Source organism: Myiozetetes cayanensis, unplaced genomic scaffold, assembly GCF_022539395.1.
Source record: "Myiozetetes cayanensis isolate MyiCay16 unplaced genomic scaffold, myiCay2020 scf13, whole genome shotgun sequence".
Taxonomy (NCBI): domain Eukaryota; kingdom Metazoa; phylum Chordata; class Aves; order Passeriformes; family Tyrannidae; genus Myiozetetes; species Myiozetetes cayanensis.
This window is the reverse complement of record NW_026086937.1, coordinates 1,786,922-2,070,764: the sequence shown is the minus strand read 5'-3', so window position 1 is coordinate 2,070,764 and position 283,843 is coordinate 1,786,922. Positions and strand designations below refer to the sequence as shown.

General features: G+C 43.1%; 9 protein-coding genes and 2 long non-coding RNA genes across 41 annotated transcripts; 5 read left to right on the top strand and 6 right to left on the bottom strand.

Moving 5' to 3' along the window:
• The first annotated feature begins 7,173 nt into the window (after window positions 1–7,173).
• Window positions 7,174–29,548, top strand: ATP1B3 (ATPase Na+/K+ transporting subunit beta 3). Of its 2 annotated transcripts, XM_050307818.1 has the most exons (8): window positions 7,238–7,451; window positions 14,351–14,479; window positions 18,388–18,495; window positions 19,472–19,659; window positions 20,404–20,454; window positions 21,005–21,031; window positions 24,900–24,986; window positions 27,237–29,548. In XM_050307818.1, the coding sequence occupies exons 1-8, from the start codon at window positions 7,343–7,345 to the stop codon at window positions 27,405–27,407; spliced, it is 870 nt and encodes a 289-aa protein (XP_050163775.1). In that variant the 5' UTR covers window positions 7,238–7,342; the 3' UTR covers window positions 27,408–29,548. The 2 variants fall into 2 exon arrangements, with proteins under 2 accessions (XP_050163776.1, XP_050163775.1); XM_050307819.1 differs by lacking the exon at window positions 21,005–21,031 and having other exon boundaries at window positions 7,174–7,451.
• Window positions 29,549–46,573: 17,025 nt separating this feature from the next.
• Window positions 46,574–84,801, bottom strand: TFDP2 (transcription factor Dp-2). Of its 4 annotated transcripts, none has more exons than XM_050308701.1 (13): window positions 84,663–84,800; window positions 74,954–75,047; window positions 71,429–71,495; window positions 64,923–65,026; window positions 62,975–63,096; window positions 60,836–60,883; window positions 59,353–59,515; window positions 58,695–58,841; window positions 57,081–57,149; window positions 56,319–56,470; window positions 52,770–52,936; window positions 48,557–48,662; window positions 46,574–47,719 (listed from the first exon to the last, which is right to left on the bottom strand). In XM_050308701.1, the coding sequence occupies exons 2-13, from the start codon at window positions 74,966–74,968 to the stop codon at window positions 47,566–47,568; spliced, it is 1,314 nt and encodes a 437-aa protein (XP_050164658.1). In that variant the 5' UTR covers window positions 74,969–75,047; window positions 84,663–84,800; the 3' UTR covers window positions 46,574–47,565. The 4 variants fall into 4 exon arrangements, with proteins under 4 accessions (XP_050164658.1, XP_050164659.1, XP_050164661.1 ...); XM_050308702.1 differs by having other exon boundaries at window positions 58,695–58,838; XM_050308704.1 differs by lacking the exon at window positions 48,557–48,662 and having other exon boundaries at window positions 84,663–84,801.
• LOC126636464 (uncharacterized) lies at window positions 48,659–62,977 on the top strand. Its single transcript, XR_007628010.1, has 3 exons — window positions 48,659–49,290; window positions 51,352–51,537; window positions 60,626–62,977. It is a non-coding gene; the product is annotated as an uncharacterized LOC126636464 (long non-coding RNA).
• Window positions 84,802–86,019: 1,218 nt separating the features above from the next.
• On the bottom strand, window positions 86,020–110,579 carry GK5 (glycerol kinase 5). Of its 14 annotated transcripts, XR_007628007.1 has the most exons (22): window positions 107,559–110,579; window positions 107,020–107,124; window positions 104,869–104,962; window positions 102,887–102,962; window positions 102,361–102,454; window positions 101,493–101,624; window positions 100,670–100,745; window positions 99,988–100,049; window positions 99,827–99,900; window positions 99,436–99,496; window positions 98,411–98,537; window positions 96,161–96,265; window positions 96,019–96,060; window positions 94,597–94,682; window positions 93,818–93,921; window positions 92,838–92,897; window positions 92,027–92,160; window positions 90,827–90,959; window positions 88,545–89,854; window positions 88,245–88,337; window positions 87,410–87,633; window positions 86,020–86,503 (listed from the first exon to the last, which is right to left on the bottom strand). XR_007628007.1 is itself a non-coding variant. In XM_050308692.1 (19 exons), coding segments are annotated over exons 1-19 (1,731 nt in total). In that variant the 5' UTR covers window positions 107,724–110,579; the 3' UTR covers window positions 86,641–89,853. The 14 variants fall into 14 exon arrangements, 8 of the variants coding, with proteins under 8 accessions (XP_050164649.1, XP_050164653.1, XP_050164651.1 ...); XR_007628005.1 differs by having other exon boundaries at window positions 88,245–89,854; XR_007628006.1 differs by having other exon boundaries at window positions 87,410–88,337.
• Window positions 110,580–112,064: 1,485 nt separating this feature from the next.
• XRN1 (5'-3' exoribonuclease 1) lies at window positions 112,065–141,372 on the bottom strand. 5 transcript variants are annotated; one of them, XM_050308686.1, is made up of 43 exons: window positions 141,208–141,371; window positions 138,955–139,187; window positions 137,595–137,692; window positions 137,133–137,242; window positions 136,930–137,040; window positions 136,628–136,710; window positions 135,604–135,691; window positions 135,304–135,472; window positions 135,019–135,086; window positions 133,929–134,063; window positions 133,250–133,313; window positions 132,390–132,495; window positions 131,698–131,787; window positions 131,393–131,549; window positions 130,935–131,054; window positions 130,070–130,239; window positions 129,125–129,245; window positions 128,934–129,032; window positions 128,510–128,613; window positions 127,891–128,022; window positions 127,003–127,165; window positions 126,724–126,837; window positions 126,157–126,255; window positions 125,884–125,999; window positions 124,904–125,050; window positions 124,446–124,535; window positions 123,968–124,103; window positions 123,245–123,301; window positions 122,968–123,100; window positions 122,121–122,190; window positions 120,835–121,060; window positions 120,103–120,198; window positions 119,529–119,624; window positions 119,194–119,308; window positions 118,616–118,680; window positions 118,125–118,235; window positions 117,632–117,757; window positions 117,160–117,316; window positions 116,584–116,762; window positions 116,254–116,367; window positions 116,061–116,172; window positions 115,193–115,347; window positions 112,065–114,993 (listed from the first exon to the last, which is right to left on the bottom strand). In XM_050308686.1, the coding sequence occupies exons 1-43, from the start codon at window positions 141,280–141,282 to the stop codon at window positions 114,703–114,705; spliced, it is 5,301 nt and encodes a 1,766-aa protein (XP_050164643.1). In that variant the 5' UTR covers window positions 141,283–141,371; the 3' UTR covers window positions 112,065–114,702. The 5 variants fall into 5 exon arrangements, 4 of the variants coding, with proteins under 4 accessions (XP_050164643.1, XP_050164646.1, XP_050164645.1 ...); XM_050308689.1 differs by having other exon boundaries at window positions 115,193–115,305; XM_050308688.1 differs by having other exon boundaries at window positions 117,632–117,754.
• Window positions 141,373–142,453: 1,081 nt separating this feature from the next.
• Window positions 142,454–177,984, bottom strand: ATR (ATR serine/threonine kinase). Its single transcript, XM_050308317.1, has 47 exons — window positions 177,920–177,984; window positions 176,972–177,063; window positions 176,038–176,181; window positions 174,911–175,800; window positions 173,976–174,163; window positions 173,290–173,484; window positions 172,848–173,074; window positions 172,404–172,556; window positions 172,060–172,258; window positions 171,217–171,476; window positions 170,623–170,813; window positions 170,422–170,522; window positions 169,932–170,103; window positions 169,115–169,282; window positions 168,052–168,246; window positions 167,526–167,711; window positions 166,996–167,088; window positions 165,921–166,051; window positions 165,591–165,734; window positions 164,637–164,730; window positions 163,761–163,886; window positions 162,107–162,313; window positions 161,782–161,895; window positions 161,001–161,116; window positions 160,157–160,277; window positions 159,577–159,714; window positions 158,639–158,846; window positions 158,000–158,178; window positions 157,117–157,281; window positions 156,683–156,774; window positions 156,054–156,145; window positions 155,488–155,665; window positions 154,414–154,590; window positions 153,882–154,041; window positions 153,296–153,475; window positions 151,853–151,995; window positions 151,370–151,467; window positions 149,946–150,178; window positions 149,062–149,196; window positions 148,390–148,590; window positions 147,984–148,127; window positions 147,077–147,227; window positions 146,071–146,227; window positions 145,778–145,931; window positions 144,710–144,861; window positions 144,431–144,536; window positions 142,454–143,055 (listed from the first exon to the last, which is right to left on the bottom strand). Exons 1-47 carry the CDS (start codon window positions 177,976–177,978, stop codon window positions 142,882–142,884), a joined length of 7,983 nt encoding a protein of 2,660 aa, XP_050164274.1. The 5' UTR covers window positions 177,979–177,984; the 3' UTR covers window positions 142,454–142,881.
• Window positions 177,985–178,205: 221 nt separating this feature from the next.
• PLS1 (plastin 1) lies at window positions 178,206–212,604 on the top strand. 6 transcript variants are annotated; one of them, XM_050308109.1, is made up of 17 exons: window positions 178,206–178,344; window positions 192,250–192,358; window positions 195,309–195,472; window positions 196,322–196,451; window positions 198,049–198,181; window positions 199,091–199,172; window positions 199,692–199,857; window positions 199,943–200,085; window positions 201,316–201,411; window positions 202,271–202,466; window positions 204,300–204,320; window positions 207,537–207,615; window positions 208,669–208,783; window positions 209,496–209,629; window positions 209,847–209,970; window positions 211,477–211,601; window positions 212,081–212,604. In XM_050308109.1, exons 2-17 carry the CDS (start codon window positions 192,289–192,291, stop codon window positions 212,214–212,216), a joined length of 1,914 nt encoding a protein of 637 aa, XP_050164066.1. In that variant the 5' UTR covers window positions 178,206–178,344; window positions 192,250–192,288; the 3' UTR covers window positions 212,217–212,604. The 6 variants fall into 6 exon arrangements, with proteins under 6 accessions (XP_050164066.1, XP_050164064.1, XP_050164070.1 ...); XM_050308107.1 differs by lacking the exon at window positions 178,206–178,344 and adding an exon at window positions 178,545–178,613; XM_050308112.1 differs by lacking the exon at window positions 178,206–178,344 and adding an exon at window positions 180,570–180,588.
• A 2,268-nt stretch (window positions 212,605–214,872) lies between these two features.
• On the top strand, window positions 214,873–230,694 carry TRPC1 (transient receptor potential cation channel subfamily C member 1). 2 transcript variants are annotated; one of them, XM_050308279.1, is made up of 14 exons: window positions 214,873–215,197; window positions 216,383–216,537; window positions 217,555–217,656; window positions 218,140–218,342; window positions 219,222–219,353; window positions 219,930–219,998; window positions 220,614–220,809; window positions 222,135–222,471; window positions 223,903–224,042; window positions 225,116–225,259; window positions 226,784–226,959; window positions 227,109–227,310; window positions 227,862–228,056; window positions 228,858–230,694. In XM_050308279.1, exons 1-14 carry the CDS (start codon window positions 215,062–215,064, stop codon window positions 229,083–229,085), a joined length of 2,415 nt encoding a protein of 804 aa, XP_050164236.1. In that variant the 5' UTR covers window positions 214,873–215,061; the 3' UTR covers window positions 229,086–230,694. The 2 variants fall into 2 exon arrangements, with proteins under 2 accessions (XP_050164236.1, XP_050164238.1); XM_050308281.1 differs by lacking the exon at window positions 219,930–219,998 and having other exon boundaries at window positions 214,943–215,197.
• Window positions 230,695–233,355: 2,661 nt separating this feature from the next.
• On the bottom strand, window positions 233,356–258,237 carry PCOLCE2 (procollagen C-endopeptidase enhancer 2). Of its 2 annotated transcripts, none has more exons than XM_050308287.1 (9): window positions 258,134–258,237; window positions 256,188–256,296; window positions 245,130–245,385; window positions 244,402–244,526; window positions 241,411–241,547; window positions 239,501–239,655; window positions 237,133–237,216; window positions 235,003–235,170; window positions 233,356–233,889 (listed from the first exon to the last, which is right to left on the bottom strand). In XM_050308287.1, the coding sequence occupies exons 1-9, from the start codon at window positions 258,220–258,222 to the stop codon at window positions 233,759–233,761; spliced, it is 1,254 nt and encodes a 417-aa protein (XP_050164244.1). In that variant the 5' UTR covers window positions 258,223–258,237; the 3' UTR covers window positions 233,356–233,758. The 2 variants fall into 2 exon arrangements, with proteins under 2 accessions (XP_050164244.1, XP_050164243.1); XM_050308286.1 differs by lacking the exon at window positions 258,134–258,237 and adding an exon at window positions 257,270–257,582.
• LOC126636273 (uncharacterized) lies at window positions 256,790–267,972 on the top strand. 3 transcript variants are annotated; one of them, XR_007627939.1, is made up of 4 exons: window positions 256,790–256,910; window positions 264,045–264,138; window positions 265,455–265,536; window positions 267,330–267,972. It is a non-coding gene; the product is annotated as an uncharacterized LOC126636273 (long non-coding RNA). The 3 variants fall into 3 exon arrangements; XR_007627938.1 differs by lacking the exon at window positions 256,790–256,910 and adding an exon at window positions 256,941–257,061; XR_007627937.1 differs by lacking the exon at window positions 256,790–256,910 and adding an exon at window positions 261,600–261,669.
• Window positions 267,973–274,583: 6,611 nt separating this feature from the next.
• Window positions 274,584–282,370, bottom strand: PAQR9 (progestin and adipoQ receptor family member 9). The gene has a single exon (XM_050308288.1). It carries the CDS (start codon window positions 282,353–282,355, stop codon window positions 281,144–281,146), a length of 1,212 nt encoding a protein of 403 aa, XP_050164245.1. The 5' UTR covers window positions 282,356–282,370; the 3' UTR covers window positions 274,584–281,143.
• Between the last annotated feature and the right edge of the window lie 1,473 nt (window positions 282,371–283,843).

Here is a 283,843-nt window from a genome sequence, read left to right as displayed (position 1 = left end):
AGGCAGCAGCATTTTTATTTACTTTTTGTTTAATGTTAACCCTTTTTAGAGCAGGGAAAAGTCTTAAAGAAGAAATATTTTTAAGTGTGTGGTAGGAAAAAACGTGGTCCCTCTGTTCTGATTTGAGCAACAGGCATAAGCTCTGGTGACAGAGGTATTTATTTATTTGAACACTGTTTGGGGCCATGTATAATGGACTTGAGAAACAGCTCTAGAGCATACACTGTGTCAAGAGTGTGAATTCACTGCCTGCAGTCTACACAAATGACCAATTTCTCTGCAGTCACCTGAGTGTTTTAAATGTGATTTATTTTTCTGCTACAGTTACACAGGGCAGTCATTCCTCTCAAGTCATTCCTTTCTGCCAGGTCTGCTCCTTAGGATGGCTGTGAGTACTTGGTTTTACTCGTGGTAGGGAATTATAGTTTGGAAAATGCGTTTTTGTGGCCCCTGCTTTGTTAACAAATGGATCTCTGAGTTCTAAGCCATGTGCAGTTCTGTTTGCACAAATCTATGCAGATGGGCTTTTATTGTAAATTGTCTTGTCTTTCTTCTGCTAGCAAACAACTGAGCAAATAAATAAAAAATGAAGATTGATGGTATTAGAGCACAAAGTGCCCATTACAATTACAGCAGCAGGGAACTGCAATAAAAAAATGGAGAACATTTCAGTCTATGTTTTAATGCTCAGGGTTTGTTTGTAGTTCAAGGTTTTATTTTCCCATAGGCTCTGTGATTAGACCCCATTTTGCCAGGGTTTTCTTGCAGTTTTTCAGTGAATTAGATCCTGCTTCTTCCATTCAGAACACTCCCATTTGTGTATGGGAAGTCTCTTCCACATGTGGGGAAGATACAGCAGTTTGGCTTGTTATGTGAGCACTCAGGTGGGGATTTTTGTTGGTTTGCAGTATGAATCTGAAAAAAACCTTCCCCAGCCACTATGTATTAAAAAACTTGTATTTTACCATCATCTTGTAGTATATAGAGATCAGCTACATGTTCTGGTTTAAGTGCAGTTTCCTTTCAAAGGACTGCATCTGGCAGTAGGAGGCAGAATAAACATTTTTTGATTTTATTATGATTAGGAAGCAATGGAAAGGGAGGCCTGTTGTATCTGCTTGTCTAAATGTGAGAGAAATTGGAAAATACATTTTAAAATTAATTTCAAACCTTTATTGGTGGCCCTTTGGGGGAAATCTGATAGCATTTATTGGCAGTTAAACATGCAGGAGCCTGTAGAATCAAAAGAAATGGGCATATGAATCCTATGTAGCTCTGATTCTTTTATATTGTTCCTCTAATATTTATTTATAAAACTATGTGATGGACTACAAAGTGTAATCTGCTCTTTTGAAACCGCAGATAGTTAAAAATCAACCAAAATGAATTGCTGAGAGCTTATAATTTTATTTAAAATGATTTAATAGTTTGCTCTAAGGAGGCAGTATAATCTTTAAAGAAAATGCTGTAAAAAAGTCAGACCAAAAATAGAGTAATGGTGGAATTCCCACACATTCAGAGTAGAAAGAAAACGCTGACTGTCATTTTCCATTTTCAAAAGTTCTTCTTTTTTTCAACTTCCTCTTTCAAAATCTTGTAAATAAACAGATTGACTGCCTAGCATAAAAAGTGGACATTATCTCAATTTGTAAGCCTTGTGACTCTGTGTGGACATTCCACTCCCTGCAAATGAATTTATCAGGAACAGATGGACGTAGGACTTCATGGGGGAAATGCTGAGCATCTGCAGCATCATTTGTGGTTGAGGAGAGAGGGAAGGTGGGGAGCTTTTTAACAACTCCAGCTCTCAGGGGGGACAGAAATACTCACAGAGACTGAGTAAATAACCTCAGATAAATACATTGGGTAAGAGCTGTTCCTATACAGCATTAAATAGGAAATATTTGTATCACTTCAGTTTGATGCCACCATCACTGAGGGGTGTGTGTGTTCACACACTCGTTGGATTAGGAAGTAAAAGGGAGCATATCCCAGACAAGTAGGTTACAACATTTACCAGTGAAAGGGGAACTCCATTTCAATGGTTTATATAATACTGTGAACTTTCTGCTAAACAGGACATAAAAGCTGGCTTGCTGTAATTTTGTTTTCAGCTAATGTATGCTCTGAAGGACTAATAATAGGCCTTGTGAGTCACAAGCATTCATTAAGTAAGCCACCAGAGTTTTAAAAAACATAACAGTTGAGATCCAGTCTGTTTGAAGTGAACAAGTAAATTAATATGTTTTAAGAAATAGTGACTCTTTCGAAAACACTATAATAATATGCTTCTAAATATTTAGGATTCTTTGTTCCATGTGAAACCAGCACGTTCATTACTGGATTAGCAGGAATATTTTTCAAGGCCAGACTCGAACCCATCTTGTAGATTTTGAAACACATTTGGAATGCTGGGCTCCCTCACAGTGGTCCCAGGGGCAGATGTGTTGCTCTCCCTCGTGGCTGGTGGCTGGAGAAGGCACAGTTCAGCCTCAGCCTTTGGTTTGCAGTGAGGAGCTGCTTTTTACTGCAGTGATCCAGCTGGCTTGATAGGGGGGCAATTAAATCAAATGATTTGCTCGAGATCACAAAGGCAATTAGTGACTCGACTGGGGGAAGAAAGTTGGGCTGGGAAAACTGAAAATACTGGTTCCCATTGTGGGGCAGTCTCTCAGTAGCATTTAAGTAAATTAAGGGGCAACCTATTGTATTTCAGAGTCATCTGCACAAACTGCTGCATGGTATAGACTGAATTTACATCAGTGGGAAAACGGAGAGGCAGAAGGAAAACTGAACAAAAAAATTGAATACTTTCATGTGACAGATAACTTAACAGACCTATCAGATAAAGAAAAGAAAAATTTAAATTAAAATTTGTGTTCCAAAGCCTTTTGGTTTTGTAGGTATCACTTTTGGAGGAAAAGTTTTTAACGAGTCTTTCTTGCTTGCCTTTAGTCATGTACTAACCAACCTTTAAAAACTGGTTTCTTTTCCAGGACTTGTCTCATTTACAGGTGTTCCTTTGTCTTTGCTGTTTAATTATATTTTCCTTTTGCTATTTTTTAACAAGCTAGAGACATGTCAGTACTGTGATGGGACTATCATGTCAGGATGACATCACTGCTTTTATCAGTAGGTTTAGATGACTGCAGAAGACTTTTCCCTGCTGCATGCATTGATTACTGATAAGAGTGAGGAGTTGTCATCTCCTGTGCTAACAGAAGGCAATGACATGTGCACATTAGCTCACAACTGGCATCATAAAATGTGATGGTAGAGGAATAGTGAGATTTAGGGTTTTCTGATACGTCTTCAGGGGCAGAACGAAACACTCCAGCAGGGACAGAGACTCCTGCGATTGCTTTGCACCCTCTTCCTCCTTCCAAACCCGACCTCCCTTCTCCAGGCCTTTCATTCCCTCCAACATCAATTTTTCAGCAGTTTTTTTGTCTTCACACACTCTTCATTTCAGCCTCAGTCTCCTGACTTAGCCAGTGCTGCCTTTCTCCCTGGCTCGCTGCCCGAGTCCCCTGCTGAACTCAGGATGTGGTTCTGCCAATCTAATTGTGGGCTGCTACTGAAAGGGGTTGTGCATCCCATCCCTCCTGCTGCCTGTCCTGGGCTCCCCTGGGAGCTGAGTCAGGGAACTAAACTTGTAGAGATCCTTTTCTTTCGGTTCAGCTCCCTGAATCAGGTCAGCCTGGGGTAAAATGAACACCAGTGCTAAAAATCCCAGTCAGGGTGGGAAGGGACAGTGGAACAGAGAGAGGAGGGACCATTCTCTTCCAGCAGCACTTGATAATTAATGTGAGTTTCATCACTAAACTTCATTTTCAGCCCCAAACTCCTCACCCTGTCTTTCCTGTGCTTCATTTTCCCTCTTCAGCCCTCTTCCTAATGGGTTCCCATTTGCCCCTGCCCTTTCTGCTCCCTTCCCAGAGATACCCATCAGCTCATTGCCAGCTGTCTTGCCCAGCTGCTTTTTTCAGCATCAGACCTGTACTTCAGTGACCCCTCACAGACAGACCTTACCCGTATCTGCTTGTGGCTGTTTCCAAAGTATTAGCTCAAGAGGAGAGAAAAATGGTTAGCAGTTAAGGCAGATACCTCATTTTTATATACTCCTCTCAAACCAGCCCTAACTAAGAAGCTTTTTTACTTGTCCATGAAAACAAAAACCTGAACTGTGACTGCATGTGTTATAAAATGGATGGAAACCCTGACAGTTATGAAACCCCTACAAATTGAGCTTTCCTCGCTTTGAACCCTTTGTATTAAAAATAAGCAGTGAAATAGTTTTCAACAATAGTTAGAGGCTCTTGTTCCTACTGTAAACAAATGCTGAATATCTGGGCAGAAGCCTCCTCTGTGTAATGCGAGTCAGCTCCCATTGCCTTCCCAGGAGTTGTGGTGCTATATGTGAGAGCAGAATCCTGTCTCTGGGAATAAAGGAGTTTTTTCAAGAGTGAGGGGGCTCTGCACAATGAATGCATTTTTACCAGCCCTTTCTGATGCATTGGCAAACTCCCAAACACAAGAACTGTTTCTGTAGTCTTTCTACTCTCACAATGACACACATTTTCTTTTTCATTTTTAGTGGGAAGTCTTTTGTAATTTTTTTTTCCTCGTGAAAATGCACGTCTTATGTTTCTTGGTACTTTGTACAGTGAAGTAGAAAGTATTTCTCAGTCATAGGATTTTTGAAGTTGGTCCTTCCTGAGTTTATCCTGGATCTTCTGATTTCAGCTTCAAACGTAGCTGCAGATAAAGGAGCAGATTGGAGCCTGATGGATACGCCTCTTGCAATTCAAAAGCTGCTTGGAGACGAGACTGGGCAGGCCCCTGTGGAGGTTCCAGCAGCCCCAGAGAGCTATCCAAGCGGTGCCAAAGTTGTGTCACGCTGTGGTCCACCCCAGACCCAAACTATAAAAGAAGGGGGTGGCTTTCTAGTCTTCAGGAATTCTCCCATGGGCCAAATTGAAATTGCCTTTAGGAACACAAGAAAAAATCAACTTGGGCTGAAGAACTGCCCTGTATAGAGTTTCTGTACTGTGAACGACTGCAATCTTGCTTCCTATCATATTTTATTTTTTGCCCAGAGTTCTGCATGACAATTTTTTAGAAGAACTTAGCATGTATGTTTGGACAGTTAAAATTTTCAAAGTTTGGATTTTGTTGGGGGTTTTTTGTGTGTTAAATGGTTTACATTTTTATCATCATCAAACCTTATTTTCTTGCGAGTGACTCTAGGTGGCTTTCTCCCTGCTGTGCTTTGGGAAGCACCAATACAACTGGTCCTACCAATTACACAAAGATCTGCCATGCAGGTAAAGCAGCCTCTCCAGAGGAACAGGAAATTGTGAACTGAGGAGCATTCCTAGTGCTGGATGGTCTGTAAGGTGAGCCCAAACTTTTCCATGGTCAGGCACCCACATTCAGAACCACCAGTGGCACTCACTCCTTTCTCTCTGTGGAACCAACTCAAATATTTCAGTAACCACCTGACACACACAACTGGATTTCTTCCAAAGCCGAGTTAAAAGCTGTGGAAAGTGTATCTAATCTCGTGTTTTAAATGCAAGCAATTGTGTACCCAGTATCTCCCCTGATATAAACTATTTAAATATTTAATTGCCCTCACAGTCAGAAAATGTCAACATTGGGTTTGTCTAGCTGCAGTTTCCAGCAAATGGATACCGCTGCCTTTGCCAGCGAGGTTGAAAAGGTCAAACTATCAAGATTTCTTTCCTACATTTAAGTACCTACTCAAAGGAATCCACTCTCTTGTGCAGCCCAAAAATCTTCAGTGGTTGCTGGGTAATTCTAGTTCCTCTAATAATTTGCTTTACATTTTCTTAATTTCTTTATTTTTTAATATGAATATATTTAGATGTTGACATTTCATTGCATAATGTAGGGCTTGGTTGTTCCTTAGAGAAAATCTGATTTTTTTTTTAATCTGTATTAACTCCCCCAGCCTTTGCACCCAGCAAACTTTAATGTCATTGAATCAGTTTGGTGCCCCATTCCAAAACATGGCTATAGGTACATTCTGCTGACATATTATTCCCTAGGAGTGTAGGATACCTATTTGAATCACCTGGGAGAAATAATTCAGCAAAGCAGTTGTTGGAGTGGAATGACAGCCAGTCTTTTGCTCGGTGACATTTAGAAGAGAAATAAAAATGGAGAGAGCTTATTTTTGGCCCGAAATGGAATCTGATCAGTGTGACACAGCGTAATTAGTGAGGGACAGCTATTTTCTGCTGCTGTTTTACAGCAAATGGAATGATTTGGATGACGTACTGTAACAGAAGAGGCCTTTGGAATCAGACAGTTGGGAGGCAAATAGGTTTATTCTCTATTATACTTTACTGCTTTCTGGCATGAATTATAGGGCAGCCATCATAAAGATTAACCATGCTGGCTATATATTTCCTTTTCATTAATTAGTCCTCTTGTTTAAGGTATCTCTTATATGGTTTCTCTTACATTTTAAGATGCAGTCTGACATAGCTTTTTCACTCGGGTTTTATCTCTGGCTTATTGACTATTTGGAGAACTGCTTTGATGTAGAACTTTCCTGTTACACTTCAGTTTTGCAAAGTCTCCAGGTCTTGCCATTACTGATGCTGTTTGAGGACGCTGTGAGGGAGCACCCATTGAGCTCCCCCTCGGGGCTGGGGTGTGCAGGGGCTGGGCAAAGACAACTGCAGGGCTTTGGCTCTTGATCCGTGCCAGGGAGCAAATGGAGTGTGCCCCGCTGCTGCCCGGGGCTGGGCAATGCGGCTCTGTGCTCTTCTGATCTGGGCCCAGCGAGGCGTCAGCAAGCGGCCTTTTGACGCCTTGCGCTCCAGCAGTCGTGTTACCAACTGCCCTTCTAGAGCATCCTGACACATTCGTGTTCTTTTTTTCCGGGATGCCGCAATGGGGCTTACCCGTGTGCCCGGTGTTTCCCTACCATGGTCGGGCAGCGGAACCGCAGCCCCCCCGTCCTGTCCCCCCCCTGCCCCCGCTCCCCTCAGGGCGGGCGCGCGGGGCCGGGGCTGGCGCGAGGCAGGGCCGCGTGCGGCCGCAGCGGGCGGCGCGAGCCGCGGGGGGGCGCGCGCGCGGTCGCGCGGCGGGCGCGGATTGGCCGAGTGCGGCGCGCGGCGGGTCCCGCCCGGCGCGGGGGCGGGGCCAGGCCTGAGGGGCGGTGCCGGGCCCCGCGCGCCGCCCCCGCCCGCTGTCCCGCCGGGCGCCGCGGCCGCGCTCACTCAGCGGCTGGAGCGGGCGGGCTGCGGCTCTCTCTGCCGGCAGCCTCCTCCGCCGGGTGCGCGACGCGGCCGCTGCTCGCCTCGCCATGGCCAAGGAGACCAAGAAGCCGTTCCGCCAGAGCATGGCCGAGTGGCGGCAGTTCATCTACAACCCCAGCAGCGGCGAGTTCCTGGGGCGCACGGCCAAGAGCTGGGGTGAGCGCTGCCGCCCTGAGGGGCACAAGGGCGGGGCGCGGCGCCAGCCGAGCCGAGGGCGGCGGGGAAGCGCGGGAGGAGAGGGAAGGGCCGGGGGCGACGGGCAGGAGTGGGAAGGACCGCGGGGGCGGGGATGCGGGCGGGCGTGCCAGGTGAGGCGGCGACGCCCGGCGCCCGCTACAACCGCGCGCTAAAAATAGCGCGGTGCGTGACAGCGGGGAGGGGGCGGCAGCGCAGCGAAGGAGCCATCCCGGAGCGCCCCCCGGGCCCGCTCACCGCCCCCCGCCACCGCTGCGGGCCCGCGGGCTCCTCCCTCCCCCGCCCGGGCCGCCCCGGGGGCCGCCGCGGTGCGGCCGTGACGGGCCTCGGGCCGCGAGGTGCGGGGCGGCCCCGCCCGCCGTGTGGCCCCCGCAGCCCGCGCGTGCCGGGGCAGCTCCGGCCCTGGCAGCGCCCCCCCCGCTCCAGCGGCGCGGGGAATCCGCAATGAATGGGCGCCCATCGCCTTTGTGCCGGTGGCTGTGGCGCGGGGAGGGGGGAGCACGAGAAAAACCCCAGCCCCCCAAAAAGTTCGTGAGCCCCGATTCCAGAGTGAGCGCTGTCTGTCGTTGTGCGTCATCGTGCTAAATTTGTTCCAGCGTGGGGCTTCTGGGCCTTTTATTTTCTTAAAGGAAGCTTTCAAAGGAAGGCTCTCCAATAAAGCCTGTGAAGGCAGTGTTTGTTTTCCTATTTTCAGGTAGTCGTCCCATTGCTTTCCTCTGAGCTGGAAAGCGTGTTATCATAATCTCGTTGCTTCCAGTAAAAATATTTATATTTTCCGAGTGTGTTTTCTCATATTAAAGCGTTGTACAGATGCTTAATATTAGGATGTTTCTTCAGCCCTCATGGGACATATTTACTGACTTCAGAAAATGCTGCGTCTCCTCCCAAAACTTGGATGTAGTCGGGATACTTAATCGTTGTGCTTACAAAACCAACAAGAATCTCAGCGTGGTGTAAAGGAACAGGCCAATACATCCTTGGCCTTGACACAATCTCAATGAATGCTAATGTTGAAATAGCGAGGAGGAGCTTTCAGCGGGCTGTGCTTTCTCTGCCGTGCCAGTGTCTCCTGTCTATCAGGAGAGGGCCCGAGCTCTGACAGGAGTTCCCCTCCATTCAGATGGAAATAAGAGCTCGCAGCTACTCTGCCGGTTGAATAGCAAAGGAGAGGAAATTTCCACTCTGCTGTTGTCTCCTGATCTTTCTGTGCAGGCAGGTTTCCTCAAGTGCGTGGGCCGGCTGTGTGGATTGCAGAAGTCTGGCTGTGTCATGAGTCTGAGGAGAACAGGCTGTAGGCATGTTAGAAATAGCTTGTAAGTTTTTGCAGCGAGAGGTGAAGATGAAACCGCCTTGTCTGTTCAAACCTGTCTGGTAGGGCAAGTCACTTAGTCCGTGTTAGTCCCAGGCCAACACTGGAAACATAAGTGAGAGGACTTGGGATTTGAGTTTCTACAGCTACTTGTTAAAAGATGTTTTTGAGAAAGTACGTATAGGCAGTTTGAATAATTTTACTGTGTGCAGTCAGCTGGAATAATTTCATTTCATTAGTAAGTTTTCTCTAGGGGTTTAGGTGATTGGCGTGTGGTTAGTGCTGTAAAGCATTTCCTCAGCCTGGACATTAGGAGGTGAATGTTTAGTGTCGCTACAAATTTTCAGTGCTTTTTTTCCATCAATATTTGTTTGGTTTGGCATTTTGTGATTACCATACCGTGCCTGTTTGATCTAGTTTAGTTAGAGTCTGACTGTTGCAGGACGTGGTGTGTGGCTTTGTGTTTGGTTTCACTTTTTAATAGCAGGACGCTAATTGTGTGGCTCTTGGCACAGAAGAATCTGCAGGCTTTGGTCTCATTTGTGCCCTTGCAGTACTGGTGTGAGCTTAGACCTGTCCCACTGACAACTGTTCCTTCTTCCTGAAGGAGGTAGGAGAGGAGAGCTCTGGTTCCCAGTCTGCTGGGTTTTCGTGTCTCCAGGGGCAGCACGGTGAGAGCTCCGTTGGCTCTGGTTCTGCTGTGCATATTGCTCTGGTCTCAAGACATCTTCCTCGCAGAAATGAGACACAGGCAGTAGAGAAACTGTTCAATAATTGTTCACACCGTGTGCATGTTGTGCCTTAGTCTGAGGCAGTCCCCGGGGCTTATGTAAATTGTACCTGCAGGGCAGTGATTCTCTGTGAATCCCGGTAGTGCTCCCTGTCTGCCGTTTCTACACCAGCATTTGTGAAGAGATCAAACACCAGCAGCTCCTACGCTCACATTTGTCATGGAACAGAGGTGTGTTGCCTCTTTGAGTTTGGGAAAGGGTTGCCTGTTTCAGTTGGGTGAAAACCCCATAATATGTCTCCTCTTGAGGAAAAAAAGTTGGGGAATTTCACATTTTTTTGCAGACTTGAGGGATAATTCGGTTTGAATCTTTCACAAATTGGTATCCAAACCTACACACCCTCCCCCCCAAACCTATTTTTAATTTTTTGGCACAATCATTGGTTGTATTAAAGAGACAGAAAATGCTGGGAAACCTGTTGATGACTGGAAGTGGTAGTGTTGCCAGCAGAAGGCATGAGGGGTGCTGATGGTCCTTGCAGAGGTGAAGGGAAGGGGACGATCTTTCCTGGGGTCCACCCAGAATTTAATCAGGTGGGGCAGAGGGAGGAGGACTTGGCAGGCTGCCATTTGAGGCCTTTCTGCAAGGAAAAGGAAGATCAGAATTGGACTCTGCCTGTACTGGCAGGGTGCTGTGCATGCCTGGAGTTAAAATAGGAATGGAGTGACATCAGCATGAAAGTGCTGGAATGGGATGCTCACCAACACACTGAGGTGTGTCCACAGTCTTACAGGATAGGCAGTAAATTCTTTTCACACAAGGTTATAGAAAAATAATTTGTGCCAAAAAAAAGGCAGTATAGACTCTAGTAGGACATCATCTGTGGTCACAGTAGATGTCATGTCAAGTGTATTTAAGTCTTTCTGTGAAGCTGGTTGTGTCGAGGTGTTTGAGGCGGAGGTGGCATTGTCTTGAAGTACATAGAAATTCAGACCTGCTGAATTTTCTGTTGAATGGGTAGCTGTACCCTTTAGTGCACAAACACGTGCTTGGAGCTACAAACAAACAAAAAACCCCACCAGCAAACCCCAACACCTTATTTTTAGGCAAGTTTTCCACCATGTCAGTGGATATGCAGTTTGGTTGGCAGCCATAGCAGAGGATCCAGTTTTGCTTCTGCTTTGTCTTCACTGAGTTCCCGGTTGCACATTCAGGGCTGTCAAAGTTTTACCTGCTTTTCTGAGTGGAATCATCTCTGTTCTCTCTCAGTGTTGTGAGCAGGGGTTTATTGTGATTTAGCTTTCTTTCCCAGTAATGTAATACTAAATGTTCTGGCATCACTGTCTGCCACTGCAGTAGGATGTTTTCCCTGGTGCAGATCACTGAAGAAAGGCATCTTGCCTTCTCTTGTTGCAGGTATCAGTGAGCTCTAGTGGTACAGTGAGGGTATTTGGGGTGTCCAGGGTTTTTTGTGTTCTAAATGCTTAATCATGGCATCAGACACTGGCTTTTGTGCTTCTTTGCAAGTGTTGCACTTGATGGTTTTTATGATCTCCCGAGGTGTAGCCATGTTATATGTGGAGCCCTGGCTTACTGTGACATAAAATATAACGTGGGACTGAAGTTGTATTTCTTCAAAGTCTTCCTCTTCCTCCCTCTACTGTCCCCCAGATCTGGAAAACAGTAATTCTCAAGTGTGTAAGAAATAAAATTGAAACATGATCAGTGATTATTTACAATGTATGCTTATGTTAGTTTGAGGAAAGAAATCCATCTGCAGGTGAACTAAAATTCCTTGATGTTTCTGGCACTGGTGGGAGTCAGTAGGAATGTTACTTGGATATTTAAATCCCACTAGTTAAAGATGCTGAAGAATGGTTAACAGGTGATAGGATCAATGCAGCGTGGGATCCAACAAACCTGAAAGACAGCATTTAATTTTTGCTGTTACAGGTAACGTTGAATATTTCCTTCCATGCCTTTGGCAGTGTGTGTTCTGATACCTGGATATATCTACCTGTGTATTGCATACAGGTGGATTTACCAATCTGCTTTATGCCAGATTGACGTGCTTTTTATCAGTTTTGCCATGTAAAGTTTGGAAGGCATGTGTTCCTCATGGAAACGATGGCCAGGTGATACCTTGCATTCGCCAGTCAGAAATTCTAATTTTAACAGTGGAGAAGTGCTTTGATCCCTGCAAGTGAATCCCAGCTGATGATGGTACCAGCACATTGGTTCAGAAACAGCAGTTTTCCAGATTTGACTTGCTTGTTCTTGTGGTTAGGACATGAAGAAGGGAAGGTTTGGTACTGTGATGGCCTCAAAAAGAAAACCAAACCAAAACAACCAGGCAAATTGTAATGCAGAATTTTGGGTTTAGTTTTTCTCGTGTTACGGTTTTGGTGTAGCAAGATGTTGTGTCACTGAATTGAGTTGCATGGTGTGGTAGCCTTGCTTTCCATGGAGTAAATGTGGAGGATGGCTTTGCACTGGTGCTTGGGTACATCCTGTTTCCTCACAAGAAGTCCAGTGTTATGTGAAGTTATTTTGGCAGGGTTTTTTGACAGGTTATGGCTTGCTCATTGTGATTAGCTTAGGATAATTAGAACTAATAGGCTCACAAAGAGCAGCTTACTCAGTTCAAGGCTGTTGGAAGTTGCAGAGGAGTTTTTTTGTTGTTTGGGTTTTTTTCCCCTCTTTTTAATGTGGCCAAGTAGCATAAATGGGGCAGCTTAGTGGTCAGTGCAGTGCATTTCCCAGCTCCATTAAAATAAGGATTAAAAAGAATGTGTGTGCACACATGCAGTTTGGTGTAATCTTTTAGAAATTAGAATAACGGTGTATTACAAAATAGCTCAGTGAAAAAAAGATTTCCCTGACTTTCTGGCTTTTATGCTAATTGCCATGGAAACTGCTTGTCTTGTCTTCCACGTCAAACTCTTTCTCTGTTCCATTGGAACTGTTTGATGAATGTCTGGGTCACTTGATGGGAAGTGTACTTTCTAGACAGCTTGGTGGAAGTGTATTCAATAATTGATTAACTTACCAATCCAAGTGAGAGCTGACCAAAGGTTTTGTGAGGAGCTTTTTTGTTTGTGAGTGCCCAGAATACACTGGGTATTAATTAGAAAATCCTTGTTCTGTTTTGGATCCAGTTAAAGCAATTATAGCTTTGTAAGTAAAGCAAATTGCTGGTGTACCAAATACAAATGCAATTTTTGTAAAGCTTTTGTTGACTAGGATTTCTACTGTTTGTTTTTATGCTCTCTTTTCAGCACCCAAATAGCTCCTACATAACCTTAGATAGTTTATAGTAGATGTAGAGCTCTCTTGTTCATTCTAGAGCCTGGTTTTGTGTTTGCACACTTTGCTACTTCTAATTGCTGCACAGAATCTTGCATCTCATTGGTTCCAAATATATTTGAAGTACCTGATCACTCTCAGACTTTTGCAGATGGGTAAGTAACTTTGTCAACACGTGAAATCAAAAACTAAAACCAAACCAAAGATGCAATAACATTCAGCTGATTTCTGGAGAGAAGTTACCTTAAAGATAATTTGGGAATGGCACATTATTGTAGTAGATGTACACTGAATTCTTGCAGAAGCAGTGCAGGTGCTTGCATCTTTAGCAGTCCTGGGTTACTGTGGGTTATGCTGGCACTGAATATTTCAGTGCAAAATGCACTCATAGTTTCTGGGACAGGAGCCAAGGATTAGGCTTCCTTCTGTCATCTTCCAGTGGACAGTCCATATCACTGGGATACAGTCATGTTTGCTTTTGCTCTGTCCTTTTCTATGGCAGGCTGAAAAATACTGCCTTTAATCAGATATCAGTGGGAGGATGTTGTGTGATGGTTTTATGAGCTCTTCTTTACCTGGGTTATTTCGCTGGCTTCTGACAGCACCCTTATATAGCTGGACTATTCTGTAAAAATTGAATTTGTGTCATTTGGTTATGCTGTTGAATTAGAAAGGTTTTGGAGATGGCTCTCTGTCCAAACATCCGATTTCCTCGGTACTTGTTCAGCTCCCGTTCTGTTTGCCAGTGTCTGTCCATGTGTCCCTGAGTCTCAGGTGCTGAGTCTTTAAACAGAATCACACGCTCTTAGGCTGGGGTTGTACACTGGATTAATGAACAAGGTGAAGCTGTTAACGTCTGTGTAACTGGTGAATCCCACTGAGGTTGCTGGGTCCCTGAGGTAGATTGCTAGAGCAGGTGGATGTGTTAGGTAAACACCTGATAAATCTGAATAGAAGGCTTGGTTTGTTTTCCAAAATCTGCAGCAGAAAGCATTTTCACCCTGAGGAGTCTCTTGTAACAAGACCTGTGTGTGAATGTGTGCTCTGTGTGGAGTTCCCTCATGGATCAGCTATGGTTTGAAAGCACTGATTGCTTCCTACCTGGTCGAGATCCAGTGTAATAATTTTATCTCTTCAGTCAGTTCTTTCATCTTCCCAACAACCCCTTCCTTTCCAGATACAAAACTAAAATTCCCTTAAGCAAGTGAAACTTATTTTTTTTCCTAATGCATTGCTTAGTCATCTTTGCCAGCTTTCCTATGTTGCCCAAAGAGCACTTTTTAATGCTTCCTGCTTAAAAATAGAACTGCTCAAATGCCCTGTAAGTTTTAAGACTCAGAAAGCATTAAGAAAACCTCTTTGTATGCATTGTTGTGCACTGTGCATTATATATGTATGCTAGAGACATATTTACAGCTACCAACATTGTATTGCCTATTTCCTGGGTTTATTTTCAAAATAGGGAATGGAATTAGACGAAACAAAAATAGTAATTTTAGTTTTTTAATTCACAGGATTGATCTTACTGTTCTATCTGGTGTTCTATGGCTTCCTAGCAGCACTCTTCACGTTCACAATGTGGGTTATGCTTCAGACCCTGAGCAGTGATATACCAAAATATCGGGACCGCATCTCTAGTCCAGGTAACACTGTATTTATTTATTTTTTCATCAACCTCTGTCTGGTTTAACAGATAATTTCATTTGAGAGCTCGTTGGAGTTGTGGACTACTTATGGGAAAATGGGATTGTTCCTCAGTCACTTGCAGGTTGCAAAGGTAAAACCTGATGTGCTTACAGCATAAATTCAGGCCATAGCTTCTTGTGTGTATGTGCTAACTTTTGTTGTGTTTTCCTCTAAGCTCTTTTTCAGTTTTACCTGCAAATCCAGCGAACGTGCTGCTGGAGAAGTGGGATTATAATTTAATCCAGTTGCTTTAAAGGCACCATAAAGCAGTTCTCTTGGATCAGAGGGAAGGCCACCTTGCTTAGTGTTTGGTCCTTGGAAGATGCCCAGGAGGGCTGTGCTGTGGGGGTGCTGTGTCAGGGCTGTGGGTTTTTAGTTCAGTGTCAGGTAGTTTTCAATTGACATGGAATGTCTGTGGATTTCAGGCCTTGTTGGCCTTTCCTGTAGGGATCAGCTACAGAGAGAGGGGCCTGTTTTGGGATGAAGTCCATGTAAGTGGAGCTGCCACTAAAGGTGGTGTCCTGCTCCTGGAGCTGCTGCTCCCTTTGTGTCCGTGCCCATCCAGTCCCACTGCTGGCTGCATGTGACAGAAAAAACCCTGCCCAAGTAAAAATGTGTAAGAAGGTGGTTGCCTTATTTTTTTCTTTCTTTTCTCTTCTACTGTTTTATAACTTTTTTTTTTTTTAAAATACATCACAAAATTCTGACATAGGCTCTGTTTTGGTGTAACTCCATATTGCAAAAATATTAAGAATTTTCACTCTGAAAGGTTTAAGAAATGAGTCTGAGTACTTTAACTACACCAAAGAGATTAGTGTGTTCTAGTTACTGTTTCTGGAGAACATGTAAGTGTTTGATTTGTATATGCTACTGAAATGGTCTGGCCACCTGAAAATTTGATATCTCAATTTTTCTAATAACTTGTCTTAGGGACCAAATTTATGTTTAAAACGCAAAACTGAATGGTGCAATATTAATATTTTGGTGGAAGTGAGACAGCTTTATTTTTTTAAGTACTTTCCCCTTTCTATAAACTTAAAACTCTTAAAATTGACCAACATCTTGGAGCTGCATCCACACTTAAGATAATAGAGTTATCTTTCTGTGAGCAAGTTGCAGTTGGACCAATGAGATAAAATTATCTGGATTCTGAACACAGTTTGTTTGGTGTAACATTCTGGCCTTCTCTAACAGGTGTTGCCTTGTAACTGAGTTTAGGATTTGTGTTGTTTTTTCAAGCTAAGAATGGGCCTAGGTGCTGGAAAGAATAATTAAAAAAGAAAAAATGAGGAAAAAAAGGTGGCTTAGTTGATCTTATCTCCCCATTTCCATTGTGGAAGTCAGAACCTTGGGAGTGGGTGGAGCTGGGGTTTAATGCTGGACTTGAGTGATGTTTCTCTTGCAATTCAGGGTATTTTCCTTGACTTTGAAATAAGTCATAGGGGATCTTTGGTTAAGAAATTATGTATGCCACAATTAGTTTTTAATTTAAGAACTCCTGTAACATTTCTGAATGAAATCTTTTTATTAACCGTGTCTTTAGTAGCTCATACATAAATGTTAATAAAATTGCTTGTTTCTGTTTCAGGGTTTTTAACTCTGTCATTTGTCACTTGCAGTGAAAGATGTAATGTTCCAGGCTGTAAAACTTTAAATTATAAAACCAAATTCTACACGCAGAACCTGGATGGTGTAGGTCAATGGTTTTACTCTTGTTAAACATGCTTGGAAATCTCACAATTGATTTATTTTATAATTGGTACTTGACTTGCTTTGTACACTGGGATATAATAGCATAAATCAAATCCAGATGATTTTTTAAAATCCCTCTTGGAACTGCAATATAAAGTAATTTCTCTTACACTCCTGGATGTGATCCTGTGCTGAGGCTGTTAATTCTGCCCCTTTAGAAGAGCCCAGACCCTGCATCTCTCCCAGTCTGTGCATCAGTCCCTCAAACAGCTTTTGCTGTAGAATTTACACCATAGTCCTTGGGCAGGCTGTGGTCCACTGGAATTCAAGTAGTCCATTCCTCTTAGGATGTTTCTGAAGTCTCTCTGAAGCAATAAATCTCTTCAAATTATTGTTTCATTCACTGATGACTAGTTGAATTATTTTGTCATTATTCCCTTTGAAAAACATAGATAATAATAATCCCTTATTCCCCAAAGCCCTTGGTGTGTGAAACACCTTCAGTGATTTTTCAGCCCTTTTAATAATTATCTTGTATTTTGTTGAATCCCAGTTCAGTGTGAAGGCCAGAAAATGTAATGGTACAAAGTAATCTGCAGTTTAACTTTAGTATTTGTAGGTTTACATGGACTATCAGTCGTTGAGGCATTTAGTTGTGGCTTCCCTGGAAATAATTTAACTGCTGCTATTGCAGAAAAGAGGATCTATGATTTATTGGGAATCCTAGAAAAGATCTAGAGTAAAAAAAGCATTAAATCGTATCTGGATTTTTTTTTTTTAGAATCTGAAAGATGTTTGTCTGTGATAAATGTTTAGTATATACCTTTGTTATTATCATCTTAAATGTTTAGTTTGTATTGAGAAGGCTTGATAATTATTTTCTTTTTTTTTTTAATGGGGAGGGAGGAGATGAGTTTTATTCATTAAATTCTGTTCCTTTGGCAATCTGCTTTTAATTAATTTTGCCAGACAGTAGGGAACTACATGGCATCCTAAGCTGGTACAGTTGGTTGCTGCTGTAATTGCAACTTTTTCCTTTATGCCAAATTTGATTTTGATCAAACCATTTTAATATTCCAACTTAGGAAAAAGTTTATCTGATAAAATATAGGTTGGGGTTTTGTGTTTGTGGTGTTTTTTGGTTTTGGTTGGTTTTTTTTGTGGGGCTGCAATGTCAGTTCTCGGCTATATTTGAAGAGACAGATGCATGGACATTCACCTGTTAATCACAGCTACTGGGTTTTAATCTTATTTATATTAAACAAAAGCTACTGTGAGGTGCTGTGAATGAAGCAATCAGTCGTACACCCTCTTTTGAACAGCTCTGAGCTCTCCTGCAGTGGCTGGTGGCTGGTGCTGTTCCACCTGCAGCTGAAGCTGTGCTGACCGACAGGAGCATCGGGTGTGTGTTAGACTGTCTGTCAGACACAGCTGATGGCAAAGGCTGGGTGTGCTACAGAAAAATCCCTGAGCTTTAAGTGCCCCTTCCTTGGCCCACGTGCTGGGGGAAGGACAGTTCAGCTCTCTCAAGGCCCCAGGGACACGGCCCGTGGCTGCAGGAAGTGTCTCGTGTTCTCCATGGAACAGATGGAGCCCAAACTTTCTGTTGGAGGACGTGGAGGAGAAGAATAGAAACTACCTTGGCTTGTCTGTTTTGACTGGGGTAACTTTCAAGCCATCTTTATGCAAAATCAAGATTTTTAAAATGCTTTTTTGTCTGGGTTTCTATGAGAAAAATGCAATCGTAGCTTCACTCTATGCTGCCTAAAGCTTTGAACCGTTGCTTGAACTGAAAGTTTTCTGGCTGTGGTTTTGGGTATTATTTCAATTATTTTTCATGTTTAATTTGCTGAGTATGGAAAATGGGAAGTGAATTGGTAAATATCTTTGATTGAAACTGATTAAGCTGCTGATTTTGCTTTTCCTAATCACTTGGGTTTGCTTTGTGAATTGCAGCTATGCCCTGGCTTGGATTTAAGTGTTAATTAATGTAATGTTGATTTTGATAACTGGCTTCAAACACAAACTGCCTTCCAGTACTGTGGAATGTAGGGGTACTGTTGATGTTTCTTTACAGATAGACATTTTCCAATTTATGGATATATGGAATGGGTTGGAGTGGTGTAGGAAAGAGAAGCTGGTTAGTTCCTAACTTGCACTTTTTCTTTTTAAGGACTTATGATTTCACCAAAGCCAGACACTGCATTGGAATTTTACTTTAACAAGAGTGACAGCCAGTCATATTCGGAATATGTTACCACACTTAAAAATTTCCTTGAATGTAAGTTACTTCCAACTCCTCAAATAATTCCGGAATCTTTGTCTTGAGAACATTGCTTTCATTTTTGCTTGTAGTTCCTGGTTGCTCATGGAGACTAGTGCAAGGTTCAGGGTTACCACAGATATGTGTGTTATTTACTTTACAGAAAAAGGTAAGAAGTGATGCCTGTATTGGACAGGGAGCCCTGGGCAGGGGCAATAGTGGAGTACATAATGGAGAGTTTTGTCTCCTAGTCCAGTGTTTTGGTGACATGGTTATTTAAATACTGTAGGATGTAGAAATTACATCTGCCAAGAGAACGTGATGTAAAATAACATAGGCCGTGTATTTGGAGGCAAAGTTTATCAAGACTTATCTAATTGGTCTTGATCTAAATGATTTGATAACTGAGGATCCTGTGGCCTTGAGAACCTAAGTGTCTGTTGGAAAAAATTAAGGCACACAAAGATTAAATTAATTGCAGTTTATTAATTTTCACCCCAAAGTGAAAATTCTTCACAAAGAAACAACTTGGGGTCTTAGTATAAAACCCATTACACCATCTGATGTAAATGTAGAGGCCATTTAATAGTACTGATTGAAGTACTCGAAGTTTTCCTGTGCATTTGTAAAAGGAACATGTGCAAAGGGAAAACTGATTCAGTTTCCAGGTGAAAACTTGATTGAAAATATAATACAGTTTATGTATAGGAATTAATGAAGTTGTGATTATTGTTACAGTTTGAAAGGCAGGATGGTATTACTTCTTTTGTAGTACTGTTTTTATTCTTTCATTCAAGGGCAGTGCCACTCCTTGATAAACTTTGAAAAAGTGTTTGCTCAGATGGCTGTAGGAGACAGAGTGCTCTGAAAATAGTTCTTTGAGAGAACTGTTTGACAAGTTGCACTATAAATTATATACTTATATAGGCATCAGCAGGCTTTGGCTGCTCATTTGTTTTATGCCACTGACTTAGAAGCTGTTTGTGTTTCGTAGCATACAATGATTCCAAGCAGTCCCAGAACATAGACTGTGCTTCAGGGAAGATTTTTGAGCAGAATGATGCTGCTGTTAAAAAGGCCTGTCGGTTCAACCTCTCTAATCTGGGACAGTGCTCTGGAAAGGAAGATCCGAATTTTGGGTATTCCAAAGGAACTCCCTGTGTGCTTGTGAAAATGAACAGAGTAAGTGCCTGCTTCGTTTTTAATTCTTAGTATAAGTTCTCCCAAGTACTGCTGTATGAAAAATGAATGTGGAAGAGTGAAATACATGTGCAGTTTGCTACTTGAGATGTTTGCATTTCTAGAATAGTGTAATTTACTGAAAGTCTGGCAATTCATGTTTTCAGAGAGTAGAACGAAGTGAGCTTTTTGAGCATTCTAATATTTTTAAGTATTGGCTTTGACTACTTGTATCAAAATATCTGAATCCCCTGTTTTAAGAAGTATTTTGCTTTTTGCTTTTGCTTACTGTTCTATGAAATGGATTCTAGACCACTCTGCAAGTAAAGTGTGTTTTGCTTCCTGTGTGTGATGCAGAAATCTAAGTAGGATGTAATGATTCTGGAACTCCTACACCGTGAACGGTGATGGAAACTTCACCAACTATTTGACTTTTCAGTGATGTTACACATCGCTTGAATTGCTAATTGGTTTGAGCCAGTGATGCTGCATGCTGAATGCAAAATAAGAGAAGAGTCTTTTCTGTGGCTACTGTAACTATTTGACTTCATTTGAGTAAACTGTTAAACTTAACAATGCTTTAAATCTTTGTTCTAGTTTAAAATTGTGTTCTGGTAAAAATGACACTGAAAAGATTTACTCCCTGTATGAACTCTTGTCATTTAGTGAGGTAAAAAGTCAAATGCAGTCTGTGAGATTGGAAAGGGGGAAAAAGGAGTGTAAACATTGTAACTTTGTCTCCTTTAGATAATTGGATTAAAGCCCGAAGGAGAACCACATATACAGTGCACACCCAAGGTCAGTCCTGAGTGTAAGAAATAGTAGTTCATTTTCCTTATGAGTAGGATGAATAGTGAAGTAATTTATTCTCTTTCCTTCTTGTTAGAGACTCTGTATTTTTGTTTTGCTTTTCATCTTACTGTATGTCTAATTTAGTTTTAGTGTCTTTAGTTTCTTCAGTGTACTTTTAAAAATATTTTTCAGTTGTTCTTTCATCTTTAGATGTGTTTGAGCCACCTGTCTTGCTGTAGAGTTGTGCAAAATACATACATGTTATTTGTGGTCTTGTTTATTTATTGTGAGTTATATTTTGTTTTCTCATTTCATAACCTCTATTTTTATTTTTTTCTCCATGCTGCAAGTGCACCTTAGACAGTTTTATAAATGATGGGTAAGATGCTGTGTGTGGAAACTAATGTTACTGCTCAAGTAAAAGCTGCCTTCAAATCGAGTATAAACTACTTACAATAACAGCTAATGATGCATATTTGGTGTGTACCGATGGATTTATGCAGAATGTTTTATGGCAATTATAATAATTACTGTGACCTCTGGATGTTTTTCCCAGACTGCTTGGGGAGCAGTGAAAGCCTTGGTAAGTTTGTAGCTTGAGCAAAGGGCGGAGTCCTGGCTTGGAGCTTGAGGGGACTGATAAAAATGGAGGCTGGGAAACGTCACCAGTGAAAGACAAAATACTTGCAAGGTTTCTGCCTTCTTCCTTAGCTACCTGTGGGAGGCATAGATTTTAATTCTCGATTTTTGTGGAGCCTTTGAAAGTGTTGATCTCTCCATTGCAAGCAAAGGTGATTCTTTTTCTTATTTGAGACTTTCTCTGCTTCCATTCTCAAGAAAGCCATTGTTCTCTTGAAGGAATTATTTGCTTTTTAGAATAAAGCAATTAAACTCCTTCTAGTAGTCTCTTTTTTCTTTGACTTGTCTAGCTTATCATTTTTTGTGATGTGATATCCCAGGCTGGACAGAGGTTGGCCTCTAGCTGAGCTATGGTTAATGGCACAGTTTCTCCCTTTGTGATCACATTGGAAATAATAACATTTCTCAAAGTGAAGTTGCTGTTTATAATACACTGAGTCTTTATTTTAATCATTCTAATATTTAGATCTCTCTTTTGGTTGTTTCCCAGTCTGTATTTGTAGATGTGAGTCCTTGAAGTTGAACTTCCTTTTACTATTTTTGGCCCCTGCTCTGTAATTTTTATCATCATTTTAAAGGCATCAAGTTCTCTGCAGTGTTTTGCACTACTTAGAGCCTGGTCCCAGCAGTGACTGAACTTGGTTTCACATCTCACAAGTCCTCACTGAAAACACTGAATAGGGTTCAGGACAGTCATCTTCGTTTCCATCTGAAGTGCCTTGTGGTGTGCTGAGAACTAATGTTCATGTGATTTATAAAATACTGATGGTAATCTGATTTTATGATGATTCTATTTCTTGGGCTTTCTGGATGCTCTGTGAGACAGTGGTAAAAGCTGTAGTAAGCAAATTCCAGATGATCCTTTCTCTATCCTCTTAGCTGGTTTCAGTAGCAAAAGAATAAGTTTGATAAGAACTTGGTTGATAATGATGTTTTTTTGCTATTTTGCTTACCCTTTGAGATACACTGAAATAAATAACAGGTATTTTTTTGCATCCTCTTTCTGTAAGCACAGATTACTTACAGAATTTATGTAATAAAGATAGAATATAGTTAGAAGTTCTGTGATGATGAGCTGAGCAGGGTCATCCTAGTAGAGCTCATGGCACAGGGTTGGGTCCAGACAGCTCTTGAACATCTCCAGTGAGGGAGACTCCACCCCCTCTGGGCACCCTGTTCCTGTCCTCAGTCACTGCACAGGAACGAAGTTCTTCCTCCTGCTCAGGTGGAACTTCCTGTGCATCACTTTTATGTAAATTGAGAGCAATTTGGGCAAGTGTCTGCCTGGATTTAACACCACCTGACTTTGAAATGGTACTTGAGTTTTTACAGGTGTCTCAGGTACAAAATGAGGTGAATGGCTTTTCTCTGCACATCCTGCCAGTCTTTGTCACCTGAAACATCATTTGAGGTTTTCAGTGAAATTTCTGCTCTTCAGGCATTCCCCTGTAAGGCAATTCCTCTTTCTTCTCCCTGTTCTTCTGTGGGATTTTTTCTGAAAAGGTGGATCTGTGATTTCACAGTCAGCACACTTCCAGTCAGGGATGCTTTCCCTCTGCCCTCGTAGTGGTGTCCATCATCACTGTGTTTTCTGTAGATTCTGTTTGCAGTGTCAGACACCAATTACAGGTTCTTCCCTCTGCACCCTGGAGGAACTGATCTGTAGTCTTGCTGATCTCCACAAAGAGAAACAAACCAACCCCAGGTGGTGTTTCCAAGAAGTTTGAAGATCAGCATTTTAGGTCTTCCCTTTGGGGCTGGGGGTGTGCAGCTCCACATGCACTGGAACGTTGTGCTGCAGTATTCTTTCAGGTTAAAACTGCCTGCACCGAAAACTGGTAGATTTGATGGCAGGGTTTTTAACTAAAGAAAAGGAAAAAACCCCTTAATTCCAAAATAAATCCATTTCTTCTGTTCAGTGACCATCTTGACTTTGTACTTGGTATCACCTTCTAGTGTACAAGAGTGAAGAGTGGTCATGTGAACGACACTACGTGCCTTGCTCCTGTCAGCACAGTCAGGATCTGAGTTAATTTGCTTTTTGTGACAGAAATCTGTGTTGGTTTCCAGTTTCCATTAAAGCACACTGCTCTTGATCTTGTGCAGTGATACCATTGCTTCTTCTCGAGTGATCACAGACCATTCCTGGCCAAGTTCTTTCCTTGGGTCTTTCTATATTATTTTAATATCTGGAAAATTATTCTTTCTAAGACACAGTTTTAATAAAGGCCAAGTTAGTGAGGTAGAAGTCCATCTATCCAGCTAAACGTTCTTATTTTAGATTTGCTGACTGTCAGCAACTCTTTGTGGAAACTAAATGGTAAGCAGATGAAGTGACATTCACTAATGGACTGATTCTTGGAGCCCTTCAGCAAAGACAGCTTGTTTGGGTGTTTTTTGGTTTGTTTTCATTTAATTGTGTAGGGATATTAATTAGAATGAATGATATTAATTAGAATTAAACCCCCCAGCAGTTGCATGAGGCAGGCGGCTGCATGTCCCAGAAGCCCTCTGCTCTTGCCCTGGTAGCCCAGTGCCTCCCTGGTTGTGAGTGCATGCATGCCTTGTGTTCAGCTGCTCCACACAGCACTGTTTATCCTCCCTATGCTGTTCGGATTATTTAACCATTATTTCAGAAATGTATTTGAAAAACGAGCATTTTCAGCTGCATGAGCTTTAAATAAAACACAATGGCGTAAAGCAACCCATTTCTGCTTAGTAATTATATTTGTTAGCTCAGGGTTCGAAATCCTTAATAAATGTATATCAAAGAATTGCAGTCACTTACCTGCAAAGGAACGGGAATGTGGCCATATCCACACATTCTTTTGAGGAGGTCAGAAGGTCATCTTGAGATGTAGTTTGTTCTTTACTGTTTTTTGATCTTAGTGGAGTTGTCTCCTGAACTCAGTCGAGTACCTGTTTAAAATCCCAGCTGTTGTATGTGGTAGTCTAGAAAAAGCAGTGCCAGTTGCTGATACACTTTGAACTTGTGTGTTACACTGAACCAGCAGTGATGGGCTGAAGATACATTTAGTATTAGGGGGGTGTTTTAATGGCATTTCCCTTGATGGTGGTGATATATTTATCTTATTACAGAAAGCCACGTTAGATGTGGGCCTTTCCTGGTGGTTTGCCATCCTACCAGGATACACAGTCCTGAAGAGTGCTGTGTGTAGGGAGGGGTGGCTGTGTCTGGACTGCTCAGTCACATCCACATTTTTAGTGTATCTTACAGATTGAGCACTCCTCAGTCAGAAATTAGGCAGCAGCTTTGGAGGTAGCTGCTTCTTCTTCCCAAATTTGGGATTGGAGGGACAGTCGAGTGAGAAGGCACACGTGTTGACATGTTGTTCCTCTGAGGTGGTGATGGCACACAGAACTCTGGTAACATCACCATTTTAAACTTGGATTTCTTTTTAGGTGGCCTGTGCTTGAAGGAAACACACAGGCTTGCTTGTGGCCACTTGGGGTTATAGTTACATATGGGTGATTTTTGGTTGTTAAATTATTCATTACAATGAGTGTCCTCTTCCCCCTTCCCTACTTCTTTGACTCATAAGGGAAGCATGAAGGCAAGCTGTCTTGATTGCTAATTTAAATATACTGTTAATCCTTACTGTAGCAGATGTGTGCAGCATGTAACTCTTTGCCAAAAATCTATTTTCAAAGTTATTCTATGAGTTTGTAGGTCAGTTGCCTTTTTTTTTTAGGTATCTTGTGCTTTATCATTGGGTTTTAATTCTAATTTTGTGTTCACTTCTATGCAAGCAGATGTTAACTTTGGATGTTGTTGCTGTCTCCAATTACAGGATGAAGGCATGGTTACTATAAATTATTTTCCTCCTGAAGGCAGTATAGACTTGATGTACTTTCCATACTATGGGAAAAGCTTGCATGTAAGTCTGCTTTAATGATGGTCTCCATGTGGTAAATGTTGTGCTTCTGTTTGCATTTACAGCTACCAATCTCAGATTGATTCTGAGGTTTGAACTCTGTAATGAGGTACTCCTAAGGAATATTTGATGTGCAGAAATTGCTCAGTGCTTGCTGAGATTAGAGATGCTTTATCAGACATAAGGAATTAAACTGGTCATTGTCCTAGTGAAGAAGTGGCTCTGTGGCCTCAGCACTGAGAGCATCTGCTCTTTTCTGGGCACTGGTATTTTTTGAATCTTTTTGAAGGCAGGAATTAAACTCAATTTCTCTATTACAATACAGTTTCTAATAGTTAATCCTCCTTGGGGCTTATGTATAGGATATTAAGTTTATAGTTCCTTATGGTATTGTTGATTATCTTTGTTTGTGACTCTACAATTATGTTTTCTGTTTGCTTTGTTTTATGAAGGTAGCAGATGGAGGTTTTTTAAATTGTTGTTGTTCTTATTATTAATAATCATCGTTGCTTTTGTTTGCTTGGTCCATCTATCCTCATTTTATTCTGACATAAATTTTATTTATCTAACTGAAGAACACCTGATGTGGAGTGGGGGCTCTGATTTTAGGGATTCTTGTTGATATGAGGCTGAAATCTCCTAAGATTAGTGTAGTGAGAAAAAGAAGAGGCACCAGGAAGAACTGTGAGGAGTTTAAGTGTTTGAGTAGGTCTCAAGAGTCTGGATTGATGTCTTGGCTATGCAACCAAATTTTTATATTATATCAGAGGGGAACTGTAAATTACTTCTGTAAAGGAGTTAAAGAGGATTCAACTAAAGTCCCTGCCCTTGTGCTAAGATAGGAGCCATAAAAATACTAATATCTACTATTTTGTGATCCAGGATGGTTGGTTGTCTTTTGCTGCTCAGTACAATGAGCCAAAGTCTGACCTTAGAGAATGTTCCCTTTTTCAGATAATCTGACATAGTTAATGAGAGTACTGACCCTCTCTCCTCCTCCCCCAAATCTTTATTGAGTGAAAGGACATCTGTTTTCAGAACATCATAGAAATTTGTGTACTTCCTCAAAAAATCTCGGTGGTGACAAGGCTTCTCTCCCTGAGGAAAGATGGGAATTTCAGTTCTGATTTTTAGAAAATTTAGCACCTCAAGTGTGGCACCACCCTCACAGGTGGGAAGTTTTGAGGGTGCATCATTTTTTGCTAAGGAGACTTTGAGTATTCTGTAGTGTTTTCTCTGGTAGAGAAGATGCTAAACCCAACAGAAATGTATTAAGGAGTCCTCTAAATTAATGAGGAGAGGGGGAAATCTTAACACAAGATTTTGTTCAATTAAAATTCGAGGTTTATGCTTGTATAATACTGTTGTGTTGTATTCAGTCCATTACTTATGAATTCTTACCAAGAAAATAAATAATTCTCCTTAATCAGCAGTCAGCAATACTGACCTAAAAATATTAATAAATTATGGAAATACTTTATGAACATTGGATGAAATGCTGCCTTAACAATGTATAATAAATAAGCTCTTATTTAATTCATAAGCACTTTACAAGAGTAATGGAATTGGATGGGAGGTTTAATATTAAATTGACAAAAAAAAGAGAATTGGTTCTGCTCTCATTTTAATTTTAATTTTTATTATAAAGGAGCAAAGTGCCCAGTTGTGATTGTTGCACCAAGTGTGGCTGAGCAGGAAGGACCCTGCCAGGATGTTGAGGGAGAGGTTTCTGTCTCAAGCTGGCAAACAGAGAACACCTTTTACAGTGGTTTCTTGCTGAACAAACAACAGTGGCCTAGGGTAGGAGAGGAGCTTTTTTACTGGCATTTGTTGAGTCACACTTGAAACCCTGCTAGGAAAGTTAGTTCTGTAGCAATTACACCCACCCACCCCCAAACCAAAGCCAAAACCAGTGGAGGAGACAGCAGAATGGAGAGGAAGGAGGGCACCAATTTCTGAGGTGGTTTCAAGTGGAGGTTTCTGGAAAAATTAGACCTAATACAGTAGAAAAGGGTAAAGTCATACTCTTCCTGAAGATAGTGTGACTTAAATTATCTTCAATAGGTTAGGTAAAAAGTGAAGAATGTTTACCTGACTGACTTGGAAAAAAAAAAGTGTCTTACTCAGGTTGTGCTTTGAAAAGTTGGGTTCTTAATCAGCTTTTTTTCTTAACTGTTCTGATGGATTAAATGTTAATTTAATGCTAACTTACTCTGGTCTCTCAAATGTTTTCCCCGTCTTTCTGTTTACTAGGCTCACTATTTACAGCCTCTAGTGGCTGTTCAACTAACAATTCACCCCAACAGTACCAAAGAAGAAATAGCAATTGAGTGTAAGATCCTGGGCTCACCTAATTTAAAAAACGAAGATGACCGTGACAAGTTTCTGGGACGAATTGCCTTCAAAGTTCAGATGTCTGAATAGCTGGGGGAAATGTTCTCCACCAAGTCAATGTTGTGTTGTCTGTTTTGTATCAGCTGGACATGCCATCCTTAGGATATGAGACCACCTTGGAGAATGGTGAGGTGGTTTGTGCCGTTCAGGGTAGCATAATAATATGCTTCCAAATTGTATGTTTAAAACTCCCTTAAAATAAATGCCTCTCCTGCTTTTGCCTGCCCCGTTGGAACAGTGTACAGACTAGAGTTATGTCATAGGGACCTGTAAATAGCTGTTCTCAAACACATAATAATGGTGACCTTTGTCCTGTTCTAAAACGTGGTTTTATCCCCCCCCCCAAGTGAGTGTCTCAAGCTTAATGTGCTGTGCTCTGTAAATATTGTACTGATTTAACACTGGTTTAACTGTCATATCTCAATGCTGACACAGTTAGAGGGGTAAATAATAAATGGTACCTGACTGACCTAGTGAGTTCTTTGTGAGAGTAAACATCTCCAGCGTAAATGGTGTGTATGGGAGTGGGTGGGTGGATGGATGGCTGAGTGGAGATGCCTTAAATTGTAGCCTGGGTGGCGTGGGAGAACTGAAATGGATTTTAAGAGTTGGTGTGGATTGCTGAAAGTAAGTGCTCAACTTAAGTACTTCCTTGTGCTTGTCACTGTGCAAGTATCGTGTCCATGTAATACTTGGTGTAGAGTTTGGTGTTCTAGCTGAGGAGTTGAATCTTTCCTTTGTGTTGTTAATTGCTTGTAATATGTGGAGCACAAATAAAATCTATACAATATTTTAAAACTTTTTAGTTCAGAAATATCGATAGAGAACAATTAAAAGTTGTTTAGGGTCACGGTAACAGTTGTGCAACAGAGCTGCTTGAAAAAGTGGCTTCACTATTGTGGGAATAGGCTTTCATTTTCCAATTAAAAAGTTTCTTGAGGAACCTCTGTTTAAGGAAAAAAAAAAAGGAAAAAGAAAGGATTGTCTGGATTAAACATTCCTGTTTAATTTATATATGTTTCGTTGCATCATTTTGACATGTCTCACACCTTCATCTGCTCCTTCATCTTGGGCTTTGTGTGTATTTCGTCATCATCCCTTTAGAAAATTGGTGTCATCAGCTGCTTCATAGAAACATCCTGTTGGCCTGCAGTGGAACTGCAGATGCAGCTGCTAAAATGCCTGGAACCAGCCTGGTTTATTTGTGCCTGCTGCTCACATTAAACCAGGCTGACCCTCCCCTGGGCCTGGACCCTGGGCAGCTGTGCTGACATGGGATTTATGCCGCTCTTCCCCAGGGCTTCAGTTTGCTTTGCTCTTGGGGGGTGTTTTTTTGAGCACATGGTCCACATTCTGGTATCTTGTTAATATTAAAGACCCCAGCAAATCCGCATTTGTGTAAATACCTGTACGTTCTGCTAGCTAGGCCTGAATTTGTTACTTAATAGGCTTTTATACCTAATTGTTACAGTGGTTTTTAATGTTTTATTTAAACCAATTAAATGAAGAATTTCTAAAATTCAAGATCCAGTCTTAATGCCCTGCTTTAAAAAAGTTTGAGGCCAGTCTAAGCCACATTAGTGAAAACCTTTTAACAGCTGTGCAAGTTTACACTGGTGCACAGCTGGAGGAAGCTGCTCTTAATGGGACTTGAACAGTGTCTTAAACCTCATTAAAAATAGATTTCTACTGATCTGATACCATTCAGCATGCTTTTTGTTGTCTACAGAAGAAAGTTGTTGTTCCTACAATATGCAATGGGTATTTTTGTAATAATGGCATGCATTAATACTGAATGAGATGTTCTTTACAAATATTCCATTACTGATGTTTGAAATGATGCACTTTTGGGGCTGGGATACCTGGCTCCTTGAAGATATGACTGATTGCTTCTCCGTGTATTAATACTGCCTGGAAGTATTTTAATAGTTGTGAGGGAACTTAAATGTAGATGTTGCATCTGACAATGAAAAGGATTCGCTTCATGTAAAAACTTCTCACATTTGTGTTCACTTAGGAATGGTAAGAACTTCTGGACAAACACTCAGTTTTCCAATGAGCTTGTTTTTTGCAACAGTTTCTCTTTTCTCTATATAGACAAAGCATGAAATGGCAACTCTTCACCAGCACTTTTCAGACAGGTAAAACTCAATAAACTCCTGTTCTCCCTAGATTCTGTACAAGTGTTTGGTTGTGTTTTTTTAAAAATTTAAACACAGAAGGATTATCAGTTGGGGGAGGGGGGAGAAATAAACTTTTGAAAAGATTCAGCTGTCAAAATTATCATGTAAAACATAAGTAGGTAATGAGTCTAGTTGTAAACTGTTTAATGAAACTGAACTGGTTCTCGTGTTTATTTCTGGGTCTCAAGTATGTAAATGGTGCAGCAGTTACCTGACAGTAAACAGGGGTACAGACTGTTAAAACAGAATAAAATTACTGATTTCCTTCACGTGAATTTTACAGTCAATTAGACTTCATTTTAAATTATAATTAAGGATTTAAATTTACTACTTTGTTACCAGAAACCTGAACTGTTTAACTTTTATACTGATAAATACTTAGCTTGTCTTAGTTGGTAACTTTTACCATCTTCAAGTCTGGAACAAAGGCTTGGAATTTTAAACCTTGTGAATTGGCTGTTGTTGCAGGTTCTGTGCTTTTCATACCACCTTGACAACCCCCTGGTGTCCGAGTCAGTTGAGGGACCTTCCACCTGCCCTCCCTCCTGTGGACACACCCCAGGTTAGAGAGGGAGCTGAAGACAGGATTGCTGAGAGACCAGGTCAGCTGCAGGCTTTATTGACATCCATCTGCAGGAGATCCCTTGGGGACAGGTGACATTCAGCCCTGACTGGCTGTTCCTTCCAGCTGGGGATGCTGCTGCTTCTGGGACAGAAGGAATGGAAACCTTTCCTTTGGCACTGGAATGTCTGCTCCAGTGGTTCCCCAACAGCAGAGAGGGAAAATCCCAATGCAAAGGGAGAGTTGCAGACTAAAGGAGTTGGGAATGAGTACAGAAACAAAGACAGGAGTGGGGAGGGAGTACTGGGTTTTGTGGGTTTAATCTGCTCCTCTCTGATAGATTTAGAAAGGAAAAATATATTTCTGTGCACCAAGCCCTGCTGATTGATTGCCTACAGTTTTTTAAATGCAGAGTTCTCAGGAGCCTGGGATTTGCCCTTTTTCAGGATGTTTTTCTACCTCTTTGTGAAGCTTATTCATCATAACTTTTGGAGGGTAGGAGTCAAATAGAACTTGAAGCTGGACAGGAACTTTGCATACTGAAGCATTCAGAGAGCACTCTTGAGTCTTCTCACGAAATGAGATGGCTCTGCTGTGATGAAGAAAAAAGATTTAATTGTATAATTTAAAGTTTACTGGGAAAACAGTAGATGCTAAAAGTATGTGGGCAGCTCTGAGTATGGATTTCAAAACCTCAGAATACTTGAAGCTTCAAGTTTTATCTTCTTGCAATTATCCAGAACTCTGCTAGTGAAAAATCGTTGTTAGTATCATGAAAAATCTTTAATTTAGATAGATTTTGGTTTTTTCCCCACTGTGTTAATAAAATACTCAAGGCCCAGATGTGTTCAGAAACCACTGGTGAGTTTTGCCTGTAGGTCAGATCCGGCTCTGCCTGGTGAGAGCAGAGAAACCTTCACCTGCAGTGAGCAGAACTCTGGTGTCCCTTTGCTACGAGCTGTTGCAACCTTGGAAAGGGCCTGAGGTGATTGTGTGTTCTACCCAAGTACACTGGGGCAATAGAATTATTTTATTTAGCTCAGCCCACCCTCTACATCAATACTGAGTTGGTTTTTTGGTTTGATATTTACTTCTTTAGGCAAGAAAGCTGGTTTTCTCCCAGCTTCCTCTTGAAGAAGATCCCATGTTGGACACTGTACTTGAATTAGTTGCCCTTTGGTTAAAACGTGAACTGTCATGGTCTTGTTAGGAGAGCATTTTAATACCAGAGATCAGAGGGAGCTCCTCCTGCAGTTTTTCTTCCTGTCTAAATGGGAGGGAAGAAAATCAGAGAAGAGCTAAGCTGATTAAACTGCAATAACATGACTTAAGTCTGTTAAATTTGTCACTGATTCCTTATGTAAAATCAATGTAACGTGAGGGTTATCAGAAGCTTGAATGTCACTGTGGAGTTTCTTTGGATCAGATAGCTCTAATAATTCATGACTAAAAGTAAGATTTTTTTTTTTTTGGTCTCCAAATGTCAGGCAAGCAGCTAAGGAAAGCCAGGAAAGAAAATTTCCAAGTTTTGTTCACTAACCTGCACTTAAATTATCTAATGTGGTGCAGCTCTGACCCATCAGTATTGCTTGGAGCTGTTGAAGCAGTGCCTCAGTTGGATACTGCATTTCCTGAAGGGAGTTTAGTCTGGATATGGTAACAATTCCTTAAAAGAACAGATGGATATCAATGTATTTGAAACAAGCCCATATTTCATTTTACAGAGTACACTTAGCTGTGTATATTATGTGTTAGAGAGCACTGTCTTCTTCTGAATCTGCTCTACATTGTAGAGAATAAAAAAGTGTCCTTCCAGCCCCCAAATGTTTAGTGACTTGTGAGCATGGTACTGCTATTCCTGGTTTTCTGGCACAAGAGAGCCCCTACAGTGATAACTCCTCCAGGGTTTATTGTCCCTAACAAGGTCCCTCTTAAACCTGCTGTGGCTGCAGATTCTGACTTCAGAAACCGCCACTTCACTCCTAATTACAAAAGGAACAGATGCACTTCCTTAACACTATAAATATTTCAATGGATTTTATTTAGTACCAAGTTGTCTGAACATTTTAAATGTTCTTGTGAATGACAAAAAGCATCATGTAACAGAGCTTGGGCAGTTTTAGTGGAAGGAGTTGTTTTTTCTTAACTCCTGAGTTGGTTTTTTTTCCTTCTTTTGCCTTTTAACGTTTGGGAGAGCCTAGCATATAATTAGCACAGCATCTGTAATCCTTCCTCTCTGCATTTGTGTTGAGAATTTGCTTAATTTAAACATTACTTACCAGTGGGGGTAAATTTCAGACCAACTGATTTAAATGTTAGTTTAAAACTAATCCACAGGTAAGATTACAAGTCTTAATGTGCTCTTCAGAAAAACTGTACCGAGTTTCTGTGCCTTGTTTTCAGGTGGCAGGTAAGGTAACAGCTTATGGGCCTGTCCTTTTGTTCTCCTGCTGAATCTCTGGGCAAACTGCTCAATAATTCATGGAGCTGTTCATTTAAGGCCAGTTCTAACCACAGGTGTAAAGTTTCTGAGACTTTTCCCTTGGTCCCCCACCCTCCCTCAGCATTCCAAGTGACTGCAGCCCAGCACAGTGAGCCAGCAAGGCACAAAGTTCAGCTGCTGAAGAAAGTGAAATTTGGGGTTCTTGATCCTTGACTTTGCAAGAAAACAAGAGAAAATAAATCCACCTCCGAAAAACCAAAGCTGGGTTCAGAGAAATATCTGCAGTTGGCTGGAAGCGTTAGTTGATGTCTTGTATCTGTCTTTGCAGTGGCTGATCCGTGGATCCCAGCTGCCTGCCAGGAGCAAGGGCTGTCCCCTGAGGCAGCTGGAGCTGCAGGAATCGCCTTGCAGGCTCCTTGTGGAGCAGTCTCATCTGCAGGCTGACAGCCCTTGTGCTGTGGAAGAGAGAGGAGGTTGTGTGGCAGGAGGATGTAAGTTTGGAAAGAGGGAAAATGTTCCTGTGGGTAGTTTGGTCAGTCTGGATTGATAGCTCCGTGTGGTTGTGGTTTGGGGAGACACCATAGCTGCTAAGGAGGATATTCCATGGTCTGGTCAGGAACTGGGGGTGTCAGCACAGGCCAGGGAAGGTTTATAGTGCCTCAGTGAATTGTGTAGTAACCTCCTTGTTGGGTATAGGAAGCTTTTTGGTTTGAAGCTGATGGGCTTAGAAGAGTTTGCAGTGTGGGTCAGGGTGAGGCATTAACTTCCATGTGAAGCCTGAAACACCTCTTAATTTTATTGCTTATCTTAAAGGGCACAAAACCAGAACTCAGTGAATAGCAACCTCCACTACATAAAACCCCTTCAGTTTGACTCCCAAACCAAGAGAGTACCAAAATGCTTGTAGTTTTGAGGGTTTGCCTCACCTAAAACCAAAGCATGGCAGGGAAACAGTAAAAGAAGGGTCATTTGGGCACTGTGGTAGTAAGGTACAAATTATACTGAAATGGCAGGGCAAGAGTGATAAGTATGTATTAAACAAGGTAGAGCAGCTGTTGGTGAATAATACTGGATATCATTTGGAATTCTTTTGTCTGCATGGGAAGAGTCACAATGGTGTGTATTGTGTTGGCTTCAGCCACGCTTGAACCTTTCCTTAATAACAGAAGCTGGGGAGGGCAAAAGGAAACAACAAAACAAAGCAACCTTTCCAGCACTGGTCTGAAGATCTGCAGGGCTCTGCAGATCCTGAACTTTAACAGTTTGCAGTGACAAGTGTCTGCAGGCCCACTCAAGTAACTGCTCAAACGCCTTAACTGGATTACAGATTTGAAATTTCCACACAGTGGAGTGTGGCCAGAGTCCTGTTTCTCACGTGGGAGAAGGAAGGGATACTAATTCCAGTTTTTTCTTACTACTTCTCTTCAAAGGTTAGTTCTGATTAGCAGTAGAAATAATTCTGTTTGCTGTCTTTCCTTTAGTAGTGTTTAGGTCCTCAGCTGTTCACACTTGGTAATGTAATTAATAAGAGTATCAAAGATCCTCTTTGATAAGACCTTTGGTTTTCAAAGACCTTCCATTTATTGCTGGAGTGTGGAAGGATGTGTAGAAGAAGACAGATTCCTTCTACAACATCTGGCTGGGGGGGCAAAAGAAAAGATCTCTGTATTGCTAAAGCCTGTTGTGTTTGCTCAGCCATCTGACACCAACCCTCCCTGAGGTGTCCTCCAGGAAACTGCAGCCTGGACAGGCTGGGAAAGAGCACACAGGTCAGTGCATATGGAACAGCTACTGATTTTTGAACGTTTGATCTTTCTGAAATAATGTGAACTGTCTCTAGTGAAATTAATAGGTATGATGATTGATCTGGATGCTCCTAATGGTTTGAAAAATACCTTGAAAATTAATGCCTGTTTGTCACCTGTTGGTTTTTTTTTTTTGATCCATGTGCTTGTCTAAAGACTTGCTTCCTGCTGCAGTGTGACACTGTCAGGCAGGAAGCTGCTGCAGTGGATCTCGTGTTTCCAAGTGCCCCAGCGTGTTAAAGTAGGTCAGAAATTGCATAAGATGCCATTCCTGGAAACTGCTGTAGGCTGACTTGCATATAACAACTCAGCAGTGCAAGGAGCAAATGCACTCTGACAAACAGAAATGCAGACAGGAGAGCTCTGCAATCTCCCTAGGACACGAATGGCTGTGGAGTGGGGAGATGTCTTTGCCCCTCCATGTCCCTGCTATCTGCTGAGCCAGAGCTGCCTGCCTGGCTTGTCAGGGCTCTCACAGTGTCCCATCTGCAGGAGCTCCTTCGCAGGAGATGCGCTCTGTGCTCACCCAGCTCCCCTCAGAGCACACACAGCACTCTGAACACCCTGTGGAGTTACAGTCTGGAATAGCTCTGACTGGCTGGCTGCTGGTGATTCGTGCTGGCCAGTGGAGTTTGTGGGGTGAGTGCACAGGTGTCTGCAGTTCCTGCAGGCAGGAGCAGCCACTGCTGTTCAGTTGAACACCAGCGTGCCCGGGGAGCTCAGAGCAGGACACAGCACTGGCATTTTCCCTCTGCTGTGGGACTGTTTCATGCCTGCACCACCTTCCCAGGTATTCAGTTCATGCAGGAGCATGTAACTCTTTACAGAGGTGCAAAACCGTGTAAATGGGGAAGGAGAATGAATTCTGGAAGGACTCAGTACCACCCTCAGACGCTCCTCAGTGTGCGTGCTTGTCCTGCTGATGTGCCTCTGTGCCCATGGAACCAGACTCGCTTGGCTAGGAATGTCTGCTGGCCCACTCTGTTCCATGCCCTTGGACTTCACTACATTTGCAGGTTTTTTATCTTTCCAGAGTCTGAACACTAGTAAGGGCAGTCTCCTGGTTTTTTTTTTCTTGCTACTGGTATTTCCATATCAGCTTTTTGTAACACAAGTTAAACTAGTTGAATAGAAACACAAAAACTCCCACTTGGGGGGGGGGATTATTTCATTAGTATTCAGTGGAATATATATTGGCTGCAATTATCTTTTAAAATTATTGTATTTTTAATTATCTTTTAGTGCAGTGTATTTTTTTTACCTATGAACAGTTTATTAGTCAGAAAACATACCACTTGGTGGATGTATTTTTCCAAAGGTTTGAAATAGGGGTACTCATCTATGAAATGAATTAATGAGTCTGGCAAGAATTCTTTGAACTGTGCAGTTATTTCTGAAAAATTTTCAGCAGCCAGTGCTGCTTTATTTCCTGGAATTGTTGTATCTCCAGTGGTATATATACCATCTGTCATCGTGCCAGTCACCCATTTCCTACAGATAAGTAGATGGCTCGGTACCAACCATTTCAGGAACACACAGCTGGACAGTTGGATGGGCTGGAAGGGTCTTCAGTTAATGTACCAACCTCTTCAGGTCTCAGCCAGTGCAGAAGCTTCTGCTCCTCATTTTGCTGCTCAAAGGCCAACAAATACTGGTCTGATAAGTGCTCTGATGGAGATGACTCAATCATTTGGCCCTGGACCCCAGACAGAACAACTCTATCACATTCAATCTTCATTTAATGGTCTTAATATATTGCCTGCTGACAGAAAACGGTAGGTAGGAGCTTGGCAGAACATGAAATAGAAGTTTGTAAGCCTAGATAGAATGTTTAGAACTTGGCTTTAGTCATGCTAATGAGATGATGAGAAAATATCAAAGGCTTGAAAGTAATAACAGTAAAAATCCTGGGCTTTCCCCAGGCTTACATCAGCCTGGCCAGCCTGACTGCAAACAGCCAGCAGCTCCATTAATTTACACAAAGTTACCTTATTAGCAATAGCTATAGCAGCTGCTTCTACAATTTGGTTAATTTAGTGTTAATAATACTTAATGACTTTGTTAGGGTAATGTGGAAATGTTGTCTTAGTGTTAAGATGATGATAATTTTAAAAAAAGTGTTTTGCATCTTTTTCTGTCTTGAAGGTTTTATCTGCAGATTCTCTAGAGCTGTTTGTATTTTTTCTCTCCAAGAACAGTTAAGGATTTTCACCTTCAGAGATTTGCCATCTGTTAGATCTAAACACCCAAGTGTTTAGTTGAATCACTTATTATTCCCCCAATTAATACCATAGAGATTTCACACACTTTATATTAATGTTTTCTCCCAGTCATGATTACTCTGTGTTAGTGATCATATGTTCAGAATTTTGAGGTAACAATCTTAGGATAAGAGGTTGCTTTCTATGTCAGTGGCTCCCTGAATTTCATCAATCCCATCAGGGAGTCCATAAAAAGAGTGATAGTTGGGCAGGTCCCAGCTGTGGAGGGCTTTGAAAGAAGAGCTGGCTGAAGCATCTGTGAGAAATCGTGAGGTACGGGCCACTTTTTTCTTAATAATTTTTAAATAAGAATAGGCTCTCAGTTTTAAAAGCTGACCCACGGCATGCTTCAGGCTCTGGAATTTCCTACAGGAGGACTAAATTCTGATGGGGGTTTTGCAATGGGCCTGGTGAGAGCGGATCAGGGCAGCCAGGCCCAGCTCCGAGGGTGTCTGTGCTCTGTGCAGGGGGAGCAGGGTGGGATCCTTGGCACAGGAGGGCTCGTCTGAGCCCCTGAGCCATCTCCAGAGCACTCAGGGCTCTGGGACGGGGGTCTGGCTGCAGCACCACAGACTGCTTGGAGCTGCCCTTGGGTGGACGGGTGTGTCCCGTCAAGCTCTAATTCCCAGCTCCTCAAAAATCAGGAATGCTTAGTGAAAGGTGGGTTTAGCTGTTGTTTGCCTCCAGGTTCCCACTCTGTTCAGGCCCCGTGGAGGAGCCTTCTCTGCCCTGTTTCCTTTGGCCGGAGCCCCTGTGGCCATCGCTGGGTGAGGGCCGAGCGGGGGCCCCTCAGGGGCGGACGGAGTTGGGGGTACCGGGGGGGACTGGGACTGGGACAGGGACTGGGATGGGACAGAGACTGGGCCAGGGCCTGGGACAGGGACTGGGACTGGGATGGGACAGGGACTGGGACTGGGACAGGGACTGGGCTCCCACCGCCGCCCTGGCCAGGCCAGCGCCTCAGCAAGGGGTGTGAGGGCGGCGCAGGGCCCGGCGGTGCCTCCCGGGCTCGGCCCGTGGGGTCTGTGGGGCCGGGCGGGTGAGGGGGCAGGGGGAGACCCTGCCTGCTGGGAAAGGGGAGCGAGAACCGCCCTGCAGTGCCCCCGGGCTGTGAGTTACCTTTCACCTGCCCTGCTGGGCTGGCTGGGCATTCACACCCTGCCTTACCTTGCAGGGACTTGTCGTGGGCCGTGCCCGCCGCCCGGTCCTGCGCTGAGAGCTCTGCGTGCTCTTTGGGTTCCACTCTGTAAAGCCGGAGGCTGGAATTGTGCACAGGTCAATGCTAGGACAGTGTCGTGGCTTCACTCGTTTGAAATGGTTTTTAACTGCTAAATGTGCCAAGACATTTATGTCCTTGTGGTGCTTATTTATTAAAAATAACTATCTAGGTTGTGCCAGCAGCTGCTGTAAAAATGCAGTCCGCTGCTTTAACATAATATGGTATTAAATGGAATTGTCGTTTAATATTTGAAAACTAACGTTCAGTTAATGGGGATAGATTAATTAAATGTAGTATTTGTATGTTGTCATTGCTGCGTAACGTGAACTTTAATGTCAGGATGATGACAACTTGGGTTAGCGATGGTCATTTGAACCAAAGGGGGGGATTGGTTGCGTGGTTTCAAGTCTTGCAAAATGGTGCTTAGATAATTTTGCCACTTTGTAGCTCTGTTTGCTGCCTTATGCTGAAGAACACAAACCCTTCTGTTTGCCTACTTCTTCCTTTTGATGTCATCTCATTGTTGCAGGCTTTTATATCACTTCCTGACTGGCTCTGCCTGGGACAATGGTTTTCAGTTTTTGATGGGTCTGGGAGCTCTCTCAGAGGCTGCTGAGGGACTCCTGAACTGTTACAAACCCCAGCCTGCCGTGGGTTATCCGGGGGCAGCTGTGGGACCCGGCAGGCAAACCCTTCAGCAACGTGTGGGGTTTTTGGGTCTGACAGACTTGTTTTAGCCATTCAGACAGAGGAATTCTGTGAAATCTGTAGGAACAGTTTCTTCTGTTTTGTTCCCCTTGAGCAGTGGTTCCAGCACAGGGACAGTCCCACGGCCACGAGGTTTTTCAGTGGTTTACAGTGAGAGCAGCAGAACAGGGTGGGGTGTTTGTTAGGCAGGACCCCAGAGCAGAGGAGGTCCCTCCCAGGCAGGCACAGGACGAAGGAGCTGGAGCTGAGCTGTGCTCAGGAACAACCTACACGGCTGCCAGGGAGCCAGGAACACCACTCGTGACAGGGCACTGGACAGTGAAGTATTGTTCACACCCATCTCCTATCCTACACTTGGGGTTGAGGCAAAGTTTAATGAATAATAAACCTACACAGTTTGGGGGGGTGGGGTTTTCTGTTTTCCCTGAATATTTTGAGATATTTTTGCTTTATAACAGAATGTCTGGAATTCAGCAAGATACAAGTTTAAAAGAGTGTTTTTAACCAAGAAAAATAGTTGTTGTAGCACAGAGTGGCACTTAATGCTGCAGCAGTTGCCATCACTTAGGAAACACAGATTTACTGATGTGAAGGAAAACATAAACCCGTGTGTATCATGCTGTCTGGTTGGACAGTCAAAGAAATTCTACCCAAAAGCATTTGTATTTTCAGAGAGTGTTATTTGCAGGCTTCTCAATTCTTAGACATCCGTACTGAGTCTTCCTTAGAAGAAAAAAGATGAAAAGGGCTTTTATGCTCTCAGTGTTCTCTGTTGCTGTGCTGGGTTCCTGGGGATAAATCCCCAGGTGAAAACACAGCACAAAGAAATAATGTAGCTAACCACAAAAACCTGGCCTTTTAGGTTCTTTAGAGGAGAGTATTTATAATTCCAGCTTCACCAGCAGTTTAATGTTTCAGAATCATCTGGTAGCAACTTATGTAGCACTGACACAAAAGAAGGTACAGATTCTTAGACTTTTTTAATAAGCATAAATAAGCCATAGATATCTTCATTGCTGAGGTAAAGACTGTACCCTCTCATCTCTTTCTTTCCTATGAAAAAGACATGGCAGGAGTTTTTAGCTAGTTATTTGCCAGATCTGTGAATGAAAATGCCTTCCCAAATATACCAACGCATTTTAATGAAAGGGGCCTGTGATAGTTTCTGTTTTTTACAGAAGAATGAGCTCACAGTTTTGCAAGTCTTCTGCCATTGTCTGTAACCTTTACTTTCAGCTGGTTTGAGTTTAAAAATAGTGAGTCATGGCTCTTCTGGGCACGGGGGGAAAACAAGCACTGTGACATTACTTGGTGTTTTTATATTTGGCAGAGTTGGAAAACCAACAGAGAGTGAGGAAGAGGGACTGTACCTAATGCTGCCTAAATTAGTCTGATTTGGATTCTTGCTACCAAAATCTGAGGGAAGGGTTTAGGAGGATGTGTGTTCAGAGCCTAGAGGTGTTTGGAGGGTGTTCCCAGGATTCTGCCTGAGCCAAGGGGAGCCCCCAGGACTGGAGTGCAGCGTGCTGGGCACAGGAAGAGCAAAGCCTGAGGGAGATGTGCCTTCAGCTGGACATGGAAACTGCTGGGCCGTTTCTGAGGTACTTCAAATACTCTTGGGTATAGACTGGGTGCATATCTTGAATAGACAGGGACAATAATATCCCTGAGAATTTTGTGAGTTACCAAAATGGAACCATTTCCTGGGTAATGAACCTATTGAGGATGCAATTGCTAGATGTTGGTGTTTATTTCAAAACACCAAAGGATGCAATATTTCCTATGTGAAATAGGGTGGGTTTTTTTTATGAGGTACAGACTGTCAGCATTAACTCTGAGCAACCTTTCTCCACAATGGTTTTCTCAAAAACAAGCCCAGTCCTGTTGCCTTGAAAAATTCTTTTATTGTTCTTCTACAGTTAAGCTTTCCATTTCTGTCCAAAGCTTTCACACACAGCTTTCCCCTCAGTCAGACTGTCTGCTCCCCACCCCCATTTTGCAATGTACAATTCCCATTTGCAGCATTTTCAGTAAACATGGGATCAACTGAGTATACAGAAAAGGCTTCTATAAAATTTCCATTAAAAAAATAACAAGTTTTTATTTACAAAGTGTTTGCTACTACAAAGTAATATTTCCTATTGGATCCAATATACTATTTGCTAATGCCAGTGTTCCTATTAGGAAAGTAAAACTTTGTATATGCATTTCTCTTTGTATCTTTGTCAGTGTTCAAAGCACATAAAATTACTACCACACTCTTTTTTACACTACTCCTAGCCATGTACAGTGTAGTAGTGGAAATTAACACTATTTGATCAGGACAAAAAAATCAGCATAGCTTAACAGCAGACTTTCTGCAAAAATAAACCTTTAGCTTATAATTTATAGGTATTTGCAAAGAAAGAAATCTATGGAGAATTCAAAAACACGCAGTAAATTAAAATGAATGGGCAGCTTGGACTTTCCTGAAGTCACAGGAGTTTAACACAAGAAAAGGAAGAAAGAATTTCCACCAAGATGTTCATGTGATGCTTTGTGCCAGTGCATGTTGGGAGAGGGGGGAGAGCAAGGGGAGTAGCTTAAAAAATAATTAGAATTTCAAATCCCAAATAGTTAGCATCCTTCTATTGGATTTGTCTCTTCCCACCCACCACGTTTACAAACCCTGCTTTGGGTTCAGTGTAGAAGGAGGTCATAAAATAGCTTTGTCCATGACTGGCCTCGTTCTTAAAAAAAAAATAATTTAGTTTAATTAAAAATCTAACAGACTTTCAAGTGGTTTCTCCATTTAAACATAAAAAGGAAGTATCTCTACAGCTCCCTTCCATGTGGAATACAGTGGATATTAAAAAGTGCTCCTGTGGGGATGGAGGGCCGGCCCTGCCTGGGCAGGTTGCAGCAGCCCCAGAACAGGGGCTGAGGGCACACGAGCACTCCCTCAGTGCCAGGACACTGAGAGGCTGCAGAGCATCCCAGGGCAGCACACAGACTGGTGCAGACTGGGCCAGCACACAGGGACTCAGAGCTGCCAGACACATGGTGCAACTGGGCCACACAGGACTGACGGCATCCCAGGGCAGCACACACGGACTGGTGCAGACTGGGCCAGCACACAGGGACTGGTGCAGAGCTGTGCCTGCTGCTCACGCTGGTGCCACGTGGGAGATGCAAACACAGAGGCTGCTGCCTTGGCCCCGGGGCATTGTCTGCAGTCAGGGCCTGAGGGACAAGGACAACTCAGAACCTGCTTCTTACAGGTTTGTTCAAAGTAGGATTCACTTTTTCACAGTAGGTGCTTGTGAGATACAGTGTCATAACATTTGCATGCACTTCTCTGAAGTATTTCTCATGGACACAGCCTGGCCTCTTAAGACAAGGGAATGTGCCAGAAACTTTTCTGATGGGTTAGGATTCAGCTGGTGTTTTCCTGGGGAAATTCTGGGAGATCCACTTAATCCCTGCATTAGCACAACTGACTCTACTAACTGTTAAAGTTCCATTAGCAATTCAACAAACCCACTAAAAAGCCTGGAGACTTGTGGACCTCATCTTTTCTGATCAGTGTTTTAACTGTTGTGGCTGTGCCCTGAACACGTCACCAGGAAGGGGCTGTGGATATGGTGTTTTTCCCTCTGGCTGCTGCCTCAGGGACAGCACAAGAGCCAGGCAGTGCTGGGATGGATGTCTCTGTTTCACTCAGCCTGGGTAATGAGAAGAGGCTCAACCCAACCCAGTGTTAAAGACTCATTTTGTCTCTGAAAAAGTTTCCGCGTCGATGAGTTTGATCTGCATCTCCAGCTGGATTTTGCACAGCTGTGTCCTGCTATCCCAGGGTGTCCATGTATCTGAAGTGGCCATGCCTGGAGACTGCTGAGTACTTCAGAATGGCATTTAGAGAAACCAGAAGGTTGAAGTGATTGCCACTCGTTCTAGCCAACACAGAATACTAAAAAGAGGTGCGAGTTTGGCTACGGTGAGGTTCCAGGATCTGCTTGAAATGATGGCCCTGAGCCAGGTGAGTCTGCTTTCCTTCTTGGATCAATGAAGAAGTGTCTGTTCTATATTGTTCCGAGGCAGGAGGCTCGGAATCTCAGATTCTCAGATGCTACTTCTGCCCAAATCTAAGAGTTTTTGGTGGACTTGCAACTTACGTGGATATCCTTAATGTTTGTTGGACTCTTGGGTGCTGTCAAAAATATGGAAGCAGAAAGAAAACATTTTGGGTTTGGCTGCTCTCTGGGGTAGCCAGACAAGGTGGGAGTATGAAAGGTGTGGAGTCTGAACAGCTGGGATCAACAGTCCCTGCAGTTGGTACTGCTGGGCTGCTTTAATGAGCATTCCCTCCCCTCCCTGGCACTGCCAGCTGGGTGAGGGAGCCAGGGATGCCAATTCAGGCCATCAGATTGGAGGAGCTGGGAGGTTCTTGTGCAGGCAGCTCTACAGTGACTTGAAAGGATGCTGATCCTTAGCAGATAGAACGAACAACTGGGACTAACCTTGGTTGGGGGTATTTTTTTTGGCAATGTACCTGGATCCAGGGGATAAGAGTTGCTCACAGCCTCTTAAAAACACTCAGCAGACTAAATTCTAACAGCTAAATAGGAAAAAGATAATCTGATTTGGGAACTTTGGTAAGTCTAAGGAATGAGAGCTTCAGGAAGTTTGATGGTGTCAGGACTGGTTATGTGAACACCTGCCAGCAGAAAACGAACTATTTAGAGCTGTTCCCGTGCTTGGGTAGGTGTGTGATGGCCACAAATTCCAGATGATTCCTTGGTGCATTGCTTGTAGACACAGGTCAGGATTCAAGCAGCAGCATATTCTGAAGAGCAGAATCTCCACCAACAGGTCCTTCCCCTGTTCCCAGCAATGCTGCAGAGGAACTGCTGAGGCACCTGCAGCCAGGAGGCTGGAGCACAAGGATGGCACCTCAAAGAATGGCTGACACCGGAATTGTGGAAATCACAAACTAAAAAAGCTCAGGTAGCCTTTGCCCAGCTTCATTACATCTGCCTATTTAATATACACTGGTGTCCCTGAGAGACTCCTGTAATGGAAATGAGGTGCAGCAGGCAGAAAAGAACTTGTTTTGGTTTGTTGTCTTTGTACCATACCCTGTGGTTACTGGCTTTGTTTTTAAATGAAACCAAACCCCAAACATCTTTAACTCACTATTCTCAATCAACTGCCTGGATTGTTTTCAGCTGAAAAGGGCCAGTTAATTACAAAAAGGATTCTTGCCCAGAATTGAAATGTAGTTAAGTTTCAGCCATGCTCTTGAATTAAAATGGTGGATGTGGTCAGAAGAAAGAGAAGTTGAGATTTAAAACCTTAGCTGTGGAATTCTAAATTCAAGCACCATTTCATGTGTGAACTTGAAGGTCTAAGGGCTTTTACCATAATGTTACTCCAGGCTGATGATCAGCAAAAGTCCTTCTGTGGGAACTCTTTATACTCAGCAATTTCCAGCTGCTCAAGAGGATCAGGGGTATTTACAAGCTGTAGTTTAAAAAAACTAAAACCCCTTAAACAAAAGGGAAACATCTCCAGTGGGGCTTGTGCTGGCTTTAATGACATCAGTCATTTGAGTCACACCTTCAGTGAAACTGGTACCATTTGCTTAGATACACACACTGAGATTAAGTGGATTGTTGCCATTAATTCCAGTGTTAAAGTGACACCAAACATTATGTCAGATTTCCACATAACAGAAAATGCTGTCTCCCACTCAGAGTTTTTCCTCTAGTTAGTGGAGCTGACAAGTTTGTCTAAGTCAAATTTCGATTTCTCAAGCCCCACAAAGTGCGTGCTGGACTGGAGCTGTTTGGTGCAGTAACTGCAAAGGCATTTACACACACACTGCACTGCCTGCAGCCAGTGCCTTCTGAAGGTGTGACCAGGAGGGTGTCCCAGACACACAAACATGTCACTTAAATCTACCTCAACCAGGAGCTGCATAACAATTGAAATCAACCTTTTCTTACAAGAGATATCATCTGGTTCTAGTTGCTGCTTGTTTCCTGTCGATGAGTGCCGGGGTATGGCGTGAGAGGGGGGAGAGGATGATGGCAACTGAACAGAAAAGGGGAAAAGCAGCCTTGCTCCTGACCATTTCATTCTGGAGGGTGTCTGCTGCTGGCTCTCAGCGGGAGGGAGGGCTGTGTGTTGAAGCAGCTGAGCACAGCCCCTGCCACGAGCTGCGTGGTGAGTTAATGCTCTCAACCCCCTCATCACTCACAACTGCCCAGCGCTCAGATCAGACACAACACCTGCATTCTGTGAGGGTGGCATTTACCTGTCTTGGTCTGTGGGTTTTTCGGGTATGTTTTGTTTTGTTTAAGATATGTCAGCTGAGATCCAGAGGGATGATTGAAAGGCTGGTCTGGGATCATACATGAGTGGCTATGGCTGGCTAAGGCCCAGAATTCTCCTGCTTCCCAGACTTCAGGGTAGCCACAAGACCACAGTGCTTTAGCTGAACTTCATCCTCTGCTGGAACTCGGCACAAGGAAGCCCAAGGAAAGAATTTACTTTTGAAGCGTCTTCTAAATGTTGTAGCTTGTTCTGTCCTTTGTATTCACCTAGTCCAGGAAAAACAACTTTTAAAGATTTGGTTCAACTGTCTAAATGAATGTTACGTGCTCCCAGATGTTTTTATATTTTATCTCGGATGGCTTGAGGTTTGCAGGAAAGCAAGCAGCTGTGCAGCCATCAGTGGAGGAAAGGGATCATTGTAAAGCAGAAAGCACATGGACTGCTAATAAAATACAGTCCAGTTTCTGGGCAGGAAGCCTTTTTTCCCAGGTTCTTGTAGTTCAAAGTGCTGCTCTTTAGGACCTGTTTAGTGTTTTGTTGGGTTTAGTTTTTACACAGATCTCGAGTGGGAAGTGTGAATAAGGGGTACAGTTAAATGTGCCCCATATGTATTGCTGGGGGATGATTATTTAGAAGATGTTTCTCTTTAAGAGTTTCTTAGGATCCTGCAGAAAGGTATCTTTGATCTGCCCTCTCCAATGAAAGCTGACAGTGCAGGTTTTGAAAAAGCTTTTTAAGAAAGGTTTTTAAGAATAAAAGTGATCACCTGTTTGAATGAAATGTCATTCATGAAGCTGCAAATTCCAGACTAAGGTGCCTGGAGTACCTGTTCTCTCCTCCCCTGTTTCCAAAGCGAGCCACTTGTTGTGTTTGTAAAGCTTTCCTTGGTCAGAGGTAGTGCTACAGGTTTGGTCAGTGAGGGGTGTAAAGCTCTCAGTCTGCTCTTGCCTGGGAGCCACGAGCACAGGACAGTCTGAACAGTCTTGCCCAGAGGGTGAATAACCTGGGAGGCATCGAGGAACTCCTTTCATGTCTGCATTTGGAACTCAGCTGGGTAAGCTGCAGAGCTCCACTTGTTCAGCCAACAGCTCCACTTCCAGGGGTGCTGCCCTAACTGTGCCTCAGTGCAGCACTCTGAACCACCGGGGAGAAGGTTCTACCTGGGTGCTTTAGTTTTTGATGTCAACATGCAGATGTTGGGGGCAGTTCTGCTGCCCTGGCTGCAGCTGTGCTACCTCCTGCAGGAACACAGGGGTGAGCTGCTTCATCTCCCAGTGCAGGAACAGAGCTGACACAACTGTGACATACACTATAAACTGGAAAGAAGGAACGCTATTTTAAACTGCATTTCCCTAATTAAAAACAGTTCACTTCTAGACTAGTTAGAAGATGTTAGAACTCCATGGGAAGAGTACATCTACAGTGGGTTTTGCACTAACATTCAGGGGGTTTTTGCTTTGAAAAAATGCCTTTATGAGTGGATGTGATGGCAGCTCTGGGACACTCAGCCTCCTGCTGCAAGTCCTCCTTCACAGGTCCCAGGGGACTGGGGTTGTGTAACTCGAGCCCAGATTGTTGAAGTGGTTTGATCCAGTTCTCAAAGGCGCACCAAGGTGAGTGCAACAGAAGTTAATGATAAGAGAATTAGTCTGTCATACATAATCCAAACTGACTGGAATGCAAAAGATGAGATGACATATTGTGGAAATTTTATTTTTTTTTCCTAAGAACCTCAGCCTACGACTTTTAAAAAAGTTATGTGACCTGCCCAGCCCACATCTGAAAACATGGCCTTGAAAACACGCTGCCTGGAGAACCTTAACGTGGTGGGAGGCCTTTCTGGAAAATATCCAACACATGCTCGAACATCAAAGGGATTCTATAAAGTTAGAACAGTAAAGAAGCTACACTGGATACATTGTAGTCTAGAAATACAATATTTTTTTTACTTTTTTCCTTAAAAAAGCTGGTGCAGAGAATACTGTTTTTTTTTTCCCTGACTGTTTTAATAATGGCTAAGAATAATCACTTATTTATAATAAATTAGGTCTGCAGTAGAAATGAACATACGAACCTTTTATGCTAATATTACTTTTAGAGTATCTAAAGTGGATTTAAACTATTCCAAGATCCGTTTAATCACTTGCAATTTGTGTTATTTAAGAATCTTCTATACAGCAAGTTGAACAGAAAAAAAAGCAAACATTTTAGCAGCCCCTTTTCCCTCTAACCATTTTCATAGAAGATAGATTTAAATAGCTTTTTTAGCGCATTTGCCGTGCTCTCCCTCCCCCTTTTTCCAAAGGCAGCACAGCAAAAAGACAGTGCAAGAGCTGCCCTTTCTGACTGACTCCGTTCTCGTCTCCGTCTGGCACAGACACGGGGAAGGCAGAGACTCGAGTCCCACAATGGAAAGGGTGAGCTTGGGGTTTGCTTTGCCAAATCTCCCAGAACTTTGTTCTTTTCCCGGGTTTTAGCTGATGAAACCCCCTGTGCTCAGTGTGTCCGTGTCCCTCTGTGCTCGGTTACAAAGTTTTCTCTTCCAGCTGTGGGTCAGCAGGTTTTGAAGCGTCCCTTTCACCTCACTGAGCACAGCGCGAAACAAGGCGAGGAACCGGTGACACCCAAACGGGAACTCGCGTCAGGAACGCCTCGAGCAGCATTTTGGACGCTCCATTCTCTCCCATCCTCACTCTGGGGAGGAAGAATCCTCCTCTTCGTCCTCTTCCTCGTCGTCGTTGAAGGAGCAGGGCGTGTCCCCGCGGGACTGCTGCGCGCTCAGGGCCACCAGCTGCGCGCTCGCCGCGGCCACCTCCGCGTCCTCACAGTGCCCTGCGTGCCCGCTACCAAAACAACACAAACCAGCACCCTTAGAGGGGCCCTCAGCCTCCCCTTCAGTCAGAGGAATGCTGCCAACAGGGAAATTGCTGCAGTGATGTGCTGAAAACTGATAACCCACTGCAAAGGTGCACGGCAAAGATTACTGGGCCACTGCTTTCCCCATAAACAACGAGGGGGATTGCTCAAGCTGAAGAAATTAAATTAAAGAAGATTAAATCCACCAGTTGTGTCAATGCACACTGCAGTGTCACATGTCTGCCATATGAAATGAAGCTGTTACATGCTATAATGAAGAACCTGCTCCAGGACAATCCTTATTTCCATCTTATGGTCCAGGTAAGCTCCAAGCAAAGCATGTATGGCTGTTGAGATGTATTTTGGATTGGGTTTTTACTGGTGGTGTTTTTTTGGTTGGTTGTTGGTTTTTAAATTATTTAGGCTATGTGAACTAAACTTGTCTCATGAGAGCTTGAGCAGTAGTGCATTTAGACACCAAATATTCTTTTGCATTCTTCAGAAATATTACCAGCCTCATATCCACGTGTAATTACCTATTTGTAGGCCATGCCCAGGCAGGAATTTAAGGTTAATCAAGAAAAAGGACTCCAAAAGTGATTCTATTCTTATGAAACATAGCTGGTATGTTCAAAATTCATAGCATGTTGATCTGACCTTTCAAATATAATTATCAAGGAAGACAGAATTAGACTTTTTCACAATCAAAATCAACCATAACAAGAAAACATTTCAATTCCTGAAAAGTGGGATGAAATCGGGAGGTTACTGAAAGTACCACAAGCATACATAACTACCCTTGAATGAAAAATTAATTCATTTACCTTGATTTATCATTGCAAGTGCCTCCAGCTGCCTCTAAATGTGAAACTGCTTGTGCTGAACTTGAAAGTAACCCTTGGTTTATCCATGAAAATCCTGCAGACATATCTGCAAGAAAGCATACCTGGATTTATGAGAGCTACTTACATTTTTTTCTTCCTTTTACAATCCTAAACTTTGCAGTTAGGATTCCAGTTTGGCTTAGAAGGTACCAGGGGAGCTGTCTCCTCCCTGGGGAGAGGAGATGTTGGGGTAAGACCATTAAAGTGTTCTTGCAATAGTGCTGAATTCCTGCAGGTAATTTGTTAAGAGCCCCCTGAGGGCCACAAACAGGTTCCTTACAGCCCTCATAGCACTTGTTTTCAAATTCCTTAACAAGAAATGCCTGTCAGTTGTTTCCAGTTACGCACATTTCTGCCAAGAGAATCAGCAAAACAAGTCCATTGACCCAATTACCCTTGTGGGATTTTTTTTTTTTGGGGGGAGGTCGTTTTTAATTTGTTCCTTAGATAAGGTCTTTCTGTTAACCTGCCCAAATTCCATCTGGACACAAAGTTAACATCAAAACAAAGTTACCAAGGCTGTCCAGTTGTTTTCCATGGTGCTTGCAGGTGGTTCCAGCTGGATGCATTAAGCCAGAGTCAGAGTCCTTGCTGTTCATGCTATTCCTACCCCCAGCAGCAGTGCAGTGGGATTGCACTACTCGTACTTATCTGGAATTGCTCTCTAAGAGCAGGTAAGAGGAATAATGAACTGTGTTTGTCACATACACGTTCTCATTTGTCCTTCTGCATCCTTGCTAGGCTTTGGTTCCCTGGGATTTGGGGTGTGCTGCCCAGGACAGGCAGGCCCAGCCCTGCAGATTGCTCTGCATGCTCTGGGATGGATCCACAGGGTACCCTGTGCTGTGGAGACCTGGCAGGTATTTAAATAACCTGTCACAAAGCCAGGCCAGCAAGGGGTGTCCCTGCAAACATCAATAAGTGGCAGTTTTGGGGTGATCTGCTGAGGCCAGAATAGGTGAGGGTAGGTAAATGTGGGCACAGCTGGATGGCTTCCACTGAGATTGCCCCAAATGCAGGTCTGATGTTACAGAGAACATGTTCTGACAGCTGAGCCATGGAATGACTGCATTGTATTTAGATTAACAGAGATGTACACAGTGCTGTTTCCTGGTATTCTGAAGGAGTGTGCCTGCATGGACATGCTTAATATTCCAGAAGAATAACAAGACACTGCTAGTAATCCTGTGGTTTATTAACATTTTTGGATAATAACTGGGTGGCTTTCCTTTCTGAAGAGCAAGGTAGAAGAAAGTGTGGCTTTTACACAAGGGAGGAAGGTGGTTCAGAGATGCACATCCCTGCCTTGTGTTTTCATTGCCTGACATTTCTAAACTCTATTTTTCAGTGGGCTCTGGGGAGCTCTACAGCAATACCCTCAGTAGCTTTAGTAGTTACTGAGCTAGAGCTGCACGGGATTGATGTTGATGGCTCAGACTCCTTCAGTCAGGGCATACTCTGGGCTCTGTAGTTCCAACTCCAGCCCATCTTTCAGTCAAGGCTTATTGTGCAGGGAAGAAAAAAGAAGTGCTGTAATCTAGAGGTCCTAAACTGCCCCACTTTCTCTGCCCACTGCCTCAGTGTGATAAATACAGCGGGATGCTCTTACCCCAACTCTCAGTGCCTCAGAATTTTTATTGCCTGCTGGTTTTTATCTGTATTCTCATCTCTGGGAGTCAGGACTTAACTAACAAAGGCAGGACTTGGGTTTGCATGAAGTGCCTGTAGCTCCAAAGGCACAGATGTTCCTTGGGATGTGGTTCCACGAGTTCCTGCTTGTCTCTGCTCATGCAGCAACCTCACTCCCTCCTTCACCCCCGAGCTGCTCTGCTTTGAGCCCCTGGCTGGACAGTTCTGCTGCTTTCATTGTCAGGAACTGCCCTGGCAGACAAACAGCCTGTAGTTCATACCCAGAACCAGTTCAGGAAGAGCACACGGGACAGGACCTGGCTCCCAGTGACTGGGCAGGAATGTGGAAGTAGGATGGGACCCTGCAGAGCATCTTAAGTGTCCTGGGTCAGACCCTGTCAGTGAGCACAGCTTGCAACAGAAAAGTGTCACAAACAAATGTAAGATAACACAGAATGTGTTACCCTGTGATGTTACTGTGCCTTAGCTGGGGTGATGTCAATGGCAGTCACACCCAGGATCACACCACTTCAAATGCATATTACAAAAATGCAACACTTTTTTCGCTAAAACATCATGGAACTGATAGCAAACCCAGAAGACACTACTTTTATCAAATCTGGGCACTTGAAGAAAGGCTAAAATACATGAGCCTCCTGAAAAGAAAATACACTAATAAGGTTTTGATGCACATGTCATCAGTTCAGCAATTCCAAGCAATTTATTTGGCTGTTTAATGCAAATAGGAAGTTATTTCTTTTCAAAACTATGATGGTCCAAGGCTTTTTGGCAATTTTAAGTTTCTTTAATCGAACTGGTTTAGACTTGGATTCTTCCAACTGCTCCTCTAGTCCTGCTGGCAAACATTACAGTACAGACTATTGTAAGTGCTTGGAAGTGAGGAATTATCTGCAAAAGTGACCAGGCTAAGGTCAAACTGACATTGCCCAGGAAATGATTACCCACTTAGACATTAGAACAGGACTGGCTTCTACAGCAGTCATGGAGTCACTACAGTGATTGGAATAAATCTTGCTCACAGTAAATTTACTCAGGGATTAAATAGGAGATCTTGATTTGTTTTTCCTGTTTTTCCTGGTTTTCAGTAGTAACTGAAGGCAGTGTTGTTAAAAGGGCCATCCTGACAGCTGTGCCAGTAACCATGGATTCCAGAAAGCACTGAGGACCCTTTGATTTCACTGCTCCTGCAGCGTTAGAAACAATGTCTGAAGACTCCCAAGGCTAACATGGAAAGTTACCCTTCACCAAAAATAGATAAGCTGGATTTTCAGGTACTGTGCAAACCATTTCAATCTGTTTCCCTTCTTTGTCACTTCCTGCCATTGACACCACGACTGTGCCATTCAAATCCCAAGTGCAGATTGGTGGTGTGTAATTAACAAACAACAGGCAAAAGAAGCTTTTAAAGCAGTGTCCATGTGCTGGTAGCAGCAGCTCTGGGCTCATTTCCTGGGAGGCTGGAACAGCTGAATTTACATTCAGCACAGGTGGATGTGAGCTGCTCCTCAGTGCAATGGGAGTAAAAAATCAAACCAGTGCATTTGCTGGGAATTAAAGGCTCTGCAGGTTCCTGGCTGCTGCTCTGCTACGAGGGAAATGCTCAGTAAATGATGACAAAGGGTTTGTGCAAATGGAAAAAACCCCTGTTCTCTGAAGGTAAATTAATGCAGATTTAAAATTAAAAAGAAATTTTGGTTTGATCCTGGACACATGGGAGCAATTAAGTAACTTAAGCATTGCAACACTATTAAATAAAGATGTGGGTTCTACTCCTTTCCCCTTTCTTATGCTGCTGATGGTAAATAATTTTTAGTTGAAAGAATCTGCAAGGAAAAAAACCAAGATTTCTTTCAACTTCTCTTTTTGGTACCACTGCTGTCTTGTAAAGGCTTGGAGTGTAATTTCAACATTGACCAAAATTAAAATATGAAATCTTAGTTTTAAAATGCCCAGGACAAGAGGACCAGGAAAACACAAACAAGTGTTGATAAACATAGGCATGTTTGATGTAGCTGGAAATGTTAAGCCATTTAAAGTGTACTAATTTTACTGACTGTAACTTAAGCTATATCCACCAGTGTTTTGACATCACAAATTGTAAGAAATTGTTTTCACATAGTTAAATCAAGAATATAAAAACATGTGTTCAACTTCCTGACTACTTAACTATATTTTTATTAGCGAACAAAATGGTTTTATTTTTATGTAAAGGCAGCATTTTAAGGTGGGACTCCTGTCCCGAAGTCTTCAGAGCCTCCTGCTTTATTTTGAGCAGCTCAGTTCTCAGCTGGCACCTGAGGGATTACACTCAACCAGTGTAAATTACATTTACAGGACAACTATGATATAGCTTCCAAAATCAACAGTAAACCAACTGGTTCATGCACCAACCCTACTGGGTCCCATAAAACCTCAGATGTTTCTGTTAATATAATTAAATTTGCTCAGTTACCCAAGGTCATGGATTTGATCGAGAGCAACAATTAAAGTCCCATTAACTCACCTGTGATGTAGCCTTCTAAAGCTTTGGGCACCAGTGATTTTGCAGTCCTGAGGTCCTCAGCTGAGCACTTTCCTGCCTCGAGCCCCAGGGACATGCCCATCCTCTTCAGCACCTCACTGTCATCGTGGATCTCGAAGGTGTTATCGAAATTAAAGAGGTATTCAAACCTGCATGTCAAACATTAAAAGGGAGATGGTTTTGAGAAGAGCACAGCTGTGCTTTTCTTGCTTGTTCTTTCTGGGTTTTTCAGTATGCACTGAGGTAAATGTGTAGATTCTTTATTTTCTGTAGCAGGTCCTTAGGGAAAGAGAAGTGCAACAAATGCTTTCCCTCTCCTTTCTACAGGGTTTGAAATGGCACTTTCTCAGCTGAAGTAACTTCACCACTGCAGGAAGAAAGTTGGGCATTTTCAACCTCATTAAGTAGATTTAAAGAGAAGGAGGAAGGCCTTATTAAACATGAGCCTTCACTTGCACTAAAGCCAGTAAGGTCACCTGCAGCCCTGTCACCAAAATAACTGTTTTCTTTTTGCTTTTTTTACATTTCACTTTCTGTTCTAACGTGCACCACTCCTCCTGTGAACTGACCTATTTACCTTGGTACCATTTTGCCTTTTTGGATGCAGTTAGCAAAGCAGTCTGTTCAGTCCTGTGTGTTCACAACCCACCACTGCTGCTGCAGGACTCTGAAAATGTTTTCCACTGCATATAAAAGTGAAAATGGTGATACTTGATTGTGACACTTCAGCCAGCTTTAAGGAAGGCAGGGCCATCTCGGCTGGCCTTTAGCTGTGAGCACAGGCTGTTAAAGCCTGCACTGAACTCTGCTTTCATGGCACAGGAGTAGAGGCTGCATTTACTGGTGGCTCTGCATTTCTCCTCCCCTGTGCTGAGGTCAAACATGGATGTTAGAAGGGAGGGTGAGTTCTCTGCCCCTCCCCACAGTGTCCAAACAGAGCCATTGACGTTTCTTTCTCCGGTGCAGTTTCAGCAACCTGAACAGGAACACAGCAAGCCCCTGCACTTCTGGCTGTCAGCAGCTATTGGAGGGGTTTCTTTAGGGGACTTGCTATGTTCTCTCTGCACATTCCCCAGCATTTTAGAGGCCTCTGAATCCACAGCCCTCTCTTTTCCAGGCCAAAGAGCCCATCTGTTCCTCCTGTCAAAGGCCTTTCAAAGCTCCCCTCCCACATCTCTCTCCTGCTTTTGCTGTATTTTTCCCGGGACCAGGAGTGGACAGCATTCCAGACAGAAAAGCACTGTGTGCATCTCATTTTCCATTGTATTCCTTACCAGCTTTTCTAGCAATTCCCAGCATTATTTTGGCTGTTATTGAGGAATCCACTTTTGCTCTCACAGAATGATCCACTGGGCTGCCATCTCAGCACTGATGGCTGAGGCTCACAGCAGCATGGACACAAATTCTGGGTACACTTCTGTCCCTTTGCAGGGTAAGTGCAGATCTGATCACCAGTGATTTTCATCTGGACCCTCTGCTCTTGCAGACAATTCTTTCTGTAAGGGTACAAGAGCCCACTTCCCACATCTTCTCTCTAAAGTACAGCACTGTATCTCCAATGGCAGAATATTCTGCATTTCCTATTAGAGATGTCCTCACTTCCCAAGTTTCTGATACATCTGTTGTGTTTGTATGCTTGTTTAAAACTAGATATTCTGGTTCCTTTTTTTTTACCTCTTCTTTTTCCTAGGACTGAGAGCATTTATATAGAAGCACCACATACACCAAATATATTTTTCCAGTTTAAATGGGACTTCTTCATGTGCCTCATCTTCTCAGTATAATTTTTAACTACTTCCTTTTAATGTGAAGACTGTGCTTTTCCTACTCTATCTTTAGCAATGCCATTCCCAGTATGTTGCTTGGCACCCATCTACCTTCTCAAAGTCTACACAAAACTTGCCCAAGAACCTCTTCATTTTTATTTGGGAGAAATTTCCTTCTGTTTTGGCTGGGTAAAGCCAGTTCTTGCATAGGAAAAACCTCAGAGGACACAAACTTCTGTGCCTTGTGATCCTACATCCCCCTTATATTTATATGTCTGACTTTTCCAAACAGTTATTTTCCTTCAGAAGATCCTCTGTAAACACAATTTTGAGTAGCTAATGCTGGGAGCTTTGCTCTTCACTGGATTCACCCACAGCAGTGCTTTGTATAAATGTTGGAGAAGGAAGAAAAATGAAGCCCTTTGGAGAATGGGCTGGTGGGACTGGAACCAATGCAGGGCAAGCACTCAGGCTGAGCAGTAATGGGATTAAACAGCACAAATGCTCTCCAATCAACTCCAGGATGGGAATTCTCCACACTGAGTGCCCACTTTTGCTAAAACTGCTTATTAAACAGCTCAGTGTAACAGTGCTTACACCAGAGCAGATCCTGACTGTTCATCTCCACATTGCTGCTGCCACCGATCAGCTGCACAAACATTAACCACGGTGGATTGTTAATTGGGGCCCTACACTTGATGACCTCCAGGTGACAGTCACACCACAGCAGGTTATATAAACTAAAATAGCAACACCCTCAGTGATGTTGGGGTGCTGACTTTGAGCAGCAGTGGTTTTGGACAGCTGGGGGCTGTTACAGGTGTGCTGACACTGCTCTGGATCCCAGGTGCCAGTTCAACCTCTGACTTTGAAGTTTCAGTAGGAAATGTTCCATTTTTTTAACAGCTTTAAAGCTCAAGGTGGAGCCCTGTTCAACAGTGCAGAAAGAACTGTACAGTGGGACTATAAAATAAGGGCATAATTATGCTAAATCAAAATGGATCCTAACATTCCCAGCTTGGTGGACTGCAGTGCTGATGAGAGCATTCCAAAAGTTTTGTCACAGAACGTACTGGACTTCAGTCCAATTTCCTACAAAAATTCCCCTTCCAATAGCATTGCTGATTTGCCTGTTGGGGCTCAGGTCACCACACACTGTCTATTTTTGCTGCCTGACAGTTCAGTCCAGGATTTGCACACCAGGAGTGAAATCTGTAATCTACAGTATTAAAGCAAAGCCAGCTATTCTCAGCTAATGAACTCCCGTGATCCAATTAGCAGTTCAAGTAAGAGCACCCCACACCTCGGCCATATTTTCACAGGATGAGGAGCACCACAATTATGTAACTGCAATACTTTCAAATTAATGTGAATGCAACCACAGCAGTTTGCTTACAAAGACAGTCTTTCAAATTCCTGTGTCATTTCCTTCAAAGAACTAAGTGCTTTTTGGTGCTAAAAGAGCCACTTTCCAAGTTGTTATCATCACCTCTGGGATGTTACTTTTGTGTCACATGGGTCACCTTGTGTTTCTGGCAGTAAATATTCAGAAGCAGCACCCCCTGGCTCCATGGAAAGGAGATGCTGGCCTGGGAGATGGTTCCATTCAGTTATTTCTTCTGTGCAACCCCCTGAAGTGGCAGTTGCAATTGCAAATACAATAATTACTTTTAGTACACTAGAAAAATTTCCCTCATTTGTTTTAAGAAAAATTCCAGTCCACAAAGAAAATAAAATTCTACAAACTGCTTCCATAAACACTCACTTGTCACTGGATATGCTGCAGTCTATAATGGTTCTTTTGCTAGTGTTGACTATCAAGAAGGGCAGCTGGATCGTGGAGTTCAAAGAGGGAGGGCCCTGATTTTGCTGCTCATTTTGCTGATTTCTTTGCACCAAGTTTTTAAATGCTATTTGCTGTGAAAAGAAAGAAAGAAAGAAAGAAAAATGATCACTGACAATAAGAGAGCAGACAGCAGTGTTTGCAGGAAATGACATGTCCTAGGTGTATTTACCAACTCTCAATATCTTATTTTGTCAAAAAGTAAGTTGTGGCCTGACTTTGCATTAGTGAAGTTCACCAGAAACAGAAGTTAAAGGCAATTTTTTCACACATATCCTATTGCCTCTGCCCCCCTCACACTGCCTGGAGAAGAAACACTGAAGGAGCACCAAAGCTTGCTGGGAATGCTTCCCATTCCTCTGGAAAAGGCACTGGAGTCAGAGGTCTTCTCTGGTGCTTTCTAAGCATAATTACCTCAGAGTAGGAGCCACTTACCCTGAAACAAAAGTTAACAAAATTCCCCCTCTTCCCACCATCTGTATTCTCTTTCCCCTCTCCTTTATCACCACTTGTCTCTCTCAAAAGAATTAGTTTTGAAATTCTTCTCTGAAAGGTATTAAACAGGTGCTGTTTGTGACACCACTCGCTGTCTGCTGATTTCTCTATCTGACTACATCTGTATGAAAATGGGTGGGTTTAGGAAATGTACTTTCATTTACAGAAAAAAAGTAGAATTAAATATACCTGCAGCAGCAGTTCTTGCAGTTGGGCTCGCTTCTGTTTTATCCTTTCAATCCGCTTCTGCTTTTCTATCTTAAAAGAAAGAGAAATGGAAATGCATCCAGATATTTCCTCAGTTACCCTCTCTGTTCCACTGTGCCAAACTGAAAGGCTTTCTTTGAAAACGGGGTGAATTGCCTGGCCATAGGAGTTTCTCCAGTAAACAGGTCTGGCAAACTGTAATTTCTTTCTTTGTCAACAATTTTAACTCCAGTCTGCAATCCATTATTATGAGAGACTTTTAAAACTTGGCTGGTCCAACCCCCCTGTCCTATTTACGGTGTTTCTTTGTGGTGGTTCCCTCCTCACACTCTTCAGTGTTTAAAATGCTTCCTTCAGAGCACAGTAAATGACTTTTTTTTTCCTGGGACTCTTAAAACCAATAAACAGTACAGATATCATTTAGGCACGGTTTCTATATAACAATTTTTTTTTTGTACTGGTAATCTTATTAGGATTTACACTGCAAGAAGAGTTGGCAATTTACACAGCTTTAAAAGCTAAATCAATTCTGATTTTCACACCATAAAAATGCAGCTTTATTTTACATTATTTTCTATTATGTCAGAGGAAGCAACATTTTTTAAAAAAAACCAAGCCTGGCTTCCATTTTGTGCCCAGGTAACTGGAGCCTGGAGCAGTGAATCAGGTATGCTCACTGAAGAGAACACACTGAAATACAAGCCCCATGTTTGTAACAATCACCTACACTGAAGAGAATACATTCCCATGAATGTATGCCAAAGGTGAATTTATTCCTAATTTAAGAAGCCATCCTGCAGTGTAATCACTGAGCACACACACCCCCTGGGTGGGGGCACTTGCCAAGTTATTGTAATGGGTAAGAACAGTAAAAGCTTTTCTATTACCACATCTAGAAAGACAATTGATGTAAATGACTGCACAAAAAGAGCTGTTCTGCCTGGAAAGGCACCACCCACCTCTGAAATACCTAATGCACAAATAGCACAAATGTAGTAAATATTAGGATGTGTTTGCAGCCAGCCATTCCAGCACTGCAGTAAATACACTGACTTGTGCTTTATTTATAGCACATTTGGCCTGAAGGACAAGCAGCATTTGTGCATAGAAATGCTGGCATCCCTGCAAAAAACCACTGTAACTCTTAGCCTGCTGCAAAAATACTGGAAATAACCAATAGGTAAAACTTCCTTTTTGGTTCTCTGGCAGTTCATAACTAGTACTTGACACCCCAGCAGGAATTACTTTTCCATTTAATTTCCTTTGAATTGTGTTTCCCAGTACAGACATTAATAGAGAACTGCTCTTCTATTCTTCTGACTTTCTTTCTGGTTAATTCAAGCTATCACACCACTGTTCTTTTGGTTAGGTAAACAGTGTGGGGGCTTAAAAACCTTCACATAACATATACTAAATAAACAAAGCTGAACTAAACTTATCAAACATATCCTTTCAGTTTATTCCAATAGCAAAAGTTGTATTTTCATAGTGTGCAAGAATCAAAACCAGTCAGTTCCAAACCCTCTTGTAAAGAAGAGCAACTCCATTATCACCCCCTGGAAACTCAGCAGGATTTCCCATTTCCCCTCCCCTTACCTCCAGATTCTGACATTCCTGAGCTGAGTTTGTGGGAAGGCCAATCCATCTGATTTCCTTCTTCTCCTTGGAAATGATGTTCATGGCCATCAGCACGTTGAGGGCGTCGTAAACTCTCCGTCTGATATTCTTCTGATCGTAAGCCTGCTGAGAAAACAACTCAGCATTAATTACAACCAAAGAATTCCAGCAGGAAACACAGCTCAGCACGTCCTTCATGGGTACCACAGGAGCTGTCTGGGGACAGGGGAGCCTTCAGGCCTGCTGGAATTATCTGTGCACCAATTCCCACCATGGCAAGTCTGTCACAAAACCACCCCTGGTGGCTGAAAGAGGAGCCTTTTCTTTGAGTTAATTATTTTGGTGGGCTCGTCTGCTTTGTTTATAATCTAGAGGGAGCTCAATTCTTCATTTTAATATTTTAATTTATTTAATAATCTTTATTTTTTACTAATTTATATTCTATCAATTTAATTTATTTACTTAGATTTAATAATTTAATTTATTTTAATATTTTTGAATTTCTGAGGATGAGTAGATTTGAGAAGTAGTTAAGTAAGTGAAGGAAAGCACAGGCTGTGGCAGGACAGAAGGACCAGAACCCCATGACAAACAAGACAAATCTGTAATGGGACAACAATTCCCCCTCTTTGCTCACCGAGTCTGCAGCCAGGTGGCTGTTGGAGTTGGTGAACTCTGACACCAGCTCATCAGCCACTTCATTGTAGGAAGTCGTCCCTTTCCGCTGAACTTTTTCACAAACTTTCATTGAAAAATGCCTCAGGCCCTTCCCATTTTTATCTCCTTTCTTGCTTCTCTTACTGGAAAGAAAAAAATATTATTTTAGGGCACTGAATCTTAACAAGCTACTTCATTACACAGCTAACAGGGTCTACCTTTTGCTACAGGGATCTGTACTATTTAAATTAAAACCAAAAGTGTTCTGCTTTTCTGCATCAGTTCCTTGTTTCTTACAAGTTGGCAAAAAAAGTGCACTGGAGCCCTTTCCCTTTCCTTGGCTTTCTCCATGGACAGTATTGGAACACATGCTGTGGGAAGATGCTTAAAAATAGACCTGGAATTCATCTGCAGGTAATTTCACAAAAGAACAATTAAAAAAAAAAAGAGGAAAATCTCAGAGGGTGTTTATGTCCTGGAACCCAGTTTTATGGGGATCCCTCCTGTGAGTGCCTAAAACAGAAAGGCTCAGACACCCCTCCTGAAATCTTTAAAATGCAGCAGCAGATACTAAACCTGCCCATCAGGGATTAACTGTGGGCCATCAGAGTTAGGACAGAGGGACAGGAATTCCCTTTGTGGAGAATAAGAACATATTCCTGGGGTTTTATGGTGCAAATTAACAACTGACAACTGTCAGGGTTATTTTCCATTCACCTTCTTCTTCCAGAAAAGCGAGAACTTAGATAATAGTAGTAGAAAAAACCAGGAGCAGTTGGTTTTCTCACACAGACTGGATTTGGATGTGTATTACAACAGAAGCCTTTCAAAAGCTCAGCTCTGTTGTTTCTGGGTTTGTTGTTTGTTTTTTTTTAATTACAGGCTGACAAGTTCATTTGATAAAATGTCTCTTATTTTACAGAAAAAGGCCTAGTTCTGTTAGCAGTAACAAGCTAAGGGAAATATTAAAATATTAACATAAAAGAACGGCTTCCAAAATTTAGAATGTAGTTAAGAAAACAGAACACAGAAGACAAAAAAAAGAATAGAAACACCAGAAGATTAAAAAAACCCCAACACTTCCAATCCCTAAACAGATATTCAATTTGATCAACCTCAACAGGTAAACAAATAAAACCACCTTGAATGCTTTCAAAAAAAAGTTTCAGAAGCAAAAATCATTTGTTTACAAGTATTTGTCCCATGGAAAACCAGACCAATCTTGTTTCTGCAAACCTGTTTGTTTTTCACAGCTCCTGCTATCCCCTGTAAGAGCAAATGTCTTTATCAGGAAGTGCCAAAGCTAAAAGGAATGAATTATAACTACAAGGAATAACATCCACACAGCTTTTATGTGAAGGAGGGAAAACTGAAAGTGGGAACTGGACACTCCTCTCTCTGAAGGGCAGACCTGAATAAAACAGCTCTGACTGTGCACATAAACCACGTTCAGCAACACTCACCTTTCGGAAAAATCCGACTCTAGGATTTCTTGAGTCCGTTTTCGCTCCCTAAGAAAAGACAATTCAAACTTTAGGTGACAATAACATTATATCTACAGGCCACTAAAATCTCTGTGCAGGGCCTGGCTGGCTCTGGTGTTTGCTGTTCCATGTTTCCCAAAAGTGAAAAATCTGACACGCAGAGATTGGCAAAATCTGAGAGAAGGGGGTTAGGGCTTTGGGAGGAGGTTGCTGGAGCTCGCTGCCAGACAAGTCCTATTCCCAATTTTACCATGTTTTGCCCACATAAATCTAGGTAAGTCACCTCACCTGGAACTGCAACAGTGCTGACCTGAGCTAGATAACCAAAGACCATCAAAAAGGAGAAGCTTTTTCCTTTGAAAATTCCTGTTTAAAATTCCTCCATGTGGAACAAAACTGTCTTGAAACAGTGCATGAGATATATCCTGTATTTTCAGGCCATTGCATGTTCTGAAACCTTTAAACAAAAACCAAGGTAAACCAAAACATTCAAATTGGGGCTGATGCAGACAGAGCTGAAGAGACTCTGAGGAAGCAGCTGGCGTGAATGTTGCACAGGATGAGCAGTCTGCAGTCACTGGTGGCTCCTTCTCACCCCATGTATCCCCCAGCAGCCAGGAGCTGTGTCCAGACCCGCACTGATTCCTGCAGCTCACAGCAGGGACGTTCCCAGAGCTGTCAGGAAATGATATCCCATTGTTCCCTGTGTTTCCAAAGGGGGCTCACAGCACAGCCTCCCCCAGCTGGACACCCCACACTGCTGGGAGGGAGCTGAACACAAACCATGCATTTGAAGCCTGTGCCTGGAGAGGCAGCACACACTTGGTGTGTGGAGCAGAGCAGGTCCCTCCCTGGGCAGCAGCAGGGGATTTGTGCCTCATTCCTGTCCATGGTGCTCAGCAGGGGCTGAGTGTGGCTGGGGGGCTGCACTGCAGGGGGATTTGTGCCTCATTCCTGTCCATGGTGCTCAGCAGGGGCTGAGTGTGGCTGGGGGGCTGCACTGCAGGGGGATTTGTGCCTCATTCCTGTCCATGGTGCTCACCGGGGGCTGAGTGTGGCTCGGGGGCTGCACTGCCCTGGGCACGGCCCTGCAGCAGGGGGAGAGGAGAGCTGGACCCTGCTCTGGGCACCAACTGCTGGGGGTTTATGGAGCCCTGAGAAATGATGTGCTCAGCCCATTGGATTTTGGAAATAACGTGGAATCTGTGCAGTAAACGATGGGCAGAGCAAGCAGTGTGGACTTGCAATCCTGTGGAACTGTCTCCAGCAAGGGCTCCCTGTCTGTTCAGCAACAGCACGGACCTTCCTCACTCTGCTCCTCAGATGAAAACGTGGCCTGTGGCATGGGCTTGTGCACAGATCAGCACTGACTGCTTGCCTGGAGTCACCTTGCTCCTTCCTGGGGCTGGAACAGGAGTTTCTCGGCTCTGCCAGTCCCCAAACAGCAGGCTGGTGCTTCTCCTGGGTGGTGGAGGTTGATGCTCTGCAATGCAGGCTGCTCTGGGAACCCCCTCACGGGGTTGGGATGAAGCCTGAGAAGGTGATGGGTGTTGATTCTCTGGTTTAACAAGTTGTTGTGACCGGATAGCAGAGCTTGTCCCTCCTCTGGGTACTGAAAGAACATCTGCCTGGCCTCCACATTTCACAGAATATGCAGGAACAAAGCAATCTTGGACAGCTCCTTTTTCAAATAAAATCAGAACTAAGTGCATTCAAAAGGTATTTCAGGAAATGAACACAAAGTCAGAAAAAAATTAAAGCTTAAAAACTGCTCAGCTGGGCCTGCAGTTTATCAGCTCTGTGGTGGGAATACAGTGATTGGGAAGGTCAGGAATATGACAGAGTAGTTGTTTCTTGGATGCTCCATTTCTCATGTGTAAAGCTGAAAAGGTCCTACTGACATTCATCACTGATTAGAAAAATTAACCTAGATGCAGAAATAAATTATTTTTTCAGAGGCAACGTTCTACATCTCTGTTTTGACACAGCTAAGCTCAGCAGTACTGGTATTAAAACAAAATACCAAGAACTAGAAACTGTCACCCAACATACAGACACAACAGTATAAAGAACAGAAGAGACCAGAGCAGACATCTTTAAATAAGGCAAAAGTCCTACCCTGGGAGCCAGCCAGAAGCTTCTGTGATGTGTGTCTGGGTGACCATTGCTGGAGCTGGGTTATAGGGACTCCCAAGCAGAACACTCCCTGAATTGGTCAGTCTTTGGGGGGTGCTTATGATCTGTCAAATTCAGGAATAAAAAACACAGCTGTTTTAGGAAAACAGAGGTTACCACAGCCTAAAATTCATCAGCATTGCACTAAGAAATGTAGTGATAATTCTGTACCAGAAGCAAGCTGCAGTCAAAACATAGAGAGGAGATGCCATCAGAAGATCTGCATACAGTAAAGCAATTACAACACTGCTAAGTTTCTAATTGTACCACACTGCTGTATTATTCACACAGAACTAGCCAAAGAGAAGTAATTCCTAGGTATGGCAGGTAGGATCTGTACCTACAGACACCCAGATTTTTCTCCACCACTACCTCCAGGCAATGTCTTGATCCCTGCAATCAATAAAATCACCTTTCTTTCCAATGGATTTGTCTCTTCTAACTGTCTTTGGTACCAAAGACAAACTGAGCTCCAGGCAAAGTGTTCCCTGCAGTTTTTTGCACTCACAAGGTCCCGGGGCATTCTGGCAAGCTAATAATGCAGCACTGTGCCTGTGGAATTCAGAATTCCCATTTACACAAACCTGGTGAAATTGTAGCTACAGTGGTTAACACCAAGACACCTGGTCCCAACTTTTAAATCACACCCAAGTTCACTCTTAAAAGAATTTAGATAGTATTTAAAAATCAAACAGCATTAATTACTTGATCTTTAAAATAAAACACATTTAATTACTTGGATTCCAGGATGATAAGATTCATACCAAGGTTTCTTGGACAGCGCTTTTTACTCTTATACCTTATTTCATTTATTAAAACTTTATTTTTACTTTACTCCATTTGTTAAGTGACTTTTTGAGCACTGACTGCACTAAACATTGTAGTTTCCTTTACTACTTACCAACCCCATTGTAAGTATACAGCAGATATATATATATATAAATATATACACACTGCAGTGCCACCTGGCGGCCCCTGGCAACCAGCACCAACACTGCTATAGTGGTTATTTAACAAGAAAATGCTTTCTGAACATAGATCTGTGCTGGTAAAACAGCAGAATAAAAGAATTTTAAAAAATGAAAAGAAAATACTAACAATTGTATGTCTCACACCAGGCAGCAGCTTTTGCAACTTCTATCTGCTACAGAACTTCAACTGTAACTGGGGCTCACTTAAAGCAAAAGCAGGGCCTTGAGAAGTCACTGGTAAGAGTAGGACCTGCATTAACAGAGTGCTCTCCCCTGCTCTGGGCTATTCATGGCACTCCCAAACATCTTCTGTGGCAGAACTATTGCAGTGCAGTGCCACGGGGCACACGCTCCAGCAAGACTGTTCTCGTTTCTAGGTATTGCTTTTTTAGCTCCCTGGCCACCAGAAAACCTAAGTTTTTCTCAAAAACTACATCCAAAATCTCTGAAACATCAATATATGCCCATATACTGTTATCACTGACAGGAAAAGAAGAGTAGTTTCAACAAGTTAAATCTCTAGTGGCACATCCAAGGCACTCTCTGACAATGCTGGAGGGAGATTTACTGGTGAGAACAGGACTAAAAACACTCAGAGAGGAGCAATAACCTTCTTAATGAGATTTTTTTTTCTTAGTACACTTTTGAGTAATAGCTAAAAACATCTGCTGGTAAAGCTGTTTTAACTCCCACTCCAAGCCAGGCACATGGGTGTCCCCAAGGGCACCCACAGGAGCGCTGCTGGCAGTGGCAGTGCTGGGATGCCCCCCGTGCCCACCCTGCCACCCAGGTGGGGCACTCTGTGGCTGGGCAGGAAGCAGCAAGTTCCTCACACCCTTCACCTCTTTGTTTTTGGGGTTCTGTGTTACACCAGCAGGAAGTCACACGGGCAGTTACACCAGTGGGGCTGCAACACTTACCATTTGGGGTCCAACATTCACGTTGATTGGTCCTAAGGTTTTCGGCAAAATCTTAGTGGGAGAGTTGGTGCTGGAAACTGGCAATGTAATGACTGAGATGTTACCTAAAGAGAGTGGAAACAAGAGAGGTTTAAATCACTGCCTTGGTAACCTGTGAAAAACACTTTGGCAAATTCTCACATCAGCCTTCTGGAACCAGATTAGCTTTCCTGTCTCATTCCCTGCAAACACACCATCACAGATCCCAGACCTTTCAGCAGATGTCACAAGGACAACTCTCCAAACTACACCTTTGCTGTTTGACCTTTAAAATTACATTAATTTTATTTTCAGAAACAATTTATTTATTCTTGCCTAAGATGAAGAGCACACAGCCTGCCATACCTCAGCATCAGAAGTGAAAATTAATGAGAATACTTCAGCAAGAAGCCACCATACAAATCCTATTTATAATCATAAGCACGTGTAGAAAACATGCATCCATAAACCTTCCCAGCCTTCACCATTCCTCATCTGCCTGCACCAGAGTGCTCTGCAAACATCACTGCAGCAAGCAAATCACAGCCTGCACTGCACTGATGGAGTAAGTGATGCCTTTACAACTCACCTAAAGTAACACAGCAGGCAGCTGGGTGCCAAGATAAAGCCAACCAAGCCACCTCTGAGCCAGCATGTTCTCATCCCAGGATGTTCCTCATCCTTGTGAGCCACATCACCTGCTCACCTCCACTGCCCACTTTTCTCTTCTCACTTGGCCCTGAATATGGTCTCTTTTTTAGAATTCCTGGTGGCACACCGATGTTCTGCCATGGGGTAACTGAGAAATCATACATTCAGTAATGTGATTTCTCTGCAATACCAGGCAGGAGCAACACAACTGATAAAAAAGAGTACTTAAAAAAGGATTTTATCTTCTGTAGTCACAGCACAGAAGTAGAAAAGATGTAGACATATGCAAAGTGTCTCCTTTATAAAAAAAAAAAAATCAGAGATATGAGAAATACATACAACTTGAGACAAGGAGGTTTTCTTGTTCTGTGTAAATTCCTCTGGCACCTGGAGCAACACTACTACCTAATTTCCCAAAAGGCAGATCTGTATCTGAAAACATGTTCAGAAACTGCTTGCTTCTCTATTCAATAAAATGAATAAATGATTCAGTCACCTCACTCACCTAGAAAAACAAACTTACAATGCCCCCCCAGGAAATCCTTGCTCTGTTATGAAACATCTTTTGTGAGGCAGCACCGAGTGCACAAAACAGCACTTCATGATTTACATACACTGTGTTCCCATTCTGAGCTCAAAATAGTTCTCCTACTTGTCAGTTTTAGTTTTGCCACAGGATTTTGCCCGGGATTTCCCAAGTTGTGCCAGCATATTCTCTTCAGAATCCAGTCCCCCCCTTTCACTGCAGGCTGTCACCATCCATGATGTGTCACCTCCCACTACTGCTGTAGGAATTTTCCTCTTTTCTGCTGCAGCTGAAACTTTTGACCCTGTTATCTCCAAGATCAGCTCTCATATTATTCCTCCTTGTCCCTCTTCTTACCAGGGAAAAGAAAGAAATGACTTTCCCTGGTGCTGACAGCAGAAGGGCACAAGGCAAAGTGCAGTAAATTCTGAAATGGCGGGGTTGGCTTCCAGCTCCACCCCAGGGCTCCACCACAGAGCTGTCCCCAACAGCACTCCCTGGCCTGCAAGACACACTGCAATGTCAAGTTTCAGAGTCAGTGAGATGTGTCACACCTGCTGCACAGTCAGCACAGCAGCACAATTAGCAGCCACTGTGCCTTCATTCACAGGGCTCCCCAGGTAAATGTACGTGGTCACCATTAGGGCAACTTCAGGAAATAGCAGGGTTATTCAAATTGCTTGATCTTGATTTCAAAAGACAGCAGCTTACACATGGGCTGTGTTTAAATGTCTTTTTGGCTGGAGTTGCTGTCAATAGAAAAAGGTTTTCATCTTTTAACCCCTACACACGAACCTCTGCCAGACCTGCAGCTGGCCAGGATCAGTCCCACAGCACAGAAAGCATCACCACAAAGTGGGAACTGCCAGCACAAGCACAACCAGCTGAGGGAACAGGCACTTGCTTGCTGAGATGCTGTATTTTACAGGGCACCTGTGTTAGCTGAGGAGTTGGTCATCTCTAAAGTTCTGAAGGTAAAGTAGCATTACAGAACAGCAAACACCAACAAGAGCAATCTCCTCAAGTCTTATTTACAAAACAGCACAGAAAAAGTAGGAGGAAGTAGATGCCACAAAACATTCACCAGATTTCTGTATGCAACTGAAAGCAGAAACACCATCAAGGCAACTATATATATATATATATATTATATCACAAAGCAACTGTAAAGGCTTTAAACACGACCAAAATCTAAATAAATGCCAAGCCTGAACATCACCCATCCTTTGGGGACAGAGAAGACTGCAGTGATTCGTGTCCAGGGCACAGCAGTGGGTACAGTGATGAGCTGAGCACAATGAGAACCATCAGCCTCGAGTCACGGTAATGGCACTGTGTGGACCAGAAAGGTCAGCCCAGATGGATCAAACCAGAATGATTTGGATAAGAATACTCAGTTCTTATGTAATGTTCCTCAGCAGCACTTTCAAGGCACAAAGGAGGGCAGTGCCATTATTCCCATTTACCTATGGATACCAAGCACATGGGAAAGAAATGGGCTTAAAGCTCTCATGGTGAAGCTTCAGCTGCAATCCACATAAAGCCACCCCAAAGTGAGCCTGCTCTCACTGAGGCAAACCCAACACAGAGATCTGCCAGTGCACATGTGCATGTTTCTCTCAGAACAAAAGCACTTTGCTTCTGAATCAATTATTTTTCCATCCCTCAGCCACCACTATTGTTGTTTCTCACGGAGAGAAACCAGCATTGCTATAATTTCATATTTAAAAAAAATATCATCACTACATAACATTCCTCCTGGCATTTGTGCAATATTTTCACTTGCATGCACAGAGAAAAATTCAATTTACATGATCTTCAGCTTCAAGCAGTCACAGGTAAAGTTACTCATGCTCATGTACATGTGCACTCACACACAGTAACCATCCCACAAGACTCACTTTAAATCATCATGTGGCACCCTAAATAGCTCGACTTCACCCAAACAACAGGCACTCCTGTACAAATACAAGAAGCTGAGGAGATTGTTGTGGTTTTTCTTCCTGTCTAACTAAATTTGTTAGGTCTGCAGCTCAGTTGCAGAGATAATCAGGAACAATGTCAACTGCAGGATCTATAGGGCCTGTCAGAGCCAGTCTGAAGGAGAGCAGGGCTGATGGGGAGCACAGCCCCACCAGCTGGGGTTCCACACAATGCCCACACCAACAAAAACAGCCTTTCACTTTCCAAACAAAACACCAGGGAAGTGCTGGGAATCTGGATTTTATATTCGGAGCTCTAAACGAGGGTGCACGTTTTTAAAGTGTCTCCACGAACAGCCATTTAAATTAAATTAAATTAAATTAACACAGCCTGTGGCAAAACAAACAGTCAAGAGTTGTGAAATATCAGCAGTCCATCAGGGTATTTTGCAATAACATATGTGATGTGTCCTCAGGATCCTTTGTTACACTGAAACATAAACTGATCTCCCAAGACCAGGATGCAGTATTATAACAGCATACAGAAAACTTGAATTATTATCATGCTATCAATTACAAGTATTTTCTTGGGACATTTATTCGTTTATTTATTGCATAAAATTACTGGGCTTCAAAACTAACTTTTAAAAATTCCATAGTGTGTAGAAGCACATACATATCTAGAAACACCTGAAATCAAAGAGATTTGCAGAAAAGGAAAAGCAAAATGGGGCAGATGATATTTCAGTGTACCTTAGGCTTACACTGACCAGTACATTCTCAGTCTTTTACTGCTCAGTTTGAGACACATTTACAGGAGTTAACAGCTGTATGAATCCCAAAGTACCAGGCACACGCCTATGGATAACCAATTCTGATGTCTGGGTCATTTTAGCAGGTCTCTTCAAGCACTGACACCATGAATAAGTTTATTCCATGGGCACTCAATCCCAATCAGGACTTCATAAAAAACAGGTGCTGCCTACCGAAAAGATGGATTGAAACAAAGTTCACTGTGAACTTGCATTAAAAGTTAGGGCTCCCAGCCAAAGCAATCTCTGTAAGTATGATTAACATTTCCTCCTCCTGGAGCCTGGTGCTAGACCAGTGGTCTGTGACTCCCTTCTCCCCCCACAGCAATAAACAGAACACAAGATGTAAATTCACAGGATTTGGGAATACAGTAACAATAAAGTATTACCCAAGGACAACACGGATTCTGTGTAAGGCAGCAGGGAGCCCTCAGAGCTGCAGACACCCCTGAGGGTGCACAGAGGGCAGGTGAGGTGGTTCTTTGGGACAAGGGCTAACACAGACATGTCCTCTGCTTGGAATGACTGGAAACTAGATCTGATATTCCATTTTTGGAATACATATGAACAGGATTACAAAACTGGAAGGGTGTAAATTATTGACTGGGAATGTCTCCCGAACAGATTAAATTTTAAATTCTTCTGGTTACACATGTGACTTTTTAATACGAATTCTGCTGCTTGTCTGATTTAATTCATGCACAGCTTGCAACAACTACCCCAAAACCACAACAGAACTGCCACTGTCCAACTCAATCACAAACCTAATTATACCTGTTTAAGGACTAACCTGAACTGTTATACTTAATATTTTGAACAGAATGGGCCAACTCCACAAAGACATCTTTCCACTCAGACCAGGATTCTCCCTGACTGATGGAACACCTTAGTTCTGTCAGGTCACTTCACACCAGAGTTCTGCTGGCACCCAGCAGTGTAACAGCCTGGTTAGCATGGAGCACGCCACGAGTTTCTCCCAACAGGTACAGTCCCTGGTGAAACACCAGAAGAACACCTGACACACACATCCAGATCTACCCCAAGGCCAGGAACAGCAACAGCCACCTCTGCTCCCCCAAACTTGAGAGGAAGCATCCCTTTTGCATTCAGCATCCCAGGAGTATTCATTCACTGCAGAATGAGAACCAGGGCCACTGTTTTCCTGAGAGAGTTAAAATGCAGGTCTCCCAGGGAATCATTTCCATCACTACTCTGCTGGATTGTTTCAGGGGAGGAAACGAAGCATGGCCAGCCCAGCCTGCCAGAGCTGAACAATTTGGACTGTAATAATAAGAATCTACTACACTAAAGACTAAATGAAAGGAGACACCCTGAGTGTGCTGCATGGACTACTTCAAATATTTCACCCACTGGTGGTCCTGGCACAGGCAGCCCCTGGCTGTCCAAAGCCATCCACACGTGGCATTCCCTCTCAGATCCAAGGAGTACTCATTTCCAGCTGAGGAAACAAGCTCCAAATGGAGGCCTTGTAGCCAAAAGAGCCTAGGAATGAAAGGCAACAAATGTAGGGAAGTAAATTGTCTGTTGAACAGAAACTGTCCACTAAACAAAGTGATCAACATTTGAGTTAATGCTCTGCTGAGCACTGTGATGCTCCTTCTAAGCACACCTAGGAAAACAGATCTGGTTCCCTTCAGAATTAGGCAGCAAGTCCTTTTATGAGGATTACAAATTGGGATGTATGTGCTTTGATTGTGCAATCATCACATTTAAAACATTGAATTTCCTCAGTAAATCTGTACTGCATTTAGATACACTGGGTACTAGAAACCTTCCTTTTCACAGACATCATCTATACAACAAATAAAAAACCCTGAAAGCATTCTAAAAAGCCTGACTCAAAAAGAGCTGCAGCAGGAAGACAAAGGTATTCACTAACAAACACAGGAAAAAATAAGGAACCTGAACCCCCAAAGAAACCAAACAACCCCTCAACCTGTTTGGGAACATTAAGTCAGATTCAAGAATCAGCAGAAGTGGCACAGCTGTACTGTAACACTTACAGATTAGACTGCAATAGCTAAAGAGTCTGTGAGCATTAACTTCTGCAGCAAAATAAACCAGGAAAATAGCCAGAGGTTGTGCATGGACAGAAAGGGTAATGGTGGGAAAGAGAACTGGAGCCTGATCAAACTGACACTGCAACAGCAGAAAGAGAGTAACTGCTTCAGATGGTCCAGGGAAAAACCTGGGAAGAAAAAGAGACCTTGAAACCTAAGCCTGTGAACAGAAGAAAAGCAGAGGAGGCAATTTTGGAGTGCAAGGGCCAAGTAATTAGCTATTTTAATTACGCATTTTAGTGACACACAGACAGAAAGTGTCCCTAACATAAGTCTCATCTCATGGTGCTGATGCTACAGAGACTGTAGCTACCTGTGAGTGCAGAATGAGCCACAGCTGAGCTGGTGTCTCAGCACACCTTCCTGCACACCAACATGTCAGTAATAAAGCATCACCACTGGAATTCTGAGCCTCCCAAACATGACTCAACCATACACAGTGAAATAAGTCTTAATGTCTGCCTCTTTTCTATGTATGCAAATAGAATTCTCTTACCTTTTGTTGGACTCTGGTTCTGATCTATAAATCCTTTCAAGTCTCCATTTGTGGAAGTCACACCAACCTGAACAAAACATTTTTGAAGTCTTAAAATACGATAAACCTTTCTTTGTTTCCTAATATGCAACCAACAATACTATGAATAATCTGTTTTGCATTATGAACCATCATAATTCTGTGGACAGCAGAGTCTAACAAGAGCATGAGACTCAAGGCAAAGAATTCAAGACATTTACGCCGTGCATGTGAAGTTCTCACCTCAAAAATCCCCTGAATATTCTGATACTGCACTACACACGACCCAGCAGCCCATTCTGCCTGCTGGGGTGTCAGTCACTGTCCCCTCCAAATCAACTGGAGCAGCTGCCACCAGCAACACAGCACAAACCTGCCTGATGGCCAGAACCTCGGCATTAAACTGCACAGGGCCTACAGGTCTGAGGAGTGACTGTTCACACATTTCAGACACTCCCCAGCTCCCAGAGACAAACTGACTTACCCCGTGTGCAAGAGGTGAATAACATTTACCCTGAGGGCAAGTTACCAGATACATGCAGAACTTAAATCACACCCAGAACAGGACCAAGGATCAAATATCTGCTTTATTTTACAGATTATGTAGCAACAACAGAACTGATGCTAAGGCTGCTTGCAGCATTGTAATAATCTCAGATTAGAACATCGTTTAATTTTAGACAAATTAAACAGTAACTAAAGTAAACTACACAAGAATAAAAAATACCTACTCTTGGTTCCACTAGAGACCTTGTATTCAGCAAATAATTTTTGAAGGGAAAAACTGGACATGGCATTGTGTGAAACTGCTTCTATGGAGATGTTTTCACCATCAGGGGACACACATCAAGTGATTAACTGCTGTTAACTGCAGTTAACCAACTGCACTGCTCTGACTGTAAAACACTGCTTAAATGTGCTGATGAGGAGCTTCTGTAAACAGGTCCCTAAAGGTGCTCAGTGCAGCCCCTCGGTTTATCTCAGATGTTGTTTATCTCCCACTTGCCCTTTCCTGGCACGCTCTCCAGACTGATCCCAGTTTCCCAGGGCAGAGGGTGCTCTGGCTGTTGCAGGCAGTGGTACCAGCAGAAGCTGTTTCGACAGTGTCCCATTTTCCCTGCCCATTTCCCGGGCTGTCTCCCAGCAGGTGGCAGCGGTGCAGCAGCAGCAGCGGGGCTGGGGAGGGAATGCCGAGGTGGGAGCAGGGCAAGGGAAGGAGGGCATGGAAACAGAAGCAGAACCTCTCCTATGACGATGTGGGAGCAGATCCATGGGGAAAACTGAAGCACCCGGCTATCTTTTCCCCGGGGGGCTTGGGTGCAAGGAAAGCTCTTCGGGCAAGAAGCCACGGTGGTTCCTTGCACTGAAAATGTGTTCTCGAGGAGATGTTTGAACCAGAGGTTGGAAAGGGTGGGAATTGCACGGTGAACGGCACTGGAAGGACACTCCACTGCCCAGGGGAAGAGCCAGCACTCCTGGATCACTGCTGCCTTTGCACAAACAAAGCTGCTCCCCAGGCCCCCCTGCCTCTGCAGGAGGGAACACAAATGGGAGAGATTTTAAATTCAGAGAAAGAACAGGGGGCCACAGGGATAAATATCATATTAGAGAAAAGGGCCTCAATTCATCTCCAGGGAAGGGATAATAATTATGAGGAACATCCTCAAAGACACCACTGCAATTTGTTCACAACTGAACATTCAGCTCTAGATTCACAACTGCATTTCCCTATTGATTCATATCAGCACTTCCATTAAACACTGAAGGTGATGCACATGTGCAGTGCCAGAACAAAAATTCTAACATTTACATTTACATTTAATTCTCTGAAAGATTTCGATTATTTAACTGAATCCACATTTAAGGCATTATAAAAAAGTACTTGAGGGGGTTTTTTGGGTGCATGTTGTACTTCAGTTATCCAAATGATGTAAGATTGTAGCAGAATTTCAGTTTGCACATAAATATGTTATTTTGCTGACATGTGAAAGGAGAACTATCACAGCCATTTAACTGACCTCACCTACAACAAGACAACCACCCTGAGAAGCAGCAACAAAGAACTTCATGTGGATAACAATTCAGAGCCAAAAACCAAAACTAACAGCCTTACTGAAAAAAAATCTGCTTGAGTCATATATTTATTTGGCCCTAAAAATGAGTTTACCATAAGTATTTGGTCATTTTTTTCTCCATCTCTCAATTCTGTTTTGGTGCCTTCTTACCTGAAGGACGGATGGGAATGGAAGGACAAAACAGGCAAGAAAAACACATTTTATGATAAAAGCAAAGAATGAAACAACCCAATGAGACAGGGTGATTAGAATTACATCCCGTCTCCAAGAGAATCTGTAACTTTTCCTCAACATTTTATTATCTGCAGCTGCTTTGTTTTGATTGGTTTTTTTTTTATGGAAGGTGAAATTACCCATCACCAATATTCCACAAGCAGAGTTTTGAAGTGCAGAAGCCAACAGGCAAATGGAAACTCTGCAGACTCAGAAGCATTCTCAGGCCTTCTAAAAACATCAGAACACACTGGGGCTGACACTGGTATTACCCTGAGCATGCAACTCTAAGTAATTCAGGTTGGGGGATCTGAAGAAGTGCTACAAATAAGGACACAAAGCAAATGACCACTCATTTCGAACGTGAACACCGAGTCCTACATTCATCTGCACCACAGGAACATTATTTTTAAAAAATAAACCCATAAATATTAGGTACATAACTAGGTTTGCCTGAGTTTGATATGCAAAGAGCTCTCCACAAAGCAGCACAGCAGATGCCTCCTGACATCCTTCAGGATGTCAGGAGGCATCTGCTGTGCTGCTTCGTGTGGAGAGCTCTTTGGCAACATCCCCTCCAACCTGTGCCACTCTATCACACAGCACTCCAGGGATTTTTATTGGGATTGGTATTTACACTTTCCATCAAACAAAAGGTCAAACCCACAAGTTTTGTGCTGCTGCTCCACATACAGCAGTAGAACTATTAATTTAAACTGGAGATTAATATGACCTACGAAACAACAAGTCAAAGGGCTTTTGCACGTACATATCAAATTATCTTCTGTCTGGGTAAGCCTGAATCACCTCAGAGTCTTTCAGAATTTGTGAGACTCACTAGAAGGATTTTGCAAAGGTGAAAACATTCAGCACAGTGAGCAGCTCTCTGGAGCAATGGTAGAAGAATCACAGACTCCCAGAGTGTCTCAGGCTGGAAGGGACCCAAAAGGATCAATAAGGAAGCTGCACAAAGCATTGTCTCACTCATCACCCTGACCCACAGCTGAGTGGACTCCACACCCTCACAGAGCTTCAGACCAGTTTAAATGTATCAAAACACCGCTGCAGATGATGGGGTAACGCCTTTGTGGCGTACAGAAATCAGGCAAGATTCTTCAGTTTGAAGGTCCCAGTGTTTGATTTCTCCTCTCTGTAGTTCTGAAGGCCAGCAGTGGCTGGCAGCATGACACAGTGATACACGTGGCACAGGTATACTCACATTTCTAGCCGTCATGTCAGACACGATTGCTTTATCCTTCGGAAAACCATAAGATAGCCCTTCTCATCTTCACAGATTCCTTAAAATGAACGGCCTGTAAGAAAGATCATGAAATATCTTAGCTGAAACCCTGCTTTTTGATAAAATCAATCACCACAATAGTCAGGCTCTTCCCAGACACCAGAAATGTTCACTGCTTGGGACAGGCAGAGATGAAATCCTGCACACAGACACCACCCTAATGTGCTAGCAAAGCACGGCATGCCATTACTGCAGTGTTTTAATTAAAACCATGCAATCTTTCCCATCTAATGCAGAGTGTCCTTATAAGAGGGAAGTGAATTACTTCTCTCCAGCAACAGAGAAAGCTTTTAATGAAATGTATATACACAGAAAACAAACGGTATTTTCAGGAAACATGCAAGAAAAACCCTTGCTGTTCAAACTCATCTTTTAAGTATTTTATTAAGTCTGTGCAATTAGAATGATAATACTGGAATTCCAGGAAAAGATAAAAATTTGGGTATACTGAAAAATACATAAAAGTGGCTTATTTTTTAAATGAAAACTTCCAGAAGTCTTACAGAAGCCAGAAGAAAAGTTCCAAATCAATGCTGGCGGCACAAGTCATTTTAAAGACAGAATTAACTTGAAATAGTGTTGAAGTACTTTGAAAGTACTTTATAAGTACTACTTGCAGTTAAAAATGAACTAAAAAAGACATCTGAATTGCACTTGGATGTGTAAGGGAGGGAGAACCGTTCACACCTTCAAGTGTGGAATCAACTCAGTAAAATTAGGAAGACACCTAAACTCGTTACCAAATATGAGGCACAACCATTCACAGCAGAACTCACCACTACAAAACCAGAGTGGAATCCGTGCCACCTGCTCTGTATTTTAACCCACACGAGACTGGAGAACGGGCAGTGCCTTCCCCTCCCCTGGAGGGAAGTGCCAGGAACTGCTGCAGTGTGGGCACAGCTAACAGGGCACTCCACCACCACTTCCCAGCAGGCAGCAGTAGCTCTGGACAGCCCAGAATATTAAATTCTCGGCTGTTTCCATGGATGGCTTGGTTTATTTGGCCACCGTATCAATACAACTTCGAGTGGAAAACCATTTTCCTCAACATGGAGGTGTCTTCCCTTTCCTGCTGAACGAGCTGTCTTTAATCCTCAGTGCCTCCATTTACTGCAGCCAGGATTAGGCAGCTGCTCCAGCACGTGAACACCACACAACTCTACTAAGATATTCTCCCATCAAAATCTGTACATTTTACTTTTATGACAAAACATCCAAGAAGATAGGAATAATTTTTCTCTGACTTCCGAGACTGTGCTACTGAGAAATATCTATTTACAGCCTGGGGAAAGGGGTCAGTGCATCTGTGTAGCAATCCTGAAACCTGAAGAAGAGTCCCAGAAGAGCCCCAAGGCTCCAGAGGTCATGGCAAAGAGCAAAAGCTGAATTTCTGCATTGCATCTGAAAATTATGATCTTTGTGCTTGTTCTTTTCCCCCCTTTCTCATCCTTCCACACAAACTCCCCAAATACATCATCTGCAACTCTGGCCAAATTCATGATGCAGTTTGACCTCTCTTTCTTTAAGAGGCTTTACAAGTAATTTACTCAAACAAACCATAGTTGAGGACACATTTGCTGAGCGGTTTTAATCCATTTACAGCTAAGCAAACCAGGTTCATCTTTAACAAGTTCTTTGCTGTCAAGCTCAGTGATCCAGAAGGTATTGTCCATAAACCACCACAGTCCTTCTCCACAATGCTCTCCAGCCAGTAGGAACAGTTGGTGTTCTTCCAGCTTCATGAACACATTTTGTCAGGCTCGGGAAGCCAGACTTTGTGACCCCACCATCTGCCATGACCTCTTGTCAGGTTCAGACAAAAGAACCGACACAGATGGCCCCAAAATGGAGATGCCCTTCATCCCCAATCGCTGCTCGTGCTTGCACCACACAGACAGACAAACATAAACCTCCACCTTTTTGTTCTTTAGCTGGTTCCTCCTGAGGTGGAGCTGCACAAAGGCAGGTTCAGAGCCAGAGCACCCGAGACACGGAGATTGCTTTCTCTGAACTAAGATTGCCCCGCCACAACCTAAGCCTTGGTTTCTGATCTGCTCCCACAGTTCTGCCTTTTGGGCACATATTGCACAGCACAGGGAGCCAACCAAACTGTCTGACTTTGTAAACTTTGACTTGGAGCTTTTCTGGAACATCTGTTTCCTGATCCCTTGTGCCAATGACACTAAAAAGCCAGTTTGAGCATTAAATTTACAAAAGCCCAGATAATCAAGCTCTAGCTGCAACAAAACTGTTTGTTTATTTGTACCTGTTCTCCTCACAAGTTAAAAGCCAGATCTGCTGTAAAGTTTCTGTGATACTGAAGCTGAATCCCAAGAAACAAATCAAACCAGAACACAGTCACCTGCAGAATGACATTACACTCCTTCTTATGTTTATTTTCTGTGGTCCAAAGTCTTGTTCAATTGTCCCTGTAAGATGCATGCAGTGGGTAAAACCCAAGAGCAGAAAAGAATGAAGTTACGGGACATAACACTCTGCCCTCGAAAATTGAGATTTATCACACTCATCCTGCTTTCCCTTCTCAAATCAGCAGTACTTCAAAATCAGAGCTTCACAAAGCCCAGCACCACACAAAGCTCCTCCTCAGTGCCACAGGCCAGTTCACCACATCAAGTGCCATTTTTATGTAAATATTACATTAGCACTAAACATCTGTAAATGAAGACAACTATTGGATAATTACCCAGATTGTTATGACATTAAGTCTTCATGGAACACATTAAAAAAAGGAGATATTTTAATATACTAGAATGATTTTCACCATCAAGGAGCGCTTTTTTCATTTACTTATTCAAGAATATTGCAAAATGGAAATTATTCCAAGGAGCTGGGTCAGCTGAGAGCAAAGTGTGATCCGTTTCAGGAAAAAGAAACCTGCACAACACGAGCCTTTCCACTAGAAATTAATTGATATTCTTCACAGCCCTCTCCATAATGCTGACTTTCAAGCTATGCAAGGCTGGTTTCAGAAGACACCGGTAACAAAAAGATTCCTTATTAATCAGTACAGGCTCAGTGTTAAACCACTAATTTATGCACAGCATCTACAGGGCTTAGACCACCTGTTACACATATGCTGCTTCACTGTGGCTCAGTTTTCTGACCAGTAAAATTTCAAAATGATGAAGTACTTATCAGAACTCCACCTGCTCCCAGGAAGCGTTTCCCTATCTTGTTCCTAAAATAAAACATTCAATATCCGCCTCCTTTTTGAAGCAATTGAGATTAAAAAAAGACCAGTTTTAGTGAAAATATCTGTATGTACAAGTCAGACTCACTTCTTGGCATCCCACACAACAGAAATGCAACTTTGGTAGCAAATCTCTGGAATTCAAATTACAGGTTTTGCATCCCTATAAGAAAATTCCAGTGATCTGTCAACCTTCTTTCTGAGTCCTCTTATGTACCACATAACATCCAGCTTGTCACTTCATGAGCACTTCAGAAAGGAGTGGATTCAACAAGTCACATCCCCAGAGTGGGAAATAAGTCCCCACCTTCAGCTCTCACACAGTAACCGGTATTTGGCAAACAATGTTAGAAAGCAGCTCTTAGGAAGCATTTGAAAGGAACTCCCACCATGCTGTGTATGATGAAGGAATTGCAGATGTAACTTAGTTTGCCAGTTTTCACTATGAGCAACTGCTGTGCCTTCAGAAACAGTCCTAGCAGATAACAGACACGGTGATTGGAGAGACCCAGCAAAGGGAAACCAAGGGACTTCACCACTAAATGATATCAGAAGCTTTGAACAAAATAAAATCATTTGAGAAGAGCAGTGACTTTAAAAGCTCTGTTTAATCGCTTTTATTTGACTTACAAGGCTGCAGTCTATGAATCCAAAGTTTTCCCTGCTCCGAGACACAAAACTGAAATGAGAATGGCTGCTTTAAACCAAGGTGCAAAGGGAGAAAACCACCTGAACCTAATCTGAAAGTGAAGACCCCACCCTGTAGTTGAGACTGAGCAAAATGCCAGTGTGTCATCAGAAGAAATCAACTGGCACCTGACAACAGCGGTAATGATGAGTCAAGTTTACACAGCACCAAGAACCTGGAAACACAGCCAAGGCCTGCACACGAGTTGAGTGAGTGTGAACTGCAGCACTGTGGTGGTATAATGAGCTGCCACCACCTCGGAGTGGTTTGCACAAAGCACGGCAGGGGAAATGCCCCTTTAGGGACCTCTTGCAGCTCATCCTGAGGCACCAAAGGAACTGGATCCCAGTCAGTGCTCTGGGACTGATCCCAAATGCCACAGCCCCACTCCTCACACCAGCTCTGTGTTTACTGTCACTGTTGGACTGCTGTGACCAGCAATCTACACATACATGCAGATGAACACGTTACATGACTACATATGATGCACATATCCACATGACTACCACGAGCACCACTGAGGGAGGTTCCTGAGTATCCTGAATCTCAGGGATAAAGCCAGGTCTGAGTGGATGTACAGGTGACAAGAACACACGGCACGGGCATAAAATCCAAAGCTGGATTCAAACCTTCCTTAGCTGAAAGTGCCCAGAGTGTCCATGCACTGAACTGCACTGCTGAGCCTCACGTTGTGCTGCCTGCCCAGCCCTGACAGTGCTGAGTGCCCGACCCCAGCGACCCAGAACTGGACACTCCTGCCCTCAGGTGACTCTGTCTCTCTGGCATGTTCTCACTCAGGCTCAGTGTCATGCCAGTACTACCAGTACACTTTGTGTCCAAGAATAGGAGCAGCACTCAGGGCTGATTTCAAAATCAATGAGGTGAAGCGTGTCCCCCATTGCCCAAATAAAGGGAACCTTACACTAAACATGTGCAACAATTCCCAACCACTTGAACCTCTGAAGGCTCTTCTAATCCCCCAAACCAGCTTACTGCCATTCAAGATAAAGCACCCTGGGTTCGATACCAGAAAAGTGGGTAACATTCATGCAGAACTTAAAACAAGATGATCTAAAATATCTTTATGAGTTTTATATACAGCTTTTATCAGCACGGATACATTTGGAATTGACAGAAATGCAGCTGCAGGGTTTTTTAAGTACCAATCTACAAGCCCATCTGTTCTCTCACTAAGTTCTGGTCCATAGCTGACTACTACACAGGGCACAACATTTAGGACTCCACTGCTTCAGTGGAGAGAGCCAGGTACAGCTTCCTTTCAGAGCAGAGAGCACACTGTATTTCCACAAACACAGTTTTGCCTTAAGAAATTTAATTTTTGCAATGGATCGACACTTGAAAAAAATGTAGTGATTTGTACAAATGACTGTGAAATACCTGGGTTAAATGGTCCTTGTGCATTGCCAACAATACACTGGCTTGTCTTTGTTAAGCTGAGCTTAAAACAGCATCTTTTTGACTACTGAGACTTCACACAAGCTTCTTGCTACCACCATCTCATATACTGTGTGATACATCAGGGAATGCTCTAGATGTTAATCTGGTCTGGTAATGAGTTTGGAGATTATAAAATTTCTAGAGTTATGAGTACATTGCCAAATCCATGGAGCAGTTGCACCACCCTGCTGAGATTTACTTTTGTCTACATCCCTCAGCTGGAAGGATCTTAACAGCCAATGAACTGAAAATAATTTTACATTTGCATTTAATTAAAGATCACCAAGTCATACAGGGATAAAAAACTTGACAATGAAGAGGTTTAGCAGCTATTTCTTACATTTTCCTTCTAATTTGCTAGAAGCTTTGCTCTAGTTTAAAGCCATTGTTAACTCTGCTCTTGCATGGATTGAAGATTATGACAGCATTCACTGAAGGGGAAAGGTTACAAAGAATTTCATACTTGTGTAGTTATAGCTCAGTACAAAGACAAAAAGGGATTTTTCCAGTGATGCACAAGCTCCCAAGCACTGATTACAGCACCCAAAGTGACCTGCAGGGCACAATTCCATGAGACCTTGCACTGCTCTGAGATCTGCCCCTGCTAAAATTGCTGAAAGGGATCTTCCACCTTCACCCACTTCTTCCACCTTCCCTTCCTTCCCCAGGTACGTGGTGTCAACAGCTGCCATTCCCACCTGAGCTCCCAGTGAGCCAGTTCAGCTCTCACACTGCCAGAACTGCACCAGTGGGGCTCAGAGGGTGACAGGAAAGTTCTCCGTGGGCTGTGACCCACTGACAGCTCCAGGGGCCACCCAGGACCAACCCTCACAATTATCAGCTGTAGGTATGAAGATACTGATTTAAAAAAACGGTTTAAATGCATTTGGAATTGTAAGTTGAAGTCTAAATAAACTGAAGTTTATGACAATTTGATTGCACATCTAAGAGAAGAGAAATACATTGCTGGTGTTTCTCAAGTCTCAAGGTCAAGTTTACAAGAAAAGGAAAGCTCTTTCCTCCCAAGGAATAGAGAGCCCAGGCACACGAGGGTTTTTGTGGCACTCTGAGGACATGAGCTCACTTTCACTCACAGTTTCTAATCTCATCCACAATTACTGGTCATGTCACCACCATAATACTTGGATGACCACTGTGGTTCACAAGTGACTTTTAACGCATTGAGGCATCAGCTTTCACAAGCCTCAGTGAGCAAACACTGATACATTTGCTTTAGGATTTTAATTCCCACAAATACCACTACAATAGCTGCTACCAAGTTGAAGAATTCCTCTACCCAACTTCACTAAAAGTTCACAGCCTTAAAGACAGCAAGAACCCATCACAACCTGCTGATTTCTTCCTGAACAGATGACCTTATTCATTATTTATCCACTTAAATCTTGTGCTGAAATTCACAATAACAAACCAATAAATGAAAATGGTCCCTCACTCTCACAGAAAACATCTGCTGACACCACCACCTGGTTGCAAACACATTAGTATACGCATTAGCATATGTTAACATACACAGTAGTCTTGCCAGCTGAACTATGGTAGGCCTGCACTTTGATTTGCTTGGATTGATTTTTATGCTATAAATACTAAAAGGTTTAGAAGTAAAGCTGAACAGTCTGTAAAGACCTGTATTGGAAACCATCACTGCACACAGGAAATCAGACCAAGGAGCAAAGAAGCTCCTTTAATGACACTGTGAGAGTAAGATCACTTATTACTGCCTGGGCTTTGGCTAAAGAGGAGCAGCCTCCAAACCAAATAACGGGGGAAAACCAGAATCCATTTCATTCTACTGCTGGACGTTACAAAGCACGCCAAGAATCAATCCAGGAAGTTGTTATAAAACTGTCACTCCCTACACAGCTGTCCCTTTTACAGTACTTCCTTGCAGATAGCAAGTTTCTCAGGTCATGCAACAGGCATTTATGCTTTCAGCTCTGACACAGTATGAGTACTGTTACCACACTAGGACACTGGGATTGTTTTTCACCTAATACCTAACGTTTTGGGATAAACCCGTGTGATTCCAGTGACTTCTTGGCTTTGCACACAAAAAATCCCCCAGTGTACTTCCTTGCAGCAGACTAGACTGTTTATTTTCCCTGTTTCAAGATTCACTGCTGCTTCATCAGGAGTCCTGTCCTGTGACTGCAATTAGAAAGGCAGAGGAGAAAGCCTTAACCATCACACCCAAAAGTATGTTGAGAAGGCAAACAATTTAAGAAGCTGTCACTCAATACAGACAGCCCTAAGAACACTATTTTAACGTAGCACCTCAGAAGAAATGCAATCCAAGAACAGAATCAGGCTGGCTATACCTGGAACTCATTCTGCTCCACATTAGGATGCAGAAGTTTAAATATTCCCACAGGCTGGGCTGCAGCAGCTGCCCAAACTGTCCATGGCAAGTCACTGTTCTTCTGCTGCTCCTGAGAGTCACACTCAGCTTCCAAAGGCACAGGGACAAGGCCTTCCCATTTGAACCAAGTAACACAAGACACCCTGCACAGGAGGCAATCTCAGAGTTTTTGTTCCTGTGTTTTTGCTACGCCTGTAACACGTTTGGCCAAAGCACTGAGAGATCTTCCCTGGGAGGGGCTCCCAACGCTCAGGAAACACCTCCAGGTGCTGCAGAGGCCCCTTCAGCAGTGACTCCAGACAAGAGCTGACAAAGAATTGTCCTGCAGTGTTGCCACCCTGCAAAACACGCCCTGTGCCTTGGCCCAGCTCAATTACGTGGTGTGTCCCCTGTGCCTGGAGAGCTGCTGGCAAAACCCTGCACTGCAAACTGCCCCTCATCACCTGGACAGTGAGGCTGCCAGGCACAACCCCTGCAGCAGTGAAGGGCATTCCTATCACTGGGGTGTTCCCTGTAAAATTATTACATCAATGTAGTCAAATGGCCTCTTTTTGTTGTGCTGCATTAGTGATTTTTGTACAAAGGAAGTGGTTAAAGGAAGGCCCAATAATCTGACAGTGAAATAAGATCACTCTTAAATTCACCCATGAGACAATCTTGTTAGCATTTAATGATTTTCATTTTTTCCCCTAGTACAGAACTAAATCATTTGACCTGTTACTGTTTCCTCTTCCAAAGGCACCAGACTCACTTCACAACAAGAAACATTGCAAAGAAGGATTTTTTCCCCCTCTTATGACCATCTCTCCTGCCAAGTCTTTTCTTTCCTAGAACTCAAACTTCTCCTTACTCTTCCAAGCTTTTCCAGTGTTGTAGTTAGCACCCTATATGTTATTTTGAATACAAAACACCTTGGAGCACACACACAGCACTGGCACAAGTATGGGCTGTGAAATAGTTCTGGGTTCCTCCAGTGACATTGGTCATCTCACAGGCTTTTGCTCCACGTATATAAATACCTTTTTTGTGTTTGATAGGACATCACTGATATAACTTATATATAACTATAACTGATATAGCAGTTAATAAAATAATCAGCTGTTAAAAGTATTAGTGAAGAGTCAAAAAGTCATTGGACTAATTTCCAAATTATGAAAACTGACCGAGTGGTAATTTAAAAAAAAATTTGTACACAGCATGATAAATCCTACCAATTTAAACCATTCATTTTCTCTGTCAAATCAAGAATTTACAGAGAAAATGAACCCCAAAGTCGTTTCCCCAGAGCACAGCACGGGCTGTGACACACAGCTCGGCATTGCCCCTTCACTCAGGGAGGGAGCACGCTCTCGTCTGCCTTTTTCTCCCACATTTCAAGGAAGTTCGCTTATTCCGTATTTTCCTCCTATTGTTTGCATTCCCAGTTCCAACAGGCGGTGTTTACTCCGGGTCCGGCTCTGCCGTGGAGCCCTTTCCAGCGGGGAGCCGGGGCAGGCCCGTAACTCCCAGGAAGAGGCAGTGGGGGAAGTTTTGTTGTTGTCGTGCCGGGCTGGCCCTGTCCGGTCAGAGCTGCGGGTCAGGCCCGCCCCGGCCCCAGCTCCCGGCCCCAGCTCCCCGCTCCCCGGGCAGGGCGGGGGCCGGCCCGGTCCTGCGGGTGCTGCCGAGCCCGCCCGGCCCCGGCGCGGCCCGCCCGCCGCTCCCACAGCGCGGGAGCTGTCCCGGCTGTCCCCGTCGCCCGGGCCCGCCCGCAGGTGCCGGGCCCCGCTCCCGCCCTCAGGGGCGCTCCCGGCGAGGGGGCCGCGATGGCCGCGGCTCGGGGAGCGCCGATCGCGGAACGAACGCGCTACCCTCGCTCCCTCCCGGCCCCACACCGCCCCCGCTCCCCGCTCACCCGCAGGCCCGGCCCGGGAAGGAGGGGAAGGCGGGCGGCGGCGCGGGCCGGGCCCCGCCTGGGCGCTGAGGCGACGAGACGGCGGCGGTCCCTCGGCAGCCGCGGCGGCGGGGAGCGATCCGCGCCCGCGCCGCCGACGCCTGTGGTGCGGGCCGGCGCGGCGCCCCGGCGCTGTGAGGAGGCGGCGGAGCCGGGACGCGCCGGCGGCCCCGGACTGTGCGGGAGCGGCGCCCGCAGCGCCCTCAGCGCCCCCGGCCCGGCCCGGCCCCCTGCCCCGCGCGCGCTGCCGCTCCCGCTCCCCCGCACAAGCTTGGCGGCGTCTGCCGGCCCGCCGCGCCCATTGGCCGCCGCGCGCAGTGACGTCAGCGCCCCCCCCGCGCCATTGGCCCGAGCCCGTGTGTGTACACACGGCGCCCGCCAATCCGCGGCGCCGCGCGCGGGCGGGCGGGGCGGAAGGGCGGGGCCGGCCCGGAGCCGGGGGCGCCGCCGCCACCGCCTCCCCCTCGCGGCGCGCGCCGGGCGCTGAGGGAGCGGGGGCCGCGGGTTCGAGCCCCGCCACAGCTCCGGCGGCTGCACCTGCCCCGGCCGGGCCGCAGGGAACAGTGAAAGAAATAAATAAATAAACGCACAGAGGGACTGTCTCCACACACAGCTCGCGGCGCCGCGCTGTCTGCGGCCGCCAGCCCTGCCGCTTATCTGACAGGCCGTGGCGGGGCCGCGTCCCGGGATGCAAAGTTCAGCCCCGCCGCGGGCAGCGGGAAGGTCCGTGCCGGGGCGGGCTCTGCACCAGCACCCCCTGCCAACAAAGGCGCCCGAGCCGGGCAGCACCGACCGCCCCTCGCCCCTCGAACCCCGCCCCAGGCGGCCCGGGCAGGCGGGGACCCCCGGACAGGCGGGAGAAGGGGCTGCCCTCAGCATTTCCTTGCCCGTGTAAAAAACTCGTTTCAACAAAGCAGGATTAAGTACCCTCACAGAGATAACATGAATAGAAAGCACTCCCAATAGTAAAAACCAAAACGGGTACTGGTTCTGTTGGAAGCGCCGCGGGAACATTTGTTGGGCCAGGCTTTCCCTGGGGCAGCGGGCACAGGGCCAAGCTCACAGCTCCCCATCCTTCACAGTCCTGGAACACAGCTTAGTGCCAGGGAGCAAGCCGAGCAAAACGAGGGTTGTGGGGACACAGAAGCAAGAGTAGGTGCTTTGGCTACCGCTAGACCATACATATACCAGATTAAACATGGTAAACTTGTGTTCTTCTTGCTTTATGGACAATGTTAAATGCTCTAGGAAGACACACTTGATCCTGTCCCCTTCACTAAAAAGGGAAGGAACATCAAAAAACAGGTGTTCAGCCCACAAAGTAAAGTTCTTCAGTGTCAGTCTAAGGGAAACATTAGCAAGCTAGACGTGTATGTTTACCTCAGTGTGGCAGTTCACGACTGACATACTAGCATTTGCCCAGGAATTCGCTGACTTTGTGGTCTTGGTTTCCTTTCATCCTCTTTATAATACTTCCATCAAATGTAACAAGACCTTTTACCAATATTTGCAGTGTTATGCAAGATACATTCATGAAAGCATTAAAAAAAAGGCAAACTATTGTGTATTCTCTTGGAGACCCCCTCCAGCAGGTACAGTCCCAATTCTCCCATGATGCCTGCCCTGACACGAGTGCAGAAGGTGTGCAGTGTCTTGGAAAAGGGAGCAAACCAGGGGGACTGGCTGATTGCACTATTCACTGAGTTACCTGAGCTGAACAAATACTTGAACTCAAACCCAGCCTCGACAAAGACACTTGGGCTTCAGATCTCTCTTTGTGGTTCATTGGTTTCTTGACCTTTCTGCAAGAAACACCAAGGAGCTGAAGTTAGATGTTACATCTGATTATGAATGTACGAAAAATAGCCATTTTAACCACAAAGGAGAGAAAAGGTCACTCCTGTAGTTTGCACTTGCTTTCTACAGCAAACTGCAGAATAAATCTATATACACACACACACAATCTTGAGTTTGAAGCTGGTGAAACAGTGATCAGTTCACACGAGGGTAAGGACACTACAGAGGTAACATTCTAAATCAATACACAGTCCTTCAGAACTTTCACAAATCCCAAACTTTATCCCAGAGTGAGGGCTGCACTGAAAAATGGCTTAGAATTGGGTTTTTTAGATATGCTAAGGCATAGCAGCTACTTGCAGTCAAGCCTGCAGTGTGGGGAGCTCTTGTGTCTCCCTCCAGAACCCATCAGTGGTCTCCCAGCCCTAGAACACCACCCTGCTCCCCCTGGCTGGTCAGATCCCTCCTATTCCCCTTTCCAACATTTACTGGTTTCACTCTCTTGCCAGCCCAGTGCTGTGATAACCTCACAAACACTAACCCCAAACAGGCTGCCCCTCCAGCACCGCTCCTTTCCTCCTGCTGAACTTGCACTGACTCCCTGTAAAGCCTCAAACTAACGTGCTGCCCATCTCCTGGGGCAGGGCACTGCCACACTCCCCACTCACCCCACAGACTGCCACTCCAGAGTGTCTGCAGGGGGATCACAGCTGTGTGCTGTTTGGCTGGGAGCAGGAACAACTGCTCTCTGCTGTGCCCCACTGACAGCCAAGAGTGCTTCTTACCCCTTTCTGCTGTGCCCACTGACAGCCAAGAGTGCTTCTTACCCCTTTCTGCTGTGCCCACTGACAGCCAAGAGTGCTTCTTACCCCTTTCTGCTGTGCCCACTGACAGCCAAGAGTGCTTCTTACCCCTTTCCACACGGTGAGAGCCTCCTGTGCCGTGCCCTGACCTTGGAAACAGTGGGACTAGCTGCAGGATCTTGCTACAGAGATTATACCAATGGAAGTTAGCAGGATGAAAGAGCAGCTCCAGGGTTTTCCTTTTTTTACTGTCTTCTAATCAGGAGAGCAAGCCTGAATGCTCTTGTCAGAAACAGATGAGAGCAACTGAATTTAATTCTACATAAAATCAGCTGTTACAGGAGAGAAGAAAATACTGCTTAGAAGAAAACAGAACTCAAAAATCCTGACCAATTTCATTACAGTGAGATTTTAAACATAGCTGCTGATTTTTTTCTTAGTTATGTAAGGAAATTCACACGTCTGCTCAACATGTTCAACTATCTGGAGACTGTTCTCCTGATATGCAACACTTAATCCAGTAGTAGTTAGACCCCTCCAATATTAGAGGTGTTTTTCCAGCCATACAGTGCCCACACAGATAACAGGACTGGATGTTGTTAGGAATGATAGAAGTGCCAAACTGAGATGGCATTGTCTGCTATCAGCACTGTGTGCATCTGTGAGGGCAGGATGCCCACAGGTCATTAACACATCTCAACTGAACTGCCCACTCTTTGTAAGCCTGGTGGGGTGCATCACTACCCATCCTATATAAAACATTCACAGCCTCAACGTGGTGTAGTTCTTAAAATGATAAAACTACAAACTAGCTAATATTTATCATTTCTGTATTGTTACCTTTGTTATCAAACTCAGCTGATAGAAAATGTAACATTGCATATGCTTTCCAAACTGATGAAAACTGCCCTGAAATAAAAAAACTAAATACAAATAAACCCACCAGCAGTAAAGGCTGTCTTGTTTTAAATAAAAAGTTAGCATGAGTGAAGTTCTACAGTGGTCTTCATGCCCTTCTGTTAAGACAGCACAGCACCTGTAAAATTTCAAATTCATTATCAATTCACAGGTACCACTTCTAGATATCAGCACATTAAAAAATTCCTGGGAAGGTAAGATCAATTTTTCTTGTAACAGATAAGCAAAAGAGACTTTGATCAGTAACCAAATTTCTTCAGGATGGCCATTAGTCTGGTTAGTCTTTGGGCAACTACGCATCACAAGCTGAGGCAGACTCTCTAACCTTCAAAGGTTCCTCCATTTGGGAGATTTAAAGACACCTCCCTGTTTGTTTCAGAGACTTCCTCACTCCTCTGAACCTCTTCCCAACAGAACTCACGACTCTGCAGGCCATTGGAATGGCTCAGCTGGTGAATGGACTGAGGCTTTTTCACATCCTTCCTTTGCAGTGAAGTTCCTCTCCTGCAGATTTCAGGCTCATGAAAGGAAAACAAATGAAATTTCTGCTTCACGAAATTAACCAGTGACAGTGGTAAAATGCTTATCCCAAATAGGCTCTCTAAGACACTCCTTGGAGCAACAGGACTATACAATCCTTCTATCCCAGCTGTGCTACTGCCAGGAGGAAAACCACCCCACGTGAAGGTGCAGCCCAGGGCCCATGATTGCTGAATTACCCTCAGTGCAGGGCCCATGATTGCTGAATTACCCTCAGCAAAGGGATCTGAAGAGGATCAGGCTCAGCTCCCATTGCAGCTCCATCTGGGAACACTGCCTGAGCAGGCCCAGCAAAAGCACAAGACTGACAAGTGGACATGAGTCAAGGAACCCTCATCAAAGGGGCAGTAGGTGGACATTATCCCCAGGCAGATGTTGATGAATCTAAACTCTTTCAGTGAGAACAAAAATACCAGCAACTGAGGCACAAACTCCTGCCTGAAATGCCACACTAAAAGCCTTTCTGTTTGACATTTTCTTTAGCAGTGGTATTGTAAGGACAGGAGAACCACAAACCAAACAGGGGTGTTAAAGCAAAGCAACTGCTTCACAAATCCTGTAACTGCAGGTTCTTCCTTTACAGCAGGAGGAGGCACTGTTTATATCAGTCTTAGCCCCATCTGTAAAAGCAGTATCTCTGCAGCTATCAGCCATGCCTGTATATCCTGGCACACTCCCAGAAATCAGCAAACAGACCTGTTTCATTAAGGATTTCCACTAAAGAAGGTTCAGGACAGAATGGTCTCTGCAGCTCACAAGGATACCCAGAGGGAAAAAAAATTGCCAAGATGTAGCACGGGTTGAATGGCAGAAAACAACAAAAGAATAATAACCAAAAAATGGCATTTTAAGCTAGGGGTGACAAACAAATGAGACCTAGTTTGAAGAACACAGGTAGTGTAAATGCTCCAACTCATAGTACATGACTAAAAGAACTGAGGAAACAGTGTATGATTTGACCTTCCATGCTTCAGCACAAGGAAAAGGGAATGATAGCTCTTCAACCCTCTTCAAGAGAACTGACAAGTCAAAGGCAATTTCTTGTCTCCGGTGTCTGTGGAATACAATCACCCACAGCTCGAACTTGAGATTATTCTGAAATGAAAACGTTTAATCATTTTAAATTTTTGAAGCTGATTTACACATACTCCCGAGGAAATTACAATAATTTAAGAGTAGTGATTAGCAAATACATAATAATTTACTACACATTTCTTTAATTATGGTTTATTTGTTTAAAAAATACAAAAGTAATTTATGGCTTCAAAAATAGACTTTTAACTCCCTTTTAGCTAATAATAATAGAATTTAAGAATGGCCTTGAAAATATTAATGGTACAAATACCTACAAGTTAGATAGCATACCTGGAAGTATTTTTAATGTATCTGTGTTGGCCATGCTAGATAAGATTGCTTTTAGTCTTTATAAAATTTTTTAAAAAGTGAGCTACAAGTTAGATAGGAACCAGAGCTACAAAAATCCTGGATTCTTTTTATTTTTTAAATGGAGTGCTGAAAGCCTATTTGCTTTTGTATTCCATCTTAATTCAGTGCACAGGAGCGTCACCACAGAGCTGGGCCAAACGTTTTCTTAGAAAGCCACCCAAAAGTTGGTAACAATAAAAAGTCTTTGTACACAATTGAATCATCACAACCCACCCCCAACAATCATTTGAAGTTTCTCAGCAATGCCTAGCGGAGTGAACGTGCCTTCTACCCTTCCTCCATGATCAGCATGCCAAAATTTGAGAGATCAGAGGGAGGTGAGCCCCTCAGGAGAGAACCCCTCCCAGGATGAGCCCCCCTGTGCAGCACATGAGGGACTGCAGCAGCTGGAACACCCCCAGGAGGGCAGGGAGGGACAGCAGAACTGCAGCTGGAGCACAGCTGGGACAGGGACAGGGGAAGGGCCATCACAGTGTCACAAATCCAGCAGCAGGGGGGGAACTCAGGACCACCTAACCCCTACAGACACCAGCACCAATTCCAGTTATGGTTTTCACTGTCCTGTTATAAACATGAATGAAAACATCTTAATTCTTCTAGAATTAAAATGCCAGTTTCTACCAGTGCAGGGAGTGTTTTGTTGCTTGCAGCCAGGTGTCCATAGCAGGTCTGTATTCCTCTGCATCCCTTTGGGGCTCAAACACTGTTTCTATTCTCCTCAGCTTCTTCAGTTGTTCTTTGTCAGTCCAAAATCCTACAAACAGAAAATTCATTCTCCAGCTCAGCTGTAAATGTGTTATTTTTGAGTTGTTGCAATCTATTTCCCAGAGATCCAAAGCAGAGACACAGCAAGAAATCATGACAGCTTCCCTTTACTCAACCAACAGCTTTCTCAGAGGGAAGCACATTTTTAACACTGTGAAAACCCTTTCCAACAGGATCCACTTGTTTGGAATCCTGACAGTGCATCTGCTCAGCTGGGATGGTTTCCAAGGAGCAGCTCTGGGCACTGAAGTTCCTGCAGGTTTCATCCACAAAGTGCTTTGGGCTGCAGGTCCTTCCCAATGCAGAAGGGCCACAAACCCCAAGATTTAACTGCTTTCCTACTGTCTCAAAAAATTCTATATGTGGCAGAAAACAGCTGGTGTTACAGATTCAGATTAATTTAAGTCATTAAATCTTTCTTGCCTGCCACGGGCTCCAACTTTCTGACACTTTTAATCGGTGAATAAGTCTTACTAAAGCATAGAGCTTTTATCTTCCATTTGTATTATCCACACATCAAGGCAATTTAATGAAAACACATTTTGTAGGTGCATATTCAGCAAAACCCTTGACAGTTTGTAGTTTTAAGTCTGGTTAATGATATAAAACAATTCTGGGTAAGTAGAGCTAATTTTTTCTGTTAATAATTTATTTTTTACTTCCCTTTCTGTGAAAACCTTAGAGAACAGAGGCTCAGCTCACAGATGGCAGGAATGGCATGGCTGCAGGTGAGTGCAGTGGCTCCCTTGCCCTGTGATCCACCCCCATCCAGCACTGCTCAGGCAGCACAAATGTGGGAATGAGCACAGTGAGGAAAGAGAAGCAGCAAAGCCAGGGTTCACCTCTTTCTTCTCCAGTTCATCCTTCTGACTGTACTGTACAGAGAAACAAACACTGCTTACCTTGGATTCCCACCAAAAAGGCTAAAGTAATCCTTTGGGGAATTCTTACTATTATTTGAAGTTAAGCCCTTTTTTTGTCTGATTTTTTTTCTCTTCATATTTACAAAAATGCATTATAAAGGGAAAAACAACAACCTTTTTAATGTCTACATACCTGAAGCGAGGCCTGCTAGAAAAGCTGCACCAAGGCTAGACATATCAGCATTTGCAGGTTTTTCTATCTTCTTATTAATTAAATCTGAAGTCATCTGCATAACAAAACTGTTATTACTGACACCTCCATCAGCTCTGTAGGGAGGAGGGAAAAAGTAGTTAGAAAAATGTGTTAAGTTTAAATACTTACTGCTGGCATTTCAGAAGACAACTCTTGGTGTTCCACACCTGTGCACACATCCTGTCACTGACAATACTGCAGACACGCAGACAAAGGCATGGGAGAGCAGTTCACAACCCTACTGAAAATTCCATGAGTTTCTCTCATTATCTCCTAATGCTTAACCCAAAAGTTGAATTGCTACTATTACAGTCACTATATGAAGCAGCAATTTTCTATCAGTGAATAAAACCCAACACAACCATACAATTTGAAGTTTGCATTACAACATAAATGGGATCAGAATTCTAACATTCCCTAGGCTGTACTTCCACACTTCCCACTGTTCAGTTTGCACTCTTCATGTGACATTGCAATGTGCACTCTGGTGCTACCTGAAAACATGCCTTTGCCTTCTCTTTTACTTTTGTTTTAATAATTAGAGCAATTCATTGCTCACCTACTGCCAATCATCAATGCCAACAGGTGTGAGGAGACTCTACTGCTGCTGAAGCTACATTAACATTTGACTTGGGAATCATCTACTTCTCAGCAACAGAATTATTACAGTAAGGTAAAATGCATGATAAAGTTCACAGCTATTTAAGGTCAAACTCCCATATATTGAATTTAGAGGTCCCACAGAACTCACCGAATGGTTCGAAGAGGAATGTGCACCTTCTTCACAATGGTGTCATAAAGCAGTTTGTTTCTTTAAAGAAAACATTTAGCTGAATTAAGCATTATATACTCCATGAAGTGTTTCCAGTATCTACATAGTCAGAAAATAAAACACAAGGCAAAAAAAGCCTCAGTTCTGTCAGAACTGCTGCAATAGGGAGGGAGTTTCTAGAATGCACAAATAAAAAAAACAAAACCACTGCAACTGGTCTGTGGTCCTTACTGGTCATAATTACAAAGGCACAGGTATGGCTAAATCATGGCCCACTCTGGAATGTTCATTCTTTCCACTGCAAATTGCTGATAGGTTTCTACAGACAAGATGCAATCACTGATTTCTCACTTGGAGTGAGGGAAGTCGGCCAGCAGAGCGTTAATTGGAGTTTACCCAGCTGTTCTTTGAGGGGAATAGCTGAAGGCTTCAAATTTGACTTGTTCTGAAACGTTTCATTTCACTGGAGAAAATCTAAACACAAAGGATCTCTACTGTTTTTCTGTTTATTTGTGTGATTCTTGGGGAGTCCTGTTTAAGGGCAGGAGTTGGACTCTGTGATCCTGATGGGTCTCTTCCAACTCAGCATTTTCCACGATTCCATAGCATAAAGCTTTGAGCTTCAGGGGTACTTTAAACACAGCTGGAATGGGCTACAGCTTCTGACAAAGCACTGTCATCAGAGCAGGGACAAACTTCAAACAGAAAACAGTTTCAGAACATGCAAAAAACCAATATAATTTAACAATCTATATGGTTACTGAATAACAAAAACTCTGAACTAGCAAATATACACCAGTGTCACTGTGAAGTGTTAAGGAAAAAAAGGAAGCAGCTGAAACTCCTTTCCAGCATAGCAGTAACAGATCCCTACTATTTATATTTCATAAAGTGCACAAGTCCAGGTATCCATTTCACACTGCTGATCTAAATAAAAGCCAATGCAAGAAATGCAGTACCTGAAAGCCACAGATTCCAGTATAGCTCGGACAAGATGGTTCCTGGTGGTGGAAGGCTTCAGCCCCAGGAAAGAGGCACACAGATATGTGTCATCCACAGACACCTGCACAAGAGACCTCACCATGAGTTCAGTGAATTTCATTTGTAGGCTTTTAAGAAAGAAATCAAAGAGTAAGAAGAAAAAAATAACTTACAACAATTACAGGCAGCAGTGAGAGAAGAAAAGTGAAAACAATATGTAAGAGGAATGGAGTGTTATTTTAGCTACCTCAGAGAACAGTTTAAATAGCTTCTTTCAACAGCAAAAGGTTTAAGTGACATCCTAAATAAGTGGCTGTTTGAGAGCAGGGAGCTGGGCTACCTGGAGAAGAACTGAAATTCCTCTTTGCTTTGTTCCATCAGCACTTACACTAAAGGAAGGGTAAAGATGTTAATTCTCTTCAGAAAGAACCACTAGTCCTGGGAATGATTAAAAGGAGTATGGTAGACAAATGAAGATTAAAAAAAACTCCCAAAGAACTTTTAGAATCACACAGAGATGAGATAATTCAAACCATTTCCTATTTTGATAGATTTTTTTCTCAAGGGGAGAATGGTGTTTAAGCATTCTGATATGACAGTGATCTTCATACACTGTGATGAGTGACAGACAGTAAGAACCTGAGTAGTACACAATAAATACTGTGACAAGGTGGAAATTATTACATTTCAACAAGTAAAAGTGAAAATTTTAATTGGGTTATTAAAAATACATTCTCAATTATATTCAAAATTTTACCTGGAGACCTGGAATGAAACAAACGCCTTGAGAATCAGCAATACTCTGTGCCATCTTTGCTGTTTCATCTACACTGGTGAAAAGATCTGTAAGGATGCATAAGTTGAGTGCTTTTATTACATTTAATTCAATTTCTCCATTTTGTCTCGCTAAGAGACAAAAATCTACATTCTGAATATTGTCTTATGTAATATTCTCAAACTATGCATTCTAAGGGAAATGGTCACTTCTCTATTTCATGTCCATCAGTCACATTAAAAAACCCAAACTGTTCAGAGGAAGGCTGAACTCAAAAGGATCCTCTCCCACCTCCTGTGCTGTAGCCTTTTAATCTGCACATCCTGTAAGAGCTCACTGTATTTCCCAACAGACAGAAATGGGAAGCCTCACCAACCTTATCGAGGCTCACTTTGGCCCAATTCCTCTTTTACCATTCTCTAAAGCTGATAAAAGTTCCTGAATTGTGCTTCTTTGCAGTAACACTTTCAGAAAATAAAGGTCTTACCTGTTACAGAGTTTAAAGCAGCGTGCCTTTTTTAATCTCCCTCCCTTTTTTTTTCCCTGTGTAGGAGCAGCTGTAGCTCATGACCATTCTACTGCTGACTAGCTAGAAATCCTTCACACTTGTGCACGTACCAATAAACCCATTTTAACTCTGGAATCTGCAGCAGTGAGCTCACACATGCACACTGACCCTGGAGTCCACAGCTCTGAGCTGAGCTTTCCTCACAGCCTGCTGGCTGTTACCCTCCAGGCTCACTCACATGCTGCTGGACCATGAAGACCTGAGGACCAACCTGAGTCCCATTTAAGCCCCAAGGGCACACAGCAGAGCACAGAAATGCACACGTGCACCAAAAGCTGGCAACTGTAAGAAAGGGGAATTTTGTGGTGACTGCACTCCAGGGAAACCTTTCCCAGACAATCTTTTCTTGCATCCCAGTAAAACTCTGCTAAGTTTTTAAGTAAGGCAAGCAAATTTCTAATTAGAACACTCAGAACAGTTGTCCTATAAACAACCAGTGATTTTGAACATCAGCTACCACAGAGCTATTATTTTCTTAGCCTTTCATTAAACTGGAATGCAAACCCTTTCATTACATGATAATAGCAGCCAACAGGCACATCACCTCTGTGGGAAGCAACACTGACAGCACCAGTACTTGAGAAGTTCTCCACATCATTTTCATATAAATCAAGCCTGTTATTAACTCTGAGATGTGGAGCTGGAGACCTCTCAAGAGCACTGCAGCAAGAGCAGGGAGTTTGTCATGCTCAAGAGCAAGCAAGGAGTGAAATGTTTCAGGAAAATCAAAGCCTCCACAGGTAGGAGACTCTGAGGCAGAGGCTGAAGAGGAGATGATTGTACAAACCAAACTCCAACTGCCTGCAGCAAACACATCCAGCACAGAACACACTCACCTGACACTGCAGCTCTGCTGTCCACAGCACCTGGGCTGCTTTCTTCAGTCAGGAATAATAAAACCAGGTCCATTAACAGAAATATGAGCCCATAAAAAGCTTCTCAAGCAGTTCTATATTTAATCCTCGATTAGGAACTCACCTATATCCTGAGCCCATCTGATGGCAGTGCCAATCTCGGATATAGTGCCTTCAGTTAAGTAAACAACTTCTTTCCCAATCTTCCAACCAATCAGTGGATAAAGACCTTCATTATGTTTCATGAAAGAAAGCCATTTAGTTAAATTAAATGTTTCCAGAAAACCACTACAAGCATTTCCCACAATAAGACCAACAAAAAAAAATTATTTATTCAATTCCTTTGCAAAACTGAAGCTAAAAAAATAAAGTCACCAATAGAGGTTAAGCATATTGCTTGAAAATTTAGTGATGGGATTACAAGAGACTTGAGCAACAGGTTGTTAGACCAAAGTTAACAAAGAACAAAAAAAACCCCCACTATCAAATTACAAAACAAATCCCTTTAAACTGAAGAGCTATCTGTACATACTTTTATTTTTCATAGGATAAGAGATTGTGCATACCTAAAAATTTATCAGTGTTTTCCTATTTAAGTCCATCAAATTTTCCGTAAGGGATTCTAAAAGGTCAGATTCTTTTCCCCCAGAACAAAAAGTTTTGATATCTGTTTGAGTAAGAACTCAGCACAGCATAGCAGAGTTTTTAATGCTAAAGCAAAAAGATTTGGTGATGCAGCTGGGGGACATCTGCTGTGCAGCTGCATCACCAAGTCTTCCCTTGAAAGGGAAAAAGGGACACACATATCTCCAGACCATTGGTGCAGGTGTGCCTTACAATCTTTATTTTTCACCAAAGGTAAAGCCACGAAGAAAAAAAAGACCAAAAAAATTAATTAAGCCAAAAGTCCTAAAGAAAGGCAGCTAATCTGGGACAGAAAAGTCTATCCAACAGGTGGCCTTCCTGAAGATGCTCTCCCCAGAGTCTCCAGGAGTGTCAATAATCCTGCCCCCAGGGAATGGATCCATGTGACACTGGGCACGGCCAGAGTTAATAAGAACCACTGGACTGCCAGAGGGACAGCATTTACACCTGCACAGCATGACTCCATCAGTGAACTGTGACAGCTGATGTGCTTGAAGGAACTACTTTATCTCTGCTTTTTCAAACTGTCACCCAGAAGAGCTAAATGTAGACCAGAAACCAGAACAGCAGCTAATGGACAGCTTGCACAAAGATGTGCAGGATTCCTCCTGCAGTCTTAAATACATATGTCAGCTTTAAAGACTGAACACATCACACTTCATGCCCAGGGCACTGAGAAAGTCAGGTACTTAATTGTCCTACTGTCCCCATGATTGCCAAAGACATAGGCAAAATCATTTCAGCCTAAGGAACAGCCTGCAGCAGCAGAAGTTTCCCAGCACTGCCTCAGAAGAGTTTAACTTCTATCAGATCACACCTAAGTATTTTCTTAAAACAGAATGGAAAAACCTTACAGCCTGGTTTTTTTACTATTAGATTTCCCCAGACTACCTATGTATGATTTCCTAATGACATGATTAATTAGCCTGAAATCATTTACATTCACAGGGAATTCAGTGTCTGTGCTATTCAGTTCTGATACATCTCCTGTATTTGCCAAGGTCCTTCAAGACTTGAGCTGGTCAAAGATTCCTTAGCCCACTGCTGTCCTCCTTCCCAGCCCCACCCACCCCACACTGAGCTGCCAGCTTCCCCAGATTAGTAACTCTTTAAAAATATGACAGACACAGAGAGCTTGTGTGGGCAAATTCACTTCAGTGTCATCTGCTGCTCTCTTGACAAACAGCCACCTCTGGCAAATTAACGAGCTCGACAGACCACAAATGTTCAGAACAGTGAGGTTTTAAACACTAGAAACACATTGACCATTCCTAGTGTTTTAAAAGACAACTAGTAACTGTTAATCCTGCATTGATCTCACTGCAGGTAATTTGATGCATAAGGGCTCAAGGGGAGGAACTCAATCCACTACAACTTTTTGTTGTGAGAAGCCAGAGGACCAATCCCTCTTTTCTCCAGTCTTCTATTGTACAATACTGCTATCAAGAACAGGTGAAAAGAAAAAGAAAAGAGGGAGGGATGCAGGTAGCAGACATAATTACTAGCAGTGTTCTTAAGTTCTCTTGCTGAGAAGTATATTTCAGGAGAAGCAAGATGCGTGTTTCTAATTAAAAATCTCCACAGCCTTGTGGGCCAGCCCTCCCCAGCTGGTTTCCTACAGCTAAAGAAAGAAGGAGAAGTACAGCCCTATTCTACCCCTCATGTCCCCTCATCATTAACAGCTACCAAGGAACAGTGAGAGAGTGGAATACTCTAAACACTATCTTACTCCTCTGTGATGCAAAGAGGTGCTGCCCGGTGTTGACGTTCCAGAAGCCGCCCGTGCCCATGGTGAGTTTGACGTCTCCCGGCTGGAAGCAGCACTCGCCAAACATCGCAGCCTGCTGGTCAGCCACCTGCACCAACACACACATCAGCCCCCAGCTGAAAACCGTATGGAAACCAAACAGTGTCTGATGGTTTAATATCTGACACGGATAAACGGGGCGTTTGCAGTCCCAGAGAGCACAACAGAGCAGCTTGGCTGGAATTCTTCTTTCTCCAAATAGAAAGTTGGAACTTTTGAGGTCTTGCCTTCCTTTTTCCCTGATAACCCCCCTGTACCAAATTATTCCAAGCTCAGTTTTTCAACAGTGATAATGGTTATTATTAAATGTACGTGCTTATGTTTTCGCCTTGGTGAAACAGGAAATCTCCAGATTAATTTAATCTACGGTTCTTCAAAAATAGCAGGAGAAATTCAAATTACCTAGGTGACAGTTTTTTCACTTAGCTCAATTCAAGCAGATTTTGCTACAAGTCATCACTTTAGAAAAATAATGAGTTTTTCCTCTTTCAAATTCTAACTACTGAGGCAAGAACATGTTATTTTCCACTTATTTTTAAGTGAAGAAAAAAAAAGATATAAAAGGGACCACAAGCAGATCTATTAAAAAATGCTCTTATATTTGTGCAGTCTTACTGAAGGCAAGGCAGAGTGGACTCTGTTGCACAACTCTGCATAGAACAACTGATTTTAAGGCAGGGACACACACTGTACCAGAGCTTAGAGCCCTACATTCAGTGCTTAACCATCTGGTCCCTAACCCTAATGGACCTCAACCTCCAGAAATCCCTTCCTGTTCCTCTCTCTCCTCCTTTTCCCCTCAGGGTGGTAACTGAGTTTTTGGAGAAAAATTCAACAACCCATTCTACTGTAAAGTCACAGTGAAGGAAGCAAGTACTAAATCAAAGGCAGATAAATAGTGCAGGTACCAAACATACAGATTTAAGCAAGTAAATATTTTCACTCACCAGTGCCATTATTGGAATAGGTACCCCAAATATTTCAGAGTCAGTTGATCCAAAGTTGAAGCTTAAAACAAATGTTACGGAGAAACATCACAATACTGAATAGCACTTCTTGTTAAAATGAACATACACAAGGCCTGAGTCTGCATCACATATGAAAGGTGATGCTACTGGATTTATTTTAAAGAAAACATAAAAACTATCACTAACTACTGTCAGAAACCCAGTAAAAAGAAACTTCGCACTTCATATATTTCTACAGAAGGTATATCTGCATATAGAAATAACTTTGTGTACCTGCACATAACTGGGCCTGTGCAGATTATGTGGTATTTTTATAAAGGTAATTAATTTAACAGTTATCATATTCTTTTAATGATGTCTTCACAGTTACCTCGTGTCTTTCACTGGTGGATAAATAGACACTGGGAGAGAAAGCAGATTACACAAAGTGGGGCTCCAACATTTCTGAAACGAAATGGAAAAAGTAAAAATGTCAGCAATCCTCTCCAAAGCTCAACAAACAGCAACAACCTTTCCCAGCACAGCACATACCGTGAAGGGTTCAAAGATGCCTGTGGAACTGGCATTGGAGTAATCTGTGGCATACACAGAACCTGCCATGAGAAACACAGAACAAAGCAAGCCTTTCAGACAGCCAGACATTTCAGAGTCTCCTTTAAACATCTCACTGGCTCCCATCAAATACACACTGAGTGTGTGTGAGCAAAATCCCAGCGACACCACAAGCACAGACACTTCACCTGCTGCTCACCACAATAATGACCTGATTTCCCCTCAGGAACCTGGGTGGGAGAGCCAACACCCCCCTCACCAACTGCACCCCTCTCAATCCTAACCCATCCCATCAGCATTGGCCCTCAGCTCAGAAACCTGACGTTCTTCCACATTTGCAACAACTCTTTGGGTTTTTTTTTGCTTTCACAGGTTCTTTTCTTCAATCAACACCAATTAGTTCTGTTAGTCCTCTTTAAATCCTATACTCTGCAAAGGTTCATTACATTGAATAGTTGTTTCCCTTCCAGGCAGGGCCCAAAGAATATTTAATTTGGGGTTTTTTTTAACAGTCAATACATTAAAGTATTTATCAATTATCAAATAGCACAAATTGCAAAAAAAGTATTTGAATTCTAGGATACATAAATGACAAGTCATGAACATTATCTCTTAGATTCCAGTGCATTTTATGATATTTAAGAGGAACTGTAACATTCACCTTTAGTCAGTCTATACAGTAACCATGTGTCAATTGTCCCAAAGCAGCAGTTGTTTTTTTTGGCAGCTTCTTCAGCCTGGGAAAAAAATATACATACAAACAAAAAGTATTTAAAACTGTATATAATAAAGAGAAATATATTTACTAATTCCTTTTATCATTTTCTTCATGGTTAATGAGAAAATATTTTTCTTGTTTATGACTTCTGTAAGGAGTTCAAAATGTTGTTTTCCTTGGGATCTTATACCCCTTTAAAATGGGAACTTCAGGTTTCATCTAATTTCCACTAAGTGATGATGTTTACAACCACAGAACTCATAAACAGAACATACCAACTAAATTAACTCAAAACATGACTGAATACAAGGCTTTAACCAAGAGCCAGGATCTTCTGAGCTTCTTGGTTTGATAGTCACATATTTTAAACATCAGTGCCTGAAAAAATGTGGGAGAGCGTTCATCTCACTGCAAACTCAGCAGCCTTTTTACTACTGCACATTTCCAGAAGCAGAGGAAGAAGCTGTACAAACACAAGTCACTATTTAGGTGACTGGGCTTTGAACACTAACACAGATGAAAGTCTTTCTGTTTCTTCTGAGGGGAAGAACAAGACAAACCTGAAGTGATTCCAGCCAACAGTCACAGAACCATAGAATGGTTTGAGCTGGAAGGGACCTGAAAGATCATCTCATTCCAACCTCCCTGCCCTGGGCAGGACACCTTTCCCTGGACCAGGCTGCTCCAAGCCCCATCCTAAACCAGCTCCAAGTCACCTGCCATCATCCTCACTGGAGAAAGCTGCTGTTGTTCCTGGCCACCTTACCTCAGGGATGTTTTTAAACACCCAGGACAGCTTCATAGAAGTTTGGTGTGTTGAGAAGGTAAGAAAACTTGGTGCCAAATATCGATCATTCCCAGTCAGGAAATGAAGCACAGTAAAAATCACACGGATTACCTGTTTGAAAAGAAAACAGTGACTTAATGTTCAATCTCGCCTTGAAAGCTTTCTGATCAATCATCTTTAAAGGATGACAGCACAGGTGGAAGCTGCTGACACAAGACTAGATTTAAAAAGCTGAAACTCTGTTATTCTTGTGTAAGATCAAGTAAGAATTGTAAATCAACAGATGGCCTTCCTGCAACACACAGCACAGGCAAGAGCAGCTGCACTAAAGTCTGTTTGTCCACTTAGAGGAAAAGTAACTTCTGTCCTTCCAGTTGGAGCAAATCTTTCTCTTCTAAAGGTATGAAGCACAAGCCATGAGCAGCATAAAATACACCTCCTACAGATGATCTGAGCAAAAAGTACATGGAAAAAAACCCAAAACAACAAGAGAAAAGCCCAAAGCACTGCCAAGCAAGAACCACCTGCCTACAGCCAAAACTGAAGCTGCAGCAGTGTTAACATGCAACGTTTTATTATAACAAAGAGACTAAAAAGTAACCAAGTGCATATTAGACCTACAGGTGTCTTGTCCCTTAATTAATTACCTGCAGGCTATCAGTGCTGCGTTTTGATTCTTGGCACTGCATTCCATGCTAATATTGCCCAGTGAAACATTTTGAGGCTACAGAACATCACCCTAGCACGTGAACAGGACACCTGCAGTATTCCAAATACTGCCCTATGTGCCATAAAAATGAAAGAGCTCTAATGTGTCCAAGCTGTATCTACATTAGCACAGTTTTACCTTCAGCAGAAGGGAGTTATTCCAGGAACCCACAAGTTCAGCACTTCTTGTGTCTTGCCAGCTTATGAAATTATGAAAAGGTTTCCCTGTCCTCCTGAAAAACAGTATTGGGACATTTCCCCTTTAAAACTGCAGAACACAGATTGCCCAAGAAATTCAACATCATCCACCATTCTCCATCAGGACAATTAACACTGAGGTGATTCCCAAAGTAAGTGCACATCCTCCTGATGGATTCAAGGAGTTACTAGATAAGCACCCAGGCATTTGGAATGTCAGACTTCTTACCAGAAATATAAAATACCTATGTGTTCAGCTCTTCCAAAGCACTAAGAACAGAAAGGCCATACCCTCACAAACTGTGACTGCTGTAAGGTGTGGCTGTGCAAACACAACAGGAGGGACTGACATTTTTTACTTTCAGGTTGTGACTTAACACAGTTCAGCATTTCCACAGCCTGCCCCCATCCAGCCCAGGACTGTAAATGAATACAAAATCATTTGAAACCACACACAACGTACATACTTGTGCCATGTCATGAAAGTTCCTCTCTGTGTGGAGATGCCAAGACCAGCAATCTGCCCCATGTGAAGCCCTGCAGCTAAAAAACAAAAACAAATGAAAAAAAAAAGGCATTTATTTGAAGAAATAAATAAAAATACAACTTCTCCAATATAATTAGAAAATCTATGGAATACTTAGGAAATTAATAGTTTAAGAGAATATAACTCTCTACAGGCTGCCCAATTAAGTGGCTAGAGCAGTGAAATGTCAGACAACTGATTCCAAAGCAGATAAACAAACTTATGGATTTTCCAAAAGCAGTTGTGGCACACTGACCTTTCCTGCCTCCTGAAAGGCCTGTTGACACTCTGCAGGAATAACCCCAGAGACAGGCAGGCAGATTGCATAAGCCTATACACTCAATTAAAATGTGCATTTCACATGATGAACGCGAAAGAAAGCACAAACAGAAGTACCTTTACAGACTTACACAAAGACTTTTGGTAAAGGAACAAGACTAGATCAATCCTGTAGGCAGTAAAGAGATTAATGCCAGCATGTCCTGATTTTTTACATCACTTTGATAATGACATGTCTCACTTCCAACATTTCTTAAGCAACCTTTCACAATTCCTAAGAACAACTTTGCTTAAACCATGTACCACTGAATGCAGAGTATACCTCACAATACACCAACTTCCCTGTTAAACCTTACCCTCAAATAACTGTTATAGAACATTTGTTCTAACATATATAACTGTAAATAATTAAATATGTCCACAGCTGTTTTCACAGCAGCTCCAGTCAGCTTGCTAAGCTCTCGTGCTCTCCAGATGCCTCCATGAACGAACTTCCATCAGAGAAAAACAAACCAAGAGACAAATGTGGATGTTTTTCAGCTAACCTGTCTTTTGGATGGACTACCAGAGTAAGAAAGGGGGTTGGGACTGTGCAGCCAAGAGTTTCCACCTTTAGGTAGGACTGGACTTCATCAGCTCACCCACCTGCACATGGAATCACATGTTTAGCTCCACAAGCCCTGCAAACCCAAGCATAGCTTGGGTTCCTCCTGCTTCCAGTCAGTCCTGCCCCTGGTACCACACCCTCTCTTGTGCCACTGGGGAAGCTCTGCTGGCATAAACAACCGGACAGTGATTCCACTCAGGAAGCTGCTCTAGACTCGAGACATTCCTGTAAAGAGGAGGGTGGGACTGCTTCTTTTGACAGCAGTGTGAGGTCAGAAATGACTTAAAAATGACCTAAAAATGACTTGCCAACAGTGCACCCTAGCCTGGCCACAAGACAACCTTCCCCTTTTCAAACTAGCTGAAAAATCTTCCTTCCTCATCTGCCTCACAGAGTGGGAATGAAGGAAAACAGAAAGGTCTGTGGGGGCTGAGGTGGCATTGCTGTCCTCGTGACACAACAGTTGTGGCTGCTGAGAAAACCAACCAAGGGCCCAAAATAATCACCTTACTCCTGGTGATGGTGACTTCCCCTGTTCCCTAGGCAGCCTTCCAAAGGAAGAGATGGGCAGTTTTGGCTTGAGACAGAGCAACACTTGCAGCCCAAATTGCAAGAGGGGCTGAATGGGAGGAACTTAGAGCAGTAGATGCAAGAGTGTGATGAACACACACAGGCCAAGGAGGCTGGGACCTGGGGGAAAGTTGGGATACCTACTCTCTCTTCATGCACAGAGGCACGTGGAGGAAGCCAGACAGTGGGGAAGGAGGCATACACAAAAAGCTGGAGCAACAAGGTGCTGTCACTGATGTGTAAATCAAGTATTCACTGGTTCTACTTCAATCCTGATCTGGCCCCACTGAAAGCAAAAAGGTCATTCAAGTGCCCTATTTTACATAATGACTGAACAGACCTCAAAGCATGTTGTAGATCTGTGCTCAGTGATGAATTTTCAATCCTAGCTAAAAATAAATTATCTAACAGACTTTTTACTAATTTTGGTAAATAAATAATTATTTTCTCAAACTTTAAACCCTTACTTTGTACAGCCTCTTTTATTACACCAACAAATTGACTCCACAACACTTCAGGATCTAATTCAACCCATCCAGGACGAGGACGAAGCGACTCCACCTGTTCAGGAAACACAACATTTTATGATCCCTAGTTTACAGAAGCCAGCATTCTTGCGCAACTCAGTGCAAACAAATTTGCTTTTGCATTTTTTTTCTTAATTTTCTGAATCTCTTAGAAGAAAAAACAATGTAACTTTCAGAACAGAGTTGAATCCGGGTGTGTGATCTCTAGAAAACTTCCTCTGTTCAGAGGGAATAAAGAAGCCCAAACCCCCAGGAACTTCAGAGGCTGTCAACTCCTTTCAGAGCTGCAAATTGGAAAGCAGATGCTGAGAGAGCCTTTTGGCTCCACCGCTGAACTCCGAGCTCCTGACCAGCAGCACGGCTCAGCAGGGCAGGGCTCACCCACTGCAGGGGCTTCCAGCGAGGGTCAGCTCCCCCGAGAGCAGCCCCTGCCACCTCTGACATCCATCAGGCTTCTACGCTTCCCCTCACTGCAAGCTTTTCGCTGCAACAACTAATAGTAAAAAAAGTTACTGCAGAGTTCTGGAGACTGTCTCGATCCTGAAATCACGGTTAGTACAAGCCAAAAGCAGCCCGAAATCCCTGTTCCGAAGTTAACACTTTTTCACGCGGCGCTGTTACCCGATGGGACGCGTGTGAACGCCAAGTCCTACGCAAGCCTCAGCTATGCCCTGCTGACAAAAGCCGTTTTGTTCCGAGAGGAATCAGCCGAGAAGCGACTGACGCGAAGGTAACGGGCAAGGGCGGGCGGGAGCGAACGGGGCGAGTGCTCCGGCGGTACCTGAGGGTTCCCTTCCCCCGGGGGCTCTGGGGAGGACCCGGGGGATGCCCGCGCACCAGGACGAGCCAAGGGGCCCGCAGGTCGGAACCGTTCCCGGCAGAGCGGGCACGCCGGCCCCGCCCGGCTCCCCAGGCAGGTGCCGGCCGGGCTGCTCGGCCGGGCCGAGCTGAGGGAGCCCGGCCGGACTCACCTTCCTGCAGCTGGAGCCCCTGACGGCGGCCGCGCGGTCATAGACGTGGCACTTCACGGTCGTGCTGCCCACGTCCACCCCCAGCACGAACCGCGCCGGGGCCGCTCCGGCCCCGCTGTCGGGCTGCCCGCACGGCATCGCCCGGCCCTCAGCGCGGAGTGAGCGGGGCCGCGCCCGCCACAGCCCGCGGAGGGGGGCGGGCACCCTGCCGGCCTGTGGGAGCCGTGCCGGCCCCGAGGGCGCCCTGCCCGCCTGTGGGAGCCGTGCCGGCCCCGAGGGCGCCCTGCCCGCCTGTGGGAGCCGTGCCGGCCCCGAGGGCGCCCTGCCCGCCTGTGGGAGCCGTGCCGGCCCCGAGGGCGCCCTGCCCGCCTGTGGGCGCGGGCGGCGCGGCGGGGCCGCCGGGCGGGCAGGTGGCGCCGCCGGGGGCGGCCGGGGCGGCCTCCGCAGGCCGCGGTGCGGGGCGGAGCCCGGGCGGGAGGGGCAGCCCCCGCTCCCTCACGGCCACGGGCCCGGGGTCCCACACGCGGGGCTGGAGCCCCAAGGCAAAGGTGGTCTCTGTGTAAATCCAGCCAAGGCACGGGAAAGGCTTTTATGGTTAAACACGATCTGAAGGCAACGAGCACCAGCCAACAAACTGCACGTCAGTACACAAAGCCATCGGCTGCAGCAATTCTCTCGTGCCATCAGTTCGCACCAGAGAGGGAACCGCGTTTAAAATCACGGTTGGAACAGAGTTAGAGACACAAGTGTTCCCCTATTGCCCTGAGATGGGGCTGTGGTTTTTCAGCACAAACAAGCAGAAATGTTCTCAGTTAACCAATAAAATTCAGGATGCTCAATACCTAAACTAATATCAACAGAATTTAGTTTTAACCCAAATTTTATCAGAAGAATTAGTCAATTAGTTTTAACTCATTTAATTAGAGCAGGAAAAGCAAAAGCAAATACACTAAAATATTGAAAATATTTCCCCCCTGCATTTCTGGTTTGACCCCTCTTACAAAAAATTCTGCTATGAATTACAAAACAGTATTGTGTGGGATAACAGTCCGACGTGGTTGGATCTTTAAACCAGAAATACTAACGACAGTGAAAGCCACAGTAAGAAGAGGCTTCTCACCTCACATGGGCAGTTGCAGAGGTCACTGGGACAAAGGTTTGGATCACAGGGAACTGAAGGCACACGAAAGAGAAAGCCAAGGAACGACTGCTTTACCTCTCCTCCCTAAGGAACAACATTAAAAAGTCACAATCTCTTTGACTTTTATATTCTCTTTGACTATAAATTGACAAGTTAATACACTAATAGAGGTATGTCAGAGAAAGGTATCAAGCACTTCATTATCTCATTAAGACTACTTTCCTTCAAACTAATTTATCAAAAGAGTACATTAATAATTATTTAAAACTCCCAAAGAAAGCTCCCTCATTAAGATGCAACACATGTAATTGTTATAAAAGGCTAAAATCTCTCCAAATATTAAAAAACTAAAAAGCCTTAAGAAAAATGGGAAATTGCATCTAGACATCCTTTGTGTTTTTACAGTACCAATGCAAGTGGGACCTGTCTTACTGCAAGATTAAGCAAAACCTCAAAAAGAAAATGGAGGTGCAGGTTACTTTCTTCTTATACAAGCTCTTAATTTAACAAATACATACCCTTCTGATTGCAGGGAAGCGAGAGTAAGCAGATTTCTTCTTGCAGAGCTTAAATTCTGTGTAATATGTTAACAAAGAGCTTAGATGTGTACATGGTGAAAAAAAGATAACATGAACCAACTTGTAAAATTGCATTGCACATATAATCTCAGTTATAGGCATCATGCATTAAAATTGCTTCATTTATGAGAGGCTTATGAAATACAAATTTTATATTATTGTTCTGATTGTAATGTGATGAAAATAATGCAATAGAGGAGGCAATGGGCTTTCAGACAGGTATAGCTTGTCCACACATGACTTATGTGGCATTGGCTTCTGTTGTTTTGGCATAAATAATACCATTCCCACACACTCTCCGTCTATCGAAAACCCCTGTCACCCTCAGAGGAAAATCCTATCACCAGTACTCATAAAACACCTCAAGTTCATCTTAGCACAGACAAGAACTATTCAATTTGAAGTGAAAATGTGTGGAGTCCTTCCTTTTGTACTGTGCTGCAAGGCTGGTAACGAGCCCGTGGAACCTCTCCCACCCCCTAAATCCTGTGTTGGGGTGAGAGCACGCAGGTGCCACCTCACTGCTCACCAGGGAGCTGGCACTCCTGGGGCACGTCCCAAGCACTGCAGCAGCTGGGTCCTGCACTTTGCATCTTCTCTGCCCAAATCCTCCTCCCTGGGAAGCAGGACTGGTCTTTTCCTGCACTATCAAACCAAGTGAAGGAGTGGAGGCACTCCAGGGACCTGCCCAGTGCTGTAGCAAAGGAAAAGAGTTATTAAAGAAACCAATCAAATGGCAGAACATCAGGGGCAGGAAGATCCTGCATGGCTGGCAGGGACAGCAAAACTCCTGCCACGAGTAATTCACACTGAATATTTGTAAGCAGTGCTAGCACACTCAGCATGTTTCAGGCAGCAAGAAGGGAGTTACTGAGAGGCCCTGAGAGACAGGACTGCTACAGACCCAGCTGACCTGACTGCCAGAAGGAAAACATGCCTGGACATTTTCTAGGACCAGATTATTAAACAGAATTTCCAATTTATTAATTAAACTGCATTTTGGATAGTCAAGTTATTTTGTCTCTAAAATGAAGGTATTCTTGGGTACATTTCTGTGGTGTGACTGATACATAGAAACTTCTTCTTTCACCCCGGGCTTCCAGTGTGAATGAACCAAACTTGTCCCTGGCACTGCTAAAAGGATCCAGCTACTGAAATCTAAGAGAGCAAGGCACAAAACTTGTAATGCAGCGGTTTTTTCTCTATCTTTTCTTCCTTAGCTGTGTTTTGTCAAGATGAATCTATTCTATTGCCTCAAACTGAGTTACCATTTTACCCCTTTCCTTAGCTCTACCTTTTTAACAAGTTTTAACATTATGAAGCATTGGCTTCAGGGCCTTTAATCCTTAAATAAGAAAGAGCCCCCTGATTTCTGCTGCTCCACAGGCTGGTGCAGCCCATATCCATCACTCATTAACCTGGCCTGGAAACTTAACAGACAGCCCAAAATGAAAGGGATGATCTCGAAGCAAGTGCTGCAATAATTTACCACATGACTCTTTCTCAGCAGTTCCTCCTCTACTCCTGCCAGCATTTACCACTCTCCTCAAAGTCAACAGACAGAACCACATACAATGACATCACTTCATGTATCATGTTAGACTTGGGTGTCATTTCAGCTTTTGGCAGCCACAGCAGTTCCATTCTTGCTCAGTCACCCTGCCCTCACGCTACAAAAACGGTACCAACACAGCTGGTCCTGGGGCTCCACAGTGAATTCTCTGAAAAACAGCACAGGGGAAAGAGTTCCAATCAGAGTAATTCCTTGATACGGCTCATAATGTGGCTCTTCAAAAGGTTTGGCACTACCCAGTGGGAGCAAGCAGTAAGAGACTGGTTAAACCTGTATTTTTAGTAGAGAATTGCACATCCAATCTGTGCCCGAGGCACAAGCACTCCTTCCCTGCTGCCAGCTCTGCAACACAAGAAACCCTGACCAGGAAATGAGGTGGACTTTGGACAATCAAGTTTTAAGCCAAGAATTTGTCCACCACAGCAAGTGAAGTGAAAATCGGTGTATTTACTCTGTTACTGTTTCATTATTTGGCTCATTACTTTTACCCAACCTAAGGAATATCTACACTTGGAGATATGCAGTGTGTATTAATGAGATAATCTCCATCATCCTCTGGATGTCTCTTAAGGATTTATTATGTGGCCTGAAAATGATGTAACTATGAACAACTTACTTCCTTACAGAGATTAAGTTCCTGTTTATAGATGTGTGTGTATATATATGATGGTCACTTGTACCTAGAAAATTCAGGGCTGAACAGCTCTTTAAAAGAACATTGATTTCAAACCTAGAAATTCACAGGAGAAAAACTGAAGACAGAATAAATAGCCATCAATGAGGCTTACTCAGAACAAGAGAAGGATATACTAGAGGCTGAAGGGATGAAAAAGCACTTAAGAACTATTGTTTCAATAAGACCTAACCACTAAAAAAACAAATCACCAAAAACCAAAAAACATTAGAAAAGAAAGCAAAGGGAACGAAAAGGAAAAAAATTAAACTGAGAAAAATGTAGAAGGCAGCAGCTCAGTAAATTCACAGGTTCCAGCAGCCTACACTGCCCTCCATTTACCTGCTGAGTTATGTTTTGATGACTGACAAAACACTTCAGCTGCTTGAAAGAAATAAGCACTGGAACAAACATCAGGAACTAACAGTAAATTTCACCCTCTATCCCAAAGTAGCACTGCATCTAAAATATGCTAAGTTACTCACAAATAGATCACTTAGTTGCACTGGAATCACTTTTTGCTTCACTGTGTACCTTCAACAAGCTAAATTTGACGACTTTGAATTTTACTGTTACTTGCACAGAAATTACACTTTGGTTTTGTTGGGTTTTTTGCCAGCCTTTGTCTTTTGTTCACTTACAGAAAATACAGGACTGGGTGTGACCATCAACTTCCATCAAACACTGCCAATGCAGGGATGCTACTGACCAAGTTCTACCAGAAAAAAATAAGTCTTAATGGAAAATGTTCTCTGTTCTTTCAAATAATAGAATCAGGTTTACTGTTTGCACTTGCTGGCATTGCAACTCCTTCTTGTTTTCCTTTGATATGTACTGCCTTTCAAAGCAAAAATAAAACAGAAAATACGTGAATTTAAAAAAAATAGGAGTAAGCAGCCCATCAAAAAGTGGCAGCAATAAGGAACTGTTGTTGGAACCATGGATTCTTTTGTTAATAAACAACAGCTACTTACCTCACGAGATCAGTTCTTCAAAACATTTCTCAGGTACAGTCTCAAAAGCCAGGGGTGCTCCTGCACCTGAATTTGAACTCTTTAGGCCAAGAGTGTTCAGACTGCCCTTACGCCCTTGGTGTCACTGTGTCCCTTTTCCAGATGACAGAAACAGAAGAACATCACTGTCTCTCAGCAGCAAGGAAGGCTGATTATGGAATACAGATGGAGATCACATTGCAAATAAAAAGAATAAAAAACCATCCTTATTGTAAATAACAATTCCTTCTTTGAGAGTCCTCACTCACCTGGATAGTTCAGATCAACCACAGGAAATTGAACAGCAGTCCCTAATTTTTGGATGGGAGTGTCCATGCAAGATTTATCATGCCCTAACCAATACATTTTCCAGTTCTCCCTTTACTTGTTTTTCTTCTCTTTAGTGCTATGCATGGAGATGGAAAAGTAAGGGGGCAGAACAGCCATGCAGGGTAACTGCAGTACTTAGAAGTTCATTGACTAATAATTTAAAGGGAGCTTAGGAAATGCAAGATTATATCTGAGGATCTTCACACTGAGCAGCGTGACCCGAGCGTGTGCCCAGCCAGAGTGTCCCCTGCACACACCCCACGCTGCACACACAGTCACCAAAGCTGCAGCAGCTGCTCACACCAAGAGCCAACTCCAGCACTGCAGTGAGCTGCTTTAAACCAGCTCATTCACACAGCAGCCTGCAGCAAAGGAAACATCTCTCTCCATGAAAAGCTGTGCTGCAGCTGGCAGGACAGATCCAAAGGCTCAGCACAGTGTTTGGCTCCAGGTGCACAAACAGATGGCCAGTATTTGCAGGTAACCGTGGCTTCTGCTTTCCAGCCAGCAGCTGCTTTTGCACCTTGTTCAGAGTCACTAGAACTGAACTCACTGGACAGTAAACTTACTTACTGACTTCTCTGGAGCTTTTTTTAAATTTTTAATCTAATTGGTGACAAAGGGCAGAGAAACCTTGGAAGATCAGTATCTTGTTGAATGCTTTTAACTGTAACGTGACCAACAGCCTGTTGAAAAAACCTTGTATTTTTATCTCAGTTATAGCTGAAAGTCACCAAGAAACAGCTCAGGAGGGCAGGTGCCACTTCTGAGAATCACACAAATGGGGCTTCATAAGATTTAACTTCTATCTGAAACTTTTGGGTTGGAGCACGCAGCAGTTCCCATCTAGCATTTGGAAATAAAACAGTGAAAATAGGTAATGTTTCTTGTTTCAATATTTAATCCAAGCAGACACAGACACAGTTTATAAAATTACTCTATTGCATTAGAGTTCTATATAGCATTTAAGAATGTTTTTCCTTCAGTGTAGCATATATTCATATTTCAAAATATCTTTGCACAGTCCTTTGTGCAACTACATGCTAAAAATCTGCAAATGCACACTTAACACTAAACAGCACAAAAAATACATTCTGTATCCATTTATATGCAAATTTTAAACATTTCACTTGGCAGATAAACAATGAAAAGTTATTTTAAAAAAATCAGAAACTACAAAAACGCGCACATAAAAGTCTTCCCTTTTGGATTTTTTTAGTAAAATACTGCTCTGTATAAGATCTAATGAAAAACTCCAGTGCTTACAAAATACTTTTTATCTATGAGAAAAAGAAATGCTTCAATTTATATCTGTATGAATCGAACATGACAACTTTGTTAAAATATAAAAATGAAATCGGGGGGACGTGGCAGAGATCACGGCAGTGTCACATCCACCAGGACATGGAGGGCTGGAATTAAGTGGGCACCAGGCAGGTGGTATCAGAGATCAGCTCAAAGTCAGGGACTAGCACAATATGCAGCAGCTACAGAAGAAGGTGTTTAACCTCAATTTATACTCCACAAAGCAATTCCACCTGAAGAGGGAGCAGAAATCTTAGTCCAAAGTAGAATAATTAATAAAAATTGCGACGAGAGTTTAGTGCCCTTCATGACTTTGTTTCTAAAAACTGTGCAGAAATTGGCTGTCCAGATACATCAGAATTCAGGGATGAAAGAATCATGGGGATTTCTCAACAGGTGTTTTCTCCTGTGAGCAGATAATTCACAGGGGATGGGGGATGAACACCTGTGTCTCATTACAACCCTTCACACAAGCACTTCTCAAACACTGCCACGCAGCATCAGGGCAGGCTCGTGTTGCTAATGACAAAAAACCACCCAAAAATACAAATTTCCCTTCCAACCCTCTTGAGATCAGATGACTACAAAGAGAACAACAAAATTCATGTCATTTAAGACTTCATATAGACTTTATAGTTTTGTCACACTAAGTAAAATGAATAAAATTCCTTAACCTTGTTTTTACCTCTGTGATCCTTTTGCTAGGCTTGCTGCTATTCTACAAACACTGTTGTTCTGGAGAAATGAAGATTAAAAATCCTATAACACAGGAACGACGTGAAACTTGATACTACACCAGAAAGGGAGGCAAAGAACAAATGCAAGAGAGTTGACAGACTTGCAGATCCAGCAGGAAACCTGTTCGGAAGCAACAAAACGAATCGCTCAAGGATGCTTTATTTCTGTTTCCTGGGCCTTAGGGGAAAAATATTTTTTTCTAGAAGAGATTAAAATAAAGAAGAAAAATGAAATTTAATCCATGTCAGTAAGCAGCACCAGAGTTTCAAATGATTTCCTAAAGATTTCACATTAATGTCCCCAAGAATGGTACATGTGGGTTAAAAATAGTACAAGGACCTTTGAGCCTTCTTTTTTTCCTATATGAACTAATGACAGCTCTGTCCAAAAATGCAATTCAACTTTTTGTCTGAATATTCTTATGGAACAAATAGCAACAATTTCTGATAATTTAATTTTGCAAGCCACAAAACTAAAAAAATAAATATTAAAAGTAACTAGTAACAAAAACTAACCTAGTATAGAGGTTTCAGGGCTCAGACTATTAAAGGAAGAAAAGGACTCTAAGTAAAGATAACTTTGACAGTCATCCAGCACAAATGGACATCTTTAAACTCTGGCCTTTTCTACAGTTTAGGAAAAAAATTCAGGATATCATTAGCATTTAGGAAGCCATCCATCTGTGTGGTAGATAACTATGTCATTTTATCATGGGAAAACAAAGAAACTGATAGACTAAAAAAATGAATGTACTTCCCCAAAGAGTCTCTACTTTGCAAATAGATTTTTGTTATTCAGTAACATCCTATAATGAATGTCCTGGACCAGACTGTGCCTCAGCAATCCCTCTCTGCCCCCCAGCCCCAGGCACACAACAACACCACGTTCTGCAGTGCTAAAGCTGCTGCCCTCCAGGACAAAGCCAGCAGTTGGTGCTCGGAGCTGTCTGGGGGTTGCACTGTAGGTAGCTCTGAGCCACACTGAGTCCACTCACATGCACTGCAGGGCCAATACAGAGCTGCTTTTAAAGGACTTTTGCTTTGTCTTCTCACACTATTTAGAAATAAGCTGGAGTACAAAATGTCCCACTGGACAGCGTCAGATGCCCAATTTATTTCTGCTCCATGTCCTCCCAGAGAGCAGGGCACTGCCGAGCTGGGGCTGCCACAGTTATTGCTGCTCAGCCCACGGAGTCTGCCAGCCACTGCTCAGAACCCTGGGCACAATGGAGGGCATGGCAGCCTCAGCACAGCATCTCCTGCCTGCTGCTAACTGAAGGGAAAACAAAAAATGAGTTTGAACATAATTGTTAGAGTTTTCACGACAACCTGAAAATCACAGCGAGTACAATGCAGTTCCTTCTATATTATCCTTAAAAGTGGCTGGTCTTTTTAATCGAGATTTCTGATTTTTTTAAATGACAGAAGATAACGGGGGGAAGAGTTAAAGATCAAATACACCCAGCTACCGTATTTATTCTGCAGATTTTGGTGCGCCAAAATTGACAGCCAGTTTCCTTGGCTTTCGCTTGCTGGAAGTGTTTGGTGTTGATTTGTTATGAGGAACACTTGGAGTAGCCACATTGTCTTGAAATGAAGCAGTGGATGGAGCAGCTTGAGGAGATTTTAAAGGAGCTGAAGAACTGTCTTGCTGAATGTGGTCAGAAGACACTGGCTGGTCATTCTTTAGTGGTGCAGCTTGAGGGGAACTCTGAAACTCCTTGAGTTCAAAGTTTTTCTTGCTAGCAGCCCTTTTTTTAGTTACCTTTAAATTAAATAAATATTGTTTAACAGAAAGCATTCTCAACAAGTGCAAATATTCCACTTTCAGAAAACATGCACACAATTTTTTACAATAACTTCCTAATATCAAGCAGTACTTCACAGTGGGGGTGTCACTGCATTCATCACATAGGCATGTTGTTTACAAAGATATCATATTTAGACAAACCTGCTGCTCTTACCTGCAGAGGTATAAACTGGTTGTGGGAACCAACTGGTATAGTTCCTGCAAGAGACACATTTCCTGGATAGGAGCCAGGGTAATAATGCTTAGGCACTGGAGTTCCCCAGGACACTGGACCAAACATATGAGATGATGGAGGAGGCATCATATTAGCTATGAAAATAAGGAACTTTTAGCTCAATTTCCCACAGAAGAGGGTACAAACTCCCCAAAAGTAACCCAACTACATTTGTCTTCGTGTTGTTTACCTTTCCAATAAAGCCTCATAAATCTTCATATTTACTTGAAAACAGCTAAGTATTTATTTATCATCCCCCCCCCAACAAACAGTTCTGCTTTTACAGAACTACACCTAGGACTTTTAGCAATTTTTGGGGTGGAGGTTACTTACCATGCTCATTTGGCTGTGTACAACAGCATTGTGATGTAGCACTTCAGGGGAAGTTGGTTACAATCAAATAGAAACTAATGCATGGATAAACATTAACTATATGGGGGAATCCATGTAGAAAATCATGGAAGATACTTCTTATGAAATCTGGACTAGGACTATCAGCTTTGAACTAATTCTAATGCTTTAAAGGAAAAAAAAAAGGCCAAAATGGAAAAAGCACCTAAGACTGAATGGATAAATACATTCTTGAGGAAAAGAAATAACTGGGAGAGATGTGATTCTTTGTATTGAATTCATCTGCATATTGATGAGAAGAGGTTCATCAACTGCTTTCAAAACAGTTCAGACACACAAATACATACATGAGGACCAAAAAATGGGGGTTCTGGGAGACAGTCATTTTCACATGAAGAACTGCCACAGTTACAGAATTTCATCACATTAATTAAATGTGTTCCAGTCAGACACTCACCAGGGGGTTGTGCAAACACTGGAGGGATTGAGCCAGGCGGAACAGGAACTCCAAGTGGCTGATAATTTGGAAACACCGGTGGAGGTGAAGCAAAGTTTACTCCTATAGAACTCTATGAAGAAGGAACCAGAGAGTCACAAACAGATGCAGTGCAAGGGAGACAAAGATTTTAAAAGATCCTTTCCATCCTCACCAAACGCTGTAAAGCAAAAAAGGCGGCTTTCTCCTTGGCTTCAGCTTCCGAGTGACACTGAGGCCCGTGCACCAGCAAACCATTGGACAGCTTCACGTGGCACACTGTCATGGTCTGGAAAAATGACAGAGGATTGGTGAGGGGTTTGCACTGCTGCCAAACTGCGAGACAGAAACAGAGGACTTGGTTGCTTGGTTGTTTTTAAACAGACAGAGGGAGTTAAGTTTTATTTTCTGATGTAGTTCAGTGGTCAGTCTATATATAAATATTTAATACAGGGCAATTGATACAAAGTTGAGAAGTGGAACTTTTGCAGGAAAAGCTTTTTACCTGTGGTGTTTTTAGGAAAGAGAAATCTGGTTGCGACATTCCAAGAAGTGAACAAATACGAGACAGTTCAGAAACAGTGGACAGTGCAGGCTGTGGGCAAGAGAAAGGGTGACCTCCAGTTTCTATTGCTGGTGTGTTCTGAGGGCCTCCAGGGCTATAAGGCTTGTTCATATAAGCAGCTGACAAAAGGGAAAAAAAAAAATGGATGGCAACTTGGTTATTAGGACAAAAAAAAAGCATATTTAATTTTTTCCCCAGTATTTTCATAATGTTTACAAACAACAGAAGACCATATATGAAAGGAATTTTAGCTGAATAAAGAAGTAAAAGTGAAAAAAAGAAGGACATTTCATTAGTGCATTTTGAGAAACGGTACAGTGCTGTAAGGTGTGTTCTGAAAGGTCACTCCCAGTGCAGCTCTGAGCTGAACGTACCCATTTTTTGTGAGGTGTGTTGTAAAAGGTCACTCCCAGGGCAGCTCTGAGCTCTGAGCTGTTGGTTGAATGCACCCATTTTTTGTGAGGTTGTTGTGAAAGGTCACTCCCAGTGCAGCTCTGAGCTCTGAGCTGAACGTACCCATTTTTTTGGTTGCTCTGTACTGCACAGCAGCTCCGTGGCAATCCTGTCTGCTGGAGGGAGCAGGGCCATCATTAACCTGGGCTTTCACTTCATTCCTCGTGTCCAGATCAGAGCCATCTATCTTCAAAATCTCTTTGAGCATCCGTGTTCCTTTCTTTAAAATAAAATCAAGCACTCAGGGACACGCTGGCATTCAGACACCATGACCTGCTTAACACTGAACATCATCCTCGGTGACACAATCTGCATTGTTCCTTTGCAATCAGTTACATTTTATCAAAGCACAGACAACAGCATCTGCAGCACAAAAAAATGTGTTTGCTGATGTTCTTTGAGAATAGCTAATTAAAACCTCGTTAATGTGTTTTAGAAAGCAGCAGGAGGGTTCAGGGAGTTTCTTTAAATAGAAGCATTGATGCTAAGATAGCAGATGCTAAACTGCAATGTAACGATTCCTGCAGTTACAGACCATAGCAAATGACTGTGGTGACAGATGCTCTTCATTTGTAGCTCTTGCTTCCTTAGAACAAGTCTGCACTTCATTTTCTTTGGAAATTTTCAGAGAAGCTAGAAGGCTTTCCAGTTCATTGTCCTTCTTAAATTGAAAAAGAAAAAAGCTACATCAACTCAGTATATTTACAAGTAGATGCAAGAGGAAGGGTATATTAGTTTGAGGTTAATTTTATTCTCATTCAGATTTTTTTTCTCTTAGTTGGGCAGGTCAGAGTCACATCTGTTCAGAGTGTGAACAGACATCCACAGACCACATCAAGGTTTGCATGTTAAAAATATGCAAGTATTGAAGAACAGAGAATTAATTTAAAGAATGGTCAAAGTTACACAGATTTGTCTTCAGTTACAAACATGAATTTGCACACAAGTGACAGGAACAACTCGAACAAAATGGACTGGAAACTGAAGTTATTCAGAGAGCACAAGAGAGTCAACTACCTAGATCCTACCTTTGCACCTGTACAGGGACCATCAACTGCAGCCTTCTGAATCACAGGCATGTTGGGACTTTCATTCCTTTTCAGAAGTTTGACATTGTGCTTATTCACACCTGCAAAATTCTGAGATAAACTGCAGCAATTATTATTGAATATTCTATCACTTGCTGTAACACAATCCCATTAGAGATGTTGTGCAAGCAGCTTTCCCAAGCTGAGATCCTGAGAGGGTTTCAGCTCCCTGAAAACCCAGCATTTGTGTTTTCCCACTACAGAGTCTGAGAGGAACAGGAAAATAGCTTGGTATCATCATACACCTTCCACACTTCCTCTCATGTTCTGCCTATAAAGTCTCTACTAAAAAAAAAAACAACTCCCAAATAAATTGTACCTATTAAAAGAATCAACTAAGATGCCAGTAAAGGCAGATTTGTAAAATGACAAATCAGATCAGAGTAAAATGGCAAGGAAAGAATACATTTACTCAGTACAGACAAAATTACCTGTTGGTTTGATATTTTATTATGTGGTTGATTTTCGCCTCTTGTAACTTTGGAATCTTCTTTAACTACAAAAGAATGTATTTTTTGAAACACTCTTAAAAACTGTAATACTTATCAAGACTCAAAAAGTATGAACTCCATGTAAATACGTAGAGTTGTATTACTTTGAATGGTTTTATGAAATGTTTCATTCATACTTTAAAGGCCATTTGGTACATGCTTTTCTTCTAGGATAAATTAAAGCATATGCAATAATATGTCTAATTTTGTATTCTACAAGTAGGATCACAAGTAAATTTTCTAAAACACATTGTGTTGTTTTTTGTTTTGTTTTTATATCAGATGGGTGGCAAGTCAACAGAACACAGAACAGCTTGTCTAAGATGTTCAGGATTAAGGATGGAACAATCTAAATAATTGTTGCCAGGGAGAGTTGACAATAACAACTGCAAAGTACTGTTTATAAAACTACAATAAATGATTTCCTGTCAATAACTACAAAAAGCTCCATAGACATTTCACTGGAGATCAGATAAAGCAAGCAGTTTTCCTAAACAGTTTCTAATTCTAGGACTTACATTTTTTATATGGCTCCTGCTTTCTTTGCTGACATTTAAAGCTGCTCTCGTTGAATCCTGGCTTATAGAACTGATGGCCAGTTCCCAGCTTGATTTCCTGAGGTAGAACTGCACTCTAGGATTTCAAAGCACAAAGCCCAATCAGAAAACTATCTGTCATTTCCCAACAGCCCCACACAAGCACCTCTTTGCAGAGCTCTGTGTAACAGTGCTTTGATCCAGAGGATTCACTTGCAGCATAAACTGAAAAGTTTCCTGATATAACGAACTGATGGATGAAATGAAGAACCTTCCAGTTTTGAACCCACGGATGTGTTTGAAGTTTGTTCACAAACCTTCTCATGCATGTTTTGCTGAAGGTGCTGAGACTTCCCCGAGCTCTGCAGTGACTGCCATATGCTGCAGAATTCATCATCTGCCTTACTCTGTGCCTGGCAAAAGAAGAAACAAGATCCTCACAAACTCAGCAGCTGTAAATTCAGCTTCTGAACAGCTCAGCAGACACCAAGGCATTCTGAAGCTGGAAGGCCCAAGTTTAACACAGCCCAGATGAGGTATTTTCACACTGACACCAGCACAAGCTGCAGGTAATTAGTTTATAAAATAAGCTATTGTGGTGAGTTGCACTCGTACAACAATTTTTCATTCCATTACAGTTATGGATACCCAGAACTGAAGCCCACACGTGCAAAACCCACTTTTGAAAATCTGATATCCAAACAAGGACAACACAGGATGTTATACCCACTGAAGAACAGAGAGCAGCTCTGCTCCAGTCTGTATCTGGACTAAAACATCAGAAGCACTAAAACCAAGCTATTTATTAATCATGAGAAAAGGACACCTGCTTAAACAGAAGGTCAAAATAAAGACATTTGTGTCCAATACTAAATGAATCAGAACACTCACTTTATTTTTCTGATTGCCACTGAGAAATGATCCTTTCTGGGGCGAGCTGCCCTGATTTTCAGCCCTGAGATTGTAATGCTGTCTTCCATTCAGTTGCTAAATTATTGAGAGAAAAAAAAAAAGATCAATCAGAAGTGTTTCACTGAGTTAAGTTTTCTTTTGGAAAGTAGTTTTTCTTGAATAGACTTCAAAACATGAGACAATTGTAGTCAATCACCCCTACCTACAGCAACACGAAGTTAGCAATTAAGATGATTTTATTTAAAGAAGACACTTACTAAAAAAATAAAGTTTCATTAAACCACTAAGAACCCTGATTCTCCTATAATTTTTCCTCCTTCATTGTAGTTTCAAAGTAAATTGTAACCACAAAGTAAAACTGATAGGGGAATCATATCTTCTTCTTTTGAGCATGGACAAACTTGGCCTACAGGAAGCATTATCTGACCAGAGCTTTAGAGAAATAACTGCACCTCTGCCCAAAACATACTGTTTGTTGACATCAAATGTGGTGTCAGTGCTCCAAACTAAGTATTTGTCTCTCAGAAATGCAACTGGAGCTACTCAAAGCATTAATTAATGGGGTTAATTAATTTCTCCAATATAAGAATTATCCTACTTCTAATATACTGACACAAAAACTGAATTTGGTTTGGGCCAATGAAGATAACCATGTCAATAATTCAGCTTCGAGGGGAAAACACTTCTGGACAAATGCCAGCAAAGCCTTACCTGAGTAGGAACAAAGAGGGAGCGAGGAGAATGGTTGAGGCCTCCCAGATGCACTTTCTGTGAGCACGCAGATGACAGATCAGACGCGTGGGAGTTGTAGATGGTCACTGCTGGCTGAGGTTTCACTATGGCCATCAGCTTCTGATTGCCCATTTCGGAGCGGCTGCCGTGGGACAGGTTAATTAAGGCACTTGAGGGCAGGCGATAACCTCGGGCAGGGGAGCACCTGCAGAGAAGTAAAGACACAGTTTTTAATTGTTGCCAAGAGATAACCACTCCAATTTAAACAACAGAGGCTGAAAACTGTCTCCAAGATTGGAATCCAGTAGCAGCTCACACAACTTAATCCCACTGCACTCCCCCCTGTGGCCTCTGGCTGCAAACCCAGCAAACAGCAATGACTGCTCTGAGTTCAGACTGTGTCCCTCACTGCTCAGCTTAAACACTAAAGGTGAATGGTTTTAGCATAGTTCTGTAATAAATCTTTCTGTAAAAGATTAAGAGCCAGGACACAATATTCTTTTCTGTTTTTCAAAATGACACACTGAAGTTTAAATTCCAGTAGCAGAATTATAAATGGAATTTAAGCAGCATTTCTGAACACTGAACATTATCTGTGTCACAGGACACGCTCCTGCAAGGGCTGTACTTGTGCTATGCTTTGGGAATGCAGGGAACAGGTAAGAACCCACTCTAACCTTCTGTCATTAAAACCTCACTTGACCAAGAACAAGGGTAAAATGAAGCCTGCCGTGTAAATCTGTGCACTTAGAAGTTCAGCTGTTTCCTTAAATCCAGAGGAGTTACCACACTTTTTAAAACAAAAGCACCTCCATGTCCTGAAGAGCAGTTTAGGTTTTTCCTGGTGGTTGGAATTTAGTGCCTAAGTAGCAATTAGTGGATTCAGAGGCCCTCCTTCCCAAGAACAGACACCTCCTGACTGGTTTCCAATCTGTGTTGGAGACATGCTGATAATAACCTGTTTGCTACATATTTATTTTAAAAAGACATTTGGAACTTGTGCTTTATTCTGCTGCTTCATCTTTGCTTTCTACAAACCAGACATTTTTAAATACACCAGAAGGAGCCTAAAGGGCATTTCCACTAGATAATATGCTCCATAAAAATGACCCCTACTCCAGGAGAACAAAGAAACACAAAAGAAATAAAACCTGACCGACACTAGCAAGAAAAATGTTTCAAGAAGAGGCATTAAAAATACTCAACCAAAGCAAAAGACAACTATACCAACAGCATGAACTGGCTGTGAACCCCCCTGCACAAACCTTATAGTGAGGCCTCCAAGGAATTCTTCATCAAACAAAACTTCAAAGAGCACATCTGTTTCTCTGGTAGCTACAGAAAACAAAGGAGAATGTCATCCTACATGGGGTATGTTAGTTACTTAAATATCTGTATTGGTTATGCAATAAATAATGAAAAGACCAACAATTAACACAAGAAACCCATTTTGTTCCTGAGTAATTTCATTAATAGAAATTTGAAAATGCCAAGTAAGAAAACAGTTCACATTATTGGATCTCAAGATTGTAAATAATCACTGCTACTTAGTGGAAATGGATAAATCCTTCTATTCACTTAAAATAGATTTATAGTTAATCTCCTTGTTAAAGAAGGTATAGATTCAGGCCAGTTACTGAAAATGGAGTATCACAGAATAAAAAACCAAATTCAAACTAAAACCATTAAAGACAAATCATATTTGATAAAATTTTATGTTCAATGTAAGTATTAAGGTTTTTATGTCCTTTGTTTCTATGTCTACTTGTCTTAATTTTGCTCAAATCTTTCCATAACTTCATTTTGTTCCTTTGTTGATCTGCCCTCTTCATATTAAGAGGGAACAAAGGGGAACTTATTCATATTAAGAAGGAACACAAGGGCAGGTAATTTCTTATTCAAAGAACAGCTGTGTAGCACATGAAATTAAACCAGAATACCTGTAGGTTGAATTCAAAACAGTAAATATGTGGTTAATGGCTTCAAGTTGTAAATGCTTCACAGTGAGAAATTATGTATATTCACATTACATTTTTGTGTTATATACAAAGCACCTGCTTTCACAGCACTAGCTGAGCTGTTGTGTAGACACAAGCATGAAGAAAACATTACCTCCTTTAATTCCTATAATGGTGCCTCGAAGGCCAACTGGAACAGAGAAGTTTTCCCTGACGTTGACAACGCGGTCAAACAGCCTGTACTCCGCATCCCGGTCCGGAACAACCCCCTTCTGCTGCTCCAGAGGCTGAAAACCAACACACTGTGTTAGTGCAGGCCAAAGAACAGGGACTGGAGTTAAAATGCATTTATAGCAGTAACTGAGGTAAAATATAATGCAAACTTCCTGGAAAAAAACCCAAACCAAAATCCCCCCCTTCCCAGCACTTACCCTGTACAGCAGGTGGGGTTTCACCGTCACTCGCACCTTCTTGTTGCTCTTTCTTTGCTAAAGGAAAGGGACAAAGTCAGTACCAACCAGTGCAGGAACCACCACTGGAAGAGGGAAAGCAAACCACCTGAAAAGGTCACGTAGAGTTCTTTGGTTTCTTTTCAATAACGGTGTAAAGCTGTCCTGAAATCTTTAAAACACGTCCAGTTTTTAAACGTGGTGGATTTCTTATCAAAGAATAAATTACCTAATTCCAGATTTCACATCAATTTTATTAAGATGCCCTTGCAAGTTATTTCAAAAAAATTAGCCCGTTATTTCACGTGGTTTTGCCCTTAGCTTTTACTTTAGTAATTTCCTTGCCCACTTTTTTCAACTGTGGCCTTGGGGAAAACAACCTTCTGATTTTCTGCAGACCAAAGAGAAACTGCAAGGGAAGAACAGCTGGGACTGCTCTTCTGTACTTGGAAAAGGCACAGTTCAGAGTACAGACTGAGCTACTGCTGCTGAATCACCCCCAGAAGAGTGAGCCACTTCCAAAGATGAATAACGAGCTCTTCTGAATGTCTGGGATAATTCCCATTACAAGTTCAGATTTACACTCTCTCATTCTCTGGAATGAGAAGTAATCTTCAATGGTTTTATCCTAACTGAAGAGCTTGGAAAAGAATGAGCAGCTGCTTTTTGGTTCCCCCCTGCCCCCAGTGGCACCAAGCTGCATACCTTGCATTTCTCTATTTCTTCTTCAATTTTCTCCACTATGGCTGCATCCAAAATTTGCAAGTCACAGGATGAGCGAGACAAAGCAGACACAGGGTGTGCCTTTAACCAGGCAACAATTTCTTGCACTTTCTCAGCTCTGAATAAAAAATGACACGAATTAAAGCTTTTAGCTGCATAAACCAGGCATTTTAGCACGTTCCCTGAAGTCAAGTTACTTTAAAGGCAAGAATTATGATGTAGCCACCGAAAATTAGATTTACTGGACTTGAGAGTGGAGTCTGACACAGAAACTTGCACTGCACAAAAGAAATGTCCAGCATTCAGGTAATTTTTTCAGTCACTGCTGACCAATCATGCTGCTAATGGAACACCAATGCTTCAGTGACAAAGCAGCCACTATCCAGTCACCACCCATTTCAAAATTGTCAGGTTTTATTCTCCTTATTCTAGAAAGAAAAAGAGCAGCAAGATGGCTCACCCATTCTCATCCTCTCCAGGCCAAATGTCATCTTCATAGCAGATATCTTCTTGGCTGTTCTTGGCTACATAATTAAATAGTTCAGGCACCCTGGAAAAACAAATAAATGGAAGGTAAGGTTTTGTTTCACATCAACACAGACCACAAAAAAGCCTCATCAAAACAAAGTCTGATGAGCTTCAAAATTTGTGAATCCCAGTTGAATTATTTTTTACCTAATTTGGTGTCATACTGTTCATTTGTCAAAGGTAAGCTGTTAACAAAATTACTCTACCCCAAAATATGACTCTCCTCAGAAAAAGAGACTGTTAGAAGGAGAAAACTGGAATAGAGAAATTCCATCAAGGAATTTCCAAAACCAAACTCATCAGTTCTTACAAGAACTGTGACCAGAGGACAAAAGCCAAAGCCTGAGACAAAGGTGGATAATTTGGGTGAAGTTCATACCCAACACTTGCCTTTCTAAATACTCAGCAAGGAGCTGTTCCACTGCAGAGGAGTACATCCACTCACTGCCAACTTTCTTGGTGTAGCCAGGAACTTCTTCATTCTTCTTATTGAACTTCAGGTTCAGCCCCACATTTGCTTTGTGATCTCCATGAGGGCTGGAGACAAGAAAAAGTTCATTAACCTGCAGTAACATCTGTGTGTGTACACACATTAAACCCTCCCACAAACACACCTTCTCAGCCTTAAACCAGAAACAATTAAACTGTTGTGTTGTTCAGTTGTTAGCAGTGTGTCAGAAATGTTCCAGGTCAAAGCTGTGCTGTGCTGGCTGTCCACCTGTGTGCCCAAATTTACTGCAATGGAGGGCAGGAAATATTTCACCCTTCTTCTTTAACTGAGATCTAATCAACCACAAACTACCTGGCATTTACCAAGCTGTAGAACAATGTCCTTGAGCAATCAGTAAGGAACAAATGTACACATCAGATCACAAGAGGATGCTCATGCATCAAACACATCTTTACAGATCTGTCCTAGGAAACCACAATTTGGACATTCAGAGGACTGCATGGATTGCCTTCTTTATATATTTTAAGCAGTCTAAACTAGTTCTTAAAAGAAGTTACAGGTGCAGTTAGTACTGCTTTGTACTAGCAGTGATAAGTACAGTAAATTAGATCCCAATTCCACTTCTTTATTCTCAGTGTGGCACTGTCAGTTTGAACTCCTAATTCAATTATGCAAACAGCTAACCAGGAAAATCAATTTTACATCTGCCTACAATATTAAAGCAAACAGAACCCTCCAGTTAACAGAAAGTAAAACCACATTTACGACAGGAGAGAAAAACACTGCCTATCAATTCAGTTTAGAGCAAATATACTTTAAAGAAAGCTTCACATCATAAAAAAGCATACACTTGGTAAGAACAGCACTTAAACAGGGCAGAAATTCTGCAGGGCTCTCAAAACTCACACAGAGAACTTACTTTTTCTTCGATCCTCTTCCAATAAAGATACTCCCTGTAAATCTGGAGACAAGATATCCACTTACTCCAAGGCGGCTGGCCAAAATATATGCAGGATTGTATTTCACAGAATATTTCTTTAAAACAAACAAATAAAAAACATTGGCAGTTCCTGAAGGATGAGGGTTTTTATACAAAGGGCAGATGAATAATATGGAAACACCCCTTAAAGGCATTTACCATTGCAAAATCTCTTTGCTACATGGTTTGAGCTTTTCCTAGAGAAGAACTTACATGCTGGTTCTGTATTAAAGTATCGAGCTGGGGCTCACAGGGAATGTTAAAAACCACCCGAATTCTGCCTTCTCGGATCACATCATGGGAATCCTGAACCTTGGGGAGAAACACCACACATTACCAATGCTGTCAAACCCAGCAGCCTTTGGATCCCACACCTTGCAGTCTACTGGCTCAACAGCTGTGCTGCAGCAGGCACAGAGACACTCTGGGACTCATCACCTTGCCCTGGCTCTGCACCCTCAGAGAGGCAATCACTCAGCGTTAAATAAAGGAATCCAGGACTGCAGAACAGCACAAAATGGGAACTCTGTGCATTGTAAATTATCCCAAAGAATTAATAAAATAATCCTGCATTCCTGCTATGCTTTAATCTCTTATGGCAGCAGCGATGACAGGGACAACAGAATAACCCCTCTTCCTCTGGCTAAACCACCAGGGAATCTCAGATTCCAAATTTTAGCTGGCAAACGACCACTACTGTCCCACAACATCTTAGATTATTTTAGGTTTGCAAATAAAGAAATCCACAGGGGAAAAAAATATGAAATTACTGGCACTAACTTCTCCCATGCAGCCGTAGTAAGGAGATCCCAGCATGAAGGCTGTGCTTCCAGGAGGGAACAAATCATCCAGAGTTCTGATGTTGGAAAAGCGGGAGTCAAAGGCCTTGATATCCTACACGAAAAGGATAGAATTTATAATCTCAAGTATCATGCAGTTCCAACAGAATAATTAAAAAGTTGCTATAAATGGACATTTATTCTAAAACATTACCTGAATCTGAAATATTTAAAAGATGACACTGAACTCATATATATTTATATATAGTTATATATTCACCTTGACCACTGTTTGGTAAACAAAAGGAAGAACTTGCTTGGACCACTGCTTCTCCAAATAAACCTCTCCATTTTGGTTCAGCTGGTATCTGTTCCCAGTGAGTAACTGAGCATACACAACTACTGAGGTTTCATGGATAATGATTCCTTTTCTTCTCTGGTAGCTGAATACAAAGCAGAACATTTGATTACAATAAACAGAACTGAACCGAGAGGGTAGAATTAATGTAGTGAAATAAAAATAAATTAAATAAAAACCCTTCTTTAAAAGAGGACTGTAATGGTTTGCTTCCTTTTTTACAAAAAATGCCCAGAATAAATGGCTTAACCAGCTGCTTACCCCCTGCTGCACAGCCATCACTACAGAGCTGAGTGTATTAATTGAAGCACATTTTATCTTTACAGTGGAAGGGGTCAGTTTAATTAAGGCATTGAACTCAAATGACAGATAATAAAATGCCAAACCACTGTAACTCAGTTCTGTTCCACTGAGCACCCACACTCCACAAGTGCAAGAGCTGCATTCAAGTGCTACGCTATTTGAGTTGCCAGTTGATACTGTGTGACTTCACTCTAAATACTTCCTGCAACAGAAGGTTACTAACACCAGAACAGAAAATTAGGAGGGAGAGTAAATACTGAAACTCATTCATTTGAGTTCTTTTGTAACAGCATCTAACTTTAATTACCTAGGGACTAACTCCACACATTCTGAAATTTCAACATAAGCTCTTTTGTGTTGGTTTTTTTTAAATTCCAGCAGACTCGATTAACCTTTATCATCAAGCATGCAGCAGCTCTTCTGTGCTGCTTGGCTCTGTAACACAGCAACAAAACACAGCTAAGATACAAAATGCCAAGTGACACCTTCATTTTGGAAGTTACTTACTGCTCTGAAATGCCTTGAACTTCTTTTACCCACAGGCTTTGCTCCTTATCTCCAACATAAGCCACTTTGGTGGGGGGCACTGCATTTCCCATGTAAAGCTTCTGGGTGCCATGTGGTTCTTCCAAGTGAAACCTTGGGAATATTGTGACAGGTATGAATTTAACCAAGATTAATCTAGACAAAACCAGTTGGGAGCAAAGCTTAAACCAGTCAGAAATGACTTGTTCAGGATATAGAAAACTTGCCTCATCATTTTCTCTATCCCTCCCACAACAGACCACACAGCATGTTTTTTATCAAAAATACATGTGCTGAAAGGAAGGTGGCAGAGAAACCTTCTGTGTGGATTGCTGTGCATGCCTTTTCCCCTCAAAATAAAGAATGAGCTCTCCCAAGCTTCTACAGCTCCAGCAAAATAATGAAGGGCCAGAACTGCTCCCGAGCCCACAAACCTCAGAACAGTGTTAGACAGAGGCTGTCCCACCGAGCAGCCTCTGCTACATCTGCAAACTGATCTGCTGTCAGCATCACAACAAACCCAATGTTTGTGTGCAGCCCAGGGAACTTAATTCAAAACCTAACCAAGACAACAAACAACTCTGCATCAAACAGCTCTTACTTGGTTTCTCCATCTGACACTGCCACAACTCTGGCTTCTTCAAGGTGGGGCCAGTTCACAAACACTCGCTTTCCAAGTATCGAGCTGGCAACGTTTTCTACCAGCTGGAAAAAACCCCGGAAGTTTCTATTACCAATCGTTTAACATATTGAAACATTTCTGTTACAGTATTTTCAAACTGGTTTTGCAATAAAAATTACAGGTTTCTTGCAGAATAAAGAGTTCATTTTATGAAAATATATTTGATACAGATGACACAATCCCTGGTAAGAAGTGTTGCTCTGTGCATGTTGCATATGTTCTGTGTAAGACCTGGCCTGATTGACACTTCTGACATAGGCTGAGTTAAATCACTTAGAACTATTTTTGTGTCTGGGTATTTTTATTTGGTTGGTTTGGATTTTGTCAGGAGTTGAATGCTTACCTGATCTTTGGAGTTCTCATCAGCTATGATTTCTAACATCATGTTCTCTCCGTGGCTGCTTTGCTGAAACACCTGGACACCACTTTTTTTAAGATAGAACTGGGTAAAAACAAAACAGCACAGAAAACTTGAACTCTTACATAGTTATCTATTAAATACAACTGAAATGTCAGAAGAGAGGTATCTTTTACCTTGTGCTTAATGTGCTTTAAAGTAGGAAATCCACAAAAATACAATGCACTCTTGTTGATTTTAGTTATCTTATTGTGGGTTATTTCTACGTGCCAAGCATCCAGAGGTATTGTTTTATACCTGAAAAATAAGTAGCACAACACTTGCTCGTACAGATTGACCTTCAGCTCTAGAAAAGTTCAATACTCATTTAAATACTCATTAATTGACAAACCCTTTGACTTCCAGCAACTAATTTAAGTTATTTGGAATCTATAGGAAGAATTATAAGAAACCCCCCATGCTATTGCTATGAAGAGACAATTCATTAGAAAAAAGACAAAACTTCACAATACGTGCCAAACTCACTATTTTAAATAATTGTTATTATCAAATTCCAAACTAGCAGTGGTTCCATGTGGGATTAAAGCTATCATTCATCTTCCCAACTCTTCATTCTTCACTGACTGTAATCCAGAACAGCCATTCCTCCTCTATTCTGCTGTAAATCTCACTACTATCAAGCTTATGGTTCATCTCAAAACCTCAGCCTGAGTGAAATAAAGCTGGCTACTTGTAGTGAGAGGAAGGTGAAAAACACCCTTGTGTTCCACTCTCTGCACTGGATCCAAATGCTTACAATTTTTTAAAAATACTCTGGAATTATCATGCTGATAAATCATCACCAGTTATCAGATATTTGTACCAGTTTTTCATCCTCTGTGTCACAGAGGTTTAGTAATTCTGGAGATGGTTCTCAGTGATTTGGCATTGGTTCATCTGTTCTGCACAGTAACATCTGAAGGAACAAACACCTGTACTGTGCCATCCAAAACAAGTAACATCTAATTCAACATTTTACATTGTCCAGTGCAGATGTTGGCACATGCAAGCTTTGGTTAAAATGTTAATAAAAGTATCCCAACTACTTTTAGCCTCCTTGAAACTCGTTCTGCCGGTGTTACCTTGTATGACATCGTTCTATGGCAGGGAATTTCTCAGGCCATGGGGACAGGTACTGAAACTCAGCCTCTTTGTCATACCAGTACATCAGGCAAGGACTGTGAGTGTTCCTTTGCTTCTCTTCCTCTTTCAGGCCCTTGTTACAGGACTCCATGGCCTGCAGCAGCCGTCTCTGCACGTCACAGAAATGACACGTGTGAAACTGGAACACAAATTAGCATGGCCACGTCTACCCTGGCAAAGGGCAGGGGTGCACTTGGGTGGTTCATGTGCTCCTTTCCCAAGTGCAGCCTCACCCTTCGTGTCCCAGCTCCCTGATAAAAACAGGGCAGTCACCATGGAATGGCTTTGGAGAATAAAGATCACCTTTTTGCAAATCTGTTACCTAACACTGTTATCCTATGTGCAAAGGAAAATGCTGACTGTATTCCTCTCCATTAATGCACCCTGTTACTGGTGATTCTTTGAGGAGATTACCTGCAAAAATACACTTTTTTTTTCCTCAAGTGTTTCTTGTATTTTACCTACAAACATTCTGTACTTTTCTATGTATATGGGAATAAAACTCTTTTCCTTAAAGAATCTGAAACTAAATATTTGAATAACTGGTTAAAAACATTAACGAACAACACAAAGTCCCCAGTCCTTACTTAGGACTTCTGTCTCCTGCAGCTGATTTTGCCTGTGGTAACTTCACCTAGACTTACTCTCCAGCCAGCAGACATTTACATCTTTCTGTGATCTTATCAAGTGTAAATCTAAGCTTCCACTTAATTGCTTGTCTAACTGTCTAACTGTTGATTAATTAAGCAAGTCAGCAGATTTGTTATGAAGTTTTTATAGACAGTAGAAGCTGAAAGAACTTACCTCATCAATAAATGGGATTAATACCACAGCTTCCCATTCCTGCTGTTTTCCATTTAGGTCAGTTTTAAAATCAGGTGGATAATATTCTATAATAGGAGAGTCTTGACTAGTCATCAAATGCTAGGAAAATAGAACAGAGACAGTATCAGAGACAATGGAGTACTAACTTTAAGAAGAAACAGAGGAAAGCTAGAGTAAAAAACAATTCAGGGCTGACCAGGAATTCAATAACTAGCTGTCCTAGTCAGAAATTGCTTAGCAAATGCAAAACTTAATTTATTACTACCTTTCCAATGTAGTAAGAATAGTAACAAGTAGAATATTTACCCATACACCTAAAATTTAGAGATATAGAATATAATCAATAAGGCATGCAAAAACGTCAAAGGAGTAAAATAAAATAAAGCAGACAACCAGTAAGCAACAGAGAGATAGTGCAGCTGAATTTTGTATCCTACCTGGTAGCATTTAGGCAGCAGATCTTTGCTAGCTGCTGGAAGCACAGCCAGGAGCTGTTCAAATGGCATGAAAGGTTTCCCCAGTTCAAAGTGGATTTTGAGGTCCCTGATGTTACGAATATCTGACAGGTATGGTGCATAATGATAGGGGTAAAACCTGCAAGGAGAAACCTCCTGAGCTGCTAAATCACAGCACAGCAGTGTTCACAGAGCAGGGCCAAACCAAACCACCCAAATGTTCCCTGCATGCAAGGGGAAACAGCACTCCATCTTTCAGCACTTTCTCCTCTGATGTTTTTCCTTACCAGCTCCATGACTGAACTCCATGGTAGTAATAATGCAAAATCCATTGGATTGCCTGGACATAACATTCAGCTTGATCAGCCAAGAAGTCACTTTAAAGAAAAAGGAAAGATACCAATTTTCACTGGTATACAAAAAGTACTTAGCACCTTGTACATAGAACTGAAAATAGCACATTTTAGAAACCTAATATACCACAATTTTATAGATCCATTTAATCCTAATGGACTTCTCTTTGGTCCTCAAATACCTATCACAGAAATCCTGAGTTGCAGCTCTTGTTGCATTAGGCAAACCCATCACCCCTGCAGCAGCCTTACAAGTGTTTTCTGCTTTCAACACGGAAGAATATTCTGCCTTGTGCCAGAATTCCAGAACGGTTTGGGTTGGAAGGGACATTAAAGATTATCTTGTTCCCTCTGCAGTGGGCAGGGACATCTTCCACCAGACAAGGCTGCTCAGAGCCCCATCCAACTTGGCCTTGCTTCTCTGGGCAACCTGTGCCAGGACCTCACCACCCTCAGGGTAAAGAATTGATTCCTTTTTATCTCATCTAAACCTCCTCTCTTTCAGTCTGAAGCCATTATGCCTTGTCCTGTCACTACATGCTCTTGTAAATAGTCCCTCTAATAGATATTTACAAAGTCTTGTCTTTAGGGTTTGGAAAAAGAGAGAAGAAAAAGTATCCACTTACTCAGAAACGACTTCTACACCCATTTTAGTCATGTAGTAAGTTCTCTTGTATTGCCTAAACTCAGTTTCAAACAGATCATCATCTTCTGGTTCATCTTCCAACACAGCTGAAAAAGAAAGGCGTGAAAAATAAAAGAGAGGGATTAATGTTCATTTCTCTACTACAGTAAGGTTTAAAAGCACTCACTTTTGACTTCCTGAGTTAATTTTATGCTTCAGTTCAAAGCTAGATGTGCTCATACCTTCCTTGCACCAAAAGTAATGTGACACAAACAAAATCTTTTACCCAGAGAAATTCTGGAACTTTCAAGACAGATAGCCCATTTTTTTAGCTCAATTATAAGAGCAGAGAAGATAATATAAGCCATCAGAAAAAAAATCTGATAAAACATTAAAACAGATTTTAAAATTTAACTATGCTCAGTCACACCATCTTATATCATGGAGTACTATTCATATATCTTTGACAATTAATTTCAAAACATGAGCAAAAAATATTTCCTACAAGTGGAATGAGTTTAAAAAAGTAACCACAACCAAAAACCCCAAAGCCATAGAAAAATCTGCTCACTCATCCCCACTGTATCACAAAAAAACCCTAGGCATACAATTGTTAAAACCATAATATTGTTGGAGATTTGCTCATTCATTCCTTTAACTCCTCCCAGAAATCCAGGCATGGGAAGAAGCCCTCAAAAGCTTTAGCCCCACTCTCTCTCTCCAAAGCAGTTCCACTTCCCACCAGCTGACTACAAAAGTCTTGCATTTAGATTAAGGTCATCTCTGACATGAAATTCTTACAGTTCTTCCAAATCATTGGGGATTTTGTTAGATGGATATGGAAAAAAGTTTTGCACTTACTTTTAGGGGTCACTTCATCTTCGTTTTTTTCTAAAGCAGCCAAAGATATAGAATTTTCCTGAGCCTTATAAATTAGTATTTTGAAGAACATAAAAATACAGGTTAATATGCAAAACCCTCATTCAATACCATACAATATGCAACTCAAAATGCCATAATCAAAATGCATAAATACTATTATTATAAAACCCATTTCCTTTGTTGGCAAAGCCCAGCCATGACTGACAATGACTAATTAATTAACTAACACTAATCTAAGATAGCAATTGCACTGGGGTGAGCTGTTTACCCACTCACTGTCAAATAACTGGCCAATACCAAGACCTGCCTGACTCATCCATCAGTGTATCTGGAATGTGTAAAACTTGCAGCGAGCTCTGCACTGAAAGGTAAAACGATAAAGCAGAGCAGATTTGACCTTAACTCACCCAGAAGCACATTTTGCTGCTTTTGAGGAACAGCAAAGCATTAAACCACAGGTTTACAAGACTTCCAACTTCATGAGAACCTGACCTTGACTTAACCATTTCATCACTCCCAACCAGCGATGCATACTGGTTTTACTATCTTTACAATCTCAAAGCAGAGCTTTATGCCATTTAATTTGTCTAAGGTCAAAATATTGACTTGCAAAAAAGGAACATTCTGCTTTCTGAAATCCTGCCTGTGAAATACTCACCTTTTGTTTCTTTTGTTTATTTTTTCTGGCTTCCTCTGCTGAAATACCAGCTGCCTCGTTGAGGTATTTATTGCCCACTTTGCTTTCAAACCATTTTAGGTCTACAAAGACTTCACTGAAGTGTTCACGATCAAACTGTGCAGAAAGATTAAAGTAAGTTTGCCAATATTCGAGGGATGTCAAATTCAGAATGCTAAATCAACAGTGCCTTTTTAATCTGTGCATTAGACTGCATGTAGAGTCATCTGCACGTGAACATTTTGCCCCAGAGCTACAATGGATATGTAACAATATGTAACACACAGCCAAGCCATCACTTATTTAATTCCAGTAAGGCAGCAAAGGGTAATAAAAAGAGTTCAGTAACTGCCACACTTCACTGTCCACTCTAAAAGCAGCACACATAGAGGGGTCTGGTAACACAGCCTCGTGCCACAGACCTAACTCTCACAGCTCTGGCCAAGAACCAGAGGCCAGGGCTGAAAGCAGGGGCAACAGCTGTGTCCCTCCCTCCGGGTTCAGCAGGAGGCTCAGTCCTTTCCACTGTTGGTCTGTACCTTACCTCATCCCCAGGATGCACTGGCACTTCACAGCACTGTCCCTGCACTCCAGTGAGTTCAGCACTGACCCCGCAGAGACACCAATGCTTCACTGCTCTTAACCACTGTCACAAACACCTTCAACAATGCTCCTCCCCAGGACCTTCAGACACGGCTGACCCCCCAGGACACTGCACCAGCAGGGAACAGAGAACATCGCTGCCTGGGGCAAGCTTGGCCTAACACTGTCCCACTGGTCCCCAGAACTGAGGGCCACGACTCTGCTGGGAACCCTCATCTGACCTGCAGATCTAAGAGCTGCTGGCTAAAGCACAGATCAAATGATTCAACCTTTTATACTATGAAAAGATCAGACAACAACTGATTGGATTCCATCTGCTAAATGGTAAACCAGCTGACTGAACCACCTGTAAAACACAGTCATTTAACAGTTCATTACAACTCCAGTATGGTTTATTTTAGGGCACTATACTGAGTTTATATTCCACACACTTCACCATTCCATACAGCGCAATTTCAAAGTTACTTACATCTGACAATCTTGTGAGATATTTCTCAAAACGTTCTAAATTCAGGTGCCCATTTTCATTGATGTAACCTATTGTGAAAATTAAGTATGTTTTTTAAACTAACAACTTAACAATGTTAAAATTTTAATCTTTAAATGCCCCACAGATAATAGAATGCAATCTCGTTGGCTGTCTAAAGAAAGTGTAGTAAATGCTGAACATTCTAACATGGCTAAAAAGGTCAGTCACTATTAAGGCAGGAATGTTAATGCTTCTACTTTGCATAGCTGAAGTTGGTTTTCTTACCTCCCAGTTCTGGCAGGATAGCCATGTATGTTCTGTAAAGGAGCGGCAGTGCATCATGATTTATGTGTAAATGAGGTAGATGAGGAATGAAATCATTTCCTACAAGGAAACCCATTAAGATCCAATCATCTATTATCCTTTCAATATCATATTCAAAGGAAATCTTGTCCTGGGGTGGGGGGGGAAAGAAAAAAAAAAAAAGGAAAAAAAAGAAAAAAACCCAGGAGCATAATTTTTATTAGCATTTTTGCATAAAGACCCCACACATTTTTTTCCAATCTCAGCTCCATTAGAACTTACTTTTACTGGGGAAAATTCATAATCGATGTATTCTCTCATCAGTGATAAGTGCAGCAAATGAAATGTGGTTTCCTCCGGCGCACATGCTCTGTAAATTATTCAAAACACCAAGTTAATTATTTAAAAACACACTTTCAACATTAATATTAATATGAAGCCCAAGGTTACCTAAACCCAAGAATTTTTACTAGGATTGTATCCTCACAGAAGAACTAACGTACAAACACTTCCTTGAATCTGTTTTAGGATTAATCTGGTTTGGTCTCTAAAGTTTGCAGTGGAATCTCCTAAACAGCAGCTGTGGCTGTGCGGGCACAGCTACCTTGGACACAGCAGGGCAGCTCTGGGGAGTTCCTGCTGCAGGAACCATTTCCTGAGGACTATCCCATTGTTCTAAGAAGGGACAAACCAATCGAACCTTGCACCAGGCCCAGCAAGTTTTAAGGTATCTTCAAACCAGTGTGAGTAAACACAGAGTACACAGATTCCCATCTGAACTGGCTGGGTTACTCCTGCAGTCATCTGAAATGCTTGTAAGAACAGGATATGCTCCATGTGCATTATTTAGTGGCTTCAATGTAGCACTAAAAGAACAACAAACCTGCCATTTGCCCGTGCCATACAGTCGCCAGCACTTCAGTAATTATTCTAGTAACTTCTTTACAAGCACAAAAGCTCAGAGGTATGTATACATTTTAAAAAATCAGTATCTGCACAGGGCAGCTGTGGAAACAATGTCACTGCAGCCTGGCTTGCCCATTAATAGTAAGAAGAAAACAGTGTAGCACACCAAAGGACTTTTTTACCAGCTGTTCTGACAGCATACATTTCGTCACGCAAATTAACCTAAATGCACAATTTAACAAGTTGACTTCTTTAATTTCATGACTTTTCTAACTTGATTAATTTAGTATGCAATAACAAAAAACCCAAACTACCAAACACAAACCTGTTTTAGTCACCCAGTATGTTTCGGATTTAATTTCATCACATATAAAATAAGAGTAAAGTTAAATGACTTCACCTTTGAGCCTTTTTACCACCAAATCTGACTTCTTCTCTTAGGAGTGCAAAGTGAGCCTCGTGAGTTGTTAATCCCAGCATTATCTATAGCAGAGAGAGATTAGAAAGGTCTTACTTCACCATTTTTCAAACGTTTGAAGCAGCATAAAGAAATGCTGATGTCGTGTTTCATGACAAATTCAGAAGTTTGCAGCAATGCAGCATTACATGCTTTGTTTAATAACATTTTAGCAGCCTGTGATCTTAGGAAGATATCACAGATGTGACAGACTCTGCTGTCTGTGGTACCTGAATGGCACTCACCAAATCAGCGTCCAAGCCGTAGAGACAGTGCCTTGTGTTGGGATCGTGGTGAGGCTTCGCTTTTTCTGATCGGATGAACTCCATAATTTTATGCTCCCCTTCCCCCGGGGTCTGGACAAAACAAAACAAGCACAAAAAGAAATTTAGCAGCAAGTATTTGCTATAAAATATTTATTTAAAATAAAATAGCAATAAAATACAACCTCATGGCCTGACAAGTAGACTGTTATTCCTTGCCAGGATTTGTCTGTGGAAATCTTCATATTTACAAAATATTTAAGATGCTCATTCAATCTGGCCATGAATTCAGTTCCTGAAAACAGAAATCTAAGTTAAAAACAAAGATTTTCACTAGTTTGCATGTACATATTAGACATACTAATGAAAAAAAAACCACAAAAGAACAAATAAAAATTCTGCCAGAGATGAAAGGGATAACTGTTTTTTTCTTCCTAAGACATTTCACTTTTTACATAATAATCTAAAACATTTTTAGAATGAGACCATATTACAGCCCTACTGAGTTACTAAAACTTCTGTTCTCAACTTAAGCCTTCACTGATTCTGTCTTAAAAGGCCCTAAAGACAGAAAAATAGTACCAAAATATGGATGCAAAACCATAAATCTAAACACTTAAATTTAAATAACTGACAAACTATCTTACCTGGTGTAATACAGTTGGAGTCAAACCTGGCTTCTGTAGGGAGAGTTTCTCCCTTTTCTAATGCCTTTTTTATTTTCTCCTCTGCCTCTTTTGCTGATCTAAAACAAAATTGGGTTGGAGAGAGAGCAGAGAAAGAATCATCTTATTCAAGCATTAATATCCTAAGCACAGTTTTACTAAATAAATATAGTTGATTTTTTAGAGCACTAAAACAAAAAGGAAGAGAAATTTATCTCCTGAATAGTTTGAATTTGTTTCAAATCCAATGAAGAAGCCTTAAAAACAGCTTTTTCCTCCTAGTAGTGATGATAAGCTGTCACTACTCAGGTGCAGGTAATATTTACATGATCATACAATGGCTGATCACCAGGACTGTTGAAACAGCAGGTGGGATCCAAACACCTGCAAATGCTATCCCAGAAAATTAAGGTAACACAGTGAAACAAAGAAGCAGGTTTGGAATACCAAAGGAGTCAGAGGAGTGAACAATTTCTCATCATCAGTAACAGAGAAACTAAAAAAAATCCCTCCCTTTCCTGGCCAAGGATTTCATACCCATTGAACCAGAAACAGAGGAATCACCTCGTTCTTGAATTTTTGTCCTTCTCTCAATTCTGCTAAAATTTTCTATTTAGAACCTTTTTAATCTCTATTTCCTCTCAACCTCCTTTCTTAAAGGAAAAAAAAGCTCATTAAAAAAAAAAAAAACCCACAAGAAAGTCCAACTGCTTGCAAATATTTTCTCTCATCCCTTCCCCCATTTTGTTTGTGTTGTGTTTCCCTCCCCAAGCTCCGTGCTGTCTGACCACCACTGGCTTCTCTTCCCTTACAGCAACCTTGAAAAAAGCTTCCAAATCTCCCAAAGCATTACTGTAATTCCTAACACCGGGAATCTGCTTGCAGCTCTGTATCTGGGGTATGGACCTTGGGAACTGGGATCAACAGGAAATCAGAGGTTCGTTCGAAACTTGATTTCTTCCGAGGCTGTCCAAGGACGCTCCGTTACAGCCACCAAAAGGCACACCCAGAACCAGCATTCACAAATATCAAAGACACTCCCAGCTCATGAAGCCAGTGGAAGCATCTGCAAGAGCTCCACCGCAGACTTCTTCCACAGGAAATTTTGTAAGAAAAAGCTCCACATACACAGAGAAAAGTTTAAGTGACAAGCAAACTTTCCTTTTTGGAATCCTGATTTTAACTTTTTTACAGGTAGTAACTCTCATTTAACTACAGATTAAAACCACTGTCAAAGGCACTACCAGTCAATCTATTCTACTCTTTATAGCATATATTTAAGTAAGTAGGGTTTTTTTAGTGTTTACTTTCCTCAAGACAGAGTCAGAACTCATCTCCTTACCTAAAACGTCTCCCACGCTGCTGATTCATTTTTGCTCTTGGAGCTACTCCATCAACTGCCATGAAGAAAACCTTCCTGGGCTTAATAATGCGAAACAGTACTTCCAAATAGTGGAAGATATTGGCAAAAATCTTATCTTCTGAGATCCTGAAGTGGACATCATCATCGTTCGGGTGTGAACACTGATGGATAATGCCATTCATGTCCAGGTACAAGTTGTCAAATTCTGGAATCTGCAAAAGCCACGGTGAGTCCCCAGCTGTGAAGCTGCAGCGCTGCAGTCACTGCCCGAGGCACAGCTGAGAGCAAGGGACCCTGGAAATGAGCTGAGGGGGGAAAACCCCCCTGGAACCTGCTGCTCACCAGGGGGCTAAGGAAGAACAGCTGCTCTGCTGATGGGTTTGCCTGCACATGCAACCTGTTAGAATGACTTTTCTCAGGGAGCAAAGTCAGCTGAACGGGTTCCTACCCTATCCTGGCTGTTTCTGGAACCTCAGGACTTTCATCTCTGTGCTTGGTCAATCTTATACATACATTGTAAAAGGGAAAAGCAAACAAAAATCTCTCTTTTGAGAAAGATTTTTTTTTATCTTTTATAACCACACACACTTGACTGATTCAATCTTCCTTAACTGCACTACAAACAACAAAAACTACAGAAGTGAGGATGCAATTTCCAGCAGCATTTCCAAAGCAAAGCCAGCTTAAGAATCTTTAGGTTCTCCCACTTGGACAGTTCCTCCCCTGCCCACTGCAAGCTGCCTGTTAGCTGTGCTCTGAGCCACCTGGGAGTCTGGAGAGAGGCTACGACCACCAAAAGCAGCAGAGCTAGCAGTGATGACTATCAATTTCTTTCTCACACTTTCCAAACTTGTTTTTTTTCTTTCTAGTTCTCTGTTCCTCTAACAGCCCTATCTGCAGCAGCCACACTTTCTTTTAAAGGAATAAAAACTTCCCAAATGTACACAAGCAAACACTGTTAAACATATGAACTATCTTTCTGTCACCAAACCCCACCAAACATGCACAAGAGCAATTTGCAATGAACAAATCTATTCTTTAATCCAGCAATATGACTGTTCATAGAAATCCTGCCCTCATTACAACTGTACCTCCTGCTGCAACACCCTGGTTAAAGCAGACACTGCTGCTTCAGCTTGCCACAGCTCTTCAGCACAAGCTTAAAGATTCCACGGCTGCAGTGAGCAGCCCAGGCTCTCAGCAAACAGCAGGAAAGCCAGCACACACCGCTGCCCCTGGCTACACGCAGAGCAGGACCAAGCAAAGCATCAGCAAAGACCTGAGCTTTGAGAACTGCTTTGAGACCAGCAGGAAGGGTCACACATCCAGGTTTGGAATCACCTGAACCTGGCATCTTAGTCACACTGATACAACAGCTGTTTAATCTTTAAAAATCGGGGCTGTTTAGGGAAAATGTACAAACAATGCCCTCTCAGAACATCCTTACTCAGACTATAAAACCACACCACTAACACCGCCTGGAAATAATAAAGAGCTTGTACCTAACAGGTACCAAACGCGGCCTCTCTGAAAACAAGACTTTTTTGCCCTACTGTTAAAAGCATCATTTACCACTGTCTTTTTCCAGGCTTGAACATACTTCCCAAATTTGCTGCTGACACAAACAGCCCGACGCAGGTGACAACAAGGAAACGCAACAGGGCTGTGAAACCCGCCCCTCGTCATTACTGCGCCGTCCTTCGGCAGCAGCCGCAACTTTTCTGAGCACAACAACGAGCAAACTCCAACGCGGGCTCCCCGCGGGACAGCACGGCGGGGCTACCGACGGGGAGCCGGACCCGGGGAGCGAGCCGGGCATCGCCACACGACAGGGGAGCGCCGGGGCTGGGCATTCCCTGCGGGACCGGCGCGGTTTGGGTCCGGGACCGCTGGAAACATCGCCGGCCGTGCCGAGGGGCGCGAGTGCCGCCTGCCCGGCCCCGGGCGGCGCTGCCCCAGCGGAGGGCTCGGCCCGCACAGCCGGGCCGGCCGGAGACACCCACCCACCCACCCACCGCGGCCCCTCCCCAGTGACCGCCCGGCACTTCGGGCCGCCCCGAGCCGCGGCCGCCCCGGCTGCGGGCGAGCCGGCCGGGCTCGGGCTCAGCCCCGCAGGGCCGGCCGCGGACAGGCCCGGGCGCTCGTCCCGCTCCCTCGCCCCGCCGAGGGGCCTCCCGGGACCCCTCGGGGACGGGCCCCTCGCCAGGCACCGGCGCTCGGCCCGCAGCTCACCTGGTGCTCCTTCAGCACCTGGCTGAGGCAGGGGTAGCGCTCCGAGATCCACCGGTAGAACTTGGGGACCCCCATGGCCGCGGGCCCCTCAGCCCCGCCGGAACCAAACACGGCGGGCCGCGCTCCGCCCTCCTTCCGGCGCGCCGCGCTGACAGCGGCCCGACCCCGCCGCTCCCGGGCGGGCCCGCCCGGCGACACCGCCCCTCGGACACGTCAGCCACAGCGGGGCGGGGGCAGCGCCCAACCCGCACACCGAACTCACCGCCACCCCCTCACACCGAACCCGCCCCCGGCCCTCCCCTCACACCGAACTCACCGCCCGCCCTCACACCGAACTCACCGCCCGCCCCTCACACCGAACCTGCCCTGCACACCGAACCTGCCCTCACCCCGAACCCGCCCCCGGCCCGCCCTCACACCGAACTCACCGCCCGCCCTCACCGAACCTGCCCTCACACCGAACCTGCCGCCTCACACCGAACCGCCCTGCCCTCACACCGAACTCACCGCCCGCCTCACCCGAACCTGCCCTCACCCCGAACCTGCCCTCACCCGAACCCGCCCCGGCCGCCTCACCGAACCGCCCGGCCCCTCACGAACCTGCCTCACACCGAACCGCCTGCCCTCACCGAACCCGCCCCGGCTCTCCCGCCCCCTCCGCGGCCCCTCAGCGGAGCCCCGCTGGCAGTGCGTGGCTGGGCAGGTGGCTCGGCAGCTCCCCGGGCAGGTCTGTGCGCTCCGATAAGCCGATAAAACCTGGGAAAAGTGACAGAACCCCAGTACGCACACACCACACCAGAAAAGGCCGGAGTATGTTCCAGAGATTTTACGCTGAAAAATCTCCACGTTTACGGAACAACAGCAACAGAGTTTAGAAGACCACCCGCTGGATTCACAGACGAACCAACCAACCCACTATAACCAGCTGCAAACCCATTATTTACATTTACTCCCCCAGTCTCTGGACTTCAGCTGAACAGAACTGAAACTGGAGTCCCACTCCACAGCAGGAAGCCTGTGATCAAAACCCCATAGAACTGTCTCAGAATAGCCAAACAACACTGTACAGAAATTCTAACAATAGCCTATGTAGGGTAAAAGAGTATAATTTTTCCCCGTCTCCCCCCACATTTCCCTTCGTGCCTAGAGAAACAAAACCAAAATTCAAGGTCTGCTGCTGGAAAGAAATGCTAATTATTTTTACAAAGCCCTTGTGAATATGAGCGGAAAAAGCTCAAAGAACCACTTTACATCATATCAGTATTAAACTTTAATGTCATATTTTCTAATCTACAAGTAAGCTGAATGAGAAAAAAAAATCTTTACAAAAATATACAGTACTTTATAGAGTGCATCCTTCAACATCGCGAAAACCTTTTATATAGACAGAATAAGACACTTGCAGGAGGTTTGCACAGTCTAGTTTTTAAGCCCTTCTTTTGTGCTGCCTTCTACAGTCTATAAAACATAAGTCCTAACACTTTACACATCTGTCAGTGCGTTCGTGTCATCCTGGCAAGAGCACTGTACATTTGACACAGATTTCAGACAACCACAAGACTGTTCTGCTGCTCACAGAAATCAGCAGAAGCAGCCAGGTCTCACTGATCAGACCTTCCCAACAATATTACAGCTCATCCCTCGTGAATGGTGTTGTTCCAAAGGGAACAAACCTCACATATATGGAGCCCAGCCCATGTACATCTGGCACAGCAGGTTGTCATCACTTGCTTCTTGAATGAGGTAATGGACGTGTCCTTCAATAGATAAAGGTAATCCCTTTATTCTGTTTCTAGTCTTAATGACTCCTTGCAACCGCTGTTCTATATCAAGGACATGAGTTTTAGCCTGGAAAAAAAGGAAAAAAAAATGATATTGCTACTATCCATGAACTTCCACTTCTTAAAATAATAGAAGTATTTGTTAGAAGGTGTTTGAAATTGTATTTTAATTTAATACCAAACCCCAAATGTCTATACCAGATATACTGTAAATAAAGGCTGCTTGCTTTTAAAAACAATTCTTAAAATGTATATATTATTGCTCAACTTAGACCTTTTGCCTTACATTTCTACAGATAAAAGTAACCAGAGAGACTGAAAGAGCTATACCAATATATTTGAGAACGGTAGAAAGCTTTGTTTCATAAAATTACTTTCAAAGAAATGCAACGTTTTCCTAGCCTGGTTCTTGGAATTCTGGATAAAATTTAAGTCTGGAAAATTTAGGCATAAAAAAGACGAGCAACTGAAATTGCAGCAGTCTAATTATAGGGGCTGTGCTGAGCATCTCCAAATGAGCTGTTCTGAGGCCCAGCAGAGCAGCCACTTCACACCAGCTCCACTCACACATTTGCTTGTAAAGCCCAAGCACAACATTGGCACCTCTCCAGAGAAAGCAGTTAATTTATACAGCTCTGTGGGTGGTCTTGTGACTAACAGAGAGGTTATGCAGACACAGCCTGCGTAGTAACTGTTTGAGAACTGGGAGATTTTCTGGGCTGAAATGGCTCAGCTGAGTTCTCTGTTGTAACACAGCTTCAGTACTGCACTTTGTCCTTATCTAAGTTGCTGTGTTTGTCAGTGCTCCCTAAGTATTATCTACTATTACACATTTATTGTCATTACGTTGTCCTTAAAAAAAAAGAGACCTATCAGAAAATTTGCAAAGAGGAAAGATAATAAATACTACAGGCTATGCAAGCTACATTTTGGATGAATAAGATGGAGGAGTACATATGAAATCCGAATTTTAATCAAGTAATCCTTGACAGGTAACAAGGCAAGTATTTATTCAATAATAAACTTCCACTCAGGAAAAGCACAAAAACACACATGGAAAGGACTCCAGGTGTTACCACCACTGTACATCTGGAGGACTCCTCACAGAGCGAGGAGCAAGATCCATCGCTTCTGCTGATGTCGTCCTTGATTTCATAACATTAATAAGAGAATTGCAGGCTTGCTTGTTTGGTTCTTTAGTAGATTTTCTATCAGTAAAACATTTATTAGTACATTCCCTATCAGTAAAAAAATCAGTCTCTTTCCCTATCAGATGAAAAATTATGAACATGAAGGCAATAAAGAATGACCAAACAGAGAAATTTTTAAATCGAAGAAAAAAAAGACAGTTAAGGTTTCAGTTAGAAAATATGTAACTCATATATAACCAAAATGGACATTTGATATTTGCATACCTCAGGTTATGCTTGTTTCAAACTAACCTTTTCATTGACAACTTCTCCAGTTTCGTTCACCTGGGCTCTTGTGTTCCCTTTAACAGGTTTACTCCATTCCACGAGAGGATCATGGAGAAAAGTCTTTAAGACACTAAAGAAATTGAAAATAAAAATTAAGAATGAGACATATGAATACATATTTAACTGCATGTCACAGTGAGACTGAGCTGCACGATGGGCAGCCGCTGGAACTGGCAGCAGTTCCTGTGGCCCTTGTTTGGACCACAGGCGATTTTAGGATTTGTAGTAAAAGCACTTGCCCACCTCATCAGGGGCTCCCTCTGGTCCCGCATGAGCCTCATGGTGACTTCACAGGCTCTTCGGAACAGCCCTTCTGTCCCCATGGGGCCCATTCCATTGACCATGTTGTGAGTGAGGCGGAAGGGGACGATTTCTGGCACTTCAAAAGTTTCTCCCTGTGTGTTGATACAAAAGGGCACACCTGAAGTGCTGTGAGCATTGTTAATGCAGGGAGGAACATCTGCACTGGGCTTTTCCCCCCATCTTTGGCAGTTTGCTGGCTGACACAGTCCTGCTCAGCTGCTGGGGGGAAATCACAGTGGATAAAGGACACCAGTGTCCTTCCATGTTTTAACACACTAATACAGGGTATAAAATTTTGTTCTTAAATGTATATTGCTGCTATGTAGTCTCGTGCAAAATGCTAATTTTTTTCATAATGTGCAAGTTGCAAAAAACATTTTTTTTTAATTAAGTGTTATATAGGACAATTTAGACTTTTTAAAAAGAAAGTAAGGGAAATAACCTAACAATATCTGTGCCTCACTTGACTGCATTAAACAATATTTCTACCTCACTTACCTAAAAAGGCCACATGTCCCACACCAAAAGCATCTTTCAACTGAAACACCAAAACTCCAAATCCCACTCTGCCCACAATTTCTGTTGTTTACTTTTACAGAACCATTCGAATTTTTGTGCTGTATTTGTGTGAGAAAGAAAGAGGAACTCTCCACAGCAGCAGAATTCTGAACGTAGCAATTACAGTTTTGTTTGGAAGGTGATAGCGGAGAGCAGAGAATCACAAAACATAAACAGTCTAGATTTGGGGCTGTTTCAGTGTATCCACATCAGGTCATTGACAGTGGCTAAATCAAGAAGCTGGCTTTCATTAAATGCAGCACACAGAATGATCATACAACACCCTACATATGCCAGGCTGTTGGTTGGCTACAAGAAGAGACAAAGCGAGAGACAGAACACAACGGGTATGTTAAAGTAAAATAACGTGGGAAAATCCCAAGGCAGTAGAAGCTGAGAACTCCCATGCACATCAAACAAGGAGCAAGCTGAGTGAGGGGCACTGCTCACCTTGTTGAAGAGGCAGTTGAAGTCCACGTGCACGCACTCCCCGGTCAGGGAGTCGAAGAGGATGTTCTCTCCGTGCCGGTCCCCCAGCCCCAGGATGTATCCCACCATGGACATGACGGCCACCGAGCGGCAGTAGGCGGACCTGCTGTTGTACCTGCGGGGACAGGGACTGGCAATGTCGAGGGCGCTCCCTCGGCTTCTCCATCAGCACGGTTAATGCTTCGTCAGCATGGTTAATGCTTCGGGAAACACACACGGGGTGTTCCTGAGCCAGCCCTGCCCCAGTCACTCACCAGGAAGTGGGATCGGGAAACGTCCTGAGGAACCATTCATGGAAGAGAGGAGGGTGGCGAGGCAGAAGAACTTCTTTGAACATTTTCAGCTTTTCAGGCAGAGGGGCTGACTTGGGAAGCATGTGCTGCCGCAGCTCTTTCCCAGTCATGTAGATCCCTGCAACACACCTCCTCAGTCAGGCAAAAGGAACCCCCAGACATAAAGCCTTTTAGGTACCATCACAGTATGGTAACTCAGAGAAAAGAAATATTTCCATAAAGTTGAAATAAATGAAAAATAACCCCTAGCACGTGTTGGTTATGGGGTACTGGAAAGTAAATTAAAAACCTCATTATGTTAACTGACAGAGAAGACCTGGCAAATAAGCCACCACAAGGTAGAGTGAGGGAGGGGAACAGACAAACAGAAAAAAAACCCTCATTATATTCATTCACATTTGGAGTTTGAAACTCCCAGAATATCTGCATACACACACATAATGTGCAAAAATTTTCCCCAAAATTTTATTACACTGATCAGAAATCTGTTGCTTTTTAAACGAGAAATTAAAAAAAAAAATCTGATCTTTTCTTAGGAAAGTTGCTGTACTCTGAACCTCGATTCAATTATATATTACCTAAATTATCTCCCACAAATGTAACAGAAATGAAAAATAACAGATCAAATCTAAAGCAAAAGTCTACAGTCTGCTCTGTTATGTATGTCTGTGCTGCACACACATCCCTGTGCTGCTGGCACTGCTGCTGAAACAATTTACATCATCTTCTTACAAGAAAGTATTAAGATGTCTGTGTTATCAGTTCTTGTGAGGAACTTCATTACAAGCACCAATTCTCTTCCATTGAAAGGTCTCCCACACATATGAATAATAATAAACTGCAGATAGTTAAAAATACACGTGACTGCACCGTCCTAGAATTTAGCTTGATTCTAATCCACTTGTTAAGATACAAGCCTTTAAAAATACCAAAAAGCTGTGACTGTAGTCTAACATCTTTGGTGTACCTTTCTCCTTGTAGAGCTTGATGAGGATGTTCCTCAGCCCAGCAGTGTTGTTCACCCACTCGATGATGCCGCACTCGTCGTTCAGCGGGATCACCGCGTACGTGCGGATGTGGAGCTCCCGCCGGCGGGACTCGGCGTCTTTCCTCAAGCACTGCTCCCAGGAGAGACATGAGATCACAGAGAACACAGAGAGATCAAAATGGATCAGCAGCATTTACCCTTCTGGGTTTTTAACTATTTTCCAATCACACAATCTAGAATTTACAATTCCAAGCTCACAGTCTGCAGCAGGTCAGACACAAGCACACTGCGGAGCTGCTCTCCAAGGGAAATTAAAGAGAAGAGGAGTCTGCAGTAACAGGGTCAAACTGCCTAACTTGTACATGCTCAACACCTTGAAAAGCAGTATTTGAAATAAGCCTTTTAGTGTTTCAGAGATGCTACCATTTGCTTTAACCTCACAGAAAACATGGTCCCTTAGCCTGAATCACACTGCTGAGAAGTAAAATAGAACCAAAATAGGAAGTATGGCAACACCGTTAGTATGGACAGATTATTTTACCTGTTTTTTATAAAATATATTACAAAACACTAAATAAGTAATATTAAGCATGAAAGCAGAAAGTTTGCAGGTATTTAGGCACTGCAAATAACTTTTCCTGCTTATTTGTGCTTGAATAGGCAACTGTTTTGGCAAAATGTTATATTTTGCTATTGTTTTCACAAGTCTGTAAGAAGTTATACATTCTCAATTGCTACTGATTTCTGCTGAAGTAAAATATTTTACACCAGTTTACTTTTCTTCCAGTGAGCTTTATCTCAGGGTAAGTTGGCTCTTTGATTAGACAGTTCAGTGCTCTGTCCTGGTCAGTAAGTGTGATGCATCTGATTGTCTCACTCGTCAAACCTTGTTAATAAGGGAGTTGAATTCCATGAGCCGACAGTCCTTCCTCAGATCATCTTTAGGCTTACACATCATAATGTAAGATTTCCCATCTGAACCTTTCAAGGTGATCTTTTTTGGCTTTTGAAGCGAGGCAAGAATTTCCACCTAGAGAAAAATCAAGTCCTTAATTACCATCCGTACCAGATTATCCAAAGTTAAGTGTGTAACTGCAATAAACCACTGCAACCAGTCACATCAGCACAGTCACCTCAGCCCACCTGCCCCACACTGCTGTGAAGAAGCCAATCAGTTCCCACCCAATTAATTGTGGAATTTCCTACCCACTCCTCCATTTCTAGAGAACTGAAATATATTTGCAGCTCCCTTTGCCATGACATCAAAAGCCAGGTTCCCATTAGAGCCTTACCGTGTCATCAAAGCCTGCAATGTAGGCCCAGCACCCAGGGAAAGGGTCATGGTTCGAGTGCGTGCCAGGAGTCGAAGGAAGAGTTGGTATCATGACAGATTGTAAGGGAATGAGAATTTCACTAAATGTGGGCTCTTCTACTAATCTTTTCAGTGCTTTGAAATGAATATTCATGCTTAACGTTGAGCTGTTCCCATCAACCTCGAGAAAAAGGTGATCAAAGTTAACAATAACCCTTAACAAACACTTAAAAGAATACTGCTACTACACATTAACTGATAAACAGAACAGAGTAACAAATGCTTATGGTAATAAGAAAAACAGCAAGTCACATTTCAAATAAATAATCAAAAAGTAAATAGATGTGGCCATTATGGCAGACATTTTTCCCTTTCAATGTAAACACAGAATAATGAAAGAGTTTATTTAGTTTTACCTTTATTATTAAGACAATTTATTCATAAAAGCCCAACCAGCCTATTTTTACAGTAAAACTTTGTGAAAGTTACTGGGTATGAATTATATGTGAAAGTACAAACCAATGTAAAGCCCATGCACTGTGAAACGTTCCATCACGTGCTGAAAGGATTTACAATGAAAGCCATCTGAAGAAGTGTTTGCTGTTTGAATAAACTTATCATTACATGCAGGAATTTGTTTATTTTAAAGTACCGGTTTGTTGCACAGTTCTAACAGCCTGTCTGTGAGGCGGGTGGCATCTCCAATGAATTTCCCCAAAGATTCCTTCATGTGAATAGCTCTGTTTAGAATCTCCTTGCATCTATTGACACGCATTGGATAAGAGGACTGAAAAAAAAAAAGAAAGTTCCAATTGAATAAACAGTCAAATGGATTGAAAAATCCCCTCTCCCCCAGTAATTAATATTCCTTCCTCTACTCACTGCTTGTCATATTTAATATCTGGAGAAGGATGTGCTCCAATTGACAAGCTAAAGTGGAATGGTTGGGGTGTGTGTGGAGGGATTGTTCTCTCTGAAACCATTCCTGTGAGTCCCCCACCATACAGGCCAATATTGCAGAATATGCCAGTGTATCCTGAACACCATTTCACCAGCCTTGAAGGAATAGTATGCACTGTGCTTGGGAATGAATCATCCAGTTTGCTTGGGAATGACCTTACTGCCAGGTCATTATTTGGATTAGGTAGTACATCTAAGGTATCTTAATCAAGGAACAGAGTTGATTACTTGATTATAAAACTCAAAGTACTATTACACAGTTATTAAAAGCAATAAAATCTGTTGCCCATAACTACACAATTCATCACCTGTTTATTATTCAAATTTCCTTTCCTAATACATCACACAAGCTCAGATGCCTCTTAGCATTCTAATTTGGCACATTTAAACTGCAACATCTGAATTCAGACTGCAATAAAATATTTTGCAGTGATGGTATCAACATCCTCTTCCACAGCACTGTATCACAACTACTGAAACTCCCAATTCCTTATCATCTGAAACAGGTTATATTTCCATTTCTCTCTGCTGAAAAGAGTTCTGTTAATGAAGGTGCAGCTGTGCAGAGCAAGGTACCTTGGACACAGCAGTCATCATCCACATGGCTTGCTGGGGATAGGCTAAGAACACTTTGGCAACAATCACCATCAGAACTGCAAAGACCTCATCGTGGGAGTGGCAGATGCGGGAGATGAGCTGAGAGAAGGCTGTCAGGAACTGGTAAGGTGCCAGGTGGTTTGTGTGCTCTGTGATCACCTTGTTGATCTTGGCCAGATCGTGCTTCATTTGAACGCGTTCTGATCGACTGGCTGGAAAATGAAAGGACAACCTCACTGCCTGACTGGCTGGAAAATGAAAGGACAACCTCACTGCCCGACTGGCTGGAAAATGAAAGGACAACCTCACTGCCCGACTGGCTGGAAAGTGAAAGGACAACCTCACTGCCCGACTGGCTGGAAAGTGAAAGGACAACCTCACTGCCCGTGGTCCTCGTCTGCCCCCCTGGAAATGTGAAGACATTTAAATCAAGGCTGCAAAGTTCTCTTTAACACAGCATACAGTGACTGAATATGCCATTTAACTACCCAGGATGACAGGAAATCATCAAGCACAGAACACGGGACAGGCAGTATCAGAAAAGCTCTCATTACACTCCTAAAATTACTACTCTAAAATGGTAAAGAAGGAACAAAAGCCACTCCGTGCATTTGCCTGATAAAAGGATCCCAATGTTCTTTAGTGGAGAGGAAATGAAGTCTTTCCAGGGGGTGAAAGGAGCACATCTGCTCCCATCTCCAGCCCTGCCTCTGAGGATCCAGCACGAGTTGCACATCCCAGGAGCACGGTTTGATGTGGCTGCAGCCAAGCACAGCTGACACAACTGTGCACAACGGGGTCAGGATCAAGGACACAACTGCCCACACCACTGCAGGGCTGCAGGCAATGGTGCCATTTTCATCTGTACAAAAACCTCCCCGCCCAGATGCACCTCTCGTGTCAGCTCCACGCGCTTTCCTGCTGCTGACAACACGAGCTCTTTTCCCCCCTCATTCTGGTAAAACCAGGGGGACAATTTCAGTAAAATTCCTTCAAAAACTGAACCAAAACAAATGGGAAAAAGCCCCAAAGGCCAGCACTTTACTGTAATAAGTGTATATAATTACAACACCCATCACTCAAGAGGCAACCTAGGAGAGGTGACCAGTGATATGTAAGGATTTTCCCTAAATCTGTTTAATGACTTCAGTTTCCAAGAAACAATGACATCTCATTATATTATATTTTTATAAAAAGTACTGCAGAATTTAATTAAAATAATTAATACTCTCCTGAGTATTAACATCCTGTAATTTAAAAGAATAGCACTGCTTTCTTGCTTCCACATAATCTCAGGCAGTAAGTCCAAACAAAGAACTGTAAATACACTTCAGTGCTCTATCAATCACATATTCAAAAGAATGAACATACACAGGAACTGTGTATGGGGATAAATGTTTTACCTTTATCACATTCATATGCTTTTGCCCCAAAGTCCAGCCATAAAGACAACATCCTTGGCATTGACTGGTAGATGAATTGGTTTCCATACTGCAGAGACCTGTGATTACATCAAAGGCTGTTAATGATGTATATTGGAAGCAACACAGATTTTACATCCTCAATCCTTTCACTTCCATTCTGAACTTCAGAAATGTGCATCAGCATTTTAATGCAACAACCAAAAATTACAAATATACAAAGGTTTTGGTTTTATTCATCAAAACTGCAGGTGAAATAACTGTCTGACGAAAGACAGACTTAGTGAGCAGTAAACTTAATTAGGCATGAAAACAAAAAGAAAGCATGCAGCAGTTTGTTTTACAACACTGCATAAAAATTTGAGTTGGTCTGAAGAGGTGAAAGACAATATATTCCTATAAAAATGGTTTTTCCCAATATAATAGTCATCATTCTCTAGAAAGTAAGCAAAGCTCCCCTCTCACCTCCCAAAATGATGAACAATGTATCTAATCAGATCTCCTTGCTTTTCCATCTTGTTGTCAGTTACCATGGGCATTAATTTATCGTAGTACTTTGCAAGATAAAAATGTCCATCTTCCCATTCTGGCAAGAAAATTGTAACATCCTGCAACAAAATCAAAATGAGATAATGACTTTTGAGAGGATGCTAAACTGAAAATAAAATAATGATCCTCAAGGAACTGGAATCTTGTGTTAGTTATGTTGTGCACAGTACATGCAAAAAAAGTACTAATTGTTAACTCTGTAACTCCAAAAACTGTAATTTTGCCCCAAGACAGTTGCCCCTACAAACTAGAAGTCTGTTTCTAAAATAACTTTTGGATTTGGAGACGGCAAGATAATTCAAGACAGGATGATATATGATTCCTCAACTAGGAAATATGCTTTCATTAATAAGATAATAATCAAGTTCCTGATTAACTCAGTACTGAGCTTCTTTTAGCTTTTTGAAAAAAGGAAACAGCAGGATTTTAACAGATGGACTTGATGATCTTTCTGAGCTAAATAAATCTATGGTTCTACATTTTCCCTGTTTCTGTTTTCCTTCTAAATCACGATGTTTAAAGAAAAACAAAAAAACTGTGTAACATATATTAGGAAATAAATAACTTGGCAAGTGGCACATCCATCCTTTAATACCACTGGCTTGTTTCCAGTGCAATGCTTAGACAGCAGAGAGTTCTGAGCATTAGTATTTTCACAAGAGCCAATTAAATTTCATTTCCATTATTTCAACCTTCCTTTATGTTGATACATCAGTTAGATTTTTTCCTAAATGGCTGTTACAGAAGGGTGTTCCTCAGTAAGACAGTAGCAACAATTAACAGCATCAAATGCCAAAGCCTGGATAGGAGACACTGCTTCAAAGGACTGTAAAGATCTGCATCTCCTGCTGGGTTAGCAGGCAATATTAACCATGTCAAGGAGTATTTCACAGGCATCACAAGGTTTCCCTTTTCCTCGTTCTTCACAGACTGAAAGCACATTTAAAGCACAGCTGTAAGTCACTACCAGAGAGAGAAGGAACACTGAAGGGCAGTGCATGTGTCACTGAGGCCACTCTGGGGATTTGCAGTAGTCCACATTTTAGTGAGGAATTGTAATTTGTGCAAGCATGAGAAAAAAGCCATGCTCCTGTAATTTGTTTTTTTCTTTTCAAAGAGTTACATTAGGTATTTGTAGCTCTCCCTGATGGGAACTGTAGCCTTCCCATCAGCCTGTATTGATGTGCCACATTAGAGCTAATTAAGAGAGTTAAATCTTTACAAGAACTACTTCCTTCCCACACACTGATACCCATTAAATCCCACTGTTGTTGTACTCAGCTGACATCATCGGGAGCACAACGATAGCTCACTTAAGGGACTCAAAAGCACTGTCTTGTTAACACTTCTCCAAATTACCTTATACTTCTTCATGACTGCATTGCTCTCAAAGTTGGCAGTCTCCTCCATGAACCTGCCCACCAGCAGCATTGCCCGCCCGTGGATGAGCTGGTTTTTGCTGTCACAGGGTGCTTTATTCTCAGGGAAACATAAATCAACCCCCTTCTGGAGAACAATGAGCGCTTCATGAACCTCACCCTGAGGGAAAGAGGAGAACATTGTACACACTTTCAATGGGAGAGATGCAAAACTTCCCTCTTCCAGTTGTTCTGAAGGCACAGCTACGTCCCCAGGTGTGCTCTAGGCCACTCTGGCTGTGGTAACTGAATTTTAATGGCTTCAAATGCTTCTTTTATTCCCTGGTTATCTCAGCACTGTTGTGCCTTTAGGTGTACCACAATAATTGCTCTCATGTTTGCTGCTTCCCTCTGTTAGTTAAAAGGAAGCAAATTAAGAAGAGGTCTACCATGAAGATAATTTAAATTTGCCTGGGCTGCTTTGACAGAGCCAGGTAATCCACCGGTTTTATACACAGCTGCCAGAAAAGAAATTAAATGCAAAGAAATTAATGTAAGAAATTAAGTTCCAGTTTTATTTCCCTTACCTTGGACCAGAGCCACTTTGCCCTCTCAATGTAGAGTTCAGAGAGTGTGGACTCCCCAGCGTTCAGGAGGGCATTGTAGGCAGTCTGGTGATGCCCAGCTTTCCTGGCCACTCTGGCACTCTGGAGCCAGCACTGGCCAACCAGCTCGCTGTGATCCTGGCTGCAGAGACATTTTTGCAGGGAATGGAACATTTCAGTCATGAAAGCTATTTTAAAATCCAAAGTAAATATCACAGTGTGCTGAAACAGAAAGTGGATTTCTCAATAAACTCTATACTACATAATGATAATTTAAAACTATTTTAATACATTTGTTTCACCTTTTTCCCCACTTAGGCCTGGAAACAAATACACTTTCTCCCTGTTTCTCCCTTATCTTTCCTACAGACACCGTTTTTCCTCCTTATTTTGAAGGAGAGAGGACCCCTTTTGCCTCCAACGAATTTCCAGAGTTCTGCCTCCCCTCTTCTAACACATCCATGGAATTATTTCTGAGAACACAACGTACCACAGGCAACAGCCACCTTCTCACCTTTTACTGAGGCTGAGCAGAGCCCTTCTCAGAGCTAAGATGGGTTCCTTGGCCCTGTAGGAGTTCTGGGTCATTTCAATCCGAGCAGTCCAGTTGAGGGTGTCCCTGCTGAGCTCACCGTCCGGCTGCTGGAACGCTGGCCCGATGCTGTGCTCCAGCTCACACAGCATGTGCAACCTGTGCCAGCAAACAAAGGCAAAACAGCTCAGGATCCACGCCTGTTTGAGACACATGCAGATTTTAAAAGTTCTTGCCCTTTTCTTTCTCAAAGCTGTCCTCGAAGCAAAAATGCAGCAAAACCAAGCCCAGAATCCAAGATCTGTAAATTGGTTCTATTCCTTTGGCAAGCTGCTGAGCACAGACAATGAGGATCACTCAGAGGAGAAGTCAACCTTTAGAGAGAGTATTTCTATCCATTGCTTTCAGCAGCAATTCTTCAAAAAGTCTAATATTTTCAATAAATTCCATTTTAGAAACAATGCACTGTTAATTAAAGTTATGCCATTTATTTCAAAATACCATTAGTGTCATTAGCTGTCACTCTGAAGCTGCAAACCCAAGCTTGGAAATGCCTCAGAAATATTAAATATTTTCATTATAAAAAGCCTACTACAGCCAACTTGAAAGTTTATTAATAAAGGAAAAAACAAAACTACTGGAAGGGATGGGCTTTCAACAGATAGAGCAAGGGGATGCTCTCTGGCCTCCATGCAGGTTAAAAGCAGTGCTCTTAACTTAGTGGAGTTACTGGCCTATATGGATCACTCCAAGCATGGCATTAGATTGCTGGGGTTTATTACCTGATGTATTTTTATTACATAGAAATGTTTACACAAACTTGCTTGCTGATTTTGAAAGGCTCCACCCAACGGTTTTATTGCGAATATTTTTCTTGGGGGATAAGAATAAATTCCCAATTAATCAAAAGTTTTCAGTTGGGTGAGTATAGTAAAAAAAAAAGGTGATAAAAAATGCACATCAGCAGCATTTACTGTGGAAATGCAAAATTCTTGCTGCTGCATGGGTGGTTGTGGGATTTCTGGGTTTGAAAACAGCGACATGCAGATGAGGAACCTGATGATGTGTTCGTATCCTCGCTGGTAGGATCCTCTCTCAAAGCTCGCTGCTGAAAGGGGCACGATCTGTTCTGCCCGAACCACCTTGAGTGTCTCATAAAAAGCTGCTTCATTTTTCTTCTTGGCTGATAACAATAAATTTCCCAGTCTGACACTCCAAGTAGTGGACTTCACATCTTTGGGGAGGAGGAAAAAAAAACAAACCCTCTGGTTTTTTTAAGCAGCTTAATCTGACCGTGCTAATTTTTCTTACCATACTACTGGAAAAATAAGCCTCTCTCAGAACTAATTAACTGAATTTTAGTAACACTAAATGTATAATCCCACTCCACAGTCCACCCATCCAGAAAAACCCAAAATATATTGGGCCTTACACACACTCAAAACTTCTCCTCAAAGACTATACAGTTTACAATCAAATACAGTTACAAAAACCAGAAGACTGTCAGGACCAACCCTCCAACCAGCAAAATCCAACCCCCAAAAAATGACAATAGCTGCCCCTATTAATCAAGATGATTAAACAAAAAATACACACATGAAGGATTAATATTTTTATATTACCTGAAGCTAAATAATTTTCCAGTAAATCCCATCGGGACAGTTTCCAGGCTGCTTCCACCCTGTAAGTGTTCAATTCAGAAATCCATTCAGACCTATTCAAAGAAAAAAAAGGCAGTAAAACTGGGTGCTGTCTCCTCTGTTAATCCTGCATTATACTAGCAAATATTCTTATATAAAACTTCTCTTACTTGAAAGAAGCAAGGTAAGCTTGCTCCTAGTGAAAGTCAATAAAACCAAAGGAGGTGCAGTGATAACAAACAAGAGCTGCAACACGACCCCACAAATGCAATCTCCAAACAGCTAAATACTTCCATGGTCCACCTTCAAAATCACCAGTTTTCAATCTGTTTATCCTATTAGACTACAGAATAGCTATGGAATCAGCAACACAGGAGACCATGAAAGAGTCTGTCTAACAAATCAAAGCACATCCCAGCACTGCACTCAGTGCAGACAAGAACTACGAACATTTCTGGACATCTTGAAAGCAAAGATTTGTAGATGAAGCACTCACGGTTTTGTAGCTTCACCCTGCCAATTGGATATTCCTGACAAGCCTCAAATGCTGGATAATGAGCAGAAATGGCTTTGTGTCACTCAAAGAAACCTCGTATAGATGCTCACAGTACCTGTTTGCCAGCACTCCATTCACCTGAGTGATCACCGTGGATAACTGACCAAGGCCTAACATGGACTTCACCACACCGTGGTAGTGGATAATCTAGGAAGAGGGAAAAACCCACAAAACAACAAATAAAAACCTCACATATATACCTGAATGAAATTCATGCCAGTCTGAAGGAGGAAAGATGCCCATTTGGGTGCTTTTTAGAATAGGAAAAGGCATAACTAATTGCACCACAAGCTACGTGAATATTTTTTCAGTTCATAAGACACTTCCAGTAGCAATAATTATTCAGCAACTATCACAAAAAACTCTTATATTCCTATTATACTTAAATATTCTGAAGAGGTTTGTTTGACTTGGTCTTCTGTGAGTTAAGATTAAAAAATTAATAATCATATATATTATTAAAAGGAAAAAATGAAGTCTTCTCTTTACCTCGTCAGGTTCCAGCTGGATGGCTCTGTCATAGCAGGCTGTGGCATCTCTCAACAAGCCAATACTTTCGTGCTCCAGGATCTGCTCTTTGAGAGAGGGCTCTGCCTTGCGGATGGCACTGACCCCGGCCACTCCATCAGGCTCGTGCATGGCAGCGTACAACTTCTGTGTGCAAACACAGCGGGGGCATTAAAAACAAACAGCACTCGTGAGCTCACACTGCAGGCAGAATAGCACACGAGGTGACCTGAAATGATCTGCACAAAGGGCAAAATAAAGAGGCTGTTCTGACATAATATATAATATGAAGATGCAGATTGTTGCAGGGGGAAAGGCAGCAGACAAAGCTTTTTCCAAATTTGAAATGTCACTGAGGAATATAAACCACAGAGAACCATAGACAGGATCGTGTCACAGGTTCAAATACTACTTGAGAATGATTTAAATAACTTTCAACACCCTTATCAGTAGCTCTTTTTCTACTTCAGAATAAGCCCCTTGGATTTTCTTCAAATGTGCTTTGGCTTTTTTTTGTTATGATAGTTGGCTGTGTTTTCTCTGCCAAAAGGCACAGAGCTAACTAAACCCAATAAATGTTACACTTTTGACCAAACTACATTGAATTATTTTCAGGATTTTTACAACCTTTTATTATACACTAGAAAGCTACTCATTCCTTTTCATGTCAAAGCATGCCAAGTAAGAGGAAGCCCTAAATATTGCTCAAAGACTAAACACTTGTACCCAACAGCAAGTGCCCAACTCCAGCTTTCCTTCTTCCCATCTCGGAGAGGAATTTCACAAAGCTTTATTCATCATGCACATTAAAATAAAATAAAACACATTAAAATAAAAACCAAAAACCAAAAAGAACTTTCAGAACCTGAAGGAACCCCAGGTGCTCCTGGATGTTCTGTTTCTTCTCCGTGATGAACGACTCAAAGTGCATCACAGCCCTCGTGTAAGCCTTGGAGCGAAAGGAGGCCACAGCCAGCGTGTCCTGAGGGATGAGGTCCAGGAAACGGGTCACATTCTGATACTCTCCATAGTCCTCACTGGATGCTGGGGAAAACAAGGCATCTTAAAAATCTGTCAGCTCAGGTTCCATTTAAAAGAATTACCCCGTGCATTGAAATTCAATTAAGTCATTCAACAATCTAATGAGATAGTTGTATTAATTTAAGAACACAGTTTTCTCTTCTGTCAACAATAATTTATTTAAAACAGTCCTGGTGAACTTCCTCCATCTTGCAAGACAGCACAGAACATGTTAAACTGTTTAGAAAATGATCAAGAAAGTAATTCCACTATTTAAATTTTGAAGCTTTACTTCCTGTAACAGGCATTCAGAACAAGGCTTTTGGGATGGGAGGGAATCACAATATGATATTAAGAAGTCATAGAACAGACTTACATATCATATTAATGCTGCATTCTTAAATGGTCATCATGTGAAGCCCCAAATGCAAACACCTATTTGAAGAATGCCAATGTCATTTTAAATCAAATAAGCCTCACTCACTCTTTAGGTCACTCCTGTCCTTGCTGCACTTGGCAGTGTTTTTCTCAGCAATGAGTATTTGGAACTTGTGCCTTGCCCACTGGGTGAGATGATCGAGCATGGAGAACACTGTCTGAGTGCTCAGCTGGCTGAGGTCAGAGGCACTGTCCTCCAGCCTCCTGCTGGGCTGGTCATCATCCTTCAGAACTGCCATGATCTCCATGTAAACCTGCACAGGGATCAACATCAAACACTGAAGGGTCCTACCAGCAGCAAAACAGTAAAAAGGGCAATGAACAAAACTCAAACTAACATACTAGATATTTTAAATGTATATTTTAATAATTTAGGGCTTAATTCCAAGCTCTCTTTGTCCCACAGTCTCAAGAGGGCAAACCAAGTAGGAGTTGTTGCCTGGGTGTTCCATACAGGGAGAAAGCCTTCAGGTTTCAACACACAACAAATGCTACTGCAGCCCTTCCACAAATACAAACCTTCAGGTTTGATAAGAACAAAGGTATCTGCTGGCTAACAGATCAACCACAGGTCGACTTTTTTGCTTACATTTAAGTAAATGCAATGCCAAAAGACCTGTTTCCTGTTGGGAGAGGAAAAAATTATGGGTCTGAATTCTTGGAATTATACAAGGTGAATTCATGGCTTGTTTTTGTTGCGCTCTTCCTCTTTGTAGCACTGCAGCTCCTGGTGTTCCTGCAGTCATAATTAACTGCATAATTAACCTCAGCCCAGGCCCAACTGAAGGGAGAGCTGGAAATGCACAGAAAAGCAATTCCAACACAACCTTGTTTGAGCATATTCAAAATTTATGTTATTAATAGACAAAAAGGAGTTTAACACTAAAACAATTTACTCTTGTAGGTCTGCAGTGATTCTGAACAGCTCTCAGGAAGAACAGCTCACCACTCCTGTAGAAAAGGCTACCATATTACACATCTCACCTCTTGCTGATCCTCTTGACTGCATCCCAACAAAACATAGACAAGGATGTGTGGAAGCAGATAAATTGTCACCTTATAGTCATTTTTCATCATTATACTGCAGCAATCGAAAACTTTCCTGGCGAGATCATGTCGCACCTAGAGAAAGATTTCCAGAAGTATCATTACAAAAATGCAAATAACCTGAACAGTTAATAGATTTCCTTTGGTTGACAACCCAAATTCTATTCCATCAAACAGTTTTAAGATACTTGTCTCATGCAGAAGAAGGTTCATCACACTCAAACCTGCAGCAGGGATGCCCAGTGACAGCTGCCATTGCACATCTCAGCTGCTGATCCCACAGGAAGCCAGGTGAGCACTGCTCACATGTTCCACTTTCCCACGTTCTCCACACCACTGGGACCTTGCACTGGCTAACAGAAAAAGCCTGCAGGCTGACAGTACCACTGCACTCAGTCTGCTGCCCTAAAGAGCCTCAAAAAGTGGGAAATGAATGAAGCCATTCCATTCCTTCCTGTCTGAAAGAGGACAGTGCAGCTCCTGAGCTATGTAATGTAACTCACATTTATTCTCTTACCTTTGTTATAAGATAACCTGCCCAAGTTGCTGACCATTCTGCAAAATTATGACCCAATTTGCTTAAGTAAATTGGCTTCTTCATCTTAGACCAATTTACAGCCTTTTGGTAACTCTTGTACCTGCAATTTTAAAATATCCATTTAGTAAAAGTAATGTTTTTATTTATAATATACATATAGGATGTTGTAATAAAATGCTATAACAAACAATAGCACATTGTTAATTATGAAATTCCTTGACTGGAATCTTTAGAAAGAGAATTAAGAAAACACTTTCAGTAGCCAACATCTTTTATTCTAAAGCTTCTGAAAACTAAACACAAAATAAAAATTCTCATAACATGTTAGGTTGTTTGTTAAGTATATTTCAAAGTGCTATTCAAATCAGTTTTAAGAAATGCAGTTTGATAAATATTTCAGTACTATGTTCCCAACAGGAAAAAGCCAGAGCATATATGAAAGGCAAGAAAGACCAAAATAGGTTGTTTTCTGAAAAGGTAAAGCTTATCACAGGTGAACATGACTGTGTTCATGAGGAAACCCAAAGGAATCACCAATGATTTCAAAATCAATACCCCTTATAAGCCCAGTGCTCCTGGGACAAACAGGCAGATTTGGGCAAAGTATGAACTCCTGACTTTGCCTGTTCAATTTACAGAGGATTCCATCCAAGTGAGTGCCAATTCAGCTTTATGCAGAAAGCCCTTATTTGAGTTTTGCATCTGTACATATCACTCTTCCCAGAAGAGTGACAATCACAAAGCCAAATGAAGTTAACGGTGGCCTGGGGGGAACAAATAACTCCATCTGTTATGAACAGAAATTGCTCGAGCTGTCGTGTACCGTGTGTTCAGGTGAGGTTCCAGGATCTCCTGCACGTGCTCAGGAAAGCTCCTCCAGAGCCTGGAGCCAGCGCAGTCAGTGTTGGTCTCCCTGCACTCATAGATCGACAGCAGCTCCTGCAAGGGCGAGTTTACACGACCACCTCAGCACAGCAGCACCCAAACCTGCTGGATATCATCTTACAGGCCTTTCCCAGCCTCAATGATTCCATGGTAAGTGATGAGATGGAAGTTATGGAGGGCTTAATTCAACCAACTGTTGATTCCCCAGGTTCTCCAGTTGTTTGGACCACACTGCCCCGTATTCTTCACATCAGCCAATAAACCAGGACTACAGGTTAAGTCTGATTCCTCCTTGTCAAGCTGGGACCAAAGACCAGAGTCTGAAAATATGGCTACACTCCCTTTCAGTTGCTTTTCTTAAAAGTGTAAGCAGAAACTATCTTAGGAATCCTTACTTCTTATCATTTCTGCCTGTGGAACCTGCACTGAATTCTAAGTCACCCTCAGGATTACTCCTTGAATCATTATGAATGACTCTTAATTACCTCTCAAACACCAGATGTCTCCTAAAATACTGTGACACAGAAGCAAACAAATCCATCTTTTATTTGACAATTCCCCAGAATTTTAAGTGTACCTTCTAATTTAAAGCTGCACAGGATGAACTTGCAATTATTTAAACATGGATCTCAAAATGCACATTTATAGTGCATAATTTTAAGTTCAGTGTTATAGAAATAATTTGTGATGAAAAAAATAGGATCTCTCGTGTGTCTTACCTGAATTGCATATGCTGCAGAATCCTGAGCACGAACATTATCAGCATAGGCAAGGAATGCTCTGGTCAGTTCCATTAATAATCCATAGGCAAAATTTGGATCTTCCACACCAGCCTCAAACACAACCAAACACCAGTTTTATTAAAACAGAGCAATAGCTGTGTCTTTAATCTCTAAATCATCACTTGGAAGCACTTGACTCTAAACTGTTTTAGGTGAGAAAGCAAGTACAGATTTTCAAAGGGTCTAAAGATAAGAGATTCCCTACTCCCTCCTTGTAAACAACCCTTCATGCTAAACAAAACACCCCTGCAATGCTCCTTACCACAAATGTGAAATGTTTTCCCTGAGTTTCACTGGTTGAAAAGTCGAGCCTGCCAGGATCTATGGCCCCCAGCTCACCCAAACACTCTCCACAGAGCAGTCGAGCCTGAGGATTGGCGTCCTGGCAGCCAATGAGCAGCACAGTGACCAGCTGGGAGATGACTGGCTCCACAGTCTCACTGTCTGTCACACACTTGATCAGTTTGTCCTAGGAAGTCGAAAAATAAAGCTGAGTTACTCTACAACCATATTTCTGGTAAATAATCATGGACATTTTCAGTCTGTAACTCACTCTCACTTCCAATTTCATTTGGCCATGACCTGAGGTCAGTGATTCCAGTCCTGCCTCACTGGAACTACAGCCCCATGGCACTGAATTGCTTGGAGCCCTAGGAAGGACTAAACACATGAATGAGGGATTTGGGCCTTAATTAATAATGCTGTCACGGCCAATAATGTGTTTCATTATCACACACCTCTCTACTACGTTTTCTTTCCTTGTCTTACCCAGAACCTCTCTTATTTTCTACATTATCTTTTCCCTTATTTGTCCCTTTTCTCCATGTGTTCCAGAATTCCTCCCAATTTCTTTCAAGCAGCTGTTGTCACACTTTCTGGTTCTGCTGCCATTTGTATTCTGATTTGCCATGTCTTGGCCATTTCTTCACTCTTATGTGCTACAAAGCCCAGGCTTTCGAGTCCTTTGATCAATGTCCAGCATTTTAATTGGGTGTCCTTTCTTTTTTGTTTTGGCCCATCTTTTATTCCCCAGTTCCACATTTAGTCCAAATACAGAAAAAAACAAACATGTTTGTCATTGTTACGTTGAATGAAAACTGAAACCACAGCCAACATAACAGAGCAAGCAGTTCCACAAGCTGTGGAACTAATGAGGTTTGATTTGCCTCAGTTATTTTGCTAGACCTCTAACTAAGCAAGACATGGCAGGAGTTTGCTGACCTGAGCCACAAGAATTACAGATGGGCCAGGAATTTACACAATGACTGTTCTTTCAACTAGAATTGTTTTTTTTTAATTTCACAGTAAAGAGTGTTCCACAATTTTAGAGGTACTCAGGGGACAGATCTAATATTTTTTCCTAATAGGTTACCCTTTGAGATAATAACCACACAGATTTGTAAAGCAGTATCTTCAGTTTGTACATGGCTATAAAATTTATTTGAATATGGATCAAAGGATTCAAATTTTTGAGGGTGGAAAATAAAGAAAGAAGAGGAAAAAACTGAAGGTGTGAGGTGGTCAAACATGTTAGTTCTTTCAGATATTACACACACACAGTGCTGGCTTTTATGGATTAAGCTCCTGATGCAAAAGCCATACATGTTCTAACAGAGAATAACAGATTGCTGAAAAAGACTTCTTAGGTATCTCTTTCCTCAGAGTTGAGAAAACCAAGGAAATGCACCACCAGCCTTGCTGAATCAGCAGCCCAAAGATCTGGAAGATTTGGAAGTCCTCCTATATGGAGATGTCATGAGAAAGAACCCATTTCCCCCTTCATGTGAAGAAACACCTCAGTGAAGTGGGGAGAGCGACACATTCATGGGGACACCCTGCAGCAGCGAGGAGCTTTAGGTTGTTGCTGCAGATGCTGCTTGGCTCTGGCTTTAGCTGTGCTGAGGGAGTTTCCCCACCTGATTCCTGTAGAGCGTTTCCCTCAGGCTGCTGAGCGCGTGGATGCGAACGTCCACGTTCTCGTGCTGGATGGCTCTCATCGACAGCTGCAGCGCCCTCTGCAAGTCCGTGCTCTTGGAGGACTCCTGAACAGGGCAGGACACAACAAGTTCCAGTTCAGCATAATCTGGTTAAGCAGTATCTCAAAGAACACAAGTGAGAACACACAAACCAACTACTTTTTTGCCTGTGTTCTCACCTACATCCATAACCCACTGTTTTTCTGCCTGGCTTTTAAAATGTTTTCCCCACAAGGTGCTATATTTGCACTTTTGGGTAAATACAATGGTGGTACAAATAAAAATTATAAAATCAGAAGAAAATGCTTTGCTTTGAGTCTATCTAAAACCAAATCAATTTCTACTTTTTCATTCCTACCAAGTAACTGCTGCTTCCCCCCTATTATTCCTTCTGAGGGCAAGCAAAAGAAATGGCCCACAGAGTACTGCTAAAACCAGACCAACTCTGCTCCCTGGGCAGAGAAGATGGGAAAAGGATCAAATGAAAAGTGGCAGCTTTTTTTGTAACACAGTCATGTTTGCCATAGCTAATGCTGCTGACTTTTAACCTTCTAGTCTCTTTAGCCTCACACACAGATGAAAAGTCTGTGTTCAGGTGATGCTACAGAAACAGCAACATTGAATTAGTTGAACATTTCACTCCTAAAGAAGAATCAGAACCTGCTTCAAACTATCCCTGTGATACACAAAACTTGTTTTGTGGTGGAAGCAGATAAATACTATTTCCATTTAGCAATAAACTTTAAATGTTTTCCTCAGTTGTCACAAATTCATTTGAAGCATTCAAAGCAACCAACTAAATACAAGAAGCTGTACCTTTCTGTATTCCTGAAGGACAACCTGAATTTCTTTTAGTTCAGGAAGGTCAGGCAGAAAATATATTTCATGTAGAAAGTCTCGTACTGCATCCCTAGTAGTTACCAAAAAATATTGCAGAGAATATAGTAAACATTAGTTGCACCAGAAAATACTTAAAAACCCATCAAAGAAAGCAATGAAGAAACCTCTTTCAATTTTGCTACTATGGCCTTACACAAAAACCTTATTATTCCTATTGCCAACTTTTGTTTTGAAAACTGCTGGCAATGCAAGAAAAAGGAAAACCCAACAAATGCAATCAAGATAATAACTATCAACAGTTCTACCAAAAACCCACCCCATATTTTAAGCTTATATGTTAAGCTACAAAATATAGGATGAAAATTAACTCAACATTATCTTCAAAAAGGTTAAGTCACCAAAATTATTTTGTATTAAACTTTGATTTTATTTTCAGTTGGTGTGACCCCTTGAGAGAATGCATGAAATCTTACTGAACATTATAATCTGTTTTATACAGAGTATAATCTTCATACTTATAACTCTAACTATTGAAGAAAACAAAGAACTCATTTCCTCCCCATTTCCAACTGTGTACACTTCCCTCTAGCTTGGAGCACATGGGAGCAATCAGCATCATTCTGTGAGGGAAGGGATTTTCCATCCCAGCAGAAACAGCACAGACTCAAGGAAACCTGGCAGGGTGAAGGCTCTGACTGGGTTTTAACTTTGTCACACCATCATGTATTTTGATAAGGACAATGTAAAAACACCTTTTCAGATGTCAGATTTCAAGCTCTAGATTTTAGAGAAGTGGAAATGTACAGAAAGATGCACTATTTAGCAGAAAAACAAGCTTTCTCATCTCAGTGCTGGCCACTTGAATTTGGGGTTGTCTCCACTCCTGTGACAGGATTTCATCCACACAACTGCAAACATTTGGAACAGTACCTGTTCTCCACTATGAGGAAGTGGAATATTGCTGTGGTTTCCTTGGGCTGGATGTGAATTAGGGGCAATAACACCACTATCACATGGCTGAGCAAGGAGCCCAGGTAGGAATGGTCCAGGCTTCGAACGAAACAATCCCAAGCTCTGAGCAAGGAAAGACAACAAAACAACAGTAATCAGTGGTTCTTCTCTGCACAGCACATTTTGGGTGAGTCATGACAAGCACTTGAAGCTGTGTCAGCTCTGTGGTTTAGATTGCTGTCCAGATCAAACCAAAGCAGTGTACTGAAGGACAGAAAGAGCCACTGCTTTGGGACACCATCAGTTCACCTGCAGCACAGTTCTGGAAAGTCATCCTTGTATCTCAGAGCTGTCCTCAGGGTGGTCATCATCTTCACTCTGACCGAGCTCACGTGCTTGGGACCCATGAGCTTCATCAAAGACCTAAGACTGTTTAAGGCCTAGACACAGAGAAAAGGCATTTTAGTGTATTAGGTACTCAGGAAAACATGTACAAGCCATGTTTTCTAATAAAATCAGGCTACCCTTGCTGAAGAAATCATGCTCTATAAGACATCAAAATCAGTCTCATGTTTCAATGCAGAATTTGGGTTTAGAGAAAGAGAATGAAAGGGAATCTCAAATGACAGAACTGTAACAAGAAACCATGTTATTCAGGCTGTTGACAAATTGATGAGGGAAGAACTGTGGACACCAAAGGGGTTAGTTATTAGAGATGTCTGTTCTAAGGCATGATTGACTACATATCCACAGCTGAAAAGAGCAGGCTTAGGAAATAGAGAGAAAATAAATAAACTTGCATTTAAGAAAAGAAACAAGCCCAAACCCAACCAAACCAAAACAACAAAACACCAACAGAATTGACATACAACTTGCAGCAGAAGTGACTGCCAAGCGTCAGGAACAGGTAACAGCTCAGCTGTCAATGACAGAAGAGAAACACTGAGAGGCAGGAGGTATTTCAGTCCCAGTAACACTACCCTGAACAAGGCAGGACAACGTCCAGCACGACAGATCAGTAACACAGGAATAAACCTGAGCTTCAGGAAAGGTCATGCAAGGGGAACTCACCAAGCACAAAAAACTGAACAAGAAAAGGTAGAAATAATAGCAGGTGCAGCAGAAGAAATGTTACACAAATTAGGAACTTCATAAAGCGTGAAGACACGAGGCTATGAAAATGAGAGCATCTCAACGTGAATATCTGAGAAGCAAAAAACCACCAGAGAAAATGCAGTCTCTCAATGTAAAGGTTATATCCATTCTAGCACTGAAAACTCCCTGCACTGCCTCTGTGAGGTGGCTCCAAGGCTTAGAAATATCTGAAATATCAAAATAGCCCTTGCTTATTTTTGTTTTAATATTCAAGATTAATTTTACTCACCATTTTTTTATCTTCAATGCCAACACTGGAACTCAGTAACTGCATGTTAAAAAAAGCCAAGATACCAAGCAATTTAGGTTGCAGATAATCAGCCTGTGGAGGAAAAAAAAAAAGGGTAAAAACCCAAATAGTCTTACTATGAACACATTCCTAAGCTTAAGAAATTAAAAAGCAGGTATGAAATGCTAATTCTGAAAGACAAATGAGAAGAATCTCAAATACACACACTGCTACTTAAGAAATATCAGTGTTAATGACAGACCTCCCTACTAGGCTGTGGGGTTTGCAGTTTCCACAGGAGCTTGGGAATTGTATGTGTGTGTTGTTGGTCTGTTTGGGCACTTTCTTGGTTTGATTTGGGTTTATGCATACTTGGTAGGTATCTCCCTGTTCCAGGAACACTCCATAGGAAATGCCAGCCTTTCCTCCACTTCTTGTCTCAAATAACATCAAAAGGCCTTCACTCTCACAGCGGATAAAAAAGAATCCTTACTGAACCAAACTGAACCTGCAAAGTGTGCTGTCCTCACCATCTGTTCGGGGGATGTGATCTCCCTGGGGCCCCGGTAGGGATCGTCGTGGGAGGCGAACGAGGCCAGTATGGCCAGCCCGTTGAAGACCTGCTGGTAGTGCTCCCCTATGCGCAGCAGCAGCTCGTTGTGCAGCCCCTGGTAGTCCTGCCTCAGCAAGCTGCCCAGCTCTATCTCAGTCTCATTCTGTAAACAAACAGAAACCCAGCATTTAATCACCCTGAAATCGGCACACTGAGAAACGGGAGGTGTTGGGCTCTGGTTGATTTATTACGGAAATCAAAAGCTTCCATTCAGCAAAGTGCCAGACAAACCAAGCTTTTAGAATTTGTTAACTTCATAAAGTATCTTATAACCATTCCTCAGAGCCAACAGAGCTGACTCTAAATAACAAGAACAAAATTTCTGCATGTGCAATCTCCCAACCTATGCCTTGCAATGCCTTAACTTAAACAAAGCAGAAAGGTCACTCTGCATCAGGTGTTGGTGCTCATCTGCAGGCAGAATGGAGCAAACGCCAGTTTACCTTGAGGTAATGAAGCGCCCGCTCCAGCTCGTCCTTGGTGCAGGAGCAGACCAAGTGAGAGAAGATGTATTTGAAGTTGTTGATCAGGATCTCTCTCCGGTTGACGTTCAGCTGTTTGGCGATGGTTCGGATGAGCGTGGAGGCTGCAGGACTGGCCTTGGCTGCAAGGTCAGGAAGCAGAACCTGCAGGGTCCGCTGCCAAATTAAGAACAGCAGTTAGTGGGGAGAAAACAAACCAAAAAACCCTCCAAAACCCCAGGATTAAGCTTAGTTCCATTTGTGTCAGCATCACAACACACATCTCTGGTCATAAGAATGACCACAGGTATGAATCAAGAAGAACTTTAATAAGATGGAAATACTGAGTAAAAACGCAGATAGAACTAATTACTTCAGGAGCTGCTTCACCTAATCAATACTAAGAAACAAGTAAGCAAGAAGTGAGCTGGTGTTTTTTGTGTCCATTCAGATTCTCCACATAAGGAAATCTTAAAAAACCCCCAAACAAACCAAAAAACCAACATGCCCACACACAACATGTATATGGACTCCCCCAACCTACCATTCAATTAGAACACTGCTTAGTTAACATTTGTGCATTTCTCATCTATTAACAAGCAAAATGCAAGCATGGTTATGAAGCTGCTTGGTCTCCCAGTAAAACAGATATCTAAGCAGATCAGAAGGAGCTGGATCCACAGAACATTTCCTCATTTGAAACAAGAAAGCTGACACCATGCAAACATCACACCTTACAGAGGATCCTTCCAAGCGCACCAGATCACTAATGTAGATATAATTAATGAGTACTGTAGATCTTTGCTCATTATCTGTCACACTGAATCAGCACCATGGCCATCCCCCTAACTCCCTGATAAAACTGATCCTCTGCATTTCAGCTCCCAGTTCCAGCAATCACAAAGTACTCTATATTATAACAAACACCAGTAACTAGAGAAAAAAAACCCAGATCTTTGACAACCACAGAAAACTTGTGGATTAAAATAGAAATTCACAAACACACACACAAAATGTCAGAAGTAGAAAGGACTGACCAACTTACCGACAGAAAGCGATTTAGGTCTGGAAAATCAAAGACAGTGGCAATCTCAGTTAACATGTCCAGAGCCATCTCTCTCTGGTGATCAGCTGTTTGTTTCTGCAGCTCATTGCCCTGCCCTGGAGAACTCAACACCACCATCTGGCTGGAGTGCAGGGACTCCACCAGAAACTGAAATAGATATTTAGTGTTATTTTCCCCTTGTTCGCTCCCTAAAACTAAACACAAGAGTTTCACTCCTCTTTCTATGCATCTGGTTTTCTCTCATTTATGGCACAGAGATCTGTGACTATTACTTTGCAATAGAATTGGATTATCATCCTCTTAAAAATTACATTCAATTTTGCAACCCTGGATTCAAATATTGCATTATTAAAAAAAAAAAATTCAAAATTAGAAAAGTCTGCTTGTGACAATTTTTTGGTTTTTTAAACTGACCTTTTGTCTTTAGGTACCGGGTAGAACAAAAACCCCAAATCAATCACGTCAGAATTATGCCTGTAAAATGCTGACTTCAATTACAATTTTAAATCATGGTGTCTTGCAGCAGTAGTGCTACATAATGCAAGCAACTATACAGATGCTCTATTTCAGAATGACAGCACTGAGGCAATAAAACAGAGAAGCAATACTGTTGAGGGAAGATCAAAGTCAAAAACTTCCCATTCCTTCCTGAATATTTATAGGGTTTTTTTTCTTTCTCATCCCATGAGATTTCACCTCGTAAAAACGCTGCAACTTTTACCTTCGACACCATTTTCAAAACACACACAAAGAAACTGAGCAGGTGTCTTTGTAAACCCCCAACTCTTATCTTTACCTGGCAGATGGGTTTCTTGTACTGGCTGAAGAAGGCCTGCAGCCGGACGGCCCTGGCCGCTGCCAGCGCGCGGATCTCTGCGAACGCCGCCCCGGCCACGGCCGCCGACTTGGACAGCAAACAGTGCAGCAAATGCAGGAGCGCAAACGGGACCAAATCTCCCTTGGATGCCCTTCCAAAGCGAGCAGAAGGAAAAAAGAAGTGAAAAGGACAAAGGGATTGCTGCGTTCGTAAAACGAGTCGGGAAAAGGCGGCGGCCACGACGCGAAACGCGGCGTTGTATTTGTGTGGCTCATCTGCGCTCCCTGCGACAGGCAGAGGAAAATGAGGAGCATATTCCACATTCATCTACAGCTCTGCACACCTGCAGCAGGCCCTGGGCAAAGGCTGACTTCAAAATAAATCATTTAACCTTTCACTTGAACTAAACTTAAACTTTGCAATACAAACTGAGGTGATTTGGCAATTTTCAAGACGTTATCAAAAATACCTTCCAATATCTCCTGTCGTGAGGATCAAGGTATCTTTAAGCTCATTATTTCTTGATAATTTGGCATTTGTATAGGCTTCTTTCATCCTTGAAACAAACAGCTGGTACAGGTGAAAACAAAAAAAAAATCATTTTAGTGTTTGACATCAGTGAAACAAGACACAAAGTAACTCAAAACCCCCAAAATAAATATGAATTCACCTCTTTTATGAATCCTTCCTCAGAGTCCAAGGATTCCAGTATGTTCTTTATGCAGTCACTGAAAGCCACTCTTACATCTTTGTCTGGATCTTCCATCAGATTTAATAAAGACCCAAGAAAAATCTTTACACTGGACTCATCAGTGTTAAAATCCAGATGTTTGCAAAGATGAGGTATATTTTCTATAAATGCTGGGTGGCATGGTTGGAGGAGGAAAGGAAAATATATTTTTAATGCTTTTTCAGAATCTATTGAAGTGCACAAAACAGTGATGCAAGCAAGCCATAAGGCACACTATACTTTTTTTAATCAAAAGAGTCAACATTGTAAAGCGAAAAAGCTACTTAAAATTCAGATTTTATCAATTATTACAATTCTAGATACAAATCATAGCCCAAAATTAAGCCAAGGTAGTTTAAAGGAGTATCAATGACAATATTAAACATCAGCAGTGATATCAATTGAAATACAGCACTCTGAGTTACAGCTGTAAAAAGCTCAGTATAGAATAAAAGGAACGGAGAAAGGCACAGAAGTAGCACCTCAGTCCCTCACATGGAAGTGGAAAATGTTAATCAGGGTAAAGCCACATACCCAGCTTGACTGAACTGGCTGCTTCACTCTCCAGGAGAACAAGAAATGGCTTGAAAACACAGGCTGGCACTGAACAAGTTCTGCCATGAGCAGCAGTCCCTGTGAGGCTGCTGCACAGAATATCATCAGTAAGATGTTTGATGGCAGAGTCTGCCAAGGAGGGCTGGACACAGAATGTCCCAGAGAGGCAGCAAGATAAGTTCCCAACTATAGCAGCACAAGCCTCCTTGACCAGCTCAGACTCATCTTGGATTTGATTTCTGAAATGGAAACAAAAACGAAATGGTTTTAGTAGATCATTTACCTAGAGATTTGTTTTTCTACACTGTCTGAATTCTCTAACTGCACTGACAGCGCTATCAGGACAATTTAAGGATGTGTCTCACTAAATCATCTTTGTGCTTTGCCCTCTGTCCCTCAGGTTCTGCTGAATGTTTGCAGGAGCACTGGGCATGGTGGGCCTGCCACATCACACAGAAACTCAGGACTAACACAAAAGGACAGAGGACACCGAGACATGAATACAAAAAGTAAAGAAACTGGAAAAATTGTAAGAGACATATGGACAAATACAAGATAAATTTCACTGGCAAAGATATCTCCTTCCTCCTCCTTCATTTGAATGGGGCTCTTCAGCTCAGGAAGGAACTCACACGGTAACTGAGCACTGTTCATACAGACACCATCACATACACCTATCCTGTTGATACCTTAGGATTCCTGTAACTGAGATCTAGCAAATTCTGCATTTCATGGAAATAAACTTTTTTTGTGCTTGTACTACACCTCTTATTTGCCTGGTTTGCTTCTTCCCACACCCAGAAAAGCAGCATCAATACCTACAGGAGTGCTTTGGGAATCGTGCTGCAGGACTGCACACCGGGGGGATGGAGCAGAAGGGAGAATCCTCTAACACAGGTAGCCCGAATTACTTCATGGGGACTTTGGAGTGCCCAGTGGTAAATGGATTTTCTCCAGTCCAGATGGATGTTTCTTGGGAAGAGAGACAGAAGGAGCACGCAGTGTGACTGAGTTCGGGGTGCTAAAGGCAAAAACCAGAGCAAACAATTACTTGATTTAAACTTTCAATACCATCAATCATCACAAGAGGGCAAAGAATATTTAATTCTGCTTTAGAAAAATCATTTCAAAGTGCTATTAGGTTTTATATACTTTAACATACTTACAGAAACTCTGGGCAGTTTTTTGACTCAAAACTAGAGGATCAAACCCCAAAAGAGATGGCTTAAAACAAGAATCATCAGGATGGCTGCAAATCCAGGGCAGAGACAGCAATGCACATAAGTTATCCAGAGTCTGATCACTCAGTGGAGTTTTCCCTAAGGGAAAAAAACCAAAACACAACAACAAAAAATATACTTTCTCAGCACTGTACAGTTTATAAAACATCCTATGATCTTAATTTGCTACAAAATGTTACTTTTTCTATCAACAAAGATTAGTATCACTATTCCCACATGTCGACATCCTACATTTTAGACATGTAATGATAAATCTTATAGTGCTACATCAAAATAACCTAAAAACCTGATGAGTCAAACAGGTGACAGAATGTCATCCATGAGCAGCAGAATGAATGAAAAGACATGTTAGTTTAAAGGATTTCTCACCTTGTGCATACAGCAGGGCATCAAAGATTTTCACTATTCTGTCAATCACTTGTTCTAGATTAACAAGCTGTGTAGCAGCCTCTAACAGCTTTCTGCAGACTTTCACTACTCTTGTGATAAAATCAGAGGAAAGCCACTTGAACTGTGTATTCACCACGGAATCTGAGGAGCTTGGAGAACTCTTACATGCGCCAGAGTTCCATGGATGAAACACTTTATGATCTACACTGTTAAAACAGAAATCACACGATCAATTCAACAGATTAGAAACATTTAATATCGTACTGCTTGCAAGCAAAGTTATTATGAAAATGCACTTCAAAACATACAGGACTTATCCAGCATTATCCTGATACACAGACAAGCAATAGAGTAATTAGGCAAATCTTGCTGACAGTTCCAAGCAACTGCTGGGCTCCCAGGCTCTCCTTGGAAGCTTTACCTGGCAGAAGATGCTGGGGGAGAACAGTGAACCATGCCCAGAGCAGCCACTCGCACAACCACGGCAATGCCCTCCACGGGCTGCACAACATCCCCTGGCACAGCTTCCTTCTCGAGGAGGGACAGTAAGGATGCAGCTTTCCTAGTGACAGCATTCCAGAGAGAGCTCTTCTGCCTCATGTTCACGGGGCTACGGCTGCAATTTGACCACATTCGTTATTTTCCAACATACATCTTTATTTTTTAGAAAAGATAAATCACCACAGCAAAACCAGTGCTAATACACGTTTGATACAGGATGAGGAAAACATCAAATGAAGCTTTAGCTGAAATGTGCTCTTTGGGAGGAAAAGAGCCTAACTCTGAATTTAAGTATGACTCAAATCAGACTTATGGTAAAGGCTATAAAGCTAGAACTCATTTTGTAGGGATGCTTCAGCTTTTCTGTTCTCAGCAGGTAAAAATGAAAATAATTTCCACTGAACATATTAAAAATACAGTCTCTTTAACTAAAGCTTGGCTTAAAAATCACCATAGGTTTTGATCCTTCAAAATATCACTTGGATTTTTTTTTTCCCCAGAAGACCTTTCAATCTGGCTGTTAAGAATAAACTAAAAAATTTTTGAGGCAGTTTATTATTCAATAGCCAAATTGCTATAAAAGCACTTATTGAGTAAGTGTCCTACGTTGAAGGGGGAGGTGATTTCTTTGGATGCTTTGAGGGGAGGCTGAGCCGTCGCCTTTTCTCTGGAACTTCCTCGCTGCTGCTGCTCCAGCCATCGGTGTCAGAAGCCTCGTGCTGGTTCTCTTGAAGCTCCTCGAAGATTTCTTCTGTTTGTGTTTTTAACACTGTATAAAGTGGGCTCACCAGGTACTGGGATGGACAAACAAGAGAGGTACCATGATGTATGCTCTGCCTTAACTCCCCAAAGATGTGCTAGAATTGTTTCTGACTTAAAGCACAAAATGTCCAAATATTAAGGTAACAAAGTTCTTAAAAACCTTTCTGTTCAAAAAAGTAGCCATAAGATGAAAGCTCTTCTAAGCAGTGAAGTTTCCTGCGTTGGGAGCAGAGAGGATGCAGCCTGTACAGCTGTTTCCCAGCTCCTGCCACAATCCCTGGCTAGCAAAGCCACCAGGACAGACACACACAGATTGAGGGACAACAGATCCAGGACACACACGGATGCATGGGATAGAGGGAACACTCAGCACATCAACACCCTTCTCTCCACCTGTCCCTACCAAACATGAGAAAAGCATGTGGTTAGAAAGTGAGAGCTCAGAAGAATGGAAATCATCTATAAAGCTGCCCTCACATGAGTGTACTCTGGGTCTTACTCCCATTTATACTCTCCTGATGTTATTTATGATTACAGACAGCTCTGCCTGCATAGCTTATCAACAGTTTAATACATCTAAAAAACGTAAGAGTCCAGCTACATCTAACTGATCAAAGAACTCTGGCCTGTGCAAACATGTGAAACAGTTAAAAACCAAGGAGTATCAACTTCAATATACAACTAAAAATAGCATTTCCTGAATTTTCTTCTTTGTACAGGTGTAGGTTTTTGTACATGATCTATTCACACAATAAATACTGTTTTTAAAATTAACCTACCTCTTGCTCCTCCTGAGTTCCAAGCCCGTTCACAAAAATCCCACATATGGTACTGATATGGGCTTTTCTTACTTGTAAGGCAGATTCGTAGCCAGCTGGAACAAATTCCAGAAAGTACTGCAGGATATGGCAAAAAGCAGTTTTAAGCTTTTCAGACCGAAGACACCTGAACACATCCCCTTCAAACAGTGCACAGAGCTTCTCCAGCAGCATGTTCAAGTAGACAGGCTCAATCTTCCTGTAAAAATCTGCTTCGAAAGGCAACAGTGTCCTCACTAACAGTAAGAGTGGCTCTCCAAAGAGTTCTGATTCCTCAGTATCCATTTCAAGGGTTGACTGCAGGATTTCAAAAAAGACTGCAAAGAAAACACTGGCCAGTTGTTCCGGAGGTCCTCCCAGATGAATTAATTTCACCAGAAACTTCATTGCCAACGTTTTAACTTTTGGGCTGCCACACTCCAACAGGGAGCAGCCTATCCCCCAGAGAACAGTATCCTGTCTGACAAAAAACACATCTGCAACAATATCTGTCAGAACAGACATTAATATAACCTCCAAACACTCCACGTTGGGCATGCCCATCAGCTGCAGTGGTGCCAGTCTTAAATATCCCACCGTGTCACTTATACTGCTTGAAAATCTCTTCACAGTCACTGGCCAGGTCAGTCCATTTCCCCTGAGGTGTTTCTGTGCATCTCTTTCGTGCAAGATGATCAAGTCTTGGAAAAGCTGCAGCAAGTCTTTAGTCAGTACTTCAAACACGGAGCAGCTCTTCATTTTGAACAGGAACAGCAAAGAGCAAATGACCTCACGGATGTTCCTGTGCAGGGTGCTGCAGTTTGGAGCTGCAGCGATTCGGAGGAGCCTCGTGATGATCCAGTTACTGAACTCTAGGACCAGGAAAGAGAAAGAGCAAACGGAAAGTTATGGAGATAAAACCCACAGTCTCCTCATGAGCACTGCCCAGAGAGCAGATTGCTTATCAGGAAGACGAAGGGAAACTCCTGGAGGTAAGTGTATGTAGGCCCAGTACACAGAGCCTTCCCTGGGACATTTATCCTGCAGATGCCACTGGAAAACAGGAAAAGAGCAGGGAGCAGCACACACAACATTCCCAAGCAACTCACCAATGCAGCTGCATTCTGTTTCCTCCTGATTCCCATCCACATTTACAAACATAAGGGGGGAAGATTTCATGATATATTGAATAAAATCAAGTAACATCACAGAACTTGGCTGTGAATCGGATTTCTTAATTAGCTCCAAAGCAACTTGAAAAAGAAAGAGAAGACAACGACACTTGAATTAGCATTGCCATGAATCAACTGCACAAGTTTTGTTCACACCTAATGAGGATATTTTTATATATATAAAATACTATGACAGGGTTCTGAACCTCCCAAATTATTTCTTTATTAAGAGTATGCTTTTTTAATCCATGAAGATGATTTTGTGCATGTGTACAACCCTCTGTGTGCCTCCAAGCTGTCTGAAGGAAAAGACACATTCCTCAATAAATATTATTAACACCACATGCACTAACAGTCAGTTAACATCCTATCCAAGTGTGTGATGAGTGCAGAACAGCAAATACCCAACATTTGTGGTGAACTACTGTAATAACTGGAACCTTAACATTATTTATTTATTAAAGTAAGGCTTTGTTAGAATTCCAGTATTAAAAATAAAGCTGTTTACATCCAAGTATTTTAATTCTGAAAGACACATGTGAGTATTAAGAATTGCAAGCTATATTATCGATTAACAGTCACAGTACATGATGCTCCTGCTTTTCCATGTTGCCAGCACTTGTATTCATACAACTCTGCACTGCATTTCCCCCCTCTTTTTTGGGGGGGCCTGTACATGTGTGTATGTGTGTTTAGTTTTTTTTACTTCACATCGTAACAGAAAATATGGAATTTATTAAAAAACAAGTCAGAAATGGTATTGTATTCAACTAAATCTTTCTGGGAATGAGAGCTGTAACTTGTATTTTTGGCAGGAATTACTCAAAGCATAAAGCAGAAGATTTTAAAAGAACAGGGATGTAATGCTTACCAACATCCACATCTGTAAGAATTCTGTCAATGAACTGGCAGAGGATTTGTCTTGGTTTCTGCACAACGGCGTTGTATTCTTCTGGGCTAGCACTGAAATTAAAAGTACAATATTTTGATGTTATCGATTTTTAAAGTACAAAATAATTACTTGAAGTTTATCTCAACAACGCAGTGTTAAAACACTGATTTATTTTTTTCCTTCTAGAAGCCTTCCAAAGGAAACACAAATTGATTTCTTGGGTTTTGTTTTTGTTTTGTTGGGGGGTTTTGTTTGTTTGGTTTTTTGGGGGGTGTTTGTGTGGGGGTTTTTTGTTGTTGTTTTGTTTTTTATTTGCTTGTTTAGTGACAAGCCTGTCACTCCTTCTCTTTAGTCTTCAGAAGTACAGAAGGTTTATAATGACCTGAAGTGCCCATAATTTTGTTATGCAGTTATGTTTGATATATACTAAATGCACACCTGACATACCAAGGGATTCATTCCCATGCTACCACCACGCAACAAACCAGCGCTGGTGCAGAAAAAAAGGAAGATCAGGAACCTGCTTCACTTTTCGAGCTGACCAGAACGATTCGGCTGGACAGGTACAGACACCGCGGGCAGGAGGTGCCAGCAGCGGCCGCCCAGGGGGCTGAGGAGGCGCTCAGCTCTATGTCCAGCACAGAACTGTGCCTGCACACCAGCCCCTGCCTGGCACAGAGCAAAACCGCGCCTTTCGTGCTGCCCCTGAAGCCCCAGAGCCAAACACGCCGCGGCCGCTGGACCCGCAGTGAGCGCTCACGAACCCGGGCAGGGCCGGCACGGGGGACGAGCTGAGGGGGGCCCGGGCCAGGACACCCGCACGGCGGCGGGACGGGAACCGCCTCCTCCGCCTCCCCCACCACCCGCCGGACGCGCTCCCCGCAGCCCCGCAGCCACAAACCCCCCCGCACCGCCGGTCCGGCGTACCCGGCGAGCTCCCGCAGCGCGGGGATCATGGAGGCCATGCCCAGGCCCTGCTCCGCCATCGCCGCGCTTTGAATCGGGCGGCGCCGCGCGGGGCGGGACGGCGGCCGGCACGGCCCAAACCCCGCCTGTAACCGCCTCGCCGCCGCGCGCGCTGCCTCAGGGCGCCCCGCAAGGACGGGGAGCCCCGCAGGGCCGGGCACGGAGGGGCCGCCAGCGACAGCCCGGCCACGGCGGCGGGGGCGCCCGGGCACCGCAGGGGAGGAGCGCCGCAGAGTCCGGGGGGGCTGAGAGCGAGCAGGGGAACGGTCCCAGTGTGAGGGGCGGCCAAGAAGAAACTTGGGCGCACGCTGGGGAGGCGCCGCTGCAGCGCTGGCTGCTGCTCCCACCCCGCCCGGCCGGCCCCGCGGGGCGCACCGGGGTGTGAGGTGCGGGACAGCCCGTGGGCGCACCGGGGTGTCAGGTGCGGGACAGCCCCGCGGGGACCGCCCCGAGCGACCCTGGCCCGGCCCGCCCCTGCCATCGCCCCGCCCGCCCGGCCCGGCCCCGCGCCAGCAGCAGCGGGTGCGGCGGCGCTGCGGGACAGTGCGGGACACGGCGGGCACAGTGCGGGACACAGTGCGGGACAGTGCGGGACACGGCGGGCACAGTGCGGGACAGTGCGGGCACAGTGCGGGACACTGAGGCCGGCCGGCAGGTGGGCAGAGCGGGGCAGCGGCAGGGCGCGCTGGGCAGGGGTGCGGGCTCGGCATGGGTGCGGGCTCGGCGCTCCGCCCCGCAGGTAGCGGTGCGTGAGCGGCGTTGAAAACTGCGGTGTTTCTGGTTTATTGCTGTAACTTTTTTGTTGGTTGGTTGGTTTTTATTTCACCATATGCCGCGTTCTGTTTGTATTCCTTTCGCGAAGCGTTTCAGGGTGTGCAGCTCGGCGGGTGGCGGTGAAGCCCCCAGAGCGGCTGGGGGCGCGGGCTCAGGGGCGGGCGGTGCGGGGATCCCCCGTGCCCAGCCGGGCGGCGATGCTGAGGGAGCGGCACACAGGGTGAATGAACCGCGGGGCTGTGCTGGGCACGGACAGCAGGGACGGCGTGCCAGGAGACACCGAGCTCTGAGCTCTGTTGTTGTCAGGAGGAGCTACGGCTCGTTCTGCGTTCGTTTGTGAAGTTTGCTTGGTGTTGTTTCTGGGGTGAAATAAAATCCTCCTGGAGGCTTCTAGTGGTGCTGCTGTTTCCACTGTGCGAGGGCCGGGACTCGTGCATGTAAAACAGCTCACAAGGAGTGCGTGTTCCAGTGACTGACCCGTTCCAAGGGGATGCTTTGAGGGAACCTGTTACTACCTGTTCACAGATGAATATTTTTGTCGTATGGAATGTATGTACCTCATTTTATTAAAATTCTACTGGCCTTTTAAGGGCTGGTAACTTGACAAGAACCTGAAATACTTGGAGAAACTTCACCAAACATCACTGGGTTTTATTTTAGTTTGTTTTTCGGTAGATATTGCAATGTTTTCTACTGGCTGACTTTATAAAATGCTAGTCTTTCCAGAGTCCTTCCTAGAAGGAGAGCAAGAACCGTGTAGCTTTATGTGTTCTGTTAAGCAGAACTTTAGTGGTCCAGGAACAGCAAGTACGCCTGGGTTTTGTTATCAATGTTATTTTGAACACAAAATTTTCTACGTACTTTCAATTTAAAATACCTGTTATTATGAAAACAACATTCTTAGTGTAAATTTCCAAGCCTGAGACAACAATCACACTAAGAAAGGTGTAAACTGCACTGCTTGCTAAATGGCTGGAGAGTTAAAATTCCAGTGTCATCCTCGATGAACTTGAGAGCAGGGTGCTGTTGCTATCTTAGGAGAGTTTGAGCAGCCTGTATTATTCTTTACCTTTCAATCGTAAGAAATAGGCTAAATTTATTGAATTATAGGGTGATTTTTTTTGCTGTTATTATTGTTCCTAAAGCATAAATGGGGCATCTGAAGTACTTAATAAAAAAAAAGATGCTTTGGGTTGGAACTGCCCTGAGTCACCGGTGAGATCATATTGATGTAGGAATTGTAGAAATGCTTTCACTTGTGATAGGTAGAATGCTACATAAATTTGTGGTGTAGTTTCTTTGAGCATTTACCAAGCATGGAATTCAGGTGTTTGTTTTTTGGTTTTGTTTGTTTTTATTTGTTTGTTGGTGGGTTTGTTTATTTGGGTTTTGGTGGGGTTTTTTTGTGATGAACACTTCTAAAAATTCACTAAAAAGACATCTGCTCCCCATTCTTCACTGGGACTGAAGTTAGGAGGCTTATTTTCCCTTGCAATTGCAAATTCCCATCTACTCACTTTGCATCAATCATCAGATTTCCTCCAGCTACCATGGTTTTGGAAGACTCTACAATTCCTTTCCTAATTATTTTGTACTTTTAGGTCCCTTGGCCCCCAGCAGGAGAGGCAGGTGTGTTATCATCCACCTGGAGGGAGTGACTTAATTGTTGATGAAAGCAGTGTGCCTCGAGCCCCTTGCCTGCTGTCCCCTGCAGTGCAGTGCATGTTTGGTGGAAGGAGTCTGAGGTGTGCAGAGCTCTCAGCCGGCAGAACCCAGGCTGGGGCTCCTGCAGATGAGAAGAGCTGAGAATCAAAGTCAGAGTGTGCAGCACTACCAAGATTTCAGCTGAGGCTGAGGTTACTCTTTTTGTAATTATTCTTTTCTTCTCCATTCTCCACTTGGGCAGTCCTCTCACTCTGTAGTTGCAGGATTCTTCCCCACCCCAGCCTCTGTCTTCCCTGGCTTTTCGTGGCTTCCCCACGTGCCTTTGCAGCTCAGTGTACTTGTTGAAGACACTGAGAGACTTAGCCTGGGACCTGCAGGTCCGAGAGCACAGGAGCATGAGAACTGTGCTTCTGTTCCCTCTGCTGTTTAATTCTGAGGTGTAATTGCTGTTGTTCTTGGAGCTCCCCCACTCTGGATGTGTGTGAGACGGTGGTCAGTGTAACTGCAGTTGGATGTCAGCTGTCTGCAGGTAGGTGGTGAGTGCACTGAGACATGTAAATGCACCTGTGTGCTCCTTGATGGCTCCTGAGCTGGGAGATGTGGTCAGAGGAATGCAGGGAGGAGCTGTGAGCTGTGATAAGTAATTTCCTTCATTACCAAGGTATCTGACAGCTTATCATGCTGCTGTGCCAACACCCACAGTCTGGATGATGACTCAAGGACCAGTTTCTGTCTGTAGTCATGCGGGTGGTTGTCAAGAAGGTGCCTGACCCTTGGACACAGGCACTGCTCCTGAGCACTGTGAGAATGTCACTGCAGCCCTGCAGCTTTGATCTGGGCCTGGCCTGCTTCCTCAGCTGGGCTGCACTGGAGTGGCACAGATTCAAATTGTGTCACCCTCAGTATTGGTTTGATGATTAAAAAAAAAGAGTCAAAAATTGAAACAGTAAATGGTGGTAAGGACAGCAGGCAAGCCAGAAACCTAAAAGCAGATTATGTACATCCAGCTACTAAGCAAAAACTAAAACAGGTAAAAGAGGGGGGGGGGAAAGTGAGGACAGAAAACATATAACAGAAAAATCTGTTTGACTTCTGTGTATAATCTCAACAGGTGCTAGTCCTACAAGCTTTTATCCATGTTTTTTCTGTGAATAAATCTGGTTATATACTTGAGACTATTGATGATGTAAAATAATGTGAGTGTTTGAGAGATAGCTCTTTAGAGTATACATTCCTCTGAAACGTGGTGTTATTATTTGTATAGCAGCAGTGATTGCTTTTTGCTTATCTGCAAAAAAATCTGAGGATTGTGTCAGTGAAATAGAACATCACCTTAACAGCATGCAATCCAACACCTAAACTAGAAAGTGCAGGCACCCTTACACTTCACCCTTCACATAAAGTCTGAGTGCAATGTTTGGTTCCACTCTTCTTATTGCAGTAATTATTCCAATAAAATACTTTCACAGCATTCACCGTGATGTGTGAAATACTTCCTATCCAGGAGAACTGTTGCCATAAGAACTCCAAAAGTCACCAGGTCTACATAAATGGATGAAATAAATGTAGAACAGCAGTGCCAGTGAGTAACAGGATCTGACCCCAGCAAACAATTATTACTGGGCAAGGCTCCACTGCACTCTGCCAGATAATAAGGAAGCAATAAATTGTAAATGAACTTCTGGGCAAAGATATTGAGCTGAGCAGCTGCAGTTGCTGTTCAGCCTAAACTGCAGGTTTGAAGATGCTCTTTTATCAGCTCATCGCAGCCTTCCATCACTCAGAGGGAAACAGCTGACTGGTGATGGTGTGACCTGCAAAACAGCATCAGCAGTGGAAAGAGCAACGGCCATCAGTCAGCTCAGGATGCAGCAGGAATTCCAGGTTTGGGACACAGCCAGTTCTGCATCATTGGTAACTTTATTACAGGGCTTTTTGACACTGCTGTGGCTAAATCTTTCAGAGAGGGCTTGAAAATGAAGCAGTAAGGGTGACTTCTCTATTCTCCAGAGTATTATGTTCGTGATAAAATTACTAATTAAAGGATTTCAGCTTTGATTCAGCTGGTCACAGGGAGGGAATGCTAAATATATGTCCTGGCTTTACTGTTTGCATCACTGTTTGTTTTGGTGCTTCTAAATGCAACTTGAATTTGTAGCTTTTTCTGTGGAGGTGTGTGCTTGGTTACTGCTGTTCCATCCAGGTGTGCAGGGAGGATACAGGGAGTTCATCACAGAGACTGCTATTGCTGAGCCTCAGGAATAAATGATGCATAAAGCAGATTGTGGGCTTCTACAGGCATGCTTTTGGTGGGAAAAGGATTATCAACCCACTTGCAGGGCTCTCTTGGCAGGTGTTTCCTTAATAATAATAGGCACTAGCAAAAAAAAAATAATTAATGCTGGATCCAGTTTCCCCCACTTTCATTCAATTAGTGTGTTCATCCTTTCACCCCGTTAATAATCAGTGGTAGAACAGACTGATTAAAAACATTGACATTTAGAAAAGCTGAGATATCAGACTGGATGTTATCAGCAAGATTATATTTACTTGAATGCAATTTAAAGGAGGTATCCCTATGTAAGAGTCAGGACCTAGCCTTTTCTTTTCAAACCAGGTGTTCCCTGATAGGTTTTCTTTTCCAGATTTTTTATAGTTTGCAATTTTTTAGGATGTTTTTAAGAAAGATGGTAACGTTTTCACTGAAGCATCAGAAATAGTTTTAATTTAAAAATATGATGTTATCTACTAATCATGTGAATCCTAAAGGCTGAGATTTTGAATAGTTTAGTTACAAAAAAATTTGCTCAGGAATTTCATCATTTTTCACCTTCAAAATATGATTAAAAATGACAGTTGGCAACAGCAACCGTAGCTGTTTTATCCTGGCCTAATTATGAAGAACTGCAGTCCCAGCAAATGAACCTCATGCATGCCCCAGATAGTGCTGTGGTTTGGAAGGTACCAGCAATGCTCTGTGTGGTTCAGTTGTCAGATTTACTGCTCTCTTATCCTCAGCACTCGTGCAAACACAGCTCCTCGAGGCTCTGACAACAGGCAACACTGCTGCATCTCTGGGCTCTGCAGAGACAGCTCTGGAAATGCTGCCAGTGCTTTTGCCATCTCCTGCAGAGGACCCTCCTTTTTCCTCCAGCCTGACCAATGAAAAAAGAAACCCAAAAATAACCTATGAATTTTCCATGACAGAAAATCCTGGCTTGTTTGCAGTATAGTGGCTGATCAGTCTAATCTAATAATCTTTTGAAGCATGTGCAGCTGAGGGAGGCATTAGTGGGTGTCAGAAGGCCACACTGCCATCTGATAATTACTGGAAACAGGGAGAATACTCTGGCAACACACCTGCATGTGGGACTGTTTTGTAATGGCAATTAGCTGGAGTATGAACAATATGTGGCTGTAAATTCAGTTGCTGAGGGCAGAATGAATGCATTCCTATTGTTACTCTTAATGATCTCCACATGATTAACTTCTGGGGTGACCTTAAAGCTAAGTTCATTAGTAAGGGTTAGCCCGTGTGTCTGTGCTGCAGTTGGACTATTTGTAGCAAGCTGAGGTTTGCTGCTCGGGAGCAGCACGGGGGGCTCAGGGCAGCACTTTGCTGGAGTGTTGTTCTGTGCTGTTTGCAGAGCTCCCTTCTGCCTCTGGGGCTGTTTGTTCACCACCAGCTCTGTTCGTAGTTTTGCTTTTCAAAGCTAACTGAATGTCATGTTGGTGCTGAGAGAACTGAAAATGGTTCAGGATGGTCCAGTTAGCTTAAGGAAAGGATGCTCTGCTGAAGTTCTGATGCCATAGGAGGATAAAGCCTATTCCTGAGCAAGGAATAGAGAGTACAGCATGTCCTGCCTCTCCAGCAGCACCGGATCGGGAAGAAACAGAGGCTGGGGACAAATCCTGCCAGCCTGGCAGAGGTTACTGTGAAATATCAGTGGCACTGTGGCAGATTAAACAGCCCAAGGTGAGTACACTTTGCTTGTAGTAGATGGGATGCAAAATCCAGCCAACTCTGAGGAACTGTGAAACAACTGAAACTGGAATTTGTCACAGCTTCTAAACCAAATTTCTAGTCCTTCAAGTTACAGAGAAAAGCTTGGAAAGTTAATCTGCTAATAATGGGAGATATCTGAAAACAGAAGACAGATGTCATTCCATATTTAATGTTTTTTTAGTTGCTTAGGGTCTGACTTGTGATTGTTTTTGGAAAGTTGTGTTTGTGACTGTTGCTTCTGGTTAGCTTTTCCTTTTAGTAATTAGCTAGCAATGCTATAGCTTATTAGAGAAGTACAAGAATAATTAAAACATAACCCCCAAGTTGTGAATCTTATTTGAGAGCACTGGGACACCCAGAAAGCCCCTCTGTCAAACGAGGGTCCTGTCATGAGATCTGAGCACGAGATTCTTGCTGATGCAGATATTTGAGTAGAACTTCAGGGATTTTTTTAAATTGAAATTTCCTTTAAAAATAATGTAGTTTTTATTTTTCATTGCAGTTGCATGCTAACAAAAGCTCCATGTTCCTAAACCTAGACAGAGGAAGAAAGAGATTAAATATCATTTGCTGGTGTGTCTTTTAACTCGCTCTCTTTTGCTGTTGTAAACTTGATATGTAACATCAGCCTGGGCACAAAAGAGTGACTTGAGGATGGAGTGCCTGGATGAACCTGCTTTTATTAGTGTAGCCTTTCCATTTATATTTTAGTGTGTTTTACTCTAATGAAATGCCACAGAGACACCAAGGTTAGACTCAAAAAGCCCAATTCTGTTCTTCCGAGCAGTTCATTGGTAATCAGATGGGATTTATGAGAAACCGTTTCCTGGTTTCTCATCACATTTTCTCCATGTTAATTATAGACTCTTTCCATCTCACATGCATTTTGCCTGCTAGGATGCTTAGACCTCAGTAGGAGCTGGTCTTGCCACAGTTCCTGGCTTTGGTGGCTGTGGTGTTGGGACAAACTGTGTTTCTGCCTTGCTTTTGGCCCCAGCGTGTGAGGTGCCAGCTTCCAGTGCTGATTGCAAAGCAGATCCTTGCCAGCTCTGATCCTGCAGGGCCAGGGCATTTTCCTGCTCCCTGGTGGAGGCATTGAGGAGCAATGTGCAGGCCAGGGTACTCCCTGGGGGGAGGGTGGGGGACATGGGGACAAGGCCAGGGCAGCAAGGGCAGCCCTGGGAAATAGGAGGGGCCAAAGAGGAGCTCGGAGGGAGCTTGGACAAGTTCTCCAGGAGGAAAGGGCTGGCACACTTGTGCACAGGGAGGCCAAAGGATGATCAGCCTGGAACACAGGGGTCAGTGTAAGAAATGATTTCTGGAGAGGAGCAAATGCTCCATCCGGAGGGCCATGATATTGGAGATTGGTAAGGAGATAAGAAAAGGTCACATAAAGTGAAGCAGTTTGTTAAATCGATTAAACTTGTTGAAATAAAGACAATTTCTGCTCCAGGCTCAGTCAGATGCTTCTGGACCAGTGTAAACATTACTGTGTTTACACATGTAAAGAAACTTCTCTCCCGATTTCACCTTACTCCTGTTATTCCTTGCTAATTAATTTGACTGCCGTTCTGCAGTCATGGATTACTTGAATGCAGACACTGGCATATGTGAAATGGAAAAGCGTGATTTTTGCTTTCAGAACAGTGTCTTCAAATGCTGAGTTTATGTTCAACACCCCAGTTCAGATTCTTGGATAGAAAGATGAGATGATGGCATTGCCTCACTTCTGTTACCAGCATTATTTTGGGTTACAGTGGGCAGGCTCGGTAGTGCTTTTGAGCTGTGTAAGGAAAACACATTAATGATTCATGTGAATAAAGTTTTCTTTGTACATACACGTGGCTGCAGTTGTGAGTAGCAACAGTCTCAGTTGTAACTGTTCCACACCAGCAGCACAGAGGTGACAGTGGGGCTGTCCAGCAGAGCCACACCACGCTCAGGAACAGGGGCAGGTGTCAGGGGTTTTGTACCAGCACTTGAGGGTTTCCTTTGTGAGCACTGGTTTGGACTGTCTCAGTACAAGATAAAAATTATTCCAGACTCTGTAGACAGTAAGGTGAATGCTAAAGCAACACTAAAACGATTTACATTGGGAGGGTCAGTCCCACACCCACAAAGGTCCTGTGTGTTACAATCCTAGTGGTTTCTGCAGATGTGCACTTTCCAATAGGCTTGAGGAGACACCTGTCCTAGGATTTCCTCAACAAATGGCAGGTCTCCTGCATTATCCTTTGTCTCCCAGGGAAATCCCCAGGCCCACTTCTCCTGACACTGTTTTTACCCATTGTTTCCCGTCCTTGTGTGCCATTAACACTGTGCAGGTTTTACTGCTGGGTGCTGGACTTGTTGTAAAATCAGAATGTTAGTATGTCTGTGACTTCTGTGTGCAAAATGAACTACGGAATTGAGACTTTGAGGAGCCTTTCTGTTTACACTTGCACTTCCATAGCAGCACCAAACAAGAGCTGCTTCTCTCTCTCCTGCAGTTGCAGTCTCCTTCTAACTGCAGTTATGTTGTACTTGAGCTATTTTTGTTTCTAAAGTTTTTCACTGGCTTAGTTATGGTGTGACTGTTAGAGATGCTGAAAGTCACAAATCCAGCTGAAATTGTTGGAATACAGCTGAAAAACTTGTTGTCAGTGCTCTGGTAGTGTCTGATAGAGTGCCTGGTGAGGCTCTGGTGGCTGTCCTGTCCCTGAAAGCAGCAGTCAGTCATCTCCTCCAGGCCAGCTGGGAGGTTTGCTGAGGTGTTCAGAGCTGAGCTGCTGTGGGGTGGTAGCACAGTGTCAGTGTGTGATGTCCAGGCTTTTTAACTTGTTTCCAAGCTGTTTGCCTGCAAGTAGTAGGCTCAAACTTCTGTAAAAGGCAGAACAGGACATTTGTTTCCACTGTACAATGTAGCAACTCTATTCTTGTTTATTCTGTTTCATAAGCTGCTTTTATTCACAATGGCTTCTGAAAGCACTTTTTAGTGAAAACAACTAGAGAATGGCTGGTATGTTTATGTTAAAAATAAAGTCCTTATGCCTTTTGTGTTCTTTTTCCTGATTAAATATTTATGTTGTTGAAGAATGTATTTATGTTGTTGAGGAATGAAAATCGTGCAAAATGTTGAGATAGCAGAGAAGGTAATTAAGATTTATGGTGTGAGTGTATTCAGGTTCTTACTATGCTTTCATTTTCCCTGTGTCTGTACTTCTCCTGACAGAAGCTGGGTACCATGTACATGCTGGTGGTGAACTTTCACCAAGGCAAAGGTTCCTGGTAATAAAACTGAGAGCAAGAGCTGCTTTAGCAGATTCACTGTATCCAACCCTTGCTTTGGATAAGAGCTTTTTGGATCTACCCATGTTTAAAATTCTCTAGGGATCATTTATTTTTGTGTCCCTTAATTTGTAATGTATTATGGCAGACATGTTTATTATATACACTTTGATTCTGGACTCCATAATTTACTGGAAAGGTAATATATTTAAATTACATAAAATGTGCAGATGGTTCAGAATACTGAGTCTTGACACTTCCATCATGTAAAACATAAAGCTCCTCTCAAAAGTAGGATGATTTTGCTTCAAATTAAGGGGTATATTGGTTTTGCAGCCAATCTGATTTTGTGTTCTGAAAAACAGAAGTGTTGCCTCTTGTTGAGATTTCCGTGAGAAAAATCTTGGGTTTGTGTTTCTAACATTGATTTGCCTGGAATTGACAGCTACCTAAGAAACATCTGCCTGTGGCTTGGAAGCAGCGTTGTTAGTATATTTTTCATCTGGAAATGGTTTGCTGTTCGTAGGGAGCCCTGGACACACTGTACTGTGGAAATACCCAAATTGAACTTATTGCTGTTCTGTTACCCACAGAAGTGATCAAAGCACAACCAGTGTGAGGAGTGACTGTTTACACACCTCAGCAATCCCAGTGAGAATGCAGTGACTCGTGCTCATGGCTCTGCAGGGCTGAGGGTGCTGATTGTGCCACCTCAGTGTCCCCATTTCACAGAGGATGGCACTGTTGCAGAGTGGCTCTCCATGTCCCAACAGGAGATACAACACTCCCAGCCCTGTGCTGGAGGTGAAACTTGTGAACTCCTAGTTAGCCAAAGCAGAACGGGCTCTGACATCATCCATCTGGCCACGTCCATCCCCAAATGTTGGTGTTGCTGGAGTGTAAACATGAGCTTTGCAGGACACTGAGGAGAGCTGCTTCCACAAACTCTGCATGCAGCAGCCTTTTCCAAAAGTGCTTGCCTAGCAGTGGTCCCTTTGGCACGGGTGAGGTTTCCATTGGTGTTTTTATTTGGAGTGCTGAGTGCAGCAACACAAAGCACAGGCAGTTGGAGATGCTCGTCAATGATGCATGCAGAGGAAGCTGCCTGAAACCGATCCTGTGGCTACCTTGCAGGGCTGTTCTGTCTCCTGGGCAGCCAGAGGAAGCTGGAGGTGTTTTGTCTGGATGAAAAGGTATCTTTCTGAAGTGAGCTTTTACCTGCTTTGTAAGAGAGTTCCTCTTAATCCTCACCTGAGCCTCATGAAATTAATCTGCTCCTATACCAGAGGAAGTGAATTCAACTCAGACCCACAATGAGTCTGACAGATATCTTGGTTTTTTACTGTTTATTCACAAATCATCCAGGATTATCCTTAAGGCATGGGGAAGATGTTGATTTTATTATTCACCAGAGTTAACAGGTTAAACCTGTTAAACTCAGAGGTTAAACCATGTGTTTTTGTGGGGATTCAAAGCCCAACAAGAGGAGCAGAGTTGTCACGTTTTGTAATTGTAGACAGTACCCAGTAAACCCAGCTGGTTATTGACATAAAAGCACAACCTGTATGTGCAAATGAGGCTATCTTGACTGTCATTAGAGACAGCAGCTCTGAGGATGATGCAGCAATAGATGGTGTTTGCAGCAGGGACAGAGGAGGTGTGGCCCTGATGCCAGACAAAAAGAACAACCACAAAAGAAAATGAGCTCTCGAGTCAGCATTTGCAAAGTCCATTGTCACTGCAGCAGCAGCTGCGTGTGGAAATGAGGCAAACAGAATTGGAAATGAAGAGCTGGGAAAGAAATTGCCATTTGCCTGCAGGGATGGAGACAACTATTGGGCCTGATTGCCAATTAACTACTCTATTTTTTTCTGACAGCTTTGATAACGGGTCAGAAAAGTGGCAGGAACTGCTCCTTGACCTACTCACTTCAGCCTCTGTGGTTGCTCAGCCACAGGTACTGCTCAGCACACGGAGAAATACCACGATGGTTGGGATCTGCATCGTGTTAGATGTGGACACTTTCCAGGAGGCTCCAGGGAAGTGTCTAAAAGAGCCTTCCAGGTGTGGAAGGCAGGCCAGGGATACGTGAATATTGCCAGTCCACGATGAGCATGTTGTTAAGGTGAAAAGAGGATCAGGGGCACTTTTCCAGCATTAAAGCAGTGTTTGTTCCTGCTCTGTCCTGGGGCAGCAGGAGATGGTTTCATGTAAGCACAGACTGCAGACAATCCAGGTGTCATCTGAACGCCCCCAGAGGACAGAGGAGTTCTCTCTGAATGAATGAACCTCTCAGCAGGCAGTCACAGTTCCAAAACCCCCGTTCCTTTGGAGGCTCACTCCCAGACCTGCCTGTGCACTGAGTCACCCTGGCTGCTGATGAGCCTGGTGTGCAGGGTATTTATTACCTTCGATAGAAGGTCCCTGTTTCTGTCCTGAAATTGCCTGAAATGTCTGCCTGCTTTGGGAGCTGTCTCTGATTGTTCAGACTGTCTCTCCTGAATGCCAGCACCATGATTGCAGTACTTCTGCCGTTTAATTGACCAGCTGATTTACCCTGTAATGATATCATAGGCTATTTAAGGCTGTCTCTTTAGAGCTGAATTATTAGCTTTATTTGTCTGCTTCATTCAAGAACAGATGTTTCTACTGTGTAACTGAAATAATCTACATCTTTGGAAATCAAAGGTTGCTATTTTCTGAAGTAGAATATGATGTGAAATGTAAATCATGAATCATAAAAGGGCAGCAGTGAAACTAATTGCATTGCAACTTTTCAGAAATTGTTTCTGATAAAATCTGACTCATGATAATGGTAAATAGTTAAAATCATTAATAGTACAACAGAAGTGATGTTGTCTTTTACACCTGCATGGCTAAATATTTCACTTATGCTTTGTCTTGCTGTTTCTGTATTTCAGAGAATTGTCATCTGGTTTTATTTGCAGATTTGGAGTCCTTTAAATTTCCTTATTAATTTGGATTTAAATGTTTTATTTTTTCACCAATTTTTCCACAGTTCATTATTTCTTTAATTGCCACACCAGGTTTCCAGTGAAGGTACTTGCACTTCCAGAAACATCTGTGTGAAGAGTAATTTTTTTTATATATATATATCTTAAATATCTTTTTCCTTTTGAGCACGAAGACTGTACATGCTGTTGGTAAGCTTAGCAAAATGGATAAGTAGGATTTTAGTACTTAAATAAGACCTAGTGACATGAGGGAAAAAGACTTAACTTGCCACCCACAGCCAGGGCCACATCCTGTGTGACCTGCAGGAACAGGGCAGACACAGAGCACACTAACCCAGGTAAAGCAGACAGGAGATATTTGGGATAACCCACTCATGCATGTAGCAGGTCTGATATAATTACTCTGAGCAAATGATAGCCTGGTCACTGCAGGACTGTTTTCCTCATCGCTCTAAAGCAAAACCACTAACCCAGAAGGGGAAACACGCACAAGTAGAGAGCCACTTGGATGGAAATACTTGTGGAAGGTGGATTTTTGCCCCCTTTGGGCTTATAAAGTAAAAGCAAAGATTGAACTTGGATGGTTTGGGCAGGCACAGCCCCAGCTGCAGCACGCTGTGCTCCCTGTGTGTGCCATGGCACTGCCCAGTGCCAAATGGCAGAGGCACAGACGAGTCGTGTACTGAGACGATGGTGTGTGACTCCTGTACACAACTGCACTTACTGCCAGCAGCTCTGAATCATCCTGCACTGCAGCTTCCATAAGGAGAGGGGCAAAGATCTGTCAGGGGGATTTATTGACCTCTTGCAGAGGTGCTTTCAGTTTTGTTTTGCTTTTTTATGGAGGTCAGTAGAGAAAGATTGATGCTGAGACCCCAGGTCAGTAGAGAAAGATTGATGCTGAGACCCCAGATCAGTAGAGAAAGATTGATGCTGGGACCCCAGGTCAGTAGAGAAAGATTGATGCTGGGACTCCAGGTCAGTAGAGAAAGATTGATGCTGAGACCCCAGGTCAGTAGAGAAAGATTGATGCTGAGACCCCAGTCCTTGCTCAGGAAAAGCCTTCCTTTGGCTCTCTGACAGTGTTGAGACAACAGGGTGGCACAAGGGTGGGGAAGGTCAGGAGCTGTGGAAAGGCTCCTCAGTGTCACCCACAGACTGTAGAAAGTGTCCCCTGAGGTTTGTTGCTGTGTAAATGCTGGAGTGCTCAGTGCTGGGCAGGACTGGATCCTGGCCCTGAGCACAGCTTGGCACTGACACTGCACTGCACTGCACTTGGGAATTATGTTTCTAAAAACTCTTGGTTGAAGTGTAAGGAGACTTTAGTGTTGGAAAACACGGAGGTAGATTGCTGGTCAGTGCTTATTCTGTGGAAATGGAGACACCAAGTGTGTGTGAACAGGTGCTGCTGCTGGGAATTCTCAGTCACTGTGAGGGTGGAAAGGATTGCTGGGTATTTGATGTATTTTAAAGTGTGATTTGTAATGATTTACATGTGCTGGGCCTGGACATGTCACTCAAGTCTGGTACCTCGTGTTGAAAAGATCAGTAACTTGTATGTGTCTGGAATTACAGCCTTACATCTTTCCTGTTATTATTATTAGATATAAACGATTGAGGACGACACTTCCTGCTGTCCAGAGATGGAAAACAACATAACTACCATATCTCGTGAAGAGCTGGAAGAACTAAGAGAAGCATTTGGCAAGATAGGTATGTTTTAAATAATAAAACAAAAAGGGTGCCACTAACATTGCAAAGCTGTTTAGGATTTGTGGAAGAAATCTTTATGGATCACCTTGTTCTGATAGGGACGTGTTTTCCCTCTGTGTTGCCAGTAATATCTAATAAAATAAGAATGTTTACATAGAGCCCCATATTTTCACTAAAATTATGTGTGTTAATTTCTTTCACCCTCAGCACTCAAAACAGATGTATTTTCTTGCTGTGCCATTGTGTGTGCTACATAATAGCTCTCAAAATGCAGCTTTTTTATTTCCTTAAATCTGAAAAAAATGTTTGATTATGCTTCAGGTGATGTATATATTTTTATATATATTTATATATTTATATTATATATATTTATATATATTATTTATATATATTTTATATGTTTTATGTTAGATTACTGACACTTGGTTTTGACTTTACTTGCATGCTTTGGTGAGCTAATAATTCCTCTTTCCATTTATTCCATTGGATTTTACATTTTAAATAAGCTAAACTTGCAGATTTTTTAATCTTGCTTTTGCAGCTAGCAGATGTTAATAAATAACTGTACTATTTTCTATGTTTGACAGGATGTTTACAGATTAATCAGAGTAAACAGAGTGAGAAATTAGATAGCAACTAACCCTTATTTCCAGATTGCACTGCTGCTGTTGAAATTCCTTTGCTGCAGCTCAGGGGTGATGATGTGGAACAGTGTGTTAGAGATTTGAAACAAGGAGTAGGAAGGAATTACTCTGGTCCTGTCAATGCAGGGATCACGTGATGCCCAGTAGAGTCAGAAAGCTTCAAATAAAGAGAAGTAACTTCTCTTCATTATAAATAATTAAACCATGAACCCCTTGACTCGAGACCAAAAAAGAGTAGAAATCCTAAAGGGAGAAAGCTGCATCCATGGCAGGGAATTCAGGAGTTGCTGTTATTTATTTATAATTTTTACTTCCCCAATGCCTTTATGGATGAGTTGCTTGCAGCTATGTTGGTAAACTGAGAGAAGGCAGGTATTGAACTCTCAGCTGTCATCATGGAAACTTCCCCCCTGTGAAAGATGACCCTGGAGAAATAAAAGAGCTGGTAATCTGAGTGAGCTCATGAGCGTGTCCTCTGCTCCTCAGACCATCCCTGTCAGTACCTGTGGGTTTACATGTCTGCAAGCCAGTGGATGGATTAACGCAGTTGCAGACGTAAAGTTTGTCTGTGTACTGATGGGTGAGTTGTTGATGGTATTGAAAACACTGAATTATTTTTTTTAACCAGGTGTTTTTAGCCTTTTCTCAGCAGTGGGATGTGGCTGTCCTGTGAAGCTGTACAGAAGCAGCACAGGGTAGTGTGAATTACAAGAAAATGAGTGTCCAGCACTCAATGATGGCTGGTGATGAAAGCATGTTTCTCTGCTTGCCTGTCTGCAGTGAGAGGCATTTTCATCCACTGGGGTACCATTGACTGAGTTCTGATACCAGGGTAGTATGAAGAGAGGTTTGTAACTAGTAAACAAAAAAAACCCCAAAGTAGGAGCACCTTGGTAAGTCAGAAGGGTGGTCACATCATCTGCTCCTCTTTCTGACTCACTGTGATCTTCTCTTTAATGGCTTCCCTTAGATGGATTGTTGGCAGAGCAGGGAAAATACTATTAGCTAATATTTTTCAAGAGCTTTAATATGAGCATGAAAGACATTGTAATTACTGCCAAACATGGAAATTATTAGCATTGAATATATAAAATGATGGCATTATATCCAGCATTACTTTGGCTGGATATGATTTCTTTTTCCTTTCTGTATTTGGTTGAACTTCATCTACCCTGTGTATGGACTGTAGCTTTTCTGCTTTTCAAAGTTCTTTTCTCCACTGCACAGCCAGTGCACTACAGGTACAGGGAAGGCTATTTTACTGGCATTTTCAAATTCTGCTTGTATAAATATGTGTATATATGTATGGAAATATGCATAGATTAAAACAAACAGGAACAGTTAATGTGTTTGGTTCATTTATGTGTTACTGTGGGTAAAAACACAGGTGTAAACTGATGCTTTCTTAGATGAATTCAAGTCAGTTTTCTGCACAGAGCTTGGCCTGAGGTGAAAGTACAAAGGGTATTTTTGATGGTTTCTCTGCTACTGCTGCATTACTCATGATGAGTGACACAAATCATACTCCATTTTTCCTAATTTATTTTTATGCTAGAGCCATTCATTTCCTTGCACAGCTGGGGAGCTGTGCCATACCTCCTTTTGACAAAAAGCACTCTGATGCTTTGCTGTCCAGGAACATTCTTACTGTGTGGTCTCAGGAGCCAAGTGCAAGTGAAGGTGGCAGCACAGATTGTTCCCAGCACAGCTAGTTAATAGATTAAGGAAGGTCACCTTTAATAAACAGATAGAGATCATCCTGGATTTATTCTTCACAGGTAAGCCTAACCACATCAAAAGTTCTGAAGAACAGAGAATATCTCTCAGATACTATAGGATAGGAAACAAAGGACAGTCAGGCAGAGTTCTGGTGTAAGTAGTTGTTCTTGTGTAAGTGTGCTCTTCTAATAACAACGTGCACCATGTCTGAGTTCCCTGATTGCAGATGGTGTCACATTGACAGGAAGCACATATTAATTGATCTCCCTCTCACTGGGAGGTTTATAGGTAATTTTGTTGGGTGTCTTGGGAAAAAGCTTCAGCTTCACTATTGGAAACTTTGCTGTGTTGTTCTGGCCGTGCTTTGGGATCAGCAGAGAGTTCCTGAGAAAGTTCATCCCAAGATGGCACACAAGTCCTGGACACTTGTCCCTCTAATCCACAAGCATTCCTTCATGCTTACTTACCTCTGTCAGGGAAATCAATGCTTACCTGCTGCAACTGCATTTCTCACTCTTTATTTATTCTCTACAGTTCCTACCCTCAGTTCATTAGGAGAGTGTAACAACCTTGCTTTCATTTTACAGACATTGACAACAGTGGCTATGTCAGTGATTATGAACTTCAGGACCTGTTTAAAGAAGCAAGCCTGCCCTTGCCTGGTTACAAAGTCCGGGAGATTGTAGAAAAAATCATTCTGGTGACAGATAGCAACAAGGATGGGAGAATCAACTTCGAGGAATTTGTCTCTGTAAGGCATTCCCTTTGCATGTTCCTCTACTGTCTGCTCCTTGTTGAGAATTAGGATGGAAAATTGAATTAAGTGCTAGAACTAAGCACTATTTTTAGATATAACTGTGACAATTTAGGATATCCTGTATAGTTATTTTACTCTTTCACTCTCCTTTTTAATGGAATAGATCTGATTTGAGAAGGCTGTGAGAGTTGGACTCAGTCCTACTTTGTTTATTTAAAGGTGAGGGGATGGAGAACATGTTGTACATGTACAAGTTGTAGGAGCTGCTGGGCCAGGCCTTGCTCTGACAGAAGAGCAGACAGTGAGACCCCAGCCTGGGAATGCTCTTGGCAGTGCAAACATCATCACTGTGCTTCACCTCTGTGCTGAATGCTCTTTAGTGCTGCAATGAGGGACAGTTGTTCCCTTTCAGTGAACAAATTTCAAAGGTTTGGACTTTTTAAAATGAGGATTACTCACTAGTGGGCTTTAAAGGAAACAAAAGCCTCTCAGGCCGTGGGTTGGTGTGTGTTTGGGGTGATTACTCTCTGCTTTGAATTTGGAGCAGTGCAGCTCATTGCAGCAGGTTGCTTGTTAAACTGGCTATTGATTTTTTAGTTACCACAGCTTAATAAAGGTATTCACTGAGAAATAATATGTGAGACATCCACTATGCAAGTTTCATGGGAGGATTTAAACTAGTTTTACCAGTACAGTACATTTTGTTTAATAACAAAAATCAGTGTAAATATCAAATAAAGGCAGTCAGGTTAACTACTGACTGTAGAGTTCTTACATGAATTAACAGGTAGTTATCTAAAGGTATGATCAATCACAAAATACTCTCTGCTTTTTTAATTTCAGATAATTCAGGAATTGAAAAGTAAAGATGTCAGCAAATCTTTCCGAAAATCAATAAACAAGAAGCAAGGCATTACAGCGATTGGAGGAACATCAGCAATCTCTAGTGAGGGCACACAGCACTCTTATTCAGGTAAGAAAGGATTAAACATGGGCAAATTCTGCATGGAGGAAACTCTCTACATTTGCACTATGGACAAAAACCCAAACAGCTGGAAAATGTTGGTGTTGAAAGCAAATGAACACAGAGTACGTGGGGACAGAGGAGTATGAGCAATAGTTTAGTAGCTGTGTTCAGCTGTTACTGGTCTCATGCTGCACTCAGAGCCAAGCTGGGACTCTGCAAGGGCAAGAGAGGAAAGCAAGCACTGACAGCGTGTAAGGGGAGAAAAATGGCCTCTTTGGTGCTCTTCTAGTAATGGTACTCAAGCTTTTGCCTTCATCACATGCTCATCTACTCTTATTCCTATATTCAGATAAAAATGAATTCTCATTTTCGTTTCCACAGTGTTAATAGCTTAAACTAAACATCCCCTAAGAAACCACCATATATCCTTTGTGGAAAGGCCCCCTCAGCTGTCTCTGCCCCTACAGAACTGTTCACTCCTGCATGGTTTTTGCACAGCCTCTCTCACACTTCAGAAGCTGCTTTTAATATTTGATCTGTTTCTTCCTGCCCCCCTGCTGCGTGTAATTGCAGTGGGTAATTGTGTCTGATTGCACTGCAGCTCCTGTCCAGAGTGTTCCCCACCCTCCAGGCTCGCATTGCTGTCAGCAGTATTACCACTCCTTGGATTGAGTCTGGAATGTGCTGTGGTTCCAGGCTGTGTTAGGATTCCACACCTGAGGAAGGTTCACTTTGTTCAGCCAGAGGTGGCAGTGCCCTGTGTTTCAGGATGGTTCCTACAGCCCCAGCTGCACTTGGTAGATCTCCAAAGCAGGGACTCTGTTCCATCTCAAAGGATGCCTGCAGGGCATGGTAATGGTTTAGACTCCCTTTCATTTCTGGTGGAGAGGAACAGCCCCCAGTGCAGTGCAGTTCACCTGGCCTGGCCTCATCACCCCTCAGTTACCGTGACATGAAGGGTGACGAGAATTTCACGTTTCCCACTGACAGGGGAACAAGGGTAAGCATCAGGTGTGGGTACCTCTCCTTTGCTCCTTGAGGGGAGTGAGGGCAGTCCCACCTGTGCTGTGGGGGATGTGGATACTGAGACCTGACTGCCTGTTATCCCAATAAGCTTTCTTAGATCCACAGTAATAAATTCTGCACTAAATATGAAAGAAAGTTTAAAACTTGTTCAGCTCAGCATCCAGATCACAAAGACCAAAAAGATTGCCAGTCTCTCAGAATGACATGCTGTGCTTTAAAGCAATGGTGTGTAAATTGAGTTGTTGCATGTTTCAGATCAGAAATCCTCCTCTTTTCTTTGTTAATGCTGAGAAGCTGAATTTGAAGTCAGCCATGAGGATGCCTTCCCTATGCTGGCCCTATGGTTTTTCTGTTCTTCAGAAAATCACCAGATATTTAGAGGGTGCAGTAGGAGAAAGATCAATCTGTACTTGCCATTCCTGTGTTCTTTCCCACTGGTGTGATTCTTTTCATACCTGGCCCCTGTGGAGCTCAGGGGTTTTATTGCAGATGAACCTCTTTGACCCAAGTATGATGTTTACTAGTATGTGTTCTTGGATATGATAATCCACTATTTTAATGCTGTCTTGTCTTTCAGAGGAAGAAAAAGTTGCCTTTGTTAATTGGATAAATAAAGCTCTACAAGATGACCCAGACTGTAAGCACCTCCTCCCCATGAACCCATCAGATGCCAGTCTGTTTAAATCCCTCGCAGATGGCATCCTTCTTTGGTGAGTCCAAGGCTGTGGGAACGAAATTAGTCTCAAAGGTTTAAATGCTGATCACTGTGACATGGATTGGAAAACTTCTGACAGGCTTTAACATCGAGATTCCACTCTGAAATATTTCAACCAGTGTGTAAAACGGGGAAAACCTGTTTGCCCATAGAAATGTGATTTTTAGCAAATTTTTGATGTGACTTTATGCATACGTTATGGAAGTGGGTTTCCACTTCAGACTGTAATTATGCACGTCAGATACGTGCAGGCTGTTCATAAAGGAGATGATAATTACGCAGCTCATATAGTCATTAGTGGAAATAATGAGGAAATGTTTCAAATATTTTTAGAAGTCACTAATTATAGTCACTAAGCCATGGAATGGGAGGAACAGAAATGTGAATTAAACCCATGGCAAAACAGAGAGCACGTAGTAGGTGGCTTAACTTCAGTTGGCTGTAGCTCTCTAGTTAGTTAAAGTAGATGACTGGTGTTTCCTCATACACCGTGCTAACAAGGGATTAGCATGTGAGTGTTGATGTGAATTAGTCTGAGGTAAAAGCTACTGTAGAAATGCAGGTGCAGAAATACACTGATTACAGTACAAAATTTGTCAGCAGGGACCATTTAACTGACTTGGGTTTACAGTTTTAATCTTCTCAGGACCTTTTTTTGCCAGTACAGACATGCTCCATTAATTATAAAAGCCAAACGCTCGAGCTTCTTTTAGCAACGTTATCTGGGGCATTCTGAATGAATGTGCAAATATTTAACAGGGAGAGGAGATTCAGAGGATGATGGGGGTTTTTATATCTTGTCATAAGTATTTTGAGCTAGTTGAAAGTGTTAGGAGTTTATAATCAAATAGTGTATTTTCTGAGAAATGAGAATTTGAATAAACTCTTGACTTTTCTTCCTTAGCAAAATGATCAACTTTTCACAACCAGATACAATTGATGAAAGGGCTATTAATAAGAAAAAACTCACTCCTTTCACTATTTCTGTAAGTACTGCATGGACAGGAACTTGCCACAAATGGAAAAGTATTTCTCTGGTTTAGTGACAGTTCTCCTGGAGGAGAAAAAGAATAATTAAAACTTCTATGTAGTAAAAAAATCGTAAAGTGTGACATTCTATTTTCTAATAAACTCTGCTGAATTCTCCTGGTTTTTAGATGATTTACAGGAAAACTTGTATTTTTCAGGTTTTCCCTGGTTCTTTGCATATTCACTATTTTTGTTTTGCTTTACTAAGTACCTGAACAAAATAATTTTAGACTTCTGAGTAGTTCCTCAGTGATCCAAGCTGCAGAAGGTGGTCCACAAATTTTTGTGGGTCCCTATTAAACAGTGTCAGTAATGTTTTCTACTGAATTTTGATAAGATATGAGGTAGTTAACAAAAAGTCTCTGGAGTGCAGTTTTCTATCGAGCTAATGCATTATTTCTTCCAAAGTTTGGTATGAACTAATTCACTAAGAATTACAGCCTCACGAGTTCGTTAACCAGTGATATTCCAAACAGGAAAACCTAAACCTGGCTCTGAACTCAGCATCTGCCATTGGCTGTACGGTTGTCAACATTGGATCCCAGGATCTGCAGGAAGGAAAGCCACACTTGGTGTTAGGACTCCTGTGGCAGATCATTAAAGTCGGCCTTTTTGCTGATATTGAGCTCTCCAGAAATGAAGGTGAGAGCAGTGCCAGGTGCAGCAGTGGCAGCCATTTGGAATCACAGTAGCAATGATTTCAGCTCTCTTTCAAACCTGCTTTTAGCCCTTATTGCCTTGCTAAATGAAGGGGAGGAACTGGACCAGCTGATGAAGCTTTCCCCAGAGGACCTCCTGCTGCGCTGGGTGAATTACCACCTGGCCAACGCAGGCTGGCAGAGAATCAGCAACTTCAGCCAGGACATCAAGGTATGGAGTTATTGCTCTGCTAATGAAACATAATGCTATTAAAACACACTGTGCATAAAAACAAATCAGATCAGAAGAATTTAGATACAATAATGATCTGCTTTTCCTAGCTGTGGGTTCACCCTGCACTGAAAGAGCATTATTTTTCATCTCTCACATCCTGTTCAGTTGCTCATCCTGGCACATCCCAACGGGGACACTTCCAACACACTCATATTCAGGGAAGTTCCAATGTTCTGAGGTGCTGATTAGAGTTCTTTAGGACAATTTGCACTACATTTTTAGTTAACTAATTGCCAGCCACTGCTTTGCTGGTGTGCCAGGGGACTGACACGGGGGCTGGCACAGGGTGTGCTGGTTCCTCGGGCAGCTGGCAGGGCTGCACAGTTCTCTCTTCAGCCACTCTGCATCAGGGTGCAGGGCTCTGTGGTAGCACAGCTGAAGAGAGAAAACACCAACTTTTTACAACTAAAAACAAAGGAGGAAGATTCCCTAAGGTGACAAAACCTCCTGTCACTGAAGAAAACCATGTCATTAATTGCTAGGTAGGTATTTTGAAAGGCCACCAAGAAAGTTGTTATTTAATTTCATATAAATTAATGCTTTATATGAAAACTGCTACTGTGGTAAAAATATATGCTGTTTAAGAGAAGTATTAAATAATGCTAAAACTCTTAGGATTTTATTTTTTCTCCTGGTTTCCTACTGGGGCAGGGGGACCCCAGAAGCACACTGAAAACTGCATCAAATTCATGTAATTTCTCCTGTCACTGTAGATTCATCCCAGAAGGGCCACCTTGCTCTCCTTCTTTAATTTCCATTACCTCATTGATTAAGAAGAGAAATTTTTATAAACCAGTCTATTTTATAAGGACAGTAAAGGAGTAAAATACCAACCCTGAATATAAGATGCAAGTTGGGTATTTTTCTATATAAATTTGCCCTGAATATCTGAATTTCAACAGTCTAGTTAATATTCAGCAGAATAAATTGTGAATTAGCATTGTCCAGTATAATTAGCAGACATTCCTTTCTTCTGTCATCTAGCCTAAGTCAGTTCTGTGTGAAATAGTGTAGTAAAATGGCTGTATGACCTCATCCAGGTTCACTGAAATGAGGGTGCTGTATTTTTAACTTATGTGGCTTTTGACTATTGGAGCAATAAATGGCTAGGAGAGGCTGCATTACTTGCTGCTTTTTAATTGTTAAATATGACACTGCTTGGTTTAGGATTCAAGAGCATACTACCATCTGTTAAATCAGATCGCACCCAAAGGAGATGACATCGACCAACTGCCCATTCAAATTGACTTCTCAGGATTTCAGGTAAGCACCCAGACATGGAAAAATAGACTGGAATTATCTGAGACCTCTGTGTGTGTCCAGCATCCTGGTTACCAACCTGGTTACCAGACTGCCCCTGAGGCTTCTCTTGTTTTCCAACACGTGCAAGAACTCCGATTGCTCAGCGTTACAAAGGCTGAAATGGGCAAATTTTACAAATTTTACAAATATTACAACATCCTGCTCAGTCTTCCTCTTCTGGAATTCAGATGAGGAAAAAGAGTAGACTCCCCAAACCTTGTGATCCTTCCTCAAACCTTCAGAAACAACATGTGAGCCCCTCCAATAACCAGCAGGACAGCGTGGCACCCATCAAGCCTGACCTTGTAAAGGGACAGATTTCCTACAGTTCATATGATCATGTTCTGTAATGAGTTACAAACCTTTATACTGCTAATGAAGACCAATGAACAAAACACACAGGCTGCTAACTTCTGATTCAGAGGCAAAAATATTAAAAGGAAGGCAAGTCTGAAGCATTCAAACTTTCACTGAGGATTCTGGGCATCATCTGTAATTACTGTGCTTGAGAATATCGGTTTAAAGCAGTGATGGTGAACCTTTGGCAGAGTATGTAATACAGGAATCAACAGTCTGGAAATGGAAATACAATCACTACAGTTCTGGCTGCAGTTTCTGGGATTCATGAGGAATGATGAAGGACGGAAAAAAAGGTGTCACCTCATCAGGAAGAGGTAGCTCAGGCATTGAGGAATGAGGGAGGAACTGCCATGGGTCATTTCAAGACTGTCCTACCTGAAGATCCAGTAAAAAAATGAAAATGTGCTGGTACTTACTGCAAATTAACTGTTGTTTGTTTGTTTGTTTCTTTCTCTTTTAGGATAAAAATGACCTGAGGAGGGCTGAACACATGCTCCAACAGGCAGATAAACTGGGCTGCAGGCAGTTTGTAACTCCAGCTGATGTGGTTGCAGGCAACCCTAAACTCAATTTAGCTTTTGTTGCAAATCTCTTTAACACCTACCCAGCCCTACACAAGCCTGACAATTCATCTTACGATCTCAATTTATTAGAAGGTACTCAACTTACTAAGCATACAGAAGATAAGAATATTAGTGATTTATAATGAAGTATTCCTCCTAGGTTGTGATGTAGGATCCCTGTGTGATGGTGCCTGTCTGTTCTCACTAGCAATCAATATAAGCCTCGCTAGAAGTGCCTGTTGCTGTGTAAATTGTTCCCTTGTGTTAGCCTGACCAAGTGGTTATTCCTAAACAACCTTCTATTATTCATTTACAGGATCAAAAGCTGTCCTCCTGCTTTCCTTCCAGTTTCCTGTGCTTCTTTCCATGCTGTTTCTATTTTAGCTGATGTACAAATTCTAGCTTTGCCCAATTTGCAGTGCCATACTGTGCAGCCTGTGGGAACAAGTGAAGCCAGCAGCACGTGCACTCAGTTAACCAGCACTGCAAACTCGATGCTCTGATTCACACACTCCTTCTCAGCTCTGAAACACTCCCTTTTGATTCTAATTAACTTTATGTAGGTGCTACTGGCTTAACTTATTTCCACAGCAACTGTAATAGTCTTTTAAAGTGCTTTTCCCATCCTTCATTGCTGTATGTTTGTGTGTGTTTGTTTGTTGCCTTTTAAGGCAGGAAATATTTTTTTAAAAAGGCTTCTGTATCAACAATCGATTTTAATGTGTTGCATCGACAGCCTGTAGAGACCCTCTTGTGTCAGGGAGCTTGGCCTTTAACTGCAGTTCAGGTCTCTAATGCTGGAGATGAAGGGATAATTGGTAACAGGCTGTGGCTGCTGCCCTTGCTGTGGACCAGCTAATCCAGGATAATGGAATGGCTCCTGCCAGTGTGTTCCCAGTTGTTCACTGATCTCAAAGGAATGTGAGAATCAGGGGTGCTGCACTCGGGAGAATCCTCAGCAATGCTCACATATTCCTCTGCACTGCCTTCTCCTGCCTTCCTCTTACTGTTCCTATCAGGTTTCCTTTCCATCTAGGTGAGTCCATCTTCCTTTGCTCCTGTTTTTTCACGGTTTGTCTGCGCTGCTGCATCCCTGTGTCCCAGATCTCTGTCCCTCAGAGCACTCCTGTGCCAGGCTCCCTGCTCTTGTGGCTCCAGCTGGTGCCAGCTGTGCCAGAGGTGTGAGAGCACAGTGCTCCCTTTCCAGCTGGGATGTCCCCAGTCACTGCAGTCCCTGCTGGCCACCACAGACCATTAAAGGAAAGGTCTGGGCTTCCCCTGCTGCAATTTTATTAGAAATGGGTGCTCTTGCAAATTTACAGGAGCTGTGTGGAGGTGGAATATGTTCAGCTTCTGTGTTCTGAAGACAAAGTTGCTGGTGTGATTCCAAATACTGAAAACTTGGACAAATTTGGAAGTTTTCATTGGCACAGCAAAAAAAAAAGAAACAACAAGTAGTTTCTGGACTTTCTTGAAATAGTTACATGAGATCAAATCTCAACTAAAACAGTTGTAAAAACTTACAGTCACCTGAATGCTATACTGTGATTTTGTAATGGTAAATACTGGCCAAAATTAACTTACTATTTGTAGTATATATTTTAGAGATGGGTAATCATGCCAGTGCTATCTGTTCAAAGGCAAGTAGATGACTCTTCTTTGCCCCCAAATAATAACTCCTGTGGTGTCATGTAGACCTAAACCATCAAAAGAGTTATTTTAGCCAAAAGACAATGTTGTTAATGTGTTTTTTTCTGTTAATATGTTTTTATTTTCTTTCCATAAAATCCTGTGTTTTTACTGTTGTTTTCTCAAGGTAGTGATGTAAAATATGACATTAATTTCTTTATAGTTTCATCATAGATTGTCTGTTGAAATCTGACTCATAATTTATAATGCTTTCCTGTTTTGCTTCATGAAATGCAGATTTGACCCCTCCTAATGTAGGTACTGTATTTAGTACTTTTCTGTACTCCATAAAAGTGTTTATTCTGCAATTTTTCTTCTTTTTTTTTCTTTTTTCTTTTCCTAGTGTTTAATCATCTCTGTCCTTTTCTGGTTGATTTTTTGCATTGTTCTTACCTGTTTCTATTGTTTTAATATGCCGTCAAAAGTAAAAGAGAAGGAAAAACCCCCAGGTCTGATGCACATAAAATGGGGGCAGGAGTGGCAGTGAGTCGAGTGCCACACAGTTATTGCAGTGGGTTTAGCCAGTAAGGGATGTCACCCACGTGTGGGTGAGTAGAGCTTTCTGAAAGTCTTCATTTTCCTGCAGAAATTCCATCTTTTCAGTGCCTGCTCCACCCAAAGGGTACGATGTAGCAGTTCTCCTGAGTTTCTGAGAATGAATTCTGTGCATTAACTGCCATCTGCCCTGCTAATACTCAACAAGCCTGGTGATGTGCACTTACATGTGGAGAGTGTATCCCTCAGGAATACTGACACAACCAAATGAACACCCGACACTGCGTGGGTGGAGGGGACAGTCCTGACTTCACTTAAAGCACAACCTTTGCATGTTGCTCCAGTTCTGAGGAACCTCTTGCTTGTGGGGAAAGCAGTTGAGGTCGTACAGAAAGCTGAGCTCGTGGGGGAGGAAGAGGAGGGAGCTGTGTCCACCCCACCCACCTTTTCTCCAGTGTCGGTGTCCTCTGCCGTGGCTTGGATCGCTGCAGCCTCCATGGCTGTTACCCTGGGTTAACTGCTCCCCTCAGGCTGGCTGAATTCACAGTGCAGTGGCATCTTGAGCTCTGTTATCTTCCAGATATTTGGAGCTCTTTGGATTCTTGACCCCCTTGCTATGTCTGCTCCCCACTCAGTTCCACAGTGTAGTGATCTCAAAGAAAGAGATGGCAACAAATATAAAGGATACTACCAAATTTGCTCCTCTCTCTTTTGTGTAGCTCTGCCCCCTTTCTGCAGTTTTCCAATGATTTTGGCTATCTGCTGCACCACTCAGCAGAAGATATGCTCCTGATAGGATCACAAGGTATATTTTGAATAAAAGAATAGAGAGAAAAAAATTGATCAGTTCTCAGCCACCTGGAAAACTTACAAACGCTTCTGTGTTGCATGCTAAAGGGATTTGTTTAGAGTGGCATATTAAATGTAGGATGCTGGGGTTAGTTCCTGGATTCCCACTGTCCAAAAAGGTTCAGCCCAACTTGCATGCTGGTGCTCCTGCTTGGCTGCTCTGGGTTCTTTCAGCAGTGTTAAGCATGCCTTGTAAACTCTGAGTGCAGTTGCTGAGTATCTGTTTCTGTAGCTCTGCTCTTCAGTGAGAGTTCATGAAATGACCCTGGTGCTGTCCTCGCACTGGACAAGTGTTCTGAAAGCACTTGGCAGTCAGTACTTCAGGTACTGCTGCAAATGAACTCAAAGCTTAGTAACCCTAAACACTTCCAAAAATAAAGCAGAAGGTACTTGCAAAATACTATAATCTCTAAAGATACTCTTTAGAAACTTAAATTATATGTCATTCTTGAGTTGTGATTGTTATTTTTTTTAAATGGGAAAACTGATATTTTTAAAGCTTTGTCACAAAATGTGATTGTTCTTTTAAATTTTAATATGGGAAGAAATATGAGACACAAAGCTGACTGATGAACTTGTAGAAGAGTAGTTTTCCTTATTTCAGCATATATTCATCAGTAACTCTGGTTATTTTTACAAGTAAATATTTGAAACAAACACTAGTTCAAATTGCATATGAAAAAACCTCGTAATTTAGAGAATGTGTCAGTAGGATGAATATAATCTATTTCATAATTACAGGAGAGTAACTGGTAAGCTGGCTGAAACTTTTTAAATCACATCTATTCTGTTAAAAATTGTAAACTACAGCTGAAATTTCTGAAGCCCAGAGCTTTTTGTATAACAGGGTAAGAGACCTCAATTAAAACTGTAACCTCTATCTAAAAATCAATGTTATGACAACGTTATGCATGGAAAAATAATATTAAAGAGGTTTTCTTTCTCGTCTAGTGATAAATACATGTTTACACAGTAGTTTCATTTTGCAAAAACATTGATTACTGTGTAGTCAGCCTAGAACTGCAGCCCTAAATGAGACAGTGGTCATGCTGTATAAACCTCATCAGACAAACCTGGTAGCATTGACCTCTAAGGAGCAAATGAGAACAGCAGAGAAAAATCTTACTGAGGTATTTGTGCTTCAGTCCAGACAAATCTGTTCTTTCACTGTTTGGGGAGCTTTTCTCCCTCCTCACTGTCCTGCTTTCTTAACTGTGGGAATGAAGTGATGAGGTTATTCCAAGCTCACATATTCAGGCAAAATATTTTCTTACATGTGCTTCTTTGCTGGAAGAGAAAACAGCTTAAAGCAGCACTGATTCCCAGGCAGCTGGCCACAAAGACATTGTTAACATTTAGGGAGTGTTGTGTATAGGAAATCAATGTATTATTGCAAGCTGTAACTTCATAGAGAAAGTTGGTTTAGGACTCATGGTGGCAAGGGATAAAAGCGATCTAAGGCAGGAAAGGGAAGGTTGGGTTTTACTTCCTAATTACTTTTCTGCAGTTCCCATAAGCAGAATTGCTGTTAAAACTGTGAGGATAACTGACCCCCTTGACAGCTTCACAAATTTAACCAATACCTCACTGCCTTGCTAAGTCTCCAGTGCTAAAAACTAAAAAAAGTGAATTTTGTTGCTTTTGGGAGGCCCCTCACAAATTAACACTGGCAGCTTCTGTGTGGAGAGAGTCAAGCTGTAGTGTCAGCAATTGCCATAAGTGTGTTAGTACTAACTTTTAATAAAAAGATGCCATTTCTAATAGAGTTAACCATACTGTTGAATGCAATTGTCACTCTAATTTTAGTTTTAGGAAATTATTATTAATCATCACTGTGTTCTTCACGATACATTAATTACGTAAAATATAACAAAAGAAGTCTATTTTATTTCATCAAATTGCATTTACTCAGAAAAGTGTAGCCAAACAGTACTCCCTGTAGTGCCTCTGTGCCTGTGGGCAGAATGAAGGGAGTCTGAGTGGGACAGGATTGCCTCATGACACTGTCAGGGAAAGTGGGAACTCATTTCGGGGAGGGAGGGGGGTGTGAGGATTAGGAGAGCCATTTAAACATTGCTTATTAAAGTGTTTCCTCCAATAATTTATTGAGAGTTGTATTTGTCACCATAGGAGAAAGTAAGGAAGAAAGGACTTTCAGAAACTGGATGAATTCCCTGGGTGTAAGCCCGTATGTTAATCATTTGTACAGGTAAGGGTTTTTAAAAACAATTAGCTGACTTTCCTTGGATGACAGGGCAAGAAACAAGGGGAGGAGAGAGAGAAGTTGTATTTCTACCAGAACAGTGATTTCCAGGTTTCCAGACAGTGTGATGGGAACTTCAAACTAATCTGTAGAACCACATTAAGTAGTATGATACTCAAATACTGCAGTCATCACCTAGGAATACTGGAAAACCTAAGAAGTGTTTTTATGTTGTCCCCTCATGCATTTGTACTTTGAATTATGTTTTTTTAGAGGTTGAGATAATTGTGTTTTATGAGGCATGGGTTTTTTCTCAATAGACTGTAAGGAGCAGTGCAGAGTGGGGCATTCCCTCAGAGGAAGGGCTTTTATAACATGCTTTTTAGATGCTTCTGGTCACTCTCAAATTGTGCCAGCAGTTGATTCAGATCTTGTCAATTAAAGATGAGACAGAGAGAGCAACTGGGAGCATCTGCTTGCATGTGTATTTGCTGTTGGGTTTTGTTGTGTTTCTTCTCTGACCTCTGTAAAGTGATCTGTAGGGAGCTTAACGTGGAGAATTGCACTCAGTAAGTTACTGCTCAAGGGGATTAGCAGGAATGCAGTATATAATGGGAAAATAATACTTTTTTCACAAGATAAGTACCTTGGATTTGATTATTCTTTAACAAAATACATCTGAAGGCACAGATAAAGAACAGTGTTTAACATTTGGGAAAGTCCTGAGGAAACTAAAACTAGATCAATAAATTAAAACTCTTTAGCAGCTATTTTGTCTGTGCTCACTGTATGAAAGCAATTATTTAACTGAAGTTGGTAAAGCCTATGGCTGAACTTACTTCATGAAGATTTGTGAAAATAATAAAATTAAATGCAGAATTTTATGTATTTAGTTGCAGAAATCAAGAAATAGAATATAATATTCTCTACAGAATGACACCCATTCTATTTAAATGTCTGGGGTTTTTTCAGCAACCTAATTACAACTTTGATCTCAAGTATGTACTTCCATACTCAACATGAGCTTTTGTGCCTCAAAACGTTGTTTTCCTCTTTTAGCGACCTTTCTGATGCTTTAATCATCTTCCAACTGTATGACCTGACTCGTGTGCCGGTTGACTGGAACCACGTGAACAAACCCCCCTACTCGCTGCTGGGTGGGAACATGAAGAAGGTGGGTAGGAGCCCACCCCAAAGCTGCACTGCCTGCTGTGTGCGGAGCATGGGCTGCGTTGGCTGCACTTGTGTGCTACTGGGACAGTCCTGCAGGGGAAAACCAGATGTTATCCCAAGGGAAAAAGAGTAGTTACAGCGTGTATCACCTCATAAACGTGCACACCTTTTGGCAGTGTTTCATTTACAGGCTGGTTTGGATATGTAAGTGTGCCAGGTCTGACACAGCGATCCTGTTGCTGCTCCTGTCCCAGGAGGGGTTTCCTCACAGCTGCCCAGAGCATTTGTGCCACACTTGCAGAATCCAAGTTTGCTGTTTGTTTTGTGGCCATAGAGAATAAAAATTACTATCTAAGTATTTTTTAAGTAATTTTTAAAGTAATTATTTAAGTAATTAAGTATTTGTTTAAGTAATTTTTCCAAGTATATAGTTTTGATATAACTATATTTTAATTCACTGTCTTAGTGAAAGTGAACTTGTTTTTTTGCAAATGTGGGAAAAATCCCATCATTTGAATATTGTACACTTGCATTTATAGCAAAAACTGTGTTATTTTAATCACGGTGCAGGTAGACTAGAAATCTTTCTCTAGCTTCAAATCTCACCACAGGTAACAGTAAGCCAAGGTTATTCAAAATACACGTAGATGATAGATCTGTATTGCAGAAATAATGAGGTGTTTTCATCATTTGCACACAACGTTTCTCTTTAGATTGAGAATTGCAATTATGCAGTGGAACTTGGGAAGGCAAAAGCCAAATTCTCCCTGGTTGGTATTGCTGGACACGATCTAAATGAGGGAAATCCAACTCTGACTTTGGCTTTGGTCTGGCAGCTGATGAGAAGGTAAGTTGGGCATAATTTATGATAAATAAATATAAATAAATGATAAATAAATAAAATAAAAAATGTTCTGTGCACGTGTATATGTGTTGCATTTCAAGGCAAATTAAGGCCAGTGGTCAGTTCACCCAACAGGTATTTTAGAGAGCAAATCTTTCCTGTTTGAAGAGTTGGGTTCTAGCACTCATTTTAACCTGGGCTCTTGTTCTCTTTACTGAAGGTACACTTTGAATGTGCTCTCAGACCTTGGAGAGGGGGAAAAAGTAACTGATGAAATTATTATTAAGTGGGTGAATCAGACACTTGCAAAAGCAGATAAGAAGGCTTCAATTACAAGTTTCAAGGTAATCAGATTTATTTACTCTTCTGTTCATATACAGTCACACCTGGGATTTTTAACCTGGTCTGTTAGCAGTTTGGCTTTAACGGTGGCTCTCCCATCAGCTGGCATAATTCTTTAAGGAAGTGTTTCTGACAGTCTGTGAATCCTCAAAAGTATTTTACTAATCTATTAATAAGAAAAGGAAATTTTAATAGCTGCAGTCAGATAGAAATCAAAAAACCCAACAACCAAAAAAAAAAAAATTAAACTTTCAAAGGGGCTTCTGCCTGAAGTTCCCGATGTTTGGGCATGGCATGTTGTATATCTTTCCAGTTTTTAGATACAGGCACATGCTTGTGCAGGCATGAAAAACAATTTTGGCAATGCTGGGGGCAGCTCAGTACTTTCCTGACAGCTGGTTAAAAAGATGTTCTCAGTGTGGCAGAGCCAGGAGAGGGAGCTCAAGGTAAGCAGTGACACCTCGTGCCTTGCTGGGCACCGCCGATGTGCAGCAGGGCTGTACCAACCGGGAGCTGTGCCAACCGGGAGCTGTGCCCGTGCAGCAAAAACCAGGAACAGACTGATAAAGGAAGTTTTCCTTCCACGTTGTTAAAGTGTCAAACGTGAAGGAAGCCGTGTGTGTGCCAGGTGTGTTACACTGTGTGAGTCTCTAGAAATGGCAGATTGATGATTGCACCTGCATGCAAATGGAACATTCTCATCCAGGCTCACTGTATCATCTGCAGCAGTTATGTGGGTGATTCACAACAGGGACATGAGCTAAATATTTGAGAGCTCACTGTGTTAGGAACTTTATATTAGGTAAGCATTATTAGGCAAAAGATAATATAATTTGTAGAGCAAAATATTTCATTTTCACTCTAGGAGGCAACTTAGGTCTTTTCCTAAGAGAGATTGCTGCTTCTCTTATTTCTGCATAAATTGTAATATTGTTGGTATTAAATAAATGAAAGTCTGAAAGGAATCTGTCCCACTACCTTGCTTTTGGTATGCCTGTGTTTCTCGTGGGACACAGCTCGTTTTTAAGGTCATTCAGCTGGTGTTTTTAAGATAATTCAACTGACACTTGACCAATAAAGATAAGGAGGTGCTGCTGTAAAGTGACATTATTCAATATTCCTTTTTTTACTACTCATTCTTCTACAATATTCACGTATATATCTGTCTGTCACTCTTTGGATTTTGGCATTACTGTGGCAAACAGATAGTAGGGAATGCAGAAGTGCCTGATCCTTCACTGTGGACTGTGAAAGCCAAGTGCTGTTGACATCAAATAAATTTAAACCATTGGTGTAATAACATCAGCACAGTGAACCTTGTAATTCTAATTGCAGAAAAGAACATTAGATCTCATAAAGGGTGAGGAAAACCTTCACGCCATAGAGGAACAAAACAGGCCTCTGTCTTTCAGTATGTATGCAATATGTGCTGTAGGGTTTTATGCATTGTGAAGATGGAATAATCAAAGCAAATTCCTTCAATTAATCTTTGAGTCTTTTTCTTTTAGGACAAATCAATTAGCACTAGTTTACCTGTCCTAGATTTAATAGATGCCATTGCCCCAAAAGCAGTTCGTCCAGAAATGGTCAAGAGGGAAGACCTTTCTTACCAAGACAAATTGAATAATGCCAAGTAAGTTCTAAATGAATGCATTCTATTTTCCTGAGGTGCCAGAAATGCATGAAATCATGGTGTAATTAGCGATTTACTGATTTATTAACAGAGAAAAATTACACTAATATTAAGTGATTTGTTTCAAATAGAATATATTATAAATCCTAACATTACTGAGTTATTTTTCTAGCATATCTAAACTATGAACTCAAATTCACAGGTGATATGACCTGCCACCACTGCACTGCAGTTGGTTTCTGAATAGCCCACCATAACCCTTATTGGTTTGGGCAAAAATAAATGCTTTGATAGCCAGTAGGGAAACATCTGCCAGTGGAATTGCTGATACATGCTCTCTTCACAATAACCTCCATTTTCTAGTAGAGCCCAAGCAGTGCCTGAACAGATGTGTCCCACTGTTCAAATCTGGTTCTGTTGCTGTGAACAGGTCAGAGGTGCCAGCCCAGTGACAGTGTTTGTTTTGTCCCGTTCTCAAGGTACGCCATTTCGGTCGCTCGAAAAATCGGTGCTCGTATTTATGCTCTCCCGGATGACCTGGTGGAAGTGAAGCCAAAAATGGTGATGACGGTGTTTGCATGTTTGATGGGAAGGGGACTGAACAGAATAAAATAACGCAGACGTGTAATATAAACTTTCTGCCACGTTACACACGATGAATGCCTCGCAGTTTACAGAGTTCTGAAGCTTAGTATGAGATGAGAAAAACTGTATGCACAAATATACTCATCAATTACCTTTTAATAATGTGTTTATATTAGTTAATTTTATTCCATTTCATAACACCTGGATTATTTATGGCTAATACTGTTTTCAGAACCCATTCATTACCAACTTAACATCATAGATTTGTACTGCTTGGAGAAAACCCTACCACATTAATCAAGCTTCATTTGTATTAGTTTTCATAGCGTTGCAAGAATCTGCATCATTTTACACGTGTTATTTCAGGACCAATCGCGAAACACTGTTTGATTTTTGTGGGTGTTACTTACACATAGTCATACCCGTTCCGAGGTGCATTCCAATCCCCTTGTATTACTCCAAACTGCACAGAAGTTCTAAGTTATCATCCTTGCCTTATTCTTGGAGAGCTTCACTCCTGTTGGAGACAATGAGAGTCTTGTCATTGACTTCAGGGAGAGCAAGTGAAGGCCTGTGATAATGTCTGGAAACTAATGAATACCGATGAAGCTGATGAAACTTTTTTTTGTGGGAATAATCTTTAAAAAAATGTAGTAGTTCTGTTCTGCAGGAACTCTTACAGTCTGTGTCATATGAAAAAACCAGCACTAGAAGGCAGAAATGTCATGTCATCATTAGGTCTGCGTATGTGTTAAGTTTTGCAGTTGGACTAAACACCTGTTGGTTGGGTTTTTTTAATTTTTCATAAAATATACTGTATCAAGAAAACAATAAAGAGCTGGCTAGTCCAGTTTGGGGCTTCATGTTACTGTATGCATTTCCTTACAGATCACTCCTCTGATTTTCCTAAATTGTATATCATGGGTGCAGAGGTTTTGTGTAGAAAGACTGCTGCATTGTCTGGATGAGATGAAGTCCATCATTATTTTCTTAGCAGTTTTAAAGTATGTATTTGTACTCCTTTCTCTACAGCTGTAAATTTTCACTTTCTGGAGCTGAACAGTTAATAAAGTTGTTACCAGAAGCCAAACACTAAGAAACTAAATTAAAATGACAGAGGTGTTTTTAAAGTATGAAGCTGCTGCTTTCTCTCAGTTCCTGAAACCAGTTCAAAGTGTGGCAAAACCCAAGGATCATGATGAGTAAACACCTGTACTAAGCTTTACATCTTCAGTATCTTGCACACAACATCTCAACAGTAAGAGATGCATCCGTTCAGTTTCTGTTATGTGAGAAGATAAGTGGTACTTGAGAAAATTAAGTGCTTGGATTTTTCACTGTTTACTCGTTTGTATTGTTTGGACAAGATTTGATAGCTACTTTGTTTCCATTACCAGATCCAGAGTTTTGTACAGAGTTTGAATTCTTTGCCCTGTTCTGGGATCCAAATCAGCCTCGGTCCTCATTCAGGATAGGCTAAAGGGAGACTTACTTAGTGTCTATCCCACAAGAATAAATGATCTTTTTGTAAGATATACAATCCTGAAGTACTGTATTTACCTGCCCAGGAATGTGGTATCTTACTCTGTAAGGGCCAGTATTGCCTGTTTAGTATAAACAATTGCTGAAGTGTTTTGTTCCCCTTGGGGAAAAAAAGAATTGCTACAATTACATGGCTCATTATTGTACTTGATCTCATTGAAAGGGGTTTCACGGGCAAGCAGAAGATGCTGGGGTGAGCAGGGCTGCAGCTGCTGTAGCAGCTGGGATAAGAGAGATGCAGGAAGGACAGGGAGTGCTGGAGTGGGCCCAGAGAAGGGCAGTGAAGGTGGTGAAGGGGCTGGAGCACAGGTCTGAGGAGGAGCGGGGCGTGTGGGGCTGCAGGAGGCTCAGGGGGACCTCACTGCTCTGTACAGCTCCCTGAAGGACGGGGGTCCCGGCCTCTTCTCCCACGCAACAGCAACAGGACAAGAGGACACGGCCTCAAGCTGCACCTGGGGAGGTTTAGGCTGCTCATGGAGAATTTGTTCACAGAAGTGTGAGCGGGCTGCCCGGGGAGGTGAGGGGTTCACTGTACCTGGAGGTGCTTAAAGACTGGAAGAGGCGCTCCGGTGCCGTGGTGTTGTTGGCATGGTGATGTGGGGCCATAAGTTGGACTCGATGAGTTCAGAGGTCTTTTCCAACCTAACTGACCGCGTGATTCTCTGAGGGAAAACGCGCACACCTGAGGGCGATCAAGCGGCGGGCGCGGCGCGTGCTCCCCGTGCCTCCCTTTGAGGCGGGGCGCGAGCCCCTCAGCGCTGCCGTGAGGAAGGGGGCCGGGGTCCCGGGCCCTCAGCGCTGCCGTGAGGGAAGGGAGCCGGGGTCCCAGGCCCCTCAGCGCTGCCGTGAGGAAGGGGCGCCGGGGGGTTCCGGGCCCCTCAGCGCTGCCGTGAGGGAAGGGGGGCCGGGGGCGTGGGCCCCTCAGCGCTGCCGTGAGGGAAGGGGGGCCGGGGGGTCCCGGGCCCCTCAGCGCTGCCGTGAGGGAAGGGGGCCCGGGGGGTTCCGGGCCCCTCAGCGCTGCCGTGAGGAAGGGGGCCGGGGCCCTCAGCGCTGCCGTGAGGGAAGGGGGGCCGGGGTCGCGGGCGGTGAGACCCCCGTGCAGGGGCGCTCCCCGGGGCCGCAGCCCCCGCTCCGCCCGCCTTCAGCGCTGCCCTCAGCGCGGAGCCTGCGCAGTGCGGCGGGGAGCGGCCTCCCTGCCCTGCCCTGCCCGGCCCTGCCCGGCCCGGCCCCGAGCCCGCCGCCCGCGGGGTGACCGGGGTGCCGCCGCCCCGCTCCCCGCGGGGCCCGTGGGCAGTGGGGGCCGTGCCAGCGCCCGCATGGGCCTGGCTGAGCCATGGCCGCCCTGTACCAGAGCGCGGACCCGTCCGCCTCGGCCTCGCCCAACAAGCTGCTGGCGCTGAAGGACGTGCGGCAGGTGAAGGAGGAGACCACGCTGGACGAGAAGCTTTTTCTGCTGGCCTGCGACAAAGGTACCGGGCCGGGCCCCCTTCCCCCGCGAGGCCTGGGCAGCTCGCCCCGAGGGCCCGAACCCCCCCGCCGGCCGGGGCCGGGCCGGGGTCAGCCCCGCCGTGGCCGCGCCTCTTGCCGGGGCGATGGGACCCCCGAGCGGGCCCGGCCCCGCCGCCTCCCGCTGTCCCAGAGCCGGCGGCCCCGGCCCCTTCTGCCGGGAAGCAACTCCTGAGGGAGTTCGGTTTGTGCCGGGGGAATTCATGAGGTATTTATTTGCTGCGTTCGCTGTTAAAAGAGCCTGTGCGTGTGGAGCCGCTGTAAAATCGGGGCTTATCTGGACATCCCCGGCATAAGCGCGACCGGTATCCTGCGATTTGTACCCGTGGTTGTGGACGGGTAGAGATTTTCCTTTCTAAAATATGCTTCTTTATGCCTATATTTAGTTGCCCTTGAGTAGAAATGTGTTCTTGAGTCAAACGGATCTTAACACATCTGAAATGCTGGATTCCGAGGTCGGGTTTCGCTGCTGTGCTGCAGGGCCCTGCGTGCTTGTTCACAGGTTCTGGGGGCTTGGCATCTGTGCTGACCCTGAGTTCAGGTTTGCTCGCACCCGGGGCAGTATTTCTGCGGTGGCATCAGCCAGCGAGCTCAGGAGCTGTGCTCTGGGGCTCTCGGGGCTTGCTGGTACACAGCCCCTGAAGTCTGTCCCGAACATCGGGCGAAGCCACAGCTTGCTCTCTTTAAGTATAAGCAGGGGTTGAGCGAACTAAAATGATGCACGATAAAAAATGTAAAAAACCCCAGTTGTCTGTATAACAGCTGGTTCAGTGCTCTTGCAGGCTCTGTATGTATTTTACTGCACATAGAAGTATTCTATGTATATTTCTGTAAATATTCTACACCAAGTTCTGTTTTGGTTGCGGTCTTCTATGTTGCAAAATAATTGGTCTACCCTAGAGACAGTTTTGAAAGCTGCCCATGCCTTTTTGTGTGTTTGGAACTAAGGGGGTGGATAAAGTACATGTCTGTTGCTTTCCTGAAAAGACATAAATCTTTAGTTTTCTGCCTGCTTATCTGCCTTGACTTCGTGCTTGTCTGATGCACTCAGTGTCTGTTGTCAGGTATGGAATATTGTCTCATTTGTGGGTAGCTGCTACTTAAAATGTTCGATGATACGAAGTGATACCCATGTGTTACTTGTGCAGGTGACTATTACATGGTTAAGAAACTCTTAGAGGAAAACAGCTCGGGGGAAATGAACATAAATTGTGTGGATGTGCTTGGACGAAATGCTGTTACCATAACCATTGAAAATGAAAACTTGGACATTCTACAGCTCCTTCTGGATTATGGCTGCCAGGTATACAACACATGTTACTGGAAATTTTCTCTGTTAATCTGTGAGAATTTGGAAGGGAATACAATCTGCCTTTATAGGCAGTTATAATTCTTTTTCCATTTAGTAATTGCTCAAGTGGGGTTTTTTCACAAAAAATTACTTTTCTGTAAGTATATGTAAATGTATTTTCAATGATATGAACAAGTCTGAATTTTATTTTAAATATTATTCCTGTTGCAGATAAAATGCACACGTTATCTTTAAGCAAAATAAACAGTGTATAGTCAGAGTGCATCATATTAGAAAGTGTAAAATGCAGATATCCCTTTCGCTGTGGAGTATAGTAACTTTTTAAATGGTAACACGGAAAAATGCACATTATATTAGCTGATTTTAAGTTAAGACAAATGTGCATTTCTGCGAGTGCTTTCTTTTTAAAATTGATCTGTGCTTGACGGCAGGGCAGTTCCCTGCCAGCAGGATGCAGCATCTGTGCTGCTGCTGGGAGACTGGGAGCTATGATGGCTGAAGTATGAAAGACAGGGCGAAGTAGCATCTCTTCCTACATTGACTTGATATTGGGCATGAATAAAACAACAAACTTTCAGCTCCCTGAATCAGCGGCAATAATAAAAACTGTGTCTTTGTCTTTTATTTTTTAAAGTAAAAATTCGAAATTTTGGATGTGAATTAAAAAGAGTAATGTCAGCTGTAGGGAAAATGAAAAGCTGCTTAGCTCAGCTTAGGAGGAGTTGCAGAAGGAGTTACCAGCCAAGAAGAAAAAGCTACTACAGAATGGAGTTTGTTCTTTTGCTGTTTGTGCAGTGAAACAAATTGCCAGTGATGCTCTGTGAACTCCTGGAAGGACAGCCTGCATTTGTGTCCTGATGATAGGCACAGTGATAATGCAGAACATTGTTTAAGTGCTTGAAATATAGATTTAAAATAATATATTAAAAAATGCAGTTTGCCTTGCATTGGACTCTTTATGCTGTTCAAGTTGCTGCTGTTTTCACATGGTTTGTTTTCTCTCCGTAGTCATCGGATGCGCTTTTGGTGGCTATTGACTCGGAAGTGGTGGGAGCTGTGGACATTCTCCTGAATCACCGGCCCAAAAGATCCTCCAGACCAACCATTGTGGTTGAGTGTTGTTAGTCCTTGATTTCTGGTTGGGGACTGGGGGCTATCACACTCTGGGTAGCTGTGGTATTTAAAACAATGTCCTTAAGTTCTACATCTCTGAGGTGATGGAACCTGCACACTGAGGATCATTTTTGTAGCCTAATTCTGTCTGAAAGATGGGATACGTTGTTTTGCTTTGTGGCCTAAAGAATACAGCACCTTTATACCTGCCAGTGCTAATAGGTGCCTAGTTGGGAAGAGAATGAAAACAGTGGTTATTAATCTTTTCTTGTAGCCTACTTGCAAGGAGGTTAGCAACCTTGACCTAGAAAGAGGTGTTTGAATGTTTTGGGAAATTTTTCCTTCTTTTCATGTTATGAAACATTGGAAGGCATTTTGAAGAACAGATTCACTGTTAAACAGTCAAAAAAGCCCTTACATGTAAGCACTGTAGTAGAACTGTAGGTAATAAATTTAGACACTTGCTGTGTTTTATTCCAGAAATTAATGGAACGCATTCAGAACCCGGAGTACTCAACGACCATGGACGTGGCACCAGTCATTTTAGCTGCTCATCGGAACAACTATGAAATTCTCACCATGCTGCTAAAGCAGGACATATCCTTGCCCAAACCACATGCTGTAGGCTGTGAATGCACCCTGTGTACTGCCAAGAACAAAAAGGACAGTCTGCGACATTCCAGGTGAGGCTCAGCAGGCACAGACCGGAATGAGAAACCTCTCAGTCCTCAGGTGTTGCTTGTGTTGGATTCAGGAGGTTCCCTTTGTCTTTTTAAGGTGGAGTTTATCAGTGGATTCCTGTAGTACGTTGTAGCCTATCTTGTGAGAGATGGTAGTTCTGGGGAGTGGGTTGTGCTTGGAAAGGCTGCTGGGAGGCAGTGGCTTTTTTTCTATTTTGGTTTTATTCTCTTAGTCACTGTGCATATTAAGCTACGTGCCTTTTCTTACTACATTGTGTCTCAAACATTCTGGCTACCTTTGGCTCGGGAGCATAGGGATTATGCAAGTAAAATTTTTCTGAAATTACCGAACACTTGGGGATTTTTGAACCAGAATGAGGAGTTGGATAATTCTGTGTCCTGTTTCTAAAACTGTTTATGTATGGAGGATTGATATATGCAAATACTTTTTTTTTCCTGTATTTTTAAAAGTAGAAAGCTTTTTAATAAAGGTTCAGGTGAGGAGAAGGATGAGGAGTATTTATCAATCTGATAAATATTTTGCCTGGTTAACTTGACAACATGTTTGAGGGTTGAACAAAATTTATACGTGAGAGTTGAGATGAAAAATCACAGAGCTCAAAGATCATCAGGGTACTGCAATTACAATATGCAATTAATTACTGTGTAATTACTCAGTATGTAAAAAATACTGAGCAATAAGAGAAGTGAAAACATAATTATTACTGCTGTCCTGCTACTCCAGGCCACATTCTGGCATCCATCCTATACCTCGTGTCATGATCTTCAGTATGAGAAAAGGTGTCAGGGTGCCCCAAGCCCTCAAACAATGAGTGACTGAATTGAAACACCTTCAATTTACTTGCTGTCCTTTTGTCACAGGTTTCGCCTTGACATTTATCGGTGCTTGGCCAGTCCTGCTTTAATAATGTTGACAGAGGAGGATCCAATCCTACGAGCTTTTGAACTTAGTGCAGACTTGAAAGAATTAAGCCTTGTTGAGGTTGAATTCAGGTAGGAATTGAAAATACAAAGCAATTTTAATACTTCTGAAATTACGCATACAGAAACGTGTAGGCATTAGAAAAGGTTTATTCTTAATTTTTTGTAATTGGAGTGTTTAAACTGACAGCTAGACATAATAACAAGTTATATAATTTATATGTAATTTGTGCCTCAGTATTGACAGTTTAATTACTTTGAATTCTTTCAAGTGTAGACAGTTCAATCTGTATAGTTGCACCAACAGTTCAAATTTCAGGTCTACTCTGAAAAAATAAATTATACTAAATGCTGACTTATTTGAAAATCACACCTATTAATTATATCAACATCTCACCAGTATTCTGCACTTTTTTTCCCTGTATCAGGATAGAAATATGCAATAACTTGTTTACACTGATCTGACTCATGGTGAGAGTTGTTTAGAGCATTGTTTCCTAAGTTTGCCTCTTATATTATAAGACTTTGAAGAGTGCATGTGTGTATATTTGTATATGAAATATGCATATCTGTGTAGGAGATTTCATGTTGAAAATGCCCTATTTAATGAACAAATGCTCAGTATAATTTCATGCTTGAACTGTGCAGATTTCTACCGTTTTGTAACTTACCAGCACAAAAGCTTTCCAAGAATGTCAAAGCAAGTGTTTGTATGAGGTAAAATTCTACTTTCCTAAACAACATGTGAATTTTCTGTATTTTAGCTGCTTGTCTTTCTTAATAAGAGCTCAGTTGTTGCATTTTTATGATACAAGCTGGCACTAAAATGGACTGTGTGCAAGGTGAGACAAGGAAATCATGTGCTTTCTTTTCCTGTGTTTATTATATTAATACATAGTGTTCAGTGAGTAGACTTGAATTTTCAGATTACAGGAATAAAGCAAAACCCAAAACAACTTCCTGTCAAGTGGCAAGTCCAAGTGCTTACTTAGCAGTGCCATGTTTTGTGCCTACCACACTTTCTTATCTCCTGGAAATAATTCTGAGCTTTCACTCTGTGTATGGAACTCATGAGATGAGAATCTGTACACTGTAAGTCTGTTTGTCGGTTTTTCTCTGGTGGTCTTGCAAACTAAACTGAAGTGTGATGGTCATGTTACATGGTGAGAGCTACTCAGAGTTGTCTTAGGAGTGCTTGGACTTTTGGAGTGGTTTCTTTTAATCTGCCTCAACATAACCTACAATCCTAACCTATCCTAAAAATGGATAGTTAATTATTTAATGGATGATGTAAGAACAGTGTAATAGTCGTTCTGCTTCTGTGTCTTTCAGGAATGATTATGAGGAGCTCGCTCAGCAGTGCAAAACCTTTGCTAAAGATCTGCTTGCACAGGCACGGAATTCCCGGGAGCTGGAGGTGATCCTGAATCACACATCCAGCGACGAGCACGTAGACAAGCGAGGATTGTTGGAAGAGAGGATGAACCTAAGCCGCTTAAAACTTGCGATCAAGTATAATCAAAAAGAGGTTTGTCTTTGCAGTAATTTGATAGACTTTCCTTATCATATTTAGCTAATAATTAATTTAATTTTTAGTTGGGTCTCCAGGCACAGAAATGGAAATAAATTTGCAGGAGTTATGGAAGGGATGGTTGTACACAGAGTAGCAGCAAGTAAACCAGGGAAGCGATGCTGCGAGACACTGAGTGTTTCTGTGCAGGAGAGTATAGCCTTTTCTGTACTGGGGTATAGACTACTGCTTTGTTATGAACAGCTGTGGTAGTGGGAATTGTTTGTTCAGATGCTCATTAAATCCTTGCCTAGGGAGGCATGGATCCTTAGGTGCCAAAATGATTTATCATCTTCTCACTGGTCATTAACTGTTCAGCTTTGTCTCGGGCCTTGCTGGAGCTGTTCAGTAATGAGGTTGGACCTGTGCTGGCATTACTGAATAGTGCCTCTGTTCCAGAATAGCAGTGCTTTTTATACCATCAATATGCAACTTATTTCATGCAGGAGATCATTGTCACCTTTGTCCCTTGGCAAATTATAACTCCAGTTTTCTCCGCTAGAAGGCAAATGGGTATTTCTTTGTGGGGTTCCCTGTACAAGGACTGAGGACAGGGTGGAAGTTCGCTTTCCACGCAAAATCCGTTTTTAGTTAGCATTTGCAGAAGGAGGTGTAATTCTGTCTGTTCTCCTTGTCTAGGCTTAAACTGTTTGTGGAACTGTTGAAACCCGTGGTGTTTGAAAGGCAGAAACCATAGTAATGGAATACCCTAGAAGCAGCATTACACATTTCCAGTGTGCATTCAACAAGCACGCTGAAGTGTTTCACATCTTCTTCTGGGTTCGAGCACAGCTTGTTTTTACCACAGGGCTTAGAAAATAACAACTGCAGAATGTGCTTCATTCTTGGCAAGTTTACTGTAGAGACAGTTTTTATGGTGCTTTATAAAATGTGATGATAACAGCAAGGGTTTTTTTGTTAATACTTTTTTGACTGAGGGACAGACCATTCTCTGGTGAAATATGTTGTTTTGTAACTCATGCAGATAAGCATCTGAAATTTGAAACTATATTTGCATAATATACTTAACCTTCAGGACAAAATTGCCTTTTTTTGAGGGATTGATATGTATAACTTACTGTGATGTAAAATTAACCCTGCTGAATAGAGCTATAGTGATTTTAAGAACTCATACGTATAGAACTGCGTGACCACTTTGGTCCTCATCTTACAGTGTGTGGTCCTTTACACTGTAGATAGTATTCAACAATAACAGTGTCTTATTCTTAGCAATGTGTGTTCAGAAACCTGAGACTGATTTCATGTTTTTTTCTCCCCCCCAGTTTGTTGCGCAGTCAAACTGCCAGCAGTTCCTGAACACGGTGTGGTTCGGGCAGATGGCCGGCTATCGCCGCAAGCACACCTGCAAGAAGATCCTGACTGTTCTGATGGTTGGCATTTTCTGGCCAGTTCTGTCCCTGTGTTACTTGTTAGCTCCTAAATCTCGAGTTGGTCGAATGATTCACACTCCTTTTATGAAGTTTATTATTCATGGAGCTTCATATTTCACATTTCTCTTATTACTCAATTTGTACTCCCTTGTCTACAATGAGAATAAGAAGAATACAATGGGACCAGCCCTCGAGAGAATAGACTATCTTCTGATAATCTGGCTAATTGGTAGGTGTGATTTGAGTGCATTGGATGGCAATTGCTGATGTTGATTGCACAGCAGTGACTTGTGTACCGTTCTTAGGAAGCCAGCATGTTGTTCACGTTGCATACGTTTCTGTCTGCATGCATTCCCCATCTTAGTCTAATAAATTAAAGGTGTGCATTTACCTCATGCTTGTTGTAGAGCACAGAAACAAGCAGTATTTTCTCAAGGTGTGGTTTTCCATTTCTGAATGTCACTGCCGCTGGTTATCATAACTGCTGGAGAGGCTGCATGTCAGTTCTGGTTGATGCAGCAGAGGGAGCACAGGTATCAGTTTTGTTGAGTTCTCAGGAGCCTGGGGTTGAAAATTCGTAAAACCTTTTACCGTGTTTTTGGTTGGATGGCATGTGTTTGGTTGTACATTAAAATTTACCTTGATGTTATGATTAGATATGTATCATTTGGTTGACCAGACTCATAAAAAAGCAATGACATGGTAAAAAAAACCAACAAAATTTTTATCTAAGTAGTTCTAGGTGATTTATTTGATATTTTAGGGTGGGGTTTCTTTGTGTAATGGTGATTCCTTTCACTGTTGAGCTATATGAAAAATGTTGAGTAGTTAATGCAGATTCTGGAAATATTCAGTACCCCTCCCCCCCAAAAAAAAAACCACAACCAGGTCTTAAAAATTGAAAATTTCAACATTTGAATGCAAAACAGATTCCTCTTTTGCTTTGAGATTAAATATCTGATTTTATAAATTATTTTGCTCCATCAAATCTACTGTAGATGAAGTGTGTCATTAGGTGGTCTTGGCTATAAACATGTTATTTTCTTCATGTAGCATTCTAATATGGATTTCAAGTAAGATTGAAAAATGACCTCTAAGTAACATGATCATTAAAATTGGGTTATTTTTCACATTACTGAATCTTAACAGATTTTTTAAATAGTAATTGCATTTCTAGCTTAAATGCTTACTTTGTAATGGCATATTGTACTTATTCCTTACAAATATTCAGTAAATTGAAAAATAATGTATTTAGAAAATGTGTTACAAAATCAACTGGAATAAAAAGAACCAAGTAACAAAGAGTCATCATATTCCATAGTCCCATTAAAATCCCATTCTGAAAATCAATGTCAGAATGGCCACAGCAGGATTTCTAACACATAAAGTTAGTAGCAAGTTTTGTGTTCTTCTAGGTTAACTTTCAAAATCAGGAATAAATTTATTGAGCCTAAATCATACATTGTGTGTCTTCCACAGGAAAATAAAGCAACAGAACTCCAGTTCTTGTGTATGTAAATAACATCAGCTGTAGCATCCTCTCCATCTGCTTTTACTGATTCTATAACAAATTCACTGTAAAATACCTGGTGATGTCTGTAAAGGAGTATCTGGTCAGTACAGCGGCTCCACGTCCCTGGTTCTTCTGTTTCTCCCGCAGGAATGGTGTGGTCGGATGTGAAGAGACTCTGGTACGAGGGCTTAGAAGATTTTTTAGAAGAATCCCGTAACCAGCTTAGTTTTGTCATGAATTCCCTGTATTTGGCAACGTTTGCCCTCAAAGTGGTTGCCCATAACAAGGTGAGCCCTCGGCCTCGTGGATCCGTCTGTGTGAGCACGTGTGAGTGCAGTGCTTGTGGGAACTGCCTGCTCTTCCATGGGCTTGCTTTTGTTAGGGAAGTGCATCCCACCTGATGTGGCACTGGAGCTTGCCTGGCTGCAGAGTACCATACAGAGAGCTCATAGTATTCTCTGTGTTGGATTGCCTAGTGCTGTTTTGTTACAGAAAGTTTTATTTAGCTTTTGATGACACATACCCAAATGTCCTAAGTGGTTGGGGGGGATTTTTAATTGGTTTTTGGCTTGGTGGGGCTGTTTTGGTTGGAGTTTTCTCTGGCAGTAAGGATAAAAGCCCCGAGACCATAGAGGAGCCTTGTCTTTTCCCTCTGAAAAGCCGTCTGGATTTGGTTGAAGATGTGAGTTTTGCAGACAATCATTGCTATTTTGTTGCTTGTGTTGCTTGCCACACAGCATATGGCAAGCTGCCAGACCAGTTAAATGGCGATATTTTAGCAAAATTCAAGCCAGAGCAGTAGCACCATTATTTTGTCTTGCAAACTGTAAGTTGGCAGCTGTCTGGCAGTTGGGAGGGAAATAAACTGGTTTAGTTCTTCCCGACTTGGTGTTTGGCTCATTTCCCTATCCTTGAACCGATTCAGAGGCTGGTAATCACTTGGAAGGGAAGGCTGCATTTCTTGGAAAAAAACTGGAGGGAGAATGCCACGTTGGGCTGCCTTCCCAGCCATTTGCTTTGCAAGCAGCATGTCTGAAATAGCAGTTCCTTTGCTGCTAATTGAAGTTGTAACCTCTGGGGAGATGCAGGACTCCTGTCCTGTGTAACAGGCACATAATGGGGTTTTGCCACTTTTCTGTGACAAAATTTATTTTTGTGGTTTATGAATCATTTAGGAATGCAAATAAAAGTGTTTGTCTTACGTCTTAGGTCCATGTTAGAGGTGAGACATCTGTGAATGATATATGTTAATTTCTTTCATGCTGTTGCCTGTTTTGGAGGCAGAAGTAGGTAGTGGTGCACGGCTACATTTCTGTATTTATAATGTCACTGGTCTCAGTTTGTCCCTTTAACGTTCCAGTTCCATGACTATGCTGAAAGGAAGGACTGGGATGCATTCCATCCTACCCTGGTGGCAGAAGGGCTCTTTGCCTTTGCTAATGTTCTGAGTTACCTGCGTCTCTTCTTCATGTACACAACCAGCTCTATCCTGGGGCCGCTCCAGGTGAGTGTCGTGTCTGCCTCAGAAAATATTCAACCTGACTTGCCATCAACAGTCTTACTGACAATAGGAAAATAAGGAAGAAAGTAGAAAGAAGTGACACTGCATTGAAGTTTGATTTTTTTTTAATCTCTCATGTAGAAAATGATTGAGATGGGAAAAGGTAAGAAAAAGAGTGGGAGACCTTGTGTAGTTCATTTTCTTATGGTATTTTCCCACGATAACTGTAGCTGTACTGTCTTTTTGTTTTCATCTGTGTAAATGTCCACAGTTTGAAAAGTGAAAGGATCATTTTCTTGTAAAGCTGTACACAAGAGGTGGGTGAATGAGGTGTGCAGTGAGGAAGAGCTACCAAAAGCCTTTCTGTTCATGTTTGTGATCTCATTGAAGCTGCACATTGAGTTGTGCAAATTGCCTTTGTTTGAAAAAGATAAATCTTTCAAGAGTACTGAAATAGTCATCTATTTATTGGCAATTATAAGAAGGGAGAACAGGTTTCTTCTTACTTGGAATTTGTTGGAGCCTTCCTGTGAGTAATGATGAGAGTAAAAACCCCCCCATTTTAATGACATAATTTTCTGTTGTACATTTCAGGTGGAAAGGTACTTGCATCCTTTGAAAAAATACTAAAATCTTGGTGTCGCATTAAGCATTAGGCTTGTTGTACAAATTGATTGAACGCTGAAGTCTCTCCACATTTTAAAGAGATTCTCTGTTTTATGTGCATATTTATTTATGTTTGAGAACTCACACAAGTTTTTATTAGGGGACTGTTATGAAATTCTCCAAGTAAATACAAACAGTCAACAGTGCCCCATTCAGAGGCACACAGGAGCTTATGTTATTACTGTTGGCCAGGGGGGCTGGTGCAACAACTCCTGCAGTATTTTCTGAAAGTAGGTCACAAAGTTCAAGTGGTGCTGATCAGCTGTGGCATGGAGACCCAGCAGTGGGGGTGGGGGGAGGCAGCCAGCATGGGCTCTGGCTATTAGACTTATTTTTAAGTGTTCAGTTACTTGACTCACTGGTGAGTAAAACCTCTAATAATACAGATTTGTGAGTCAGCTTTGTGTGGTGGTTTTTTATTATTAACAGAAGGTAAGATAATATTGCCCTAGATTAGATAATTAGATTTCAGATGCTTAGAAATTGTAAATACATAGGGCAAGCGTGAATATATGAAGAAAGCAACTGGCATTTGGGATGGGTCATTACACTCTGTTCCAAACAAAATAGTTTTGAGTGGTTTGCATTTCTTTGTGTGTTCCTGTTTCATCTGCTTTGTCCCTCTCGGCTGGGACCGTGTGTCAGTTAAAGGGTAAATGTTTTTGGGTTGGGTTATTTTCCATTAAAGGGTTACAACAGTACAAGGATATCTCCTGATTTTCAGATCTATTTAGCATATAAAAATTCAACTTAAATACTTAAAATATAAATAGATATTTTTTTACTGATTAGAGGCTGAAGGAGAGAATACAAATAATAATGACATGTTTTACTAAAATAGGAAATAAATCTATTTCACAGATTTCAATGGGGCAGATGCTGCAAGATTTTGGAAAATTCCTGGGCATGTTTCTTCTTGTCTTGTTCTCATTCACAATTGGATTGACACAACTGTATGATAAAGGATTCACTGTAAATGAAGAAAAGGACTGTGCTGGGATTTTCTGTGAGCAGCAGAGCAATGACACGTTTCATTCGTGAGTGATACCTGTAAAATAGCTGATTGGTGTAGCCCTTAATCCTTAGTAATTAAACAAAACTGGACTTTTTCAGTGAACTTGAGTTTTCCATGAAACACTTTTGGTGTTTGCTGTCGCTAAGCAGGTTTGTTTCCTGGTCTCTGCAGGTTCATTGGCACGTGCTTTGCTCTCTTCTGGTACATCTTCTCCCTGGCACACGTGGCCATCTTCGTCACACGTTTCAGCTATGGGGAGGAGCTGCAGTCCTTCGTGGGGGCTGTTATTGTTGGTACCTACAACGTGGTGGTGGTGATAGTATTAACTAAACTCCTTGTGGCAATGCTTCATAAAAGTTTTCAGCTGATAGCAGTAAGTGGTATCTGATTAATTTTCAATAACTGCTCTCTGTGTGTTGGATTTTGTACAAATTTCTTCCTATGATGTGTAGACTGATCTACAGACCTTCATGCTGAGCTCTGTCAGTGAGCTCACAAGGGTCATCTGTCCTTCATATAAGAACTTTTTACTTACTTTGATCCAAATGAAATGGGTACTTTGCATGTTGAGCATGTGCAGGGCTTTGGCCTGCTGGAAATTGGTGACTTTCTTGATACAGTGGCTGTTCAAGATGCTGTTCTTGATATGTGTGGTGCTTTGGCATCTGATGAGGGGGTTTTACCTTCGTGGCTGAATTTTGTACTTACACAGAGTGTATGGTGAATTGAAGAGACTGTACTTATTTTATGTCTTTAATATTATAATAAAAAAAGCTTATTAAAATACTGTGTAACCTATATCTTAAAATGCTATATAACCAAAGTTAAATTATGACCAGTTTACAGATATGAGAAAATAAAACTTACAGAATAGCCTGTTGATATTTTTGCTTCTTCTGTCTGTTAATGTTTGTGATGCTTTAGAATCACGAAGACAAGGAGTGGAAGTTTGCTCGTGCCAAGCTCTGGCTCAGCTACTTTGATGACAAGTGCACACTCCCCCCACCTTTCAACGTCATCCCCTCTCCCAAGACCATCTGTTACCTCTTCAACAGTCTCAGTAAATGGATCTGCTCTCATACGTCGAGTGGCAGAGTGAAACGTCAGAACAGCCTGAAGGTAGGGAATGCCTGGGAAAGCTCCAGGCTGGGAAGCTGGGAAGGTGCTGCTTGCCTTATGAACTGGCAGAGTGGTGCCTGTCACTGGGTGAATGCTGCTGAGATTAACACCAGCTGCAGAATAATGTGTACGGCATCCGAAATGTAAATAAGCGGTACCTATTTCTGCTTGAGGAAGGTTCTGTTAACTTTCTGGTTTGGGAATTTCAACCCCCAATTCCCCCAGAAATAGTCTGGAAAAAAATGCTTTGATTGAAACCTCAGGGAAGTATGTGCTAATCTCAAAAATGGTGAGGTTGGAGTATTCTTTGGGGAAGGTAATTGGTTTGAAACACATTACACAAGTGTCAAAATAAATACCCCAAAAACGATCACTGAAGCCTTTTGTTGTTGGGGAGAGGGATTTTTTTTTTTTTTTCTTAAATAAACATTTTTGGTACCCTGTAATTTTGCATACTAATTTTGCATCTTCTTGCTGACAAAAATAGCATTAAATAAACAAACTAAAACACTTCATGGAATTTGCACTGAGAGACATTCAGGACTATGGAACCTCTTAATTGCTCGTAGGACAATTACCAAGACAGGTAGATAAAAAATTTTCAGTTTTGCTGGTACAGCAGATTATAATTTAATTTAAATTTTGCAGGCAGTTTAGATGCATTGTGTATTTGTGCACATCAGCACGTATTTATAAAATAGCTTTGTTCCTGTGTTCATGTTTATTCCCTGGATAGTTGTATATAGGCTTCAGGGCTCAACATTCACTTTTCCATAGTAAACGTGTGATGTTCGTTCAAAGGAATGGAGAAATCTGAAGCAAAAGAGAGATGAGAATTACCAGAAGGTGATGTGCTGCTTAGTCCACCGTTACTTGACCTCCATGAGGCAGAAGATGCAAAGCACAGATCAGGCAACTGTGGAAAACCTCAACGAGCTGCGGCAAGACCTGTCCAAATTCCGCAACGAGATGAGAGACCTGCTGGGCTTCCGAACGTCCAAATACGCCATGTTTTACCCCAGGAACTGAGGCCTGGCTTTGGGCAGCAAGGGTGTGCTCGCAGGTAACTGGAGGTGAAAGTGTTGCCCTCATTCTGTTTCCAGGTCATGTCAACGAGGCATTGCACAAAAGTGCATTCCAGAATGCGTTTGCATGAGTGGCAGCTGCAGCCGAGGGCTTGGAATAAATGCAGACCCAGATACAGACATCTTCTTAGGCTTTTGGTGTGTATATCAAATCTGTATATAGGAGTTTTTTAAGTGTTCCTCAGAGCGTGGCTGTCAGGTGTCAGAGCTTCAGAAGTAGCACAACGCGTTTCTTGCTTCTATTTTTGCTGCTTGTTCTTTTTTGATACTTGCTTTTCAAGTGGTGGGGGAAGATAGGCTTTTTAAAACAAAACTCCAGCCTAGGTTTATTTTTTAATAGAAAAGTCAGATATAGAATAATAGAAAATTTCCAGCACAGTTGGAAATTATGTTTGACTGTAGGTTACAGTGCATGGGAAGACTGTTTGGCTCTGAAAGAGGCAGTTCTAGTTTTGTATGTTAATGTTGACTGTAAACTAACATTTATAGAATACAGCACATTAAATCACCAAGACTCTTCCCTTTCATGGGAACATTGACATTTTGAACACAAAGTAGACCAACTATTTCTTGAATGTTTATGATTATGTGTAAGACAATCAGTCCCTGCTTGGATTTTTCAGCAGTGCCTCAGTAGTACATTTTAATATATGTGCCAAGACTGGGAACAGAATTTCACCACTAACCGGTGCATGAATAATGTTTGATGTCTTGGGGTTTTAAAATCTGGATAATAAATTACTTGCATTATTAAACCTTGTGATTTAATGGAAGTGAGGTGGAGCACGAGTGCTGTTTGCAGTGCTGAACAATTCCTGTGAAACCTTCTACCCTTGTTTCTGTGAGGTCATCAGGTCTGGTCATTGGAGAGATGTACTTTAGAATGGTCTGCTTAACACAGGTTTTACATATCCTACTTTTAAACTTTTTCTTCTTTTTTCCTGTTTTTTACCACAGCTGTTGCCAAGCTAGACTTTAGTTTGTGTCAGGAATACTATGTTTTGTGAAAACACGTGATCTGACTTTGCTTACAATGGACAGTAAGGGCTTTGTGGATTTTCTGTGCTAGAGGGTCCTTTATATGCTTATATATATTATTCAAGCTGACAAATTGTACTTGAGTAATGTGAGATTCCTGTATTTTTAAGTACCATATATTTATGACAGCTGAAGGGTTGATTGACAGTGTTGTTGTTATGATGGTGCTGTTCTAAAATGGTTGTGTGTGCAGAAGGCACAGGCAGCCAGAGTGGTCTTGGGCCACAGGAGATCTGGGGAGATTGATGGAGTGGAGTGGAGGCTCCCACGAATGTTTACTTTTTTGAAGGAATTCTTATAAAACTCTTTCTTGTGAAGGTAATATATTTTCTGTACTATGACATTATGTATTTCTGAACGAGGTTTTAATACTCTGCTTCCAGAGGTGTTATGGTCTGGAGGGATTCTGGTACGGGATTTCATGAGAATAGGAGGTTACCATGATAAAAACCATGTGCTGTGTGTGTTACATGGATTCAAAAAAGGAAGCAGACAAATAAAAGCTCTTTGAAAAATGTGGTTGTGTTAATATTGCATAGTCATACTGCAAACACCTTGTATCAGGTACCACACTGAAAGTAATTTGTCACGCCAAGCTTGTAAGTTTAAGGAAGGTGGCTGGTGTCAATGTGTTACTGCCTTTTGTTGTCCTGGACCCAACCTGTTTGGTTCACTGAAATGGCATCATCCAGTGCCATAAGAGGTGCTGGATGGGCTGAGTGCTTTGCAGATGTTCAGCAGAGTCACTCAGAGCCAGCTTGGTCATTGCCTTGTGGCACGGTGTTCTACTGCAGTGTAGATGTCCTTAGGCAGAACTGTTGTATTTCCAGGCTCTTTTGGGGGGTTTGGGTTGGAACTGGGGGTCCTGGAGTTTTTATTTGTCACTGAAATACGTACCTGTAAAGTGATGGGGCCAGGGAGAGAGAAGTTTGTTCTCTGTTCCACCGTAGTTAGATAACATTTTGCATCTATTTTGTTTGAAAGCTGCTGTAGTCTTGCTGTCTGCTTGGCTACTACTAATCAGTACAGAGTGCTGGTCACCCAGTCTTGTGTCATTCAGATTTTCCTGGTTCGTGTGTGTTACACATTCTGTTGCTTTCTCATTTGGCAGTTTAATACCAGCTGTTCCAGTATTGTTGGGGATCCTTTATGCCCACTCACAGAGTAGTTCTGGACATGCACAGAAACGAAATTTTAGATGTCACCAAAAAAACTGAGAGAAGCTGCATTTACAAGTATGTTACTTGCAGTTTACAAGAAGTCCTTGTACAAATGTTAGTGCCAGTCATAAAAGTACTAAGTTGGGTTTTTTAAGCTGAAAAAGGTTGATTTTTCTTCCCCTTCGTATTAATGTCTGTTTTGTCTTAAAGCTAACTTTGCCTTGATGAATGAGAAATGGAAATGGAAATTCTCATGCCACCTGCATTTGCAACAGAAAGGTCAAACCCACTCATTACTGAAAGTAAAAGCTTATTTTATGCTCTTGCTAAACTGTGGTTTTGATTGTTATCTCTGTAGAAATTATTTCAGAAATGGTTTTGTGGTTAGATAATTTTGATCCTGTTTGGTTGCAGGTTGGGTTTGAAATGTTCGAAATTTAGAGTCACTACAACCTGCTTCCAAAAACTTGTAACAGTTGTTACCTGTCTCTTGTAACCAACTCTTACTTGCTAAAACTGGCAGTGCTCCGTGTTTCTGTTCCCTGTTTCAGGCCTGCTGCTGCCAGTGCATGGATTTGGGAAAGGAACTGGTCTGAAGGGAGAGGTGAGAAGAGCAGGCCAGAGCTTTCCCTACCTGCCATTTGGTAGATGAGGAATAGGCTGCCAAACCCTTCTGGCCTCAGTGCCTGACAGATGGGCATGTCATCATAAATAAAAATAGATTATTGTAGTTCAGGATAGCTCTGAGCATGATTTCCACATTGCTCCTCCCCAGGCTGCTGCCAAGAAATGCAGAGAGCACTGTGCATAAAACCCCTTAACCTGCATAGGAATCAGTGCTGGAAAATGGAAAGTTCAGAGTTACAAAAGCACATCTGCTTTGCAAACCAATGTTGCCGTCGGTTCCACAGGGAAGTGCTGTTTGGTTTGGGCAGTCAGGCAGCCTGTGAAGTGGGGTTGCAGCACTGAGCTGTTGGATGGGAGCTGCCAGCACAGCCTCTTTGTACCTCTGGGCCTCCCTCTGGTGCTTTTGTCCCCTGCCCAGCTGCCCATGAAGTCCTTGGAACAGCAGCTGCACTGCTGAGCTGCCCCGTGGCCGTGTCTCTTGGCATGACCTGTGGGAATCCAGAGTGGAGCAGAGCGGTGATCTGCATTCCACTGCTGAAATAAGCAATGGGCACTTCCAGCAGGGCCTGGGGATTCCATTAGTTTCCTGCCCGTGGTTGCAAATTGTCCAAAGAACTCTGGTCTGGTATTTATATACAAGGAAAGCAAGTACTTAAAGAGATTTTGGATCCTGTTCCATCCATGTTGTTCTTATTAGTATTCAGGTTTCCCTAGTTTGAACAGCATGTATTTCATATCTGCTTTTGACAAAAATATTCTTCAGCTTCTCAGTATTAATCTTCACTTGTAATCTGCTTCTGTTCCTCCCCAGAAGGTTACAGATTTGATTATAACCTTTCAGAGTAACAAATACCTGCATACAACAGACAGGCCAACAAAGGCACTGTCTAACTACTTCCACTCTGCTCTCTGTTTAGTCTCAGAATAGCATTTGTTCAACCTTTTGCATATAGGAATGAAATAAATTAGACAGAGATGCTCCCATTTACGCTGCTGGTGCCAGACTGAGCATTGCTGTGTTGTCTGTCCTTTCATGGGAGAGATGAAAACTCACACTATTGGCACGTGTACTTTACCACCACTAAATTAATTCCTGCCTTCCTCCTCCCTGGTTACCTTACAGAACTTATTAGTGACATTTACTCACTAGGCAGTCATCAGTGGGAAAAGCATGGTGCTGTCTTACAGTTCTCTAAGTCTCTGAAGGATAAATCCAGTTCCTGTTCAAATCAATGATTCACCGACTTCCCTGTCAGGAAAACCAGGCCCTTAATCAGCAAGGAGGTGTCAGTCAGACTGCATGACCCAAACCATCCAAAGCATGTCAGTTATTGAAAAAGAGTTTCTATGTTTAGCCTGCCCCACTTGATAAATAATAACTAGTTGGTGTGTGATTTAATCTTAAAATATTTTATTAAGCACAGGTAATAATGCAGAAATCCATGTAATAAAACAACTTCAGAGAAAAAGCGAAGTTAAAATGAGTTGCTATAAATATTGCACTTAGAATTTCTTATTTTACATCCACAACTCCTTTAAAAAATTGGACAGTTATAAATTAACGTCTTCCAAGTAACTGGAATTTGTATGTTTGAGATCAGATGGCTGTGCTGCAAACCTTCAGCACGGAGGCTCGAGGGGGTTTGTTCTCACCCTGTACCTGTAATGGATTTCACTTTGTGCCAGCTGTGCTTGGGTGGCTGGAGGGAAGGAAGGGGCAGCGTGGTCTGACTGCTGACAGTGAAAATTATTTTTCAAGACAGATGAGAGAATGCAGCTGCAGAGTTCAGGTTTAACACGTTTTGTTTTTCAAGGCATTTAGCATCTTGGAGTTCTTAGTCTTAAAACTCATGACAAAGCTGTTGGGAAAGACTTTGCCTCTGCCATCTTCTTCTACTTGGCCCATGATGATGTAGTTTAAACCTGCAAAGGAGAGAATGAGATTACAGGACAGAAGTCTGGGATGTCACTTGGTAAGTACAGTTCCTCCCCTGTGGTCTCTTCATTTGCACTGTTTTACACAAGCAGACACATAGCTAAACAATAAATAATCATCATTAAATAGGAGGATAGTCATCAAATGGAGACTGTCAGATGAGTCTGAAAGGCATTAGGAGTGCAGCATAAACACTGGATAATTTAGGCCCCACACCCAGAGTGGAATGTGTGTCCTTTATTTCAGTATTTGCATACTTTCTCGGATTGTAGGTTGATGGCCATGAGAGTTTATAATGCACTTAAATCTTTGCTTTCCCTTTTCCTTCCCAAAGACAGAAACGTTTTCTGGGTACATAGAGAGGCAGTCAGCATGGACTTGGCTTTGGGAAATCAGCTGCATTTGCACATTTTCATGGCTCAGAAGGGTTAGGGCTTGGCAAGGTCTGAGGCTGGAAGGATTGGAATCATAGGGATATAAACAGGGAAGTTTAGGTATTAAGGAAAGGCCATTAAATCACAGATATTCAGGATGAGAAACACAGGAGTGTGGTTTGGAGCCAGCAGTCTGTGCAAAAGGAGACAGCTGGTTCCACTAAGGACATTATGATGTCTCCCAGTGTCTGCTTTCCAGATAACTGCAGTCAAAAGCTAATTTCTGATCAGGATTTTTCACTTTGTTACTGCCAACCTTGAATTAATATTCCTAAACACCAGTACTGTCCAGAACACCATCAGGCCTTTTTTAATGCTTATTAAATTATTTGGAATGTTTCCTGCTATGGTTCCATTTATGTAAAACCAAAATCTATTTTGAGCTTGATTTGAGAGAACCAAATCAGATTTTACCTTGTATCACGTGGCTTTTAAAGAAAAAAAACGTTTTTTGAAGTCCTTTGATCTAAGTGAGCCTAATCCTTTTAAAGTAAAACTGCAAAATGCAACAGAAACCTGGATTACCGGTTATTTTTAGCTTAAATTGGTTATATTGGTTATACAATTACTGTCATTTTACTAATTTTTGTGGCCACATTTCAGAAAGTAGTTTTCAAAACTGCTGTCTTTTACCAGCACCCAGAGCAGTTACTGTTCTGTACTTACCTCTCCTGATGAGAGGGCACTGCTTACACACAACCAGGATCTTGGCACTCATGTTCTTGCCAGCTTGTTGAATTGCCAGACTGCCCTCCTTGTAGACGTTGATGATGGCTATGGTTGCGTGCAGACTGCCAGCCCGGGGGGTCGTGGTCATTACAGTGCCAGTGATGACTGGGAAAAAAGAGATCTTTGATACATGTGGTACATTTACATTTTAGACAGGACTTTTGTGGCACTTAGTAAATATATCAGTCCCTAATGAGGAAACAGTACTGGCAACAGTTACTAAAAATATTCCTATCACCTGTAATAACTAACCCACTACTGTCAAATTTTGGTAGCACCAAATGTGAGATTGTTGTAGAATGTGCCAGTCTCTTGCAAGCCCAGTTCTTGGGGTTGATAATTTCTGTTAAACAGTACAATTTTATCCTCCTTTAATGACTCATTTTAAAGCAGTGCAGAAGTTGAAAGTCTCGTAGCCAGAAGCTGAGTTCCCAGCTCTCTGACACTCCCAAATGAGTAGCAGGGAATAGTTCATGCCCTAGGAACTAAATTTGCATCTGTCTGAGGCCTGATATAAATTTGCCAACTTCAGCTAAATGTAGATTACAGATTAGACGTCCTATCTCCAAAGACCTCTCAGTGTGAAAATAAAGATCCTTTCTTTTCCTTGGGATGACTAGATTACCTCCTAAGCCATCTTTGTCTATCAGAAGGAAATGCTAATTGGTATTATCAATTTGTCTTCTTCTCACGTCAGCTTTTGTAAATTAGATATTCTATCCTGGGATCAATTAGATCTTCAGTAATCAAGTATGTACAGCCAGATTCATTTACAAAACTGCATAATACACATTTTGGTTATTTGTTTGCAAATTTGCACATTATCTTTCTTTAATACAGAGCTTTAAATTCAAGTTCAGTCAAGAAGAGAACTGTGGATTTTAAAATGCTGGGTATTGCAGCCATATTTCTAGAAACAATAAAAGTGAAATGCATGATGAATGAGCAATAGCTCTTACTTTCTAAATTCACAAAGTCAGCAAATAAACTTAGAATCAGTCATAATCTATGAACAGCAGACTTCCTATTCTTACCTTGGGATATGCTTACATTCACAGTAGCATATAAAATATTTTTACTCTCAGTCCTGCCATGGAAAAGGCTGAAAAATATCAAGTACTTGACAACAGGTGAGACAGGAGAGTGTGATTTATTTCCCTGATGGTAGAGGAAAAAACCAAGTTTTTTATAGTGTCATTTCCCATCAGCCACAAGCGAGATGTGGTCAGTAAGAGGAGACCATTTATGGGTTGGGATTTTTTTCCCACCTGCTTCTTTGCATCTTGGACCAGCCTGTACCAGTTGTGAATTAACCAGGCTGGTGGTGAGGGTGGTGAGGGGTCCCCTGGCTCCATCCTGCCTTGGGGAACAGCCCCAGCCCTCCCTGCTGCTCTGGCAGCACCAGCCAGAGCTGCCCCCCTACTCCTCACCCAGATTCCTCAAATCTCACAGTGAGCAGTGTGAGCCACAGGAGTGTGGCTCAAGTGAAAAAACAAAGGGGGGTGAGGGGAGTTCTCCCATCAAATTGTCAGGGAAGTTACAGGGGATTAAAAGAAGTTTCCAGTATTAGTTTGGGAAAATCCTGTGACATGTAACTGGACAGCCCAGCAGTGCCAGTGCCATCCCTAATGCCCAGCACACACCGTCCCTCCTCAGGGCTTTGTGTCCGTGCATACAGCAGTGCTGGGGAGTTCCACACCTTCTGAAAACACTGTGGAGGTGTACACAGTGAACTGTGGCACAGGCAGCAGCTGCAGCAGGCTGTGTGTTGGCTGCTTACAGACAAGCGAGGTGACACCACAGTGACCCAGTCCATGCTCCCCGGTGCTTGTCTGATGTTCTCGCTTGCTTTTCAGATGGAGAGAGACACCTGTGCAGTGCCTGTTCCAGAATATCTCCAAGAATGTATTGAGGGAAACACAGATACCGCTGCCAGATACACATAAGGTGGTGTAAAAACACAGCCTGTTATATAAATGATAACTCAGAACTACATCTGGTAAAACTCCCTGGAGTCTGAAAACACGGTGCCCAGTGAACAGTTAAAATGAGACTTTGCCTCCTTACCAAAGTTGCTTGAACAATAATTGCTTTCCAGAGTCCCACTCCTTTTACACTTCTGCTGGCAAAGGGCAACTGTAGGTTTTGCAACTTTTGGAAGAGAAGAAGTAAATTGAAATTGAAATCGAAATGAAGCATTTGGTACAAGTGCAAAGCAGTGTGTTTTAAAAAAAAAAAGAGAAGAAAGATGAATAATCCTGAAGTATACATGAACTAGATCTGGCATTGCATTGCAAGGCATGAGCACCACAGGAACAATATTCCTTTTCTCTGCCATCTCCTCCAATGATCATCTTTTCAGGTGTCCCAGCTGTGTCTGTTCTAGTGACCTGATGGAATGGGGTGTTACACAAAACTTACAGTGATCACAGTGGGGTCTTAAACAGCCAAGTGCTGTTGCCACACAGCCCTAGTAGTACACTTGAAATGCAATATTACAGTAATGCTTCTGAGGGAGGGGGTGGCTTTTATTGGAAATTACTGTACTGTGATGCAAGGGATCAGACTTCAAATTCCTGACTTTTTTTTTTTTTTTTCCAGAATTTTTTACATAGCTTCCTGACGTGTAGTACTGCATGGTTTTTATTCATGCCCTTTTGAAACACAGTGTTTGAAGTGTGTATTTAACACCAGGGATTGACATTTCCTTTCAGAAATGGAATGCTTTGTTTATAAACAACTGAATACACTTGGTATCTTTCTCCTACTTGGGTACGTGTTAATGGTGTCTGTACTTCACTCAGCTGACCCTTTCTACATAACATGTTGGGATGCAGTATTTAAGGCTTTTATAGCCTTTTCAGATTGGATGGAGGTGAGACAGATAGATTTAAAAATGTATTTATAGCATTTATTTCTTCAAGTACTAATATTTTTATGTAAGAGACCGAGGTAATTCTTCAAAGTGCCTACTTAACTTTAATATTTTATTCATGCCTGGAGTTCTGTGCAAGTTTGAACAGATCTGATTTGCAAGATAATAAGCTAAATCTATTTGAACTGGACACTTCTGAATGCAAATGATGGCTCAGAAATGTAACCAAACTGTAGAGGTTTGGTTTGCTGTGGTTTGTTTTTAAGATCAGAAGTGCCTACATCACGCAGAACTGATCAGACAGTGAAAGGACTTCTTGCTTTGTCTGCCTGACAAGTGCTTTTGAAACACTCCCTCTGTTGTCCTCTCTCAGATGAATCTGTGTGGTTTTATTTTCTAACGCTGATGTTGTCATAAAAATGGGAGTTAATTGGTAAAGCTCACCCCTCTCCCTTCACCCACCAGCAGCTTGTGATGAAATGATGGCAGACCCTGAACGTGGTGTGTTCTGAACTGACAGCCCGGGTTACTGCACACCAGGGCTTTGAATAACAACTGCAGTAAAGAGTGCTTATAGTGAAGAGGAGCCGAGTTATTTACTGTCAGAGCAGCAGTCACAGCAGAGTGATTTATAGGTCATTGTGATGTCATTTTTCTAATGTTTGTTTTCATCTACTTTAAATACCTTTCGTTAGCACTATTTAAACACCACAGCTCCTTGGTTTCCTGCTGATGGGCCACTGCTGTCCTGTCTTTGGATGCATTTGAAGTACAAATCAGGTTATGCCTTGCAAAAACATCATAAATAATTTGTTTTTCTGCTATAATTGTATCTTAAATCTCTCTCATTCAGGTTATAGAAATTCAAAGAATGTATCCCTTCAGTATCTCAGTAATGAGCTGGTTTTGGCAACACCTTCAGAAAAATCCTCCTCTGATCTTTCATATATGCTGTCTAGTCTAAAATATAAAAGGAAGCTTATTTTTAGGGTGACATATTTCTTTATATGTTCCAATCCCAGATTTTTTAAACATAAACATAATTCTAGGAGAGTGTCATATTGACAGGGTGTTGGCAGAATATGAAGAGGGCTCAGGTGTGTTCCACACCAATTCTGCTTGATGTTAATAACTATAGGAAGAAAAATGCAGTAAGATTTTTACCTATCAACTTCTATAGAAGAAAGAGTTCCTTTAAATAAAACTATTTCCTGAAATAGTTAGAACTTCTTACACAAAAGAAATTTACTCATCCATTCTTCTATGGCATTTTCTGTTTAACTGTCCCAAATTTAGAAGAGACAGGAATGAGTTACTGTTACCTTTAACTCTTGCCTGGATAGATTTCCTTTTAAAAATGATAAGTAGATTCTCCCAGGTGTACATTAAGGTACTCTTTTGAGTCTGTTTATTTGAATTAATTCCCTCAACATTTGAAATACTAACAAACCATAAAACTTTAATTTTTAATACACTTTCTATTACATAGTTCTGTAACCCTCTCCTTGTCCTGGAATAATTAATTTTTCTAAGAAATTATGTAAAGCCAGTAAAACTTACCTGAGGTAGCAGGGACTGTTGTGGTTGTAGGTGGAACTGTAGTTGTGGGTAACTTTTTTGGTCTAAATTTATAATGGCCAATAAAACCATCAGCTGTTAAGCTTAAATCAGACAAAAACTGAATGAGCAACTCGTTTCTTTCAGACAGAATAGGCCTGAAATAGAAAAACAAAATAAAACATTTCCATTATTTTGAATGACAAAGCCAAATAGCATTAATGGCATTCCTTAAGAAAAAACAGAGTGCTTCTCTTTAATGGGTGAATGCAGTGGCTGCCCCAGACTGGTACTGAGAAATACCTGGCATTTTGCAGGTGTGTCACACACTGCTGTTCTGAGCATGAAACTCATTTTGATGAATCACTGAAAACTCTGATTCCTGAGGTTATGCCAGTATGAGTATCCTCACATTCTTCAGTGTGAATTCACTGCAGCCCTCACTGTCATGGGATGGAAGGGACCAGACTAACACAGGGGGAAAATCCGCTGAAGAAACCCTCAGTGTGTAGGGGAGGTAAGGAAATGGGGGGCTCAGGATCTGGTGTTTAATGAAAAACATGTTACACATTTGGAAGGGCTTAAGAAAAACATTTCAATTCTGGGTTCTGCAACTCTTCAGCAAAACCACCACAAATAAAATGTTTGGGGTTATTATTTCTGTCACTTATTGGATATTCATGACCAAGGCTTTGAAAAGCTAATGGAGTTACTTTCTTAGGATCTGAAATGTCATGGACAAGCATTGCTCAGTGCATTAATTTTCAATTCACAACTGCACAGCACCTTCTGTGACACTGTGACTGCCTCTGGGTGTGGAGACAGTGCAGTAACACCTGACTCAAAGCTAGTGTGTGGGAAAATGATATGGAGTACAAGTCTAGCCAAAGCAGAACTTCTCTCATTGTTCTGAGCTTTCCCCAGGCCCTGTGTCAATATTCATTAATAATTAGGAACATCAAGTTTTCAAGCACAACCAGTTTTTGGAAAGAGGAGGAAAAATTAATATAGAGGCAAAAGAATCTTGGTTAGGAGAGAAGAAAATAGCAAGTGATTTTAAGTTGTAGCTTTACTAAAATGACTGTGTTGTTTCTTCCCAGCAAGTCTGAGCTCATGAGCAGGACTTCTTCGAAACACTTAATCAGGCCTTTGAAGTAAACACTTGTCATCATCTCCCATTTTTTGGGGCAGATTGTCCCAAATCAGTTTACCCTGATGGCCGAGTCTGACACAAACACTGAGTGCCTGGCTGGCTGGAATTCTCTGCATTTCCAGCTGCCGTGGTAGTGGCACAGCTCACTCTTTTCTTGTGCAGCACTGGCACAGGCTGGAGACGTGGCAGGGCACTGATTATCAGCTGCCCAGGAGCTTTGTTCTGCTTCCTGAACACCTGCAAGGCCAAATCTGAAAACTCTGAGCCAGTTTGTGTATCCTGTCTGCTTAAAAAGTGGCTGAGAGAGGAATAAGGCAGATAAAGTGAGTAAGGAGCCAAGGAGCCAGAGAGCTCAACTGGATCCTCGCACTTCAGTGTCTGTAATCAAACATACACTGAGTGATGGGAAATGTTCAGCTACCATTAGTACTGGCATTATACCAATGTGAATAGCATTAGGATTGGTCTTGGTGTTATTAGACAGTGGTCTAATGAGGCCTGGGGGACAGGAGAGAGCAGGGGTTGGAGCCAGGGCTAGTCATGGAGACAGAGAGAAAAGAGAAAACCTAGGGAGAGACAAGATACCAAGCAACTCCTAGCAGTTCAGCTGGAGGTAGAAAATGTCATGTTTAATTTAAAAATAGTAAAAATCTTTCAGAAGCCGAGTACCAAACTGTACCAGCAGTTACAAACAGTGACTGCAGAGCTATGTTAGGACCCCCAGTGGTGGTGAAGTTCAGAGTTGAAGGAAGGTACTCACGCTGGGGGACTGTCTCCGCAGTACTTCCCAATTCTTTTGGCATCATTGATTTCCCCACCATTAAACACTGCTACATAGTCATATCTGCAGTAGTTGTCTCTCTCCACATCAAACTTCTCGAACTTTAACTCTATTAGCTACAAGGAAAATGTAAATAACTCATTTATTGGTGCTTCTTGTAGTAAGTGACACATGAAGTACTATTTGATTTTTCTTTCCATAGTGGAAAGTCCCTAATGCACTTAATTGTAAGGTATTTGGATCCACATGACCTCTCCAACAAATAGCTCAACATATGGTTCTACTACTCTGTAAAACATTTGTTTCTCAAGTGCATGCAAGTAACTTCTGATGAAGTTATTTTTATGAGTGAATGATAACAAGATAGTAGGTGGTAGGTGTTACGTTGCTTTTAAAATAACTGTACAAGTAGAAACCCCAGAAAAGGGGTGTCATTTCATCATTCAGGATATGCTGAAGGAAAAGCAAAGGCAAAGTTGGTAGAGCCATTTCACTGACCTCACTAACAGCAGGGTTTGAATCACTGGTTGCCAGTGCTGTGTACATTTGATGCAGAATTAAAAAAGCTAGAGATTAAAATACTGATAGGAAAAAATTAGCAAATAGTAAGACTAAAACCATGAGAAAGTAAGTAGTTAAAAGAACTGTGTCTCCATGTCAGATTTCCTTAAATCTTGAGGCTTTACCAGTCATAAATGAGAACTCCTGTAACTCTGGTGTTTCCAGTGCTGATGCCATTATCTCCAATGACTTGTACTTATGGAATTTTTTTACTTAAGGAAGAAAAACAATAGACAAGAAAATAGAAATGGAATCTACTACTCTGAAATGCAGTCCTGCAGAATGACTCTGTCAGTCCTGTGTAGCAAGGAAGGGAGACACAGCCTGACTGCTCCATGGAAACAGAGGTAATATATGCATTTAGGTTGCTGCTTTATGTGAAGCACAGCAGGATTTAAAACATCTTCCCATAAATAGCACAGATGAGGCTTGAATGACAACACTGAATTGTGCTGATTGTAGATATGCAGGGTTTCTTTTTAAAGGTCTGTCTCAAACAGAGATGGTATTAAAACTTCTAAGACTGTACAAAGAAAAAGGAGGAATTTGTAGATGGCTTACACTTGATTTGATTTACTAACATAGTAAAAGTTATCTTGTTCTATATTCACTGTAATGGTAGCCTGTTATCACTGATGTCTTAGTTTTGCCTGAATATGCTTTTGCACTGTTCAGATGTTTAAGGCATAATTTTCTTTCCCACAAAGCATGAGCAGCCTTGGGGACTTGGTTTCAGAGATGACTAACAGGCTTGTTTCAAAACCCTCGGCATCATGAGGGAAAAATGCCCTTTAAATGAAAGTACCCATCTGAAGAATATTCTTGTGATCAAAAAGACAGTATAGAAAGAAGCAATGCTGGGAATAGAAATGCTAAATTCTACCATAGCAGGCAAAACAGCAGGCCAGAATATCTAATTCACTACTGTTCAGAAGTGCACTTTGCACTAATAACTATTTCATGATAGAATAGAAGCTCTTCATCTTCTGTAATATATAAATTATTGGTTTGTATTTGAAGAAACAAGAGAACCTTGTTTTATTGCTCACGAGCTTATGAAATGGAAATAGAAACAACAGCACCTGAACTTTGGCAAAAGAGAGATGCTTATTCACTGCTTCCTCAAAAATTGCTTTTGTCACTATCAAAATTCTGCCTTATTTGCATGCAGAAAAGCACTGTTGCAGTTCATGACTAATATATATTTGGAGACAGGTAGATTTATGGAACAGGATCATCAAAAGACACAGGATATAATGCATACATTTTTATGCTTATATAGCCTTTCTAAAATCTTCTCTGTGAGCTTAGGAGAAGTTCTGAGGCTTATCTAGAGACATTTGGAAAGAACTAAAGTAATCTGCAGTTTACAGATAAGGTTTTAAAAATAACTGCCTATCTGTAGGATTGTTACATGACCTGTATCTAGCAAACAAGGTACGTGGATTAAAGAGGAGTACAGGGAAGACTAAGCTGACATACTGCTTCAGTTCAAGGGAGAAACTATCCTGAGAAATGGAAAAGGATGAAAGATCAGAATATATTTATCTGGGGCAGCTTTTTTTATTTTGAGGAAATGAGCGGAAGATGAAGAGGAAAGTCATCTTTACCTGTAAATGAATTTAAAAAGCTGGCTGAGGCAAGAAAAGCCACCTACCAAAACCTTCAGTCACTGTAGACCTCCTGCCAAGGTACAGAGCAGATGGCTCAGCAGCAACCAGAAAATGTGGCTTGAGATTAGCCCTGTGGCACAGGGAACACACTTGTGTTTGCCATGTGTGGCACAGGAGCCCTCTCTGACTGCTGTCACATCTTGTCACATCCTAATGAAGTGGTAACATATGCTCTCATGGCACCTGGCTAATCAAGCATGTTATGAGATGGAGCCTTCAACACAGGAAATAAAACAAACTGTACTGAAAATCTCTGTCCAGGACACAGCCAAATGTATTCCCTGTGGTGTAAGAACAGTAACACAATTTCTGCTCTTAGTAAATTCAATCAGCTCTGCCTGGGTACCTCAATAAGAAACTGCAGCAATACCAGAGATGCTCAGACATTGTTAGACATAAATGTAGCATTGGTCATCATCGTGTTTGGTGCTGAGATGATCACCTGCCCTAACTTAATTTGCATAATGATTTGTGAATTACCAAAATAATCTTAAACCCTGGTGTGAGAGCCTCACCAGTCAGAGATGCTTTAAGAGGCTTGATCTGGGGGAGTGTGTCAGTGCAGGGCAGAGGATGGGCAGTGCTGAGGGAGCACAGGAGTTACTGGAGTGAGACAAGGGGATGATCCCTGCAGCGTGGCTGTGCCTGCAGCGTGGCTGGGGCAGTGCAGGCTGCATCCCTGAGCCAGCTGCTGCTGGGCTGGGAGTCCCTGCAGGCCATGCAAGCTGAGCCTTACCTGGTTCTTGGGGGCAACGATGTGCCAGGAGCAGGTCACTCCCGCTGGGTAGTCTCGCTCGGGCCAGTTGGGCGTCTGGAAGGACCCCGAGGGCTTCTCCAGTCGCCCCCCACAGTACTGGTCCCCTGCAATGCACACACCCAGCTGAGCAGGGCACAAGCATCATCAGGTCCAGCTCTTAACCCTGCACAGGACCATCCCCAAGAGCAACACCCTGTGCCTCAGAGCATCATCCAAACACCTCTTGAGCTCTGGCAGCCTTGGGGCTGTGCCCACTGCCCTGGGGAGCCTGTTCAGTGCCAACCACCCTCTGGGGAAGAACCTCTTTCTAATAACCACCCTAAACCTCCCTGACACAACTCCAGGCCATTCCCTCGGGTCCTGTCACTGGTCACCAGAGAGAAGAGATCAGTGCCTGCCCCTCCTCTGCCCCTCAGGAGGATGTTGTATCTGCAGTGAGGTCTCTCCTCAGTTATTGATGAGCTATTACCATTTTACTCTTAGGCCCAGTTCTTCCAATACTCTCACAATAGTCAGTCCTTCTCTTTACTGCTTTGATGAGCTAAGATGGGTAAACAGCTAAACTTTGCTATTTGCTAAGCAAGGTAATGAATGAATATGTTGAACAGCACAGTCCCTGATATCTCTGCCATCACATCTTGTTAATCATTAACGTGGCTCTCTATAGAGCTGTACATTTATACAGCATGTATGTAACAGTTAATTACCTCTTTCATGTGGCTCTGCTGCAGAAAACTTCGCAATGAATCCACTTCCAGCAGTGTTGGCATCTGAAGTCATCTGCACCAGCATTTTGTTGCCGTTGGATACGAGGGCGCCCGGCTTGGCAGTGCCGCAGAACCTGCCGATGCGCTGGCCCTGCGCGTGCCCGTTGTAAATGTCCACAAAGTCATAGCGGCACAGGGGGTCGCTCTCCAGGTCCAAGTACCGGAAAGAAAGAACCACCACTTTGCCCTCTGGGACCTGCAAAGAGACAGAGAGAGAGAGGGGGGAGAGGTGCATCTTGAGATGAGACTGACTACGTATCTGTCAGATCCCTCTGTTCCCTGACTGTTCCATGCCCTTCACTTCTCGCCAGGAAGCTCTTTTGGTCAATTATACTCCAGGCAAAGCAGTTTTTACACTAATTTGGACCAATCATAAATAGAAAGCTCTGGCCATCTCTTGCCATTATCTTATTTCTGATCTGCAGTATCCTCTAGTCAGGCTCGTGCAGTTAATGACAAACCATCACTGCCCAGTTCAGCTTGTGTGCTTCTCTTATTTTCTGCTGAAATGTGGAATCAGCCCTGCAGCTCCTTGTCATCAAGCAAGGTGAGGATGAGATTAACATGAAAAAAAAAAATGGAACAAGCAATTTACCATTTTGAAATGGCCTCTCTTTCTGATTTGGGTTATCAAGTTTCATAGTTTGAAGGATTTTTTTTTATTTATTGACACACATCTTACATTTATAAATAAAATTAGAAACCTTATGGATAACACTATTTAGTTATTGGGGTGGCTGCAGTGAAAGAATTATATTTGGAAAGACTATGTAAAACTATAAACAGAAGAACCATCAGTGGGTGTCCTCAGTACACAGAGAGTTTTGTTTTCTGAAATGTCTGAGGAAACATAAGGCAGGGCAAATCTTCTTACATATCTGCATCTGTGGACACTGCAAAAGAGACAAGAGTACTGAGGAGGATGTAAATTAAGACAGCATAATAGTTCACAAGGAGGAAACATTTCCTGGGATAGAGTTGCAAGCTTTTCAGGGAAAAAGCAGCATACTAAGAAGTGAAAATTATTCTAATGAAGCACTTAATGCTGTGTAACAGGACAGGAAAAAAGGAAACGCTATTTTAAAGTATAGAGGGACCTTAGACAGGCTAGTGTAATTATCTGCATTCAATCCATAGCCTGGTAAAGTGGTTAGCTATTAAAATAATTGCAGCTGTTCTGCTTTACTAAGACACTACTATAATTTTCTGCTTTAAACACACTTAATATATCTGCAGTAAGTTCATATTTAAGCCATGATATTTAAGAGTTCATGAATTTTTTTCATTCCTTAACAGTGACTCATTTTAAAACCCCAGTATGAGCTAAACTACAACTAAATTGTTCTTATATGACATTGTCAAACAGTGTTTTAATATTGTGAGTCTCAACAGTTAAAAATTACTTGTCAGGTCAGGTGTAGATGGAATTGCTGTAGATGGAAGTGACCATTTGACCCACAGCAGATACTGATACAGCAGCTCCAGATGGAGTGAAAAATGGGCTGTAGGTGTGTTAAGGTGGCTCATTCATGAACCTGCTTTTACATGCAGTGCTGATACTGATCCTGCAGCAGGACAGATCTTTTCTTGAGCTGCTCTCAACTGCTTGGGGCCACTGGCTGAGCAGCATCACTGCAGTTCCTGTGCCTGGTTTTAGTGTTCACTGGCTGAGCAGCATCACTGCAGTTCCTGTGCCTGGTTTCAGTGTTCACTGGCTGAGCAGCCCCCCTGCAGTTCCTGTGCCTGGTTTCAGTGTTCACTGGCTGAGCAGCCCCCCTGCAGTTCCTGTGCCTGGTTTCACAGTGTTCACTGGCTGAGCAGCCCCCCTGCAGTTCCTGTGCCTGGTTTCAGTGTTCACTGGCTGAGCAGCCCCCCTGCAGTTCCTGTGCCTGGTTTCACAGTGTTCACTGGCTGAGCAGCCCCCCTGCAGTTCCTGTGCCTGGTTTCACAGTGTTCACTGGCTGAGCAGCATCACTGCAGTTCCTGTGCCTGGTTTCACAGTGTTCACTGGCTGAGCAGCATCACTGCAGTTCCTGTGCCTGGATTTCACAGTGTTCACTGGCTGAGCAGCATCACTGCAGTTCCTGTGCCTGGTTTCACAGTGTTCACTGGCTGAGCAGCATCACTGCAGTTCCTGTGCCTGGTTTCACAGTGTTCTCTGGCTGAGCAGCCCCCCTGCAGTTCCTGTGCCTGGTTTCACAGTGTTCACTGGCTGAGCAGCCCCCCTGCAGTTCCTGTGCCTGGTTTCACAGTGTTCACTGGCTGAGCAGCATCACTGCAGTTCCTGTGCCTGGTTTCACAGTGTTCACTGGCTGAGCAGCCCCCTGCAGTTCCTGTGCCTGGTTTCACAGTGTTCACTGGCTGAGCAGCCCCTGCAGTTCCTGTGCCTGGTTTCACAGTGTTCACTGGCTGAGCAGCCCCTGCAGTTCCTGTGCCTGGTTTCACAGTGTTCACTGGCTGAGCAGCCCTGCAGTTCCTGTGCCTGGTTTCACAGTGTTCACTGGCTGAGCAGCCCCCTGCAGTTCCCTGTGCCTGGCTTCACAGTGTTCACTGGCTGAGCAGCCCACTGCAGTTCCTGTGCCTGGTTTCACAGTGTTCACTGGCTGAGCAGCCCACTGCAGTTCCTAGTGCCTGGTTTCACAGTGTTCACTGGCTGAGCAGCCCTCAGTTCCTGGCCTGGTTCACAGAGTTCCTGGCTACAGCTCTGCAGTTCCTGCCTTCACAGTGTCTACTGGCTGAGCAGCCCCTGCAGTTCCTGTGCCTGGTTTCACAGTGTTCACTGGCTGAGCAGCCCCACTGCAGTTCCTGTGCCTGGTTTCACAGTGTTCACTGGCTGAGCAGCCACTGCAGTTCCTGTGCCTGGTTTCACAGTGTTCACTGGCTGAGCAGCCCCCTGCAGTTCCTGTGCCTGGTTTCACAGTGTTCACTGGCTGAGCAGCATCACTGCAGTTCCTGTGCCTGGTTTCACAGTGTTCACTGGCTGAGCAGCACCACTGCAGTTCCTGTGCCTGGTTTCACAGTGTTCTCTGGCTGAGCAGCCCCCTGCAGTTCCTGTGCCTGGTTTCACAGTGTTCACTGGCTGAGCAGCATCACTGCAGTTCCTGTGCCTGCGGTTCTCACAGTGTTCACTGGCTGAGCAGCCCCACTGCAGTTCCTGTGCCTGGCTTCACAGTGTTCACTGGCTGAGCAGCCCCCTGCAGTTCCTGTGCCTGGTTTCACAGTGTTCACTGGCTGGAGCAGCCCCAGTGCAGTTCCTGTGCCTGGTTTCAGTGTTCACTGGCTGAGCAGCCCCACTGCAGTTCCTGTGCCTGATTTCACAGTGTTCACTGGCTGAGCAGCATCACTGCAGTTCCTGTGCCTGGTTTCACAGTGTTCTCTGGCTGAGCAGCCCCCTGCAGTTCCTGTGCCTGGTTTCAGTGTTCACTGGCTGAGCAGCCCCTGCAGTTCCTGTGCCTGGTTTCACAGTGTTCACTGGCTGAGCAGCCCCACTGCAGTTCCTGTGCCTGATTTCACAGTGTTCACTGGCTGATCACAGTGTTCACTGGCTGAGCAGCATCACTGCAGTTCCTGTGCCTGGTTTCAGTGTTCACTGGCTGAGCAGCATCACTGCAGTTCCTGTGCCTGGTTTCACAGTGTTCTCTGGCTGAGCAGCCCCCTGCAGTTCCTGTGCCTGGTTCTCACAGTGTTCACTGGCTGAGCAGCATCACTGCAGTTCCTGTGCCTGGTTTCACAGTGTTCACTGGCTGAGCAGCATCACTGCAGTTCCTGTGCCTGGTTTCACAGTGTTCTCTGGCTGAGCAGCCCCTGCAGTTCCTGTGCCTGGTTTCACAGTGTTCACTGGCTGAGCAGCATCACTGCAGTTCCTGTGCCTGGTTTCACAGTGTTCACTGGCTGAGCAGCCCCCCTGCAGTTCCTGTGCCTGGTTTCAGTGTTCACTGGCTGAGCAGCCCCACTGCAGTTCCTGTGCCTGGTTTCACAGTGTTCTCTGGCTGAGCAGCCCCCCTGCAGTTCCTGTGCCTGGTTTCACAGTGTTCACTGGCTGAGCAGCCCCCTGCAGTTCCTGTGCCTGGTTTCACAGTGTTCACTGGCTGAGCAGCCCCCCTGCAGTTCCTGTGCCTGGTTTCACAGTGTTCACTGGCTGAGCAGCCCCCCTGCAGTTCCTGTGCCTGGTTTCACAGTGTTCACTGGCTGAGCAGCCCCCCTGCAGTTCCTGTGCCTGGTTTCACAGTGTTCACTGGCTGAGCAGCCCCAGTGCAGTTCCTGTGCCTGGTTTCAGTGTTCACTGGCTGAGCAGCCCCACTGCAGTTCCTGTGCCTGATTTCACAGTGTTCACTGGCTGAGCAGCATCACTGCAGTTCCTGTGCCTGGTTTCACAGTGTTCTCTGGCTGAGCAGCCCCCCTGCAGTTCCTGTGCCTGGTTTCAGTGTTCACTGGCTGAGCAGCCCCCCTGCAGTTCCTGTGCCTGGTTTCACAGTGTTCACTGGCTGAGCAGCCCCACTGCAGTTCCTGTGCCTGATTTCACAGTGTTCACTGGCTGAGCAGCATCACTGCAGTTCCTGTGCCTGGTTTCAGTGTTCACTGGCTGAGCAGCATCACTGCAGTTCCTGTGCCTGGTTTCACAGTGTTCTCTGGCTGAGCAGCCCCCTGCAGTTCCTGTGCCTGGTTTCACAGTGTTCACTGGCTGAGCAGCATCACTGCAGTTCCTGTGCCTGGTTTCACAGTGTTCACTGGCTGAGCAGCATCACTGCAGTTCCTGTGCCTGGTTTCACAGTGTTCTCTGGCTGAGCAGCCCCCCTGCAGTTCCTGTGCCTGGTTTCACAGTGTTCACTGGCTGAGCAGCATCACTGCAGTTCCTGTGCCTGGTTTCACAGTGTTCACTGGCTGAGCAGCCCCCCTGCAGTTCCTGTGCCTGGTTTCAGTGTTCACTGGCTGAGCAGCCCCCCTGCAGTTCCTGTGCCTGGTTTCACAGTGTTCTCTGGCTGAGCAGCCCCCTGCAGTTCCTGTGCCTGGTTCTCACAGTGTTCACTGGCTGAGCAGCCCCCCTGCAGTTCCTGTGCCTGGTTTTAGTGTTCACTGGCTGAGCAGCCCCCCTGCAGTTCCTGTGCCTGGTTTCACAGTGTTCACTGGCTGAGCAGCCCCACTGCAGTTCCTGTGCCTGGTTTCACAGTGTTCACTGGCTGAGCAGCCCCACTGCAGTTCCTGTGCCTGGTTTCACAGTGTTCACTGGCTGAGCAGCCCCAGTGCAGTTCCTGTGCCTGGTTTCAGTGTTCACTGGCTGAGCAGCCCCACTGCAGTTCCTGTGCCTGATTTCATAGTGTTTTCCTTTCAGCTTAAAGTTCTCTCACAAATTCAGTTCCCCTGTGCTGTTGTACATCCCCACTGCTACATCAAACCCCCAGAACTGCCCTCATCTTCAATCTGCTCCTTGAATCCCTGCTCTCATAACTAAACCTTTATCACTGCATTCACCTGCCTTCTGCTCTGAATCAAGAGCACTAAGGCATGGTCAGTTCAACAGAAAGTGAGCTACAGTGAATTTGGTACTCCTGTTGGAAGGCCTGAATATTGTTGATGGTCATACTATGAACCCTGGGACTGGACAAATCCAGTTCAGAAATACTGACTGCAAAGTTAGTCTGATAAAGTCAGATTTAGGTGGTTCAATTAGAGCAGTCTTTTTTCCAGCAGTTTGTGTGTAAAATAACATATGGTCTTTTGGGGTGGAACACTCATTATTCCTAAGTTTGTACAGGATGCAAAAGAGGAGACCTTTGAAGGTTATCGTGTTCTAAACCAGACTGAGTTGTTATACCTACAGTTAAGATTGTCCATCATTTTCCATTACAGTGTCTTGCAGCTTTGGCTACAAGTTACCCATCTTTAAGAGGTTTCCCCTTTTCCTTCCTGTTTCTGAAAGTTGGGCAGAAGTTGCTCTGGCATATTAGATTAAACAGTTTTATCAATGCTAAAGGGATTTTCCCCTACTTTCTCAGCTTGAATTGCTTCTTTGAATATACCTGCTCCCTCCCAGTGTTTGAAGAAGGAAGTGGAAATGTGAGAGGTGGCTGCTTCTGGGGTAAGAAAAGGTGTTTTTGCTCAGATTTAGCCAAGAGGTTCCCCCTCAGTGATGCTGATGGTGCTCACTGACAGCTTTGTTCCAGCACTGACCCAGGGCTGCTCTGCTCTCAGCAGCCTCAGGGTACTCAGTCCTACCCCTGGGTATTGCACCTTCTCATCCTGCCCGGGGGGGACAGAGGGAACCAGCACATGGGACTGACCCTGCCCAGGAGGGAGAGGGGGCTGGCAAAGCTGCCAGACTCCAAAGTGCCAGCCAGCTGTTCAGCCAAGCCTTAGGTTTGCTGTTTTGGGGTACAGGTAATTCTCTACAGGGTTGTGTGCTTCCTTCTCCTCCCTCCACTACTGCCTGTGTTCTACTGTGCAACATTACCCTATCTAATTATATTTCATTCTAGTTTTCAATCTCTGTAGCTTCTGTTAGTTCAGTCATTTGAACTTGGTCAAGACTGTTTTCCACAGATGTACGGACTTTCTATGTTTTGTTTCATGGCAGTTTGTAAAACAAAGTGTAGGAAAAACTCAGCCACATGATCATGAGTGTTTAACAAGGAGCCTACTTCAGGTTTTAATTGTTAGAATAATCCTTGTCACGTTTAGCTGAATTTGGGGAGGTAAGTAATTCAGAGAAATGTGTGGGGCCCTTAATCACAGTCACTACTGCAAGCCATTACTTTATAAAATAATGTACCTGCTTATTAAAATAATAGATGTCATTCACAAAAATAACACGTTTGATCCACTATGGTAAGTCAGTTAAAATTCTGTGGTCTGACTGGATGACAATCAGGAGTGCAGAGGATGGTGGTTCCATATTCTGGCAGCAGCCACTCCAGTCTGCAGCTACTCCCGAGAAATCTCACCCTAGACACAGGCATCTTCTCAAAACAGTCCTTTCCTTTCATTTCTCCCATTTGCTTTTTTAGAGGTTGAAAAGTAATGTGCTAAAATCTGCCAATGTTTATCCTAGGACATTTAAAATATTGTTCCATGAGAAACACAGGGGAGAAGGCAAAGGCCAGCGTGACTCAGGATTGTTTACTTTGAGCCACGGCCCAGCCTGATGCAGTGAGATGATGGGATACCTCAGAGGAAGAACTGGAAGGAATTCCAGCTCTTAAAAGAAAGGAGGGGGGGAAGAGGGAGAAGTCAAAGGAAGAATGATGTGATGCTTCCTCTGCAGGGTGTGCCTTATTTTTGTTTTCTCCATCCAGCTGGTGTCTTTCAACAACAGAGGCACTTTGGCTTCTGCCTCTCCTTGTCACCAAGAGGGGGACTGACACTCATTCTCTGCTTCCCTTCTGATTTTAACTCTGTGAACTTCTTTAGCATCAAAAACTACAATGTTAAACCCATGGGAAGGATGCCTTACTCCTATTGAAGGTTAATTGAATTTCAGAGGGAGTTTTTATAGAGCATAATTCCCTAAAGTCATCTGCATAGATCACTAACTTCTTCAAAAGAGCAGGATTATTTCATGTATACAACCCACCTCAAAATAAGGTCCCTACAGTGTCTTTGGTCATCATTCATTGCAGTATTTCATATAATGTTAATCAAAGTTTAGTTGCATTTAAAATAGTGAAGCTGTTTCTCTGAGCACAAAGCCCTCTTCATCAAAATTACTCGGTTTAGATTATTTACTTTGAAAATAATCTTTTGGTGGGGAAAAACCCTTAAATGCCAACTTTTGTAAATACATTTTGCCTAGTTTTAAAACCTGTCTTGTATATGTTTTGATATATGTTTGATATATTTTGATATATGTTCGATACCAGATGTTTTGCCATAGCAGTCCTAAGTAGAGTTGAAAAAATCCATCAGCTACCTGCATGCCAAATGTATTGTTTCTCTCTCCTGGGAATGAACGTGGAAGTTATTTGAACCACAATTCCTACTCAGTGGCTTGTACCCTAGCTGCAATTTTAAAAAATTGTATTGGCTGGCTCTTCCTGACAGAGACACTAGATTGTGTTCATCTCTTGCTTTTGGCAGTACAACCATGTGTAAAGATCTGTTCTCTACTGGGAAGGCAGTTTTACAATGATATGGGCAAATGAGCGCTTAAAACAGAGAAAAAATTATTTAAAATATTTCCCTCCCTCAGGGCAGATTCCCAACTTCCCTGGTAAGTAAATTTTTCAAACCTCGGTTATTGTCAGCAAACCTGCTGGAACACAGCTCCTGAACCTATAAAAACATAACCTTACATAACTCTGACAGTTGTCAGTATTATTGTTGCACATAAAGTTGTTGGAGTTTTATGGGAACTGAGCGGTCTGCCAGAAAAACACGGGAGAGCGCTCCAGATTTTTGGACTGTGTGACACATTTATGGGAGGTGATGGCCAAGAAGGATTACAGAGTATTAAAAGTAAATGTATATGACAGATTTGAGATAAAGCTATATACATTACTATAAGAAAGGAAATAGCTGTACAAATGACTCCTTAGCAAAGCCAGCTAAAAGCTGCTGGGTAGTGTGCCAAGGTTGTAATAGAACCACAAGCATGTGCTGAACACTTCTTAGAGCTCTTAGAATAGAGAAGCTGTTTTCTTTAGCCAGCTGAAAAAGTCCCAGTCTCTTGAAATAACAGAACTATAACTGAGCTAGAGAGACCCTTCCAGCTTTAGCAAACCAGTTGGAAAGGTTTGAGCTGATACCTGAATGCTACATTGCTTTATCTGTATCACTCATAACACTGTCTATACCTATGTTCTTCTAAAGAATGGACTAGCTGTCATTCTGCCTCTCTGGGCCTGTCTCCTGCAGCTGAGGAGATCCTGTAGCTGAGAAAACAACAGCTCAATGCTCCTCGTGACCCAGACACAAAGGGAATCAACTCTCTCTCAGCCTCGCAGACTTGTCAGGTCCTGCATCAGGCAGAGAGTGTTCAGGAGGTGTTCACAGCCCTTGGCTAAAACAGGCAGAAAGGCTCAGTCACTTTCTAAGATGATGCCAAATGAGGAAGCCCAGCAGTAACTAGAGAGCATTTCTTCATGGCACTGTGACTGCTCTCTCACTTGGGTGCTGTTGCAAGCTGTGCTGAGCCTCAGCACTATTTGCTGAAAGGATTTTGTTGTTTAAATTCAGGCTAAGCAGACCCTTGACTGTCACACTTTCCCTCAGTTTGGTAAACTCTTTTTAAAGAGGGTACAGGCTTAGTCTTGCAAGTTTTGTAATCCTTGCCTTCCCTACATCCTTCCTGTCCAGCAGAAGACAGGGTGTTCTGCACAGGTGATAGGGGAAGAAATCAGCTTGGCTTGGTGCACAAAATTGTCTAACAGGGGTTAGATGAGGTGAAGGCACAAGCGAGCCTGGACTGCTACAGGTGTGCAGCCCTTCTCTGGCTTTGGGTGACTTACAGAGAACAAGTAAGCAACACTCAAAGAGTGGGAGGAAATGGCAGCACAGCAGAAAACTGGGATCAGGATGATCATGAAATGCCAGATGCCCCAGGAAAGCTGGAGTGTAGACACAGCTCTGCTACAGCTTTGTAGTAATTGCTTCTTCAGTGCTGCCTCCTTTTTAATCTAAGTTTTTTAATGGTAAAAACTTTATGCTGTTATGAACAAAATTATTATTCCCCTCCAGATTCAATTTTGAACCTTTGAAGATCTCATACCGAATCATACGGGTGAACTAACTGTGGCCATTTTCCCCCTTTCATTTAAGGCACGTGTGTGTGATTCAAAATGCAGTTTGCATCTGCTCTTCAGATTGTAAGGTGGGCCCTGCTAGTTGCTGTCACCTCAGCCCCTCCACGGCAGGAAGCAGGTTTATGAGCACACCCTGTGTGTCACGTCATACTCCTCTGGATGAAGTCAGCCACGGATCAAAGGTAACCTCTAACTCAGCCCCAGTAATAATGCAGCAGAAAGCTGCAGAAATCAACTGTGCAACTTTGCTGGGATCCTCCAGTCAAAATGATTAAATTTACATCACTCATTTGGTACGAGAGTCGTTTTAAACCAAACACTGTAAACAGATCAATGTCTCCTGCTTTGCGTCAGCGTCTCTATAGTAGCAGGAAACAATTATCCTGTGACATCCTATTGTCCTGCCAACACCTAGGCTGTGATGCAGTCTTTGAACTGAAGTTGTCTTTAGTGAGCCTGTCAGTACACAGAATAACTTATTTTTTTATGTTCTCTTATATTTTTCTATAGGCCTGAATATCATAAGAGTTCTTAGAGAACTGGGCCTGAAAAACAGAGACGAAATTTGGTGGGCAGTTTCAGATGGTTTAATTTGTGCAGATGTGAGGAAAAGTAATCATTCACTCACATCCCTTCTCTGGGTCTGTGGATAAGGACACCCAGCACTGAATGTTTAGTCCATGTTGTTTCATGGCATCTGTTGTCCATGAATATGATGTCTCTGCCCTGCAGTCTCCTTTCAGCATCAAAGTATCCATCATACCACATGGTCAATTATAACGTAACAGCACTTCCCTGTTACTGTCAGGTTGCTGGATGACAGACTCCAGATGTCCTGCTGGCAGAACATGGCTGGTAGCACACTATGAGCAAACCTGCCTGAATTTTTTGGATTTGACTAAAACTTTTTCTATGTCTTCTTGTCAAGAAAACTTTTCCTTACCTCCCCCTCGAACCTTTACTTCTATGGAACTCACTATTGCTTTCTGCAGTGACAGGAATGGGAGATGTTTGCTTGCCAGTGTGTTCATTTAAAACAATCAGAGGTGTATCTATGGAAGTCAATGAAAATTTGCTTCTGACGTGAGGCAAGGCCAGTTCTATTTCAGCCATTAGTCTCATGTTACATCAACCCTAAGAAACTCCAAATGGTTGAGCTGCTTTCATTATTGCACATATGTTACCCCATATAAAACACTGGCATTAACAACAAATAACTCTTCATTGTCTTCAGCACTGATTTTGTGACATTAAAAATTCTTACTGTGATTTTCCAAGTACATTTGCTGTTTGGAGGGTAGACTCCAGGAAATCCTTCACTGCCAATAAACCCTGACTCTCCAGATACAACTCCTCCACATGTAAACGAAGGCCTGAGAACAACAGGAAAAACAGTCTTAATTTTTAAATATATTTCATTAATTTTTTTGTATAATGGTCAAGAGGCACGAACTGTCTCAAAAACACTTAAGTGTTTAAAAACGTTGCTAACATTAAACATATATTTCATTGTTTACATAATTTGACTGTTGACATAGAATGTGCAATTTAATGCTCAAACTTAGGTGTAGAAAACATTAACTCCTTGGGCCTTAATTCTGGGTTTGCACAGCGTTATCCTTCCCTCCTTTTTTACAAGAGCAAGGTGTGATACATCACTGCAAATTGCTATTATAATGAAAAAACAGTTATTAAAAAGTCATTAGTAATGGCTTTTTATAGTACATATAACAGTAGTTAAAATACCGCACCAATAAAAATAACTTTTCATTCCTCCCTATGCTTTGAATTTAGATGTTTTAATCGAGTAATTCGCCAGTAGTTTTTGGTACCCCGTGCACGATCCCCGTCTGTGCTCAGGGCCCAGCTCAGGTGAGCTCAGGTGAGCTCAGGTGCCGGTGCCGGCTCCGGCCACGCTGCGCGGACACGCGAGGAGCCCGGGAAAACCTCCGCGTGGAACCACAGCCTTCCTGCTGAGGACACGAGGGTGAGCGAGTGCCCTGCCGAGCTTTGGGAACGGGGATGCCACACGGTGTCATACGGCTGTGTCACACACCCTGCACACACCCTGCACGGGCGCTGGGAAAAGCCCCTGCCCTGATGCGCTCACGGGCAGGGAAACACCCCGGGGACGCACGGTGGGCGCTGCTCCCGCGGGGGACGGAGGGACAAAGGGAGGGACGGAGGGAGGGAGAAAAGGAGGCGCGGTACCTGTGCGGGGGTGCGGTACCTGTGCGGGGAGGAGGGGATGGCGGGGATGCGGTACCTGTGCGGGGAGGAGGGGATGGGGGGGCGCGGTACCTGTGCGGGGAGGAGGGGATGGCGGGGATGGCGGGGGTGCGGTACCTGTGCGGGGGAGCTGCGGGACGCGCCGTGGCCGGCAGCAGCAGCAGCAGCAGCAGCAGCAGCAGCAGCAGCAGCAGCAGCAGCGGCGGTGGCGGGGCCGCGGGCGGCATCTCGGGGCGGCGGCGGCGACTGGGGCAGGGCAGGGCTGGGCCGCGGAGCCGCTGCTGCGCTCGCCGCCTGCTCCTCGTGTGAGTGCGGGGCCGGGGGAGGAGGCAAAGGCTCCCGCGGCCCTCCGCCCCCGGGGCAGGGCAGGGGCCCGGGCAGGGCCGCCCTCTCTCCGCTGCCCCGGGTGTGCCCGGCCCCGCCCCGGTGGCTCCCGGGGCCGGGGAGCGGCGGGCTGGGCCCCGGGGGCTGCCCCGGTCCTTGTGCGGGGACCCCCGTCCCGCCCCGAGCCCGCGGCCCCCGCGACAGCCGCGCTGTCCTCAGGTGGCTCAGGGCGGGGGCTCCTCCCGGCCGTGAATGAACTCCCTGTTGCCGTTTTGTGCAGCCGTGCGCGGCTTCGCCAGCGGCTGAGAAATAGTAATGCTGCTTTGAAATTTCTTCTTTATTTAAATTCTAAAGTAAACTTGAAATGGTCCGGTTTGTTTACCAACGGGTGATCTTGACCCATTTAGTAGCCTTTTCGCTCTGGCTGTGAAAGATACTCTTTAAAGGGCTGTGGCAGAGTGTACAGTAATGAACTCAATACTTGGATGTTTGTTGGATTTGGGCCAAAGTTGTTTGACTGAGAAAAGAAATGAAAGATTAGGTCAGTATTCTTACTGAGCACAATATTCTTATTGAACGTGGCATTTAAAAACCCCACATTCTTAGTGCTGTTGAATAATGCCATACAGATTATCAAGTCAATAAACAATAACTTACCTTTTTGTAGGTTTTGTAGGAGTGACCCTGTGTGCTGGCAGACAGTGGGAGTGCCTGGCCTGCAGCCCTGAGCAGGGGCAGCCCCACATCCCTCAGTGGGACCGGAGCAAGGAGAAGGACACATCTAGGGAAGGTTTGGGGCAGGGAGTCCCATTCACAAAAAGGGGCTGTGGAAACAGAGAAGACCATAACATGGTCAGAGCAGAGATTATGTTTGCAGGCACAGATACGGGAAATAAGAAAGCTACAAAGGAGACATTTACTTACTCCATGACCAACACCATGCTGGTTAGCAGCTAAAAGTTTAACCACTACCAGTAGGTATACTGGATTTAGTCCTAAAGGTAATAATACAATGTTCATAAAAATTGTCACATCTGGAAGTCAATGTATCTGACAAAGAGTTATGCAATCCTCACACCACAGACACAAGTGTTCCTGCTGCTCCTTTCTGTCAACACTTTTTAGTTTAGAGAAGACCCACTGGAAAGGAAGAAGTATTTCAGGCCTTATACCCACTGATCAGCAGGCTTCCATGCAAAACCACCAACAGAGGCTGTTAGTTCCCGTGGATTACATGTTCAAGGCCTCTTTTACACGTGGTTGCTGCAGATTTTCAACCTCATGTAAAGGTAGTTTTGAACTTCTGAACAGTTAACACGTTACCAGGTTCTGCATTGGCACCCAAGCACATCTACAGATCTGTGCAGCAACAGGACAGTTCAGGCCTCTTGGGCAAATGGAGGCAATGCAAAGGCTGCTGGAAAAGCCCCCCACACCTGTGCACAGCCCATGCAGCCAGGCTCCTGCACCTTCACCTCCCTGGGAACACAGCAGCGTCACTCCCTGGCACTGCCTACCCTAAACGTTCCCTCAGCACCCTAATCTACTGTGCTCAGGTGCTTCTGTGGGGTCCCACCATGAAACAGATTATGAATACCACAAATAGTGAATTATAAACAAGGAACCAATTTAAATTGAACTATATTTACCAAATGTAGATGATGTTGCTGGAGAGAATTCACCCATGAACTGACCCAGAGATGTCTGGCTTGTTTCCACTGATGACTGCAGGAGGAACAGAAAGTAAAAGGCCAGTAAGTAGTTACCCATAAATAAATGTGTTAGCATTGACATCAATCTTCAGCTAAATTATGATCTGTTAGCAACACAGAAACAGGAGTGATCTTTCTTCTTCACTAAGCCCAGTCCTCTACTCTTGCAGGGAGCCAAATCAAATAAACCCTTTCATACACTGATGATATTTCATTTTTGAAGTCAGGGAGCTTCTCAATCAGCATCTGTTAGAGTCCCTGTGTCTTTGGGATAAAACCATGGAATGCACAGTTAAGAATTGTTTGTAGGTAAGGCCTATAAATTCAGCTAAAAAGGTTTTAAGTTCAAAACCAAAAGATGGCAGATTTACAGTTTCATGCAATCTTAATTATGCTGCCTTGTGTATGCATTCCTTGTGTAAATGATGCATAGGTTCTGTGACAAAAATAGTATGGAGTTGCATAAGCAAAGTGTCTGCATTAATGTGAACAAAAAGTGTCTAACTTTTGACAGCTGACTTTGCAACACAGGTTTTCTACAGCAGTTTCTTTTTGAAGGTAGAACAAAAACTATTTTCTGTTACGTATCCCTGAGGTGAGGCATCTTCAGGCCTGGAATGATGAATCTTTAGTGACAGGCATTTAACACATGAACTACAGAGCTACTGCCACAGTAATTATAAGAAATGCCCACTGTCCTAGGGGGTCTGGCAGTGGTCTGGCAGAAATGTGCAGCCTGAGTGACCCCCCTTCTCCCATCAGCTGCTGCCAGCTGTGCTGGGCTCAGCCAGTGATGCTGGGATCCAGGGATCCAGGGATGGATGCTTCTCCCTGTCACTCACTGAGGAAAGATAGCTGGGACACAAAGCTAACAAAGGACAGATTTCCTAATGACTGTCTGGCAAGTGTGACCTTGTCTGCCTGAACATGAGACAAGTGCTGAAGTGGAACGGGGAAACCTCTCCCTGAAATGTAGCCCCGTGTGACAGATTGGCCCCGAGATGTTCTTTGGAAAGACTGTGTAAATGTTGGTGCAAACCACGTGTCCCTCCATGCATCCCTGCCACCTTGCCTGTGACAGATTTAATGATGATGTTGCTGTGCAGCAGCCAAAGTGGCCTGATGATCTGACTGAAAATACCCCCCTCCCTAAAAGCTTGGTTTGTGCTCCAGCTTTCAGGCTTCTCACCAAATCTTCTTTTCCTCTGTGGAAAGTCATCTGTACAAGATACCTGGTACCACATGGCAAAAGATCTCTCAGTGCTCTCTTAGTGTTTCTGCACGAGTCCCGTTCAGCTGACACTGTGAAGTTATTATTTGAATTTAAATTATGCAAGTGCTATCAACAACAGCTCTTTATTTCATTTGAATCATGGAGTCATAGAATGGTCTGAGTTGGCAGGGACCTTTAAAGGTCCTGCACTGAGCAGGTCCTGCACTGAGCCCCATCCAACACAACCTTCAGTGTTTCCAGAGAGGGGGGATCCACCACCTCTCTGGGCAACCTGTTCCAGTGTGTTGCCACCCTCATAATAAAAAATGTCTTCCTCATATCTTATCTGAGTTTACACTCTTTTAGTTAAAAACCATTACCCCTTGTCCTATTGCATTAGGCCACTTATTAAAAGGTTTTTCCCCATCTTTCTTCTAAGTCCCCTTTAATTATTGAAAGGCCACAGTAAGGAGCTTTCTCATCTCCAGGCTAACAACCCCAATCTCTCAGTGCAGTCTCAAGTGCCAAAATCTTGATATTTTCACTTCCAAAAGAACTGTGGTATTTCCTGGAATTACAAGTTGTGCCTTCTCAGAATAGCATTGAACAACATGCAATAGTCAGGATGTATCCCTGTTTTCTTGATAATCCCACACCTAAAATGACTCTTACAAACTGATGTACCCACCCAGTTCCTAGGATTCCCAAATTTTCTTTGGTCTGCAAGCCAAGGATTTATCCATGTCACGCCTTTAATTGAATCAGCTACTTCATAGAAACACAAACCCACACATGAGTTGTCACTGGAAAACTTGCAGAGCCTCCACCCTTCCCCAGGCTGGAATTCCCACTCTTCTCTCTTTTTGTGTTTCAGGCTTCACTCTCAGCTCATTTATCAAATGACAGTGTGGTTTCTGGCTTTCTATAAAAAATGGGTGTGATGACTCATAGACCTCCCCTCCCCTGGTTTATTCTGATACTGAGATACCAAGTGCAGGTGTAGTATTGACAGTATTCCCACACCTTAGGAGTTTAGGAACTTATTAGGAACTAAGCTTACATTCTCTAATTAACATTTTTTGTCTCTTTTCTGGTTTTACCTCCAGTAATAACATATTTAATACAGTTGCAACATTTCACATTTCATATTATCATTTAGCAGTGAGACCAGGAGTGATGCATTAATCATAAAAGCAGTACAGTTTTTCAGTGTGGCTTTCCCAAATTACCTTCTAGTCCTTCTATTTGTCAGTTTGGGCAATTTTGAGGTGAGTTTCTACTTGCCTCTTCTGTTCATAGGAATACAAGCTGGTATCCAAGAATTCCTTTTTTTTTTCTTTTTAAATGTTTTACCCCCTATTGTTCAAGGTCAGTTGCTTATTTGCCAGCATAAGAAAATATTAAGGACAATAGTGCTGAATTTATTGTTAGTTGGATTGTTTGTCACCATAATATAAAAATCATAAATTGGACAACTGCTGTGCTAAATTGCAAATATTCCTGTAACAAAAGAGATCTAATAATTCTTAACCAGAGTGCCTGCTATCAAGCAGGATGTTTGAAAAATAATGTTGTGGACAGATATTTCATCATAATACAAGACTCCTAAAGGATTGTTTCAAGTAGATAATATTATGAAAGAAAATTACAAAGCAGATTCCTGTTGCTTTGGTGGATGAGGGAAAGAAACATGAGACCTTTAATTGTGCTTGTGACTGGGGAAGGAAATAGGAGAGAAGCTACAAAATTGTATCACTGAAATGGATATGATAAATGACACTAAAATGTCACTAAAGTGGAAAAAGTAGGCTTTCTTTTTCTGGATTCAAAACAGAATTACTTTTATGAGGGATATACATAAATAATCATCCTTGGATCCATTGTTCTTATTTAATGACAAGACTCACTCATGTCTATATATGAATAAATTTCTGAAGACTTAGATCAGAGTCTGGTTTGTAGACTGAGGAAAGAAAAGAGGTGAACAGTTTGATCTAATTTATTTACTGCAGACGCTCTTACGAAGAAAAGTGTTATGAGCAATTTTAGTTCAGCCAACAAACATACTGGTTTCCTACTTTCCCTGACGAGGAAAGTTTCTCTCCGATTCCAAATTACCAGAAAGGGGACAATGAGGAAGAAACTCTTCACAAAATGTGCAAGTGCTATGACAGCCTGTGCAACAAGAGCTGGGGGAATACAAGGAAGTTTCCATCAGCTGTGATCATTCTTGCACTTGTTTTCCTGACTTGAGAAGGAGCCCCTCATTGAACTGAGCAGGTCAACAGCTCCATCTGAAAGATAGACTGGGGGAGCCCACGTCTGGAGGACTTCCTTCCTCTAAGGTGGAAATTCAGGACAGGGAAAATACCCTTTCTTCAACAGATTGGGCCAAGTGAAGAAAGCTGCAGTAATTCTGAGGGAACATCTCGATGCACTCTCTGCCAGGTCCAGCATCACATTGATGGCACAGACAAGGACTCCCCTTGTTGTTTATGCCATGCCCTCGCTGTGCTGTTCAGTGTAGAGGCCCTGGCAAGAAGGAGGGTGTTGGGTCACTGCTGTTCCTGTGCAACAATAAATCTGTACCAGGGCTGGGCAGTTCTGAGTGCAGGAATTACAGTCAGTCCCTGTGGCCTCCTTCCCATCAGAGCACAGGGGTCATGGAATGCAAGGCTGGGGCCAGATTATTTCCCCGGTGGCTGGAACTCAGCTATCTGCCCTGTGCATTACAGTGGTGAGTTTACTTTTTCTAAGTGCTGAATTACTGCCCTGGGAGATGCACACATGCATTCCGGGTCAGAATTCAGAGTTTAGCCTAATACTGTGTTTTTTAAACACATCTGTGATCTATTAGGTTGCTGGGTAATGATTTTCACAGAGTCATCCTTATTTAATGTGTTAAGAAACGTCACTGTCAATATGAAGCTCAGCATGGTATTGCAGAGCTCCTTGCTATGGGCAAAATATTATAGGTCATTACAATGCTAAAGAATTAAGGAGAAAGGTTATAGAAAAATCGATGGCACATAAATGGAAATTTTAGGAGCCAAGACCAGAGACTTGAAGACAGTAGCAGTTTTGGTTACAAAATATATACAGCAGTAACTGAAATGCTGGAAAAGCATTAGAGAAACATCATTATAGATTTAAATTAGATATATACTTGGTATAAAAATGCTTCAGTGTTTTTTGTGTTATACAAAAACAATTGCATGATCTGCAGTTCTAACCCAGCCACAGTCCTTTAGAACTTTAGGAATCGAAAGTGCAAGGCCAGAATTAAGCAGCAATTTATCCTTTTTGTATTCCAGGAGTTACTTGTTTTAGTCCTTTCAAGAGCCTCAGACTATTTTTGTTTTAACAGTCTCTGAGGAAATTTCCCATATCCACCAAACAAAATAAAGGCCAGACTGAGTAAGTCATACTGTGCTTTAATTTCAGTTCCTAAACTATACTTGACTTCAGTTTGGATGTGGACAGTTGAGCACAGGCAACTGTTTTGAATGAGTCTTTATGTTTAAATCCTTCAACTCACTCATTAAAAGGGTACTTTGAGAGGAGAAAAGTCTTTCCAGAATCTAAGTCTGGTCTTTGGGCTCATTCTTGAGATAACAGTCAAGTTTCATTTTAATCCTGGCAGGAAAGGACCCAGGAATGCCTGCCTCTACCACATAACATTTGCTGGAGGATGAGTAGCATCTTTGAATAAGGAATGACAGAATTTACAAGGACTGGTGAGTATTTATTGAAATTCCTGTTGTTACCTGTTCTGCAGCTGCAGAGCTGCAGTGCTGTAACCCCTTCCACTTCAAAGCAATGATGCCTGGCTCTCAGAGTGCATGAAGAGCTGGTGCAGCTCCTGTTTTATGTACACTTTCAGTCTCTAAGAGGAGCAGTGCTTTGCCCAAGGTCTGCTGAGCCAGCATTCCTTCATCCTTCCAGATGTACTGCAGTGCACTGATAATAATTATCCTGCACAGTGTCAAACAGCAAGGAACTCTCTGCTGTAAAGAGGTGCAGATGTAGATATGTGATGCTGGGTATATAGATTCCTGAAAGGGAAGGAGAGGAACTGATTTATGTGGAGCCTGAGCTGTAAGTACAGCCAGTAGATCATGACTTTTATGCAACATGTCTGTATTCAGCTTTCAGCTAAGCTTTCAAAGCTCTGGGTTCTTGGGCTCTTAAACAGTGCTGACACTTCTGTGCCTTGACACCACCCTAAATGCACCTCAGATGTTTGCTGGGCTGTCTCTTGGCTCTCCCCGCTCTCATGGCTGCAGCTTTTACCAGCCTGGCAGTGTGTTTTTACCAGCCTGGCAGTGTGTTTTTACCAGGATGGCAGTGTGTTTTACCAGCCTGGCAGTGTGTTTTCACCAGGCTGGCAGTGTGTTTTTATCAGGCTGGCAGTTGTTTTTACCAGCCTGGCAGTGTGTTTTTACCAGGCTGGCAGTGTTTTTACCAGGATGGCAGTGTGTTTTTACCAGGATGGCAGTGTGTTTCTGTGGATTCCCTAATGATTTCCTGGCATTATTAACCCCGGAGTCTCCTCTTAAGTACCGTTATTCAATTATCTGCTTTAAATGTAAGTGAAATTCAAATGCATCTAATTAGACTAAGTAAATACTAAACTCAGTGTGCTGTGTCTCTGACCTGCTCTGGATTGTTAATGTATTATTTTATACCTGTAGTGTTACTTTTACATTTTCTGTGATGCAGAAGAGGACTCCAGTGGAGATTCCCAGCCAAGCTCTAATGCAAGACTTAGACCCAAAAGGTTATAACCATAAAAATCGATCAGAGGTCTGATCCAAACACAACAGGACCTTTGATTTTACTACATCCTCACAGTGTTCAAAGATGGACAGTTTGACTCCATCTCACAATTCTACAGCTACTTTGTATTAATGTGAGAATCAGGGGTTAAATCTGCCATTCAGTTTTGGACAGTTTAGCAGTCTGTTCCACTCCTAATTCTAGTTTTGGTTTAGTTTGCTGATTGAATTACCATCAAAATATAAGTTTGTTTGTTAAACTGAATGTTTTTCAGTGGTGGAAAATGAAGTTTTTCCAGGCTGTGAATTCCCAAGTTACCCTGCCTTTCCCAGGAGCCCTTCACTCTGTGACAACAGGTACATTTCACAGTTTTTAATTACCTACCTGAACTTTGATTAGACTCAGATAAAAGGCATAGAATTTGTGGAGCCCATACTGGTAAACAAGATATTATTTCAGAAGACTTTCCAAGTTAGTTTGGGCTAATAATTGACTGAATACTTGGACATAGAAGAAAATCTCAGCACCCAAGAGCTGAATATGATTTTTTCATATTTTTAAATGAAATTAAATTTCCAAACTCTGTTTCATTTGGTGCAAATTTTTCAATTTAATGCTAAAAATGTATTTTTTATGGAAGTGATTGTCAAAACAAGGATACAAATTGATGTGTGAACCCCACTGAGAAAGTGAGGATCAAATCAGCGCTCCTGAAGAAGTCACAAAATCGGACTCCTACCTGTGTCTGAGAGGAATCCTCCTCTCCTCTGCAAATTCAGGTTAGGTTTCTGCCTCACAGCAGTGACCTGACCACCAGCCCCTTCAACTGGAACAGTCCCACTTTGTAAAATATCCTTAAATATTCATGGAGCCAGCTGGTGAGAGAAAAAACAATGCTCCAGTCTGATGGCTCAGTAAACCTCCTGGGGAGGGCGGAGGTGTTAGTCCCAGTCCCAGTGAATGTGTCATTATTTATACAAAGTGGAACAGTGTCAACAGGAGAAGTGACAAGTCCTGTCTCCCAGAAAGTTTCCTTGAAGGAATGAAGAAGTCTAGAGAAACAATAATGCATTTGCCAGAAAGCTGCCAGGTATAGTTAACAACGGCTTAAACAGACTCTTAAAATAATTCACAGATTATTCCTGAAATAGCAGAGCTTTTGGATGAATAGATGTTCTTCCACATCTCTGAGACAGACCTTGTTCCTCATATTAAGTGAACAGACCTTTCATCCCCCAAAGCAAAACAGCTCTTAATATAGCAATCACTGAGAACGTATTTTAGGAACTTAGCATCTCCTAACATCACACCTCCATCCTCGCTCCTACGGACACCAGTGGAAGCAAAGCCAGTATTTACATGTCCCACGAGCAGATCTGTCTCTTGGAGAACGCTGCTCTATCATGGTTTGTGTCTGGCTGGAATAAAGAGCTGTTGAGCCCTGCCTGCCTGGTTGGATGGAGCTCCAGCAGGGAGGTTTCTCAGGGTGCTTAACGAAGGCATCGTCCAGGCACCGTTCCGAGCCACTGACCAGTGTTCACCGGACCAGCTGAAGAGACAGGCAGTGTTTCAGGCAACAAGTTCTCCTTCAGGGCCAGGGCAGAAGGGGTGAAGCTGTAAGCTCTGTGCAGGGTGAGGAGAACTGCCCTCACTTGATCTCAGTTTGTGCGTTAGACAACCCGTCACAATTTTCTAACGTTTCCTTACAGTTCGTGTGAGTTTCCATCAGAGAACTCAAAAATGCACTGATGGTTCCAGTGCATCTGTCTGACCTACAGACACCCAGGCCTGGCCTGACAAAAAATGGCATCAGGAATGAGAAATTCCCCACCTCTGGCTTTAATAAAGGAGTAAAAAAACCCAAGTGGTTTAAAGCTTTAGTCACCAAAGCCAGAGCTGTCTGAAAATTGTTTTTAAAGCTCAGCTGTAAACAGTGTAGTAATTCATAATACAGCAAGCATAGAGTCATATCCCTTTTGTTAGTCATATGTTTTGCCAATAAAATGACTTTCGTAAAACAAAGAAAATTTCACAGTAGGAGACCTCTCAGAGGACTGTGTAATTAAAGCACAGTAGTGTCTGACATCTGGAAAGAAATTCTTGACTGCAGAGCAATAGATGACCTGTAACCTTTAAACCCTATTTTCAGGTAAAAGATTTTCAAAGAACATTTTTAAGGAAAGTTGCTGTAAAAGCAGAGAATTCCCTGTCTTGAAACTCAGAGATGGAAGTGACATAACAGATTTCTGCATCTACAAGTCTTGTGTAAAAGCTATGAAAGAACAAAGCAGCTGCCAGCAAGGGGTAAGAATCCACCAAGTTACATTGTGATGAATACTCAGAATGAAGGAATTAAATATTACATAGGCTCTGGCAGATGGAAGGAGAATGACCAAGCAGCAGGTACCTCATTACACCTAGAATATGTAACTGATAGAGCAGGTGAGCAAGTACAAATTGTTGCAGAATCTGTATTGAGATTTAGGCAAAAGGAGGTGTATGGTGAAAATACATCAACCAGGAAAAACAGCTTGCAGAGTACAGCAACGTGTCCGTCCAGATTCTGAGGTAAAAGTGAACAAAACTTGCATCATTATTACAGCAAATTAAAAAGTGTCAATACTTCTAAAGCCATGGCAAGGAAATGCAGCATTACTGCATCCGCTGGCATCTTTTCTGTGTGGGGCAGGTCAGCATTTCAGGCCTTTTTCTTTAGGCAGAAATCAAATTCTGTCTAAGCTGAGAAACAGATTAAAACTATTTTCTTTTGTTAATTTTTTTTTATTTTGTTTATTTTTACTTAGTCCCAAAGCAACTGATACTTCTGCCACTTGATCTCTTCATGGCAGTAATTTAAGGGAATGTGAGAATTGTCGAGAGAATTCTTTGAATTAAGGCATAATGTGGGGAAAGTTTTATTTCCCTATTACATTTCTATTTCTTCTACCCATCATAAAATAAAAATCTTTCAATACACAATCATAAGTGAGGTCTGAAATTAGAGATTTAGCATCAGCTCACCCTGTAGATGGTTGTCTTTCCCACACATAAAGAGCCGTATAAACCCCCCGAGTGCTGTGCACACTGTGACAGTTTGTGGAAGAGGAATTGTAAATACGCTGCTGAAACTCGCCCTGCTCAGTCCTGTCACAGAGTGTTGGAGAGGAGAAACCTCCCCAGCATTTGAAGCCTTTCTGTTCTTGCCCTGTCACTCAGAAGGGTCACTGTTTACTGTGTTAGCTGTGACCTCATGAGACGCTTCCTGTGGCAGAGCCAGGGCTGGAATAGCCAGGCAGATTGGGGGGGTTCTATTATTAGAAGCCCATTATGTTTGACATTGAGCCTGAGAGATGGGGCTCATACTGCAGAACATTTCTTATACTCTGAGAGGAAATCCCAGCAGTTATCAGAAAACAGAGTGAGACCTCTGGAGTCTCACTGATGGGATCTGCAAGTCCATCAGTCACGTTGAGATCCGCAAAATCTGTCGACAAAGAAATGCCCACTGATGTCCTGAGAACAACATCTGACAGGGAAAACAGTAAACATTGCTATTGCCAAAGCAAATCCTTCAGAGTCTAGAATTCCACCCTCAGAGGATATTTTGTATCTAGATAGCTTGTGTGGAGAGTTAGTTTATATATTGGGTCTGAAATGTCCAGAAAAGCTTTACCTACAGCTGGACTGTGTGAGGAAACACATGTATTCAGTTTTCAGCAGGATGTCACAATAGATTATGTTATTGCTGCATTTAACTGAATGGACAAGCATGACTGCATGCATGACTGCATTTTGACCACTTCTCAGGTGGGACATAGAATTCTTTACTCTTCTTCAGTGCTGATACAACCAGTGGTGTAAGACAGGAAGACAAGACTACTGGAAGGCCACAGGTAGTTGGGAAGTCAGCTGTTTGTCCTGCCTGTGTGACAGCAGTCCCTGTAGCTTCACAGTGTTAAACAAGGCTCAGGCAGGGCACTGGTGTGGCACTGGCACAGGGAGCAGTGCCCTGAACACAGCCAGGACAGCTCACTGTGTGCTCCACCTTGGTTTCTCTAGTAGAGCTTCCACCCACATTGAAGGTAGTTGACAATGCTCAGCTTGCACTGAAGGAGTCTGATCTGAAAAAACAGGGCTTCAAGCTTCAAATTTGCAAAGAGGAGAGGATGAGATAGTGAAGTTGGGTCAGAAAGAGTGAAGAAATAAATGAAAGGAAGAAAATAGCACAGTACAGAGATTTGGAAACACTTTGATGAGATGCTAGATCTGTATCCATGCAGTGAGGCTGCTGACTTGCACAGCCTGTGCCAGCACAAGGTGTAGGGGTCACTGGGCAGCTTGCACAGGAACTCACACTGTGAAACATTTTCCCTTATGTTGGTGGTAAATGAGAAAGGAGTGGACCAGGCTCATTCATATCCCAGCTTCTGCAAGGGCTGTGGAGATCATCTGACAGCCTCAGGGCAGCTCTGGACTGTGCCTGTGCCCAGAACAGGCTGATCTGAGGGCTGAGCAGTGCACAGCAAAGCACAGCTGTCTCAGAGGTGCTGTGTGATCTGCAGGTGGGGAGTGCAGCCTCACTGGCCAAAATGAATTGGAGCTCCACAGGGGAGCTCGAGGGTCATGGTGAGCCAAGAGCTGCTGTCTGTGCTGTCACTGAGCAGGAAGGATGAGTGTCAGCCCTGCTTTACAAACAGCACAGCTAATCCAACAGCTCCTGCTGTAAACTAGAGAGCAGAGACTGAATAATAGCACTGTTATGGTACTTTAACATTGCAATGTTAGAGCCAAAAAAAGGACTGCAATATTTCAGAAAGTACTTTTTAATGCTTTAGGTGTTGAAAACTGTAACATGAAATTTCTGTGCATTGTTTGACGTTAGCTGGAATATGGTAGGTAGGCTGCATGAACATGGATCTGAAAACTGGCAGATTAAAAAAGTCATCCACATCCAGTAGGCACAGGTCAGCTGTGGCAGGATGGACAGGTATGTGTGTGTGCCTCGTGGTTGACTCAGACTGTGTCAGGGCTGCTCCCTCTCACTTGCCCTGAATTTGTCCTGAGAAATCCTCACAGAATGTTCTGGGCCAGGAAGGAGTCATTTCTGAACAAGTGACTTCCAACTACTCAACTTTGCAGCCTTCCAGGTCCTGCATAAAAGGATACTTCCAGAATTTTTTTTACTCATTGGCTGATTTGTTTGTTTGTCCACATGGCAAGATGCATCCTCTCACTCTGCCTGACTCACGCTCACTTTATACTCCAGGAATGCCTAAGAAGGCAGCGTCATCCCCTTCAGAACAGTTTTTCTTTTCCTATGGGATTATATCAGCAAGCAGCTGCCCCTAAGGCGTTATTTTTGCCAGGCGGTCGGGCTCTCCGTGCCAGCTTTTTGCCGAGAGGGTTTGCTGCGCGGACGGGGCATCCCTCGCAGCAGAGATGCCAGTGCCGGGCAGACAGGAGGGCAGCGCTCGGAGCAGCGGGGCGGGCAGGGCGGAGGGGCCGCTGTGCTCCCTCCGTGCCCGCAGATGGGGATACAGCGGCAGCTGGCATGGAAAACACGGCCGTGCCGGAGCCGTGCCCTGCTCACCCGGCCGGGCAGCGGTCTGAGCGCTCCTCCTGCCGGCCCCGCTCCCGAAACCTGCGGACCCGCGGGGTTAAACACGGACCCAGCTCCGCACCCTCCGCCTGCCGCTGGGCACGGCCTGGGCACAGCCAAACAGCCCCAGTTACCGGCTGGTTTTCAATATACGGGAATAATTTATTTGGGGGTGTTTTTTTAGTTTATTTCAGGCTGGTGAAATTTGAGGATTCAATCAAACTCAGACTGCTGAGTTAAAGATTGGGGTTTTTCTTCAGCCTTGTCTAGGAAACTCCTGCTGGTTGACCTCAGTGTCCTTCACGGGTCTGCTGGGCACAGACTAACGCTGCAGACCCTTCCTCTTGAACAGCAGGCCTGAATCTCTTTATTCCAGGTTCGCTTGGCACAGCAGGCAGGCCGGGCTGGCACTGCCTGGTTCTCAGGCTGTTTGGGGCAGCCGTGGTGGGATCAGATGGCTCCGTGCCACGCAGGGACCAGTGCAGCCTGGAGATGTCCTGTGCCTCACTGCAGCCCTGCTGCATCCTCTGTGCCGGACCTGGAGGGATGTGAGGAGGGAACAGCAGGGTAAGAGAGCTTTTTCCAAGTCAGCCTTATTCTCCAGCCTGTTGGAGCCTTCCAGGCAAAATGCCAAGGAAAGAGAATTGAGTCTGGTGCTTGTCTGTGAATTTAGCTCAGGAATTACTTGTGAAGGGAACCTCGCCACTGCTGATCTATTATGGTGCACATGGGAAGCTGACACCTCAGAGAATTCATTGACCAGCCTGCTTGTTGCAGATTGTTTCATTCATGAGCTACTGAGGGACTGAAATGGCTTTTAAAACAAAGAGTATTGAGTAATAAGCTGGAAGTCATTCATGTCTGGGACATACCTGGCAGTTCTGCCACGACACTGGAGCTAGAAATCAGGACACTACCAGAGCCTGAAAAGCATAAATATTTCTTAGCTATATGTGCATATTTGGCTAATGAATAACATTCCTTGGGGTGACTTAAAAGCAGCAATAAACTGTTTTTGATACTACTAGATGAACATCTAGTACTTTCCACAGAGGACTCGCACTCCAAGCCACAGCTGCTGTAAAGGGAAGAGGGCCAGATTCACTGCAGGTCCTCAGTAACTCTGCGTGGAGAAAGTCCCTGTGACTTTGAGAACACAGTGATTGCTTCACTTTGTAATGTTTGTAAGTCCACCGGTTCATTTGCTTTGTGCAAACCTATGCAACAAGTCTGCCAGCAAAGTCAAAATCCACAAATCCTTTCAACCCTGTGAGATGAGTTTGTCCCCCTTTCCCCCCTTTAATAAGGAAATGTCTTGTTGGTAACAGCTGGAGGCTTCAAACGAGTATGTGGGGCACTCCCAGCTTTTTTAGGAATGTTGCTGTCTGAACATATTTACCATGTAAATGTCTGAATACAGGAATTTAGTAATCACAGAGTAACTGCCATGGAGGTATGTACTATTTTCCATTCATTATATCAATTCACTCTATCCCTTGGATTGCTAATGGGTTCAGTAGAAGCAGCTCTGAACATGCACTGGCTGTATATTCCCTCTGAGGTGTTAGGGCTGCTGAGTGCTGAGCTAGCTGTGACTTCAAGTGGCATTAACAACCTGAGTATTGCATTGGAGCAGGCTGTCCATTCTTGTATACCCTCAGTCCCCTTTGCTTCACTGAAATCAGTTACATTATTTTTTTATCATCCAAAGTACATCTGAAGTTTGCAATAAAGGAGATGCCATGCTTCTGTTGGAGCAGAGTAGCTGTAGTTTGAAGGAATATGCTCTATTGTTAGGGACAAAGGTATTCTTCATAAAATATATAGCTTCTGTGTTTAATCTTTCAGTCTATATAATACAGAAGTAAATACTCATTTTAACTAAGTTGGCTAATGAGTGTATGATAGTGCTCAGTGATTCTGGTTACTGTTCCAAACTGGTTTTCTCCAACCTACCAGATTTTCCACCAGAAAGACTGTTGGGATAACACAACTGGGACAGACAGAGAATGTGCAGTTTTGTTTCACTGCCAAGTTGGAGCATTTCTAGTTTTACATATGAATTTTGCTCTTTGTTTTGTATTAAAATCTTCAGACAATGACCTGAAAGGAGAATGCTTTAAAGTGGTAAGGCTGAGTGGGGAATGTGAGCCTTGGGTGTCAGGGGTAGGACACTGCCTTGGGGCTGAATGGCAGAGCTGCTGTGCCAGGCTCTTGCTGGCAGCATTTCCCTGGCACTGGCTGCTCATTAGGGCTCTGCTTCTCTAGTGCACTTAAACACAAGGGCAAGCTCCCCCCTGTCAAAGAACAAAGATAAACAGATATTCCTATTAAAGTTAGGCATGTGCTCATGAGCTTCACTAAATTTGGGATAATGAGAGACGATGCCTGGGCATACAAGGTATCAGAAAAGCTGTCCCAGGGCCCTGTTTACCTCTTGCTCATTATTTATGTCATTTCTGAGGGCTGTGGATATTACTGCTTGTTATCCACCCCACTGACATTTCATAGCTGTCTTTCCAAGTGCTGCTAAAAGGAAAAGCTGAGATTTTGGAACACTACTGAGTGCCAGTGATTGAATTCCATAGCCCCAGGGCTGTGGATGCAGAGAGCCTAGCATATAAAGAGGGGGGGAAAATCAAGGTTTTTCTTCTTGTACGAGTGGAATTGCCCAGTTTCTCAGGACAACAGAGAAGAGCGACAGAGAACAGAGGTTTCCCAGCAAACAGGAGAACAGAGGAGAAGTATTCCTAACACCAAAAATGAAAAAACCCTCTATTTTCATGTTTCATCAGTCAGGAGGGACATGAAAGGACTAGATTTTGGAGGCAGGAGAGACTCAAATGAGAGAACTCTATAAATTGTTTACTCTCCACAAGATTGTATGACACTGTTGTTCTGCTCCTGTAAAGCACGGCTCACACCCCCAAAGGCTGAGCTCCCTGGCAAGAGGGGTGCTGCCACTCCTGGTAAGAAATCTGCATCTGCAGGGTCTGCCCAGAGACTCTCATCACTGAAACCAAGATTTAGCCTTAGCACTGATATTGATTTGTTCTACATTTTTACCAGCTTTTTAATTTTGATGAGTTTCACCTCTACTCACAAATCCTTCTAACCATACATTATCCTGTGATGAGATAACATCTGAAGGTTGTGTTGTTGTGTCAGATGTTCCTTTGTTCCCTCACAAATACACTGTCCTGATTTTTAGGGCCATTTGCCAGAGAACAAAGAGAGCAGGTTATCAGAGCAACTGTGGAGCCACCTCAGCTGAAGGTTGAGGTACTGACCTCACTGAATCACCTGTCCCAGCAGCTGTAGCTTTTGTTGCCCACCATCCTGCTCAGTGTTTTGCCATCTTCACTGGCTCTGTCAGACCTTTTGAAGGAATTCTACAGACCTAAACTAGAAGATCCTCGAGTCTTTTAACAGGATCAGGGGGTGCCTGCAATTAAGTTGGGATACATCCTGTTGTGCTGAATTTTGACAGAAAAGGCTTAAAGCAGATACTTTATGTAATTGCAGCTCACTGAGTGCTTTTTGGTGCCTCACTTGGACTGAAGACAGTATTTTGCCACATGAAACGTTCCTACTCTGCCAAATGGGAAACTTTATTTGATGCCAAATAGAGCTCTTCATTTTGCAGTCAGTATTTTGCCGTGATTCTTCATGTTGTTGCTACCAATTTCCTGATTTGTCAGTGAGCTCTGTGGGCTGAACACCCATCTCCTTATAGATAGTAATGATCTTAATATAACAGGGATGTCTACCATTAATTAGTTAGCACAGCTATTGGAGAAGTAAAAAGGTGACGATGCTGTTTTATTGCTTTAAAATTTAAAAGACAACAAAATGGTGACAATACTTTTGCTGTTATAGTGTTTTCAGAGATACTAACACCTCTGCACAAGAACTGGTAGTTCCTGTACTCATGCCAACACCACCTGTGTTTGGAGACAAGTAGTACCTTCACCACATTTCTGATTCCACAGGTGCCCCTGTAAGTTGCACTAAGAAATGAAAAAAAAAAACCTTTATAAATGCATTTCTGCAAAAATGTACTCAGAATTAACTTTATTTGTAGCTCACACCTTTTTTTTTTTTTGCTAAAAATGCATAGTCATTACATAGACAGTAGTCAGCATCCAAAAGTGTACAAAGAGGAAATTTTCAAACCCTCCCAACAGAACCACACAAAAGTCACACATTTTGTTCACTGCATGCACAGACCCTTAAACGTGTTACCTCCTACTGAAGCGTGCTTGAACCTCTCTAGCAGACAGAGTTGACTTGCTACAAACTGTTTCTCCACACTGTTGACCCCCAGCTACATCTTAAGGCATTCCCTGAAATAGCCATGCCCTAGTTCAGAGTGCTCCAGGGTCCCAGCATGGCCCAGGAAGCAGAAGTTCTGCTGGTGGTGTTTCCTTACAGGCACCTTGAAGCACAAGCCTGCTTCCTTTGTCTTGGTCAATAATTTATTACTGAATTCAGTGGAATGAAGCAGCATCTGCCTGAGCAAGATGTGCAAATACTTTCAGTTTATTCCACACCCAGAGGTTTGTGTCGCTCGGTGCATGTGACACTGCCTCGCATCTCACATCTCGTCTGAGGAGAGGAGAGTGAAGTCTCAGCTGTAATTTGGGTGTTGGTTGTGTAGCCCTGACTTACATGTGTCTAACAGAAGCCAGGAATATACTTGGATAGGGAGAATTTCTGATGGTAGAGGCTTTGACTTAACGAACCACTCAAACCCTTTGATGTCTTTTTTTGTTTTCCCCTCTGCTACTGCTGCCAGTTAGAAAAGCTCTTACAAACATGGTCCTCTACTCAGTGGGGCTGTTTTCATCAGCCCCTGCAGGAGATGGGCAGAGTGGGTTAGCAGGATTATTACTCAGGGCTCCTTGGCAAGGGAAGAGTGCACGTATGGGGTCAGAAGATCCAAGTCCAGGTTTCACTCAATAATAGGATTGGCTCCAAGTTGTTGGTTTTGGGGAACAGGAGGGAAAAAGATAAAGTCGTTTGATCAGTGTAATTTTATGTTCCCAAATGATTACACATGTTTACTTAAAAGCTTCATTTATTTAAGGTCTTTTTACTCTGATAAGAAGTAGCTTGACGTAGTTTGAAATTCCCAGTGGCAACTGAGACGTAATCAGGAGAGACTCAAATTAGAGAACTCTGTAAAATTGCTTACAAACACTGATGGAAAACCCTGCTCCATTAATTATTTCGTGGTAACTGGAACACAAGCCATGGCTAAATGAACGATGAGGCCTCATGCAGTGTTCCAGTGCCCCTCAGCACACGTTACCAGTGAGAATTTCTGATGAGAGAACACCCCAGTCATGTGTGTTTTCTCTGTACTCCTGACCCTTAAGCATTTACTCAGCCCGTTTCAGACTGCTCAGGTCTTGATTGCCCCCTACTTGAAGCCAGTGGAAATTTTGCCCTCAGCTCCAAAGGACACAGGATGGGAACTTCCTTGGAGCGTGGACACGGACAAGGGTTTGTCCCAGGAGTTCATGGTCTGGAAACGTTCGTGGTCCTCTCCCTGTGAGACGAGGGACAAAACAACATTCCTTCTGCCGGAGTTCAGGAAATATTTCTTCTTAGCACCTAGGAGGGTCTTTGCATTTTGAAGTGCTTTACAAACATTAGCTTGTCTTCAGAGCAACCCTGCGAGGTAGGTAAGGTATATTCTCCCCATCTTACAGATGTGGAAACTGAGACACAGAGGGTCAAACTCAACCCTGGTACAATTCCAGTGTTTCACACGAATTAAACTCGTTCCAAATGAACACGGTTTAAACAACTTGCCCTAGATTACAGAACAGGTAGTGGCAAAGCAGGGACAAGACCCCAGGAGTGCCTGACTCCTCAGCTTCTTACTGGCCACTTGGTCGTTTTTACTCTCATAGGCAATGACAAACAGTTTAATCTGGGCAATTACTACAGGTATGACTCGCTTCTGTAAGGCATGTGGATGGTAATCAACTGAGTTTAGTGCAATAATGCTTTATGCATGTGCTGCCTCAGAGTTTACTTAAACATGAAGGAAAACTTTCATACTGTCATTTCTGCAGGTACACTGTTGACAAAAACCTGACAACAAGTAGCTGGATTCAGCAAATAAATAATAAGCACAACACTTCGACAATTAATCAGAACTATCATTTTAGCAAAAAAACCCAACGTGTTTCTACTTTTAACTGCTACATTTCTACAAGTGCAGCATGCAGATGAAACCTCTCCCTTTGTTTCCAGACTGCACATTCCAGTTTTGCTAAGGAAGCTGCTCAGAGCTTCACAGATTCCCTGGACTGACCTTCAAGTGAAGATGCTGCAGAAGAAGAAATGATGTATCACCACAGAACACTGGATAATTATCATAGATCAGGTACATCAGTCCTACACAAACAGGAGCCTAAAGCTCACAGGCTCCTTGGAAGTGCCCAGAGGCTGGGCTTGCTGAATACATGCCCGTGTGCAGACTGCAGCTGTAGGCACGTGCTGACTGCAGGGAGGGCTGTCTGTGCCACCAGCACGCTGGGAGCTGTCCCCAGCAGCAGGCAGTGCCCATGGGCACACGTGTGCCAGCCTGGAGGTCAGTGCTGGCCCCAGGCAGACAGACACATGGGCACTGCCAGGCCATCCCCTGCGCTCCAGCGCTCACCTTGGCCCCCATCCCCACACAAATTCTGCAACAGAAGGCCCCAAAGCCTTTTTGGTTTTCAAGGTGAGCTGCGAGTGCAGAGTGTAGAGCTCAGGGCAGGTACCCAGGCAGTGACAGCGTTGTGACAGGTGCTGATGCAGAAAGGCAGCTTTGCAGGATGTCCTCACACATCCAGCCTGCAGGTCAGACCTCTGTGTAAACTCTGGACACGCTGCCACATGTTCAGCCGTGTGTGCTCTCACACCAAGAGTCCTCCTTCACCCTTACGAGTCAAACAAACGCTGACTCACTTCTGTGAGCACATCCAAGCACTATAATTGCAGACATCTTGTTCCACTTTTAATCTCTTTTACCTCAGTTTTGTTCTGTCCGTATTCAGGAAGACTGGCCGTGGGACATGGCAAGTGGATTATCTCCCTCCATGTCCTTCACTGGATAAACACAGACACTTGGAGCATTTCCCTAGATATCCTCCACACTCCCTGTACCTTTTTAATTCGTAGCCGCATTTTTTTTTGAACAAACATACAAACAAAACCCCATTAATTAGAATTCTTCAACTCTAATCACATCCCCCTGTGGCCTTTCCCTTGGGATTCATGCAGCCTGCCTACAGTGGCTTAGAGTGCAGTGCTTGCAACCAGAGAGCACAAAGAATTCCATGGGGTGCTCAGGCCTGCACCCCAACAATCTGCCAGCAGAAACTTCCAAATGAAGCAATATCCTCAGAGCCAGGTACCGAATCTCCAGCCTGACTGGGGCTCACAGGCACTCCTGTACCAGCAGTAAGATTCCAGCAAAACTGCAGCTGGTTGCAATCCAAACTTTACAGTTATCTGCCTTTGAGATATATATAGATGACCCTGGGTGGCCTAACTGCAAATATCAAATGTATTTTTACAAGTTAGCAACAGCCATTTTTGACACTGCCCCTCGAGATGTCCTCTACGTCGTGACTGACAAGCACAAACATCATTCATTATCCAGTGTGCTTTAAAAGCCTTCCTCTCTTACATTTGGCTTTTATTGTTGCTTGTTTCTGAGCTGTCTTCTAGTGCTGAGATTTTCTGTCCCTGGCCTTTTTGATTTATTTCTTAGTTTTTAATTGCTGGTTGGACGTGCTAGTGGCATCTCCCAGGCAAACCCTTTCTATGTAATTAGTTTTGAAACTTGGATGAGTCACTGGGCTCTAACTAACTATGCCACTATTATTTTAATTTGAATACAGCCCATCTCAAAGATTTTTGGCCTCTTTTGCAGCTGTGGAAATTCATAGGATGACATCGTTGCAGGTCTCGATCCACTGGCTTTCTATTGTGAGCTTTGAGGGTTTTCACAGTATAAAGCACATTTCAGAGAATAACTGTTGTGAACCAGCCTCCTCTCCCAGTGCTGCAGATCACTTGCTGCTCTGTTGGTTGATAAAGCAATGCTATGTTTATGAGTAACAAAAGTTAATGGAAATATGTAAAAATAAAAATACTTCATGTCGTTTTCATTTTCTTTTAATGCAGGTTGGCAAATGAAAACCAAACAGAGCCAGCCACATGGGGCCATGCTGTTTTTTTATGGCCCATCAGCAATAACTCAAGGGGCCACAGTTTGGGAACTGCTGTTTCAGAAAATCATAGTCAATCTCTTTAAGAGACCACACGTGACCCTACCAGAAATTATGTACCAGCAGAATTGTGGCTGGCAAAAAAACCCCATCTTTTGGTTGGGCCATTTTAATCATTCACTGAGAATTTAAAATATTCAAACTCATTGTACTTAAAATGAGTTGAGATAAAATGAAGTGAGTGTGATTTTCTGTGAGTTTATCCACTTCCACAGTGAATTTTTCACAAAGCTGACACTGGTACAGGACATATAAATTACTGGTTTCTGTGATGATTCTGACCCATATTAAGGATTTGGCCTCATAATCCCCAGCTAGAGCTCTTCCCATATTCCCATCATAAACAAAGGGGGCTTTGTCTTACAGGAGACTGTGGGATTGGACTCAAAACATTTTCTTGGGGTTCAGATGCCATGTCCATGAATATGGGACAGAGCCAAGCAGAAATAAATACCTGTCTACAACAGGGACTGAGTGAAAGAGCCACTGCAGCCCTGCAGAGTGTGCCACCAGCATTCCCTAAGGAAGTACCACCTCCCTCCTGACAGTGGCATGCACAAGTGGTTTCTCACCTGAAGCTCGATATGTAACCCCCTTGTGTAATGTTATTGCATAACTTGTTCTGCCAGACAAAATCAAACCCCATCGGCTTAAAATCTGCATCTAGTTTACAAAAATGGCTCTGTGTACAGAGAGTAAGTTCAAACTACAGTTAGCTCTTTGTTGTGTGACAATAATAATATCTGGGTTGCTCTGAAAAGATACTGCTTTGGAAAATATCTCTTAATTCCTGTCTTTGAACTCCCCCAAAGCTTCTGAAAGAGAACTTCAGCACACCCAGCTGCAGCCACGAGTCAAAATAGGAAAAGGTGGGGAATGATGAGAAAGTGCCACTATCCAGTACTTCTGGAGGCAGATTTTCAGTCCCGAACTCAGATTCAGCAGTATCTCATTCTGCAACTAATTTTAGGATGATAAATCTGACAGTGCTCTAATTTAAGAGCAGAAGAAACCAGTTCCATGTAGTTCTCTAAAAGGTCCAGAATGAGCTCTCATGCATCAGTTCCTCTCTTTACATCTACAGAACTCCCACCGAGCTTGGCAGGGGTTTATAGAAAGTCTGGCATCTGACTTTGACTCTGAAGGGCTGATTTGGGGGTGATTTACCAGGGAAGATAAAGGGGCCCCTTAGCAACCCCCTTAACACAGCAGATGTTCCTGACGTGTCGAGGGAAGAGCCATGCCATTATGCAGTGCTCTTCCTTCTTCCCCTGCCCCCATTCCATTGACCCCTTTCTGGTTCAATTATTTTACATATCCTTCTGTTGTATTTTAGTATCCGAGTGGTTACACCAACCGCTCACTGCCTGTCTAATTAAAGTCTCTCCATCAACTGGTAATTCTGTAATAATTCACAGCTGTTTTTCCTCTCTCTGTTAAATCTATTGTTCCCTGGCTGAAAAGGCTGCAAGACCTTAGAAACTATAGCTAGCTATCGATTTGTTTGCATTTAAAATGCAGTAGGTGGCTGCTAAGGCCTGTTACAGCATCACAGAGGAAGATAAATGTCAGTGCATAATCTGCTAGGAAATTTCACAGAGGAGTTGATTAAAAGTCTATGAGTAATCATTGCACAAATGTCTTCGGGTGTATACACATATATACACATATATGTAGCTAATAAATATATAGCTAGATATATAAATATATATGTATATACAGAGCTAGTTTAAACCTAATTGTTATGAAATTAGTAAGTGGCATTCACCGTTCATGCATTCTTCCTAGTAGTAGAGCTAAATTATTTCAGCTTATACTCTAAGCAGCAACATACCAGTAAGCATTTGCTCGCTCCCCCTGGTAACCTAGTAGTTTAAAGAGCACGAGCAGTTCCGCCATGGGCATTTTCTCCAGCAACCCTCCCGGCTCTTCCACAGGTGTGTTTGCCCCAGGTTTCACAGCTGCTTCGGGACGCGGCGGGGCCGCTCCGAGGATCGCGGGTCGGAGGCTCGGTGTCCAGCCCGAGGGTCCCTGGGGCGGTGGTCACTGTCTCGAGGGCCGCTGGCCCGGCTAGTCCTGCTTGCAGAGGTCCGCGACGTTGAGGAACCTCCTGACGACCACGGCGAGGCAGAGGGTGAGGAGCACCATGTACCCCACGGTGCCCAGGTAGGTGGGGGCGGCCAGGGGCGCCTTGAGGAACTCGGCCAGCCCGTCCTCCACGTAGTGCACCTGGTCGTAGATGCTGAGGAAGGTGAAGATGTGGAAGAGCTGGTGGCTGTGCCCCACGATGTCGAAGAGCCCCGGCTGGATGCGCTCGGGGATCTTGCTGACGTTGAAGAAGGCGGCCACCAGCAGCCAGAAGTAGCGCCGGTAGAAGTAGACGAAGAGCGTGGGGTTGCGGGTGCGGAGGTCGAAGAGCAGGCTCTCGAGCATGATGGGGCAGGCCATGCTGAGCGGCATGGCGAACACGAAGGTGCGCACGGCGAAGGGGTAGGCGCAGCAGGCGGCCCGGCTGCGGCAGCAGGCGGCCGTGCAGCCCACGGCCAGCGCCAGCGCCACGGGCAGCACCAGCACGCGGTAGGCCGCGATGGGCAGGCTGCAGTCCAGCTGCCAGCCCAGCCGCTGCTGCACGTAGCGGCTCATGGCACCCGCGTCCAGCAGGCTCAGCCCCGGCAGCAGGTAGTAGGAGTAGGCCACGGTGCTGGCGAAGCCGTAGTAGCTGATGGAGGCGTAGTCCAGGTAGAAGAAGGTGGCGCGGAGGCGCGGGGAGAGGCAGCTGAAGAGGTGGGCCGTGCAGCTCATGGCGAAGGTGAGCAGCACCCCCGAGGCGTAGCACCAGAGGGGCAGCAGGGCCGGGTGGTGGAAGGGCACGTCCCCGGCGCCCCGCAGCAGCAGCAGCCGCCCGAAGCGGCTGAGGAAGAGCAGCAGCGGGATGAAGTGGGTCCAGAAGTTGAGGGTCTCGTTGGTGGGCTGCAGCACCGAGGCCAGGCACTCCTGCGCCGAGCAGTGCAGCCGCCGGTAGCCCGAGAGGATGAAGCACTCCACGAAGTCCTCGGGCACCTCGTCCCACCGCAGCAGGGCGGCAGGACGGGGCGGCGGCGCCTCCTCCTCCTTGTCCCCGTCGCCCGCCGGCATGGTGCTGGTGCCGCCGCCGGCCCCGGGCCCGCCGCCTCGCCGCCGCCCGGGCGAGGCAGAGCCGCTGCGCCCGCAGCCGCCGGCGGACGATCCGCGGTGCCCGTGCGCCTCTCCGCCCCCGCCGCCGCCCCCGGCAGCATCACTCATTGCGGCACGGGCAGTGGCGGCACCGCCGCGGCTCCTCCCGCCCCGCCGCCCGGCATCGCGGTAACTGGAAACCGGCGGCGCATCCAGCGCTCCCCAGCAGCGGCAGGAGACGCCCCCGCCGCCCCGGGTAGGGTTTCCCGAGGAGGGAGGCGCTGGACACCCGAGCCGCCGTTAATGATTGATGCGGCCGCGGCGGGGGGGCCCGGCCCGGCAGAGCCCCCGCAGCGGGACGTGCGGCCGAGCCGGACCCTCGGGGCCCCGCTCCGGGGATGGGGACAGGGACAAGGACGGGGACGGCTGGCCCCGGCCCCGGCCCCGCTCGGCACGGTCCCGCTCGCCCGGGCGCTCACAAAGGGGGCTCCGAGATGCCCGCCCGGCCCCGAGCGCGGCTGCGCCCGCGCAGGAGCCCCGGGCAAGGGGAGGTGACCGGCGGGGCTGCGGCATCCCCGGCGGCGGGACAGCCGCGGGAATACCCCGCACGGGGGACAGCCGGGTGGATGTCTGTCGTGTGTGCTTCGGTGAGACCCGGTGACATTATCTCACGCTCTGAATGCGAGCGTCATTTCAGGCTAAGCATTCCCGGCCGGGCTGCGCTGATGCACGCACGGCACCCACCTTATCTCCGAGCGGGGCGGCTGGCAGGGACACCCGGCACCGGGCTGACCACCGGACAAACCTACACTTATTGTCGTTGCAGTTATGCAAGCGGCACAGTTACATAATCAGAACATAAAAATACAGGGGGAAGCGCTGCCCGCGTGTTACTGTACCTTAACACGGCCGAAGGAAGTGGGAGGCGGTGGGCACAGGTAAGGCACTAATGCAGGCACAGGTAGGAACCAGAGTAAGGCATTGCTCTCCGCTGCTTCAACATGTTTCCTTTTTATTTGTTTTCAGGTGGTCTTAAACGTGTGATAGCTCTAGGCTTCCAAAAGGATGTATTACGTGGTTATATTCAGAGATATATATTTGGTCACGTGGTACAAACTGAGGTCCAGTGTAATTAGGACATTCTGCCCAACGATTTTTACAAAAATCTTCTGTTTGACAGTGAGTCGTGACAATGTGAAAAATCTTCTGAACAAGGAGGCAATCAGAATTACCCTTCTTTTAAAGTTATCCCAAAAGAAGTTGTAAAGGTATGTTGCCGAAAGTGATTTTCAATGCTTTTTTCACTGAAGTAAAAATACTGATTTTATGGAACTGTCAAAAGTAGGGCAGACTGGTGACACTGCTTGTAATCTTTAAAAAATTACACAGGAGACTTGCTGGGAAAATAAACAACCGAACAGTGCTGAAAAGCCAATGTGAGGAGCAAAACATGAAATAGACATTTTTCAGATAACAGGCTCCAATGTCCTTGTGTTTCATAGGGGGTCCCTGGTGCAGGGACAGCTAACTGGACACTCCTCAGGCTGTGTCTCACTGATGCACCTGGCACCTACCTTATCTCCACATTCCAAGGGAGGTGGCTGGCAGGGAGACCCG

Excerpts from the sequence above, each read along its gene's own strand:
- ATP1B3 (XM_050307818.1), top strand. The coding sequence starts at position 7,343 with ATGGCCAAGGAGACCAAGAAGCCGTTCCGCCAGAGCATGGCCGAGTGG. Across the intron at positions 18,496-19,471 it reads ACTTAAAAATTTCCTTGAAT|CATACAATGATTCCAAGCAG; the intron begins GTAAGTTACTTC and ends TGTGTTTCGTAG. Across the intron at positions 24,987-27,236 it reads ACTATGGGAAAAGCTTGCAT|GCTCACTATTTACAGCCTCT; the intron begins GTAAGTCTGCTT and ends TCTGTTTACTAG.
- TFDP2 (XM_050308701.1), bottom strand. Across the intron at positions 63,097-64,922 it reads TGAATGTTGGACCCCAAATG|ATCATAAGCACCCCCCAAAG; the intron begins GTAAGTGTTGCA and ends TGAATTTGACAG. Across the intron at positions 48,663-52,769 it reads TTTAGAAGGCTACATCACAG|ATATGTCTGCAGGATTTTCA; the intron begins GTGAGTTAATGG and ends GCTTTCTTGCAG.
- GK5 (XM_050308691.1), bottom strand. The coding sequence starts at position 107,723 with ATGATGCCTATAACTGAGATTATATGTGCAATGCAATTTTACAAGTTG. Across the intron at positions 100,050-100,669 it reads ACTGTATAGACTGACTAAAG|GTTCTGTGTATGCCACAGAT; the intron begins GTGAATGTTACA and ends TTCTCATGGCAG. Across the intron at positions 93,922-94,596 it reads GTTTCATTCCAGGTCTCCAG|GTGTCTGTGGATGACACATA; the intron begins GTAAAATTTTGA and ends TCTCTTGTGCAG.
- XRN1 (XM_050308686.1), bottom strand. The coding sequence starts at position 141,282 with ATGGGGGTCCCCAAGTTCTACCGGTGGATCTCGGAGCGCTACCCCTGC. Across the intron at positions 131,550-131,697 it reads GGAGTTCAGTCATGGAGCTG|GTTTTACCCCTATCATTATG; the intron begins GTAAGGAAAAAC and ends TTCTCCTTGCAG. Across the intron at positions 115,348-116,060 it reads AGTGTTTGCACAACCCCCTG|CTAATATGATGCCTCCTCCA; the intron begins GTGAGTGTCTGA and ends TTATTTTCATAG.
- ATR (XM_050308317.1), bottom strand. The coding sequence starts at position 177,978 with ATGGCGGAGCAGGGCCTGGGCATGGCCTCCATGATCCCCGCGCTGCGG. Across the intron at positions 174,164-174,910 it reads GAACTCAGGAGGAGCAAGAG|TACCTGGTGAGCCCACTTTA; the intron begins GTAGGTTAATTT and ends TGTCCATCCCAG. Across the intron at positions 169,283-169,931 it reads ACAAGAAACCCATCTGCCAG|TTTCTGGTGGAGTCCCTGCA; the intron begins GTAAAGATAAGA and ends TATCTATTTCAG.
- PLS1 (XM_050308109.1), top strand. The coding sequence starts at position 192,289 with ATGGAAAACAACATAACTACCATATCTCGTGAAGAGCTGGAAGAACTA. Across the intron at positions 196,452-198,048 it reads CACACAGCACTCTTATTCAG|AGGAAGAAAAAGTTGCCTTT; the intron begins GTAAGAAAGGAT and ends CTTGTCTTTCAG. Across the intron at positions 201,412-202,270 it reads TTGACTTCTCAGGATTTCAG|GATAAAAATGACCTGAGGAG; the intron begins GTAAGCACCCAG and ends TTTCTCTTTTAG.
- TRPC1 (XM_050308279.1), top strand. The coding sequence starts at position 215,062 with ATGGCCGCCCTGTACCAGAGCGCGGACCCGTCCGCCTCGGCCTCGCCC. Across the intron at positions 218,343-219,221 it reads GACAGTCTGCGACATTCCAG|GTTTCGCCTTGACATTTATC; the intron begins GTGAGGCTCAGC and ends CTTTTGTCACAG. Across the intron at positions 225,260-226,783 it reads CTATCCTGGGGCCGCTCCAG|ATTTCAATGGGGCAGATGCT; the intron begins GTGAGTGTCGTG and ends TCTATTTCACAG.
- PCOLCE2 (XM_050308286.1), bottom strand. The coding sequence starts at position 257,379 with ATGCCGCCCGCGGCCCCGCCACCGCCGCTGCTGCTGCTGCTGCTGCTG. Across the intron at positions 244,527-245,129 it reads AGCAGAGCCACATGAAAGAG|GGGACCAGTACTGTGGGGGG; the intron begins GTAATTAACTGT and ends TGTGCATTGCAG. Across the intron at positions 235,171-237,132 it reads TTATTGTTCAAGCAACTTTG|TCATCACTGGCACTGTAATG; the intron begins GTAAGGAGGCAA and ends CTTTTTTCCCAG.
- PAQR9 (XM_050308288.1), bottom strand. The coding sequence starts at position 282,355 with ATGAGTGATGCTGCCGGGGGCGGCGGCGGGGGCGGAGAGGCGCACGGG.